General features: G+C 42.4%; 2 protein-coding genes and 2 pseudogenes across 2 annotated transcripts; 2 read left to right on the top strand and 2 right to left on the bottom strand.

Moving 5' to 3' along the window:
• The first annotated feature begins 7464 nt into the window (after window positions 1–7464).
• On the top strand, window positions 7465–18425 carry MALSU1 (mitochondrial assembly of ribosomal large subunit 1). Its single transcript, XM_088457354.1, has 4 exons — window positions 7465–7849; window positions 9572–9750; window positions 17541–17622; window positions 17896–18425. Exons 1-4 carry the CDS (start codon window positions 7594–7596, stop codon window positions 18051–18053), a joined length of 675 nt encoding a protein of 224 aa, XP_088313480.1. The 5' UTR covers window positions 7465–7593; the 3' UTR covers window positions 18054–18425.
• A 31629-nt stretch (window positions 18426–50054) lies between these two features.
• Window positions 50055–150852, bottom strand: IGF2BP3 (insulin like growth factor 2 mRNA binding protein 3). Its single transcript, XM_088457361.1, has 15 exons — window positions 150052–150852; window positions 148400–148460; window positions 102556–102604; window positions 72038–72089; window positions 71890–71953; window positions 70271–70582; window positions 68329–68463; window positions 65627–65749; window positions 65388–65523; window positions 63302–63433; window positions 62980–63099; window positions 62812–62886; window positions 61842–61973; window positions 52103–52216; window positions 50055–51237 (listed from the first exon to the last, which is right to left on the bottom strand). The coding sequence occupies exons 1-15, from the start codon at window positions 150224–150226 to the stop codon at window positions 51133–51135; spliced, it is 1785 nt and encodes a 594-aa protein (XP_088313487.1). The 5' UTR covers window positions 150227–150852; the 3' UTR covers window positions 50055–51132.
• Window positions 150853–201501: 50649 nt separating this feature from the next.
• On the top strand, window positions 201502–203202 carry LOC148477007 (uncharacterized; annotated as a pseudogene).
• Window positions 203203–245722: 42520 nt separating this feature from the next.
• LOC148477006 (5S ribosomal RNA) lies at window positions 245723–245840 on the bottom strand (annotated as a pseudogene).
• Window positions 245841–288358: the final 42518 nt, after the last annotated feature.

Here is a 288358-nt window from a genome sequence, read left to right as displayed (position 1 = left end):
AGTTGATTCTAGGTGTGAAATTTGCATTTGGAATCAGTTGCTATCAACTCTCAATATGAGATCCAAAGAGCTGTCACTATCACTGAAGCAAGCCATCATTAGGCTGAAAAATCAAAACAAACCCATCAGAGAGATAGCAAAAACATTAGGTGTGGCCAAATCAACTGTTTGGAACATTCTTAAAAAGAAAGAACGTACCGGAGAGCTCAGCAACACCAAAAGACCCGAAAACCACGGAAAACAGCTGTGGTGGATGACAAAATAATTATTTCCCTGGTGAAGAAAAACCCCTTCACAACAGTTGGCCAAATCAAGAACACTCTCCAGGAGGTAGATGTATATGTGTCAAAGTCAACAATCAAGAGAAGACTTCACAAGAGTGAATATAGAGGGTTCACCACAAGATGCAAACCATTGGTGAGCCACAAAAATAGGAAGACCAGATTAGAGTTTGCCAAACAACATCTAAAAAAGCCATTACAGTTCTGGAACAACATCCTATGGACAGATGAGACAAAGATCAACTTGTACCAGAGTGATGGTGTCACGATTGGTGTCTGCGAGTTACCTGTCTCAGGTGGTGATCGGGTTTTAACGGAGGCCGGCATGACTGGAATCACAGAGAATGTAAATAGCTCTATTTATAAGACTTGTGTAGCAGTGAAAACTGCCTTTGATGATAAATGACAGGAACTGGAGGGACCGGACTGGGACCGGCAGGAAGACTTGTTGAATTGAACTGATGAACTAAGAACTTGACTCTGGACTGGAACAACGTGGACTGAACTGATGAGCTTGGAACTTGACTCAGGACTGGAATGTGACAATGGCTGAAGGGAAGTCAGGTAATGCTGAGACGAGGGCTAAACAGGGTAATCTGGAATTACTATGACAAGGGCTAGAACTCTGGTGCAGGCTGAATTGGATAATAGGGAATAACAGGTCTCAGGAAGGAATGGGTAGGTTTGGGGATTTGCAGGCTGGACAGGATAATTGGAAATAACAGGTTTCAGGAAGGAATGGTTAGGTTTGGGAATTTGCAGGCTGGACAGGATAATTGGAAATAACAGGTTTCAGGAAGGAATGGGTAGGTTTGGGAATTTTAGGTTCAGGGAGGGAATAGGTAGGTAACAGGGGCAGGAGTTGATCCACAGCAGGAAGCAAGGCAGGGTGACACGATGCAGGTTTACAGAGTGCCAGGGACCAACCAGGAGTAGGACTAACAGCAGAGCACAGGCCAGGTATGCTGTAACAGGACGTCTGGATGCCAGGTATTACTGTAGCAGGTTTTCGGGATGCACCAGGGGTTTCTGTCAGCAGGCTTACTGGATTGCCAGGTTTGGCTGTAACAGGTTTTCTGGAAGCATCGGGGGTTGCTGCCAGCAGATTTACTGGATTGCCAGGTACAGTTGAAACAGGTTTTCTGGATAGCGCCAGGGATTGCTGTAACAGGTACAGGGATAGACTTGAATGCATGAACCATACACCACGGGAAGACGAGATGTTCAGGCCCAGAATGCTATCAGGAGAGGATATATATATACCATGGGTCTGGCAGCAATTGGTGGATACAGACAGGTGGTCTGGTAGTAGCATTCTGGGTGGTGGAAGGCACAACATGCAGAGGAAGTATTCATCTCTGCAGCTCTGAGAATCAGAACCACACCTGTGATTCCAATCAGGGCTAGCAGTGCTCACAGACAGAGGAGAGGCCAGGTGCAATAATCAGAGCAAATCCTCCAGGCAAATTACACACACAGATCTGACAGGGGTAAGTCCCAAGACAAAAAGGTGACAACTAGACAGGGTCGTGACAGATGGGAAGAGAAGAGAAGTAAAGGAACTGCTCATGATCCAAAACATACCACCTCATCAGTGAAGCATGGTGGTGGTAGTGTCATGGCGTGGGCATCTATGGCTGACAATGGAACTGGTTCCCTTTTATTTATTGATGATGTGACTGCTGACAAAAGCAGCAGAATGAATTCTGAAGTGTTTCGGGCAATATTATATGCTCATATTCAGTCAAATACTTCAGAACTCATTGGACGGCGCTTCACAGTGCAGATGGACAATGACCCGAGGTATACTGTAAAAGCGAACAAAGAGTTTTTTAAGGCTAAAAAGTGGAATGTTATGCAATGGCCAAGTCAATCCCCTGACCTGAATCCGATTGAGCATGCATTTCACTTGATGAAGACAAAACTGAAGGGAAAATGCCCCAAGAACAAGCAGGAACTGAAGACATTTGCAGTAGAGGCCTGGCAGAGCATCACCAGGGATGAAACCCAGCGTCTGGTGATGTCTATGCGTTCCAGACTTCAGGCTGTAATTGCCTGCAAAGGATTTGCAACAAAGTATTAAAAAGTGAAAGTTAGATTTAGGATTGTTTAGTTTGTTCCATTACTTTTGGCCCCTTAAAAAGTGGAAGGCACATATAGAAACCGTTGTAATTTCTACACAGTTCACCTGATTTGGATGTAATTACCCTCAAATTAAATCTGAAAGTCTGCAGTTAAATCACATCTTGTTTGTTTCATTTCAAAGCCATTGTGGTGGTGAATAGAGGCCAAAATATGAAAATTCTGTCAATGTCCCAATATTTATGGACCTGACTGTATATATATATATATATATATATATATATATACACATACATATATATATGTGTGTATATATATATATATATATACATATATATTAGGATATATATATATGTGTGTATATATTTATATATGCATACATTTCTATATATGTGTGTATGTGTATATATGTATATATATATGTGTGTGTGTGTGTATATATAGATATAGTGCTCCAGATACTTTCAATAACACACACCGCTATATTATGGCTAATGACAATTTTTTTGCTTTCTCACTCCAACTCTGGGTATGTTAGGTGTGTTAAAAAAATGAATGTGTAGCTGGCTAGCTGGGAGAAAAGTGGGCACCAATGACTGGGGCTGGGGGCAAAGAGTGGTTTTAAACCAAGGTGTTATATTTGGCGTCCGCGGAAAAACAATACGATTGGTGGTGGAATTATCTGCTAGGGTGCACCAGTCAAAATTTTGCCTAGGGCACCAAATTGGCTAGGGCCGGCTCTGCATATCTCCCTACTTACATTTAATATTCTGCATAGGAGCTTAGTAAGGACATAAATAATTGAATGTGTGTCTCTTATATCTCTACATCTTATACAGTATATAAGAGTCTGTTTGAGGAATGTTCAGCTACCTGTTGGTAACAAATATGGAATGATATCCATTTATCAAGCAACATTATACCACAGGATGGATTTTTTGTGCCATTAATATTGTCACCCGAATTGCGAATAACTAATATTGATTGGTTCACATTATTCCCTATGGGTTGGGTACGGGATGCTGGTTCTCTGGATCCCAGCGGTCAGAATCTCGACGCCGGCATCCAGACAAGGTTAGGATACTGACACCTGTCGGTCAATATCCTAACCCCCACCGCACCCTAAACCTCTCCCATTAGTGCCCAACCCTATCCCTCTCCCTAACCGCATTCCAAGTGCCGGGATCCCGTCTGTCGATATTACGACCGTCATATTTTGACTATTATGCTCCAGATCCTTTTCAATTGGATCAATTTCATTTAATTCATTGATGACTACAATTGTGACTATTACTGCAATGTAATTTTTTAATAGATGCTATTAAAAGTTATGTGTTAAAAAGAAAAATGTATGTAAAATTTTTTATGTGACAATTACAAGAATGTCCCCACAAAGGAATCATTTTCTTTTTCTCTGCACACTGCAGAGAATTACCTTTCCCCAAACTGATGGAATTTTGATTCCGGGGAGCACCACCAGCATACATAATTAAATAATGATTACATTGATTTATTTCATATTGCTGGTATAAATAATTTCTTCTTACTTTATTTGCTTTTCCTGTGCGGAAATCCTCCCTTGAACCGTTTAAACATCTGTCCCAGCACCTGCCAGGACCATTGCACATGTACAAGGGATCCGACAGGTTCCTGGACAAACACCAGCTTCTAGGGACTGCGGGGTCTATTTACTAAGCCTTGGATGGAGATAAAGTGAACGAAGATAAAGTCCCAACCAATCAGCTCCTAACTGCCATGTCACAGGCTGTGTTTGAAAAATGACAGTTAGGAGCTGATTGGTTGGGACTTTATCTTCGTTCACTTTATCTCCATCCAAGGCTTAGTAAATAAACCCCTGCATCGGCTGCAGCCCCTAAAAGTCAGCTAGGGCTGATGGCAAGCTAGGGGAGTGCCTTCCCATTGGAAGCTCTCTCTGCTAATTGCGGTCAGGACTGGCAGTCACTCCCAGGGAGAGAAAACACCTCCCCATGGGGCTGCCTGTCCTATGTGTGATTAGCAGATAGTACTTCCAATGGGAAGCCACAGCCAGAGTGCACACTCCTACTGGCTCACTGGGGGGGTGGCTGATTTTATGGGGGTAGCGGATTAATGACTGGGTAAAATCCTTCCATTCGCATAAGTCAAATTAAGACATCTCAAAAAGGGAACTGTTTGACTCACATCTCCACAACTTAACTGCAGTGAAGTCACACAGAAGCGCCCCTGACCCGCCACTCCAAGCGCAACTAGGCGAAAAGATAAAATATGCTCTAAAATGCATCTGTCGCTACATCCCATTATTATGCGCACAATTGGATTTCCATTCAACTATAATAAAACTGGCCCTGAATAAATGTCAGTGGTCATTAGTAGGGAGAAGGAGATCACAGGCAGCCAGCTGTGCAGAGGTAAAGGAGGAACAGCGACATGATTAGTAATCAGCTGTTGCAGGGGCATAACTAGACCTTTATGGGCAACATCTCTTTTAAAACTCACTTCTAAAAACTCTCACTTTAGTAAATTTACCCCTCAGTCTCTCTTCTCCAACCACTGTAAAATAGTTATGAAGCAGGTGGATAAAGCGTTGCACACACAAAGGTCACTGCAGAGGTTGTAACATAAATAAATATTTAATAAGTCTGCTACAAATATTTACCTGTGTAAAAAACAATGACAATCTAAATTGCATTCAGTCTATTTATAAAATAAACATAGATATCCACACATTATAAAGGCAATTATAAAGTAAGAAAATTCAGCTTAAATGTTCCACTGGAGTGCAACAATGTATCTCTAATGGATTGTAATAGAGATATATGCTGTCCAAAGGTAATTTGCTAGAAAACTAATCAGTACTTAGGCGTGTAGCAGTGGAAGATAGTGACTGCACTTAGCTGGATAAAGGACAGTTCACAACAGCCTCCATGAAAAGGTTTTCCAATGAGTCACTGAAGGTACTGTGTGTAAAATGGTCCTGTCACCAACCATGAGTGTAGGTGTGTAGCCGCAGCAGGTCCGTGTCCGGCAGCGAAGTGGGATTGCCGCTCCTGCTAGCCAAGTCACCGCTGTGGCTATCCGTATATTGACTGTGTCTCTCCACCAGCCCTGTTGTAGAACGCTGCGCTGGGAGGTCAAGCTTGGCTGCGAATGGGCGATTTGGTATGGCATGATGGTGCACTAAGCTAGTGTGGAGGTGGTGTGGCCACAGGTCAACAATGGATACGGGAAAATCCAAATTGGAGGCTGGTCCAGAAGTGCAGTCCTGCTGAGTATCGATCTGGAAGTGCGTTGACACTTGTCTGTAAATCCTTAATGCGTTTCACCGCAACCAGCGACTTTCTCAATTAGATTTAGATTGTCATTGATTTTTACACTGGTAAATATTTTTAGCAGATGTATTAAATATTTATGTTACAACCTCTGCAGTGACCTTTGTGTGTGCAGCGCTTTATCCACCTGCGTCATAACTATTTTGCACAGTGTGTTTTTTAGGAGTGGTGGCATCACTCCCAGGTGGTGAGCAGCAGCTTGTACATTTGGAAACTTGTTAACTGAACAACACCTTTTGGCACTTGGTTTCCTTCTTTGTTGCTCTCTTCCCCAAACAAACAGTATTATCCCCTCAGCTCTCCTTTGTCTCAGGTGCTCTATCCTCCATCCTATACCCCCGTCTCATTCCATTCTTTATATTAGTGTTTGCTCTCAGTACTTCCTCTTTTTTCCTCCCTATGATTCCCTCCCAGAACAACCCCCCCCCCACCCCCTGCTCCTCGTCTGGCCCACCCATCTGCGAGTTCAGCCTGCCCCCTCGCCTCATCCAACCTGTCCCCTCTCATCTGCCCCACCTCCTCACCTCTTATGGTGCATACACACGATCAGATTTTTCCTTCAGATATGAACGATAACGATTTAAAAATCGTTCAGTCGTTCATATCTGAAGGAAAATCGTTCATATCTGACATGCCTGAACGATGGACGATCAACGATGCGCGTTCCCATTTGTCAGATAACGATATCTGACATCTGATGGGTTTGCAGTCAGACTTGGACGATTCCATTCATTTTAATGCAGTCAAAAATCGTTCAATCGTTCAAATCATTCAAAATCTTAGGTAAAATCGTTCAATCGTTCAATCGTTCAGTCGTTCATCTGACAAATCTGACAAGTCTGACAAATCTGACCGTGTGTACGCTCCATTACTCTGCAGTGCATAATGGCAGCAGGCAAATGCACGCTTGCGAGGGCGGGCCTGAGAAAGGGGAGTTTGTTACACATATCCCAGCGCTGCCCCTTAATCCACTTTTGCTGCGGTGCTGCCTGCTCAGGCCTCCACACCTCCTCCCACGGACGTCCCAGCAGGGCAGGCAGAACCGCAGCAGCAGTTTGACTGTTGTAGACAGTGCTGCATGACTGGATGCAGGGGGAGTGGCGGATCCTGGAGGCAGCTTGCTTGGGCCTATAGCAGCTGCACCAATTACAACTATGGCACTAGGTGTATGTGCAGATTGCCATCGCACATGTGCATTAGTCGGTAGCCCCTTGCTGGCAGGGTTATGGCCCCTACACGATATCTTTAACGATTGGGCTGATTCCCACACAATAGAACGACAAATCAATAAAAATGCCCGATATGTCGCCCCGTCGGTGCTGGGATAGTCGGCAACATCGCTGGGTACACACATCATTTAATGTGTACCCAGCTTTAGACGGCAGTCTATACACCAGAGGACACTCCAGAGAAGGGTACACAGCTGGACCTCACTGCACAGGTGATGGTAAATATAAGTGGCATATTCATAAGTATCACAGTGACACTAAACAAAATATGCCTCTGGCAATTAGTATAATTAATGGAACCCTGAGTATTCTTTCCTGACAAATTTATAACAATTTACTACCTACCAACATTTTTACTGATGAATATTTATGTGATTCCAAAGATGTAACAAAAATACTAATTATTAGCATACAGAAAATAATGCATTTTCCAGGAGTTTGCAATAATTTCACTTATCAAAGCTGTTCGCCATATGAGTGTGACACAGTACCCATCTTCCTTTGCTGCCCAGCAGGTGGCGCTACGCTGAAACGGCGGCGGCTGCCCAGTCCACATCCTGGTGCTGGCAATGGCGTCCTAGCGACCAATAGTCGTGCAGCTTTGTCGTGCGTTCCACTCGGTGCAGGGTCCGGAAGGTCGCAGCAGGCAGGAAGACACGCGCGTGGCGTAGAATGTGGGCCCAGAGAGTGATCCGGGTGTTAGCGCGGGGAGGGGAGTGCAGAGCATGTCTTACCTTACAGCCCGGTGTCCGTCTGCTGTCACCACATGCTGGAGCGTCTGCAAGATCCTGGGCGCTATGTCCTCAGTCCTCCCTGCTGCCCGGCGCCGGGGCATGCCCACTGCGAGGGATCAGCTCCCATACTAGCGAGCATACACTGGACCCTGGCAACAACCCGGCGGAAGGAGCCACTGCAGGGAAGATGATGGGTATATGACATAAGAATATACTGTCACTACTCACTAGGTGACTGGGCGGCTGCGTCAGGTCATCCTTTTGTAACATATTATTTCCAAACTATCCCTATTTTTGTACTTCTTTTAAATCCCATCAACCCCCTCTCTTTGGACTTTGTTTATGTAGAACTGTACTATATTATACACTCCTCCTATAGGATGCAAAGTGTATAACTTATATGGCACACACATAATATCTCAGAAATAAACAGCAACCAAAAGGGTTATTTATAAATTGCAGAAAAAAAATCTGGGCCTGAGTTGCCTTTCTTTATGTTTATAAGGGGCCCGTTTATCATTAAATATTTGCGGCTTGTTCCCAGAAAACACCCGCAAATATAGAATATCCCTTGAATGTGTTATGGAAGGATTGGGGAGCTTTGCGGTCGCTCCATTTTTGCCAGCAACCACAACTTCGGAGGGTTTCTACGGGGGATGCGATGCTGTCAGATTTCCCAAGTTCCAGAATGCAAAGCGTTCCGGAGCCTGGCCCCCACAGCTAACACCATCTGAAGATGGCGTAAGGCGCTGTAGCTTAAGGGCTATGCATAGCAAAAACAGCCGGGAGAGTGTTCCATAGGAACCCTCCCCTAGCAATGGCCGCCACACGTTTGGTCTGTAGACTGCGCATATGCAGGATCCCCGACACAGAAGTGAAGAGAACGCTGACGCGGTCACTTCACCCCCAGCACATCACAGGGACGAGTTCCTGCCGTTGTATTGTAATACATGCCTGCATTGCAATCGTGGGTGCAAATATCGTGCCCAGATCGCATAGCAAATGTGATCATTATACATAAGCCTCTAAATGTCACCTTGTAAAATCTAGGAGCCAGCAGGACGGACTACTGAATACATCTATTATTCAGGGGTCCAGTTCTGTATTATACACAGAGGAAAATTACATTCTCTGTGATGGTAGCTCAACATTGCTACATTTTCCTACCCACCTCTGTGGGGTACTAGGTAAAATTGGCAATGAAAGTTGGTGGCCATGAGGTGATGCCTTACATACCCACATTGGATGTGTGTAGTTACACTCATATGATAACTATTTCAAAGTATGTGCCAATTTATTGCGCAATGTAACACTAAAAATTCATTGTTTCAAATAATGGTGCATACCCCCGGTCAGATTTTTCTTCAGATCTGAACGATAACAATTTTAAAAATCGTTCAATCGTTCATATCTGAAAGAAAAATCTGACACGTGGGCAACAATGAACGATGAACGTTCCCGTTTGTCAGATAACGATATCTGACATCTGACGTGTTTGCAGTCAGATTTGGTCGATTTCATTCATTTTAATACAGGCTGAAGTCGTTCAGTCGTTTGCGAATCATTCATCTGACATATCTGACTGTGTGTATGCACCATAAGTCTTTACCTGTTTGCACTACTTATGTTGCAACAGCAGCATTTTCAAGAACTCCATTTTCTTTATTACAAACTATACAAAACACTCCACACATCTCAAATGCCAGCATTGTAGCCTTACGGACGTTGATGGAAGGTATTTTGTGGGCTGCACCAATGTAGTCTGTCGATTCACTAAGAACAAGTCTCATGACTCATCTACTTCTCATACAGTAGATGAAGGATTTTACCTCAATCATTTTGCCTGTTTCCTGTAGATATTAATTTAGCTGTCATAAAGTTATCTTTGTATTTTTATATTATTGTTTTTTTTTCAGATGAGGGTCTTCCAGAGTTCAATATAAACCTAATTGTAGATTTGCTATGGCAGGAAAACGGTAAAGATCTCTGCGTCATCAGGATACCCCCAGAAATGAAATACGTTGAATATTTTGTGGTTGTCGGTGGAACCTCTACACGACATCTCCAAGCAATGGCACAATACACCCTGAAAATGGTACAATCCGATATCTGCATTAGTAGCACTTGCTGGCATATAAATTTGACACTTAATAATGTGCACAGAATATAGGGTAACTGTAGTAGTGCTCTACAAGACCATCATGTGTGGTTGGGAGCACCTAAGCATTCGAGTAGTCCAGTCTTGCAAAATTCAACGTAAGTGTTATATAGGGTTTGTACTTAGCGCTGCAACTATGTATGATTGATGTTGTGATTTAAAAAACAACAAAACAGCAACCAATATTGTAGTAATACTAATTTAATAAAATGGAGACACAGTGCTCCTAAAAATAAAGTGAAGGTGTAGCCTGCGTCTTGTCAATGGTAGGTACGTGTCACCTGGGAGATAAGATGGCTCCTTTAGGGTGCCTCTTTCCTTAGTGTATATTACCTACGTGTCTTTAATACACCTCTGGTGTGACAACTTTTTTGTTTTATTTAGGAACAACAACAATCATACATAGGTGCATTGCTAAGTACAAACCCTATACTTAATAATGTGTACATTTTTAAAGGGCTAACAAGTTGCCATCATTTGCGTGAAGATGAAGTTTATTTTTTTAGCATTATCAATTTCATAATGTTAAATTCAGCACAACAAGCAAAGTATTTGTTAGTATGATATTGGAGAAGACATCTATACTTGCATGGTCAGTAATGAACAAGAAATACATTTACTTCTGTTGACTGCAGTTGATAGCTACAATGTGCAGTAACATGATGATTCTATAGTAAAGCACAGTATTACCTGCTTATCAGGGATTCAATGATTAATTTTAAGCAATGGGTCATATTAACATGTGATTGATTACGACAGGGGTTCCTAAACTCTGGGCCTGATTCAGACCCGCTCCGTTGTGCGCATGCGCGAGACCCGGATAGCGATGGGCAAACCGTCACTCCGGGTCTCGTATCAAAGGGGGCGTGCTGCCGATGTTGAGTGACAGCACGCCCCCTTTGGTGGGCGGGCCGGGGGCGTGGCTGCCCAGACGGAGGCCGGCTCCACTGACATCATAAGTGATGTCAGTGGGAGTGCTTTCGGCTCTGGTAGAGCTGAAAGCACTCTAGGGCTTGCGGCAACGAGACCCTACCACAAAGGTCTCGTCGCAAGCCCGATGGTCTTGACCATCGCGACCAACTTCCTGGCAGCTCGCTATAGCTATGGGTGGTCACCCACAGCTATGCGAGCGGCCAGGTGGCCGCTCTAAAAAAACAGAAGGCCGGCCCTGATTCAGAGCTAGCGCTCTGTCAGAGCGTCCGGCTCTGAATCAGGCCCACTGTCCTCAAGGCTCCTTAACAGTCCAGGTTTTCAGGATATCCATACTAAAATCGATCAGAAGCCGACGCTTAGTAAATAAATCCCTCATAATAATTTTCCTTGCTGTGTGCAGAAGTGTAGTAACTGTTGGCAGAACTGCTCAAACATTAATATGATCTTTTTCTATTCATCTGTTCTAATTAACTCAATAAAGAAAAAGAAAACCACAACAAAATGATGGGTAAAAACAAGCTAAACGTGAAACATGTAATGGAACAAAATGTATTAAAAAAACATTCATATCGCTGTATGCGCTGTGGTATAGGTAACCGGTGCTGCCCCCCACACTCCCTTCTCCATCATCTGGAATTTCAACCCGATTTTGCTGATCTACACATATTTCTACTTCAGGGTCCATAGAGTATCCACAGGATACCTTGGGGGTATAGGTGTGACGTCAGTCGCAGGGCACCAAAGAGTTAAGCTTTCAGCCTCCCAGGATGCACTAGGTCCCCCTCCTATACCCCGCCCCCGGGCCAAGGCACCCCAGTTTAGTTTGGTGCCCGGCCGGAGTCGGGTGCACCTGTTGGAGTGGGGGCTAGAAGAGCCCCTGAAGCTTATTCTTCATGCAGCTGTGGCTGCACAACTGGATGTACAGCATGGACAGTCAGTCCTGACGTCCATGCTGTCTTCCCTACACCCCGCCGGTACCAGAACGCCGGTACTGATCCGGGGATGCTGGTGGGCGTCTGGGGTCACAGCTAGCGGTGACCCCAGATGCTCCGGACCATGGCCGGATTCAAGGGGGACAGAGGTAAGCAGCGGGGTCCCGCGGTGGGTCCCCGCTGATCACATGGTCCTAAGTCCCCAGGCAGGGGGCTCCCTGGGGACTGGCTGCAGCGTGGAGCCAGGCGACCAACCTGCGCTTCCACTACCCCCTGGGACAGCGGACCGCAGCAGAGCGGTAGCGCTGCGGCGTCCCAGGGGTTAAATGCATGCCAGGGGAGCGCGCCTTCCCTGTCTCACAGCCGGCGCCTCCCCCGCTGCACACAGCCCTCTCTGCATGCTGCCGACTGGTCCTGTGGCAGCGCTCCTCCCCCAGGCCGGCCTCCTCTCTGCTCCTCGGCGGCCATCTTCTCCAGAACGCATGGTGAACGCTGCTGGAAGCGCTGGACGGAAGCATCGTGGTCTGGGTCCCCCCGCATACCTCTCCTCCGCTGTGGTCAGGTCTGTGTATGCAGCGCTGTGTCCTACCAGGCCCTGTGTCTGTGTAGTTGAGTGATCAGCGCTGTTAGTGCAGGAATTGTTATTTCTCTGCATTGTATGTGACTGTGCTAGCGCTGCTGCCTGTAATCTTTTCTTCATCTAAACTGTCAGCTTTATTACTGTCCCTGTTCTTTCTGCTAAAGCCCTTGCGGTGCGGTGCTGCAGGGTGGTCTCTCGCCTATTTAATACTTAATTGGTGAGAGAGGTCACATACGTGGTGCCATCATGTCTGAAAGTGATTTTCCCCTCCGGCTACAGTGTACCACGTGCAAAGTACCGTTAGCGGAGGGGGAGGGTAGCGCGGAGGGCCTTTGCCGGCAGTGTTTGTCCATGGCGCGGCCTATTACGGTTACAGCACCGGTACAGGAGCCGCCCTGGGCTTGTTTCGCTCAGGCGTTAACAGCTTTAGTGGGCCAGTTAGCTCCGCAGCCCGCGTTTACTCCGAGGGGTTTGTCCCAGCAGTCTGTGGTGTCGTCACCCATGCAGGGGTTCCCACGACAATTGGTGGTACCCCACAGTCTCCCTATTTCCCCGCTCCCGGGTTCTCAGGAGCCAGCGTGGGTTAACTCCCTGACGAGTTCTGTACAGCACTTGTCGGATGTGTTGCAAGGGGAGTCTGTGATGCGGTCTCATAAAAGGCCGGTGGCGTCTCTGTCCGCTCCTTATGAGGATGACGAAGGGACGTCTGATGATGGGGAGATTCTAGATCCTTACGATCAGGAACCTCTCCATACTAAGGACGCTGATGCTAAGTCCAAAGTATATATTCCTGGACTTATTCGGGCGGTCCGCACAGCCTTGGTGATTGAGGACGAAGTTCCCCCAGCGGCTAAATCTAAGTATGCCTTTTTCAAAGATGTGAAGGGCGATGCCACAGTCTTTCCTCTTTCGGGTCAGTTGGTGGACCATTTAGAGGAGGCGTGGAAACAACCTGGCAAAAGATACCAGCCGCAGAGACGCCTGGCGGTGGCTTATCCGTTCGCGGATAATTATTTTGCGAAGTGGGAATCCCCTCCACAGGTGGATTCTCACGTGACCCGTCTTGTCCGTAGTGCCACATTGCCGATGCCATCCATGTCCTCCCTTAAGGATGCTACGGACCGCAAGGTAGAAATCTGCCTGAAGTCCGCTTATTCCCTTGCAGGGGGGGCAGCACGGCCGGCTATGGCCATTTGCTGGGTTGCCAGAGCGATGGAGCGCTGGGCGGATTCATTAGAGGCTTCTTTTGAATCCGACTGTCCGGCCGATCAGGCGGAGTTGATTGGCAATCTCCGTGATTCGGCCACCTACATCAACGAGGCGGCTCTAGACATTAGTACTCTGGTGTCTAGAATTTCTTCAGCAGCGGTAGCTGCTCGTCGCACCTTGTGGCTGCGATCCTGGAAGGCGGACGCAGATTCCAAGAAAGGTCTGGAAGCGTTGCCGTTTACCGGAGAAGTTCTCTTCGGTCCGGATCTGGATAAGATTGTGGCCACGCTGGCGGCAGCCAAATCTGCCTGTCTCCCGTCGGCCGCTGCTCCTTCTGGTTCGGGACCATCGTCCTTTCGGTCATCTAGGGCCCAGGGCAGGCCCAAACCACAGTCGTTTCCTCGACAGGCTGGCCCTAAGAAATCGGTCAAGCCCCGGAAGCAGGCATGGAGTACCAGACGTCCGGCCCCCAAGCCAGATGACAAGCCTGCGGCCTGACGGTCCGGGCCTCCCTTTGGGGGATCCCAGGGTGGGAGGCCGCCTGCTACAGTTCGCCCAGTGTTGGTCGACCACTACGACAGACACTTGGGTTCTGGAGGTGGTTTCTCACGGATACGCCCTCTCCTTCCGGCACAGACCCCCGGCTCGCTTCTTCACCACGGGTCTCCCATCAGACCGGAACAAGGCTACGGAGCTGCGGAAAGTATTGCACACTATGCTCCAGGCTGGAGTTATAGTGGCGGTTCCATTCTCCCAGAGGGGCCAGGGTTTCTATTCAAATCTATTTTTGGTACAGAAACCCAATGGGTCATATCGTCCGATTCTCAACCTCAAAGCACTCAACAAGTCTTTGCGGGTCCCGAAGTTTCGGATGGAGACCCTACGGTCCATCATTCTGGCGCTGGAACCTGGGGACTACTTGGTGTCATTGGACATACAGGACGCTTACCTGCATGTCCCTATTCTTTGGCGCCATCAACAGTTCCTCAGGTTCGCAATCAGCAGCGACCACTTCCAGTTTCGGGCGTTACCTTTTGGCCTGGCAACAGCACCACGTGTTTTCACCAAGGTGATGGCGGTCATGGCGGCTTCTCTGCGGCTGCAGGGAGTCCGCATGTTGCCGTATTTGGACGACCTGTTATTGGTGGCAGGATCTCCAGAGCTCCTGTTACGCCACTTGGACCTGACCATTGCACTGCTGCAACGGCACGGCTGGCTAATCAACTGGCAGAAGTCCACTCTAATCCCGTCTCGGAGGATTCTGCATCTTGGAGCCTTATTGGACTCGGGACAGCAAAGGATCTTCGTGAAGGAGGACAAGATCTCTGCTTTACAGTCAAGGGTGCGCAGTTGTCTGCACAGCCGCCGGGTGTCCTTACACTCGGCGATGAGGTTACTGGGCTCCATGGTGTCGGTGTTCGACATGGTGGAATACGCCCAGTTTCACTCCAGATCTCTGCAGCTCCTGATCCTGTCCAAGTGGAACGGGCTGACTCAGTCTCTGAAGTCCCAGACGATTGTGCTCACCCAGGAGGTTCGCCTGTCCCTTACGTGGTGGTTACAGACGACCCACCTCAACAAGGGACGTCCGTTCTGGGTTCCAAATTGGGTCCTGTTGACAACGGACGCCAGTCTTCGGGGCTGGGGAGCAGTTTCGGGTCCACACTTGTTCCAGGGCAGGTGGACGCCGACAGAAGCGGAGCTTCCAATAAATATCTTGGAACTCCGTGCGGTCTTCAATGCTCTCCAGCAGGCACAGCGGTTTCTCCAGGGTCGCCCGGTGCAGGTCCAGTCGGACAACGCTACCACCGTGGCCTACATAAACAGGCAAGGAGGAACTCGCAGTCGGGCGGCTCTCGTAGAGGTCTCTCGGATCCTGGTTTGGGCGGAGCGCAATCTTCCGGCCATATCAGCGGTCTTCATCCCGGGAGTGCTCAATTGGGAGGCGGACTTTCTAAGTCACCAGGACGTTCATCCGGGGGAATGGTCCCTGCACCCGGACGTTTTTCAACTACTGGTGGACAGGTGGGGTCTTCCAGAAATCGACCTCATGGCGTCCCGGCACAACAACAAGTTGCCGGTGTACGGGTCTCGCACAAGAGACGAAGGGGCGTCTCTGGTGGATGCTCTGTCCGTTCCGGTTCGCATACCTGTTCCCTCCGGTCTCCCTTCTTCCACGGGTAATCCGGAAATTCAAACAGGAAGGAGGGACGCTCCTGTTGATAGCTCCCGCGTGGCCCAGACGGCACTGGTTCTCAGACCTTCAGGGTCTGTCCGTGGACATTCCTCTGCGGTTGCCGCTACGACCGGACCTTCTGTCTCAGGGTCCTTGCCTTCACCCGGACCTGACTCGGCTGTCTTTGACGGCGTGGCTGTTGAGACGGCCATGCTGAGGTCCCGGGGGTTTTCCAGCTCTGTGGTGCGTACCATGTTGCGAGCTCGGAAACCGTCTTCCGCGAGGATATACCATCGCGTGTGGCATACGTTCTTCCAGTGGTGTCGACCGAGAGGTTATGCACCGCGGGAGTTTCGTCTGTCTCGGATTCTCGCCTTCCTGCAAGCGGGACTAGATCATGGGCTTCGCCTTGCTTCTTTGAAGGTACAGGTTTCGGCCCTATCTGTCTGGTTTCACCGTAGGATTGCTACAATCCCGGATGTGCGCACCTTTATGCAGGGTGTTCTCCGCATTCAGCCGCCCTTTGTTCCACCTGTGGCGCCTTGGGATTTGGCTGTGGTCCTGAGGGCTCTCCAAGGACCGCCGTTTGAACCACTGGGCTCAGTGGATCTTAAATGGCTAACAGCTAAGACTGTTTTCCTTCTGGCCATTGCTTCGGCCAGACGTGTTTCTGAGTTAGGGGCTCTTTCTTGTAGACCCCCTTTCTTGGTTTTTTATGGGAACAGGGCAGTGCTCCGCACTCGGCCCGAGTTTCTTCCCAAAGTTGTTTCCCAGTTTCATGTTAACGAGGAAATAGTTGTTCCGGCCTTTAACTCACCGGGTCTTTCCGTGGGTGAGGCCTCTTTGGATGTTGTGCGGGCCTTAAGGACTTATGTTGACCGCACTTCTTCGTTTAGGAAGTCGGACGCTTTGTTTGTCCTCTTTGGCTTCCGTAAAAAGGGTTGGCCTGCTTCAAAGCAAACTTTGGCAGCCTGGATCCGTATGGCTATTTCTGAAGCTTATCTTCATGAAGGCCTACCGGTCCCTCCTTCTCTGAAGGCTCATTCCACTAGGTCTGTGGGTCCTTCGTGGGCAGCTCGACGTGGTGCCTCGGCAGTTCAGATCTGCAAGGCTGCTACGTGGTCTTCTGTCCATACCTTCGTGAGGTATTACAGGTTTGACACCTTCGCCTCTCAGGATGCTTCCTTCGGGCGGCGGATTCTCCTTTCTGCACAGGAGCGTCCCCACCCTTAAAGGATACTGCTTTGGGAAATCCCCAAGGTATCCTGTGGATACCCTATGGACCCTGAAGTAGAAAATATGAGATATGGTAAGAACTTACCCTTGTTATCTCTATTTCTACGAAGTCCATAGGGTTCCACAGGACTCCCGCCCTGTCGCACCTGTGCTGCAGATGGGCTTTGCTCTGGTCACCGGTTTTCCGTCTCCCTCTGGTGAGAATGTGATTCTTGTATGTGTCCAGATCTTTGTTCTCTCTCTTCCTTCTCCTCCTCCGGCCTATGGCTTGGTAACTAACTGAGGTGCCTTGGCCCGGGGGCGGGGTATAGGAGGGGGACCTAGTGCATCCTGGGAGGCTGAAAGCTTAACTCTTTGGTGCCCTGCGACTGACGTCACACCTATACCCCCAAGGTATCCTGTGGAACCCTATGGACTTCGTAGAAATAGAGATAACAAGGGTAAGTTCTTACCATATCTCATATTTTTTCACAAATTCCGTCCATAACGCTTTCATGTTATATATGTCATTCCAGTGTTTTTAGTGCTATGAGCTGATTGACAGCTGCATAATCCTCTCTCCTAATGGTGAGCAATGGATTACACTGACTAGATTGTCTACGTAACAGAGAACTGTTTAGAAGAATGTGACCGGTAAACAGCCCTTTGTGTTCTTTCCCAGTACAAGTACCTGAAGGAGGAGAGTAAAGCTCATCTTTGCATAGAGGGAAGGGACACGGATGACTGGATGTGCATAGACTTTGGTAGGTGTTCTTTGTTAACATTAAAAAAAACCTTCTAATGGAGAATAAAGTAAAGAATTTTCGCCACAAAGGTGGAAGTAGTAGAAATGTCAAAGCTCCTTTTGTCTTTGTTGTTAGCCATAGGGTTACTGTTTAATTTGTATCGGATAGGTGAAAGTTGGTTGGCGCGGTTCAGTGCACGGTTTACAGCTGACCGCAATGTTCGTTAGTAAAGGAGCCAAACCTTTAATGTTGCTCATGTAATGCTCACATACTTTTTTCCTTATTGAACAGGTAATATTGTGGTTCACTACATGCTAGCAGAAACCAGAGAGACCTATCAATTGGAGAAGCTGTGGACTTTGCGATCCTACGATGACCAGTTATCTCAGATGGTGCAAGAGATTTTGCCAATAGATTTCATGTTCGGACTTCAACAGTATAAAGAGTGATCCGTCGTCTATAATTACTTCATATATCGAGATGAACTGAATAGGGGGCGTCATTTATATTGAGATGAACTGGATAATGTGCGTCATTTATATTCAGGTGAACTGTATAGTGTGACACACATTTAGGATGTCCATGTTGTTCTCTTTGGTCATTACGCTAGGAAGATGGTGCAGAAGATTTATCCAGCGAGCAGCACTTTGGTTCTGGAAAAGGAGAGAGCAAGAACATTTTATTTGTATTGATGGTTCTTACATGTGAATGGATCTGTCACCCACAGAAATTTTGGGTGTCAGTACAGAAACCTATTGGAATACAAACAAATAGACCTTTTAAAATCCTCTTCAGTCGAAAATAAATAAACTTGACCTCTAGTCCCACTGTGTCCTGATAACAGAAATATCTACAGTAGGGATAGGAGAGACTGGGCTTTCACTGAGCCACATTGATACCTGTCAGCAGGAAAAGGAAGATAAACTCACTTATACTTTTTTAAATGTAAGACAGCAGAGATTTGGCACAGCAAGCCCGGGCCGCCCAACATCAGGGTCTAAATGTTCACTGTATACCAATCCATGCATATGGGCTTAAAATACTTTCAGAGGGAAAGATTTCCTTTTAATCCTGACCTTGGGGGGGAGGGGGGATGGAGGGAACCTCCGATGTGCAAGTGGATGGGTACACTGTAAATAGAATACAAATTACAGTTTGAGGAATATTCTAATTTTCTTAAATTTAAATATGTTTTTAGTCATAGGCCCACATTCAATTAGCCGTGCTAACTTCTCGTCCTGCTGCAGCTTTTGCTATTCCATTATAAAGTCTTGTTAACTTAACTCGGAATTTGGCATTTTGTTTGCAGCCGCTGAGCAGGTGCACGATAGAGGACTTTGGCCCTCACTCAGAGCCGTACGCTCTGAGCAGAGCGCACGCTCTGAATGAGGGCCGGCCTCCCTGAAAATGGAGCGTCCTCCTGGACGCTCGTATAGCTGTGGGTCACCACCCACAGGCTATACGAGCGTGCATTTTGATGGCCGCGATGGTCGTGACCATCGCGACCATCGAAACTGCGAGCCGGAGCCTGCGGTTGAGGTTTTCAACCGCAAGCTCCGGAGTGATTTTGGCTCTATCAGAGCCAAAATCACTCCTACTGACATCACTAGTGATGTCAGTGGGCCGGCTTCTGACGGGAGGCGTTCCCGTGGGAACGCCCCTGTCAGGGTGGCACGCCCCCGGCACGCCTACCAAAGGGGGCGTGCTGTCAAACAACATCGACAGCACGCCCCCTTTGATCAGACACACCGAGCGAAGGACTTTCCTTCGCTCGTCGCGTCTGGCGCATGCGCACGACGGAGCTCCCTCCGTCGTGCGCATGCTCAGTCCAGAACATCGACCCACTTGCGAGCGGACAGCCGCTCGCGAGTGGGTCTGAATCAGGCCCTTTCTTCCAGATTATATATAATTCTAGCTGGGATACCCGGCGTTGCCTGAGTTAAAGACTGGACCCTGAAGTACACCTGCAGCATTCATTTTTTTTTTTTTTACATTGTCCTCGCCTATAAACTGGATAACTGCAAATTAGGAGTAAATGACAGTGTAGGCAGCGTATTCTCATACTGTTTGGAATGGGATATATCGGGAGCAGACTGACATACAGAACAGAAATTAGTAAAGCTTCCAAAATCACTTGAGTTTTAGAAATCGCTGCAGAGCAGAGGGGGTGATTCAGCTATGGACGGATATGATATTGCAGCTGCTAACATGTTACACCTCCTGCATGTATTACTGATCCGAGCTGTGGTCATGCAAGCCGAGTACAAGAGGCCAGGAAATCTCCATCAGTCGACGGAGGTCCTGGCCTCTGCTCCCTCTCAATTGAGGTGACACGTCTACATTTTGGGAAACTGCTGCTGTTTGCTGGGCGAGGATGAGGTGCACCCTCGCCTAGAAACTGCACCAGACTGTCAATCACTGACCGTCTGCTGCTAGACCTGTGTGCGGGATCGCAGACCCAGACTGCGCATGCGCAGTACAGGTCAGGTGCATGCGCACATTCCCAATAATTAGGACTCTGCATGATCCCAATCACTGTGTCCGCAGTTGATTCCTCCCTGTAATCACTGCAGACCAACATTTAAGGCCATATCTAACAAGAATGCTATCGGGGGGGGGGAGGGGAATACCGGGACTGGAGTCCCATTCCCAGACAGAAGGGGGCCCGTCCGCAGTGGCGCTGTGTGGCTGCGATCAATCTCCCCTGATGTAACCCACATGCTAAGCTTTACCAGGATCAAATATTATGGATTGATTATGAGCCTACCAGGCACTATGATAGTCTCAGTTTTATGGGATTGTGTGACAGTTTGTGGTCCTGACGAAGTTCAAACCTAGGCAAAAACCTAATCCTGGTCAAACTACACCACGGTGCCAAATTTGGTGGAGCTAGGTCCAAAACTCTGGCCGTGCATAAAGGACAAACACACACACACTTTCTTGCTTATTTTTTGTATATATATTGATAACCTGCACAATTACATTTCTTTATGTTGCATTCCTGTTCTAGCTAAGCGCATTGTTCCTTTCATGTACACCTGTTACTAGTGCTGCAGTGACAGGAGCCATTGTTAGGGGAATGGGACAGTAATGAGGGTTCCTCCCTACTGCTGAAAAACTTATTTCCATGTTTACTAAGATTTATACTCCATTGTTCTTCTGTATAATTTGTTATCACTTTATCATTTTTTGTGTCTGTAGACAACACTGGGCTGAATTACTGAGGTACTCACTGTTACTACTTTACAATTGGCGTAACATTGAGACTGATCATATAGGGACAGAAGTGTGCATTCCAAAGACCAAGACCCCAAATAGAATTTCAGAATCTCTCTGATAATGGAGCTCCAGATCAATGGTACGTTTGAACGTTTGGTCCCAGATTAAAAATAAATAAATCGGGCACCACTAGTCAATGAAAAACTTAAGCGGGCCATACACGGTGCGATAAGGCATCCGATCCGACGGATTGGTACGATTTGACTTATATATCGCACCGTGTATGGGCATGATGTCGGACCGAGCGCGCACCCGTGGGGTCGTACATCACAGCCCCTGATCTTACTGCAGGATCAGTTGATCAGGGATGCGATGTGCGATCCCATGCAGCGCTATGCGGGTGGGGGAGAGGGGAGCCGGCATATCGGGTGGTCAGCCACCCGATCGCACCGTGTGTGGGGACCACCCGATATGTCGGACGTTGGATCCCCCGTCGCGTTGCACGGTGCTGTGTGTGGCCGGCTTTACTGATGTATGGAAAATCCAGTGCTGTTGATAGGAATTTCTATCATTTAATTTGATAAAAATTTTGTTATGGTATCTTTGGAATTTACGGCAGCGAGCACAGGAGATGAACTTCAGTCAGGATGGTATCAGGTAAAGTTGTACTGAGGCAGAAGCTTTTAGGAGACCGTAAACAGGTAGAAGGATAACGTGCAGCTGATGCGCTGTGCCTTTAGATGTATTAACAGGGCAACACAGAAACCTTCAGATATAAATAGGACTTCATAAACTGATAGCGAGGCACAGAGAAGGGTTAATCTAGGATCAAAGCCAGAAATGTAGCTGAATAGTAATTAATCGTACGCGCTAATATCCTAGGGTCAGAAAAGAAATGTAATCTGAATAGAGGTTGGACATTTCAGCACGTGCTGGCACATGAGTGACCAAGGGCCGGCACAGAGGGGTCCAGAGGATTCTGCAAAATAGTAGCCCATAGACTACTATAGGATAATGCGATCTAAAGATGGCGTTATCCGGAGCCAAGCTCTGGAATGCTTTGAATTCGGATCATGGTAAATCCGGCAGCACAGCAGCCTTTATAGAAACCTATGGGGGCTGCATTTGCAGACAGATATCAGAGATATCTGCTGTGATCCCGCCATAGTACATCTTCCATGTACCTCCCGAAAATGGCTGTTTTTAATATTCAATGATAAATAGGCCCCTATGTACTTACAGTAACTGAAGATTAAGGATTTGGAATGGTCTTCACACTCCCCAGTGGTGAACATCATTGATCTGGAAGATGCAGCGCATGCTAGATGACCTCTGGCTACACTATATTATATACCTTTTTTTTTTAGTCTCAACGCAGCTGACTAAGGTTCCATTTGCCCGGCAGGGCTATGGAAGTTATGCACATGCAAATTATTACTATTAACTTCCTTTCTTTGAATACTCCATGGCAGCCATACATGAATGGGTTGACACTTTAGTCAGCTGTGTAGAGACAAGGGGCCTGATTTAGTAAAGATCGCAACTGCGATTACGCACACAATCGGCCGATTGTTGCATTCTGCGTATGCACCGCAGTGTGTGTGCGCGAAGACGCCACGGTTATCGGGAATGCGATCGCAGTGACTACACAAACCCATCGCAGAGTGATTGACAGGAAGTACCGTTTTGGGTAGGTGACGGGGATGGTCGGCGAAATGCAGGCATGCCAGTGCGTTTGGTCACCGTTGCATGGGTGTGCTTAAATTATCCACTGCGATGCCCTAGGCAGCTTGAGTACTCAGCGTGTGGCGAGGTTACCAATTCCTGAGTAAGGTCAGAGCTTGTGCAAGTGTGCGTGAGGCTGCGATGGTACTCAATGTTTCTGATGGTTTCCCAGTCTTGCTAAGGATTACGGATGTATAAGGTAAAGTGGGCGTCCCTATGTTATGCTGCAACGGCATAGCGATCACAATGGATTAGCTTACTATTGCAGTGAGACTGCGTGTGTAATCGCTATTGCATTCGCAGTTGCGATCCATAAGGAATCAGGTCCCAGGTACAAAATACTCCTAGGAAGGTATATAGTATAGTGTGACAACCCCTTCCTTTTGGTGTCTCTAATGCTGGGTACACACTGGCCAATATATCAACTGTTCGATCGTGTGTGCGTCGGCCAGTGTGTACCAGTGATATGTCTGTGAACAACGTCGTTCAAATACATATGGCATTCACAGACATATTGCGACGACTGTGCTGCACAGCCAATGCCAATGCATCGTGCTGTGTGTACGGGCTGCAGAGGGCGCTGGGGAGGTGGGCGCGAAACGACTCCTGGAAATCGGTACCCAGATGTATCTTTAGATGGCAGTGATGGTTGTTCAGTGTGTATGAACAACCATCATCTGCAGATATATATTTCAGGTGTGCACCCAGCTTAAGAAACTTCCCAAACTGTCCTACAAATCTTGTCCATTTCAATGTAAAAGTCCACCCACAGACACCATTCGCCAGCAGAAGGAGGGATATGCAAGCGCCATTATACATACAGGACCTCCCCTCGCCTGCCTTAGATGCCTAAATTATGTGGGGTTTTTTTGTAATCAGCCAACAGAATATCAGATTATGAGAACAATTAAAACCTAGGGCACATGGGTCGTCACCTCAGAGCCCATTATCTCTTTGGCTAGATTTATTATTTTGTTCCAGAAGAAGGCATTACCACAGAATGTGTAATAAAGAGCCCTACTTGTTACACTGCCAGCAGAGAACGGACACAATCTGGGCGCCAATACCATCTCCTTAAAACTTTGTACTGAGGGCCTGATTCAGCATGGATCGCAACTGCTAAAGCGTACGCAGAGGGCTGATTGTTATGCACTGCGCATGCGTGACGGCACCGCTGCAAACACACAGACCACGGAGAGCCATCGCAGAGTGATTGACAGGCAGTGAGCGTTTGGGGGTGTTAGTCGGAGAAACCCTTTGAACGCCGTTGCATAGGCATGCATAAATTAGGCACTGAGACGTTATACTCACTGTGTGCAACGAGGTTAGCAATAGTAAGGTCAGGGCTGCTGTAATTCTGCGTGAGGGGCAAATGGTACTCAATGTTACCGATGTTTATGGAGGTTTGCAAGGCATTACGGATGTGAGATAGCGGTAGTGGGAGGCAGTGGGCATCTGTGCTGGCAGTGCGACGGCATTGCGGTAGCATTCATTAGCATATTTTCACAGCAGACCTGCGTCCGATTAAGGAGCTGCAATCGCAAGATCAGAGATTTGTGATTTTGAAACTCTTGTCCCAAATAGTCCTTTCTTGGATTAGGTTCTATTCGATAGGTGTTTGCATATTGGATCACATGCGAACAAGTTCTGTATAATAATTTTTTTCCTTCATCCATTAGGGGACTCTGGAGCTCAAGACAAAGGGTATAGACAGTGGTTGAGAAAAGCCTGTCACTGTGACTGGCTCCTCCCCCTCTATACCCCATCAACCCCAGTGCTGTCTCTAGCCCTTTTGTTAATAATTTTATTTCTATTTTTATTTTTTGTCATTTTACAATGAGGACAGGCAGACTGCTTGCTACAGGGGAGCCGCCGGAAAAGGCGTAGTCATGGCTACTGCAGCCTGTGCCTGGTGATCCTGAGGAGGGGGCCCTTATACTGGAGTCATCTGTGGACCCGCCACAGCTGACACCAGCTTGTGTCCGGATTTTCCTCACCGCCCCCTCAGTCCAGCAGCTGGTAAGTATAACACCACTTCTGATTAGCAGGAGTAGTGGATGTTATAGCTGGGCTTAGTGACAACGCAGTGCTACCGCATCTTCATTCCAGGCCATTCCAATTGGATCTCCTCTCCCAATGATCACGGTCACATCTTCAGATGCACTGTGCAGTGAGAGTGTCTCCTCAGGTCTGCATTTCTCTGATCCATAGGCGAAACTGGGGAGTGGTCCGAGGGTGCATAGGACCACCCATTAGCCCAGTTCCTTTATATTGCGTGAAGTCAGCAGTGCCGTCTGGGAGGAGCAGTAATCCGCAGCCGCTGTCATGTCCGCACTGCCCCCCGGCTATTCCCCTCAGAGGTCCTGCGGCTGAGCTGCAGCAAAGCCAAGGCGGCGCTCTTCTCTTCAGGGGATGCCACCAAGTGGTCGGCCGGGCTGGCAGCAGCAGAGCGGGAATGCGGTGCTGGGGAAGAGGAGAGCGGGGAGTGTGCCAGAGTGCAAGCCGGGGAGCTGGGCGATGCCAGAGCAGGAGAACCTGCTGCAGCCCGCTGAGGTGAGAAAGGGGAGGGAGCTGCCAGTGCTGGGACCTGGGCTCCACGGTCCCCCCCTATCCCCAGTCGGTCTTTGAATTGAATCACTCGCAAACGGAGCAGCCAATCAGAGGCGGGAACGTCACGGGCCGTGTGTACATGTGACCACCTACCCTGTGCAGCAGCAGCCAGTAACCTCAGCTTGCTGGCCCAGGAGCCGCTGCGACCCTTCCGGCGGTGTGAGCATGGCATCCAGGACTGAGCAGGAGGACAGTGCCCGGGAGGAACCAATACCCAGGTGACTGATACCGTGTGCTGCCATAATATACTTACAGCTGTACCAGCTGTGCCCCCCCCAGGAAGGCCAGGAGGTTCAACATGAGGCTTCCATCACCCCCTGCAATGCCAGGCTGTGTCCCTCTTGTGCCCTGCTATGCCAGGCTGTGCCTCTCTCACCCCTCTGTGATGCTAGGCAGTGCACCACTCACTCCCCCTCCCTTGCCTGTGATGCAAGGTTGTGCACCACTACACCATTTCCCACTCCCTGCAATGTCAGGCGTTTTCCACAACTAACCTCCCCCCTAATATAGTCTCCCTGTGCTTTCGCGGGCTTCCTCTGGTTTTCTCCCACATTATAAAAATATACTGGTAGGTTAATTGGCTCCCAGCAAAAATTAACCCTAATGTATATGTGTGTGCATGTATAGCTATATAGAATATAGTTGGTAAGCTCCGCTGGGGCAAGGACTGATGTGAGTGGCCAAATATTCTCTGTAAAGCGCTGTGGAATGTGAAGAGTGTGTGTCTTAAAACCTTGCCCCCTATTTGAGTGACCACACCCCTTTTGGGGGAGTGCGCCCTAGGCGCGCGCAAAAGTTTCCTTTTCTCTAAGAGTCACCCTGCCCCCCTGCAACTCTAGATTATATATGCATAATATGCTAAAACTGGGACCACCCATTGCCAGATCTCTAGTTTTGCCTATGCTCTGATCTGGTAGCTCCGGACGGACCACCTAGTGGTGGGTCACTGGTTCGGCACCTGGAATTGGATTCTAATAACTACAGATGCCAGTCTTCGCAGATGGGGAGCTGTAGTCATGGACAACCAATTCCAGGGGTGGTGGTCTCATCAGAAATCTCTCTTGCCAATCAATGTTCTCAAACTGAGGGCTGTTCACAACATGTTGTTAGAAGCGGCTCCTCTGCTGCTGGAGTTGCCCTTTAGAGTGCAATTCAACAATGCCACAGCAAGGGGGTACATCAACTGGCAGGGAGGAACATGCAGTTGCATGGCAATGCGTGAAGTCAGTCGCATCTTACAGTGGGCAGAAAAATATGTCGAGGCCATTTCCGCAGTCTTCATCCCAGGGGTGGACAACTGGGGAGCGTATTATCTCAGCCGTCAGGACCGTCATCCCAGGTAATGGGCTCTACATCCTGAGATCTTTCTGCAGTTGATCATTTCATTGTGGCAGGCTGCAGATAGATCTCATGGCCTCCAGGAACAATCATCAACTGCCTCTTTACTGATCAAGGACCAGGAACACAGAGGCCGTCGTGGCAGATGCGTTGACGATCCCTTGGCCGTACAACCTTGTGTACCTGTTCCCTCCATTTTCATGAAGCGCAAGTCTATGACAGTCATTCTGGTAGCACCGGACTGGCCCCGTCAGGCCTGGTACTCGGATCTCCTCCTCCTTCTGCCAGATGATCCATGGCCACTTCCGCTGTATTTGGATCTTCTGTAAGGTCCGTTCGTGTATCCAGACTTACATCAGCTACGTTTGATGGTGTTGCTTTTGAGACCAACATCTTAAGGGAACGTGACATTCCGCGGACCATGATTCCTACAATGCTCAGAGCTTGGAAGCCGGTTACTTCTGCCCATTACCATCGGATTTGAAATCCTATGTGGCCTGGTGTGAGAAGTGTGGTTCCTCTACCTCCTCCTTCTCTTTACCTTGTCTCCTTCTTTTCCTTCAAAGGGGCCTAGATGGGTTTCGGCCTCCACTTGGCCCCTCTTACAGAGGTTCAAACTTTTCTTCAAAGGGTGCTTCAAGTCCAGCCTCCCTTTGTTCTGCCTACTTCTAAGTGGGATCTCAACCTCATCCTCTCCTTTCTGCAGTTTTTGACAACGTGGATTTTAAGGTTCTCTCCTGGAAAATGGTCCTTTTGTTGGCCCTGGCTTCGGCTAGGTGTGTCCAAGCTGGAGGCTCTATCCTGTTGCTCTACCTATCTTGTTTTTCATGAAGATCCAGCGGAACATCGTACTTGCTTTTCCTTTTTGCCGAAGGGGGTATTGGCTTTCCACATCAATCAGCCGATTGTTGTTCCGGTTCTCCTGGATTCTTCAGGGGCATCGCCCTCCCTGGATCTGGTAAGGGCTCTCCTTGTCTAAAGTGGCCCGTACAGCGGGCTTATACAAATCTGATGCTCTTTTCATTGTTTATGATGCAACACGGCAGGCAGGGGCATTTTAAGAGAGGAGGGGGACCCGTGTGCAGTCTCCATTTGGGCCCCATCCTCTCTGTCAGTGCAGTAGATTCTGGCTTCCTGATGGGACATCTTTTCTGCACATGCGTGAGTCATCAGGAAAATGGGTGCCGCCATCTTCCCTGTGATTTTTTCGCTGCTCTGCAGGGCTGGTCCAGCGCTGCAGAGTAGGACACCGGAATCTATGAAAAGGTAAGTATAACTAACTATGGGTGCAGGGTGTGCGCCCATTATAAATACGCCCCTGCCGGCGGGGTTGGCCTGCATTTCTCAACACTCTTCAACCCCCCCCGGGTGTGAAGCTATGGGACGTCCGCAATGTCTTGAACTCCAGTGTCTCCTCTAGTGGATGAAGGAGAAAACAGGATTTTGGTACTTACCATTAAATCCATTTCTCCAATTCCATAGGGGACACTGGCTGCCCACCCAGCGCTGCTTCCCTGCTTTACGTTTTTCCTGTTGGAATTTTCTGCTCCAGTTCTGTTGCAGTTTTGCATGTTGTTGTTTGTTAGGTGTGACTGCCTGCGTTACCTGCAGAGTGTTGCTCTCCTTCTTTTTTCTTCCTGTCTATTCTCCATCTCCTCTCGGGCTCAGTTTCTTAACTAGGGTTGATGGGGCATAGATGGGGAGGAACCAGTCACATTCTTAGTTTATTTAAAGTGTTATGCTCTACTCAACTACCATCTATACCCAGTGTCTTGAGCTCCAGTGTCCCCTGTGGAATTGGAGAAATGGATATACTGGTATGTACCAAAATCCTGTTTATATATGCCTGATATGGTGTGTGATGGTGGCATTCTGTGCAGTTTCATATGGAGGGAGTTCCTTACTTACAAACTTTAAGGCAAGAGTACAGGAAGTGTCGGAATTGCAAAAATCCCCAATGTTCCAGGTTCTGTAGAGAATATTCATTTTGGACCTCAGCAAAGGATTTAGCTTGCTGCCTGGTACTACATGTCCCAACCTGTCTCAGCAAACCTCACGAGAAATGCATCAAGTTAAGAGAGGATTGATGAAAGGATGCAAGGGGTGAAAAGGTGGACGAGACACCTTTTATGTCCGTTTTCTCAAAATATCCACTTTTGGACTTATAGCTGGGTGAAGAATTTTTGGGATGTTCTGACGCCACGGGAGATACTTCAAGGGTGTAGGAGAGGATGAATTCTCTCTATTAATTATTTCTTTCTGTCTCCTCTAGACATTCTGCTGAATGTCAATCGTGTGTTAGTTTGTTTTGTTTTTGTTTACCTGCCTGATGTTTACGTCTAAATAGAACTTTGGGCCTGATTCAGAGGTGGCAGAAAAAGCACCCACAGCTGCGCCTATTGGCGGTTGCCCATCTGCATCTTGTCGAAGCTGGATAATTGGCTGAGACAAGATCAGCTTAAAATTAGAGCGTAACGATGCCATTTTGCGACCAGCGCCATTTTAAGTTATAACTCACGAGCTAAGTACAGATGGCAATGTTTTTGATAATCTACCAAAAACAACTAGAAAACAGCCTCCTGAGAAAGGTATATAGAATAGACAATACACCAGAATACTGTGAGTGTTTTACATACAAATTGGGAATCCCTGTATATAGACAAGTATAGTTGTGGCAATTGTAATATAACCCAGACATTGATCTACACAATTGAATTTGTCTGAATCCTAAACAGGTTTTAGTCACACACCCAGACAGAATGGCCCCGGCTTCACAGCTGGGGGTAACACATTTGCATTGCAGTTTGAAACTGTAAGGAATGAGATATGTGTGTGTGTATATATATATATATATATATATATATACATGTATATATATATATGTATATGTTAAGTCCATCATAGATAGAATCTCATGCATAAACACCGCACATTACGCACAGTTGCGCTGCTAACATGACGCTCAGTAGCGAATGCACAATATCCTGCATGTGAACGCTGTTTATTAGCTGCATGCATGCACATCTGCCCCAAATCAGATAAACCTAACTAGCGTCTTTTCCCATATCCCTAATACTTACATAATGCACACTTACACAAAAGGTTCCATAGCTATAAAGTAAAAGATCCAAGTTTTATTCATTTATTACAAATGCTGTGAAATAAAGACTATTTTGGTATCTAAGGTTTAATAGATGATAAGTAAGCCGTGTTTGATATTATACTGATCCGCACTTTGGGCCTGATTCAGACCCACTCGCAAGCGGCTGTCCACTCGCAAGTGGGTCGATGTTGTGCCCTGCGCATGCGCACAACAGCGGGAGCTCCGTCGTGCACATGCGCCAGACGCGACGAGCGATGGACTTTCCTTCGCTCGTTGTGTCTGATCAAAGGGGGCGTGCTGTCGATGTTGATTGACAGCACGCCCCCTTTGGTGGGCGTGCCGGGGGCGTGCCTCCCTGACGGGGGCGTTCCCAAGGGAACGCCTACCGTCAGAAGCCGGCCCACTGACATCACTAGTGATGTCAGTGGGAGTGATTTTTGGCTCTGATAGAGCCAAAATCACTCCGGGCCTTGCGGTTGAAAAACTCAACCGCAGGCTCCGGCTCGCAGTGGCGATGGTCAAGACCATCGCGGCCATCAAACTGCACGCTCGTATAGGCTGTGGGTGGTGACCCACAGCTATACGAGCGTCCAGGAGGACGCTCCATAATTATGGAGGGGGGCCCTCATTCAGAGCGTGCGCTCTGCTCAGAGCGTACGGCTCGGAATGAAGGCCTTTATCCACAGCTTTCCGGTATCAACTTATGGACCGTAAAGACATAGAGAACCAAAATGTATTTTTGTGCATGTAGGGGAAATAGAGGAGGCAACAAGCTGTTAGAGGCTGTTCTGTGTCCATTTGAACCAACCTGTTAAATGCCCTGTAACAAATGCACCCGCACTGGGAACCAATGGGATCAGCAACAAACTCCTCTATTGTGTTGTCCATTTCTGGGGGGGGTATAAATATGTGTGCTCTGACCCTGGGTTGCTAGTCTTCTTGCTAATTGACGGAGGTTATCTTGCTGATGCCGGGATCTGGTCCAGAGTGCTTGCGTATGTATAACTGTACTTGGGTCTGTATAATTTCTTTGAGCTAAATTGTACTTAGATCATAGCGTGTAGCTGACTGTACTTTTACTTGAATAATACTTTGTGCTTTGGAACCACAGGTTCAAGGTCTGGAGTCTTTATTTACTGTATGACTGCGTACGCAAAATAGCGTCATCCTTAGAGGTTTATAGGAAGGATATTAGAAGGTATAGGCAGGAGTGTATAGAGGTTCAAATTCAGTATCCTTAGTTGGGGGCTCATAGTGAAGTCACGTACCTAATCACACGATAAAATACGGTTATCGATATCTCACCAAAGGGTGGATAGTGGCCACACGCAGTTTTCCCTGCAACCACTCTATGCTGAGAGATCATTATCCGTTATCGTGTGAGTCAGGGTACGCTGACTAGAATCCAGGGACAAGAAAGGAAAGAGTTTGTTTTCCTTTGTTGATAGTATTTTACGCTAAAATGGGTGTCGCAGTAACTGTGAGTGTTTGTTTAGGGTGTAACACGGGACCTAAATGTTAAGGGTATCGTAGGATCCTTAAGTGCTAGGCGCAGGAAGGTGGCCTAGTGACTCGGTAGCAGCATACCGTTTACTCTTACACAGAGCAGGTGTATGGTTTGTTATTTTTGTTAGGGTTTCGGCTCCCAGCGTGATTATAGTGTTCAGTAATCAATGTGTGTGATCTGTTAGGCTTCTTTGAAAGCTTCATAGGGTTTGGTGGATACACCCTTTTTCAAAAGCGTCCGCAGGTAAGTGAAAGTATCTTAATTGTCTTTCACCAGTTTAAATTTTTATTGAATAACGTAGGAGTTGTCCCAAGATGGGAGCCACGCAAACAATAGAAATGTTAGACTATGATGTGCTGCTAATGGAGGCGCCGCTTGGATCGGCCCGTCGTATCATGCATACTAAGTACGGTACTTATGCAATAAGGTATTGTGATGTATGGTTTAAGATAACGATGAAGAGTGCTAGACCGTTTCCCTGAATTGGTAGTTTTGATAAAGATGTATTGGATAATGTCCGGGACCACATCAGTCTGATGCGGTCTCGAGGTAAGAAGGTAAAATATTATGAATGTTTAAAATTGTGGCAGCATGAAGTGGATGCATGGCTTAAAAATGCGCAAGCGACAGAAACTAGCGTCACGAACGCATTGCCAGAAAATACACCCGCAGCACTGGATTGCAATGCGTGCGAGCCGCAAAATGGCGCGCACGTGCAGCAAGGTAGCGTTCTGGAAGGTATTGCCAGCAGTTCACGCGCACCACCGCCACGTTATGTGGATGGGAGTGCAAGTATAGTTATCGAAAAAACCCATAAAAATGTAACAAGCAATTTGTACCCTCTCTTAAGCAACCATAGAGAAAATGTTCATGATGTGGATGATGAGCCTATTGTAATGTCTGCCATTTCTCATGCTGTACAAATGATAGATGCTGTATCACGACAATCACGAGTGGTGTCGCCATCTCCATCGGTAACAGCAAGGGAAGTGCTAACACCCTCTGCACCCGTAGAGGAAGTTGTTAATACCATACGGAGCAGCAACAGATTAAACCCTCAGCCAGGTAATAAGGTCAAAGGTAGCACTGCGGCCGGACTGCATCCCATTCGGACAATCACTGTTCTGAATGGACAGGAGCAGAGATAAATTCCATCATAAATGATTTCCCCGATCCCAAAAAGGAATTAGCCAAATGTCAAACATTTTTGAGAAATTTGGGTAGTTCTCATGAGTCCACCAATAAAGATTGGCGGGTGGTGTTAAGGGCTTGTCTACCACGCAATATTGACATGACAAAATTTATCACGGATTGTGTATTGGATGGTGACGTTCCCTTAACAGACCCAAGTAAACCAAGGTAACATTTCACGCATTATAACTCAATTGGGTGTATATTTTCCAGTAGTAGTTAACTGTAACAACATTTTCACCATAAAGCAAGAGGAGAGTGAATCTGCAGAAGATTATTGCGACTGGGCTCTGCAGGCTATCACCCAGTACACTGGGTTAGAGGATATTAAAGATAGCATTCACCACAGGGGAATGATTGTCACCATACTCATGGATGGCCTTAAAGAGAACCTAAAAACCCGGGTTCAGACCTCACAGCCTGGCTGGAGAGGAGTCACAATAGATACCCTCATAGAATCCGCCATAGAACATGATAAAAACATCTCAAAGAAGAGAGAGACCCAGAGCGAGAAACTAATAGCTGTCAGTATTCAACCTCTGGAAGGAGTGATGGTAACATCACAGCCAGCAGACACACCTGCACCCACACCTGCACCTGAACAGTTATACGCCCTCACTAATCCTACACCACAACAAACACAGCCTTATCCCACTTATCCTACACAACCACAAGTCCCATACTACCCACAAGCTCCATACCTCCCACAATATCCTTTTCCTCAATATCCTTACCCATACCCACTACTTTTCTCTCTTGCTCAACCCACACAACAATCCTTCCCACGAAAGTGTTTTAATTGCAACCAGCCAGGACACATAAGTAAGAGCTGCATGGCAAAGAGGGTAGGACCCCCAAACCAGGGAGTACCTGGATATCCCCATAAGGGATATGCACAGAGACCAGCAAATGTCCATCAGTCACCAGCTCCAATTGTGGCAGTTAATGCTTTATTGGAGAATGGGAGCCAACGCTAGGAGTCGGGTCATACTTGTGGTCTGCAGATAGACAGCTTGACGGGAAGTACTAGGGAAAAACTGGTAATGGTAATTGATGTAACTGATACCCAATCTCTGTTCTGCTTTCTTCCCTGTGCCCTAACACCCTGACTGTCAGTATTTTTCTTTTGCCACCTAGGGGGAGGTGAACACTACACATGGACACGAGTGTCCCATGGGTTCATAGACAACCCCAGTATCTTCTCCCAGGCCTTATATGACTGTTTACAATCTTTTCAACCTGCAAATGGATCTGTTCTAATGTAAAATGTGGACGATTTATTGTTGTATTTAGGTCATGTTTAAATTATATTAAACTGTTGTGCTTTATCTCTCACACACAGGACACAAGGTCGCTAAGGATAAACGGCAGCCATGCCAGGCTAAGGTCAAATACTCGGAATACTGACCAACCCAGGGGCCCAGGCAATATTTAGAGCAGTAGATATTGATAACAGAATTTAAATTGCAGGAATTTGTGTACAAATACAGTATCCCTAGAATAATTGAATATAGGAGGAATACTCATTTCACAAGTAATGTCTTTTATAACCTGTGTAAGGTGATGGGTATTAATATCAAGATCATCCCAGACCATCTGTCTACCTGTCCCCCTTTGAGATACTGTTTAACAGGCAGCCTCATGTGAAAATATGATAATGAGGTTACTGTGCAGTGTCTCACGAAGATGAGTAAGAACAACTGAAATTGAAAATGTTATTTTCCAACGAGTCTGATGCAAAATGTCATGATGTCAAACCTGGGGAATTTGTTATGATCCAATTTTTTTTTAGCTCAGGTTGTTTGACTGATCAGTGGAAAGGTCCGTATCTGATGTTGTTGACAAAGTACCACATCCTCAAAGGGTGGCCGGGGAAGATACGTGGGTCCATTCCACTCACTATAGGGAGGTTAACCAACCGGTAGAGATACAAGGCGGAGACGAGGCCGATAACGTGGACCTGTCGATTGCGAGCTTGTGCCGGGAGGATTAAAAAGGTGACAGTGAGAAACCTGAGCTAAAAGAAAACTGTAGATCAGTGTCGCAACAAGGGATTGTTCTGCTGTGTTCATTTTTGTATTCTTCTTCCAGAGTTTTTGTCATCTTGGTTTGTTTGGGGATACCCAGTTTCTGTGATGGAGGACCAATTGAGGAGATGGGAGCTGGTGGCAGTGCTGATGGAGTGGAGTCAGGAGGAGTGCAATGCCAATCAGGGGAGTGTCTGACCAATCTTAGTACTGTTATTGTTAAGAGAGCTATAATTCCGGATACTCGGGGATGGTGTGGAGGTTTATCGTCTGAAGATTCTTATGTTTGTGAGCTTTGTGGGTCCCTAGTTGATGAGAACTGTATTCAACGGTGCCAGCCTAAATATAACCCGTACTGGGGTGGGTATCCTTTAGAGGATTATCATAGCATGGTAGGCAAAGTGTTAAATCAAACTGATTGCTGGGTGTGTTCACATGTGCCACAGGGACAGTATAACGTAGGGCTGGTGCCATTCCCGCTGAATATCATGGAAATTTTAGAATTACAAAAAGGGAAAACATTGGATGGAAAATTCCTCTCATCCAAACCACCTCATTTCAAACTCTATCAATTCCAAGTAGATAGATCACTTTTGTGTTTAAACATAACAAACCCCAATAAACCCGGGAGTTGGGAAGTGACAGGGAATAATCAGACGATGACATTCTCGCAGAGAGCTGATAATGAGTCCATAAACCATTATCTGTTACGCTCAATTAAATCTAGTGGGAAACATTTTAGGTACCGGTACACATTGAGTTCCACCAAAGAAATTATTGGTAAGGTACCAGATGGTTATTGTGCTAAAATAATACAACCAGAGACTTGCATGTACCAGATGGAAGACCCTGAGATAGGATTGTTTGCAAGGGAAATGTGTTTAATGATAATGATGCATACTATTCCTTATGTTCTCCCCGATAATGTGTATTTTATATGTGGAAGTAAGGCGTATAAGTGGCTCTCCCCGAGTTCCGAAGGTTTGTGTTACCTGGGAAGAGTAGTCCCAGAAGTTATGACCCTCACACGTTGAAATGCTCGGTATCCATAAAAACACACCATCACCATATCTTCACACGCAGTATGAACACAGAGGCAAACGAAATATGATACCTGGTGACGTGCATAAAGCCACTCAGTTAATTAGTGAGACAACTGGCTTCCAAGTTTTAGTCGCACTGGATCCCACCACAATCGCTCGGGGTACATAAAATTTTAGATATATTCAGGAACTTGCTAAATTAATAGATAATATCACCGAGATGTATGATGACACATTTCAGGTATACAGGGACAGAATTGCAAGCATACAAGAAAGAACTGGTCAAACACAGACTAGTGTTAAATTATTTAACTGCTGTTACTGGAGGGTATTGCGTAACTTTGGCCACCCAATTAGGAGTAAAGTGTTGCACCTATGTCACCAATGATACCAGCGACCCCAAAGAGGTGATAGACCGGAAGATGGACGAAATTCTGCAGCTAAAATGGGAGTTTCGTAAGAACCATAATGCTTCAGTGGCTGAAGTAGGGGAGAAAATAGAAGGATGGGTCTCATGGTTGAACCCAGTCAAATGGTTCGCAGGCATAGGGGAATGGGTCCAGGAAGTGATTGCCAGCATAGGCAAATTCTAGATCCTTATACTGATTGTCATCATAGTAATTGGCCTATGTGTCCGGTATGTTCCTATTGTGTTGAAGTGTGGAAAATGTAAAAATAGAGTAAGACAAAAGAACGAAATTATGATGGTGGTCAGTAATGGCAATATGAATACTGAGGTAAATATAGAACTGCATTACAACCCTGAACTAGGAAATACCATCATCTAATGTATTATATTTAGACGTGCATAGAATGTATTATTGCAATGTTACTTTTGAAACACCTCAGATAATGTAAAGTCTCAATTTCCCTTCAAGACTGCCTTTATAGGATTGATGCATCCCCACATCACCCCCATGATCTTCCAACATCCACGGTGTGCATATAATAGTAGTTTTATGTCCCCAATCAGAGACACATTATTGATGGATTAAGAACCACCTTGTGTCATCCCAAAATAACATTAAATAATATATAAATGTAAGCCTAAATTAATTTTTAAAATCAGATTGTGATAGCATGTTGTTCGCTATCAAAGGGTGGACTGTCGAAGCTGGATAATTGGCTGAGACAAGATCAGCTTAAAATTAGATCGTAACGACGCCATCTTGCGAATGGCAGCAATATCCATTTTAAAAACAAGAATCTGCAAGATGCCATTTTGCGACCAGTGCCATTTTAAGTTATAACTCACGAGCTAAGTACAGATGGCACTGTTTTTGATAATCTACCAAAAACAACTAGAAAAACAGCCTCCTGAGAAAAGTAAATAGAATAGACAATACACCAGAATACTGTGAGTGTTTTACATACAAATTGGGAATCCCTGTATATAGACAAGTATAGTTGTGGCAATTGTAATATAACCCAGACATTGATCTACACAATTGAATTTGTCTGAATCCTAAACAGGTTTTAGTCACACATCCAGACAGAATGGCCCCGGCTTCACAGCTGGGGGTAACACGTTTGCATTGCAGTTTGAAACTGTAAGTAAGGAATGAGATATGTGTGTGTATGTGTGTGTATGTGTATATATATATATATATATATATATATATATAGTATATGTTAAGTCCATCATAGATAGAATCTCATGCATAAACACCACACATTACGCACAGTTGCGCTGCTAACATGATGCTCAGTAGCGAATGCACAATATCCTGCATGCGAATGCTGTTTATTAGCTGCATGCGTGTACATCTGCCCCAAATCAGATAAACCTAACTAGCGTCTTTTCCCATATCCCTAATACTTACATAATGCACACTTACACAAAAGGTTCCATAGCTATAAAGTAAAAGATCCAAGTTTTATTCATTTATTACAAATGCTGTGAAATAAAGACTATTTTGGTATCTAAGGTTTAATACATGATAAGTAAGCCGTGTTTGATATTATACTGATCTGCACTTTATCCACAGCTTTCCGGTATCAACGGTGTGAAGATCGGAACATGCGTTCGCAACTTATGGACCGTAAAGACATAAAGAACCAAAATGTATTTTTGTGCATGCAGGGGAAATAGAGGAGGCAACAAGCTGTTAGAGGCTGTTCTGTGTCCATTTGAACCAACCTGTTAAATGCCCTGTAACAAATGCACCCACACTGGGAACCAATGGGATCAGCAACAAACTCCTCTATTGTGTTGTCTATTTCTGGGGGGGTATAAATATGTGTGCTCTGACCCTGGGTTGCTAGTCTTCTTGCTGTTTGCTGATTGACGGAGGTTATCTTGCTGATGCCGGGATCTGGTCCAGAGCGCTTGCGTATATATAACTGTACTTGGGTCTGTATAATTTCTTTGCGCTAAATTGTACTTAGATCATAGCATGTAACTGACTGTACTTTTATTTGAATAATACTTTGTGCTTTGGAACCACAGGTTCAAGGTCTGGAGTCTTTATTTACTGTGTGACTGCGTACGCAAAATAGCGTCATCCTTAGAGGTTTATAGGAAGGATATTAGAAGGTATAGGCAGGAGTGTATAGAGGTTCAAATTCAGTATCCTTAATCTTTACTCAGATGCCGCTACAAAGTCCTTCCGTTGTGATCATCCGTGCATCCGAAAGTGCAAGGGCTGATAAGCCCACTGTCAGCGTCTGAACACGCAGTAATACCAACTGATGTGACTTAGATGCCACCATTGAAACTTGCCCCAGCCATAACACCCCCATAGGTGTGCAACTCCCATAACACACCCATAGGATGGTCTATCTCTGTGCGTGGGCTAATACTTCATTTGTGAAGTGCCACTTAAATGAAAAAAAAAACATTGCAGAGTATCAACTACTGCATCAGGAGCTGTAATGGTCAATGTCATGGAGCTTCTGAAGAACATTCATTGTTCGAAACGCGTCAAGCATGACAGAATTACCAGTTACCAACTTACCACACTTGGGCGCACTGTAGTTAATCTACCTGTGTTGCTGCCAATGGGTTTCCAGGACCTTGCAGAACTTGTGCATATTCTATTCTAGCATCCGGTTCTGTGCCAGAATTGTCCGTGGTAATAGACAAGCAACACTGGCTCAAATCACATCCACATTCAATGCAGGAGGTACCAGAGGCATATCCAGGAGGTCAGTGCAGTGTTCTTTAACTTAACACTATGACACCGAACACATCGCCTCACCTGGGCTCATGATGTCGCTAATTGGACCCTGGAAGACTGGCAACATGTGGCATGGTCTGATGAGTAATAGTTCCAGTTGTTTTGGGCTGATAGTAGGGTTCAGATGTATGGTGCAGACCCCATAAGGCCATAGACACTAATTATCAACAAGGCACTGTGCAGGTTGGTGGTGGTTCCATAATGGTGTGGGGTGTGTTCACAAGGCATGAGTTGAGTCCACCTGAATACATAAGATGATCCATGAGATATTTGAGCAGAAGACCCACCAGAGTGCCCCTGTTGCCACTATGACACCAGAGACAGAGCCTCCCCAGGGCTTGTGACGCCACTGATTGGACCAGCTTTTTCTGGCTGGGTTCAGGTGTGGTTCAGACCCCATGAGGCCATAAATCCCAATTGTCAACAAGGGAACAGACCCCATGAGGCCATAAATCCCAATTGTCAACAATGCCATTCCCTTGTTGACAATTGGCTGGCGGTTCGCCACATGGCCGGCGGTTCGATTCCCGTCAGTGGCAGCCCGACAAGAGCAGAGTTAGAAGCAGCGGAAGCCCAACAGCGCTGGAAATCCCGATCGTGGATAGGTATGTACTAACCTAACCCCCCCTAACCCTAACCCTCCTTAGGGGTGCCTAACCCTAACTTCCCCCCCAAGTGCCTAACCCTAATCCCCCCTCTAAGTGCCTAACTCTAACCACCCCCTTCCCCGCTGCCTAAACCTAAGTCCCCCCGGGAGTGCCTAACCCTAACCCTCCCGGGGGGGTGCCTAACCCTAAGTCCCCCCCGGGAGCCCTAAACCTAACCCTCCCCCCCCGCGGCTGTCCGCTCGCGGCGCCCGGCATCACTATGATCGGGATGCTGGTCTCCCAGCTGGTCTCCCGGCGTCGGGGAAATGCGGGCGTCTACACTAGACGCCCGCCATTTCACCCTTGCCGGGATATGACAGTCGGGAAGCCGGCTGCCGGTATTTATGCAGTCGGCTTCCCGATTGCTTCCCGTCAACAAGACATGGTGCAGGCTGGTGGTAGTTCCATAATGGTGTAGGGTGTTTTCACGTGCATGGCTTGGGACCGCTGGACTCCTTGAACACGTAATTGACCAGTAACCGCTAAGTTGCATTGCTTGACGACCATTTGCAGCCCTTCATGTACCCCCACAATAATGGAATATTGCAGCAGGATAATGCACCGTGTCATTTGTCCCAAGTTGTCAAGAATTGGGCCCTGATTCAGAGATTTATGATAATGCAATCACAACTGCATACTCTCCCCGATCTCCCGGATCGCAGTTACTAAAATATGCTAATGCCTTCCAAAGCATAGCCGACCATAGGGAGGTCCACTGCTGCCTTCTCATATATGCCCGAAGATGTACAACAGTGTAAACATTGGCACCATTGATGCACGTTGGGCAGTCACGCAGCATGTAAGTCAAGTCTGACCAGTCACAAACACTGCAGCTCTTCTGACACGCAGAGAACTCTCATACTCCGAAGGTGATCGGAATGGCTAATTTATGCACGCACGCCGATGAAACAGCGTTCAAACGGTAAGAGACACAGGTGTTTTTCTAACATTACCACCCCTAAGGTTGACTACCTGTCACTCACTTGGCGAGTGGTTCCTGTTTTGGAGAGTAATCACATTGCAATCGCTGCTTGAGCACAGTGCGGTGTTTGCACATGCGCAATAGCAAACAATTGCTCGTTCTGCAAAAATATCAGCATTGCATCCATCTCTGAATCAGGCCCTTGGTTCGAGGGGCATTCTGAAGAATTTTGATGAATAGTGTGGCCACCAGGTTCACCCAACATGAACCCAATCAAGCATTTATGGAACGTGGTGGAGAGGTCCATTCGCATCCAAGATCCTGCACCTACAAATGTCAGGGAGCTGAGGGAAGCTATGCAGACGGCATGGGGCAACATCTCTCCAGAGGTCTTCTGTCCACTTGTGAAATCAATGCCATGCTGAGTTGCTGCACATCGTTAGGCTTCAGGGGGTCCTACAAGATACTAGGCATCTATCCCATGACTTTTGGCACGTCAATGTGTGTATGTGCATACATACATATACAGGTATATATAACCAGCTTAAATTAGATATTATTATTATTACCAGTTATTTATATAGCGCACACATATTCCGCAGCGTTTTACAGAGAATATCTGACCATTCACATCAGCCCCAGTGGAGCTTACAATCTATATTCCTTACCACATGCTCACACACTTACACACTAGGGGTAGTTTTTGTGGGGACCCAATTAACCTACAACCATATATTTTTGGAGTGTGGGAGGAAACCGGAGTACCTGGAGGAAACCCACACAAGCACAGGGAGAATATACAAACTCCACACAGATATCTTACAACTGAGGGCTATACGTACTTGCGAAAGAGCTACTTCCTCAGACTCCTCACACAGAGGTCCCCTCACCATTAATTAAAAGGACCTTAAGCTCCAGCTGACACCCAGGATTGTGGACACTGCCGTTCCATGGATGAATAAACATGTAATGGAGCATACACACGGTCAGATTTGTCAGACTTGTCAGATGAACGACTGAACGATTGAACGATTTGAACGATTTCACCAAAGTTTTGAACGATTTGAACGATTGAACGATTTTTGACTGCATTAAAATGAATGGAATCGTCCAAGTCTGACTGCAAACCCATCAGATGTCAGATATCGTTATCTGACAAACGGGAATGCGCATCGTTGATCGTCCATCGTTCAGGCATGTCAGATATGAACGATTTTCCTTCAGATATGAACGACTGAACGATTTTTAAATCGTTATCGTTCATATCTGAAGGAAAAATCTGATCGTGTGTATGCACCATTATGGAGCGTACACACGGTCAGATTTGTCAGACTTGTCAGATTTGTCAGATGAACGATTGAACGATTAAACGATCTGAACGATTTGAACGATTTTACCAAAGTTTTGAACGATTTGCACGATTTGAACGATTGAACGATTTTTGACTGCATTAAAATGAATGGGATCGTCCAAGTCTGACTGCAAACCCATCAGATGTCAGATATCGTTATCTGACAAACGGAAACGCGCATCGTTGATCGTCCATCGTTCAGGCATGTCAGATATGAACGATTTTCCTTCAGATATGAACGACTGAACGATTTTTAAATCGTTATCGTCCATATCTGAAGAAAAAATCTGATCGTGTGTATGCACCATAACAGAGACTTGTCTTTTCAGCAATACTATAAGCACAGTTACTGCTCAAATCTGGTAGGAGGCTGGGGTATCCCAGAAGGCGTTTATCTATTGAATACTAGCGCCCCGCCCTGGTTTTTAACGGGAGCAATTTCATCTCGGCCACAGTTTCCTGCATCTCATAACAGCCAATGCTATGCCACCACAACCCCCTGCATCTCACCAGTGTCACCACAGCCCCCACTGCTGCTGTCCTGTAGCTGGCTGGGGCCTGGCCACTGGGATGTGCTGGGAAGGGCAGGAGGATAATGAATGAGAGATTTGTATTGCAGCTACCATAAGCATAATCAGCAGCATGTCCCCGGGGCAGGGGCACCTGTGCATATTTCTGAAGACTCCATGTGCACCCCTCCCCAGCTGTTGAACATGGCGATGAGCAATGTACCCTGTATTGCCTGGGCTTCATGTTGAGATCCTTGCTTTGATGCCCTGTTCGAGAATAGTGCCGACTTAAATGGGAGGTGACTTCTGTTCACAGAGTGCGTGTGGCTGAAAGGGAACATCACGCTGGAGAGAGTGCACTTCACGATGGAGGAGTGGTGGGCGGAGTCCACATGCAAGTTCAGCGTAGGGATAAAAATCGGAATCTGATGGCTAGTAACCATCAATGTTTTTGTTCCGATGGTAATGTTTTTACCATTTGATGATGGCGGTCCAGTGTTTGCCACTATCGAATGGAAATCATTTGATGGTGTTCCGATGGTATTTTCCTTTAATTCCTGATAGCTATTCCTAACCTTGCTACTGCGTCTGCATCAGGGCATCTTCATGGGTTTGATGGAGGCTGTCTCTAACTCCCCTGCTCAGTCCCTGACTCCCTTCCCTATCTAGGCTGCTGCTAAGCAACACGGCACATTGCTATCTCAGATTGGCTCTCACTGTCTTAGAGAGCCAAACAGAGTGCAGACCTCAGGCCTGCAGCAGCAGTCGGACACACACACAGTTTTTTTCTGACTTACTTCATTCCAAGCCTCAGTTTCAGATGCTCTCTTGTTGTTTCAGCACCCTTGCCAGTTCCTATACAGCAGCTTAGTACAAGATTTTTTTTTTCTGTGACTAGCTTCACTAAAATAGTCACTGTTTGGGTGCCTTTTGTCACAGATGACTGGTTCGTAAACCAGGGATGGGGAACCTCACGCCCGGGGGTCGTATAAGGACCCCGGAATCATTTGGTCTGGCCCTCAGAGCCTTTGTCTGCTAGCCTCATCCGAATAGCAGGGTGCCTATAATAGCACCCTGCAGCCAGAATCTATGCAGCAGTGCAGACTGGAGCTTCCTTAGGATGCTTCAGATGGTCACACCACTGCCCTTACAGCTCCCCCAGAGCATCCTCGTGTGACATCACATGGTGGGGGTGTGGCCTACACCATGCCCACAAATAATGTTATATATATATATATATATATATATATATCATCAAAATGTCACTCGGCAGAAAAAAGGTTCCCCACCCCGGACATAAACCTTCGAGACGAATGCTGTATCGAATAATGAAAGCCCCATCAAAATCCGTCCAGTGGTTCAAGAGATTAACCCAAACGAACGGATTGGCCCCTAAACCGGGGACTTTATTTTATAAATACAGTATATAGATATAAGCCTTAATATTGTCTGTGAGTGCAATTATTATTATTTTCTTTTATAATAAATTCTTCATCAATGGTATCACATTTTCAGGAATATTTATCAATACTATTTTTCATAAAAAATAATGTGAATACTGGTGTTTTCACACAATTCTCACATTATTTTAGTATCATGTAAAAGGGCTTTTGGTGCAATTTTCGTTTAAAAAAAACAAACAAAAAAACCTATTCCAATCCCATATATTAACATTATTTTAGTAAGCTCATCACAGTTCCATACTTGTAATAAGAAATGTGATCTGTTTCAGATTTACTAAACTAAATTGTGAAAAAAAATACTGGGATGGAGCCCTGCGATAATAACGCTATCCCCCCTCCCCGTTTTCCCTAATAAAGCTCAGCCTTCTCTGCAGAGGCGTCACTAGGGTTGGTGTCACCCGGTGCTAGAACTCATGGTGACACCCCCCCCCTTTCCACCTAAAAAAATAAAAATCTATATATCAGAAAAAAAACGCACCCAAGCCTGGCTCAAATTTTCATTGGGTGCTGTAGTCACATAAGGATTCAATAGACATAGATATCACACAAAAATGTAAGATAGAGACCAGCACACCACCATAAGTTGCAAAAAATGTATATTTAAATGTCCATAATAAAGTGTATTAGCATATATAGCAGCAAATGTATACAGAACTTATTAGTAAATAGGCATGTTACTTATCGATTATAACAAAGCAGCCATATAAGTCAAAACAGCCATTTGCTACTTTCACTGATATGGCCGCTTTGTTATACTCGATAAGTAACACGCCTATTTCCTAATAAGTTCTGTATACATTTGCTGATAAATATGTTAATGCACTTTATTACGGACATTTAATAATAATTAAATTATACTGTAAAAACACCACCAAAGCAAGAGATGCATTATATCCCCTTATAGCCAATCACATAAATCACATGTAATACAACGTGCTATCAATAGTTCATATTATCATATGGTATAAAACCACGGTTTCCCCAGACAGGCTGCCCCCCTTCTGTATCCAGCCAACCCCCACTTCTGTGTCCCCAGACAGCCTGCTTCCCTTCTGTGTCCCCAGTCTGCCCCCCTTCTGTGTCCCCAGAAAGCATGCCCCCATCACAGCCTGCCCCCTCTTCAGTGTCCCCAGAAAGCATGTTCCTCTTCTGTGTCCCCAAACAGCATGCTCCCCGTGTCCCCTGACAGCATGCATGCCTCCCTTCTTTGTCCCCAAACAGCATGCTCCCCCCTCTGTCTCCCCAGATAGCATGCCTCCCTTCTTTGTCCCCAAACAGCATGCTCCCCCCTCTGTGTCCCCAGATAGCATGCATGCCTCCCTTCTTTGTCCCCAGACAGCATGCTCCCCCCTCTGTGTCCCCAGATAGCATGCCTCCCTTCTTTGTCCCCAAACAGCATGCAGCCCCCTCTGTGTCCCCTGACAGCATGCATGCCTCTCTTCTTTGTGACCAGACAGCATGCTCCCCACCTCTGTCCCCTAACAGTATGCCCCCCTTCATTGTCCCCTGACAGCATGCTCCCCCCATCTGTGTCCCCTGACAGCATGCATGCTCCCCCCTGTGTCCCGACAGCATGCCCCCCTTCATTGTCCCCAGACAGCATGCGACCCCCCTCTGTGTCCCCTGACAGCCTGTCTCCCTTCTGTGTCCAGCCAGCCAGGCCCCACCTCTTTGCCCCCTGCCAGCCAGCCAGCCTGCCTTTCTGTTTCCAGCCCAGCCCTCTCATACTTACCTTCTGGTTACGGCTCCTCTTATTCAGCCTTCTAGCGGCAGCGGCGAGTGGGTGAATGGACGACTGACAGCGGCAGGCGGGTGAGTGGGAAGGCAGTGGGCTCCTCATTCTCAGCAGCGGCGGCAGCGCAGTGTGACGCCATGAAGTCACACGCTGCGCGCTTTCTTTTAAAAGAACCAACTTTGAAGCACGGTGACAGCGGCAGGGGCGGGTGGTGGACAGGGAAGTGGGCGGATCCGGGAAAATAGTTCACTATGTGGCCGCAGAGGGAATGTGGCGGCGGGGGTGTGCAGGCATAAGCGTTGCTTTTGGTGTCACCCCCTTGGAGGGTGACACCCGATGCGGCCCGCACCCCCCTTGTGACGCCACTGCTTCTCTGCCTGCTGCCAGTGCCCGGAGCAGGCTTCTGCAATCAGCCATGTGTGTCTGATAGACTGCAGGCTGATTACAAAGAAAAATAATAATACCACCACCCCCCCCCCCCCCCACGCACCTGCTGTTGATCGGTGAGCTCCTCCGCTGCTCTGTGCTGTAAACTGAGAAGCCGGCTCACAGCACAGAGCAGCTGACCAGGGTCATGGAGCAGGAGTCCGGCATTAAGCTGACTGGAGTCACGGAGGAAATGACCGGATCACAGATCATCAAGCAGGTAAGTGTTAGCTGAGGGAGGGTGGGGTAGCCAGTGTTGCATACACGATCACACGGTCAGGGTATTTTTTGCGAAAAATACACTGAGAAGTGCATGGAGAGGATTTGCAGGGACAGAAGTAGTTTCTCACTGCAGAGGAATGAGTATGTAGCAGTAAAGACTCATATTCAAGAGTCTTTCTCCAAGCACATTTTCTAGGGGAAACCATCAGCGTCTCTGAATTCTCCTACTTGCTTGTATATAAAAGGAACTATTCCATCACCTTTCCATTTCATATACACTTAAGCTTGGTACACACTAGACACTGTGAACACCCAGCAATGGTAGACACGACTGGACAATATAACAGGCGGTTCCCGTATACAGTGCACTAACTGGTGTATGACAGCCAGATAGGTCACTCCCCTGGTGCATCCAGAACCATGGTATCGGACTGCTCTGCAGCCAGATCTGAGGATGCGACAAATGCCAAGTGGGAGCATGTGCGTACACACAGGATGTGTTGTTCCGATTCATCCCAAAATGACAATTCGTCCAATGCATCATCTAGTGCAGTTGTTCCCTACGTTTTTGGAATCATAGCGCCCTAGTGCATCAGCATTGCTTCAGGGCACCCCTAAGACAAAATTTTGTTACTGAGAAATCAGAAAAAAAATGTAGAGAAGTAAATTGTGTTTACCGGTCATCCTTAGGGTCAGTTATGTGGTGGTGGACAGGTTTGCGCTGGTTTGTCCACATATTTACATTACATTGACCATAAAGAATTTGATTTGTTACTGGACCACCAACCTGAGGCACCCCTTCAAGTGTCCCGAGGCACCCAGTTTGGGAACCACTGGTCTAGTGCGTACCCAGCTTTAGGCTATTTAATTCTCAAGGCTGTTTTACGCTGTTGTTTTCTTTTATATGCATAAACCACATGTTTGAAAGGAAATCAAGAGTTCAGCACCAGATCACCCTACAGATTTGATCAATTGGTTCTAATGTCCCTATCGATATTCTGAATGTTGACTTTTAATACTACACCCTAAAGGAGTTCTAGGCAATGTGTATCGTTATACAGGGAAAAGGTAGCCCTAATGATGGAGCCAGAGCTGAATTAAGGGTGTGTGGTTCCTGGGGCACTTACAAAGGGATCGGTATGAATGACTGCTGGACCTATGTCCGGCAGATCAAATCCCGATGCCGGAAGACTGGCAGCAGTGAAGATCTCGAAAAGGTAAGTAAACTAACTATACCTAACCCCCCACCCACACAACGTAAACCTAACCCTCCCGGGATTTCATATTACTGATAATTTCTCTGGATTAAGGGTTGAGGACACGACAAGCTTTATTTGCAGATTAACTTTTATTTGTTTCAGAACCTTTGACTTTGTTGCAATGCCTTCACAAAATATTGAACAGTTATAGTGAAGTTTCCTACTACAAAGTGAATGCCTCTAAATCACCCTGAATCTTTTGTATTAACATTACGTTCCCACTTTAAATATACTTGGCAATCCACTTCAATTTACTATTTGGGTCTACATATTCCTGCAAATCTATCCCGTGTTTGACGTTAATCTCCCTCCTTTGATTGCACAATTATAGTCATTTGTGAAGTCTTAGCTATCCTAGGATAGATCTTGATGAGGTCAACTAGCGGCATTGAAAATGTCTCTGCTCCCCAAATTTATGCATTTATTTCGTTCAATCCCATATATTTTTCCTAAAGCCTATATATAGATAAATGTCAGACTACTATGTCCATTTATGTTTGGAAGCATCACCCTCCAAAATCGCATACTCCAGGATAATAATGGACAAACAAAATGGCCAGGTATCAGGAGGCTTGTCTCTTAGCACAGCTCCGGGATTGCACTTCCCATCCCAAAGTTAAAAGTTGGGCACTTTTAGTAAAGGCCCAATGCACATCCTATCCTTTAGTTGACCTCTTATAGACACCTAATTCTATTTGACCTGTTAGCGCTACAATTCTATAATCTACTAATGCCTCATTGAAAGTTTGGGATAGGCTACCAACATCTCTTCCAATTGTTAACCTCCAGCCCTTTCCAAATTGATTCCCAACCTAAATGTACTGGTTTGGATTGTGTGGTATTACTACAAGTAGTAGACTCCCTTCCATTAGATCACCCAAAGTTGTAACACTTACTAGTGTTTGGGAAAGTCCATTTCAATTATGAAATGGAAACGACCTCAGTGCCCTACTCAACGAAGGCTTCTTCTAAATTTGTAAAGTGGTGGCCATGGCACGAGTTGGTCACAAATGGCGAAGGCGCGCAACTTGTGCACAAATTGTCCACATCTGACTCTCCTAGAGTGTAAATGAAGCTTTTTTTCCTCGATGTAAAATTGATAACAAATATATACTAAAAGAACTATTGCAATGTTGACACGATAATTCTGTATTATGTTAAGTTGATTAACAAAATTCTGAAGGTGGCTCTCAGATATTGGACAAACGCAAGTTATTTTTTATTAATGACCAAAAACAAAATCAAAAACACACAACCCAAATTAGGAGTTAAACTCTTTATTCCATTCAGAGGCATCTGGCAAGTGGAGCTGCTTGGGGGGCACATTACAGATGAAAAATGATCCATGCTTTGCAGATATTAAACTCATTTACAGTATTACTTTCTACTGTATCTATTGCCAAAATACTCCAAGTTACCAAGTCTCAATTGAAAATAACATGATTACCACACGAACAGTCTAGAAATTTAAAGAGATATGACAGTATTTAAATCAGCAGATGTAAATGCAGCACCTATCTGTAACGTAAAAATCCATGGAAAATAATCAAGTTATGTCTGCTTCAACATGTTAAGAAAAAGAAAGTTGGGTCTATACTTAGGCCTCAACAAAAGTCCAATGTTATTTTTAAACGACTTTTCATAGTTCAGTATTTTTTAATAAATGTAAGAAAAATTCTAAACACTTAATGAAGTCACTCTTGTCAAGAAGAAAAAAATAATAATCATGTTTCTCTTAAAACTACAACATAGGTTCTGAGTTCTTTATTTAATAACCAAATTAGTAAGGTATAGTGGAAGAATAAGAAAGAAAGAAAAACATTGTAGACCATTTTCAAAAAAGAAGAAAAAAAAAAAAAAAGATCTAATCTGTACAACAATGATCTTTGGGAAATTATCTATTCTATGTAGAAATGCCTCTATGTCAATATGAATCTAAGAGGTAGATCAACAAAATGATGAAACAAATGGTATTTGCTAGTTGTGCCCCTCAAATCAGTGCAGCATGGTGATTGTGATCATCTCATGCACAAAAACATCACAAAAAAAAAAAAAATAAAGGTTCAGAGGTAAATCGCATGGCTCTGTTAAGACCACACATACACACACACACAGCAGTCTTTATGCACCATGTGTTGCCACATATTCAAAACTGAGGTAGACTGAAGTTTATTGTAGAAACTTGAATGTGTAAATATTACCACAATCATCATTCAAATTACATTCTGAAATTAAAAGAATTTGGTAGCTTTCCTTTTTTCCCTGCCTTTTGATTTCTTTATCCGCTTATACCCTTGGGTCTGTCAGGAGCATGTAGTTAACTCATCTACATGCTACTGGCAGATTAAAAGGGTTAATGGTTGGTTGCAAAAAAATAAAGTGTGCATAAACCCTGCTGTATCTATTTCAAACCAGAATAGACGGTTGTATTCAGCTTTAAACCTTCCAAGTGGCTTTGTGTGGCCCTTTTTTTTTTTCTGTTTTTCATTTTCATTTTTTATTTTTTATTTTTTTTATTTACTGCGGCTGCATATGTAAACGTAAGCTTTTCGTTTTCAATCACGTGATCAAACAAAAATGTTTAACCATCCCCTGTTCCCTCTACCCCAGTCATGGTAACTGAATATAATGTGTATTAATCCGATGGGAAGCATCAGTTGATGGTTATGAAAAATAAAATTAAAAAAGGAAATATATTTATATATTTTATATATATATATTTATGCTCCCATAGATCAAGTATGTTTTTCCTATATTTGTTTACCAAACTGATGATGAAGCTTGCTCTTTGAACAGAATGGCAAAGTTCAAACGGGCTGCAAATGTTTAAATGTAGCATTATTAGGTAGTGATGGTCAAAGGCACAAAGGGTTCAATTGCATTCAACCAAGCAGCACAAAAAAAAAAAAAAAGAAAAATTAAAATAAAAACACAAAAATAAAAAGAATTTAAAAAAAAATCCAGTCTTATAAGCATCCTAAAAATATATTCCCCAAACCCAGCTGGCCTCTTTCCATCACTTCCTTGTGTCGTATTCCCAGAAAAAAGTACCGTCAAACTTTTTTTCATCTCATAGTAAAATAAAATAAACGGCATTGCTGCTATCTGTATGGTGAAGTCTTTCTGTATCTTCTATTTTGAACATTCACTGAATTTTGTAGCAAAATGTTGTGGAGGTCCTCAGGGAAACCAAGGCAAACTCCCCATCTTTTACTCCCATCAGCCATCAGCTAGCAGAAGCATTCTCTGACCAAATATTTCAGCACTTCTAGCTGGCAGCTGATATTTTATTTTTATTAAAAAAATAAAATGCTCAAGAACTATTAGCTTTATAAAGTATACAAAATACCCCAAAAATTAAAATAAAAAAAGCAAAAAAGGAACAATTTCTCATTGAGGTACTAAATGCCTGAGGTAGTTTAGTAAAATGCATATTCATCTTTTTATGCCCTGGCCAACACCTTTCTACACTTCCCTTAGGTTATTCATGGCAGTGTTAAGTAAAAATGCAACCAAATTAAAAAAATGCCACTTGTTCAACACTGGGACTAACACTTAATCTCATCAATTTCCTTTAATGCTATCCCACCAATATTCCCACCCTCTACTATTTAAATTTTCTTCTTCTAATACAACTGGACGTATAAAGAGCAATGCCTTTTCTTTTTGAACCAGATAACTCATAAGAGAAAGCTTCATTAAACAAAGTTCTAAAATTGTTGGGGGAATAAGAACAATAAAAAAAAGACTAACAAGGTTTATGTTAACTTGTGAGAATAGATCAAAAGGGAAGTGAAGGGGGTCCTTTTTTTCGCTTTTCATTTTCCTTTTTTTTTTTTCTCTTTTTGTTTTTTAAAGCTGGGTTTCAAAAGTTTGAGAGCCTAAATAATACATTCTCAGAGACAGTTTTAATTGTTGCCTGGTCCTCAAACAGGTGACAAGCTAGTTGGCATTTAGTAACCAGTTAGCACTGACAGGTGTTGGGTGCCTGTCAATTACGCAGTCTGTCTTTGGTCTGGCATCTGTCTCTGTAGGGCCATGTTCCTGAACCTTTACTTTCTTCTTGGCTGGGGCTGTCCACTTTGCGCCGTCTTCTGCTGTTGTTGCTGCTGTCTTCTTACCTGAGCCAGTATTTCCTGAATTTTCCTCTGTGCAAGCTTAAAAAAAAAAAAAAAATTACATAAAATACATGCTGCAAATCCTTGTGTAATGTATTACCAGATACCAGTTCTATCCAACCCCTTCCGTTCTCATTCACCCAAATCAAGACTATGGGGGCCATGTATTAATAAACATGGCACTGCCACAATTAAGAGACTGTATTGTGTCGGATATTCCTATTTTTCTCACTATGTACTAAAGTTCTCGCAGCAGTAGCGATAATTGATGTCCCTGAAAGTTACATCCCTGGCTTTTTGGAGGAGTCTTCACATTTGTCAGAGACTCCTCTTTGTGCATCCGCAGTGTCATATGCGGGAGCCGGCAGGTTGCTGAAGAGGGATTCTCCTGCAAGATTGCCTTCATACATATGACGTTCTCAGGATGGCATAAAGCTACGGGCTAAACTCCTGGTACATAGGAGTCAGGCCGTAGCCCCCACTGATAATTGGGACAGCCTACAGCACTAATTAACCTTTTGCAAGAGATTTATCCGAAATCTTCTGCATTAGGCTGTTAATACATAGAACAACATTATGAAAAAACTGCTATTTCAGCATCATTTTATGAAAATTGGGCTTCATAAATAAGCTTTTATAAGAGTAAAATAAGAGTAAAATAAAAAAAAAACAAGCATCATTATCGACATGAGGTAGCATGGGAGTAGGTAAGTCAGGAATTGTTCAGTTTAACAAAACCTTCTAAAAAAGGACAAGTCAAGGTGTTGCCTTTAATAATAAATGATAGCTGTACTCAGCAGCTAATCAGATTATAATCATTGGTTGCTTTGGGAAACATCAATTTGTCCTCTTTAGAAGGTTTGATATATCTCCCTTTGGAGAGGAAAACCTTTCACTTACGCACCTGGCTTGCATAAAAGTGGCCTGTTATTTTTACAACCACTTGATCGTTCTCATCTGGGGTTTGATCACGGGGAACAACAACTTCTGCACTTGTTAGATTCTGAAGCTCATTAACCTGTAAGGAGAGGATTAAAAAAAATAAAATAAACAAAAACTGGATAGGACATTAACTTTAGCAACACAAGTATGCAAGAAGCCATTTCTTGGTTTGATCAGTAGTTATAATATTTCCTCACTGCAAAAAAAAAAAAAAAAAACTAATCTGTTCTTGCCTCCTTCATAATTCATGAATGCTGCAGAAATGGGCAGGTGAGAGGCAAAAGCACAGTATAACTCATGATAGAATCAGCACGCTGAAATGCAGATTAGCTGGCTGTAGTTGAGAGAGGAAAAGCCCTGCTACTGAGTTGAATGACTATTCACACTCAAAATAAATTGAAATCTTATGCCAATATGCTGAACGATACACATCACAAGATACGTGCAATCATACACTTAATCCTAGGTTTTTAAACTTTTTTTTTTTTGCTTGTGATATAGAACACCTACAATTTGACGGCAGATAAGAACCATTTGGACCATCTAGCCTGCCCTTTTATTGGTGCAGTTATTAGGTTTTGGGGTAGAGTTGAATTAGGGGTTTGGTTAGGGTATTAATGTTAAAATATGAGATATGGTAAGAACTTACCCTTGTTATCTCTATTTCTACGAAGTCCATAGGGTTCCACAGGATACCTTGGGGTATAGGTGTGACGTCAGTCGCAGGGCACCAAAGAGTTAAGCTTTCAGCCTCCCAGGATGCACTAGGTCCCCCTCCTATACCCCGCCCCCGGGCCAAGGCACCTCAGTTAGTTACCAAGCCATAGGCCGGAGGAGGAGAAGGAAGAGAGAGAACAAAGATCTGGACACATACAAGAATCACATTCTCACCAGAGGGAGACGGAAAACCGGTGACCAGAGCAAAGCCCATCTGCAGCACAGGTGCGACAGGGCGGGAGTCCTGTGGAACCCTATGGACTTCGTAGAAATAGAGATAACAAGGGTAAGTTCTTACCATATCTCATATTTTCTACTTCAGGGTCCATAGGGTATCCACAGGATACCTTGGGGATTTCCCAAAGCAGTATCCTTTAAGGGTGGGGACGCTCCTGTGCAGAAAGGAGAATCCGCCGCCCGAAGGAAGCATCCTGAGAGGCGAAGGTGTCAAACCTGTAATACCTCACGAAGGTATGGACAGAAGACCACGTAGCAGCCTTGCAGATCTGAACTGCCGAGGCACCACGTCGAGCTGCCCACGAAGGACCCACAGACCTAGTGGAATGAGCCTTCAGAGAAGGAGGGACCGGTAGGCCTTCATGAAGATAAGCTTCAGAAATAGCCATACGGATCCAGGCTGCCAAAGTTTGCTTTGAAGCAGGCCAACCCTTTTTACGGAAGCCATAGAGGACAAACAAAGCGTCCGACTTCCTAAACGAAGAAGTGCGGTCAACATAAGTCCTTAAGGCCCGCACAACATCCAAAGAGGCCTCACCCACGGAAAGACCCGGTGAGTTAAAGGCCGGAACAACTATTTCCTCGTTAACATGAAACTGGGAAACAACTTTGGGAAGAAACTCGGGCCGAGTGCGGAGCACTGCCCTGTTCCCATAAAAAACCAAGAAAGGGGGTCTACAAGAAAGAGCCCCTAACTCAGAAACACGTCTGGCCGAAGCAATGGCCAGAAGGAAAACAGTCTTAGCTGTTAGCCATTTAAGATCCACTGTGCCCAGTGGTTCAAACGGCGGTCCTTGGAGAGCCCTCAGGACCACAGCCAAATCCCAAGGCGCCACAGGTGGAACAAAGGGCGGCTGAATGCGGAGAACACCCTGCATAAAGGTGCGCACATCCGGGATTGTAGCAATCCTACGGTGAAACCAGACAGATAGGGCCGAAACCTGTACCTTCAAAGAAGCAAGGCGAAGCCCATGATCTAGTCCCGCTTGCAGGAAGGCGAGAATCCGAGACAGACGAAACTCCCGCGGTGCATAACCTCTCGGTCGACACCACTGGAAGAACGTATGCCACACACGATGGTATATCCTCGCGGGACGGTTTCCGAGCTCGTAACATGGTACGCACCACAGAGCTGGAAAACCCCCGGGACCTCAGCATGGCCGTCTCAACAGCCACGCCGTCAAAGACAGCCGAGTCAGGTCCGGGTGAAGGCAAGGACCCTGAGACAGAAGGTCCGGTCGTAGCGGCAACTGCTGAGGAATGTCCACGGACAGACCCTGAAGGTCTGAGAACCAGTGCCGTCTGGGCCACGCGGGAGCTATCAACAGGAGCGTCCCTCCTTCCTGTTTGAATTTCCGGATTACCCGTGGAAGAAGGGAGACCGGAGGGAACAGGTATGCGAACCGGAACGTCCACCGGACGGACAGAGCATCCACCAGAGACGCCCCTTCGTCTCTTGTGCGAGACCCGTACACCGGCAACTTGTTGTTGTGTCGGGACGCCATGAGGTCGATTTCTGGAAGACCCCACCTGTCCACCAGTAGTTGAAAAACGTCCGGGTGCAGGGACCATTCCCCCGGATGAACGTCCTGGCGACTTAGAAAGTCCGCCTCCCAATTTAGCACTCCTGGGATGAAGACCGCTGATATGGCCGGAACATTGCGCTCCGCCCAAACCAGGATCCGAGAGACCTCTACGAGAGCCGCCCGACTGCGAGTTCCTCCTTGCCTGTTTATGTAGGCCACGGTGGTAGCGTTGTCCGACTGGACCTGCACCGGGCGACCCTGGAGAAACCGCTGTGCCTGCTGGAGAGCATTGAAGACCGCACAGAGTTCCAAGATATTTATTGGAAGCTCCGCTTCTGTCGGCGTCCACCTGCCCTGGAACAAGTGTGGACCCGAAACTGCTCCCCAGCCCCGAAGACTGGCGTCCGTTGTCAACAGGACCCAATTTGGAACCCAGAACGGACGTCCCTTGTTGAGGTGGGTCATCTGTAACCACCACGCAAGGGACAGGCGAACCTCCTGGGTGAGCACAATCGTCTGGGACTTCAAAGACTGAGTCAGCCCGTTCCACTTGGACAGGATCAGATGCTGCAGAGGTCTGGAGTGAAACTGGGCGTATTCCACCATGTCGAACACCGACACCATGGAGCCCAGTAACCTCATCGCCGAGTGTAAGGACACCCGGCGGCTGTGCAGGCAACTGCGCACCCTTGACTGTAAAGCAGAGATCTTGTCCTCCGTCACGAAGATCCTTTGCTGTCCCGAGTCCAATAAGGCTCCAAGATGCAGAATCCTCCGAGACGGGATTAGAGTGGACTTCTGCCAGTTGATTAGCCAGCCGTGCCGTTGCAGCAGTGCAATGGTCAGGTCCAAGTGGCGTAACAGGAGCTCTGGAGATCCTGCCACCAATAACAGGTCGTCCAAATACGGCAACATGCGGACTCCCTGCAGCCGCAGAGAAGCCGCCATGACCGCCATCACCTTGGTGAAAACACGTGGTGCTGTTGCCAGGCCAAAAGGTAACGCCCAAAACTGGAAGTGGTCGCTGCGGATTGCAAACCTGAGGAACTGTTGATGGCGCCAAAGAATAGGGACATGCAGGTAAGCGTCCTGTATGTCCAATGACACCAAGTAGTCCCCAGGTTCCAGCGCCAGAATGATGGACCGTAGGGTCTCCATCCGAAACTTCGGGACCCGCAAAGACTTGTTGAGTGCTTTGAGGTTGAGAATCGGACGATATGACCCATTGGGTTTCTGTACCAAAAATAGATTTGAATAGAAACCCTGGCCCCTCTGGGAGAATGGAACCGCCACTATAACTCCAGCCTGGAGCATAGTGTGCAATACCTTCCGCAGCTCCGTAGCCTTGTTCCGGTCCGTGGTGAAGAAGCGAGCCGGGGGTCTGTGCCGGAAGGAGAGGGCGTATCCGTGGGAAACCACCTCCAGAACCCAAGTGTCTGTCGTAGTGGTCGACCAACACTGGGCGAACTGTAGCAGGCGGCCTCCCACCATGGGATCCCCCAAAGGGAGGCCCGGACCGTCAGGCCGCAGGCTTGTCATCTGGCTTGGGGGCCGGACGTCTGGTACTCCATGCCTGCTTCCGGGGCTTGACAGATTTCTTAGGGCCAGCCTGTCGAGGAAACGACTGTGGTTTGGGCCTGCCCTGGGCCCTAGATGACCGAAAGGACGATGGTCCCGAACCAGAAGGAGCAGCGGCCGACGGGAGACAAGCAGATTTGGCTGCCGCCAGCGTGGTCACAATCTTATCCAGATCCGGACCGAAGAGAACTTCTCCGGTAAACGGCAACGCTTCCAGACCTTTCTTGGAATCTGCGTCCGCCTTCCAGGATCGCAGCCACAAGGTGCGACGAGCAGCTACCGCTGCTGAAGAAATTCTAGACACCAGAGTACTAATGTCTAGAGCCGCCTCGTTGATGTAGGTGGCCGAATCACGGAGATTGCCAATCAACTCCGCCTGTTCGGCCGGACAGTCGGATTCAAAAGAAGCCTCTAATGAATCCGCCCAGCGCTCCATCGCTCTGGCAACCCAGCAAATGGCCATAGCCGGCCGTGATGCCCCCCCTGCAAGGGAATAAGCGGACTTCAGGCAGATTTCTACCTTGCGGTCCGTAGCATCCTTAAGGGAGGACATGGATGGCATCGGCAATGTGGCACTACGGACAAGACGGGTCACGTGAGAATCCACCTGTGGAGGGGATTCCCACTTAGCAAAATAATTATCCGCGAACGGATAAGCCACCGCCAGGCGTCTCTGCGGCTGGTATCTTTTGCCAGGTTGTTTCCACGCCTCCTCTAAATGGTCCACCAACTGACCCGAAAGAGGAAAGACTGTGGCATCGCCCTTCACATCTTTGAAAAAGGCATACTTAGATTTAGCCGCTGGGGGAACTTCGTCCTCAATCACCAAGGCTGTGCGGACCGCCCGAATAAGTCCAGGAATATATACTTTGGACTTAGCATCAGCGTCCTTAGTATGGAGAGGTTCCTGATCGTAAGGATCAAGAATCTCCCCATCATCAGACGTCCCTTCGTCATCCTCATAAGGAGCGGACAGAGACGCCACCGGCCTTTTATGAGGCCGCATCACAGACTCCCCTTGCAACACATCCGACAAGTGCTGTACAGAACTCGTCAGGGAGTTAACCCACGCTGGCTCCTGAGAACCCGGGAGCGGGGAAATAGGGAGACTGTGGGGTACCACCAATTGTCGTGGGAACCCCTGCATGGGTGACGACACCACAGACTGCTGGGACAAACCCCTCGGAGTAAACGCGGGCTGCGGAGCTAACTGGCCCACTAAAGCTGTTAACGCCTGAGCGAAACAAGCCCAGGGCGGCTCCTGTACCGGTGCTGTAACCGTAATAGGCCGCGCCATGGACAAACACTGCCGGCAAAGGCCCTCCGCGCTACCCTCCCCCTCCGCTAACGGTACTTTGCACGTGGTACACTGTAGCCGGAGGGGAAAATCACTTTCAGACATGATGGCACCACGTATGTGACCTCTCTCACCAATTAAGTATTAAATAGGCGAGAGACCACCCTGCAGCACCGCACCGCAAGGGCTTTAGCAGAAGAACAGGGACAGTAATAAAGCTGACAGTTTAGAGAAGAAAAGTTACAGGCAGCGCTAGCACAGTCACATACAATGCAGAGAAATAACAATTCCTGCACTAACAGCGCTGATCACTCAACTACACAGACACAGGGCCTGGTAGGACACAGCGCTGCATACACAGACCTGACCACAGCGGAGGAGAGGTATGCGGGGGGACCCAGACCACGATGCTTCCGTCCAGCGCTTCCAGCAGCGTTCACCATGCGTTCTGGAGAAGATGGCCGCCGAGGAGCAGAGAGGAGGCTGGCCTGGGGGAGGAGCGCTGCCACAGGACCAGTCGGCAGCATGCAGAGAGGGCTGTGTGCAGCGGGGGAGGCGCCGGCTGTGAGACAGGGAAGGCGCGCTCCCCTGGCATGCATTTAACCCCTGGGACGCCGCAGCGCTACCGCACTGCTGCGGTCCGCTGTCCCAGGGGGTAGTGGAAGCGCAGGTTGGTCGCCTGGCTCCACGCTGCAGCCAGTCCCCAGGGAGCCCCCTGCCTGGGGACTTAGGACCATGTGATCAGCGGGGACCCACCGCGGGACCCCGCTGCTTACCTCTGTCCCCCTTGAATCCGGCCATGGTCCGGAGCATCTGGGGTCACCGCTAGCTGTGACCCCAGACGCCCACCAGCATCCCCGGATCAGTACCGGCGTTCTGGTACCGGCGGGGTGTAGGGAAGACAGCATGGACGTCAGGACTGACTGTCCATGCTGTTCATCCAGATGTGCAGCCACAGCTGCATGAAGAATAAGCTTCAGGGGCTCTTCTAGCCCCCACTCCAACAGGTGCACCCGACTCCGGCCGGGCACCAAACTAAACTGAGGTGCCTTGGCCCGGGGGCGGGGTATAGGAGGGGGACCTAGTGCATCCTGGGAGGCTGAAAGCTTAACTCTTTGGTGCCCTGCGACTGACGTCACACCTATACCCCAAGGTATCCTGTGGATACCCTATGGACCCTGAAGTAGAAAATACTAAGGTCAGGGTTTGGGGAAAGGGTTGGGGTGTTAGAATTGTGAGGGTTTTAGGTTATTAGTGTTAGGGTTTAAGATTAAGGGTGAGGGTTAGGGTATTAGGAATTAAGTTTCAATAGTACAAAATAACCCCACATTGTTAAAAACACAGAACATAATAAAGTATGTGCAACAAAGAAAGTCACCATCAGTTTCAGAAATGAATTTGATGGGAGTGTATAAGAAATGGTATGCAAGCAGTGGTGACTGGCAGCACCTACCCTTGGGCAGCCGGATAAGACTTTTACAGGCAAAAGAGTCTCTGCTGGTTTGCATTGTTCGCAATTATGCGGACAAGCCTTTATTTTACTGGCCTGACTTTCACATATTCCCTTCCCTGTCCCTAATTTCCAGTCATGGGTCATCATTAGACAGATTCTCTGTAACTGGGAGGTATACATTGGGTACTATCCCTCAAGGACTGGTGAGCCCCTTAATGTATTACACAAGAAAATATCATCCAATTATCTTGGTGATCTGATAAACCCTAGTACGGTCTTTATTCGTGGTTTTCCCAGAGGGGTTTTGTTCCCGCAATAAGGCGGAACTGTTGGCATTTACCATATTACACAACACAGGTGGCTATAAGACTTTAGATTATCCTATATATTATATCCTCCATTGTGCTATAGGTGCTTTTTCTATGAAACTATAGTTGGTTTTATATTGTTAATTCAATTATGCTTATTTTTCTCAGCAATAGGTTTTCAATTGAATAGTGTTAAGCTGCGTACACACGGGACAAGTTGTCAACAATATGAACGATAACTATATCGTTTATAATTTCTTTTTTGCACTGAATGACCAACAATGCGCGTGGCTGTATGGACGATAACGATATCGGAGGTCAACCGTACAGGCTGGCCAACTTGCTCGATATCTATGAATTCTTCTTTAAATACTGTCAGAAATCGTTCATGATCATTGATGAAATCGTTCAATGATATCGTTCAATTTTAAAATCGGATATTGAAGATCGAGCAAATCGTCCTCTTTCTATGCAGCATTATACATGTTTAATGCCATTGATGAATCAATTATACTTTTTTTTCCCTTCATAATTCAGAGTGTGTTTTTAATTTTTATTATTTGATATTGTTGTATTCAATTCTTAAATATACTGGTCATTTCCATATTCATTTTTTATTAAATATAATAAAGGATAATAAAGAGTTTAATCCACTCATTTGGACTATATAGAGAGTTCTACACACACACACACACACACACACACACACACACACACACACACTTTAGTCCGTAGTGTCTCTGGGGGATTTTCACACCCTATTTGTTGGCTGCTATTATAGCCCTACACAAGTGTAAATAGATTCTTATGGTAAAATACTGTAACAGGCTTACTGTAATTACACCCATAAATATATGAAATGTAAGATAAAATCTCAAAAAGAAAGAATTTAAATAAACAAACTTAAATCAAAGTACAAATGTGTCCACATACATCATTCTCCCTATGCTACAAGTCGAGATAGCGCTGGGCGTCTTTTCGTGCAACTTTTTTCCTTAAAATGCATTTTATTCACAATAGGACAAAACAAAGCAGCTCATGCTGATTAAAATGATATGCAGCATGCCTATATTGTGTGTGTGATTTCGGCAGTGACACTGTAGCATAGCATCTCTTATACTTGACACAAACAAAAAAAAACCCTGAATGTTAACCAAACTATACTTAAAAATGAATGAGACTCATGTTACATATCTGTCCTCCAGTCAAAGGGTTCCGATACAAATTACTCAAACCTCACCACCTGAACTGAATCAATAAATGTAGGCCTGTTTATCTTCCTGAGTAAATGTGAAGATGTATAAAATATTTCATCTGGTGGTGATGGCAATTTCCAGTTGCTGCCACCTTGCTCCATTGTGCTCCCCAAGTATTCACCATCTCTGATGTCCTTGATTTCACCTGGGTAACTCTTTCCATCATATTCAACATGGAACCAGTCACCAACATTAACTAGTTGAAAATGTCTTGGCATCTGCTGTGATACAATTTAATTTTCATGCATTGTGACCTATATTTCATGGCTGCATGTGAATATCTTGTGCACATGGTACAAAGGGGCAATGCCCATTACTTTTCAATGCTAACCCGCAAATCCCTCTTACTAAGATATGAAGCTTGCCATCATTTTAGGTAACATCTTTTAGCGCAGTGATTCTCAAGGTCAACTATAAAGTGTTTTTACGCCATGGGCATTTGTAGTAAGAGGAAGAATACACTCATTTTTTAATCATACCCAATGAGGTTTACATATGGCTGCATAACCTAAGCTAAAGACACTGTTCCTCATCACAATGACAGATTCATGCAGCTGCTGCGATACTCTAATATTAATCCTCAACCCATAATGCACTGCACTCTACAAAATGGTTTTTCTTGATCTCTGTTGGCACAAACTCAGAATTTTGACTTTTTTCTGCTGCCCTCCCAACTTTATGCCATTGAGAACGAGCTTTAGTTTGGTTGTGAAGCAACTTTATCAAAGATACCATGGAGTGGCAAGAAAATACTTGCTCTACATGAAGTTGGAGTCGTAAGGGAGTGTTTCATGCAACACACTTCAAATGCCAGAGGGGTAAATCTTCCCATGTTCTAGGTTTATACAGTGGTTTCATTATTTCAGAAATTAGTTGTTTGGGATGCAGAAAGACTTCATTGTGTGTGTTTTTTTTATTACTATTAGGGTGCAAATTTGCACCTCATCAAACCATGTTCCAATCAATGAAAGGTCTGGCAATGCTACGGTTTTGCATGCATGGAAAATAGCGACACTTTACATGTTAGCTTTGTTGTACACATTTAACAGAACCCGTTTCCAACTCACTGTCAGCATATATTGAACTTAGCTGCCGATTTATACTGACCCAGTCTGTGCTCACACTACATTTATAAAAGCCTTGGTTAATGGTTATATTTTTGGGATGTAAGCAGACACGGGTGATTAGGGCACAAGTGGGTGGTTGCATCGCTAATGGTATAGAGCACAAATTGTAATTTCCTGTTCTATACTGAAACCTCAACATAAAAACCTACAAAAATAGAATATATAGCTATGGCTACAGACAGCATTTAATTTTTCAACGTACAGTTTTGCCTCCTTTGCCAATAACACGTCCAGCAGCATAAGATGGCACTTTAATATGAGCCTCGAGCTTAACTTCCTCCTTCGGTCCGAAGAAGTTTTCTTCTTTAAGTTTACCATAGATCCTTCCTTGTGCCTGCAGACGGAAAGCAAATTGCTTTAGTACAATCCAGTAGCATCCTAAATACTGTAGAAACTACTAATCTTGTGAATGGGCTGTATTTAATTGCCATCAAGGGGCACAGGCTCGCGCTTAGCAATTTTGTCATTTCATTTGATTGTACCATTTTATATTGGTACTGAAATACACAAAAACTCTCAAACCATCTGGTTTGGGGTCAGGATATTCACATTTAAAAAAAAAAAAAGTGCATCTCATACAAAGTGTAGCAGATCGCTCATCAGCTGGTATTTGTCCACGGCTTCTGTCAAAAGTATTTTTAATCTGGGATTTTCAGGTCATGTGACTGTCTAGACTGCAATCAGACCGATATGACTGAGATGACACAAATAAGTGAAGCAAAAAGGGGTGCATCTGGACGGCGAGGGGGATCCTAAAAAGGAGTAGATTCAGGACTTGTTGCAAAGAGTCAGTGAAAGGTAAGGATCTACAAAAACACCAAACATTGCCATTGCAGACTGAAGATAGTCCAAATGCAGTGCTCCATAGGTAAGTACATTAAAACAAAAATGATGGCATGCATGCACCACTCAGCAATGCTCTAGGCGATCTCAGACAGTTTTAAAAGCTTTTGAAACAGATCCGCTTTTCACCAATTGCTACATTAATCTGCATAGGAGCCTCAGCCATGTAGACCGGGGTTGACAATCTGTGGTACTCCCAGCATGCCCTGCCACAGTTTTGCTGTTAAGACATGCAATAACTGTGCCAAGTCATGCTGGGATGTGTAGTTCCGGAGGTTGCCCATCAATGATGTAGAAATGTATATTGGTTATTCTAAATCTACACCTACTTTAAACTGGGCTTCTGGTGGTCCAGTGATGATCACCATTCTCAGCTTGGCGTCCGGTCCCTCTGCTGGAGCAATCTGGACAGGGGAGAAAACATCACACAATAGTGTTACAATTCTGGCAGCGCAAGAAAAATTTGTAAAGAGACAAGAATGAGGAAAGCGTGGTACCTTGATAGACGCTCCTGCAAAACGTGAGAGTTGCTTTATGTGTTGTCCTTGCTTGCCAATAATTGCTCCTACGGCCAATGCTGGGATGAAGAGATGGACTGTTTCAGACTCTGGTTGTTGCTGCAAGGAAAAGAAAACAATTAAATATATAAAACATTCTCAGCTAATGGATATGGACAATGATCATTTTTTGGTGAGGAGATGGGGAGCAGCTGTACAACAAGAATAGGACTTTAAAAAGACAGACTTTCCTAAATATTTGTTGCACTTAGTCTGGTTTATGAGCAATGTGGTTACCAATTCACTGTTCCCCAGTACTTACCCCAAAAGGCGGGTAAGAAGTAGAGGTTGTAGGTGAAGGCACCCCAACTGAGGGAGGGGGCATGCCCGAAGAGGAGGGTGGGAAAAGTCCCAATGCATTCAGGTTCAAACCGGGTATCAAATGAGCTTGTAGCTAAAGAAAATAACAAAATAATCACAATTTTAGAATCTTAAAAAGTAGCATATGTAATATAAATACACACACACACACACACACACACACACACAAATGAAGGCCAAACACAATGTTTTTACCACAGGGAATTAGAAGCTTGGCAAACACTCATAGCTCCTGTAGTAAAAAAACATACAGTCTGAAAGACGGGCCTTTGCACCTTCTTGTAATCTTTGCTCTCAGTGTTCTTGTAGGATAATATGCATAACTATGATGAAATACTGGTACATATGACATGCAAGGAATGTAGAAGTCATTCAGCATAAAATAGACTTTACCTTCAAATACACAGAACAGTTAAGTTATCAATATGCGCACGGTTTTGAATGTCAGCCATATTGCTCAACCTATATCCAGTTTCCAAAATATGGCCTTCTGTTAAAAACCCTTTTTTCGTAAACTCATGGTCAGATGCCTTCCACCACAATGTGATATTTCATTGGATTTACAATATACATGGATAACAAAACCCAAATGGTCTGTCCTTCAAACACACACAAAACTAATCTTTGCAAAAACAAGATGGCCAAATGAAAAAACTAAACCATGTGCACCATTTTCTTAGATAAGCCCCATACTTCCGATGAATGCAAATGTGCTTTCTGGGACTGTACTCCAAAAGGAAAATTATTCAACCCTTTTAGTTTGGTTTCCAAGGCTTTGCCTACAACCTAGTGACCACCACTAACCAGACCACTAGACAAACTCTTGTGGCTCCGCCTATACAAGGCTCTATTCGTTATTATAGGTTTACATATTTTGGAATCAAATTTGCTGGCAAAAGCAGAAAGCCTCAAGCTCCTGAAAAACATTCAATGGCATACATTAAAACATTGCTTAATAGTAATGTTAAACGGAGCACTGGTCGTAGTTGTACTAGAGTAAATTGAAGCTTGTTTTATACTAACACACAAAGATGTAGGAAATGTTCCCCCAGTACTAAAGCTTGTATTGTGTGTACTCATGTTATATGGATAAACAATGGACAAAGTGCATTTGAACCCCATATGTTTCATATGTGGCCAATTGACAAAATCAGTTGTTTGGTATCAATGAAGCCATCTGCAATTTCTTTGAAAAGACTACCTAGCAGGAAAACTATTAGGTACAGGTACCCCCTGCCCACACACCCAGTGGAATAGGTCCCAAATATTTTAGCTTTGATCTACTACATGAAACTACTTTACAGCTTAGTTTTGTCAGCTGCATACATATTTACAGAAGGCAACACTAATATATTAATTACACCATTAATGACAGTGATCTGCTGTTCGCTCTACTTTTAAGACTTTTTCTTATTACAAAAAAAAAAAAGTGAAAGTAACTCTGGATGTGTTTAATTAAAGTACATACATTGTGAAGCTCTAGTTTCCAAAGAAACATTAAGAACTCTGCTAACAATTTAGCAGTTATCAAAAAGTTTCAACATACTTCTACAGACTGGTTGAAAGTGGAAGCTGCGTATCAAACTAAACTATTCTGACAGCATAACACTGAGCTTCTAGGGCGAAAGTAGTAGGAGCTCACACACACAGTCACATTAGTACCTAAACAAAGGGCTTGATACAATTTTCCAGTGTTCTATTCTAATTGAATGGGCTTGACAATATAGAATAAAGCACATAAGTGAAATAAGGCAAATCACAACGTTTAAGTGAACTCATTTCTTAGCAGCACAGTGTTCTCCAAAAAAACATACCCAACCACTGGTAGCATACAATGATCTTGGAAAAACAAGTTTGCAGAATAAGGGGTTAAAAAAAGCATTTTTGCAGCAAGATTAATACTCTAGCAAGTCAGAGAATCTGGAGCATCATTCCATTCAGGTTGGATCATTTCCGTTCCAGCTTTGCAAGAGGTTATAGGAATACATTTCCACTTCCCACTCAGCCAGATTAGGTGGATGACTTACATTCATTGCCGCAATATCATTTTCATAAGACTCCCTAATTTTCTTCATCACCTCTTCCTCCGCTTTGGCACAGGCCTCAATGCTGCCTTTTACGGTTATAGTTCGCTCAGGATTATATAGCGTCAAGTCTTGCAGTCTAAGGCCATCAAAGATAGATAGATAGAATGGTAAGAGTCGGACAGAGGGTTACATCGTGAAGAGATGAAAAGACAGGGCTCGGCTGGACTTTATCAACTTACGGAGATATTGTGATTTTTGTATCTGTGTCCTGTTCAATTTTCTTCAGGTTTCTTCCTTCCTTGCCGATGAGACGGCCAACAAAATTGTTATGAGCAAGTATCTTTAGAGGAATTTCTTCAGTGCTAGAAATACAAAAAGTTAGTATAATTGACCCTTATTTTTTAGGCTGCTGAATTTTTTATTATAAATGTAACGTGGACAAAAAAGTAATATCTAGAAAGAAGCGGTTCTATAGAAAACCTATGCACCATCTTTATATTGAACACCTGCAGTCTAGAAAACCCGGAATGGTGGTGAGCCTGAAAGTTTAAAAGATACCTCTCCGCAGTTGGATTCCGTATTAGTTTATCTTTTACACTATTCCATGTTTTGGAGAGGTCAGTGATCCGGGATTAGATACCAACCAAATACATTTAGGGCCTGATTCAGTGGTGGACGCAGTGTCTATATTTGCGCAATTGAGCGATTCGCTTCTGTGCATGCGCAAAAAGTCCTGGAAACCCCTACAGCGGATACGCACCACTGAGTGTGCGCAGAGATCAATGTTGCGTACATGATCGCTCTCATTTGAGCTGGCGGTGGAAAGCTATGGGTGTTCTTAGGACAGGGGTTCCTCAAGCCACACTATCAGTCCAGGTTTTAGGGATAGCCATACTTTAGCACAAGTGACTTAATTAGTACCTCAGTTATTTTGATTTAACCATCTGTGCACAATCATGGATATAACTAAAACCAGGACTGTTAGTGTGCCTTGAGGACCGAGGTTGTGAATCACCGTCTTAGGAGGTGGTTTTGAAGTGAACACAAAAAAAAAAAAAAAAAAGATGGGCGTGTTATGGGAATGTCACGGGCGTGTCAGTGAACAAGGCTGCATTCTCAAATGCAGAGCCGTAGAGGCCATGTTCAGAGAGACACACTGTGCGAGCCATAGGATGTAAGTGTTGATGGTGATCGCAATGGTGCAGTCTTAGAGCCCAGCAGCGGACCTGCACGGTCCAAGAACAGGGAAAGTGGGCGTCTCAGGACTTGCACTGTCTGTCGCAAGGAGAAGGCTGAAACTAGCATTTGCATATTATCGCAGCTGTGAATCCGGGAAAAATTTGCAGCGGTGCATACATTAGCGTCCATCTCTGACCCTTAGTGCTTAAATGTTTAAAAGTCGCCATTTCCTACTCATCTTGCATCTAGTGAGACACACTTTCTCTGCAGCTGTAGAGTTTTGTATTGTAACTCTTCTGAACTAAAGCATACTTATATATACACAATGTATAAAATGGGTATTTTTTTTTAATCTTAGCTCTCAGGAGTTACTTTGTATGCATTTTTTCCCCTGCTATGTTTAATTGTATTTATTTAAATCCCTGGTCATAATTATTAGTAAATGTACCTTGGTCTTTGCAACACAAAGTACAACTAGTTCACTTAGTATTTTAAACCTCCTTTATGTTGAAAACAGGGGACTGATTGAATTTAAAATGTGTAATGCTATATGCACAGCAAAAAAAAAAATAAAATCTAATGCTGGGTACACACTGGCGTATCAATTGATCAGCCAATATATCTTGTGTGCGTCGGTCAGCGTGTAGCAGCGTATGCTTAAACGTCGTACAGACATATCTCGTTGGCTGTGCTGCACAGCCGATGCCTAATATATCTGCAGATATATTGGGGCATTGTGCTGTGTGTACGGGCTCAGCTGACCTGACCGCCGGTACACTTGCACTAGAGGTCGTGGCGCGCCGCCTAGATGACAGATGATGGTTGTTCAGTGTGTACGAACAACCATCGTCTGCAGATATATCGGTTGTAAACCCATCTTAAGTCAACCGCCTCCTCTGATTAAAACACCATGGGGCTTGTGCAATAGGGTGCGATCTGTACTACAAGTCTTCCCGTACTTTAAAGCGGCAATCATGATAAGGCAAAACCAGCTTGGTTTTGCCTTTAAAATGATTGTCGCTTTAAAAATACATGTAGACTCGCAGGAGTTTCTGCAGCGGCTGCAGATAGCACCCTATTACATAAGCCTCTAGGGTCTTTGTACACCGGAAAGTCCCTCCGCAGTGACTGTGTGCTAAGCTCGTGACAGTCCAAAATTCAAATAGGGGAGTCACACAAACTGCCAGTGAGTCCCGGCTGGCGATGTTTGGCAGTGTTTGGAGTGGCATGTTGGTGCGACTCCCCTATTTGAATTTTAGACGGAGCTGCAGCCACAGCTCTGAAGCCGCCACTGTGTCACACACTTAGCACACAGTTCCTACAGAGGGACTTTCCAAACTCACTATATATTGGAGGTTGACTGGAATAGAAGCATTAATGGACCATGTATAGAAAAGAAAAAAATAATAAACTTTATGCTGGGTCTTCAATTACTATTACCCTTACTGTATTATCTGGATTGTATATAAAAGGGGTTGATCACATTCGTATGAATTTAATGCATTTGTGATCTATTACCAATTAGTACAAAAACTGATCAATTATTGCCAGTGTTTTAGAATGTAGGCAAATGCATTCAAGTTATCTACCTATAATCAGACAAATTTAAAATTCAAAAATAACTATCAAAACAAAATGCTTGTTCTCCTTGCACTGAGAAGGGGACGTTACAGCCACAGGATGGATTTGCCAAAGAAAAAAAAAAATACACCCAAGAACCACAAAGCGGACTTGCAGTACACACCTCGTACTCTTTACTTACAATTTGGTATCCTGAGCTTCCTTCTGCATGATCTCCATAATTATTTTACAAGCTGTTGAACAACCTTCAGGAGTAGAGTGGATAGTAATTGGTTTCTCTGCCGCACCGGCATTTTCCTTACGGTGAATATCAATTCTGGGAGAAAGATATAGAAGATTACTGATTATGCTTTCAAAAAAAAGACTGCACATTTGGAAGACTGTAAGGCCTGCATAAAGGTGTACCTGTCACAGTGGTGTCAGCCATGTTGTGAGCCTATCGATTTACAGGACTTTGTGGCACCACGTGACCCGCTAGGCTTATTGATCAAGACTGTTCCCTTCACCGTATGTAGGGTAGTATATTTAAATCTTCAGTACTTTGGGTCAGACTATAAGAGTTCCAAAGTAGACGTTCTTATATTACATAAATCAACATACACATTACTTTTACTTCTTTTACCAGGTGAACTAGAAAGCACATTGTTTCCACAACATAATAACTGCAATGACAATTCATCTTATGCAATGCGGTCTACATTTCTCATGGGAAGCTTCACCTAAATGTTAAAATATTAGCGAGAGCTAGATATATAGATATATACACACACAAACAATCCACTCTGGCACTTCAAAGAAATGCTAATAAGGCACGGCACTCCAGGGATTTTATGAAAGATATTTATCTAATAAGGTACATAGGTCACGCACCTCATTAGAGAAATATCTTTCAAAAAATCCCTGGAATGCCGTGCCTTATTGGCATGTCCTTGAAGTGCCAGAGCGGATTGCATTTATTGGATAGCAAAGGCACCCAAGCTGGCTGAGTACATTGGATGTAGGAGGGCCCAATTTTGCAGTTGAGGGTAAAAACACAACATTTCGGGGTGCTAAACCCCTTCTTCGGGATACACATAAACAAGTGCCACCTAAATGAAGTGCCGCCTAAATGAAGAATGGTTTTTATTCACATCAATCCATGAATCGTGATATTTCGGTCTGCTGTGAGACCTTCCTCAAGACAAGTCGACTTACCAACAGGAACTGTTGGTAAGTTGACTTGTCTTGAGGAAGGTCTCACAGCAGTCTAGTTTTTATTCACATCAATCCATTTCATTCTTCATTTATCAAAAACCTGGTGAGTGCACTGTTTTCTGGATGTTTTTTAATTATACACACACAGTATAAAATAAAGTCCCTGGCCGGCGTCCGTCTGTTCATGCTAATCTAAAGAATCTCTGGATGGATTATGACAGTTTTTACTACTCTAAAGAGCATTTGTCGAGGAAGTTTTAGGTGTATGACACAATGTATGAAAAAAAGGGAGCCGAGCAGTGACAATTTTAATGAAGCAAGTCAATGAATTAAACAACGTCCAATCGCTTTGACTTACAATGCCTAAACAGTTAAAAATGTAATCACAACGATGGAATTTTATACCATGTAGAGATTGATACGTATTGTTTGGTTTCTCCAGAAATAATTGATGTAAACCCTTATTTACTGATAGAAACGGTACAAAATTTTAGTTGTCCCTTTTTGTTTTTTTATTTCATTTATGTGAGAAACGATTAATTTGAAAGTAGCCCATTTCCCGATAAGAGTCTGCTTTGGCATGGCAAATAAAAGCACAGGGACAGACACTTAACGTGGCTGGACATGACTTAAGTGGAGACTCTTTTGCTCATGGGACAACTTTACATGGCCCTTTTGCGTGACATGTCAAAACTAAATCTTTTCGGGTTGACATCAGAAGGAAAAACAACTAAGACTATAGTCGTAAATTCCAAATTGCTCCTGTGCGAAGCCGGGAGAGCTCGCTAGTGTATGTCTGTATGTATACGTTCCATATATAAAAACAAAAAATGAAAGTTCCTAATGAAGCAGGTGCAAGGGGAGAGGACATGCAGTTTAGTGGCACAGTGTCTAAAGTTGGCTGAGCAAATAGTTTCAAATAAACTTACTTTGACTGAGTCTGTTTAGTAATATTTCTGATGGTGGCCCCTTCCTTTCCGATTATTGCCCCTACGAACTGTGTGGGCACCAGCATGCGCAACGGAACCTCCGACTGAGGTTTCGGTCTCGCAGCAGCACCAGGGGACCCCTGCCTGGGAGGCCCCCTTTGCCCAAACCCACGCCTCCCTTGAGGGTGTGGCTGCTGCGGCTGAGGCTGTTGCTGCTGGGTGGGGGCTTGTTGTGTGGCCATCTCATCAGGAATGTAAGTCACCTTAAGGGAATAGTTTTCGAGCTGATAGCCGTTCAGTTTTTCAAGGCCCCTGGTTTGAAATGGAGCAAATGCAGAAAGATAAAATAAAAAAAAAGTCAAGTTTTCAAATTAAATTTCATAAAAAAGGTTTGACTGCTTAAGAAAAAAAAACAAAAAAACTAATCAAACACTGCTGCTTAGCTATTTGACTTTTTTTTTAACTTTGCACTACAATAAGGTCATTTTTTTTTTATATATATTTATTATTAGAATCAATACACTATTCTTTGCATTGTGCCTGGAGAATTTTTATACCTTAACTTTGAATGTCAAGACAAGAGACTGCTTTATACAAAACTTTTCAGTACAATTTTAACTATGTTCGGTTTTATTTCTAGAAATGTACACTGGTTGCATACTAAGCGGTTTGTAATAGGAAAGTGGTAAAAAAAAAAAAAAAAATTTTTTAGAAATTATCCATTGTACAGGATTTCATCATGGATCTGATTTTTCAACTCTGCACATATGAGCATACTTCTAATGTGGGTTATAATGACATCAAACTGAGCACAAACTCACATTTGCACTCAACTGGATTTGTCACATCGACTATTGTACATACTTGGGAAAATTGCATTTAACAGCCTTGTAACAGCCACATAGGGCGCAGTCCCATTCATTCATTTACTTCGATCAACAAAATATAAGCAAAATTTTCCAGCTAGCCACAAGGAGGCAGAATAACCAATGAAATGCTACCGTTAAAGTATCCAGAGTATACAGTGGCAGAGAACAGATGAATTAACGCTTTGCTAGTAAATTATTGTTCTTAATGTCTCCCAAATGTAAGAGTAAAAAAAAAAAAAAAAACACTGTCAGCAAAGTAAAAAGTCTCCTACAGTAGCTTGGAAAAATAAATAAAATACAAGTTTTACTCAAAAAGCACCAACTTATTAGGGGTCTCTTACTGAGAGCTTTATAGTATTACCTATTCCTGATCTACAGATACCACCAAATAAGCCACCAAGTAACTTCTTTCCCTAGGTCTTGTTAGCACAACATTTCTAATCTAGATATGTACACATTTTATGCAAGACTCTCGTCAATATGGTCCCTCCAATGTATAGATATTTTCCATGAAGAAAGTCAGCCTTGCAAGTCAAAGCTCTAACACAATTAAGAGGGAGAATATAAAGATCGATAGATAGTGGGTTTGTTTTTTCTTCTTTAGGTTGCTAGGTGACTATCCTGTTTTTGACAGTTGCCAGTGTTCGTGGTATTCGAGTTGGCCTAAGAATAATTTTATCTACTATAATTGCCGACACTCATCAGTGCCAACAGGGTTTATTTCTTCTCTGTGCGAGAGACAATACTTACTGTCTAGCGTGTTCCTTATTGGCATAGGTTACATTCACTACTGCAGTCTCCGTGTCAGTGTTCACTATGGATGTTGAGAAAAACACCATTACTTAGTCCACTTCCCAAATTTTTATTAACAAAACAACTAGACTGAGGTCTTTTATACCTTGCTCACAGTTTTCCACTGTCCCATATTGTGCTAAAAGACTGTCCAGTACCTAAGGAACACGAGAAACAAGAATTAAGAGAGCATTTTTAGAGACATTAACACTTGATTTTATCAACTTTGAATAATGAAGGTCAGAAAAGGTATATAAACTTTGTTTTCATATCTATTTTTTATCAATTTTCTTTACAATAGTTGCAGGTTTATAAAAAAAAAAAAAACAAACAAAAAAAACCTAACATACAACTGGTCATACATGGCTGCCTTCACCATCAATGAACCAGCATAAACATCTTGTTCTTTTCGTCTCTGTAAAGTTATTTAGATTGCGGTAATCAAACTGAAACCATCAAAAGAAATCACAAAACGCAAAGAGACTGCCAAGTAAGCAATCAGCTGGCTGGCAGCCATGTGTGTGGTACTGTACAGCACACGCAGTCATATCGCCCCGATGGATAAGCCACACTTCGCGTGTCCTAAAAACAAACTTCTCATGTATTCTAACAAACTTCTGGAAGCACATAAGTGCATTCAGCTGCAAGGTGTGCATAAGCCAAATCTTAAAATAGCATAAAAAATAAATAAAAAAAACAATCACACCCCCCTCCCAATAAAAAAACAAAAAAACAAAAACACTCAGCAAGCCACATAAAACAAAACACAGCCTTCATGCCTGGAAGGTGTCAGTGAGTAAGGTCTTTCGTCAATGGAGCAAAAAAGAAGGGAGAACGGTGCAGGCAGTCATCAGGTTTCTTAAAATTCCCCATGCCCATTGGCTAACCATCAAGTGCTGGAGTTTTACCACCATGTGCAGGGCCACAGCCGCCCTTAACTAAGAAAATGACAGACTCATTGTGCCAGAGAGGAAAGATTAAGCACAGGATTCCCCTAATACATAATACAAAGCAGTCCTCCGCTGGAAAAGCCGTAATGTAATATCCACTAAGGAGCATTTAAAAATGAGGTGGGGATTAAAGAGTGAAGGAAGGAAGCTGAATAGACCAAACGCATACAGGTACAACACAATACATTTACCTGTTTCACCTCTATTTTTGAGCTGAAACCGTAACAAAAAAAACGTAAAAAATGTTGCAGACCTGAATGTACCCTCTATTCTGGAATTTTTTATGTAACAAAGATGCGCTTTCACTCATCTCTGCTGCAGTCGCACCAAACAGCGTCTCTTGGCGCACCTGGTCCCGTGAAACACTGCTAGCACCAGGAGTGGTTTTTTTAGCCTTTTTCTTTCCAAAAATGCATCTAAGCCGCAATGTGATGCGACTAGGACGTGCGGATTCATTTGATATATGACGCGAGTCTCTCAATCAGCATGTCAAGTGCTACATTGCAGCGGCCACAGCTTTTTTTCCCCCACACCAAGTACCATTTTCAGTCTCAGTCGCACACAGATACACAAGTGTCACATATCAAATTAAATCAGCACAGTCGCCAGGTGCGGCCTCATCAGATCGCAAACGCTAGCAGAGTTGCACGGAACACGACTGCTCACTCACACCAGGCTTGTCGTGCCGCTTGGCGTATTGAGGCTAGATGAGAAAAAACACATCTGTACCTAGTTACTGGTTCTGTGTGTAAACACATTTATCCAAACTGCTGGAAACCTATAATGCACTCTGTGGCTCCTACGTCACTAATGGCAAAGGTGAAGGAAAGCTGGAGACGTACACTAATGTTAGATCTTTGAGGCCAGTGATAGGAGTGGCTGACCTTGCATTCTTTAATGCATTGTAGGGACCAACCAGCAGCAAGGTGCATAGTAGTAATCTATTGCAAAGGATGGCATAGTTCACATGAAATGCCATTATTAGCTGGATTTCAAACGGTTATCGTAGAGACATTTGTGGTTCAGAAAGGTCATAAAAAACAACAACCCTGGAGTGGGATCAAGCTACATATTTCTGCTTAGACAACACAACAAACAGAAGTAATGGAAAGTGCCTCCGCCAAGTAGTTAAAATAAGTACTTTCAATGTTAAATACCTAAAAATTGGAAATAACTTAAAGTATGTGTTTAACAAATATACACACACACACACACACACACACACACTCTAGTAGTTCATACTTTCCAACGCTCCCTGGTTGTCAGGGAGACTCCCTGAAATAGTAGCAGTCTCTCCTGACTGCACCTTACCCCCATTATGTAGCGGTTTTATACAAAAAGAAACAGATATATACTTTAAATGATTGAAATCGGTACCATTTCCCTGCATTGGATATAAGGCACAATGATCCCTATGGCTACATGCATTTTCTGAAAAGCATCAGTGTGTTTTCATCACCAAATAGATCTTACTAACTGCTTTGGGGCTCATTTACATTTGGATGCAAGTCAGTATTATGACACGCCTCTCAGATGTAGCAGCACACGCCCACTTTACCGTCGTGCTCATAGGTGCTGCTTTCACAATCTCCCTGAAACGCTTTTTCAAAAGTAGGCAAGTATGTAGTAGTTATAGACAGCGTCAGTGACACCTGCTCAGGAGCTGTACTTTTGTTACTGAATTCATGTGTTGTGCTGCTTGAAAAATGTCTAAATATGGACCAAAAGGTTGCATTGCTGTAAGCATGAATTAAATGTACAGATAGCTGAATTTGTTGGGGAGTGCCTTTAATCTGTATTTCTATACATACACACGTTTTCTCTCTCTATATCTACAGGGTGTCCCTAAAGTCTGGACACACAGGAAATCTCATTAACTATATATTTTTTTAACCAACACACATTAAATAGGGCTTTGTCTAAAGAAGAAAGAATTGAAGTGGTACTTCCCAGTGGACGTGAAGGATGATCATATCGAAAGATAGATTAATTGAATACACATTTAATTTTTTGAAAATATGCTTTTTTGCATGTGGGCGGAATTAAGTTGTTTACGCGGTCCGGATCTCCCGTCAAAAGTGACAGGAGATCGCGGGCCGCTATTCAGTTGCTGCCATTTTTCGCGCTGATCGTGCCCGAAGTGGTCGGGTTTAGCCGTGTAAAGCAGCTACCCCCGACCAAAGTGCTGGGCGCGACCGTGAAAAGTGATGTTTGGGCGCCCAAACAGGTCACACCCAGCTGGGTCTGCGAGCTAAAATGGAGCGCTGGCAGCTGATCGCGCCCGACAGGAGCAACAATTGAATAGCTCCGTCGGGTGCGAAGGGGGGTAGAAACAATTGAATTCCGCCCTGTGTCCCCAGACTTAAGGGAGATATATATATATATATAATTTTTTTAATTTTTTTTTTTTTCTATTTGGTCGGCGGCACTCCGGTATGTTTTTAAATAAAGACATTAGTGTTGACTCAATTCATTTCAGTGCTTTATTGCACCTTCGGCAGGAGAAACAGCATTAATTGAGTCAACACTACTGTCTTTATTTAACAAAATACTGGAGTGCCACCAACCAAAACATATCTATGCATTGATTCAGCAGCTTTGCTGATTAAACGGAGGGAACCCGGGTAAGGAAACTTCCAGGAACCATTTGAGTGCCGGAATCTGCATACACACACATTATATATATATATATATATATATATATATATATATATATATATATACACACACACACACACATACATATACACACACACACACACAAAAAACACTTCGCTGCATCCATAGGAACAGTCAAGATAGACCAGCACACCAGCCTTATAGCAAAAATCAATCCATTTATTTTAAAGTAGAAGAAAAGCCATCAAGCTGCATATCAAAATAGTCAGTGGTATATCGATACTTATCAATATTTTTTTATATACATTGCAATGTTTTATGATCTCGGGTGTTGCTGCCTATGATGTTCTGTGTCTCAGTGAGGCTGTCATTTGTTGATTGCCTCCTGTTGTCATGGTGATCTGGGCTTAGTACACCACGGGACGTTTTCTATTCTGTTATAGTTTGTCAGTGGCTATGACATAATTTCCGGTCAGACGGAACGCTGCAGTTATGTCTGGTGTGGCCGGGGAAGCTGCTTGAGTTCCGCCGTGTCCGTGACGTCACCTCCAGCCAGACGGAACTCTGCTGCTGACCACGGAGTGGTGGGGAAGCGGCGTGTGTTCTGCTATACGGGATTAGACCTCCGGTCCTCCTGGGTGATGTCATATTTCAGGTGCGCACACAGGTGAGAGTGTTTTCACCATTAGGTAGCTTGGTATTTATACAGCCTCTGGTGACACATTCAGTGTGGCTGACCCTTGATGAAGGTGGTAACACCGAAACAGCTGCCGGGGCTGGGAGCTATCACTATGCTTGATGCTGCATTACTTCGATAAGTATCGATATACCACTGAATATTTTGATATGCAGCTTGATGGCTTTTTTTTTTACTGTAAAATAAATGGATTGATTTTTGCCATAAGGCTGGTGTGCTGGTCTATCTTGACTGTTCCTATGGATGCAGCTAAGTGTTTTTTGTATCAAGACTTATTGACCCTGCACCCAATTATATATGTGTGCGATTTTCTCATGAACTGAGTGTGTGTGTGTGTATATATATATATATATTATATATATACACACACAATATATATATATATATATATATATATATATATATATATACACACACACACAGGCTATTACACCTTCACTGCATTTTAAAGCAGTGCCTCAGAAAACTATTTTGAAACATCCAAGCAGTGCAATAAACACACACACACACACACACACACACACACACACACACACACACACACACACACACACACACACACACACAGGAGGGAGAGAGAGAGAGAGAGAGAGAGCTCCTGAGAAGACTTGTGGCAATAACTATACGCATGGCAGTGCCTGCTGAATTACCAGCTCAACATTATTCTAACTCCCCCTTCCCCTTGCTGACAGGAGTGTGAGGCAAGAGCTTTGGAATACAAAATCCGTACAACGTGTTTCTTAAACCACTCATCTTGGGTTTAGTCTCCTTGTGCAGTTAGTATTGAGGGACATGTTTCACTAAAGAAAAAACTACTGACACACTGTGCTGGACTTACACTTTCTGCCTGGATCAAATAAAGGAAATAAACAAAAACCCTAGAGAAGCTGGGGAATTCCATATGCCATGTATTTTGAATGCACACTATGAAGACTTACCAGAACCTGCAGGATTTCCACACAGAGCACTGTGGAACCTGTTTTGAGTAAGACAGGAATGTTCAGAGTGTAAGGGAAAAATTTACTATGCGGCGGGTTCTAAACCCTGGCAGTAAACCTGTGGATAGCAAAACCGCAGCCAAACCAAGACCAAAACTGCTGTCAAAATACAGTTTAGAATAGAACAGGACTAGGACTAAAATTACTAGTCAGCGGTTATGGGGTATTTAGAAATCGCCGTTTAACCGCTGGGGTTTAGAACCCGCCGCCTAGTAAATTTTGCCCTAAACTAGGAACATGTGGCAAACACTTACATTTTCCTAATCTACTTTACTAGGTCAGAGACAGACCAACATCTCTATCTACATTAATATATGCGTGTTACAGAGCAAACTGCATTTGTTCCCCATTATATTAGACATACAAATATAGCATGCCAAACTGCAGTTCAAGATGGCTGCATTTTAGATCACTCATGTTTCCTCCTATGTAATTATCTTCTCTAATACATACAAAAACCGATCACGCCAAGGACCTGATGAGGTCAACGGTCATCATTGTTGCCATCTGTTTCTCCTTCTGTCCTAACTCTGTGTTCAGCTGTGAGCACGAAGCCAAAAAGAAAAAACACCATATTCTCTTGCATGCACATTGCGACGTCTGAGAAAATCCGCTTCAATTGAGAAGCCCCGGGATGAACACTACGGAAATGGCTGGAAGATTTCGTTCGGCCAATGTGAGAATGCGGGACACCTCAGTCATTGCTGATTGACTTCCAGTGCTCCCTTGATTATTGAGGTAGGCCAGAGAGGTGGCATTGTCAGACTGTACTTGTACTGGCCCGTTTTTCAGAATATTCTGAGTCAGAGTGAGAGCTCTGTATACGGCTCGAAGTTCCAGGATGTTGATTGGCAACATTGCCTTGATTGGGGACCATCGGCCCTGCAAGGAGTATTGGCCAGTTACTGCGCCCCTCCCTCGGAAGCTTGCGTCCATGGTGAGGAGAGCCCAATCCGGGATCCAAAAGGGACGACCCTGGTTCAAATGGGGAGTGTGTAGCCACCAGGCTAGAGACAGGCGAACCTCTGGGGGGGGAGGATTATCTGGGATCTGAGCAGATGAGGTAAGTCCGTTCCACCTGGAAAGGGATCTGGTGTTGTAGAGGCCTGGGCTAACTCCTGGGCTAACTCCAACATGTCAAAGGTGGATGCCATTGATCCCAAGGCCTGCATTGCAGAGTGAATCGATACTCAAGGAGGGCTCCCAAATGGACCATCCTTTGAGAAGGCGTCAAGGAAGACTTCTTCCAGTTGATCAGCCAACCGTGCATGTGTAGAAAGGTAATGCTTAGTTGCAGATGGCATTGAGTCTCTGGGGAGCTTACTAACAGCAAAAGATCGTCCAAGTATGGGAACAGTATGATCCCTTGACGACGAAGTGAGGCCGCCATGACAGCCATGATCTTGGCAAAAACCAGAGGGGCCGTTGACGACCAAAGGGTAGAACCCGAAATTGGTAATGTTGCTGTAGTATAGCAAACCAGAGGATATTGATGATGAGAAGGCGCTATAGGCACACAAGGTAAGCGTCCTAAATGTAAAGGGAAACCATAAAATCTCCAGGCTCCATAGCTAGGATAAAACGGTGAGTTTCCATACAAAACTTGGGCATCCTGATAAACTTGTTCAGAGAGCGGAGATTGAGGATAGGCCGATGAGACCCACTGGGCTTCTGAACTAAGAAAAGGGTAGAATAATAGCCCTTGCCCCATTGTGAGGAGGGGACCCGAATTATTACTCCTGAATTCAGTAAGGACTGAATGGCTTTGTGGAGCAGCAGGTACTTGGTTGAGTCAGATAGAGGTCCTGTGCAAAAGAACTGTTGGGGGGGGGTCGACTTAGGAAGTAGAGGGAGTATGCGTGAGAGACCACTTCTTATCCAGGCATCGGGCGTGGTCTGATGCCAAACCGGAAGAGTATAAAACTCCTTCAGTAGCTGTACCTGGAAGTGACGTGAGTGAGGGCAGAAGTGGAATCCACCTTTCTAAAACAGCTAAAATCAGAATTCTGTTGGGTAGATTTTTGTAACAAAATCTGCACTTGGAGAGCACATAATATTTTTTTCCCTAGCTTGAATGACATGCATAAATGTGAAGGAACAATATGGAAGCTCAACAAGGCATAATATTTTGAAAGTAGTCAACCGACTGCATCATTAGGGCACTCCTGTGATTATTGTTATTTCAGGATGGGGAGATCTCGGGGCATTAGAACACATACAGGATTCTTAACACTTCCTGTAGTGCAGGGTAACAACTAAGGTGCCACAAAATTTTAACGAGGGGACTCTTGCAGATGAAGGTAGCCCTGAGTTTATTGAAGCTAGAATGGATGTGTTCATTTCTGTAGTGTATGAGTTATTCTCTGGTGTTGATCATACACGATAACCATGGGATAACATCTAAGGAGCTAAAGAGCTTGCCTTGTTCTCTTCACACAATATAATTTAAAGTTGGTGTGATTGGTGGCTGTTTTTAAACCCCGCAATGCCAAGAATGAGTTGGGCTTGTCCTCCAGATGAACATTAAGCCTGCTAAGAAGCGTCCCTCTCATCCCAAGCACTGTGGCAGTTCAAAACTTGCATAGATGTGCCTCCATTTTACATGGAGATCAGTAAGCCCTGACACCTTTCAGACAAAACCCTAAAAACAAAAAAACTAAAGTGCCAGGGTATGGGTGAGCACAATGAAAAAAAGCTACAACTCCCCAGTCCTTGCACCAACAAACTCAGGGTTACACATGAAAAGAGGGTGGTCTCTTTCAAGAGCGGTGACTCATTTGATGTAATCCCATGTGATTGTGTATAATCACAAAAGAACTAGTTTTTTATTGTGTAAATTTAAAAAGAATTTATCCTGATATTTCGTCCACCCCCTTGTCTTACAGATGGACATATAAAGGCTTTCAAAATAATAGCGAGCTTGTGTGTATTAAGATGGTGTTGGTCTCATCTTTGTCTATATCCCGATTAATAGCTTGCTGGTGGCGTGGTTGTATACTATTTAGCAACTAAGAGGGCACACACAAAAAAGTTGACTGAAACAGTTTCATAGACCCTGTGTATGAAGAGAATATTTTATATCAAAGACCCCGGAAGAATGATCGTGATCAGAATAATCTGTCTACTCAACACTTGTCTGACCTAGTGCACAAAGCCATTACTGTACTGTATTGTATCAGGAGCATAGTTGTATATGAAAACTACAGCTAAGATTAAATTAGTATGATAGACCCATATCAGGAATAAATTAAGTGAAATGATTCGACATTTATTTCTGTACCCACTACAGCAAGAAATCCAAACCTGCAGTTATATAACAATCTACAAGACCATAGGTTGTTATATTAAAAACACATTTACTGGTACAAACTATACTTGATAACTTTACATAGAGACAGGCCTACCGTAAGCAAATTGCAAAACATAGTAATTATACTATAAATACAATAGCCATATGTAGATTTGTTTTTAATAGTTCTTTTTTTAATTGATAATTCTCACAAAAAACTAACCAATAGCCTAATTGTGTTCTTTTTTTTCCCTAGACTACCCACAAATGTATCATGCTTGGAAAGAGAAACAAAAGTCTTAGAATTTTTCAATATTGCGTCATATATATTAAAAAAAAAAAAAAAAAAGGGAGAACATTTTGATCCTTGAATGTTCCAAATGAGCAAACAGACCTAAATAGAGAATTTCTGTTCTACGAAGCTTCAGCCTGGAATCAATTCTGCAGAATACAGAATTATTAACCTACTTTATCCTGCATGATGAGCACTCTCACAGGGTTAAGGATGTAGTCCGATCATTTTGCATACCACTTGCACAGTATTCAGATATTAAGTGAGGATATCTCGGCCATAAACTTTGTTGTAACCTGGTGACAAGGCACAATGATTGTGGAAATCTACAAATCCACTGGTAGTGATCGCCCAGTTGTCGGCAGCAGTATTGTTTCCATTGCAGCGCAGTTTTTTTTTTTTTTGAGGTGAGGGTACCAAATAAAAAAAAAAACAACTCACTAAATATTGGGAGGGGTGGCAGAGGTGCCTGTGCAGAGCTCAATTCTGTAGCAGAGCTACTGGCTCCTCTACAGACACCCTCTGGGCTGCCTGCTGATGCCATGGAGCAGTGGCGGTGCCACCCGCAGGGCCCTGTGCGACAGCTCTGTATACTAGAACAGACAGTGTAAATGAAGCATAGCTTAAGTTATAGCAGAAATACCGTACTTGACAAATAAAAACTATTTTCATTCAAGTTTAATCGAACAATGTAGTCCATATAATCCAGTTAATATGTGCCTAGCAGGAATGATTTTTATTTTGATCTTAAAAAGCAAGTCTGCCATTAACAGATACATTGCACTGCTTTATCGTGCAGTCCGATGGTCTGCACTCAGAGTTCTCCACTGGATCTATTTCACAGGAGCTCTGCCCAGACCTATCCTAGTGCTCCGGGTCTGATGGTCCACTGTGACCTTGCCATTGAAACGTTGAGACACCCATTAGATTATTCCCCCCACAGCGAGCCCTCACCAGTATTTTTCAGTCATTTGGGTCAGTGACAAGACAAAACCCAATCATTTTGTACAAGTTAGCTCTGAGGCCAACATTTATAGATAAAACCTACATACAAATAGAATATCATTTTATGTACACAGTCTTTTCTTACAAACATAAATGAAAGCATTAAATAAAAAAGTTTTAGGGAGAAGGGCATTGGAAGGTGGTCAGGGTGCATTTTATTTATGTATAAGTTAAAAAAAAAAGTGCATTAAGCCCTGAAAAGCTTAAAAGGACACTAGCAGCTCAGAAAGTATATTAAATGAATAACTTAGGTGACCACAAATACAAAAAAAAAAAAAAAAAAAAAAAACACTCCATAGAAGAGGAGAGTATCTTCAGCTGTTCGGCAGCAATCCCTCATTATCCAGTTCTCCCATGTAATCTGAGGGGAGCTCAGCCAAGTTGGTAGGGCTGCAATTCAGAGGGGGCAGCTGAAAGGAAGCGTTTATTTGTTTTACATCTCACTAAATCTAAGCTGGAGAAAGTCACTTGTTGTGCTAAGTTGCAGCATTTGTGCACGCTCAAGTCTCCCTGGCTTGTTGTGGCACAGATGTCTTGCTGAACTACAGTTTCATTCATAAAATGAGAATGCAAAGAGAAAGTAACTCAAGGAGGAGGGAGAGGAAAAGAATAAAATGGAACCATTCATAGAACATGAATGTTCTTAAACCTTAGATTAAAGGCTTCAAATTTTGACGTGACACATCCACCACCACAACGGTCATGTGACAAAAGGTTATTACAAAAAAAAGTAAAGTCATGCTAGTGAATAAAAATATGTGCAAATTCCTTTCTAACAATACAGTACACCAGCATCCTAATTTCTTGGTGACACATCAGCATGGCAGTGTGAACTGGCATTTACCTATTTGTGGGACCCTAAGACACAGAGACCCATCTCTTGCATAGTACATGAGAATGATTGTAATTTTTCCTCTGTGTGTAATTCTCAAAGTATGAAAAGGACAGCCAGCTACTGATTAGATGTATGCTGTGGCTGTATGGTTCTGCCTTCCGGCAGCTTTATAGGGACAGTCTATAACAGGGAACCTTGCCGCATTGAGGCAAGCTGGAAGTAGAGGATGAAGGGAAGGGAGTGAGGGAAGCTGATTTAAGTCAGGTAAAACAGATGTTAATGTTAAGATGAAATATGCGTGTAAACTATCACAAGCCACTAGGGTTGTGTATATAAAGCAGAAGAATAACAATATTCACACTACACAAACCATAGGTCAACTTGGGACTGGTAAGGAGAGCTGGATTAAAGACCGAACTATCAAATCATGCTACCTAGATACAATATACACTTCCAGTCTCATAAAGAAGCACATCAGAACATGAAACAATGGGCCTGATTCAGAGCCGGACGCAATTAGCGCTCGCATGTCCAGAAAATAGGGGTGGCTATTCAAATCACCCGTTCGCTCTTTGCAGTCTGTTCACGCCTCTAGGTCTGAACGAGCAGACCAAACTTGCGGTCGTTTTTTGAAAAAAATATGCCCCCTGGCCGCTCGCATCCTACGTCATGTCCGCTATTTATTAGATTAATCGAGTACATCGACCAGGGTATGAACTGCTCGCTATTCTTAGGGTTGGTTTTTCCTACCACAATTTTGCGAGCAGTTCTGACTATAAAATAACCCAGTGACGTGGTCATTGACGCTGCTGTTTTAATTATGCACACCCATAAAACGCCCGTTTTGACCTTTAAGCACGCCTGCGTTCGGATCTCCACTCCCCGTTTTCAAGCACCTTCCCCCGTTACCAGCCACATACGCCTCTTTCTGTCAATGAAATTATCAGACATTCGCTATTTTGCGAGCACATGAATTTCGACCGCACTGACTGGTTCGCGCATGCGTATAACGATCCGTACGCATGCGCAGTTGGGCAAACATCGCTCGGAGCGAACGAGCAGCTCTGAATCAGGCCCAAAGTCTTCTAGGAGATAACTAACATTATTATTTAGTAATATACATCTGAAGGAAATCACAACTTTAGGATAAAACATGTACTGTTGTTCTCAGTCTGTAGATTTGGTGAAAACCCCAAAGGAGGAGTCTGAGCACTGAACTGTAATAACCAGTTACACGTTTTAATGATCAGGAAACGCGTAAACCTACATTCAAATCCGTTCTCTCTATATGAAGGAAATCTCTTTCCAGCCAGGATAGATACTAGGAAGGAGGTTATCATTACATTAGTATTGGGCTTGTCTATAGAAGTGGAGCGGACTGGCGTAGACCTATTGCAATCCTCCCATATCCAATTACTGACCCCTGAGCCAAAACTTACTCCCTTCATACACATTTTATTCAGACCCCCATTCTCCAACCCTCCTTCTTACACCTTGTTGGGGTCTTTGCTCTTTTATGCTTTTCTCGTTATGTTAAAAAATGTCCTATGATTGTACTTGTAGATTCTTTTATTGCCTTTACACTTTAACTTTTTTTAATTTCTATAATCCCGTGTTTATTTGTAGATATATTAATGCTGAAGATATTCACCAAAACTGGTAGAGATTAACAGCTACTTCAGCAGATTTCAAATAAACGTTAATATAGAAATATTATCAAACCGTAAGCCTTAAAGGCCGATATTCATATTTATTTAACTGATCATCAACAGAAACCTTTCAGGAAAGGAAATAAGGAATGGTGGATTGTAACAGACTACCCTTATAATTGTCCCAGCCACCTACTGTATGTCTGAAGTGGAAAAGAGCAACTCTTGGCTTCCAGCCTTGCAGACCTGATTGTTGCGATTTATGACAAGTTCTAAGGAGGTCTAATACACACCGATAAAGCACCTTTTTAATATATTTGGTATGCAGTCATTGATTTGACTCAACTTATTCATTCCATGCAGTATAACACTATTACATTTCTTCTTGGTTTTTAAATACATATTGTAGTTCTTGGAGGTCCTTGCCTAGAGCAGTGAAGAAAGGCTAGGACTTTACTTCCCACTACAAACAGATTACATATCAAATCATCACTTTGGTACAGGAGCACTTGGCATGTCTTATGTGTGTGTTATCTACTACACTGTTAGGCACTTGTCCCTTTACCTGTTCAACAGATTCTCAGAATCATACAGAAGTCTGTTAATGGGCAAAAGTACTGGTGGTTTTTAAAACTATCAAAAGGGCTATAAGTTTTCTTTTAAAATCAAAAAAAGAAAAAGTTAAAGCAAACTTTTTCTAATTAAATCTCAAATGAATTAAATGAAAAATACAAAAAAAGACCCATAATTTGAGGCAACTTCAATTAAAAAAAAAAAAAAAAATTAAAACACAATTGGTTTTCAACTAAAAAAATACCCTCCTTAAATATGGGGTGCCTAAACTAACAAAAATGGCATCAAATTTGCCTAAAATCTACTTTTTTTCTTTAACACCCAAAAATTACATGCAATTATTGGGCCAGTTAAGCGAACTGAAAACTCCCAATTGCCTAATTAGTCATTAGGGGGGTGTCCCTTAAGATAAAAATTTTCTTTACCTTTTCACACCCTGAGTGGGTGCATAGAAAAATGTAAATTTTCTTTAGAAAAGCAATTAGTTTGGAACTTGATTGCAATTTGAAGTGCAAGATTGCAGTAAAAACATCTCGAACAAGCCAACTCGCACCTAAATTGGATTGCTCTCATTAGGTTTGTATGGTCATGAACAATATATCTACTTCTATATTTCCCCATAGTGGCTTGCACCCAAACAGTTCCTATAACTTATCTTCAGGCAACTCCATATAATTAGAGAAAAAAAAAAAAAAAAAAAAAAAAAAAAAAGTTGTTGCATACTAATAAAGACTCCCATTCACTTTTGATAGTGAACCATCCCCCTTAAATACCCTGTATTGTATTATAAAAAAAAAAAAAAAAAAAGATCCCTCAGATCTGCACCATAAAAGCATATTGCGTGTCACTTTGGAAATCAGTATGGGACTCTTGTTCCTACAGTGCTGATAATCTTTAGCCCATCTAAAATGGTTATTATTAAAAATCTACTTTTTTTTTCCTGAAAGTTTTTGAAACATAATTTACAAGAAACACTTAAACCTGCATTATGCTCAATTTACATTGCGATACCTGGTACTTTTGATAGTTTCCTAAAGCAATGCTTTTATAGGTTGGATCAATAAATTCATTATGTGCATGATGTTTATTTTTAATAATCTCCCTGTCTTTCAGACGGCACTCCAGTGTTATTAGACCAGCTAGTAATGGAGGAGCAGTTTTCCAAAATGCTGCACATGATCATGAGATTTCTCAACAATTGTCCAATACAAATACAGGTTTTCAACTACAGAATAAACACAAAAAGGAGGCTTAAATATAGATAGGATGTTCTAATCACAATGGCTGTTTACTAGGGTGGATCAAATTAAATAATTTTATGACCACACCACACGTGATTTGTACATATGATAAATTTTACCCAAAATCCATAAAATATTAACCTCCTAGATTGCACAATTGTGTGTTTTTTTTTTATTTTATTGTAACGGTACAATCAGTACAATATCTGCATGAGATTTTGCAATCCTGCTTTTAAACTAATTATTTCATTAATGACATTATAGATTTTTCAGTTGCATTTACTGGTTATTTGTTGGTTACCATGGAAGTTATCACTTTATACAGTTTTTACCCACCAGGTACAATTGCACAGGGATAATTCACCTGTTGAATTTTTGATCAACTTACTAAAACACTTACATGTAATTATGAGGAACACTACATAAAGTGTTGGTACAATAATGGGTATCAATATTGCTATTCCAATATTTCACTGATGTTTACGGATATTATTATTTTCCATTGTAAATCTAAGGCAATTGAGATTTGTACTACAAATATTGGTCTTGAATATAGATTCTACAGGAAACCCACCAATATATCATTCTACATTTTTTCTACCCATCACTTCATTAAAAAACAAAACACAAACTCACTGAAGTAGAGTTCTTTGAAACCCCTAACTCTCAGGATGCGATTTTTTTAGCCGCATAAAATGGCTAAACTCGTCTAAAGTCCTGGTTAGGGTGCCCAAACCACAGACCCTTCACATTTTCTATACGCCTCCTTAGGAAAGCACGGGCAGAAATGCCGGTGCCTGCTCAGGCTCCAACTGAGTTACTCCGTCAAACACCTGGCACTGACAGCCGCCGACATTAACAGAGTTGCCCCCTCAGACAGTTGAGCGCCAGCTACAGGTCGTTCGATGGTCAGGGGTACATTTACTAGAAAAGGTAAACCCTAGAAGCACGAAAGAACTTTGCATAATATGGAGACTATTTTAGTTATACCTACTACACAGGCAGTTAAGCTTTTAGCAAGGCAAAATTACATTTACATATTGATACCTGCCACAAAGTACATTTTTACATTACTTTTTACCAGAAAAACAACGGTTTTAGAAGAGCCAATATAAAAGACCTCTACAGGAGGTCAAACAGGCCAATTACTCACAACTTGATACACGCTTCCACTTTAGCATTGGGTTGTTTGACAATAATGAGAACAAGGATGAATGTGTTGTACTTGAAGATAAAGAACATGTTGAAAAGTGTAGTAGTGTTCACTCTAGACCAAGAGAAAGGGCACTAAGGCGCGCGCCAAAAAAGTGATGGTATTCAAAAAAGGGGTGTGGACACGAGAAAAGGGAGTGTCCCCTTTTCACAATATCTCACGTGCAGCCTGTAGCCACAGCACCCAGGGACAGTGCTGTCCCTGCTGTGGGGATAGTGCAACTGACTGTCCATACATTGGGTGGCACATCTTGTAGATAGCAGCGTAGATAATGACAGGGGCACACAGCCTCACAATAATACATGGGGAGAAGCAGTATCATACCTCAACTCCCCAAAAACGCCAGATAATACATATCCCCCTCCATCTCTATTGAACAGCAATTCCTCAGCTGTACCAAGATGTTAAAGAAAAAAATAATTCAAGCCCTTGAAAACATTGTACCAACTATCCACTTAACTACAGATGTGGTCAAACACTACATGTCCACGACAGCCCACTGGGTAGGTGTATCGCCCTCAACAGTACCATCAGTTTGCGCAAAGCTGACGCCAGCTACTTCCACCGATACAACTAAAGGCTTGTTAACCGTATACACCAAATAAAGGCTAATGCTAGGGCCGCAGAATATACAGGGCTGCTGTTGGAACCAGCCTAACTTTGCAATGGGTATGGGAGAATTAAAGTGAATCAATTACAACAACAGATTGGGATAATCCGTGAAGAGCATTGATGCAAAAAAAAAAATAGGGGCAGCTCCAGACACCAGCCTTGCCCTTCATTGGGTCATGCATACAGACCTTTCTGGGTTGATATTAACGTAACGTAATGCACAAAGATCATTACATGCGTTTCCATCAACAGATCAAAAAGTCCCAATTTTTACATCGAAGTGCAGGTTATTTAACTGCACATCACCCGCATATTCGCTCTGGAACGCTGCAATCTCTCACTGGTGTTGTGTACTCTTATACACCATGGGCCAAGTGTAATAAGGTGAGCGTTTTGGAAAATGTGAGAATTCAGCAGTACTCACCACGGTCGAGTTGGATCTTCAAAATGGGAAAACATCTGTATGAGAGTTTAAATAGTGATTATTTTTTTTTTAGTCTAAAAACATGCGAGTTTACATGTTCTCAGGCTCAGTCTTCATTCTAGCACCTGGCACCCATCACAACCTGTGTAGTTCCTCTATCCAGTCTGGGGTGTCGCTCTTTGCTCTGGTGGTTCTAGGACACTCAGCTGATGCAACAAACTGCGGAGATTCAGTAGTTTGTGTGCTAGAAGCACCAGAGCAGAGAGCGACACCCCAGACAGGATAGAGTAACTGCACTGGTTCTAATAGATGCAGGGTGCTATAATGAACACTAGACTATTACATTGGCAGAGTTTGGAAAGTGAGAGAGTTTACTGCTAAACTTGCACATTTTCTAAAATCTCACCCTATTACATTTGGCCCCAAGTCTTTGCAGCATCAATATCTCCTTCATAAAAGTTCATGGCTTCTATTACTTTTTCATTTCTGGGCGTCGCACAAAACTAGCGGATTCTATTTATTTCTATTGTGTTCTATAGATGTCACATCTTATATTTAACTGCTGAGTGTTTGCGAACTAATACCAAAATTGGAGACTGGATACGCTCAGCATCCCGGCGGTTCGGCATGCAGACACTTACATTACCGTTGCCAGAATACCGCCGCCAGTCATAATCCCGGCAACAGCATCCCGAACAATAAGCCGCGAGTCTGGAACTAATGGGAAGTGCGGCACGGCACATAGCCATACTTATTCACGAAAGTGACTAGGTTACAAGGGGCGGAATTTTATTTCTTCAACCCCCCTTCGCGCATCAACGGAGCTATTGAAAATTGTTGCTCCGGGGGTGCATGCTGAAATACTCGAAAAGTGACCCATTTGGGTGCCCAAACGGCACTTTTCACTATCGCGGCCAGCACTTTGGTCGGATGTAGCAGTTTTACACGGTTAAACCCAAACTCTTTGGGCGCGATCGATGCAAAGATCAGCATCAATTAAATAGCGTCCCACGATCTCTGGTCACTTTAGACGAGAGATCAGGCACTCTAAAACAATTGAATACCGCCAAGGAGTTCAAAGTATTAAACCTCTCCACAAGCCTAACAAAAGGCACTTGGATAAATCTGATTTATAGGGGGTAATTCAATTAGACAAGGAAAGTGCATGGAGCTATTCAGTTATATCCCGAAGTAAGCTACATACCCTGCAGTAAACCCAGTGACTAAAGGTGGGTAGACACCGGCTAGATATATCTGCAGATAGACTAAGCTGCAGACTGTGCAGAACATATGTTCTGTATACACTCTGCACGATTCGTCGTGACAGACGTCACAACTGTGCAAGCATTTATATACGGCTGCCCAGTTGAGCTGTCAATCACCGCCGACCTGCGCAGCAAGTTTACACAGAGCACAATGCCCCAAAATATCTGCAGATATATAGGGCATCGGCTGTGCAGAACAGCCGACACGATATGTCTGAACAACATTCAGTCATATCGCTGGTACACACAGGCCAACGCACACACAATATATATGCGCGGTTCAATTTGATGGCAGATGTTGGCCAGTGTGTACCCTGCATAACATGCGGTAAGGCATAGATGCCCAGAGCTATGCAAATACTGTGCGCAGTATGCCTGCGTAAGCCCAGAGGGTGCACTCAGTGTGGTTTTCTATTCGCACCTCAGGATGGTGCAAACAGAAATCCGTCTTAAGTGCACCTATGGGGCTTACCGTGGGAAGTAATGGAATAAGCTCCAGACACTTAACCTGGGAGCTAAAAGCCCAAAGTCCTGTGGCTAAAACTGTGAATAGTGATTTAGAATATACTTGGGGGAGGGGGGGGGGGGGTAGTAGAGAGAAAATAACCCTAGAAAAAGCTCAGATTTCCTAGGCTTTTCTACTTCAAACTTTGAGAGCTTGCAGAAGCATGGATTTCTCCAAGCCACATAGCAGCAGGTATAGCCACCTACAGTCATTTAACATGTAGGAGTCATTGACTAACACCAGTTGTTTTTGAACATCCCTTAATCCTGATGAGTCAGTGCTATGTAATTCATTTAATAATGGCCCTGGAATGTTACAAGTCCACACTCTCACCATGATTTAAAATTGATGTTTTGCAAAGTATTACATTGTTCTTCCAAAATGACATATTAGGACCATCTGAACAAATTAAATATTTGTGCTGTCATTAGCCATTATTTTTCAACCGTTATTTATATAGTGCACACATTGCTCAACGGTTTACATAAACTATTTGGCCATTCCATCAGTTTCTGCCCCAATGAAGCTTACAATCTATAGTCTCTACCAAATGTACACACCTAAAACATGGGAAGAACATACAAACTTCACACAGGACCTTCATAAGTATCAAACTGAAGACCCAAGTTAGTCAGTAATGCCGACCACTACGCCAGCATTTTCTTTGCAACCAGAGCACCCACAATTTTTAAGTTACCTTCCATCACCATTATTTTTGTGGCTTTACCAAAAACCAGTGAGCAGGGTCCATTCAAGGCTCCAAAATACATTATATTTTGCACAGTTCTCTCCAAGCTACATCAGCAGCACTAGCATCTTTGCAGCCTCTATGATCATCTATTGTAATGCAACATCTATTTTAAGCACACTATCTTGAAACTAGAGATCTGGACACATCAAGGGACAAGTTCTGCAATACTCGCAGTGACACCAAGATCGCAGTACATTAGGGAGGGGAATTCAAATGTTTAGGCGGGAGCTACGGACGTGAGTGAAGTGCTGGGAGATATTCAATGGTTTGCGCTGCTGGTCGCAAGTGCCATGGGTGCCCATTATTACTGCTAGCACTCTCCTGAGGTGGCGAGCAGAAATCTGCCCAAAGTCTGGCTTTTGGGCACCCAAACACATCACAGCCAGTAGGTTGTATGTGATTTCCACAGGGTGGTATGCGACACACAAATCGCTACAATTTGGCAGCTTTGTTACTGGGAGCAATTCAGATGATTAAGATGCAAGCTGGCACTGCTCAACCTATACTGTGCACAGGCACCAAGGGGAGGTTTACGGAAACAAAAAAGTAAATAAATGTTAAGCATTTCTGTGCCAACCATTTCCATGTTGACCTTTGAACCGGTCAACCTTTTGTACTTTCTAACTTGTCATTTGGACCTTTTTGCTTATCGACCTTTTGGTGTCACACCCCGGCTTAACAATCAGGAGTTGCTCCCTGCTACAATCTCTGTACTACCTGCACTTTCCAAAGCAACATGTTGGTGGTTTCCAGCTCAACACCGATACCACGTTCACACAGGATTTATTTGTTTTTTAAATCTCGGCATTTGAGTGCCGGGTCTCTCTGCCGGTTCTAGCCTGACCCACCCCCTCCTTTCACACGGAAAATGAAATTACTAGGTAAAGCACTTTCACCCGGTAATTTGCTGATCAACACAGGTATTTTTTTGTGTGAAAGGGTCAACCCGGGTAAAAATTGCATGGTCGAAGTCCTGGTAATTATGACCCAGGTTGACCCTTTCACACAGAAAAATGACCAGTGTTGATGAGCAAATTACCAGGTAAAAGTGCTTTACCCAGTAATTTAGTTTTCTGTGTGAAAGGGGTATAAGTGGACTTTACTGCAACCACTAAAATCAGTGAGACAAATGTAATTTATCTGTATTTCACCATATTGACCCAAGCAGTTATTAGATGCAGGTCTAATATACAACAGATATAGCTCATTTCATCTGCGAATACGGTTCTCATTACCAGACATTCATTCAAGATTAACCAGGCTCACAGTTTTGAGGGTTCTTAGATTTTGTTAAAAAATTTTATTGTATTGTTTTTTACTTACACTTCAGTTTTAATTTATGTGCATGTGTGTTATATTGTATTATTAAATGGTTATATTTTTATTTAACGGCTACAGCATTATACATTTTTTTCCCCCAAGTCGATTCAATGCAGCGCTATTATAGTTTTCTTGTCGCTTTTATATTTTTGTGGTTGGCAGCCATTGAACAGCTGCTGATTCATTCACTTAATGTATTATTCACTTATTGTTTCCAGTCCAGCGCCTCTGGGTGTGTTTGTTTAGTCCGAATACTATCCTGTTATAATCACAATATCATCTCTAAACTATGTCCTTACAATTTTGCTGTACCAAAACTGTAAAATGACGAATTGTATTTTGTTCCTGAAGCAGTGACTTTTTGGAGTAAAGGTTCGCCTGACACCATTTTTGCATAAGCATTTACCAAGATTACTCAATAAAAAAAAAAAAAAAAAAATAAAGTAAGAAGGGGAAGCTCTGGTTCAAAGGTTTATCTTGTATGTTTTTGGTCAATCACTCCTACATCTTCTCTCATTTAAACTGTGTTGCTTCTATTCTGCTTCTCGTATTTTGTGTTTCATTTTCAATTTATTGTGCTTGTATGTTATGACTTACAATAAAAAGAAAAACTGGTGACCACAATTTAAAATATAACCTGACCATTAGAGAACTCCATGCTTCGATACTTAAATCTACCTCTAGGTGGCACCTTCAGTACAGGCTCCTAAAGTCCGTGACAAGCTACAAATTTTCAGTATTCATAAAGCATAGAAAAAAAATGTACAAAGAGGTAATACTAAATAGTGATAGGACTTGTGATGTGCAGGAGTCAAGGAGGAATAAGGTCTTGTATTCTGGACAATTAAAAATACTCTTGTAATCAGCATTGTAAATAAGTAATTTTCCAGAGTGAGTCAGACTCCAAGATATGACTACACAAATATTCTGTTGTAACAAATTTCATATAATGAGTCAGCAAACTTTGATCATACAGTGTATTATTGCACTGTTCATACACTTATAGCTACTACATTTAGTCATTTAACCACCATTTCTCAAAGTAGCATTTAAACTTGTGTAGATTTTTTTTTTTTTATACAGACATGTAGATGTATATTTTATATATCTATACACGTTAACAAAACTTTAACATTGTTACTATTTGCTTTGTGTGAAGTTTATCACACACGTGTGACAAATCCCTTGAGTGTATGCATATCCTTGGTGAATCTGTTAAGTGCTGATATCCTGCATCGTATATACATGACAAAGGATATATGAGTAAATGAAGAGTTCTAAAAAGTCCATTTCTTTTTTGCACCTTTAAACATTTAATCTAGTGATTTGTTATGACTGACGTTAAATACCCGATCTATAAACATTACATAAAATATTCCAAAAAGGAAATTTTGCATGGGTCATCAAAAAATCAGCAACCTATTCTTAATGCGGGACCACTTTAAAATATGGACAGGACTTTATTATTTTAGGAAAAACATTTATGGCACAATTCATTGATTTTATCGCGGATCAATGTTCAATTGATGCCGATCTTCGCGTCGATCGTACCCAAAGAGGTCATGTTTAGCCGCGTAAAACCGCTACACCCAACCAAAGTGCTGGACGCAATCGCGAAAAGTGCTGTTTGGGCGCCTAAACTGGTCACTGAGCATTTCAGCTTGCTACCCCTGATGGCCACAAACAAATTAAATTCCGCCTATTAAGTGAAGATTAGACCCATCATCCTAGGTCAACTTAACTGCATGGGGGGAATTCTATTAATTTTTTGGGTGCTCGTTACAAATGGGCACCCAACAGACCTATTGCAATTGTTCCAAATGCACCAGATTTAGATGCCTAAAGTGGCTAAAGTACCGTGTAGTGCACCTAAAGGCAGTTTTCGTGGATTTCCGTTCGCCATGCCAGTAAAGTACAAGCAGAAATCTGGGAGCTCATGGCACTCGTGCCAGATTAGATCAACAAATTGGATATCTGTTGGGCGCCCAAAAAACAATGGAATTTCCCCCATAGTTTGTAATAGGTCTAGATGAATGCATCTGTTCATTTTCTATCCTCAAAAGCATGGTCTGTTTTACACCATGTGGAGCCCGGGGCAAAAATTTAATTTGGCACCCTCTTCCCCCAAACTAAAAAATGGGCAGCATGTGGAGGGTTTATAGTATATAGCAGTGCCAGCATGTGGAGAGTACATAGTATAGAGTCACTGCAGGGACGTGCAGTCAGGGTAGGCAGAGCCTCCCCTGTCATACTCCCTCCCCTTCTCCAGAGTTTGTTATAAAGACAGTTTTTATACATGAGTCTCCCCTGCCATTGACCTCACCGCACGTCACTGAGTGCCAGCATGTGGGGGTATATAGTATATAGCAGCTTACCTGCTGACTACAGGCCGTGTCCCAATATCTGCCCCCCCCCACTCTTTCCTCCATGCCGGGGGTGGCACCGGCCCAAATCAGCCAGTCTGAGCCACTAGCATACGGCCACCGCCAGAGTCTCTCCCGGGTCACTTTCAATACTCAGTCTCAGGGATCTATTTACTAAGCCTTGTATGGATATAAAGTTGACGGAGATAAAGTACCAGCCGACCAGCTCCTGTCATTGTTTTAACAGTCTGTAGGAGCTGATTTGCTGGTACTCTCTTTGTTCACTTTATCTCCAACCAAGGCTTAGCAAATAGACCCCTCAGTGATAGTCCCTCACCCTCCAGGGCTGGAGTCCAGGCCGGTTCACAGTCAGTCACACACTCCCCTCCGAGTGGCAGGTCGGACTCATGCTCCTCTCGAATGTCAGATATGACGTCATCATGCCCGACATTCAGGGAGACTGGGAAGACTCACCCGGCTGCTAGGCTAGAGAGCACAGACAGCTGGCTAGATGACTGCAGTGCTGGCGGGGAGACTGCGGTTTGCCCCCCTTCCCCCTCAAATGTATTGCTGAAAATCTTTTTGCAATTATTTTGCATACGGGGAGAGGGGGAACACATCCAAAAATTTCATGACTACCATATACAGCATATTTTTTTGAATGTTAAATGCATTGTTATAGTTGCATTTCAGGTCAGGCTTTGCAATGGCAAGTAATTCATGATTAAATGACAAGGAGGACCATGCTTCGCTATTAATATAGAGCCTGCTGTAAAAAGTTCTCTTTACCTCTCTCTTCAATTTCAATCACACACTGAACATTATACAGAATCTTATTTGAGGCTATAAAGACACCATTATAGTTTTAGGAGATTTGTGTATTTGTTTTCTAATATTACCAGTACTTAAATAAGCTTTGCAAAAACTGAAAGGGTAAGTGTTTTATTCTTTTTTTATTAAATGCAGCGGCTCTGGGTGACAATCAGGTTTTACATAGACTAGCAGTGAAAAAAGTGGTAGGAAAAAAATGATTAATAATTACTTAATGCAAAAAAATAAATAAAAGCAATTGATCGGAATATATATTATATATATACTCTCCCTATATAATAAAAAAAATAAAATTTTTTTTATATATATATATAATTTTTTTTTTTATTATTTTCACTCCACAATAATAATCACTATTAATTTAAACATGGATGGGAAGGGGACCACAGATGTTTCTTTTCAGAGACAAAAGAGTGTGAGACAAAATGTTTGAGTTAACAGTCGGTCATTTAGTCCTTTGACAACAGAAGTTTGAATTTGGGGGATGGGAGTAATCAACAATTTAGGAGTTTGTTGATGTTTGAAGTGGCTAGGGCAGTGGGTTTAGCTGTTAAAATGGAATTGTTCCTCCAGCTGTTTCTACCAAACACTGGAGTAAATGCCAAGGGGACAACATTAGTCATGAAAAATAAGAAATTAGAACAGGAGCAGAAAAAAAAATAAGAATCACAAAAATATAAAAATAAGTAACACAGCAGGTTGAAAGCAGAAACATCTCAAATAATTTAGATTTGAAATTATTTTTTGCAATAGAACAGTTGTATAGACATCACCATAATAGAATGTATATGCCATGTACAATATAAGGAATAGTAACGCAACAGATAAAAAGGAAAACAAAGTACCCTGCATAGCAGTGCAGAAAACATTCCATGGTAACTCGGACTAATAGAAAAGGTAATGTTGTGCACAGATTTGATTATGCACATTTGTACCACATGACACATTTTATCAAAAATCAAGATGAAATACAAATGGTCTAACTCAAGTAAGAAACAAAAGGAACCCCACCATATAGCGAGAAAACGTTATGAGCCGTTGGAAAACAGAATGTGATTTTTTTTTTTTTTTTTGTGATTGCCGATTTAATGGTCCCTTAAGCTCTTAAAAGCAGTGCCCTCTTCCCACCCTCACACCATCATCTCCTTCCCCCACTGCCTACAACAGCACAACATTTTTCCCCTTTGCACTCACTGTAGTCAAAGGCTCAAATGTTCCATTGTAGACCTACAAGATAAACAGTTTTGTGCCCTCCTCTAATCTTAGCATTGTGCAGGTTATTTGAAGTGTTGATTAATAGAACAGATCAAGAATGTGTAGTTAGGAAAAAGTGCATAACTTAAGTTTTTACACCACCGAATACATTTTAGCACAATATAGATGGAACTACAGGTTGGGTCTCCGATATCCAAAATGCTTGGGACCAGGGGTATTTTGGAAAACGGAATATTCCGTATTTTGGAATAATTGCATACCATAATTAAATATCTTAGGAATTAGACCCCAATATACACACAGAATGCATTTGTGTTATATACACCTTATACACACAGCCTGCAGGTAATTTTATACAATATTTTCAATCATTTTGTGGCTCAGACAAAGTTTGTGTACAGAAATGAAATTCAGTTATGTTTCATATACACCTTATACACGCAGCCTGAAGGTAATTTTATACAATATTTTTAATAATTTGTGCCTTAGACAAAGTTTGTGTACACAGAACCATCAAAATTCAAAAGGTTTCATTATCTCAGTCATGCCAAAATTATTCCGTATTTCGGAATATTCCGTATTTCGGATTTGGATATGGGAGACTCAACCTGTAGAACAATTCAAACGTCCTTCAGACAAAAATAACTCAAAATACCACATAAGTACCTCAAACATCTCTATGGGGGACATTCAGAGTGCTGTTAATAGCGCCGCAAAAGGAGCTCCTGGAGTTATTTGAGCACGCTGTTAGCCCGACTAAAGGATTTCTTCTCACATCCTCCTGAGGGTGGAAGCAGAAATCCAATGAAAGTGCCAGCTGCAAGGCATTTTTTTTCTGGCTCAGTGCAGCGCAAACAGCCTTGCACTTTAGTCGTACCGGTTAGCCTAACTAAACACCCGGCTTTAGTCATGCTGATCGGTAACTGAAATGACTTTAGTCGGACTTAACAGCTCACTGAATTGAATCGCCACCTATGAGATAGGTAGGCACCAATACTATTTATGGTGCTCCTCTGTCAGCTCACTGAAGTATCTGCATTACACAGATCTAACATTTGAATCTTCTATAAATACAGACATACAAAACGCATTTAGTAACATATCTGTATAATGTTCTATACATACTTTCATTAGAGTGGGGGCGATTCAATGAGATGTTGAATAGTGCCCGAGAATTCATTCCCGGAGCCATTTAATTGTCCCCATCGTGCCCTGCACTTAAGTTGCATTAGGCACTGTAACCTGCATCTCCCAGAGTGTTTAGTCGGGGCAACCTGCATTCTCAGTCCTAAGCGCCGGGCCGCGATGCTGTTAGCGCACATGCTGAGCAGGAAGCTAGCATGGCAGCACTAGTTCAGTCGGATTTCAGCTCGCACTTCTGGAGGGTTTGAGCAGAATTCTTCTAGACGGGGTTAACAGCGCTTCCAAATGAATAGCTCGGGGAACTCATTCCTGCGCTATTTAACATTGTATATAAATGAATTGCCCCCAATATTACACAGACTTAAGACCAGCAACCATTTTGTTAAACATTATCTGCTTATTGTGCAGCTGTAGTTTGTTTTTTGTTTTCTTATTTGCATACTAGAGTATGCAGGGTGCTTCAGTTAACTGTTAAGACCAACATACTTTTGTACGTACATGAACTAAAACATTCCGTTTGTGCAGAAAGAAAAAAAATATATAATAGATATGCTTATTGGGTACATATATACACCCATCATAATCAAAGTATGAGTTTCATTTTCCAGGTTTGGTGTAAACCAATAAGAGCAGACTGTAATGAGATAGGATGAAGAGATAGGAGATTGTGTGCTCATTTATGTACTGTGTAAGTCGTTGCAGAACCTTTGGGGTACCATATAATTAAAAGGATGATGATATATTATTATTATTATTATTTAGGATTCCACTGCTGTTTTGGCCGGAAGCCACAGGTATACAGAACTCTAGCACACAACTTTACAGTCACCAGGGGTTTCCAAAGCTGCTACAGCAATAAAGCAGCACTGATTTACACTATAAGCAGCTTCTTCCCCTTTACTGGCTATGGAGCTCACAACAGTCATGTATAATGTAGTTTTACACTTGAGGTGAAGGAGGCAGCTAACAAAGGTCTATAGTGAGGTCACAGTTTCTAGTGAGAATGACGAAGTGCCATTGTAGGACAAACCTCTGCCAGGAACTGTGACTAAGGGCTTTCTCATGCATCAAATGAGTCAGACTAGCACCAGCATCTTCATGCGTACATAACCCTTTCATTACCAACAAACAGCTATGTTACTGAGAATTGGGGGTCAGCACACACTTATAAAGCACCTATCTCCCAGACACACAAACAACTGGCCTCGTTGCAGAAACACCTTTCCCTGCCTACAGAACACTATTAATTGTTCTCAAATCTCATACACTGAATGATATTGGTTAATACATTGAAATGTGTACAGTACACACTGTGGAATATGATTTGGAATGTATTATAATGAAGTCTATTTTACATAAACATTCTGCAGCACATTTTAGATGCATAGTAAATAATTTCTACTATTAAAAACAGTTCTAAAAAATGAGCTAATTTGTAAGACACTACCCAGAATCCCTGGCTGCATTAAACATCAAAGCGTCCCTTTCTTTAAGTAGTTGATCTGGTTTAGGAAAGTTTTGCCCATATACCATTATGAAATTAAATATCTAAAAAATCCAATACCAAGACGTATAAGCAGCATACATCTCAATGGCAAATATAAAAGTGCAAAGAGGGTGGGAAATTAAGTTATGGTGGGTACACACTATACAGATATATCTGCAGATGATGGTTGTTCGTACACACTGAATAACCATCATCTGTGTCTGCCCGCAGGTCCCAACTGCCAGGGGGCATGCCCTGCCCCCCTCTCCCCACAGCTGCCGCTGTGTGTGTACGGGGAGTCTGCCGACCGCCCGTACATACCTGCCGATGGACAGATATGTCTGCAGACATATCTGGCCATCGGCTGTGCAGCACAGCCAATGCAATATGTCGGTGAATCCTGACGTTCACCGACATATCGTGTGTACACACTGCCCGACGGGCAGCAGATACATTGGCCGATCAATTGATCGGCCAATGTATCTGTCAGTGTGTACCCAGCTTTACTGTCTTAATCATCCTTTCACAAACAGAAGCAAATACTTATGTCACTCTCCAGGGGATACTACAGCCTGCTAATATGTGACTCACACAAAAACTATGATTTGTTTTATTTGTATTTATTATTCATGCTTTTCTGGCATCAAAGTTCATAAAACCTAACTTAATTGGCGAATTAAGGGAACAAATAAATTCCTTTTGTATACTTGCATGTTAAACACCTTACGCAAGCTTGCAACAACTTCAGATAAGTCTTAATTAGGATATTTGAACGATGAAAGGAGGGGGGGGCTCCATCCAAATACGGTATTAAAGAGGGAATACAATTTCAACACAAACTTTTTTTTTTATTTTTTAATATAAAGTAGCATGAATAAAGCTGGTTAGGTTATGGACAACGACAAAAAAAGTAAAAGCTGGGTACACACTAGACAGCTTGCAAACTATTCGATGGTCGTCCAGATTTCCCTTGAACTCCCTGACAAACGATATAGTGCATTCTCTGTGCAACCTTCCAAAGGATATATCTTGCATCGTTTAGTGGTTAGACAGGCGAGTTCATCTATTTTGCTGGGTCAGTAATTATCCCTCCTGCTTCCACAGACTAAAATTCTCAAAACATGAACTGTTGGAAAAACGTGAGTGTTGAGATCCCACTATTTTAAAATGTATAAACATGTATTATTTTCTGGTGCACCTTTAAAATTAAATTGTTATTAACTTATTCAAAAGGTAACTTTTTTTAATCAGTTAGAACAGGAGAAACCTATAGAAGCAACATTGTTCCTTAAGTTTACATCTGTCCCTGTCTTCCCACCTTTTGGCGTTCATATTTCTTAACATTTATATCGCACCTCGGAATTTCAATGTGCTTAACAATTGGCAATGGAAGGACAAAGGTAAGAGGGATCGGCTTATAAGCTTACATTCTAAAGAAGCGGTTCTCAACTCCAGTTCTCAAATGCCCCCCAACAGGTCTTGTTTTCAGGATTTCTGTCTGTATAAACTGGTAAGAATTAGTGAACCAGCAAAATAGATTAACTCACCTGTGAATGATTAAAGAAATTCAGGAAATGTGGCAGGTTGGGGGAGTACTTTAATACAGTACTCAAGTATGTAGTTGCGGCCACAATATTGGCCAGTAAGTATCAAACACCTCAGTACATTACCTCCTTACATTGGATATGAAGGGCCCCATACATCTGCGACGGATCGTTGTGGTGTAGCGATCCTGCAACCCGGATCGCTGAAATCCAACATGTTGGATTTCAGATATGCCGATCACGATCAAAAAAATTATTGAGATTGGCAGATCTGTGAAATTTAACATGTAGAATTTCATCGATCCTGCGACTAATAGCGGAACATCGATGGCCGCCGCTCGGCATTTCCGACCTGCGGATCAGTGTTTCCTATCCCATTGCTACAATCCATCGCAGATGTATGGGGACCTTGAGCCTTATAAATATTAATATGGCATTTCCAAACTATTTTCAAACCAGCCTCAGTGGGACACCATACATAGCCAGAATGACTGCATTGCACACAGATGCATAAAACCGCAGCTTTAAGAAGAGAAAAATTGCACTGAAAAATCTGTCGATATCTCCTTCCATCCAAACAAGCAGCGACTAATTAACACAAACTAATTTAGTCTACCAACACAACCCAGAGAGTTTAACACTGAAGCTTTTTTCAGTCAAAAGTCTAAATTGACTCAGCAGGACAGGAAACAAATTTTGGAGGCACTCTACTTGAGTGCCCAAGGCACGAGAAGCCATCTAATAAGAACCCACAAATCCACAGCTAATTTCTCTTCATAACAAATACACACGATCACCCAATGCCTTGTTATTTATTTATTTCTATATATATATATATATATATATATATATATATATATATATATATATATATATATATATATATATATATACATACACACACACACACACACACACATATATACACTCACACAGCTAGTCTAAAAATTTGTATGAAATCAATATGAAAGGATCCTATAGACCACAAGTTCCCAAACTCTACCATTAAAGTCCAGGTTTTAAAGGATATCCATGCTTGAGCATAGGTGACTTGCTTTGTACCGCAGTCAATTTGACTTGACTCAACCTGGACTGTAATGGTGGAGTTTGGGAAACTCTGCTATACATTTATACAGGCTACATGCATGCTACTGTATACCATAAAGTTTTTGCACGTTAGGATTGAAGACCCTGCTATGCATGGTATCATTCCCCAACACAGACGCCATTTACTGAGCAACTCATCTAAAATTATCCATTTCAGATCTAAATTTAGAATTACATCCAGATGAAAAAAATCATTATCACTCTACATACCGCAAACAAAACAAATAAGGAAATAAAAACACAAACCACAATGTACATTCTTCTATTTCACCAGAGTTCCAGACTAAACACAATCCGATACAGAACTGACTTAAGCTTACATGTATTTATACAGTGGCAGCATACTTCATAATGCTTTACAATTGAGAGCAACTCGTAATAAAAAGTTGCCCGACGTAAGAATCCTATTATACACTGGAACCGTAGTGCACCCCTTGATTACAGAGAATCTGTGGGTTCAAGTTATGCTTTATTCATTCATTAATTCCATTACAAATATAGTACAGAGACTCCACTATTGTGTAAATCTACAAGTTAACAACAAAAACTTAAATGGACACAAAATTCATGGAACAGTGCTTAAAATCAATAATCATTAACCCTTTCGTTTTAGTCTCCACACTTCACATATTACATTAAATACAAGACACTATTGTTAACAGACTACAAATCAATTTTTACAAAAACAAATAATTACCTCCCACTGCAGATGAGGTGGTATATTTCGGATCTGTAGCTTCCGGCTCCTGAAAGAGAGAAAACGTATGATACAAGGTTATGTGCAAGAGACAGGAAAGGGGTTTTAGCAGACATTAAAATATTCACAGATACACGAAAAGTCTGCAGCATGAAGGCAGCTGTAACTCAACATTTCAGGAATCTTCACTTGGAAATCAGAGTCATCCTAACTACTGAAAGCAAGAGATCTAACTGGCTATGAGCTAACTAATCACACACAATTGCTGGGAATTCCTATCATTCCTGGTCTTTGAAGTTGAAATCATTCAATTAGCTCACTGCATTTCCCTTCCTTTGCAAGGGGAGGGGAAAAGTTGTGGGTCTTTGTGTCCCTTTGCTTCATACATGCTATTCTGAGAAACTTTTCTTGTGAGCAATAGTCACTTTGTGGGGGATGGAGAGCTGCAGAACGCTAGGAGGACCAAAGTAGACAAACCACTTCTGGCACAGCATTGGTTAATCTGCCTGCAGAACCTACAGCCAGACATTTGTGGTGTTGAAACCCATACTGCACAGTATTTAAAAGATGAACAAGCAAATGCTTGAAATGCCACACTCTGGAATCCCCAAGAATGCACATTCTAAACTATACCAAGTCGTCTTTATTTTTGCATGGTTTATATCCCAACTGTGTCATTTGTTTTCAAACTCCTATCTAAATAATTAGACAAAGCTCAAGACAACAGAAGGTTTTGTACAGCATTAAAGGAAAATGTACAAACCAAGAAAGTACAAAAATACATTTAAATGCATTTTACCACACAGAACCAGGTGGTTTTATAGACAAAGCACAAACTACAAAAAATTAAATAAAGAAAAAAAAATACATCAAATAGACAACACTTTCATATGTAGCAAATGCTGTTGTGCAAATGTATGTAATTGACACTTAACAAAATGAGCAATGTGTGAAATAAATTTTCATGTCTCTCATATCCAGAATTTGCAACTCAGTTGACAGCGCTGTTAAGTTCGGTATGCAGACAGGAAGCAGACTGTCGAAATGCCGACTGTCGGCTGCCCTACTGTGCAATCCCGACAGGGGACTAATGATAGGCGTCGAAATCTAAACATAGGTCCGGCGATCATTCATACCGATCCTGTTAAGTTCAACTACCACCACTTAAGTCTGAGAATGATGGTTAGCCCGCCTTAAGATGGGTGTTAAGCATCGGTAAAACTGCATTCTCCGACAGAAGGTGCCGGTCATGAGGCTGTTAGCGCTGCGCTAAGCCCATAAAACAGTATTGCAGCTGGCACTTAAGTCAGATTTCTCATGTACCTCATGTATATCCACACACACACACACACACACTAAAGCTGCATACACATGTAAAGATTTTCTGTCCAACTATCCAACTAGTTGATTGGATGGAATGAAAATCTGGTAAGGTATGACAGCAAATGACAATCAGCAATTTGCTCCCAAACGCCGGAAAATGGACAAAAACTGAACAAATTGTTTACATCAAACATTAACAAACTTGTCTGACGACTATTTCCATCTGTTTTCTGGCATTTAGGAGCAAATTGTTGATCAGTTACTCCCATACGTTACCAGATTTTCATCCCAACCAATCAACCAGTTGGACAGAAAATCTTTACGTGTGTACCCAGCTTAACAGCGGTACCCAAACTGTGCGCCGTGGCACCCTGGGCTGCCTTAGGACACTTGCAGGGGTGCCTCAGGTTGGTTGTGCAGCACCAAATCAAAGTCAATGTAATGTAAGCATGTGAACAAACAAAAGTGCAAACCAGTCCACCACCACATAACAGGATCACAAAGTATGACAGGTAAGCACAATTTACTTCACTTTACTAAAAAAAAATTCTGAATTTCTCAATAACTTAAAAACTTAGGGGTGCCATGAAAACAATGCTGATACTCTAGGGCGCCGTGATTCAAAAAAGTTTGGGAACCACTGCTCTAAAATATATAATAAGGGCAGCACAGATGTTGTAGTGGTTAGCATTACTGCCTCACAGCACTTAGGTCATGGGTTTGATTCCCACCACGGCCCTAACTGTGTGGAGTTTGTCTATTCTCCCTGTGCTTGCGTGGGTTTCCTCCGGGTACTCCGGTTTCCTCCCACACTCCAAAAATATACAGGTAGGCTAATTGGCTCCCAACACCAAAAATTAACCTTCGTGTGTATGTATGTACATGTGATAGGGAATATAGATTGTAAGCTCCTCTGGGGGCAGGGACTGATGTGAATGGCCGAATATTCTCTGCAAAGCGCTGCGGAATAGGTGTGCGCCATATAAATAACTGGTAATAGCTAGATATCTATCTAGACGCTTTCCACACTTCTTGGTTCTCAGAAAAAGACCCTCTTATCCAGGGTTATTCAGATTAATTTATTTTATATTTTCATGTACACATTTTTAATTATTTACTTCTGTCTACATAAAGGTTACAAATGTTATTGCAATATTTTCTGTCATTTTGTCTTTTTATATGGCACAGATTTCAGCTTGCCACCTCAGGAAGGTGCGAGCAGAAATGGGTACTTGCGTTACTTGCGCCCAGTAGCACAAACCATTGAATAACGCTTGTGATTTTAGATGGGAGTTGTGGATGTCCAAAAACAATTGAATTCCTAACCTGGCACGTAATGTCCACATGCCGATTGTAAAGTTATACATTAACCTTTCATAAGACGATGGTGTCCTACATTTTTTATTAAGACTGGCTTTTCCAAATTGGAACTACCCTCATGTAACACCTCTCTGGAGACCCATATCTTTTTACATAATAACAGGCCTAGGTGCTTGAGCACCCCCATATGTGTCAGCCGTCAGCCATTTAAATACATACCATTTTCGGTTATATGTGGCAGTAACATGAGCATCTCCAATATTTTTATTAAAAGTTGTCTGTTAGAATAACAGGTGGTGTGTACGGAATGTTACCCCGTCATCCAATTGGGTTCCACAATCTAATGCATTGTAGCTCACAGGATTTTCATACATTGCCTCAATATAAGTTTAAATCAAACTAGCAAACATGCCTTCACGCTCTGCAGCAATCATGCAACAACTGGGGTGCAAAGTCCTGCACCTCCACAGAACGGCTACATGGGGAACAGATGGCGGAGAGGCTGATTCCTTTAAAAATATTGCAGTGCTTAATCAAGGTTACAGAAAAAGCAAAACACAACATGGTCATAATTACATTTTCCCTATTAAGAGCTGTTTGCACCTCTACCTAATCATTTGAAGCATCACAAATTTTTGCAAGATTCAAGACATCGGGAGAAAGATTCCTGGGGGAGAGGGGGTTTACAAAATCTGACAATGGGGGGAAAATATGGCATCATACAAGGTAAAATGCAAGAAAAGGTGCCAACAAATGGCAATGTGTTTTTCTTTATTTGAAATTATACAGGTACAATGGGTTTCAAGCAGAGCTTTGTCCGGCAGCCATGTGTCACCTGGACTACATAAATTTGTTTTGCAACAAGAAACATGCAATAATACTTTCAAACAAATTACACAAATTTCTCATCCCTCCCTCTTCCCAATGCTCCTTATTTTGTGGTGCCCTGGCAATTCTATCTAGCTCTGCTTCAAAAAAGCAACCGGTGAGACACTTAAATAGAGCAAATTAAGTTTGACCCAATGTACTATTATTAGTAGGAATTTCACAATATTTTAAGGATTTTTGGACTCTTCTAAAATTACTGAACAGGAGAAGATAGTGATATAGACCACCTCCACAATGTAGGACATTAATTTCAGGAATAAATCAACCTGAGAGACTCTGAACAAAAGGCAACATTTATTTTAAAATCTGTTAAAACTATAAAAATATTCAGAAAATTAGTGATTGGAAAAGCAACTATGTCTGACATTGTTAAATCAATTGGGAAAATCAGATAAACCAAGCATTCCCAGGTCATTTTTATACTGTAAAGAAATATTAAACTTCCCCTGAAAGTTACACATTTTCAACCTTTATTTACAAAAACAAACCGGGTTCCATTGTTAAAAGACCGCATGCAAAAAACTAATTTGCTATTGTTCAAATATCTTGCAATCATTTGGACACCAGGTGTCACTGGTCTACTGCAGTCTATGGATAGTTTCATCTACTTCAACAGCACAAGCAACATGGCAAACCCTCACATTTATTACAGTGGTGTTCAGTCCAAATGATTACAAAATTATATATATATATATATATATATATATATATATATATATATACACACACACACACATATATACATATATATACATATATACATACATACACACATATACATACACACATGAAAAGAAATGTTTTTGCTCAGTGACAGCAGCAATGAAATGAATCAGAAATATGATTGCAAAGCGGAGATAATCGGTTTATTGTCACTCTCCACTTTCACTGCGTAATTATTAATTTAATAAAGCTTGTGTCACTGGCTTCCTTTAAGGAATGTGTTTATTTTGAAAACACCCTTTTCTGTCTTTCAATAGAATGCCACTGTTTTTTTTAAAGTAGACCTAGCCTGCAAATGCAACACAAAATATATTTTTATTTGGTTACAGGAACTTTGGATACTTTTAAACATTACACAAAAAGCTGCCAAGAGCTTGCTGTAGATTGCTGGGAGCTGAACTAAATCTCCATCAATTGCAAGTTGAATAAAAAAATAAAACCCATCAGGAATGTGTGTTACAGTATTATCTTTATTTAAACACTCACAATGACAAATTAGAGTAGAATATATGCGGTATTTATTAGGTTTATTCACTTTCAATAAATAAAAGGAACAAAACGAAACCTAAATGGGCTGTAGTAACGGGACAGCCGCCGGCCAAAATCCCGACAAGGGATTTAAGATAGGCGTCAAAATACCGATGTCTATTTTAAGCCCGACGCTGGAACATAAAAGGACGCCTGCCCGAATGAGGCAAGTCCAGGGCGCCCTTAGCTGTTACAAGAAGGTAGGGTTAGGGTGAGAAGGAGGAATACCAACCATCGGGATGCCGCTATCGGTATTCTGAGAGGAAGCATCCCGACAGCTGGCATTACTCATCCTTGCAGAGTTCCCAATGAGGATGAAGCTGCAACTGAAAAACCACAGGACTGCACAGACAACTCTGACTTGGTCTTTTAAAGCATGTGTTTTATTATCTTACGTGTGGCTGGACAAATGTGTATCCAAATATTAGTGTATTTAAGTTAAGGTTGCTAACATTTAAAACCAGATTTGTTATAGCAGTTCGCAATCAAGATTCCACTACAATTGTATTTAAAACAAGACACCATGAGAATAGTACTAATAATTTGTTTCCATTTTAGAAGTGCCAAGCCACCCCCTTGTCAGAACATTAGTTCCCTATGTGATAACCTGTGCAGAATTATTGCAGAACCTGCTCTGGTGGCTCCAATATTGTTAGTTATACACAAAGAGAACCAAAAAACCATAACTCCCATTGTGTACAATACTCCAGAGTCCAAACCTCTGAGGCGTAGGCTCAGCACACAATATCTATTTGGCAATTTTGGTGTATACATGCGGTATATAGCCTGCTGCAAGACATTTCAGATATTACTTGGGTGACATTATGCCTTACTTGTCATCAGAACAGAACAAAGCTACATACTGCTAATCAATTGTTTATATTTTAGACACCCCATTGACTTATATCACTGTTGCCCTGCTTCAGACATGTGCAAGTATGAATAGTCCCCCACCAAGACATTATTAATTTCTTTTAAATAGACGTAGCTCAGTAGGTTTACTGATCAAATAATGCATCAATACCTAATGCAATATGGAAGATGCATTACAGAAATTTCACAAAAAAAACAAAACAAAAACAAAAACAAAAAAAAAACACTGTAGCTTGAAATTTATAAAGATAAATTTAAAATTGCCACAAATTACAAGGACCACTAAATTCCAAAAAAATAAAAAAGTGTTCAAATATGTATAATTGAGGTTAAAGAGACTGTCAGAATAGCATTGCAACACCGTTCTAGGGGCCAGCTTTGGGAATAGAGTACGATATTGCATCTTGGTAAAACCATGCTGCACTGCAGGTGGGGCAGATATAAAATGTGTAGTTGTAGTGTAAAAATAAAGTGGTCCAGCATTTGTGGGCTACATGCAAAAGCAGCCAGTATTTATCCCACATGCAAAGAAAATGTATGTATTTGCCCTCCTTGCATTGCAGCGTGGTTTGTCTAGGTTTACAGTTCCTTGCAAGATCGTACTCTACTCCCAAAGCTGTATCAAGGCCCTAGGTACAGCCATGGCCAAAAGTTTTTGAGAATGACGCAAGTATTGGTTTTCACAAAAATGTTTACTACTGCTTCAGTGTTTTTAGGCCTATTTGTCAGATGTTATGGTATACTGAAGTAAAATTACAAGCATTTCATAAGTGTCAAAGGCTTTTATTGACAATTACATTAAGTTTATGCAAAAAGTCAACATTTGCAGTGTTGACCCTTCTTTTTCAAGACCTCTGCAACTCGCCCTGGCATGCGGTCAACCCAATTCTGGGCCACATACTGACTTGATGGCCGCCCATTCTTGCCTAATCAATGCTTGGAGTTTGTCAGAATTTGTGGGTTTTTGTTTGTCCACCTGCCTCTTGAGGATTGACCACAAGTTCTCAATGGGATTGAGGTCTTGGGAGTTTCCTGGCCATTGAGTCAAAATTTCGATGTTTTCTTCCCCAAGCCACTTGGTTATCACTTTTGCCTTATGGCAAGTTGCTCCATTATGCTTGAAAAGGCATTGTACGTCACCAAACTGTTCTTCGATGGTTGGGAGAACTTTCTCTTGAAGGGATGTTTTGGTACCATTCTTTATTCATGGCTGTGTTCTTTGTCAAAATTGTGAGTGATCTCACTCCCTTGGCTGAGGGGCAACCCAACACATGAATGGTCTCAGGATGCTTTACTGTTGGCATGACACAGGACGAAGACTTTTGGAGGATGGCCTGGAGTCAAGAAGGGCCGCAAAGAAGCCACTTCCCTCCAGGAAAAACCATCAGGGAAAGGCTGATTCTGCAAAAGGTACAGGGATTGGACTTCTGAGGACTGGGGTAAAGTTATTTTCTTTGATGAATGCCCTTTCAGATTGTTTGGGGTATCTGAAAAAACGCTTGTCCGGAGAAGGAAAGGTGAGCGCTTCTATTAGTCCTTTCTCCAAGCACGGATTAGGCAAGAATGGGCAGCCATCAAGTCAGTATGTGGCCCAGAAGTTGATTGACAGCATGCCAGGGTGAATTGCAGGGGTCTTGAAAAAGAAGGGTCAACACTGCAAATATTGACTCTTACTTCAGTATACCATAGTAACATCTGACAAAAGGTCTAAAAACACTGAAGCAGCAAACTTTGTGAAAACTAATACTTGTGTCATTCTCAAAACTTTTGGCCATGGTTGTACATTACCAACTCGGCTATTACATCAACAGTTTAAGATCCTCCCATAGGTTTATGCTCATTTCTTCATAGGACTGAATACCGGTCAAAAAGCAGAGAATGTAACTTAAAAGGAAAAAAAAAAAAAAGTACTATAACCCTCCTCAAATCAAAGTTCAATTAACAGAGAGGCGGATGGAGATACAGCTGCAGGCATCCACATAAAAATAGGCCATCATGTCAGCATGATGGTTACCAGATGCCCAGCTGGGCACTCAAGCAGCCATAAATCACAAGTATTAAAATTATACTTTTATTTTCCCCACAAAATGATGCAATTTTTCTACTTTACATATTTAGGAAGACATTGGAGCAGATAGTGTAGGGAGTGTACATGCCCATGTCACTAGCCACACCCACACAGCACTGGCCACACCTCCTCTGCTTCTAGTAATAGACCTTTAAACATTTTCAGCCCCATCTGGCCCTGCCTCAAATAACCTTTCAATGAATTATAAACAATACAGGTACAAATGACAGAGTCCAATAAGATGTGAATACACAGGCAGCAAAATAATGAGCTAAACCTACAAAACATCACTTGGTATACTTAAAACAGACAGAAAGGAGAAATTTAAAAATTAGAGACTGGAAAATGTCAAGGTAGTTAAAAATTATTAGAAATGGTTTTAATATCCTCTAATGTCAGCGGTACGTGAATGTTGCAACTGTCCGCCTTATATAAATCTATAAAGAGTTGTGTCACTACTCTCCCAAGAGCAACATCACAGATATATAAAGAGATTATATCTATATATATATATATTTTTTTTTCATATTTATTAACATTAAATCCCAAATATAATAATTCAGAGAGACTGTCTGGGTTACTGACCAGTGAGGAGAGTTACAGTTGTGTCCTCACTCATCATTGCTGTATTTGTGTCAAACAGTGCCTGATGACGTGAAAATCTGCTAGTGCTGGGCGACTCTTTTTGCCGAAAAAGCTTCTATGTTGCAATGCGACTAGCACACACCAACAGCAGACTGTGCTGATTAATTTGATATGCAACACTTGTAAATCTGTGTGGAACTAATGGCACACATCCACTAGACTATTAAATTGAGCGATTGAACGATAACGATAGTCATCGTTCAATAATAGTTTGAAAATGGCTTAAAGATCGTTTAAAAAAAAATAAAAACAAATAAATCGTAAACGAACAGCGATGTGTGCTCCCGCTGGTCGTTTATACATCTATCATCGGGCAAACATGCTGGACAACCTGACTATAACGTCACGTTCAGCATGTTTGCAGATGATTTATGTGCCTTCACTGAAAGACTGCTCGTTAAGTGTAGGCACATCACAGACTGACAAACGACTGCATGATTACAATGTCATAATCGTGCAGTCGTTCTGAGGTCTTTTAGTGGATGTGTGCCTTTAGTCTCTCAATCAGCATGTGAAATGCTACAATGCAGCGGCCACAGCTTTTTTCCACACCAAGTTCTGTTTACAGTCCAAGTCGCACACAATTACACAAGTGTCACATAGCAAATTAATCAGCACAGTCTCCAGGGTGCGTCCTAGTCCCATCACATTGGGGGCGATTCAATTCAACGTGATGCGGAATAGCCCCAGGAGGGAGCTCCTGGGCGTACTCAATTCACCACTCTGTTTGGTCGGACATAAGGATTTCTTCTCGCACCCCCCCTGGGGATGCGAGGATAAAATCAGACTAAAGTGCTGGCCGCGCTGCTGTTTTACTGCTTAGTGTGACGATGATAGACGTGCGGCCGGCACTTTAGTCAGAGAATGCCGGTTCTCGCGACTAAACACTCAGACTTAACCACTTGCCAACTAAGCAAACAGCACGGTGAATTGAATAGCCCTGGGAGTTCCCGCCCAGAGCTATTTAGCATCGCGCTGAATTGAATCATTCCCTGTGTGACTTGTCACATTTTCAGCAAAAAAAAATAAAATAAAAGATACCAGACGCTAACATAGTTGCACGAGACTGGACGGCTCATTGACGCCAGGCATATCACGCTGCATGACGCATTGAGGCTGTGTGTTTGAGGATACCTGTGCAAACTTTGTGGAACAAAAAGAGAATATAATTGGTTACTGCAACATCACTGACAACCAGTCAATAAAGTGCAAGACGAGCAGTCACTGAACCGCTACCAGAAAGAGAAGAAACACCACCTTCTGACCATGGCAGTCAGCAGGAGAGTGACGGCATAACTGACTACTCTAAGCAATTGAACACAATACACTTATTTCATTTATTTACCAGTTATTTATATAGCGCACACATATTCCGCAGCGATTTACAGAGAATATTTGGCCATTCACATCACTATCACATACACACTAGGGTTAATTTTTTTTGCTGGGAGCCAATTAAGCTACAAGTATATTTTTGGAGTGTGAGAGGAAGTTGGAGCAAAGTCACACAAGCATAGGGAATATACAAACTCCACACAGTTAGGGCCATAATGAGAATTTCATGTGTATTATTCAGAGCTTTAATACACCATCTAAATAAAAATTTTTTATATATATATATATATATATATATATATATATATATATATACATACATACATACACACACATATATATATATATATATACATATATACACACACACACACACACACACACATATATATATATATATATATATACATACACTTACAAAATAGACATGTACATTTCTTAAACAATTTGAAATTAAAGTTTGCTAAACATTCTGTATACCAATTTTTAAATGGCGTTCGTTTTCACAAGACACTGCAAGTATATATTTCAGATAAACACAGTAATAGTGGATGTTCACTATTCAATTGTGCATTGCAGTATATGATGTTACTATTTGAACATTTTTAATCTTCGTTTTCATCTATAACCATGAAAGAGGTACTGTTGCTTTCTTACAAAATGGCTGTCATTCTAGGATCGCCTGTCTTGAAATGGAGTGTCATGCTGCCAAGCTTTTATGGTTCATTAGAGGCTTGTTATGTTAAATTACACATTTACATTCACATGAAACTATACAAGACGAGAGGAGATTTGTTCATTCTTTCGAAATTTTTAGAAAACAATTTTAACAATAGGTTATAGAACTATAGCTATGGTGTCTGTTGGCATCTTATGTCAGCACAGCTAAGCCAGCTACTGCACAAAGAAAATGTGAAATAAAAAAACATGTTTCACCAAAATTATTTAAATCCAATTTTTTTGTAAAGATACTGAAGTTTACAAGGGAAGAAGAGAGACTAAAGCCACACGAAACCCCCCCCCCCCCCCCCCCAAAAAAAAACAGCCAAAAATTCCATGATAAACCTAATAGCCCCACGATTAATTAAAACTACTCACAATGTTTACCGCCACCAATTAGTCTCACAGCAAGGTCCTAAACCAGATGGGTGAGGGGACATTTGTTTGAGAGGAAAAGGCAGAAGGACCCATAACCTGTAGCAGCCCTCCAGGGTCGGGTTAGAAAATGGACTTGCTTAGGTGGTACTGCAGCTTTATTTAAAGAAAACACACACTGCAAATTTTATCCACTTGCAAAAGTGCATAAAAAACCAGATAGCATATTAATTCAGTCAAATTTGAGAACACATTTATAGATTAGTTACTTGGCTGCAGGAAAACATTGAAATAAAAAGGTATACCAAAACACTCAAACATATTGCAGATTATCCACTTCCTGCTTCGAGGACTAGGCTATACGCTTTAGGTATACATTAGATAGATCTATCCATCCCCTTTCTTCTACAGCTGGGCACTAAAAAGAAGTATAAACAACTGCACTGCCTCTTCTGCAATCTAGCAAGAACTCTGACACTAATGTATAGTGCATACGGGCCATCAGCGTACTTTAGTGAAAGGAAGGTACACAAAACACACACAGGCTAATTTACAAAGTACAAATATCCAAAAACCCTGAACTTTCATCTGCTGACTAGATCACAATTTTCTAGCAAACATTCCCCCTAAATGCAATACATAAAAACAGCCACGAGCAACCACAAAATGTGCAGTGCACTCCCGCTGTAATTTCACCCAGATTTGTAGGAAAGGCATGGCATACACCGTACATATTTTATTTATTTATTACCAGTTATTTATATAGCGCACATATTCCGCAGCGCTTTACAGAGAATATTTGGCCATTCACATCAGTCTCTGCCCCGCTGCAGCTTACAATATATATTCCCTACCACAAGCTCACACACTGTAACCTAAGCACATCCAATACTCTGCAATACTTTAGGATGTACACAAGCAAAAAAAAAAAAAAAAAAAAAAAGTGTCATTGTTACAGTACACAAATCAAAATAGCTAATAATTAAAGCTAGAACAGAACAAATACCTTCTGAACGCTGTTAATTTACCAAAAAACTTGACGCTCAGACAAATCTTAAGTGAACCATGGGGGAAATTAGAGTTATGGTATAACATACCTCAGTTATCCCTTTTTCTTCGAGGTCCATAGGGTCCACAAGATCTACCTTGCTATAAGTAGTTGGAGCGATCCATTGCACCAAACAGCTTAAGCTGCATACACGATTTTGTTACCAACGATTTTATGAACGATTTTCTGTCAGATTTAAAGTGTAATGAACGATTTTTTGGAACTACAAACGATTTTTGCATATTCATTTACTGAAAATCGTTGAGTTGACAAGTCTGACTGAACTACAAACTACAATCGTGAACGCGCATGAACGATTATCGTTCAGTTTGACTCAAAGTGAACGATTTTTTTGAAACCATATCGTTTAACGATAATCGTTCAAAAAATCGTGTGTATGCAGCTTTACAGCTTTGAAGCTCCCAGCATGCACAGGTCCTCCTCCCTATATACCCCGCCCTCAGCCACAGGCTTGTTTACAAACTGAGTGCCTAACGTCAAGAGATGGAAAGTGGAGAAGGAAGTACAACGTACCCAAGAAACGCTCAACATACGAAGAGGGAATCAGTGAGACAAAAAAAAAGAAAAAGCAAAGAACAGATCCCAACTGAGGCCAGGTGAGTCAGGGTGTGAGCCCTGTGGACCTCAAAGAAAGAGTTAACTGAGTTATGTTATACCATAACTCTAATTTTCTTCTTCAGGGTCCACAGGATCTACCTTGGGGACGTCCTAAAGCAGTTCCCTTAAGGGTCGGGACGATCCTGAGCAGAAAGGAGAATTCGCCACCCAAAGGAAGCATCCTGGGAGGCAAAAGTATCAAATGTATAATAAAAAGGTATGGACGGAAGACCAAGTGGCCGCCTTGCACAGCTGTTCAGCCGAAGCGCCATGTCTAACCGCCCAAAATGGTCCCAGAAACCAAGTAGAATGCGCTGTCACCTTGTTCGGGACAGGGAGATCAGCCTGTGTATAGACCTGACAAATAGTAATACGCAACCAGCGAGCCAAAGTCTGTTTGTTAGCTGGTCAGCCTTGTTTGTGAAGCCCATAATACACAAAGAGCACATCTGATTTCCTGATTGAGCTGGTACGATCCACGTAGATATGTAGGCCACGAACCACATCCAGCATACCTTCTAAACTGCCCTGCATTCAGCGGGACAGTCCCAGTTTTTCAGGTACTTTCCCGTGGTGAGAGTGGAGGGGGGTGGGGGAGGAAGCATACACATGCCGCGGGTATGCAGAATGAGATTAGGTACTGTGCGCATGCACACAGCATCTATTCACAATATGGGGGTGGGGGGGGGGGGAAGCCCTGCATCTAGGGGATGCTGGGCACGCCCCTTAGTGATGTAAACGGGGGCGCATCAGGCCAGACCCCCTTTACTAACAGACCTTTGGAAGGTAACCCGCTCCAGTATGAAGAACAGCTCTATTTTGATGACAAATCAAATATGGGGAGCAACATGAGTGTTGCCAAATCAGAAACTCTGCGAGCGGAGGAAATTGCGAGGAGAGAAAGGTGTCTTCGCTGTCAAGCATCTAAGGTCCACCTCATCCAAGGGCTCAAAAGGAGAAGCTTGCAGTGCCCTGAGAACCAAAAGATAAATCCCACAGTGCCACCGGAGGGACAAATGGAAGTTGCAGACAGAGAACCCCCTGCAAAAATGTTCTAACACCTGCGCTGGAACCATACTGACAATGCAGAAACCTGAACTCTCAGGTTAGCCAGGCGAAGACCTAGGTCTAATCCCGCCTGAAGAAACAAAAGCACTCATGAGACCCTGAACATTTTAGGATCAATTTCTGTGGAAACACCAAAGAAAAAATGAATGCCAAATTCTGTTATAGATGCGGGCCGAAGCAGGCTTCCTTGCCCTCAGCATCATCTGGATCACAGAAATAGAGAAACCTTTTGCCTTTAAGACGGAAGACTCTAGAGCCATGCCGTCAAAGCCAGCCAAGTTAAATCCGGATATAGGCAGGGACCCTGCACTAGTAAATCCGGTCTTAGAGGCAGTGGAAGTGGACAGTCTATGGACCAATGTCTCCTCGGCCAGTCAGGAGCTATTAGTATTATCCTGCCGCCCTCCTGCTTGAACTTTGACGACCCTTGGGAGGAGGAAGATTGGAGGAAACAGGTATGCCAACCTGAAGTCCCATTTCACCACCAGAGCGTCCATGAAGGCAGCTGAGGGGTCCCTTGTTCTGTACCTGGGGACCTTGTGGTTGTGACGTGACACCATGAGGTCTACGTCTGGTAGTCCCCACCTGTCCACCAGGAGTTGAAAGATGTCCGGATGAAGAACCCATTCTCTGGTGTGTATGTCCTGACGACTTAGGAAGTCCGCTTCCCAGTTGAGGACTCCTGGGATAAATATTGCCGAAATTGCTGGAAGATGGCATTCTGCCTACTGCAGAATGTTCGCCACTTCCCTCATGATTGCCGGCCTGTGTGTGTCTCCTTGATGATTGATATAGGCCACCGCGGTCGCGTTGTCGGATGGAATCTGGACAGGCCTGCCCTGAAGTAGGTCCTGTGTCAGAATGATCGCTCTGTGCACTGCACGAAGCTCCAAAACATTTATCTGTAGGTGACTTTCCTGATCTGTCCACCTTCCCTGAAACTGTGTGATGACCTGTCAACCGCTCCCCATCTTCGCAAACTTGTATCCATGGTGAGGAGTACCCAATCTGGGACCCATAACGGGTGATCCTTGTCTAAAGGAGTCGTCTGCAGCAACCAAGTGATGGAGAGCCGAACCTCTGGCAAGATGCAGATCATCTGGGACGTTATACGATGATACCGACCATCCCAAGGAGACACAATCCATTGCTGAAGGGACCTGGAGTGGAACTGGGCATAAGCCACCATATCAAATGTGGACACCATGGAGCCCAGTACCTGCATTGCTGCTTGCAAAGTAGACAGTGCACACGAGATTGAAGTGCTGCAATCTTGTCCTCTGGCAGTAGAATCCCCTGTCCCAGAGAGTCCAGCAGCGCCCCTCAGTGCACCATTTGCTGAGTTGGCGAAATAGAAGACACTTTCCAATTGATTATCCAGCCATGCTCTTGTAGAGAAACAATGGTCATCTGGAGAGGACATTGTAACATCTCCTGAGATTGTGCCAATCTCAGGAGGAGGTCGTCCAAATATGGCAGTATGCTGACTCCTTTTCTGAGATGAGCAGTCATGACTGCCATTATCTTGGTAAATACTCGAGGGGCTGTGGGGGTAGAGCCTGAAATTGGCAATGTTGCTGAACTACCGCGATTCTCAAAAACCCTTGGTGAGATCGTGCAATAGGAACATGTACATAAGCTTCCTGTACGTCCAGGGAGACAACGAAATCTCCAGGCTCCATTGCCAGCATAATTGACCATAGGGTTTCCATACAGAATTTGGGCACATGGACAAATCTGTTGATAGACTTCAGATTCAGGATAGGGCGATGTGACCTATTTGGTTGCTGAATCAAAAACAAATTTAAATAATAACCCCTGCCTTTTTGCATCACAGGAACGGGGATTATGACTCCTGACCTCAGGAGGGCCTCAATAGCCACCCAGAAGGCCAAAGATCTGACCGGGTCTACCAGAAGGGTTGTACCAACAAACCTCTGAGGATGCCGCCTCTGGAACGTGATGGCGTAACCATGAGAGACCACCTCTCGAACCCAGGCATCCGCAGTCGTCTGATGCCAGGCATGAGAAAACTGTAGTAGTCGGCCTCCCACCCAGAGACCTTCCAGGGGGAGGCTCGCCCCATCAAGTAGTGGGCATATTGCCCGGCTTGGAAGCAGGACGCCTCGTTGACCAGGATTTCCTGGTCTGCGGTTTCTTGTGGGAATTATCCCGCCTAGAGGAAGACTGTCCTTTTGCCCTACCCTGTGAGTGAAAGGACCAAGCTGACGACTGCCTATAATTAGGGGTAGTTGTAGATGGCAACCCCGCAGATTTAGATGTTGCCAGAGAAGACGCTATGCCATGCAGCTCTGGTCCAAACAGTACCTTCCCAATAAAAGGCAAAGACCCTGTATCAGCCTTCCAGGTCTTTAGCCAAAGGGTTCTTCGAGCCGCAACCGAAGTTGCCGATACCCTAGAAGCAAAGATGCCTGCATCAATAGCTGCTTCTTGCATCTGCCTGAGATAAGACAGCTGTTCGCTAGTAGCATTTGGCATGCTATCCTCCAGAGCCTTCGTCCATTCTTTCATAGCTTTGTCTACCCAGGCTACAGCCATATCTGGTTTGGTAAAAGGCTCCAGATAAGGAAAACAATTATTTTAAATAGTTGTCAAGTTTTCTATATCTGTAACTTCTTTCAATGAGGATGCTGCAGGAATGGGTAATGTAGAGCTCTTGATCAATCTAGTTACATAAGCACCTACTGATGGGGGGGAACTTCCCACTTGTTACACTCACCAAGTGCAAATGGGTATCGAGAGGTTAAATTCCTTGTAACATGAAGATGCTTACTTGGAGGATACCATGCTTCAGACATGAGATTCGTCAGTTATTCAGACTGACGAAAAACAAAAATTAGCCAACTTCTGATGCATAAAGACCGAAGTCTTAGATTTCAGCGGAACCTCCTCTTCCTCTATACTGAGGACAGATCTAACCGCTCTCACCAGAGATGGGACATCCACAGAGGATTGATGGTCTTCTTCCACTGAGCAAGTCCCCGAACTCTGAGTATCAGAGTGCGATGAGGTTGAGTCAGAATCCTGAGGCAATGTCTGAAGAGAACCTCTTATGCCCCTGCTTTACTGCACCACTTGCTGAGGGGCTATAGATGGCAGCATACTCTGACTAGCGTGAGCAGAAGAATCAAACCAACAGGGATTTATGGGGGAAATATACATAGAAGGATGCAAATGCTGTGGGTGTCCCATAGCAGGAAGCAATATTGTGGCAGGAGCACGTGACGCTGCGGCCCTGTCCACCAAATGCGACAACACCTGAGACCAAGAGGCCACCCAGGGTGGTTCTTGTGCTGGTGCATGTGTACAAGATAGAAATGGTGGCTGTTTACAACAGACACTACACAACCCATCTTGCACAAAATCCTGTTCAGACAGGCCTGCAAAAAAGGATTTACATGATTTTAGCACAACAAACTCATCCTCCTCTCCTTTACCTTTAGACATAGCAATGTGTAACAGGTATAAGGTATAGAGTATAAATGCAATGTGACTTTAAATGAAAAAACTCACACACCTTCAGAGGGATAAGGAGAAACAGTGATCGATACATCTGACAGTTTTGAAAACAAAAGGCGGTATAAATACAGCAGCTAGCTTCACAGTCACATACAATGCATAAATATATTCAAATGCTAATGGACTCTGAATCAACTGACCAGCCCCTCAGGTGTATTGGTTGGATATAGAGTGCTATATACCTGACCCAAGGGAGAGGTATACAAGGAGACAGACCTAACCTCTGAGCCAACAGCTTTCAGCAGCGCACCCAAGGTGGACTGTGAGTGTCTCACACACACACACACGAGGTGGTCAGAAGTAGCAAACCAGATGCAGGAATCCGCAATCGGAAGTTGCGTCTGGGTTGGGGGAGGTGCGGCCGGGGGAGCGCCTATCTCCCCTAAGCTGCGATTTTGACGGCACGGGTATGCTGGCCTCACAGTAGTAGAGTCCCCCCTAGTGGGTCTACTACCAGTCCCCGGCGACAGACGCTATATGGCTCCGGCCGCCTTAGTGAGGACACGTTGAAGGAGACCTTCACCTGCAGCTGCCTCCGATGCGTCTCCTACACCGGAGGCCTGGACTGCTCCACGCATGATTCCCCCCACGAGGAATGATTTTACCTGCCATCTCCGGGAATCCGATCGCAGTCCGGACCCCAGCGATGCCGCTAGCTAAACCACGCTGAGGTCCGTTGAAATTCCCAGGGCATATAGTGGTACAGGCGCTTCGGCATTGGCGGAGGTAGGAGGAGCCACAGTATATGAGTTGTATTCGACGCCTAATATTGCTAACTCTGAAGTCCAAAAAATTAATGTAAATCAATAAAGAAAAAAGCCTGGGACTGCCTAAATCGGTGTGTCTGGATACTTGCCACACACCAAACAAAGAAACTGAATGCCTGTGGCTGGGGTGTATAGGGAGGAGGACCTGTGCATGTTGGGAGCTTCAAAGCTGTAAGCAGTTTGGTGCAATGGATCACTCCAGCTACATACCCCCTAAGGTAGATCCTGAAGAAACAATAATAGTTTAAAAAAAAAAAAAAAAGGAAGTTGGCTCACACCTGGTCAGCTTTCCATTCCAGTTTTTCTTACACAGATGACTCTACTATGTACTAACGAACCAGTGTTACTATGTGAATAGAACAGATAGAATTCTGAAACAATCCCATCTAAGTACCATACACTGGACCTGATAGTTTATCAAAAAGGAAAATCATCATAAAACATATAGATTTACGTCCTCATAATACAAGGAATTGAGGTTTGAGATTATGGTTTTGTTACACTGCTACTTTAAAATCCAAAGATGTTCTATGCAGCGTCTTTCAATGGACTACAAAACAGACCAGAATGAAATAATCCACCGTATCCAAATAATCAGAAGTGTTTGAACAGCAAAAAAAGTTACCTAAATACTGTAAGTAGGGAATCTTGAAAGTACATCTATAGGAAATTGCCAATTTCATATTTTGTCAACAAATGCTTAATAACAAGTGCATTGTTCAAGGAAATACATACTGAAAAAAAAATGTTACACTACAGATATACTGGAAGTCACTTATTTAAAATAAAGGTCTAATGAACTTAAGGCTTCCTCCATTGAGATTCAAGTGATTTACAACATGCCAAGTGTCTGGGCACATGTACACGAATGGATGGCAAGTACAGATCGAGACAGTGAGCATGTATAATCACACTGCCACATATGGCGGATTCTAGCCAATAATGAACTAACTCACCAGCAGAATGTCTGCACACGGTTCAACTTAAATTTACAAAAATTTTATTCAACTTTGTAAACCAAAATAGAATACACACACACACACACATCGGAAACGACCAGTGGGAGTGCGCATCGCTGGTTGTTTCCAACATATAGGTGCACGATTACTGAGCGATTGCACGATTACGATGTCGTAATCGTGCAGTCGCTCAGTAATATCGCCCAGTGTGTACCCACCATTACAGTACATTACAGTGCAGGACAAGGACATGATTTATATACATTGCTTCAATAGCGATTAAAGAACTCACAATAAGCAGCAGGGAGTTGGCAGCCATCTGTTAGGTGCCCTTATGGGGAGTAAGAAGTAGAAGAAAATGTAAAGAGAAGCACATGAGGGAAGAGGTCCCTGCTCGTGAGAGCTTACATTGTAAAGGGGAGGGGCAGACAGACAGGCGTGACACAGAACTGGAAGATAAGGAGGAAAGAGCATGAGGTGGGTTAGGATGAGAGCTGGAAGGCCTTGATGAAGTAGTGGGTTTTGAAAGCCCGTTTGAAGATTTGCAGAGAGGTGGAGAGTCTGATAGGGAGAGGGAGAGCATTCCAAAGGTAGGGAGCAGCACGGGCAAAATCTTGGATGTGGGAGTGGGAGGAAGTAATCAACACACACAAAAAAAAAAAAAAATAGTACTTTAGTAGGGTATTATATTTAAAAAAATAAAATAAAAACTTTTACAGTAAAAGACATATCTTGAATAATACCCAAGTAAAGTGCCTCAAATTGAATTCAAATGGGAAAACCACCCAAACCACTCAACATCCCTAACAGAGGGACACAAATGGATTATAGATGGGTCATGGCCACAAATGTGGACAACTTATAGTGTGCATGTACACAAGCTCTCCGCAAACCTCGCCCTTCTGCTTTAGCTGCTCTGAACGGAACCAAATGCAACTCAAACCTGAAATATCTTATTCCTGTTACTGAGTAGTATGTGTGTGTCAGCTAGGGATAGCATAGGACAAAGAACCACAGAACAAACTGGAAAAAATAGAAAGAGAAAAAAATACTCTAAGCATCATCTACAGTATGTTCTGCATTGCTTTCAGTCAGCTTTTTTTTTTTCTAAAGTTCCATTTCACTGGCATTCTGTATAATGCACTGTAAAAAGCAGAAACACCAGCATGCATCTTAAGTTTTTAACCTACATAACATTTAAATATAGACCTTGCATTAATATTTTCAGATGCTCTGGCAGTTTTCCCTAAAAAGACTGTATTGCATTACTTTTCTAAATTACTAGCAATGCAAACAGTAATTCTGTTATACACTGTATTCACAAAAACACACTACTACCTATTCTGTCAGATCGGGCATGTTTATTCTTTTGACTGAGCACCAACACATACAGTTAATGGACATATGTATGAAATAACAGAAAAAAAAACAAAAAGGTAATTACACACACCACCTTTTGCCAGACTAATTAGCCTACTGTCAAGTCATGAGTTTAAAATTTTTTTTATAGATCGTGTAAGCTCTCAAGAGCAGGGCCCTCCACCCTCTTATTCTCTGCTTGTACTGTCCTTGTCCACAGTGCAATTCCACTCAGTCAGCAACTCTGATCCCCTGTACGCCCTTCCCAGGTCACTGGGTCAAGGAGTGCTCCTGTTTTAACAGTTACTCACTTAGTAGACTAAGGGGTCGATGTACTAATAATCGCAGACCAGCTGCGATTATTATGTACCCAACTCACCCGGGGATATTTTAATTAATAAAAAATATCCAAGCTATGTACTACAGGGAACTCGCAGGGACCGCTGTCCCCGCAAGTTATATCCCTGGCATTTTCGAGAAGTTTCACAGAAGTGAAAGACTTCCCCGGGGGAAGCTGACACTGCGCATGCGCACGGCATCAGCTTCTGGAACTGGCTGGGGGCTGCGGGGGAAAGGTCGAAGGATCTCTCTCCTGCACCTGGAGCACCCCATAGGCTGACAGTAGTTTACACCATCTGAAGATTGTGTAAACTACCGGGGATAAACTCTGAAAATCTTTGCTTTTTGGAGTTTAGTACATAGGGGTCAGATCATAGTCCCCATTGATGATAATGGGGATTGCGATCTGCAGCGCTAATTAGCACTTTGCCAGAGATTTCTGTGAAACCTCGAGCATTGTGCTTTTAGTACATAGGCTCACTACATACAATTATGCAGAAACTGCAGTTTCTGCATAATTTTATGTAAAAAAATGGCTTGATACATTAGCCCCTAAATATTTTACATTTTCTCCCAGACTCCCCACCCCTCCTCCAGTATAGCCTGTCTACATTGAATGGCTGCTGTAGCATTGTAATTTTTTCTATATGGCACTACGGACACTTGGTGGAATATTCTAATTATATATTATAGTCTAATAACAGTGTATTTTAACCTTCAAATTGTTTTACAACATTCTTCAGAGTGAGAACCAGAAACAAAATGGCTGTCTGTTAGAGCAGTAAATGAGTGAGGCAGAACAGAATAGCTAATGCAATATATCTAGGAGGATAAAAGGGCTAGTAGTTACAAGTAACCCAAAACAGGGCTGCAATGGCTCTCGTAACACACAGCACCCAATGGCAGGAGAGATGCTGCAATGCAGCCCAGGGCTCTGCAGTGCAGACATTCGGGAGGAGTGCAAGCATTAATGGCTGAGGAGAACAGCCATGACTTGCCATAGCTGTCGCCTAATGTTTCTGTAGTTATACCATAAAGACTTCTGTACACCTGGCAAGACCAGCCTCGATCCCCATCTGAACCATAAATGTACATGTCATGTCTATGGTTAGTGTCAGTCCTTGATAAAACTTTGTAAAGTAAACACATTTTCGCTATAGAATAGCGGACAATGTGTGATAATGAGAGATCGCCTTACAATTTATATCAAGCACTAATGAACATTTTGGTGTGACAATATTATAGATCCATGGAGATAGAAATCTTCGCCGGTTTAGGTCCAAGGCTCTTGTTTTGTTTTCATTTTTTCAGGGGGGACAGGGTGCGGGCAGGAGGAATAGGGGTCAAAATCCTACACATTTTAAACCTGCGCAGCAAACATTTATGCCTTTATACCATGTGAGATTTGTAAAGGTGAATTTACACCGCTAGAACATCTTACTTGTACAGACGAAGCAGACCTATTGCTTAAGCATATTCTAGATTACATGCATTTCTAATTTTCTTTTAAACCTATGAAAATGGGCAAGGATTTGTATATAGGATTTCCATACAATAGCTGACCAAAAACTCCCCCCCCCCAAATAATTTTTTTTTTTCGTGAGTAGAATTTTTTTTTTTTTAAATTAAAAAAAAAAAAAAAAAAAGAAGAAGGAATGCACTGATTTTACAGTAATCTTCCACCGAAGAACAGAATAATCTAATAGTTGTCAGATAATGCACTGCAGAGATTTTCCTTTCAAAACACTTTTCCCCCTAACCCCCTTTATGTATCAAAGATCCACCACATGGTATTAAAAGCCACGTAGCAACATCCTCTTAACAATGATCCCAGCAGACCCACATTTACACTTCACTATCATGTGTATGTCAACTTCCTTTACATTAAACATCAGGATGCCAAGTTTCCTCTTACGCCCCCTCCCCCACCACCGAGAGCTATATAATCCTGCCCATTTTGGAAGTGCAGCAGCTTACGTTGCCTTGGGAACGGTGGGGCCCAATTTATAAGATCAATGGTTTGGTAGCGTTGCAAGTGGCAGTGTTATTTCATGTCCTGTTTTGCTCTAGTTTTGTGAGAATTTTTTAATTTTTTTTTAAACCACTTCATACCACAATCATTGTTTAAAAAGGCTTCAAATCCTAATTTAAACTTTGATCAAGAATTGTAGGCATTTATACAACGACGGCGGTTTAAGATGGGAGAATTTACTATGGTATATTCAGACCTGCTGGATTCTGATCCCACAATAATTTTTCACTGTTTGGGGGAGTGGGCTGGGGGGAAAACAAACAAAAAAAAAAAAAAAACACAAGCACACTAATCTTAACACTTTACAGAGACAAAAACATTAAAATCTGATTTGTGGGGAAGCATACAAACAATTCTCTGAAAGCGAAGACAGGGATAGATATACATACAAATGTAAAATGTCATAGGAAAATAAAAGTATAATCTATACACAAATATATTTATGTACATATTTGTTACACATACAAAGTGTGGTGTAACAGATAAGCCTGTCTACTCTGGTAACAGAATTTCACATGTACCATTGAAGTCAACAGTACTATGTATATATCTAATCACCAGCAACAGAGTACAAGTATGGCAATGTGTATACCCACTGTGAAAAATAATATTGAGAGTGATTGTAAATCTTCACTTTATAGGCCGTGCTTATGGTAACATTTCACAGTAAAACCTTGTTGAAGTGTGGCAGAGAGAGAGAGAGGGAAAGCCACAAATGATGTAGGAGCAAGCTACAGAACAGGCCTTCATTATGGGTTTTACATAGGAACTGTTCCTATAACAATGGCATCTTGTAGACCTTAACTCAACCTACAGATGTGTCCTCATACACCAAGCCTCAAAACGCCATGCAGAGCAAGTTGCTCAGCGTGAGCAAGCTGCGTCGATCGGTGTAGCGGTGTGACTTTCACATTTGCGATTTAGTCGCACCACAGATGTAGTGAAACACTACTCTACGCCAGGCTGCAACTTTAACCAGAATTAGTTTTAAAAATGTACAAAGGTTGCAGATGAAGCACAACGGAACTTGTCAAGAAAAAAAAAAAAAGCCACGGTCGCTGCATCATAGCACTATACAGATTCAGACTCATTCCATACAAATGTACAAGTGTTGCTTATCAAACTAATCAGTGGAGTCTTGTTAAGCAGTTTCTATTGTATCAGACTAAGATGCACATTTTAGCGAAAGACAAAAAAAAAAAAAAAAAAAAAAAAAGACGCTTGTCACAAGCGGAGATGCACAGAGGACACCTCTGTAGCTGACATTTTACTAGATGGCTGTGAGTAAGGCTGGAAATCCAACTCTCAAAAAAAAACCAAAAAAAAAAACACAACACTGCAAAATGTCTGTACACACAGCAGCTGCCATTTGAAATCTTTTGATATAGATCGGATAAAACAATCAAAATTTTGCCAGCTCATAGCAGGTGGGTGGAGCAACAATCAGTCAAAGAAAAGTAAAAACCTTGACCACTTCAGTAGCAAAAAAAAAAAAAAAAATCTTAGAGAGAAAATATATATATATATATATACACACACACACACACACTTCTTTAACACATTAGCACAAGCTACTTGTTACCTGTGAACGGACACATGTAGGAGTTCATTTTTCCTTAAAGTTGTAATTTACAGTTTTGCTCAGTGCCAGGAGATTAGCATATCAGCCAGCCACATTATATGATGTAGAGAGTACAGTGGTTTTAGAATGTTCCCAACAATCTCACTCCAACCCCCTCCCCTTTATAAGTCCCACACACATTGCAAAATGAATCAAAAGGAAACACTGTGATAAATCTGTCGAACACACACAATATATAAACTATATACACAAGTGGAGTCTCCCATATCCAAAATGCTTGGGACCAGGGGTTTTTTGGATATCGGAATATTCCGTATTTTGGAATAATTGAATATGATAATAAGTTATCTCGGGAATGGGACCCAAATCTAAACACAGCATGCATTTAGGTTTTATATACACCTTATACATACAGCCTGAAGGTAAAATTTAGACAATATTTTTTTATAATTTTGTGCCTTAAACAAAGTTTGAGTACATTGAACCATCAAATAGCAAAGGTTTCACCATCTCAGTCATGCTAAAAAAAAAAAAAAAAAATCTGTATTTCGGAATATTTGTATATTGGAGACACATACATACATAGTAATTTTTTAAACATTTACACTGATAAAATGCAACCATCGCACATACTGCAAACTAGTGGCAAGTATAAAAGTTACAGTAGGTTAAAATAAAGTGGATAGGCAATGTAAATTTTATTTTTAATGAATATTTTAACTGTAGAAACGCTTGAAACATTTACAGTATTTATAGATTTCCTCAAGTGTAAGAACAGTTTTTAGAGAAAAGATTGTAAGAAATAAAAGTAAGCAAATTACTGTGTCTAAAGGCGCATATCCACTACACGATATAAATGGCTGATTAAATGATAATGACAGTTATTGTTCTATCGTTCATTAATCGTGCAGTGAATATGCCGTCAAAGACCAACAATTCGCGCTCCCGCTGATTGTTGGCATCTGTCATCGCCTGAACATACTGCCCAACCTGACCATATCGTCAGGTTGTGCATGATCGCGGAGAGTGCCTGCGCTGAACGACACATCGTTCAGGGTGGGCACAATATCCACTGCACAGTATAATGAACGATTACGATGTTGTTCAGTCGTTCATAAAGCTGCGTAGTGGATATGCACCTTTGCCCTTACATCACAAGTCAACTATATATGCTGTCACTTCTAGTCTATGCCATGCAGTGGGAGGTGTATCATTAAAATATTATATATATATATATATTCACACACAGCACTATAGGGGTCTATTTACTAAGCAGTGTTAGGAGACAGAGTATGAAGTGATAAGGTGCCAGCCAATCAGCTCCCAACTGTCACTTTTCAAACACAGCCTGTGAGATGGCAGTTGGGAGCTGATTGGCTGGCACCTTATCACTTTGTCTCCTAACACTGCTTAGCAAATAGACCCCATAGTATTGGCATTAAAATGGAGGTTCCCAAACTTTGCCAATACAGCCCAGATTTAAAGGCTGTCCAAGCATGTCCAGATGGTAAAATAAAATTGACTGGAGGTACTAACTGTCACCTGTGTGGATTAGAATGGTAGAGTTTGTGATCGTCTGCATTAAGACAAAGAGGTTGTAATACCAGATATGAAATAAGTGGGTTCTAGAAATTCATCTATCTACATCACGGATATAAACATTTATGGCCCCTCTACACCTTGCACGATATCTAACAATTTGGCCGATGCCGACACATCGGAACTACAAATTGTTAAAAATGTATAGCGTGTATGCACTACTTCGTGTAGTGCGCGCTCCCGTGGGGTCGTCAGCCTCGTCGCCTGATCTTATGTCCAGCGTGTAAGATCAGGCGAAGCGGCTGACGATCCCATAGAGCGCTATTTGGGGGGTGGGTGGGTAGCATGATAGGCACCAGATTGCCCAGTGTGTATGGACCGCCCAATATGCCGGCAACAATGCTGGGTACACACATCGTTCAGTGTCTACCCAGCTTAACAAGAAAACAGTCTTGTTGATCTTGGTTACAAGAAGTTAGGAAGGGGATAACCGGTATAAAAACAGTATAAGACAGCAAATATTTCTGTCGAACATACAAATTAAACTTACATAATATTTAATGCCTACAGAATAAAGTAAAAACAAACCTCTAGGCTACTGTAATCTTCATTCTAATGGTAGACAAAGATAAATAATAATAGTCCCATATTTTGGAAAACTTTGTGGGGTATAGCACAATTATTTATTCACTTAAGGAGGGGTTAGTCAGGACAGCCACTTAAATCCTTTATAGAACCCTAGAGATGGAGGGACATTTTAGGAAACCCTGCCAATGCAGAGATGTAATGGTGTCATTTTCAGCAGAATACACAACTTTGGGATGTGTACCTCTTACTGCCTGGGAGCAAACATTGGTAAGCTTTTAAATTAAAGTTCTCAGGTATTTAAACCTTCTACAAATACTATGTAAAAACATTTTGTAAAGGGATTTTGTAATAAAAAAAAATAACTAAATATTAATGGTTTACCTTGGGGCTAAAAAACAAACAAAGATTCTTGTAGAATAAGTTTCGATTGCTATACAAAAACTTTAAGAAAAAAAAAAAAAAAGAAGATGCAGGACATGCCTGGTTTTAGGACTGGACCCAGCATATGAATTTTAAATCAGTTTGTAAAATAAAAAAAATTATATTAAATATATCTATATCACACACATACAATTTTAAAAATTCGCCAAGTTGTCACTTTAGCGTCTAGCTAGCATTGCCAAGCATCAATAATTGAAAGCCTACCAGGTTTCCCTTAATGACATCTCATATTAGTAAGTGTATAATAAGCATTGTTAGTTACTCCTTGCAATACTATAAAATGCACTGGGAAGGTTGTGTGTTTGCTGGGACAGAGGTTCAGAACACACTTTTATACATTATATAGGATTCATACACAATGCAAGCTTCATTAACAAGTAAAGCATGAAAACATTCACAATCCCTAAGCAACACAGTGCCCAAGTTCATGTTAATATTTGCCTGTGTCTATGAATTGTACACAAGGTCTGCCTAACAAAAAGGCAAAAAAAATAAAACTAAAAAAATTTATCAGATTGATACGAACACAGTTTTTATTATTCAAACTTTTGAGCAGTAACACTCACTGCTAAAAGGAAAGACAAGACCACACTGTGGTAGGACAACATGCAAGATAAATATGCATAATGCTATGACATTACAAAACAAATATATAAAAAACAATCTGTTTAAAAACATTCCAGCTAAAAATAAAAACTGGTACTTAAAACAGGGCAGCAGCAAAAATTACCTCAGTAAGAGAATGAAAATGTAGCCTATATAAAATTTACCAAGCATCTTGTCAGGAATCAGCATTAATATGAAAAGCACCCTCATGGCACAGGAAAAATTGCCATTGCCAAAAGCACAACCACTGTACATTTTAGCATTTTGTGAGTACTTATTGTGCAGTTTTAAAATAAGACCTGTTCATAGAAATGTATATCTGTTTAACAGTGTCAGGGGCACAATGACTAGATGCTAGTTTCCAGGAACATACATAAGGAAATGTCCTTATTTCTCAGTAATGGATTGATATACAGAGGGTCTGTATAATCCACATACACAAAATACTACAGTGTAAAAAAAACACAAGGAGCGATGCCTCAGAAAGTACACCCACACTGGCCCCAACACTTTCAATTATTGTATAATGAACTGCTCTGAACGAATGAAAAACAATGTTATACCAAGGTAATCTAACAAAATCACAGACCAATGCACAGTGCCTATGGCTAACGCTAGCCTCCGCAAGGTGGAGCGCTTCCAACACACATCTTTCCCAGATTTATAAAAGGTAACAAAATTTCAGACATACTTGTAACACAATGTTTAATTTGTAAAGGACACCCCAGCCTGTAGGAGTATGAAATCATGGCACTAGTCGTACGATTCCATAAAAAGAATAAATTAAATAATTTAAAAAAAAAAAAAAAAAAAAGCAGGCAAAAAAAGTATACAGCAAACATTACAATTCGCTGCCATGACTGCATGTACTATCACAGTAGCCATAATTCATTTGGACAAAATACGGTTTCAAGAGCCACAAAAAAAAAAAAACACAAGTCTGACATCTGACAAGACCATGCGAGGGTCAGAGGACAAAATACCATTAACTCTTTTTAAAGATTTGACTGACATACACTTATGTCATCACGTAAGAAATGTTCATATTTAAAAATTATAAAATATATATATATATATATATATATATATATATATATATATATATATATATATATATATAAACTACAGGCGCGATGCTGTTTTCTGCCCTTAGCGCCTCGGAAACAGCATCGCACCGGGCAGTTTAGTCGGAGAATGCCGGTTCTCGCGACTCAACACCATGTTTAAGGAGCGAGAAGATGCATTCTCCGACAAAGCAGCGCATTGAATTGAATAGCTCTGGAAGCTCCTTCCCAGCACTATTCAATTAGTGTTGAATTAAATTGTGCACTATGAACCTTATTACTTACATTTTTTTTTAAACACACATTCAAGCCATAAAACCATGTTAAAGTAACAGAATAAAAGACAAGTGAGAAAACTTCAAATGGGAATATGGATACATATAGGGCCTGATTTAGTCCCGCTTGCGAGCGCACAGCAAGCGGGTCGATGTTCCCCCACTGCGCATGCTCCGCCTTCAGCGTGCGCATGCGCGAGCCCCAGCAGCTCCGTCGCTCACTACAAGATGGGGCAGCTGTCGATGTTGATTGACAGCTCGCCCTGTTTTGTAGGTGGGGAGGGGAGGTGGTTGCACAAACGCAGGCGTTCCCTTAGGAATGCCTGCAGTTTGTGGGCAGCCCTACTATTAGAGAAGGAAATTCACTCGGGTTTGCGGGAGCCGAGACCCTACTGCGACCATCGCCAGGCCGCTCGCACAAGCTGTGGGTGGTCACCCACAGCTGTGTGAGCGGCCTAAAAAAAAAAAAAAAAAACGCGAGCGCCTCTGAATCAGGCCCATAGTACAGTGATGCACTGGGTAGCATTGTAAGATCACAGCACTGAGGTCATGGGTTTAATGCCAACCAGGGCGCTGTTTGTAGTTTGTATGGGTTTTCTCCAGGTACCTCACACAATCCAGAAACATTGAAGAAAGTTAGGTGGAATCTGACAAAAAAAAAAAATTCTAGTGTTTATGTGTCCATGTAGTAGGAAAATAGATTGTAAATCGCCATTGGGGCAGGTAGTGATGCAAATAACTAAATAGTGTCCGAAAGTGTTGCTCAATGTGTGAGCTATATAAATAACTTCATAAATCTAATAAACATGCTCTATACAGTAAAATTAACAAAGGAACTGGTTACACCCCCCACACATTTGAGCTTTAAAAAGATACTGAAGGCCAAAGTCTGTCTAAAATAAAAATCAGGAAGTACTTCATTACTACTAATTACAGAAAATACACCATTTAAAAATTGCAGTTAGGAAAATGGTGAAATTGGAACTCCACTATGGATAGTGGCCATTTTCTTTAGGAGTCGTCACATTAAAAAGGAAGTGACTACACCATCCTGCAACACACATGACTAAGTGGAATAAACTGTATTACAGCCTGTGAGCTGTAGGCAGCCACAAGATGTCAGATTTAAATAGGCAATACTAAGCAGATTTTGCTTTTTAAAGAAATGCTGCTTTAAATCGAGTGGCTAAAATCGCAGACATCTTGCAAGCAATTACATGTACACCGAAGTCTAACAATGCATTAGCCATCACATACACCAAAAGATAAATAGTCTTCTGTATCTTGCACACCCAATCATGCTGGAAGTAGGTTAGTCTAACTAGAGCACCATAATACCCACCTATCCAGTCAGGCTTTCACATCCCATGTAGGAAAGATGCATAGCTTGCACAGCACCTCTGATGCACAGCACAAGCCCACAAGTCCTGTTTCCAAGAGGGAAACATGGTTATGATGTACATTCTGATTTATGCCCCCAGAGGGGGGTGGGCACTCTGAAATTTTCCTCACTTTCCCTGAATGGAACACAGAACACAATAGAAAGATCAGCAAATCCCATGTGCAACACTGTTCCACAGTCGCCATGGTGATTTGTTCCGTGGTACCAAATGCTGTTACTGCAGGAGGAACAATGCCATACACTGCAATATGTTCAATTAACAGGCAAGCTTTCACTTTCATTTTATTTCTGAGAAGAGTTGTAGTTTTTGTTATTAAAAATAAACCATTTATCCTAGTGCACAGGGTCTTGTCATGCCTAGGCTCAAGTACAAAAAGCTATGAGGCTGGAGAACGTATTGCAAAGCTCTGTAGCAGTTCCAAAATGTTTCGTAAAATAACCTGGTTTGCTTCCTGCTGAATCAGAACAGGAATCGTTTATGTTATGGTAAGTTATACTGGACAAAATCCAACATATCAAGAGATGTAGATATCCCAAGTGTGATGCATAATTTATACACAAAAAATTGGTAATAAAATATACAACTACAGTTCGAAAATCAACCAATCCCAAAGGAGCAAAAAAGGATGAATCCATAATTAAGTACTAAGATGCAACTAATTATATATCAAACACATTGGGGGACATTCAATTTGCTTTACAGGGATGTAGCTCCGGGCTTAGGTGCCCTTAGCTATTCAATTTACTGCATCGCGTGCGGCATTTAAGCCAAGAGATGCACTTTAACGCCCAGGATTTAGTGGCGGTAAACTGAATTTCCCAGCATAAGTGTCGGATGCGATGCTGGTACCACATACGGTAACACCGCGGCTAGACCATTGGAACTTATTAGCTGGGTTTTCTGCTCGCACCTCAGGAGGGTGCAAGCAGAACTCAGCTAGTTGCAGGTTTACCACGCAGGCAAAAGAATAGCACAGGGAACGTAACCCGGAGCTACATCCCTGTGAAGATAATTTAATTCCCCCCCCCATTGACCATGTATTTGTTCTGACTTGTAGAATAGATATCACGCTGTACACATTCACTGTATTATACAACTAATTTTTGCTTAAAATCTATGTACCATTAATATCTCAGCAGGGATGACGTTGCATAGTGTTTCCACACTCCAGTCCTCAGGAATCCCTAACAGTTAGGAAAGTCAAACAAGCCCCATTTTTGTAATCCCAGAATTCAAAACAAAATCTCAATCCAGTATTCCCAGGATTTGTACTTCCATTCAGTGAAAGTGTGGCCCTCCTCCATATGCTGGGAAAGCTCCCCTGTTTGGACTGTTACTAACTGAGTGGAGGGTGTCCCCTGTGGTACCGAAAAGTCCAGGGCCTGCCAAATTGCCATAATCACAGTTAGAACCACGTGACGACAGGAGGCAGCAAACGTCCGGCAGTCTCCTTTTCAAAGAGGCCGTGAGAACTCAGCCGTAGCTACCAGACTCAGCAGGAAGCTGTAAAGCTGCAGAAGTTCTCAGTTTAGAAGCCCCTCTGCATGTGCAGCAGTTAACCGACTGGACCCGCAGGAGTACAGCAGAGGATAACTTGGGCAGACAAAGCAGTACCCCTTCCGGGGGTCTGGCGAAGCAGGCAGTCAGATGCAAAGGGAGTCAGTGGTCCGGCGCTGTCCAGTGGGCAGAAGTCACAGCAGGAGCAATGCCGCATGCTCCAAGAAGCCAGCCGGCCGAGAGACCCAAGAAAGGGTATCAGACAGATACCGCAGACTCCTGTTTCTCACCACTGCAGCTTCCCATCTACCTCCAATCCCAGGATTAAAATCCCGGGATTGGCTTCCCTACCAACAGTGATTGCTGGAGCACAAGTGTATTCATTACTAACTGACACACACGAAGAAAAAAAAAAAAAAAAAAATCCAAAAAGGTGGTGACAATTATTTCACTTCTGATTCTGTGCGGAGACCTGGAAAACATGCACTGTTATACCCCTTTTACACAGATTTAAAAATCCCGGGTCGATGCACATGAACGCGCATCAACCCCGGATTTTTTCAGTGTAAATGGGTCCACACAGGTCCAGGGACCCGGGAATCCAACTCTGGGAGCTTGCAGGTTCGCCACAGGTCATTCCCGTGTAATCCTGCAGTGTAAACGGCGAGATCCAGGTCACGATGACCCGGATAGTGCCGCATGCTGTCAGATCGGTCAGCTTCAGTGGCACTTTGAGATAACATCCCGTGGTTGGAAACGTGTTCCAAATCCCGGGTCAGACCTGGGACTTTGGTATAAGAGTGGTATTAGGATTCCATGAGTACTTGAGTTGAAAAACACGGCCGTTGTGCTTAGCATTACCTGCAACACAATAATGAGCTAAATTACTGGTTGTGGCCCATCTGTGTGTAGCTTGTATATCCTCCTCATGTTTGTGGGAGTTTACTTAGGGTGTTTAGGTTTCCACTCACACTCAAAAAAATAAATAAAAAACACTGGTAAGCTAATTGGCTCCCGACACAAAAAGAAAACAAAAACACGAACGTGCGCGCTATATAAATAACAGTGAACCATTTCGATACCAAATACACAATACAGCATGGGTGTACATCCAAAAAGCCCCTAGGCTCTCTCCACTTTAGATTAGCAGTCCAGCTCCCTTGGGTGCACTCGGACCAGTGGAACTTTGCCATCTAGGACCGGCCTGCAGTTTTATACTGCCATTTATATATTCACATCAGAGCTCCCCTGCTGGATTATTGTCATTTGCTATACTATTTATCTTGAGTTGATACAGAGTAACTACATATGGTCACATCTACACTTCGTTTGATCCTACAGAGTCACAGACAGTAGTGTTTAAAGGTTAACTACACTGCAACTGTTTATTGGTATTTTCTTATGCTGGGCATACACGGCAAGATAAAATGTCTGTCAGACCGACAGACATTTTATCTGGCCGGCTGCCAGCCGCAGATGTCCGCAACATACACTGAGAAATCTCACAGTGTATAGCCCGACATCTGCGCTCCGCCCCCGGGGGAGGAGACATTTCCCTGTTCCTTCCGTAGGAAGGAACACAGGAAATGTCTGTCTGTCGGCCGCGCTGGGCATACACTGCCCGATGCAGCCGACAGTAACCGGGTAAATATCGCATCGGACGGGCATGCTGGACAATCCAGCATGCCCAACCGAACAATATTTAACCCTCGGTCGCCCCCCCACGCTACAATTATCGCGGCGATCCGCCATCGGGCGGATCGTCCCGATAATTGCAGCGTGTATGGCCAGCATTACTTGTATGTTTGCCTGCCATTTGATACAGTCAGGTCCATAAATATTGGGACATTGACAGAATTTTCATATTTTGGCCTCTATTCACCACCACAATGGCTTTGAAATGAAACAAACAAGATGTGCTTTAACTGCAGACTTTCAGATTTAATTTGAGGGTAATTACATCCAAATCAGGTGAACGGTGTAGGAATTACAACGGTTTCTATATGTGCCTCCCACTTTTTAAGGGGCCAAAAGTAATGGGACAAACTAAACAATCCACTAACTCACTAATCTAACTTTCACTTTTTTAATACTTTGTTGCAAAACCTTTGCAGGCAAGTACAGCCTGAAGTCTGGAACGCATAGACATCACCAGACGCTGGTTTTCATCCCTGGTGATGCTCTGCCAGGCCTCTACTGCAAATGTCTTCAGTTCCTGCTTGTTCTTGGGGCATTTTCCCTTCAGTTTTGTCTTCATCAAGTGAAATGCATGCTCAATCAGATTCAGGTCAGGGGATTGACTTGGCCATTGCATAACATTCCACTCTTTAGCCTTAAAAAAACTCTTTGGTTGCTTTTGCAGTATGCTTCGGGTCATTGTCCATCTGCACTGTGAAGCGCCGTCCAATGAGTTCTGAAGGATTTGACTGAATAGGAGCATACAATATTGCCCGAAACACTTCAGAATTCATTCTGCTGCTTTTGTCAGCAGTCACATCATCAATAAATACAAGGGGACCAGTTCCATTGGCAGCCATACATGCCCACGCCATGACACTACCACCACCATGCTTCACTGATGAGGTGGTATGTTTTGGATCATGAGCAGTTCCTTTCCTTCTCCATACTCTTCTCTTCCCATCACTCTGGTACAAGTTGATCTTTGTCTCATCTGTCCAGAGGATGTTGTTCCAGAACTGTAATGGCTTTTTTAGATGGTCTTCCTGTTTTTGAGGCTCACCAATGGTTTACATCTTGTGGTGAACCCTCTATATTCACTCTTGTGAAGTCTTCTCTTGATTGTTGACTTTGACACATATACACCTACCTCCTGGAGAGTGTTCTTGATTTGGCCAACTGTTGTGAAGGGGTTTTTCTTCACCAGGGAAATGATTCTTCTGTCATCCACCACAGTTGTTTTCCGTGGTCTTCCGGGTCTTTAGGTGTTGCTGAGCTCTCCGGTGCATTCTCTCTTTTTAAGAATGTTCCAAACAGTTGATTTGGTCACACCTAATGTTTTTGCTATCTCTCTGATGGGTTTGTTATGATTTTTCAGCCTAATGATGGCTTGCTTCACTGATAGTGACAGCTCTTTGGATCTCATATTGAGAGTCGACAGCAACTGATTCCAAATGCAAATATCATACCTAGAATCAACTCCAGACATTTTACCTGCTTAATTGATAATGAAATAACGAGGGAATAGCCCACACCTGTCCATGAAATAGCTTTTGAGTTGATAGTCCCATTACTTTTGGCCCCTTAAAAAGTCGGAGGCACATATAGAAACCGTTGTAATTCCTACACCGTTCACCTAATTTGGATGTAATTACCCTCAAATTAAAACTGAAAGTCTGCAGTTAAAACACATCTTGTTTGTTTCATTTCAAAGCCATTGTGGTGGTGAATAGAGGCCAAAATATGAAAATTCTGTCAATGTCCCAATATTTATGGAACAGACTGTATATCGAGAATATATACTTATAACTATATATTCTTCCCATCATTTCATAATTAGCACTGCAGAATATATTTCTCTTTCTATGGTGAAGGTTTAATTTCCTTCCTCATTTCCACTATTTTGACATCCCTGGCCCTAATAAGCAGCTGCTGGTGAGGTAGATATATGTATTATCATTAACAAACGACACTTAGATTGGATATGCCTTTTGCCCTCTTATAAGTAAATATATTTCCTATTTACCACATAGTACCAACAGTATTCCACCAACAGTGAAAAATCCAAATATGATAATCTGCATGTATACACCCAAATTGAGGGTTCTCAGCTTCCTTAAACCTTTGTACTGGAATTTAGTAGTGTTTTGAGCACCATAGTTTTATTTATTGTGCTCAATTCTAGTCAGATTTTCATTGGATATAGAATATTTACACAGCCATACAGCACATTCAGTTCTTGATCATGAACCAATAGAATGAGAGCGCACACACACACACATACAGTAAGTAAATAGTTTAACAACTGCATTGTGTTGTTGAAAAGGCAGATGTATGCAATTATATTCACACAGTAAAATAAGCACAATGCAAAAAAAAAAAAAAAGAAATAAGTCAACGTTTACATTTCAGACCTTGTTCCATTCTCAGATATTGGTATTAAAATTGAGTACACAAAAATCAAGCAAACCCAATCAACAACCATTCAAACAAAAGACACACACCCTCTTTGCCAAACGTGACCTTAGCTCAGGAATGCAATGGCCCCATTTAAAAAAAATAGAACCATAATTGTGGCGTGCTGGAACTTGCACATCTCCACCTGCCTGGAGTGCCACATGTTGCCTCTCTGGCTACAAGAATCATCACACTAAATAAAAGGGCAGCAAGCAAAGTAGATGGATACAAAAGCTACAAAAAACTTGGTATTTCACAAGTTTACAGAGGTGGAATTTTTTGTTTAGATATACCACCCTGTGTCATTCGACTTCATCCTGATACACATGTACATCGAGGACATCATATGGTATAAAAGCCTCTACTGTGATATCCCCTATAAGGAAGCCTGTATAATTTATATTATATATATTTATTTCTGGCTGGACGAAATTGCAATATATAGCACCTATCCTTGTGTATCAATGCTTATTTCCCTATAGATTGTAAGCTTGCAAACAGGGGCCTCTGACCTCTGTGTTTGTCTGTTATTACCCCGTTTTGTTCTATAAATGTTTCCAATTGTAAAGCGCAACGGAATATGCTGCGCTATACAAGATACTGTTAATAAATTATATATATATATATATATATATATACACACATATATATATATATATACATACACACACCTCCAAGTAGCTGTCATTTACCGTCCCCCTGGCCCTCCCTCCAAGTTCCTTGACAACTTTGCTTCCTGGCTCCCTCACTTTCTCTCCTCAGACCTTCCCTCCATTATCCTAGGTGACTTCAATATTCCAATTGATATCCCCACAGAATCCTCTGCCTCCAAACTCCTCTCCCTCACATCGTCACTTGGTCTCTCCCAATGGACCTCCTCACCCTCCCATGTGAGTGGCCATGTGCTTGATCTGGTATTCACACACCGTTGTGATATTTCTGACCACCTCAATTCCCCATTCCCTCTTTCTGACCATCACCTTCTCTCTTTTAACCTGTCCCTCTCTCCTTCCCCTCCTCTACCTCCAAAAGCCTCCATTACTAAGCGTAACATTGACACAGGTTCCTTTTCTTCTCTGCTTGACTCACTTCTCTCCCCCATCCTCTCTCTCTCCTGCCCTGAACAAGCCGCCTCCCTATACAATGCCTCCCTTACTTCTGCTCTGGACTCTGTTGCCCCAGCGATCACTATTCACACTCGCAGATCTACTCCTCAACCCTGGCATTCCAAATGCACCAGGTACCTGCAAAAGTGTTCTCGAACTGCTGAGCGACAGTGGAGAAGATCACGCTCTAAGGCAGATTTTCTCCATTTCAAATTTATGCTCTCATCCTATAGTGCTGCGCTCTCCCTCTCTAAACAGTCATGCTTTAAGAACCTCATCTCCTCTCAGTCCTCTTATCCCCAGCGTCTCTTCACTACTTTCAAATCCCTCCTTCGCCCACCCCCTCCTCGTCTCCCCTCCTTGCTCACTGCCCTTGACTTTGCTACCTACTTTACATCTAAAATTGATTCCATACGTCAGGACATCATATCCAATCAGTCCCCCAGCTCTCCACCTCCTCCTTTCCCTAGTCACCCCTCCCCATCAACTTTACCAACTCTAACATCCTTCTCCCCTGTATCTGGAGAGGAAGTCATGGCCCTCATCCGGTCCTCCCCCCCTTCCACCTCCCCCCTTGATCCCATCCCCTCCCGCCTCCTCCGCTTCCTCTCTCTCTCAGCCTGCTCCCATCTTGCCCACCTCATTAACCTCTCCCTCTCATCAGGCACTGTTCCTTCTGCATTCAAACATGCCCTTGTCTCCCCCATTCTTAAAAAACCTACCCTTGATCCTAACCTTCTTTTTAACTACCGTCCCATCTCTCTCCTCCCCTTTGCCTCCAAACTCCTTGAGCGGATTGTCTACAACCGCCTTACCACTTTTCTTTCCTCCCACTCCCTCCTTGACCCTTTTCAGTCTGGCTTCCGTTCTCTCCACTCCACTGAAACTGCCCTCACAAAAGTCAGCAATGACCTCCTTGCTGCCAAATCCCAAGGCCACTACTCTCTTCTCATTCTCCTTGATCTCTCTGCTGCTTTTGACACTGTGGACCACCCTCTCCTGCTGAATATCCTTCACTCCCTTGGTCTACGTGAAACTGCCCTCTCCTGGCTGTCATCCTACCTCTCTGACCGATCTTTTTCAGTTTCCTCTCACGACTCAAATCTACCTTTCCTCCCCTGATCTCTCCCCCTCTTCTGACTCGTATCTCCAACTGTCTCTCTGCTGTCTCTTCCTGGATGTCCCAGCGATTTCTTAAACTTAATATGTCTAAGACAGAGCTAATCATCTTCCCACCCTCCCACATCACCTCACTTCCCACTATTTCTTTATCAATTGATGGAATAACTATCTCATCTAGTCCCAAGGTGCGCTGTCTTGGAGTTATCCTGGACTCATCCCTCTCCTTCAAACCACATATCCAGAACCTTTCACAGTCCTGTCGTTTCCATCTCAAAAATATTTCTAAGATCAGACCCTATCTCACCCAGGATGCTACTAAAACCCTCATACACTCACTGGTCATCTCCAGATTGGACTATTGTAACCTCCTCCTATCTGGCCTCCCCAAATCCCATCTCTCTCCTCTCCAGTCTGTCCTCAATGCTGCTGCACGGCTTATCTTCCTCTCCAAACATTCTGTATCTGCCTCCCCTCTCCTACAAGCCCTACACTGGCTCCCCTTCCCTTTCAGAGTCCAATTTAAGGTTCTCACGCTCGCTCACAAAGCCCTCACCCAATCTTCTCCCATATACATCTCTGATCTCATCTCCCTTCACGCTCCTCTCCGCCCTCTTCGCTCAACTAATGCACGCCGCCTTTCATGCCAGCTGATTACTTCCTCCCACTCCCGCCTCCAAGATTTTGCCCGCACTGCTCCCCACCTCTGGAACTCTCTCCCACTCCGCATCAGACTCTCCACCTGTTTGCAATCCTTCAAACGGGCTCTCAAGACCCACTACTTCATCAAAGCCTTCCAGCTATCATTCTAACTCCTTGCTACATGCTCATTCGTCCCCATCTACCCCATCTGTGTCAACCCAGTTTGTCTTCCCCCACCTTTTTAGAATGTAAGCTCTCACGAGCAGGGCCATCTACCCTCTTGTGCTTCTCCTTACTATAGTGTCATTTACTTCTTACTCACCACTAGGGCACCTAACACTTGGTTGCTTATGCTCTGTTGCTTATCTGGGTGATATGGTCACTAATGTAGCAATATATATTATCCATGTCCTGTATTGTATTGTTCTGTAAGTCACTTGTATACAATTTGTTTTTGTACTCTGTAAGGCGCTGCGGAACACTTGTGGCGCCATATAAATAAATGCTAATAATAATAATATTATATATATATATATATATATTATTTTTTTTTTCTTTTCTTTTTACAGGTAGTAATCTTCCAGATTTGAATCAGACTTGAAGTAATTAGAGAGAAAATGAAGATCACCTTTATTCTAAAACAAGGCTTCGATCTGCATCTCCTGTACTGGCTGATTAAAGAATCTGTACACTTCTGGAGAACTTGCCCTCTCATGTTAAATCATGGCCGTCTGCATAGCTTAGGTGAAGGCAGCCATTGCAGTACAGAGGTCAGTCCTCCAGGTACAACTTAATAGATAAGGATAGAAGTGAATCTAGTAAATCTATCTGTTCTACAAGAAAAAAAAAATAGTAATAATAATCAAGCAGCAGATTTGTGTTAATGTTATGTAGTACAGCTCTTGGCCATGATAAGGTTTAAAGGGAAGGAATCATACTGTATCTATTGCTGAGAGGAGGCAGCGCATAAAGAGGATGTTTGATTTAAAACAAAACAAGTTAAACTTCCGTAAAGCATCTACCTCTGGCCATACACTTATATCTAAATGGAGCAAGTCACAGGTATTTAAAGAGTGATGAACAGGCAGGCTACCCCATTAGCTCGCAATTTTAACTTGCAACAGAATATGCTGGCGCTATACAAATACTAATAAACTCCTGCAGTGCCATCAGGTAAGTGCCAGAATTTTTTTTTTTTTAATGCGGTAGGAACTGCTACGGTCCATGCTGAAGACAAGAGATTGGTTAGTTGTGGCATGCTGCTGCTGCCCATCCACTAGGCGATTAAACCTAGCGACTGAGCGATAACGAAGGTCATATCGCTTGAAAATAGTGTAGTACAATGCCCTAAACATGCATGATCACGACTGTCGTTTCAGTCGTCCTGTTTTGCCTGTCAATCCGTCGTTATCGGACATAGTTATCGTTCACATTTTCAATGCCGGAACGACCAACCATATAAACATATATAGATTTAAATAAAAATTTCAGACCGTTTTTATTAACAACTGGTTTGAAAATTGTTGGTCTATGGTCTTTGGTTGTTTTGTGCAATCGTTCACAAATCGTTCATGCACATGAACAATAAATTGATGAACGATTTGTGAAGATCTTTTTGATCTTTCAAAGACAAGTCTGCTACTGGATGGGCAGCTTAGCCAATCCATCACATGCTTCCAAAACTTGAACCATAACGCCCACTCCATTGCCAAACACTTCAGGAAACTACAGCTCTGCTCAAATTCCCCTTTAAAAAGACAAGAACAACAAACATAAAATGCTGTTGAGCCTCACATCTACTTTCACTAAAGCTTTGTTTGATATTAAAAGCCATATAGCGCTTTATTCTGCAATCCTTTGAAAATGCACAAATTACACAACAGGGGGCCAGTGGCTAAAATAGATCAAATGCAAAAAAAAAAAAAAAAATTAAATCCTGTGAACCGCAGTATAAATTTACCTCTCCCTTTAAACCACCCATGATCTTACTAGGCTTACATGCAGACACCATTTCCCAACACCTAGGAAACATCAAGCACTCCTAATTCCATACTGCACTCTAACGATCTTTTCTAGATAGGGCATAAAAAGGTGTAGAATTTCATTTCAGATACCTCCAGGAATAGACTCTTTTGGATTCAAACACAGGACAAGTCACACTGAGCATTTAGCCACTGAACTACGTCACAAAACACAATATGCTGAATCAATACACAAAGCACCAGGACCATTGTGGTGACAAGACAACTTTATAAATGAAAAAAGGTATCAAAAACACATTTGGAGCAGATCAAATTCAATGCGATGCAACGCCAGACATCACAGAGCTGCCTGGCTGCTCACATCACCCATTTACAGTAGTGCCCATAACACAATTTTTCACTTGCACCTCTTTGGGTTGCAAGGGAAAACTTGCAATGACTGCGGACACGATCTGCAGTTCTTCGCACAGAATCGAATTCTTCCCCCATAGTGGACGATGCAGAGCTCAGAGCAGAGCAGAACAAAACAAAAAACAAAAGAGGACAGCCACTTTGTTTCTAGAGAAACCATGTTGCAATGCAATAGGTGTGAATACAATTTCTTTTCCCCATGCAGGGAAAATACTGGCCGTCTTTGCATGTATTCAACAAATACAGGACAGCTTTATTTTTACACTGCATTCTAGAGTCGAGCAAGGACACGCCACTCTCGACTATTTAACAAGCTATTTTGTCATAAAATTAGGTAGAAACTGCAGTTTCTGCATAGTTTTATGAATTGTTTCCATGTACTAATAGCAGAATGCAGGAGACTTCAGATATCTCCGGCAGAGTGCTAATAAGCACTGTAGATTTCCGTCCCCATTATCATCAATGGGGATTACGATTTTAGCCCTATGTACCAAACCTTTTCAGAGTTTTACACTATTTTCAGATGGTGTAAATTGCTATAGCCTATGGTGAGTTTACGAACAGGAGAGGTTTTCCGATCTCTCTCCCGTAGCCTCCATCTGGCGGCGGAAGCAGACACTGTGCGCATGGCGCAGTGTCAGCTTCCCCTAGAGAAGTCTATCAAAAGTACCGGGGATATATTTTCCCTTGATACATTACAAATGAAAATATCCACAGCAACAAGGAATCTTAATAATGGTGGCAGTTCCATGATTAATATATTGGCCCCTAAAACTTTCCACATATTTTAAGTTTGCCCCCTTTGCAAAGGTTTCACCAAGGTGCAAATTTGCACTTTTTTTTTTTGCTTTGTGTACAGCAACCACTGTATGTATGTATGTATGTATAATCCACTTGCGTATACTTAATCTGCACATTTAAGTGCAATCTTTTAATTATATTTCTGTAATAAAAATAAAAAGTTTCATTTAAGATAGATTACAATAACTGGTACAGAACACAGCCAATGCAATCATTTATGTTTCAGAATTTAAAAAAAAAAAAAAAAAAAAAAAAAAAAAAAAAAAAAAACACACACAACCTTGAAAATGGCTGTTCCACAAAGAATATAGAGATACTTGCAGAATAGGGGGAACAAAAATGTGATTAGTATTTTATGATGGGAGCAGCAGGCAACAAATTATTATTATTATCAATTTCTTATATAGCGCAGCATATTCTGTTGCGCTTTCCAATTGTAAAGCGCAATAGAACAAAACTGGGTAATAACAGACAGATATATAGGTAGGAAGGCCCTGCTCGCAGGCTTACAATCTATATGAGCCTAGAAATATACTGAAAGCCAAATCAGGGCTACACATATTGCTATAGGAAAATGCACCAGTGTAATTAGAAGTGGAAAGATTTTAAACTGACAAAATTTAAAGTAAAATAACATGCATCATCATAGTATCTGGACAAAACACAAAAGGAAAGAAAAAGGAATATATGTATTAGAGGTAAATGAGAGGAGAGTAGGTAAATATTTTCCCTTGAAATTACTAAAAATGGCATAAAATGTTCTGAAGTAATTTTGTATTATCACGTTTTACCAACCACAGAATTACTAAGTATGAAACATATACATTTTAAGCAAAGAAAGTATTTTTTTCCTTACAGCAAGCTGCTAAACCTTCCCCTCCCCCTACACACTCACACTTCACTAAACCACATGTATACTGGCCTACAGAATAGTAGCCGCTTTATTGACATAGGACAGACGTATATATTTATAGATTGCAAGTATTCACAGGCAGATTGCTTGGAATGGATTATTACACAAATGACCATATTCCTCTCCAACTGTTACCCTGTTATAGATATATAGGTGGTTTAGTAATTTGTATGTAGGATGTAGAAATATAACTACAAACACCAAAGATCTGTATACTTTATGAAAAACATTACACAGTACTACAAGGTTATTACAATGGGAAATGCATAAATAAATTAGCTCAATTCTAAATCTATTTTCCTTAATATTTGTAGCTTGTCATTACGACTTGTCTTGGCACTAGACACATTCAGTAGCACACCCATGCATAAACAGTTTTAACTTGTAGGAAAAAAAAAAAGTTAATGAACGTCCTAAACAACAAAATTGAGCACAGCAATCAAATATAAATTTACAGAAATAGTAAAACCATTCTATGAGCAGCACAGTGGTGCAATGATTAGCTTGCTGCCGCACAGCACTGATGTCTTGAGTTTGATTCCCACCAAGTGCATGTGTGGAGTTTGTATTTTCTCCCCATGCTTGTGTAGATTTTCCTCCGGGTACTCCGGTTTCCTCCCACAAACATACAGGTAGCTAAATTGGCTTCTTACAAAAATGAACCTTAGTGCATGTGTGTGTACATGTGAATGCAGATTGTAAGCTCCTCTAGGACAGGGAATGATGTGAATGACTGCAATATTCTCTTTAAAGCTGCAGAATGTGTGTGCTATATAAATAAATAATTATATAATCTAACTAAACCAGTAAAATGTGAGTATATTCTGTTATTTGTGGCTGCTGGATTCCACATAGTAAAATTTCAACTAATTATTTTTGAGATTTCTATTTATTTTTAAAACACGTTTAGTCAGTGTTCTATAGAAGAGGGGGCACAAATGTGTATAATGATATACTGCATAAATTACTGCAAGCCTTTAGAGCTCTCAAAACACTTACTACAGGGAGCTGAAATACTATGATGAAATAGTCTTCCGTGGATTCATTAAGGTCTAAACATTACACACAAAAAACTGCATTCCTATGACATTCTCTGGAGACTCCGGTAGTGTAATCAGGAACCAACACTGGGCTGGAGCCATGACACATTGCACTCCCCTCCCCCATGCAGCCACTATCAGGAGAACCTCGACAAGGCCCCCTTTTCTATAGCAGTGTCTTTTAATGCTTCAATAAGCCTTCTGCAGCACCATATTCCCAACCTGCCTTTCACAGCAGGTATAAAGGTCATTCCAGCAATGTGGGAGTGTCCACGTCAGATCTCCAAAGTCCCAAGATGGCTTGGAATGCAGTGGCTGCTGGGCCTAAGAATTTTACTTTGCATAACAAATCAAGCACACTTTCCAATGATTGGTCTTCTGAATTCAGCTCAACTTTATGGCAACCCTAACTGACACCACCTCTTGACCTTTTCCTTATGCGAGGAGGATATAGATTGCCACTTCCCAACCCCCTCCCTGCCCCCATAATGCATAGCTTGAGCTGCTCCTGAAAGAATCAAACTAATGAGGGACTGGTGGGGGAGGGGGGTAGCTGTGCATTCACAAACACACATGGTATATAAGAGTAAGAAGAGTCGCTCAATCTGCAAGAAAGGTTTGGAGAGAGGCACAAGGGAAGGGGGTGGAAGAGACATTTTCTGAATTTCATTCATTTATTTTTATCCAACCATGACTCCAGTAAGTCTTTAAAAAAAACAAAAAACAAAAAAAAACACACGACTGCCATGCTATTCTTTAAAAAGGAGGAGGGGGTGGGGAAACAGAGCAAAACGGAAGATGTCGGCTGAGAGAAGGCCTCATTGAAAAATGAACCTTAGATTTTCAACATACCAGCAGAGTGGGTGGGCTCTAACTGGGTACACATTTACTATGCGAACATCAAACAAAGACCTTACCCACCACCCACACCTCATTTAACCCTACAAGCACAGAGGTGCCTGATACATAGAAACACCATCACGTAGATAATTTAGACCCTTGCTTACAAAAGGATAAACAAAAACATTTCAAAAGTTAGGACTTAAACAGAATGTTACTTGCAACTACACAACTTCATATTGTAAAATCTAAAACTAACCCTGTGAGACGAAAAGGATATAATGGGATGTACCCATGCACAAAATGTGTGTCTCAAGGATATTGGATTTAACATATTAAAATGCGATTGCCAATGAATATGTCACTTTTCTCTAAGTGCAGGTTAGTTGGAAACTGCCACTTTAAATTAAAATAAATTGTTATAGTGTAAAAACAATATGATTATTCCAGTTATGACAAAGTAACAACATTATTTCACGATTGTCACACACTTGTTTTTTTTCCCCAATTACAAATAAGAACTATAAAATGTAGGATTCAAAGCAGAAGGGCAACACCCTAGTTGTGAATTATAACATTTTACTGAATATGCATTCAGACTGAGTCTATGGTGAAGTACATACACCATTGAAGGTTTTATTTGTATGAGTTTTGGTGTATGTATAAATAAAAAAAATCCTCAAGTAGACCTCAAAATGGCAGCAGGCTCTGCGAGAGGCCCACTACACATGCAGACAGACCACAAGGCAACAGCATGTACAGAATGGCTAAATATAATACTCATTTATTTTCCTAAACTGCTACTATTGTAGTGCAAAGGTCACAATTTCAAGGAAATCACACACTTCTATTTAAGAATATATGGAATACAATAAATTACCACCAAAAAAGGAGGAATGGGGTTGAGAGCGGTAACCTGAGTAGATAGCCCCCCAAAACAAGTTATAAATAAAAGCACATTCAAGAGTAGTACTGATTAGAATAAGATCACCATTGACCTATAGCCTGAACTCATACTATGTGTATGTAACACGATCACACACACACACACACACACAATAAGGTAGCTAAATAGAAGAATATATGCTCAGATTCTATTTTAGATCACACATTCTGGTTCTTCACCACAATCATTTATAAATTGAATTCTGTCAAAACACTGATTTAGACAATATGTTGAAAATCAACCAACTAGCAAATAAATAAAAAAAGATTAAAAATAGGACACCCACTATGACATAACTATTAGACTGATTTAAAAGGTAGGTAGGGAGGGAGCAGACAATTACATTAATCTCTCCCTTTAAAACTACAGATTAATTGGATTATTTACCTCTGCCTTTTGGGAACTGAATGTTCAACTTCTATAACTTTGCCATGCAGCTCCACTTTCCCTGAAACAGATAAATATATAAGGTTAGTCTTCAAGGTTTAAATGGGTGACAAAACAGGCCAGTTTACCCCCAACCCTTGACTTCCTTTTCTAATGCTTCTGCTGCATTCAGAGAGGCAGAGGAAGATGCAACATGTTTCTATACAGAAAGAAGGGTGTAGCTACGATCTGTATTGACACCCAGAAGCTGAATAATACATATCAAATTAAAAATACATACAATGTATCCGTAACTGGCTAGAGGATATTAAGAGAATATAAGCCGCATTTTTATATTTATTTTTTCTAAAGGAAGCGGCAGCTAGTGTGAGATCAGCAGTGCAATAATGAATAATTAAATACCAGAAATGGAGGAGGGGGTGTGATCGCTGGCTGTAAAGGATGAATGAGGATGGTACGTATTGCAGCTGGGGCTGCTTTAACCAACAGATACTGTGCTTTCTTGCACAGTCCTCGATAGCATATAGATTAAATATAGCAAGTGTGGCTTGAGTGAGCCAGTGAGGAGTGGAGGATTGCTCAGCGACACTCGTGATCCGCTCTTGTGCGTGTTTATACGTCGTGGTGGGGTGCAGATTTATTTTTATTACCTTTAGGAATGAGCCCCACACCACCTTTCTGCAGATCAAAACATCGGACTCCCCCTCCCTTATATACACAAAACCATGTTGGAACATCAACGTATCCACCTCACTTACTCAGTTCCCCCTGCAAATATACATATTGGTGGCGTGTGGGCTGACCATTGGGCAGGATCTGCGTTCGGTTGCAGTGATACAGAGACATGGGGTGTTCCCAGGGAAGGTTGTTAGGGGGTGTGGGCTAGGAGATGCAAAGTCACCTGTATACGTTTCAGCAACAATGTATCATCTAGTAATGAAGGTGCGAATGTAACAATGTATCCTCTAGTAATGAAGGAGTTAGCCATGTTTACGTTTAGTATGTTATATAGGGGGTCTGCACCGGACTACTCTAGCCCACACACACAACCCCAGTCCCCACACAAACATGGAAGCTAAATCTAATAAAACTTGTGAGCAGCAATGTTACACGGAACACTTAATGAGCCACCACCCACGCCAGTTTATTTAACGTGGATGGGTTCAAACAGGCAAACACCAGGGCACGGTAATGGGGAGACGGAACCGGCAAAGTTGCTGCCCGGGTCTAGATCCAAGCACCGGCTGCAGCTTTAAGCGACCTGATACAGAGGAGGCACCGACAGGGTTCCTGAGTGGGTTAGGGGTGCAGAAGTAACATCAGATAACCCCGATAATGGCACACAAGACCCTACCCTAGACTCTGCACCTTAAGGCATAACCACCACCATGCAAACACTAACATACGTGATCCAGTAAATGTTTCATTTAACAGAGCTAATCACAACATCCGCCGAAAGCAAGGAGAGGGGGGCGAGGTTGTCCACGCGTGGGCCCTTCTGCAGCATGCGTGCTTTATTTCACCCTCCCGGCCACCTCTGCAGGTCAGCAAAGTTGGGTGCGCGCCCCCCACCCACCCAGATTTTGCGCAGAGTTCTGGTCAGGGTGCACGGAGGCCACTGACCCCCGGTCTCCCCCCACTGGTGCAATTACCTGAGAGGGTGTCAATGGCCTTCATCGCCCAGTTCTCATCTGGACAGTCCACAAACGCGTATCCAGTCTTGACCAGAAACTGGCCGGTGAAAGGGATCTTAGAGTCCTTGAAGAGACTTTCCAAATCCGGGGGGCTAACGTTTTCGCTGAGGTTTCCAATATACAGCTTGTTCATTTTAAAAACAAAAATAAATGAAAATAAAAAAAATAAATTAAAAAAAAAAAAAAACACGATCTCGCCCCCTAAAAACACCCAAATAAACCTCTGTACTGGGTGCACAGGGGGGTGGGAGAAAAGGGGGGGGCGGTGAGCGCTGCTGGAGAAAACGAGTAAATCAGGTCTGTGGTCGCTGCCGGACTACAAATACCGAATGGAGAGGGAAAAAGAGCAATTCGGGGCTGTTATCCGGATGTGCCGGAAAAAAAAAAAAAAAAAGGAGAAAAACAGCTTTTGGACTAGAATGGCGGGCTGAGGAGGGAAAAAGGAGGAGGAAAAACTACTTTTTGTCTTCCCCCAAATCCTTTTGGCAGGCAGACTGTGACAATGTCACTCTACGTTAATGTAGGCGCCGCCTCTAAATAAAACCGAGAGGAAGAGGGGGGGGAATCACTTTAATATTCCGGCTTTTTGAATGAGCCACGTGTTCAAACTACAAATCAACTTCTCACGTGAGGAGGACTCCCAGCTTCTCAATTAGAGAGTAGATTTGGGGGAAGAGAAGAAGCAGGGAGGAAAGAAGAAAAAAAAAAAAGTCAGGGAGGGGTGGAAGAGAGAGAGAGATTGGGTAGAGGGACAAGGGAAAGAGGGGAGGAGAATGAAAAAAAAAAAAAAGAGAGATGGAGATGAAGGGGGAGGGGGAGACAAGTTTGGATGGGGGTTGGTTGCTGCTGCTGGATTCCTCTATGTATGGGGAGAGGAGGGGGCTATAGGCTGAAGGATTACAAGAAAGTGTCTTACACTCTCTAGTAATTCCAAGGGTGCCAATGTGGGCGCAGGGGCAGCTTGATGACAGGGGCTGGCCCACGGGATCTAGGCTTAGGACTCACCTGAAAGGCAGTTTAATGTATCTTAGATTGGTTTTATAGGACACACAGAATGTAATAAGGGAAGAGGGGAGAGCATGCACATCTCTCCCCGCCCACGCCCTCCTCCTCTCTGGGTGTGCGTAAAGAATCCCTCTTGCGGGCGGGAGAGAGGGGGGAGGTCGTGCAGTTCCTCTCGCAGTTTGCCAATATGGCTTGAGGACTTTGAATAGGTAGATCGCTTTCAAGAGTGAACGAGGGGGATGGAGACGTGGTTGCTGGAAGGGGGTGTGGTGCGGCTGCAGGCTGTAGTATAGTGATCATATACCACACACTGCCTCAGCTGACGTATATGTGTATGCTCTAATGCTGGGTCCGTGTGCGGTGGCTTTCTGGGCTGGGGGTCCTGAATACAATTGGTTTCTCAGCGATAAATGACAAGGAGGGGGTTATATGCCAATCGTTTATACAAGGGCCATGCCATCGTTGGGGCAGACAAATGGTGATTTATGATTATTTTTTTGTTTTGTTTTCGGCTACTTTTAAATCTCTTTAACGCTGCTGAGCCTGCTATGCCATACACCCCATTACAGATAAATGCAACAATAGATTGGAGATGTGCATCTGAAATGTATCCTGTAGTTCTAATAAGGGGGAGAAAGTGACAAATACAATGCCTGTTCCTCCATGCCACTTAAGTCGCGGACACTCCGTGGATGTTGCTGCTGGCTAACACAGCCATTCATAATTTTTTCTGCATTTGTAAGAAATACAATGGTGGGTCTGTGGGGGAGGGGAGGGCAGAGGGATGGGAAGAGGCTGCCTCTAGTAAAAACAAAATGTTGAGTGGAGGTGCAAGAATCTCCACTCAATAGAAAGCCTTTATTTCATCACAGGGAAGGCTCACTCCCTTTGCATCTGCTTTCATTTTGTTCACTTGTTGCAGCTTTTTAGTTTTCACTACACTTAAGTTCGACATAAGAAACCTGTGAGTATTAATTCGAGTTTATATTGATAAGGAGTTCTGTAGGGTAAACTGTTCCCAAAATGTAGACTTGAGCAATATTTCTTTTTGTGTGTATCTGTTAATTATCTTCGGAGAGTAGTAACCTATATTGTGATTTTGTTAACTGTAACACAGATGTAAAATGTTTTATTACTGATAATGTAATTGTATTTATTTTGCTACAATTCTGCTATATTTTTTAAAATGTGTATTATTGAAAACTGCTTCCACTTTAGCAATGCCTTATATATGCAATGTGTGTACACGTGTGTGTATGTATATGTGTTTGTGTATATATAATATACACAATTAATGTGTGTATGTATAATAAATATATATATATATATATATAATTATACATGTGTGTGTGTGTATAAAATATAGTGTGTGTATAAAATATATAATAATTTTAAAACAATTCTGTGCTTCTATTTATTCTTTGTATGGAATGTATACTTTATATGAACTGTGAATATTAAACTGATTTATCCACATTTTAAAAAGAAAAGTTAACAGCAACTTTATTTCCCAATATGTTGAATACGAGTTAGATGTGTATGTGTGTGTTATTGTGACTGCATATATGTATTTATGTATACAGTCAAGCAGATGTTTGTTTTGCTTTTTTGGGGGGGGGAAGGGGGGTAGAAGTGAAGTATCTAATTATTTTGTCTGTTTTAATTAATTCTATAGTCCATAAATAACCTACAGTGGATTGTTATCATTTACTGATGTGAATCCAGTTAGCTATAGTACAACATGATGGAGGCCTGCTACATGTATCGTTGCAAAAATACACATTTGTTTTATATACTAATGCGTATGCTCAAATTGTTAATTTAGTGTCGCTTAAACTCTTGAATACAAATCATTTTACTTGTCAAAAGTTTGTATGTTGTATTATAAACAAGTTTTTGTAGTTGTAGATCATAAACAGGCAATGATCAATCTTGTTTATTGAAATAGTATTATGAATATAGAAATCAATAAACAGATTTGGCTGGGTGAAGGATACGTTATCTTACTTTATGGTATAGAGGGGAGGAATAAAGGCAAGGCGTGGTTTACAAACAATGCAGCATGTCCTTTCCCATCTAATAGTATTTATTAAACAATATCTTACTAAATTTGTATGTAATAAATATACTCGCAGGCTTGTACACGTTCGTGTCCTCTGCGGACTGCTACAGCAATACGTACTGTACTCATGTCCTTATATAATAATGAGACTGGAAGCGTCCATTTTGAAATTGCAGTATACGATAACAGTATTATTATATGGATCGTCATGGAGCTGAGAAGTTACAAATAACATGATGGTAACTTTGTACCTGCAGTGTAATCAGCGACTAATATAAAAAAATATATTTTTGGAGCACATCAATATTTGTCACTTTTCATATTATTTCTTCTGCGTGTACTATCGGTGATCGGAGACCTGGGGAGTACTGGACGCAGCCAATATAGAAAAATCTATTGCACAGGAACTATAAATAATTATTACAAAAGGAAACCCCTATTTATCGATTTGCATATATATATATATATATATATCTCTCTCTACATTGCCCCCCAGATGGGTCGCACTGGGCCGTGGTGTAAGCTAATGATAGAAAAGGGGTGTGTGAGCTGGGAAGTTAGGACTGGTAATAAGCACACAGCCGCCGCTCCGATCACAGCCGGGAGGTTGAAGTGAGACAATGCTCAGCATCAGTGAGCCAATTCTGCAGCAATGTCCGCAGCAGGAGCGGCTGGCACCCGTAGTAGCCCATGCATTACATAGTGCCGGAGTGCGGCAGTCAGTCAATGCCTGTGTGTGGGTGGGTGGGTGACTGTGTGTGTAAAGCCGCGTCCTTCTAGTGGCAGGCCATTGGGTGAGCGCTGGCTCGGAATCCCCTCCCCGCAGCCTCGTTCGCGTTTTCGGCACTGGCTGACTGGTTTATTTCCTTCCTTTTCCCCATTCATTGGCTTCTCTGCGCTCACTATGCTTGCGCCCCTGGCGCCAAATCAGCCCCCTCCTTCCCATATACTATACTCCGCTTGTTTACCGTGCGCTCTCATTGTTCACACACCAGGCTATAGGCGGGGTGGAGGGCATGAGCCTATAGGTTGGCCTGCTCTGTTGTGCTCTCTGACCGAGGAGCGGATGGAACGTGGTGAATTCTTTCTCTCCTAAATGGAATGAATGAGAGATGTCGCTCTATAGCTGCAGCTCGAGGGGACGGTGATCTTAGCCACTGAGTCTCCTCTGATTATATAGAGGTCTGTGTGTGTGGCCAGCAGCCCCCCACGTAAACAGGAACACGTGGCGACCAGAGGGGCAAGTGGTTGTCCTGGCACATTATTACACCAGAATACCAAGCACTACTACTAACCTCGGCCAGTGTGGGCATCATTCACAGCAGCTTCTTATAAGTTGAAGTTGCACATGCTTCATGCCAGCAATCGGTACACTACAATAAATTAATAGTAATAATTATTTTAATCTTTCAAGAAAATTCTATCAATAACACTTTCTTCTTCTTACATGAGCCAGTATATCAAATTCATAGATCTATGTGAAGAGCTGGTATTGTCTTGTTTAATAACTTTTTATTTTATCACATTCCTCCTTACAGGCACACAGCTTTTGGTAACATTTAATACAAAATGAGTATACAGATACATTTATTCATTTCTGATCCAACTGGGGGAAAAAAGCACTTTGAGGAATGTTCTAAAGCCCAGGCGAGGTCATGTGATGTACCATAATAAGAATGTGGTTGTAAGTGGGACCATTGTGGGGTTTATGCAAAACAAACTTGATCTGCAGTGAATATAGCAGAAGCTACATATTTTCAGCATGCTACTGTTTCCTCTAAAATGGAGGAATTCCTATTTTTAAATTCAAACCATATGTCAGCAGTGTACATGGAGAGTTTCACTATGTTGGGTATGCATTTCTTCCTCTGTGCTAGAAATAATACATTTGCTGACAAGCCACATTAACAGAAAAAGAACAATATGTGTGTGTATAATAAATGGATATAATATATATATCTCTATCTATCTTCCATACTATGGGGGAGATGTACTAAGCCTTGGAGAGAGAGAGAGTACCAGCTGTGATACTTTATTTCCCTCCACTGTATCTCTCTCCAAGGGGTCTGTGTACTAAATGAATAATCACGGACCAGCCACGATTATAATCGATCCATATCACCAGGGATATTTAAATTTTTAATGAAAATATCCCCTCTATGTACAAAAGGCAATTCGCCGTGACAATGGTTGCGGTAAATGCTGTCCTTGCCAGTTATATCCCCAGCAAATTGTAGAAGTCTTTCAGAAAAGTGAAAGACTTCTCCAGGGGAAGCTGACCCTGCGCAAGTGCACAGTGTCAGCTTCCGGAGCCGGCTGGGGGCTGCGAGAGAGCTCTCTCCTGCACCTGGAGCCTCCATAGACTTACAGTAGTTTACACCATCTGAAGATGATCTAAACTACCGGGGCAAGGCTCAGAAAAGCTTTGTACATAGTGGTCAGATTGTAGTCCCCATTGATAACAATGGGAACTGCGATCTGGAGTGCTTACCACTCTGCTGGAGAGTTATGTGATATCTGCATTGTGCCATTAGTACATAGCAGCAATACATAAAATTATGCAGAAACTGCAGCTTCTGCATAATTTTATGTTAAAAACAGCTTGATACATAGACCCCCAAGGCTTAGTACATCTACCCTTATACCTTTAAACCAGGACACACAATAATTACACAGGTTCTGTGGCTGCCTGACTTCAAGCCTGCATTTCACATGGTTTTAATCAGCCGCAGAAACTGTATATTGCCTTCTGTAGGTAATCCCAGCAGGGGAGTCCAACAATATTCCACAGTATCAGCGGCACTCAGGTAATAAAATCAAGCCACAGGAGCAGGTTAAATGCATTTAACTTGCTCCTGTGGCTTGATTTTATTACCCGAGTGCCGCCGATACTGTGGAATATATATATAATATAAGGGAAAAAAATACTGCGGCACTCTGGGGTTTAGGAGACTCAACTCCGATTATATTCAAAAGTACATAGCAAATAGCCAAAGTTTCGGGGTCTTAGAGCCCCTTTGTCAAGGTGTATAAACTTATATATATTTGCAGATCTTTACATTTTGCACACACAGAAATCCTGACTGTTTTGAAGATGGTGTTGGTTTACTAGACTTCATTTTTAATGAGAAATTGTATTGTTTCAAATATAATTATTATCATTTATATGGCGCCACAAGTGTTCCACAGCGCCATACAAAGTATATAAACAAATAGGTTGACAAGTGACTTGAGGTGCATACACACGGTACGATATCTATGAATGATATTCAACGATATATCGTTCATATTTATGCAGTGAACAACCAACGATGCGCGTTCCCGCATGAACGATAACGTTATCTATGATCGTCCGTACATGCAGGCCACCTTGCACGATATTTTCAATATTCCCTGTTCAGAGATGTGGCAGGATGACTTCACTGAAAGAGATCTTTGAAAGATATCTTTCAAGTCGTTGGTGGTACAGATCGTACCGTGTGTATGCAGCTTTACAGTACAATACTATACAGGATGAAGACAAGGATAATATACATTGCTACATTAACGACCATAACACCCAGATAAGCAACAGAACATAAGCAACCAAATGTTAGTTAACCTAGTGGGGAGTAAGAAGTAGATGAAAGTAAGGTAAGGAAAAGAACAAGAGGGTAGAGAGCCCTGCTAGTAAGAGCTTACATTCTAAAGGGGAGGGGCAAACAGGTGTGACACAGATGGGGTAGAGTAGACATTGAGGAAGGAGTATGTAGCAGCGAGTTAAGTTGAGAGCTGGAAGGCTTTGATGAACTAGTGGGTCTTGAGAGCCCGTTTGAAGGATTGTACAGAGGTGGAGAGTCTGATCTAACCCATAGCTACAAAGTTTAATGTTTTTTTTCACTCCAATTTTATGCCACATTATACAGGATTTATAAGTAATAGCTTAAAATAAGTGTATATTACAGTTTTGCACAGTTGGATGTTTGGTAACAGAATGTAAAATTATTCTAGTGAAAAAAAAAATGATTTCAAGAACTTTTGATCTATGGGCTCCTCACGTTAGTGCATATGGGGCATTAGGACAAACTAATAATTTCCACAAATACACAACTTCATTCGTACAATGATGTGGATGATGGTGCTATAATAATACATCATAGTTCATTACTTTTGCAGGTATTGCTGCTAACTTTCTGAAATTATTTTTGTTTTAATGTTAATGCAATTAATTTTAAGGGGGGTATTTATCAAAGAATGGAGAGAAATATAGCACTAACAAATTAGCTCCTATCTCTCTCTATGCTTTCATATATACTCCACTAAGAATGTTGATGAACTATGGTAACTAGCTTTGCAGAGTATTTAATGTAGTGATAGTTTTAGATTGCCTAAATTTAAGTATATTCACAATGAAGTTTGTTCTTCACTTGTCACCATAGTCACAAGGACTCATTTCAAAGGATCCAGAAAATGTGTATTAAACATTGTAAACCTCAGTTAAAGTAAGCAGTATTTACCGTAACATTACAGAAGAGGGACATTCCATGAAGAAAATTGTATTTTATAATCTATTAAATGCATAATTATATTACCCACAAGTACTTAGGAACCTTGTGTATGTCAGTCTTGCATTTGCATATCTGTTTCTCATTGAATTTCAGATGTACTCATATATTTACATGAGATCATTATAATAAGATTGATTGTTTTAATTTATATCAAGGTCATCAAAATCTGTGTGCAGATCATGTACCTACTGTAGGTCCACATTCACCATGTTACCCATCCACCAATGTATTTTCAGAATAGGTGACTGAGTCTTACATAATGTTACTTCAGCTAACAAACAAGTTAAAAGCAAGGCATCTTGAATAAAGTTCTTTTAAATATCATTTGATGTCTAGGAAAGTACTTCTAACTAGGTATAGTAATCTTATTTAATGAAGTAAAAACGTGGTAACAACCCAGGCAAGAAATCCCACAAGTGAAAACAATAAAAGCTGATAGTGAGAATCTAAACATGACTGGGAGTGTCCCCAGCCAGAGTTGAAAATCAAACATGGCTGATTGACATTCCACCAGCATACTTCTGGGTCTGTAGCATGGTAAGCTAGTAACATAACAACCATTATCAGGGCTTAGGTCTAAAGGCCATATGCATAGACTAGTAGGAAGACTTTTCTTCCAGAACAATGCACTCTTCCAAGTCTTGTCTGAATGTGTTAGGGGAATGTGAAACGTGTGTGATTTTGCACTTTGAAACCAGCAGCAAAACAGTGAAACACACTTTTCACAAAGTACAATCTCTGCACTAATCTGATTTGCCCAAGTTTGCTTCAGTCTCCTATATACCAGGCAGAGGTCAACACCTTATGGGTGTAAAACATCAATAATAAATCCCATAACTTTAACATACAAATATAATACATTTGCATTCAGGATAAACTTTATATGAACTAGGGTAATGCATCTATTAACTTTGGGTAAAGTTTATTTTTTGTTATTCAAGGAAAACAATGAATACATGTGTGTACATTGGAATCTACATGTAACACAGCATATACCATATGTATATTTTTATTACATTAAAACATGTCCATCAAAGCAACTTCTAATTTCAAAATATACTCTTAACATTATTCAAGTTATTTTGTCATAAAGAAATGTATTTTACAGTTAATTTGTCATTTTATAAGAGGCTTTGCCATAATTTCTCTCATACACCCATTTATGTTAGTATAAGTTTACCAAGTGCCCTCTAACTTGTGTAAATCTATAACAAGTCCTTTCTGTCTGTCAAGATTTTACAAATACCCCTTCATTTTGACATTCTATATATAATTAGCTACTGCAGTAATTGTCAATCAACGTTTCATAGTTAATTGATATTTACTGAAAGTAGCTGTGTGAGTTCCTCATCCCTGAGTGCCACGCATCTAATATCCTTAGCATGTAGTGCAATCTTTGTGAAGGCACCAGGCCAAGCTATTCTATTTATCGTATTGGAGTGCCAGATATTGGAGATGTTATATGACCAAATATACAGCCTTCCACTCCAAAAAAGTTGTGCATAAACCCGAAGATTTATTTGAAAGATGCAACATTTCGGGTATCCTTAACCTTTTCTCAAACAATTACCAGTGAAGTACCCAGTGAATCTGTAGTACCGTTGATGTTACATATGCCACAAATTGAGTAATGTTATTCTACAGTAGTATTGTTACAATTATTTCACATTGAGAAGTTTATAATAGCATCCTTTTTACTTATAGTTTGCATAAACTGAGCATGACAGATTTGTACTTATTTGTTTTACTGAAAAGTGAAGTTTTAATTATTGTGAAATTGAGCTTGATATAAAATGCCTAAAACCACGCTGTGTCTTACAACTACAAATCAGACCACAGAATGCTCATTGCACGATTGTTAGTTTTTTCGTGGGAAAAAAACAAAAAACAGTTTTTTCAGATTTTTTTTTCTTTAAATCAAACTCATCATACAGCCCAGAATTAATGTGTCAAATAATTATCCTTTTGCCTACAGAAATATAAATCTTCTGCCTAATGAGAAGTTTAAATAACTGTAATTCTAATTTAAGTATACAAATAAAACCCCTTTTAATATATCTTTTCATGACAATAAAAAGAAAATTCAAGTCCTTTTGTGCAGCCATGTTTTGTCATTTGTTAAACACCTGTTAATTGTAATAAATTTGTATGCCAAATTAAATACATTTTTTTGTATTTTAAGAACTAAATCATATGTAATAATGTTTAGTTAGCGAGAGCATGTGATTAATGAAAAAGGTAAACTGTAGTAAAACATGTGAAAGTGATGGAAGATTTAGAAGAGTACTTTTTTTTCCTAAGCAATTTAAGTTGGAATAAAATTTAACTTTTTTGTATCATGGGCTAGAAAATAAAATAATGAAATAAAGTTAACATGAACTGAATTTGTTCAGATGATCAATCTAACCTGTAACAGGCCATGTGGCTCTGGGTCAGCATGCTAATGAGAGGGGGCCCTGAGTTGCAGAGTCAGGGAAATTCTCATGTTAAAATGAGGGTCTTGCATGCATGTTTTGATGTGACCAAACAAGAGAAGACTTGCTATGTAGTGCTGGAATTTGCAGGTTAAAACATACAATGAAAGAAGAGGAATGAACTCACAACCAAGTGGATTGCTTAGTTGAATATTTAAAATAGCCAGTTGCTCTATGTATCCATTATGAATCCATAAACATTTTTTTACATACAAAAAGTGATACCTGCTTATTTTAGATACAACTATAAATTTACTTATCTTAGTAAAAACTAAAATAACTCAACATAAATATTAAATAGTAAAAATCATGTTTTATTTGTTTTATATATTAATTTGTGTGCTCATTAATCAGTTAAAATATTAATAATTTGATGAAAGTTTAACTCGACATTCCTGGATATCTGTTTGAAAAGTTACAAAGTTTGCTTAGACTGTTTGACCGGTAAAGGCATTTGTTTACTTGTTATGTACAGTTACTTTGTCAGTAGTGAAACTATAAGATTAAACTAACTGACAATTAAGTTTTCGTGGTTAACAATTATTTGGATTATGTAGGGTTTGTATATATTGTATCTGAATTAGTTTATAAGTTTTTGTTAAATAAAAATATTTTGTAACTAAAACTAGGTTATGCAAGAATGCAGGTTCACAACAGATATAAATACTGTCAAATAACCAAATTAAGTTATAGGTTTCTTTGTTTTTCTTATTAAATGTTTCTACTTTTTGAAACAGTTTTTTTCTTTTCCCAGTTAGCAAGTTTAATGTTAGGCAGAAATATCTCATTAAACTATTTTTTTTTTTTATAATCACTAGCTTTTTTCATCTATCTACTGTGATTTTTATAGGCATCACTATTCTTTAGATATCAGTTTGTATTGCTGTAGCTTAAATGAATAATATTGATATCACTTCCTCTCATAGGAAATTACCTGTTTTGCCAGAGTTACAAGGCAACAAATTATATTATTTTAAATATAATTTAGATTATTTTAGCCTGTATTGAACACTTACTATTTAACCATACTACTAGTTAGAATGAAGCTCCTGTTATTTAGGTATCTATATGTGCATATGTTTATGACATAATAGTTAGATTTATTTATTTCCCAAATTAAGTTAATGGAACCACATTTTACATCATAATGAGAAAAACAAAAAAGAAAAAAAAAATTAAGTACATTTCCAGGAAGCCACTTACTATATGTCTCATATTCTACTGTAGGTAAAAGAGCTCTGGAAAGATTGCATATTCTATTTGTTACTCTTTTTAAGAGTCATGCCAATTTTAGGTTATTTGCTAGAAGCAAGCCAATGTGCTGAACAGTTTACAATGAAGGTGTTACATCACTGTTGTTACATTTAGATCAGGTGCCATGTAGAATCTGCTGCTTCTGCACTTATTTCCATAGCATCACAAACATCCACAAACTATATTGTGTGCTGTGTCACTAAATTAGATTTAAACATGCACAACTTTAAGTTCAAGAAATATGTGCGTATTTACATGTATATTTATCGTTTAACTGCATAAACTAGTTAATGAATGCAATTGTCAGTTATTTTTTTAATATTAGTAGCTAATAATCACTGGCAAAAATTCATTATAAAAAAGATAATCTCATATGTTTTATGTTTTTTGTAGTTTTCACCAGAGTCTTTACATATATCTTTTATGGATGTTCCTTAATAGCTGCTACTATTTTTACTAGAAATCTGCATTGTTTGTTAGTGCATAGTTTACAAGCTGATAAAAAGTAAGCAGCACCTACTGTCCAATTAAGCAGATAATTTGAGAAAACTAGCCATGTGCCACTTCTATTATTCCTATAAAATGTGCAGAGCATGAACAAGAATAACGTTTTTTCAACTTTTGAACAACTTTTGTGATCTTTTTTTTTTGTTTGTTTATTACCAACAAAACAAGCAATGTGATAGAATTAATTTGTTGGCTGTGGTTCCATCCATAGAGTTTGGCATTTCCATGAAATTTATATTTATTAATAAACACCATATGTATAGTAACAAAACTTCCTCTTTTAACATTTAAAATTAATGTTTTTATCTCAATATTCAAATACTACAGAAATAGTCATAACTAATAAAATGTTGTGTTTTCCAGCAGAATCCAACTTATTACACAGTGGTAAGCAACTTTTACCCCACCACCTCTTGTTGTATAATTCTATTATTTGCTGTATGCTTACATCACATACTGTAGTTTTAAATAATATCAGAAATTAAAATACTTTTTATGAGTGTTTTCTCTATCAAGTACAAAAGTATTTTAGAAAAAAATATGATTCATGGAGGATATATTTATTATTTGCATTTCAGCTATCCTGTGTGCAAGCTATTGAAATCACATCAAATAGTCACTCATGGGGGTATATTTACTAAAGTGAGAGTTTTTAGAAGTGTAGATGTTGCCCATAGCAACCAATCAGATTCTACTTCACATTTAACTAGCACCTTCTAGAAGATAATAGCTGGAATCTGATTGGTTGCTATGGGCAACATGTCCAATTCAAAAAACTCTCACTTTAGTAAATATACCCCTTAGACTGTTACAAAACTTGCACTTAGCCAGATAAAAGATACATAGCCATGTAATTACCTATTTGTCATGGTATTGAAACTTGTACACACATATTTTTAAATGCTACAAAATGGCTTTCACATTGGTATTCAAGATTTAGCAGCCCTTTAAATTCATTACTTTTCACATACATGGGAACACCTGTAACTTTAGGCAAGTCAGTGCCACTTATCCTGTCTAAAACAATATCAGAACATTTCAATTGTCTGGACTCTAGATCAGTGGTTCTGAAACTCAGTCCTCAGAACCCCACACAGGTCATGTTTTGCAGGTCACCCAGCAGGTGCACAGGTGCATTCATTACTCACTGACACATTTTAAAAGATCTACAGGTGCAGCTAACTATTTCACTAGTAATTATGTGTGGAGACCTGCAAAACATGCACTGTTTGGGGTCCTGAGGACCGAGTTTGAGAACCTGTGCTCTAGATCATTTACTGTAAACTGCCTGGCTCAACAAACATGAAAAGCAGAGTTAATACTGAAGAATAATCAAAAGGGCACAGGCAAAAGCAAGATTAGCATTTGCTCTTTGCACTCATTGATACCTGTCCATTCAACAGGTTGCTTTAATTTTCACTTATCCAACCAGTAGATCATTTTGACATTTGCAGTAGGTCATACAGCATATTCTACACTGGAACATGACCCAATTTAATTTATTTAAGCTAATTTCTGATCATTCAACTTTTATAGATGTTTCATTTTAATGTCACACTGTTGTTTGATAAACTATCTGATCGATAAGTAAACAAACTACTGTACTGTTATGAAAGCTCTATTATTAAATGTAATCTATTCTCTGTAAATCATTGTTCTACATAATACAGTTGGTTAACTCCAATCTCTCTGCAATGTTAATTTATCCAATTCACCTATATTAATCCCCACCTAGCATTTTGCAATACTCTGTATTGCATCCTTCATGGATTGGTAATTGGCTATTAATATATGTGGATTTGGCCCTTGAAATAGAGTACATCATGTAGGAAAACAGTCAGTCCCATATCAGTCATTTAATATATAATAAAGAGTAAGCATCACTTGCTTGTTGTTGCAGGACATGGAAACCTTTGCAAAGGCAGGAAAAATACTTAATGTAATATATGCTCCCCCACTTAATTAGTTGTGTTGTAGAAATAACTCTTAAATATTAAAAGCAGTAATTTCATATGCAATAATGTTTGCAAGGAATACAATGCTCTGATTGTTATCAGTTTAATAAGCATGAGTGCATGCTATAGGGTTCATTGATACTTATGCATGTAGTGCTCCATAAGGAATGCATCTGAATGAAATAGATTGCCAGTGTAATTGGGTTGCGGGACTAGTCAGATATTCATACACCAGTTCACTTATGAAATCTAAAAAACAGACACTAAACTGTTTCTTTTTCATTTTAAGTAAACTGGATTAATTTTTTTGAACCAGAAAATGAAACGTTATTAAAAAGGTTTTCTGACAGTATTTCACATTCTATCAACATTATAGAGAATACTATTTTACTAGCTTCACATGTTTACAAATGGACACCTGTCTGATTTAAAGAACTAGCTATATTTTGCACTTTATTTGCAATGTTTAACTGTAGGCTACACAATGTATCTAATATTCATTAATTACTTTATAAATAGTTTGCAAGATACATTACTCTGCGACCCTCCATTCTCCTCTTAACCTCTCTAGTCCCATCACTCCCTGAATTAATGGGATTTGCTGTGGTGGAGAACATAGTGGCCCATATGTTGTTTGCAGTGGTGGCTAAAGTTGTCCTGACTTCTGAGCACCAAAGTAAAACCCCTTCAGAGGCTCAGAAATTGTGGCATAGTGAGTTCTTAGGTCTTAAGTGGACACCCCCTTTAATATACAATCACAAATATGAATGGGCAGAAGAAAGCAAAAAAATTACAAAAACAAAGAACTATCAAAAGAAAGGAGATCATAAGGTCTCAGCTCAAGGTATCTTGCAAAGAAAAACGAAGAGATACTCGACATGATTAAAAAGTGATGAATTCAGTAAAGAAGAAATAAGGTGCTTTACATAAGCTTGTGTTGAAGCAGAAAACAAGACACCAAGAAAAGTCACCTATGGATACAAGTATGAGAGGAAGGAGGCAGGGTAAGGAGGATGTATAACACAGAAACACAACGTGAAAATGTGCTTACATGGTATTGTATGATTATGGGGCAAGGAGACATGAAGGCACATCAAAACTCAATGGAGATGAAGCTGACATCCTGGAAGAAAACAGTAGAGGGCATTTAGCTTGATGCTAGAAAATACGATTTTCAGAAGGATGTAACTGTAAGTAACGGTGTTCTGCTGTTTATTATCTCTGAAATGTTACATTTAATAGTAAAAATTGTGACCCCTGGCGTAAGAGTTATGATTTTCATGTATCCTGTCTGGTTATAAAATAACTTCTCTGAGTTTCAAATCAACTTAAAAAACGAACGTGAGAAAGCGATGTAATAGAAGAAAGTGCATAATCTGCCTGCAGAGAGCACAAGTCCGCTTCGCTGCTTTAACCCCTCTCTACCAGAATCTACCAAGCCTGCTGCTGTATGAACCTGAGCCTTCTCCTGACTACATACAGGTAGAAAGGAGAAAGAACTGCAAAGTTGAAGCAGAAAATGTAAGTGAAGAGAGAGAGAGACACAATGTGTGCAACAAGTAATGTTAGAAAGATAAGATTTTACTGATGAAATGATCAGCATCCAAAAAAGCTATAAATATTGGTGGCAGGGAGCCAAATACAAACTAATACAATACTATACAATACATATGAAATGTTGAAAGACACAAGAAAACAAATATTTTGTTATTCGCTATTCTTGGTAGGTATTATTGAGACCCTCTATAGTTTTCAACAATTATGATTATAACTTATGCTGGGCATACACTACACAATTATCTGTCAGATATCTGTCCAATCTGGCTGGTTGAAATAAAATCTGGCAGTGTATGGGAGCAAATGACAATCGACCATTTACTCACAAACACTGGAAAACAGACAGAAATGGTCGTTCGGACAAATTTGTTAAAACACATGAATTTAACCAATTTGAACAATTGTTTTTTGTCTGTTTTCCATTGTTTAAAGCCATATGCTCAACTGTCATTTGCTCCCATACATTGCCAGGTTTTCATTCCTACCAGCCAGATTGGACAGATATCTGACAAATAACTGTATAGTGTATGTTCAGCATTACAGTTTAGACAAATTGCTGCCAGAGAGCATGAAAAATATACCTCACCTCCTATTGCTAATCAAAGTAAATAGAAGCAGTGAAATAAATAGCTCTACTACTGTCAAAACAAACTTAATTTTGTTACAAGGTCAGGTTTCTATGTTTGTTATGAACAAAAGTGCACTGTAACCATAGTTACAAGAAAAGACTGTGTCTCTTTTGGACACTTCCATAGCCCAAGTCACATGTTCTAGCAATCTTCAACTTCAAATAGAACCAATCTATATGGATAGACTAATCCTTTTGGGTCAAAAACTATGCCTGGACTTTAAATGTATAAAACTTTGTTATATATTTTTCATATATTGCAGTACCTTTGCCTAAATATCTCAACATTTTTAGTTATGGATTGAATAACGTAAATTAAACCTCATCCAAGATTTTTAATTTTTTTATTTATTACCAGTCATTTATATAGTGCACACATATTCTGCAGCGCTTTTACAGAGAATATTTGTCCATTCACATCAGTCCCTGCCCCAGTGGAGCTTACAATCTATATTCCCTATCACATGTGTACACACATACACACTAGGGTTAATTTGTGTTGGGAGCCAATTAACCTACTAGTATATTTTTTTGGAGTGTGGGAGGAAACTGAAGTACCCGGAGGAAGCTCACGCAAGCACAGGGAGAATATACAAACTCCACACAGGTAGGGCCATGGTGGGAATTGAACCCATGACCCATGAGTGCTGTGAGGCAGTAATGCTAACCATTACACCGTCTGTACTGCCCACACTAATTTATGAATTTATTAACAGTTATTTAGAGTATGCACACATATTCCACAGCACTTTAAAGACACAGAATATTTAGTCATTCACATCCAGTGATCGCACAGACGAAAATTATGTGGGTCCCAGAAACTCATAACTAAAAAAATTTGAGGACCTACCTTGCAGTTTCTGTGTCTCATCCTAATGTAATGTCTGGGCTAAAACATTATTTTGAAACAAATAATGAAAAAAAAAGTGGTGTAACCAAACATTTTGCCCTCCCCACATCAAGTTTATTTATTAAATATACGTTCCTGTAGAGCAACATGCATAGGCTTTATATAATCAGTGCACATAATTTTATACAAACATTCAGAAGCTTATATTCTAAAAATGTTTGTTAGGTAAGTTTTAGGACACAAGGGGGCAGTAAATCCTATACACACAAACTGCATGCATGAAGACTGCAGGGTTTGTGAAAGTTAAGCTGGGTTTACACAATACGATATCTCATCCGATGAGGATCGGAAACGCTATATTGTACATGTGTATATGTGTGCATGCCCAATCTGTTGTTCACTGCTGTCGTTCATTGATTTCACGTTCGACGCAGAGTTTTTACTTGAAGCATGTAATGATACGTTGTGCCATCGTACGCCGGACTGTGTAGTATGTACGTAACGTGATGTATTATTGCGTTGTATCACCACATCGCTAAGGTGCACCATCTGTAAAGTGTGTACCCTGCTTTAGAAGTGAAGATTAGATCTCCCTGGCTGGGATTCAAAACATCAGCAATTGTAGGATTCAATTTCTATTTATATCACCATTAATGCAAACCAGAAGAAGCACCCAATCTATTCACATACAAACTATGCTACCCCTCACTTACCCTTACACAAGAGATTTTCAAACTTTTTAATCTCACAGCACTTGGAGCAAGATGCTAAAACTGTCAAGGCACACCGTCAGTTAAGAGATTTTGTAATTACATTGACCCCAGTTCACATTATATGCCCCCAGTTCACATTATATGCCATACTGTAATTCCCCCAGTTCACATTATATGCCACACTGTGGTGTCCCCAGCTCACATTATCCCACACAATAGTGCCCCTAGGTCACAATATCTCACACAATAGTGCCTCCAGTTCACATTATATTCCACACTGTAGTAACTCCAGTTCACATCTCATGTGTCTTAGCTTTGATATCAACTAATATGGCCTTTTATAAACTTGCAGTGGAAATAAAGGGGGAGGTAAAAAGAAATTGTTAAAGGAACTGTAGAATTTTTTTTTTTATTTTTTTTTGAGGGGGGGCATTTTACCCATTATATTTACAAACTTACACCTGTATGTGCATAGCTGTATTATCATCGTTGTGTTCTCCACTCCTACTATATGTTGTGCAGCAATGCCTTTGTATGTGACTTCTGCAGAAAGCAATGTAATAGAAGAAAGTGCATAATCTGCCTGCAGAGAGCACAAGTCCGCTTCACTGCTTTAACCCCTGTCTACCAGAGTCTATCAATCCTGCTGCTGTTTGAACCTGAGCCTTCTCCTGACTACATACAGGTAGAAAAGAGAAAGAACTGTAAAGTGGAAGCAGAAAACTGCTGCTGTATTAACCTCATTACATTTACTGTAATTTATATTTTAACTACTTATTTTCATTTCTCACCATGTGAGGACTGTAGTTAATAAAGAAAAATTGGGCACTATATAACAAAACATCTTTACAACCACCACATGAACAAATACCACAAACACATTATACCTCCCACATAATTAAATCCCCAAAATACAGCACACCCATCCCACCCCCCACACATCATCAAACCACAAAAACATTGTACACCCTATGACATTATTATTATTATCCTTTATGTATATGGCGCCACAAGTGTTCCACAGCGCCTTACATAGTACATAGAACTAATAAGTGAACAAAAAACAAGTAACTTACAGTACATTACAGTGCAGGACAAGGACACGACTTATATACATTGCTGAAATAGTGATTAAAGCGCTCACAATAAGCTGCCGGGAGTTGGCAGTCCCGTGTTAGGTGCCCTAATGGGGAGTAGAGAGTAGAAGAAAATGTAAAGAGAAGCACATGAGGGAAGAGGTCCCTGCTCATGAGAGCTTACATTCTGACATCATCATAACACAGCTCACATTCCATCATAAATTTACCAAAACACAGTATATACATCGCACATCATTAAATTCCCAAACTACAGTACTCCTCCTAAGTATAATAAAGTCAGGAAAAACACATGACAGCTTAATGCTCCGACAACACCAAATAACCAAAACACAATACACAAAGTCACTGTCCAAAAGTGGATTACTTCCCTCTGTCAAGATTCCACAGTTTGAAATACTGATAAATAGATGAGCCACTAGCCACACACATTCCAAATCTGCGGCTTGGCATTAGCAACTAACATCAGGATCAGTGTCCAGTTTGGTACCAATCATGCAGACATTGGGCTTACTTCACATGTACACATGCTTAACGAGCACAGCATAAAAAAATATCCTGAACTTCTTAAGTCCGCTTGTTACAATGGGGGAAGATCTGGGCAAATCAGCTTCTGTCAGACAAATTCAGCACCAAATTATGCTAGCGAGCGCGAAGTTTTCAGTGCCGATATACCATAGCGCCAAACAGTGTCGGACTGGAGCATGAAGGGCCCACCGGGGGAATGCAGTTGTAAGGGCCCATGCTTTGGGGTGTCGTCAGTTACCACAGAGGATGGGGCCAGCCACCACAGAGGCTTTGACAGACATTAGAGACCATGTAACTGAACCTCTAATAGAGTAATAATGTGTCATTCAAGTGCACAGTCTGGAATCTGAAATTAGAGCAGTGGTGGGGCCCTCAGGCAATGGGGCCCACTGGGGATTTACCCTGTACCCCTGTGGGCCAGTGCAACCCTGGCGCCAAATCCTGTCTCCTCCTCCTTCCTACAGTATACTGTACTCCTGATTTGACAAGCTATCCACCGGTGCGTCTGCGACTGAATGGGGGGGGACAGCCAAATTCTATTGGCTGCAGCATGTCCTGCGGGCCCTGTTTATCTTGCAAAACTGAGTTCCTCACTGCCTATAGTACGCCGAGGAGACATTGTAGCGAGTAAGTGGGATACCTGACAACAGTCCCTGCCCCAGTGGAAACCAGAAATAGAAATAGCTTTGGGCGCTTAATGGAAAATAAATACAAGTTTTCTCTTTAAAAGTTTACAACTCCACGCAGCTGATCTAAATGGTTACAAGCCAAAAGAGAAACACTCATGAAATAAATGAACAGCGCTGTGGACATGAAACCAATAAAAAGCTGCAAATGTTCCCATGTAAACACAAAATACACAATTTATTACACACCAATACATAAATTTAAATAAAACCATGTGACAGGTTTAGTAAAATATGAATAAAAAAATAAATAGAAGTTTAACTGTTGACACAACAATTGATGTAATATCACATCAGTACACTGAAAGATAAAAGGTGGCAGCAGGGTGTATAAATCAATGTCTCATTCATATGAGTAGCAAAATAAGTAACCTTACAGCCGCGTCCAGCTATAGGTGAATAGTCACCTATAAAATATCACTGAAGCGTTAGTACAGAGGTTCCCAAACGAGGTCCTCAAGGCTCCCCAACGGTTCAGGTTTTAGAGATATGCATGGTTGAGCACAGGTGACTTAATTAGTACATTTATTAATAGGGGTAAAAGAACATGGTGAATACATCTGCAGTAGTAGGTTTAGTCACATTTGGTTTCAATACCACAAACCCCAATTTTGAGTATCAGTGTGGAATACACTTCATGTTATGGAGGTGCTGCCTAAAGACCATATATTTGAGACACACGTAAAGAAAAACTTACAGACAGACTTCCTGAGGAAGCCGCTGATCATTGAAAATAGGCGGAGAAACGCGTTACTTATCCCATTCTGAGAGCACTGGTGAGCCTGTTTTTTGGCTGGTCTGTTGTATTGGAAGCTACCATACTCCATCGAACCCTGTTAACATCATTTATGGGACATTCTTAGTGAATCCTGCTATTATATATGGGACATTCCTCTATAAAAGTTGCTTACTAGGAATTACCAGCAGCTGGAGGTAAAGGAGATTGACAGGTTACCTAGACACTGACCAGCACTTATATTACGATTCCATGCCATAGTAGGAGAGGACAATATCTAAATAACATACTAACCAAAGCTTTTTGACTTGGACTCACAATTCAAAGTATGCTTACTAACATGCATGGACGAACACTATATTAACAGTTGCTTTCTAATCCAGCCGACTGTGAATTATATATGGTGTAATACCCAGTAAATTTAATTTATTTATGTATTTATATTTATTGCTGCTAATAATTTATGTAATGTGGTTTAATTATTTTAATTTCAAAGAATATGTTAGAATCTTGAATAAAATATAATACTATTATTAGTCAAGCAGCGCTTCCTATGTTAAGGTACATTGTACTTATATAGTGGTTGGCTATTAAATAACAAGACTGTACTGTAAGAAAAAAACAAAAAAACATTTCAACATACAGCAATTTCTGTGCTTGGCATTGATTGAAATAAAATGAAATAAAAAACACAAACCTGTTTGCACTCTATTGATAAACAGGAGACTGGCATAATTATACCAATATAATTTTAATATAAAAACATAAACAAATAATAAAACAAATGCAATATAAGAACCAATTACTACACACAAACAGAGCAGCACTTGAAAATTACATGTGTAATAATATCTCAGCTCTAACAGTTTCAAAGAACAAAATGACTGGTAACACAGGTCTGCAAAATTTAAGGTATTGAAAGCTTTTTAAATAATACTTTTATATTCTTAATTATACTCCTGTGTACATCAAGAAATAGTATATTTAAAAAAATTACCACATCACATTTACCTATAAGGGAGTTACATACATTTTTAAGAAAAAACAAGAAGATCAATTGTTTTTAACATATTTATTGTGAAATACGGAGAAGTGTAGATGATATCACTGTGTTTTTGTCTTAATTACATAATAAAATAACAATAAAATAAAACAATAAAAGAAACAAAACCATAATTATTGAAAAAATCTTTAATATCTTTTTTTTGTCTTCAAACTTCGTTTTGTCTTTTTATGCATATAAGCTTTTTCTGTGTCGTCTCTGTGTATCATCCAGCAGTAGTCAGCCATCATGCTGATGTCCCAATGACCCTGGTATCTTCTTTCTACATCTTTAACGTCTTGGTGGAACCGTTCACCCTGTTCTTCACTGTAGTCTCCGAGATTATTCGGGAAATGCTCAATATGGGAATTCAAAAATGTACCTTTAAACTCATATTGCAGCCAAGGTTTCTGTAACTATTAAGCATTTCCCTGACAATTTTTTTGTATTTTGGATCCTTGACATTTTTAAATCACTTGTACTGTATGAGTGGTGTGTACTGTATACAGTCAGGTCCATAAATATTGGGACATTAACAGAATTTTCATATTTTGGCCTCTATTCATCACCACAATGGTTTTGAAATGAAACAAACAAGATGTGTTTTAACTGCAGACTTTCAGTTTTAATTTGAGGGTAATTACATCCAAATTAGGTGAACGGTGTAGGAACTACAATGGTTTCTATATGTGCCTCCGACTTTTTAAGGGGCCAAAAGTAATGGGACTATCAACTCAAAAGCTATTTCATGGACAGGTGTGGGCTATTCCCTCGTTATTTCATTATCAATTAAGCAGGTAAAAGGTCTGGAGTTGACTCTAGGTATGATATTTGCATTTGGAATCAGTCGCTGTCGACTCTCAATATGAGATCCAAAGAGCTGTCACTATCAGTGAAGCAAGCCATCATTAGGCTGAAAAATCATAACAAACCCATCAGAGAGATAGCAAAAACATTAGGTGTGACCAAATCAACTGTTTGGAACATTCTTAAAAAGAGAGAACGCACCGGAGAGCTCAGCAACACCAAAAGACCCGGAAGACCACGGAAAACAACTGTGGTGGATGACAGAAGAATCATTTCCCTGGTGAAGAAAAACCCCTTCACAACAGTTGGCCAAATCAAGAACACTCTCCAGGAGGTAGGTGTATATGTGTCAAAGTCAACAATCAAGAGAAGACTTCACAAGAGTGAATATAGAGGGTTCACCACAAGATGTAAACCATTGGTGAGCCTCAAAAACAGGAAGACCATCTAAAAAAGCCATTAGAATTTTCATATTTTGGCCTCTATTCACCACCACAATGGCTTTGAAATGAAACAAACAAGATGTGCTTTAACTGCAGACTTTCAGATTTAATTCGAGGGTAATTACATCCAAATCAGGTGAACGGTGTAATAATTACAACGGTTTCTGTATGTGCCTCCCACTTTTTAAGGGGCCAAAAGTAATGGGACAAACTAAACAATCCTAAATCTAACTTTCACTTTTTAATACTTTGTTGTAAATCCTTTTCAGGCAATACAGCCTGAAGTCTGGAACGCATAGACATCACCAGACGCTGGGTTTCATCCCTGGTGATGCTCTGCCAGGCCTCTACTGCAAATGTCTTCAGTTCCTGCTTGTTCTTGGGGCATTTTCCCTTCAGTTTTGTCTTCATCAAGTGAAATGCATGCTCAATTGGATTCAGGAGAGGGAATTGACTTGGCCATTGCATAACATTCCACTTTTTAGCCTTAAAAAACTCTTTGGTTGCTTTTGCAGTATGTTTCGGGTCATTGTCCATCTGCACTGTGAAGCGCTGTCCAATGAGTTCTGAAGCATTTGACTGAATATGAGCATATAATATTGCCTGAAACACTTCAGAATTCATTCTGCTGCTTTTGTCAGCAGTCACATCATCAATAAATACAAGGGAACCAGTTCCATTGGCAGCCATACATGCCCACGCCATGACACTACCACCACCATGCTTCACTGATGAGGTGGTATGTTTTGGATCATGAGCAGTTCCTTTCCTTCTCTTCTCTTCCCATCACTCTGGTACAAGTTGATCTTTGTCTCAACTGTCAATAGGATGTTGTTCCAGAACTGTAATAGCTTTTTTAGATGTTGTTTGGCAAACTCTAATTTGGTCTTCCTGTTTTTGTGGCTCACCAATGGTTTGCATCTTGTGGTGAACCCTCTATATTCACTCTTGTGAAATATTCTCTTGATTGATGACTTTGACACATATACATCTACCTCCTGGAGAGTGTTCTTGATTTGGCCAACTGTTGTGAAGGGAATTTTCTTCACCAGGGAAATAATTCCCTTCACAATTCCACCACAGTTGTTTTCCGTGGTCTTCTGGGTCTTTTGGTGTTGCTGAGCTCTCCATTGTGTTCTTTCTTTTTAAGAATGTTCCAAACAGTTGATTTGGCCACACCTAATGTTTTTGCTATCTCTCTGATGGGTTTGTTTTGATTTTTCAGCCTAATGATGGCTTGTTTCACTGATAGTGACAGCTCTTTGGATCTCATATTGAGAGTTGACAGCAACTGATTCCAAATGCAAATGTCACACCTAGAATCAACTCCAGACCTTTTACCTGCTTAATTGATAATGAAATAAAGAGGGAATAGCCCACACCTGTCCATGAAATAGCTTTTGAGTTGATAGTCCCATTACTTTTGGCCCCTTAAAAAGTGTGAGGCACATATTGAAACTGTTGTAATTCCTACACCGTTCACCTGATTTGGATGTAATTACCCTCAAATTAAATCTGAAAGTCTGCAGTTAAAGCACATCTTGTTTGTTTCATTTCAAAACCATTGTGGTGGGGAATAGAGGCCAAAATCTGAAAATTCTGTCAATGTCCCAATATTTATGGATCTGACTGTATGTACTGTGTGTGTATTCTGTACTGTGTGTGTGTATGTGTGTGTTTATGGTGGTAGGCAGGGGTTAAAATGAGCTGGCACAGGGCAAAACTGTGTTGCATCCCAGCATGCACTGCCACCTTTTTGATATAACAGCATGCTAAAACTATGGCAGTGCATGCTGGGATGTGCAGTTCCACAGCAGCTGGAGGGCCAAGGTTGAAGACCCCTGCTTTAGACAGTATGGGGTTTAGGCCCTTTATAAATTTCAGCTCCAGGAGCATGTGGACCTTAATCTGGCACTGGGCAGGGGAAAGTTTTATGAGAACTGAATTGCAACATTCTATACTACCGACTGAATTCATTTAAGACAATGTTTTAGAATAAATGTAGGCAGAAGACATTTATTACTTCAAAGAAAATGAAAAAAATGACATTCATAAATACATGTTTTGCAGAAAAACATGATGTTCAGAAAACAAAAATCTATATGTATTACATAAATTTGTTAAAAAAGCTTTTTCAGCTCACACTTGTGTAATTTGTTGCTCAACTGAGATTCCAAGCCACACAAAGAGGTACACTGACCTTGGACTATCCCAAAACAATTTTGTAAGTTTCACCCCTCTCGCATAGATAGTTTGCTGTCACAAAGCTTTTGGAAAAGTTGTATTTTTCCTGTGTGTTGTAAAAATGTTTATATCAAAAGTAGAGCAACGTGTTATTTTTAGTTAAATTGAACAAAACACCCAGCAAATCTTTCTGTATGCTATCCAAGGCTAACGAGGCAGATTGTATGTCACATGCAAGTACATGGCCTGGTGCTAGGTTGCTCAGCACCCAGCGCTGTATCAGGGTGGCAGTGCCTCCTGTGCTGCACTGTCATCCCTTCCCTCCCCCTCTGCCCCTTGCCTGAGCTCATACCAATAAAGCCAGTGGGTGGGTGGAGGGTACCATCTTTCCAGAGGTTTTGGCGGCTTGTGGATTCTGCACTGTGCAGCCGCACCAGCCACCATACGGCCCCGGAGCCTTTGTGCACCCGCAAGGATGGAATGTGCCTTGACCCGGCCCTTTGCACGTGTGTTTGAGTGGCAAAGAAGATTTTGTGATGGTCGTTAGGATGTTGAAGATGATGAACATCCCGGAAGGCCTTGTACATCAAAAGTAAATGAAAAGGTGAAAGAAAACTACAGAGCAGAAAAGTACAGAGCAGAAAGAAAATCAAAAGCAAATTTGTACAGACATTTTTGAACAAATTTAAGCAGATTCACATTTTTTAGATAACGTCATTACTTGTGATGAAACATGGATGTTCCAGTATGATCCTGAGGCAAAACGCCAGTCCATCCACCGGAAACTACCATCATCACCAATAATGAAGAAAGCATGTGAAAGCAAATCCAAACTCAAAGCCATGTTAATTGTTTTCTTTGATATCAAGGGTGTTATTTTGGAAGACTGGGTACCAGAAGGCGCAACAGTGAATCAACATTACTACAAAAATGTTCTAGCAACTTTGCGGGAAAGAATCAGAAGAAGATAGATACTTGCCAGACCTAGCACACTGTGACTTCTTTGTTATCCCTAAAGTCAAATCTAAACTCAAGAGAACCCATTTTGCATCAGTTACTGAGGTAAAAAAGAAACGACAGAACTGTTGGGATAGCTGACAGATAATGAGCTAGAGCATGGTTTTGTATTAAGGAAAAAGACAGGTCAACCAGCGCTAGCTCTTGGAAATATGAGTATACTACTCAATGTGTTGAATCTAATCCTGCTTGCATGTCTTAGTTGTGAGGGGTGAAAGATCGAGACTTACATTAAAATTCTCACCCGAATGTCCATAAAGGTATCTTTCCTCTCTCTTATATTCACACTCACAGGCTAGATGATCAGCGGATGGTGAGTCAGGCTTGACCCGATATTAAGCTTCTTTGACTTGCCTTAGGGGGGCGCCCCATACTAGCTGCTAGAGTTTGGACACTATACATACTTGGATACGCTTGCCTAATACAGTTTATACTCAGAGGTATTACACTGATTGTTTATTTTCCCATGTGGTTATGAGGAAATCCGGAAAACAAGACTCTCATTGAATTGTTACTAAGTGGTGCTTCTGGAATAAACCACCTAGGTAAAAGGAATGTTCAATTGTTTAAGCTGCTAATAATCCCACACTCAGGCTCTGTTCTGTTTATTAATGTATTGGTACGTAATCCCATTTTAAACTGATATGTTTATATGCTATATATGGATCATTATTTAAATTGATAGAGTTAATGATCCTATCTTATTTACCCTAGATATTGCATATTTAGACTAAAGAGAAAGAGTTTATCGTTATGTTTATACATGGTGGGATATTTTAATAAGACCTAATATGGAATAAATACTAATTGAAATTTGTACTAGCTGCTGAATCAGAGAAGCGCAGGTTTGAGTTACTGCTTTTGATTTAATAGAGCATGGCTTTGACCAATAGAAAATAAAAATGCAGTGTGTGGATGCAGAAGAGGAGTACATAGAAGGGGAACAGAGTTAAAATGTACCTAATATAATTAAACATAAATTATAGCATCAGTCCCGTTATTTAATAACCACACCTCGTACATGTTGGAATGTATATTGTAGTGTTTTGGACACTATTCAGTGTCAGAGGTTTATCAGGGTAGATGTACACTGTGGTTGCCAAGTATGTTATTGAAAAATGGTATAGATGGAAAATGTGATGTTGGAAACTAAGATGTACTATGCTCCTCGAGCATACAGTATGAATTCATATGTCTGCTTTTAAATATCTAAACTGACACTACATGGTTGTGGATGCAAGAAAACTGCCACTTTCTGAAAATCTTAATTCTCTATACAGCCATTCAGTCTTGTGTTCTCCACACTGGAAGTAGATTTGTTGCATGTACAATTATGTTATTCTGTGTTCACATCATGCTGGGTTGCAGTGTGTTAAAGATATACACAAAGTGCTCATACAGTCCAGCTATTGCTAGTTTTTCCTGTTCTGTTTTACTGGCAGTTGTTACATACTGTATAGTACAAACCATGTATTTGCTAGTTATCATTCTCAAACCTAAAGAAATTTAAAAACCTGCACTAATCGAGTTTGATTGAAAAACTGTAACTATAAGGGCTTGTACAGGCAAACATTTTCCAGAGCCATGTTCCAAACAGAACAAATTTCAAGAAAAACAGAAGGGAAATGTGCAGACTAGAGATCTATTAATGTCTTGGCGCATCAACCCATGGGCAGCAATAACATATAGTGCTCAGTCTCTCACACCCATCTTGGACAAACCATGTTGCCACCAGATTTTGGTCATGCCTCATTCTCTGTTTTGGATTAGACAAGTTATACCAAAGAAGAGGGAGGGTCATTCCACACCAAATCAACACAGGGTTTCAACCTGATCATTTCAGATTGTAATGAAATTTGGTATATTAATTGATGCCTTGGGTGTGAAGATAAATTTAAAATCTTAGGCTAATATGTACACTGGTTTTGAAGTTATATGCCTTTAAAGCTGCAATTTTTTTAACGAAAAAGATTCTATTTACAGGTTTTTTTAAATTGCTTTTGCAGCTCAATTGATTGAGCTACAGAGTTGGGCATGGTCTCATTTGAAATCTCTTTTTACTGGCTTTCATGTAATAAAAATGTAAAAAATGTAAAAATCAAAATTTTGATTTTCTCAAAAAGCCATATTTGTACATTAAAAAAAAAAAAACTCAAAAATTGTTCTTACTGTTGTTAATAAATCCCTAAAGTTTTATATTGGGATCATGATGGGATCATCAGCTACATGAGGTTTTCACTTTGGACTGTTTGTTAAAATAATGATAATGACAACTATCTAGGCCTGTTCTTTACTTTTAATTTATTTCTGTAAACAATCCCTTTGATGTACAGTACTGAGCAAAAGTTTTAGGCAGGTGTGAAAAAAATGCTGCAAAGTATGCTTTCAAAAATAGAAGTGTTATTTTTTTATCAATGAACAAAATGCAAAGTGAATGAACAGAAGAGAAATCTAAATCAAATCAATATTTGGTGTGACTACTCTTTGTCTTCAAAATAGCATCAATTCTTCTAGGTACACTTGCACACAGTTTTTGAAGGAACTCAGCAGCGAGGTTGTTCCAGATATTTTGGAGAACTAACCACAGATCTTCTGTGGATATAGGCTTGCTCAAATTCTTCTGTCTTTTCGTGTAATCCTAGACAAACTCAATAATGTTGAGATCAGGGCTCTGTGAGGGCCATATCATCACTTCCAGATCTTGTTGTTCTTTACGCTGAAGATAGCTCTCAATGACATTGTAAATGGCGGGGCCTATTCAACATAATTGAAGTGTCTTTCCACATGGAGTATCTTTTGACTTAAGTTTGCGCGCCTGCGCAAAAGTGGGAGCAGGTGCTGTCTGTAGAATCTCATCCCAAAACACACCTGAAGTGGAACATGCATTCCTCTAATGAAATAAACTGGAAAAAAATATTGTTTACTTGATTTTCTCACATTCATGAAAGCAAGTGATACGAACAAGTATGAACAATTTGTGAGAGTTTTGTTCAAAAATTAAAAAAATTGGCTTTCTAAGAAAATAAAAATTTTGATATTGAAAATTTTAATTTTTTAATGAAACATACTGCTATGTTATATTTCACATGAAAGCCCATAAAAATAGGTTTAAAATTAGTCCAACTCTCTAGCTCAATTAGGTGAACGGCAAAAGCAATTTAAAAAACGGTTAAAAGCTAATTTTTCATAAAAAACTGCCGTTTTAAAGGCATATAACTTCAAACCAGTGTACTTATCAGCCTAAGATTTGGGGATTTCTTTACACCCATGGCAGGATGTATTATACCAAATTTAATTGAATAGGAGAATATAATTCATAAAAAACAGGAAAGGGGAAGTGGGAACTGAGATTCTGCACAGAGAGACAATGAATATTATAAATATGATTCTGAAAATAAATAAATAGATAAACCAGCCGTAATGATATATGCTTTGGAAAAAATCCTTTGCAGTGATAATGGTGTTGGTGGTGCACCCAATAGTCAGAAACAACAAATTAAGCAAAATTCCTGCACAGGCAGGCCGAAGAGACTATTGTGTGGGGCACTCTTAGTTAATGAATTATAATAGTAGAAAAATTGAATAGTTTGTTTATTTAAAACATAAACTTTTAATAATACTTGTTAAAATAATAGTGTACCAGACACCAAGAAAAATATGGTAAGGTGTCCACTATAAATATATAGAAAAAATATTTTTTAATATTGAAAAAACACTTGTTTCAATAATAAGGTCCTGTTTTACAGAGAAAAACTTAATTGTTATAGCAGGAAAAATTAGGCGAAAGTAATATGAGCTATTTCTCTATCCCATATGTGGGGAAAGAAAAGAGACTCACATATACATATATCTTCGTATATATATATATATATATATATATATATGTATAGTAGCAGCTACAAGATAAATGATACAAAATTATCACTGGTAATGTATAGTATCTTTTTGTATGCATGGGATTACGATGAATAATCTTAGTAATTTCTATGAGACACCAAAGACTGTAAATCAACTCATACTGCTGTAAAATAATGCAATTGATTGTTTCTAGTCAGAATTGCAAGAAAATTATCTCAGGTCTACTACTTGTGTAAACTCAGAACACTCTACGAATAGTCTGAATCAAAATTATATTCAAGTGTCATACAATAAAAATGTATACATATAAAGAAATGAGAAGTTGGTATGTAAATAACTTGCATATATGTAAAAAAACCCTGTATATTTGAGTGATCACTCAAATATTCTGTTTTTTTTACATATATGCAAGTGATTTACGTACCAACTTCTCATTTCTTTAAATGTATACATTTTTATTGTATGACACTTGAATATAATTTTGATTCAGACTATTCATAGAGTGTTCTGAGTTGACACAAGTAATAGACCTGAGATTGTTTCTAGTCAGAATTGCAAGAAAATTATCAGTTGCATTATTTTACAGCAATATGAGTTGATTTACAGTCTTTGGTGTCTCATAGAAATTACTAAGATTATTCATCGTAATCCCATGCATAAAAAAGATACTATACATTACCAGTGATAATTTTGTATCATTTATCTTGCAGCTGCTACTATACATATATATATATATATATATATATACGAAGATATATGTATATGTGAGTCTCTTTTCTTTCCCCACATATGGGATAGTGAAATAGCTCATATTACTTTCGCCTAATTTTTCCTGCTATAACAATTAAGTTTTTCTCTGTAAAGCAGGACCTTATTATTGAAACAAGTGTTTTTTCAATCTTAAAAAATATTTTTTCTATATATTTATAGTGGACACCTTACCATATTTTTCTTGGTGTCTGGTACACTATTATTTTAACAAGTATTATTAAAAGTTTATGTTTTAAATAAACAAACTATTCAATTTTTCTATTATCATAATTCATTAACTAAGAGTGCCCCACACAATAGGCTCTTCGGCCTGCCTGTGCAGGAATTTTGCTCAATTTGAATAGGAGAATGTAAGGTAGAATTTTTTTGGGAAATTGTGTTGGTTTGATGCAGAATGATCTGGGAGAAAAATGTGATGCTCTTGTCTGCTGTGATTAAAACATAGTTTTTTTTAACTTTTTTTTAACTTTGAACTATTTTTATTAGCAATAGTTAAAAAAGTTAAAAGATTTCACTTTGGAATAATTAATAAAATTCAACGAGCAAAATAAAATAAGAAAAATGTGTAAAAAAAAAACACTTTAGTGATTAAGAACTGCAGTGATTTAGATCATGAGTATATGTCAATGGTAAGTACTCTAATAATCTGGTATGGTTCTCAGAAAATAATCACATCCCTTCCCCATACAATTAATTTAATCTAAGTTTTTCTATCTCTCTTCCCCACTCCTCTCAATTTTTATTTTTATCTAGTGTATTCCTTTTCTATGACTCCTGGCATTTGTTTGTACTAACAGGCTTTTAGTTCACCTATATTTATGCTTTCCTGTTGACCTTGTTTATTATCCGTATTTGTTCCCTCCTTGTCGGGGGTATATTTTGTACTTGATTGTTTTATTTTACTTATTTTAGAACCTCTTTGGTTATATATAATACTTACAAATTACTTATTATGTTTTATTTTCTAGTTTGTCAACTTCTGTTTTTGTTGCTATATTATGAAAAGCCTAATAAAGCAAAATTATAGAAAAAAACTAAATATACATTTGTTTAAAATCTAAACACTATATTGATACATCAGAAATTCAATATAGTCTCCTTAACAAAAGCTAATGATTATAAGTGTATATATTTCCAAAAAAATTAATCTACAATTTAATGGACTGTATGTGGAAAGGCAGGTATACAACAACCACAAAGTATAAAGCGTTTCGTATACTTCTAAAGTGACTCCTGTATATGCACAGTAAATCAAACTATAATAAATATATATTTTTTTAAATCTAGCCATAAGCCAATATTATTTTAACCAATATATCACACACCAAAACTCATCATAACAATTTACTTAATAAAGCTAGAGGTAAATACATGTTATTTCATCACGTTATGGCATATGTATAAGGTATATATAATAACAAAGTATCCGGTATATAAGAAATATTACAAACCATAAGGTGGAAATAGAGTAATGGGGTAGCAATCCTTTTTGGAACTTCAGTGTCCTTTGTTTTGCACTCCTAAATTGAAGATAACAGTGGGTGATATCTTATCCTAACAGTTCTCTTGAAGGATATGTGGGTCACTCTGGTCTCTGTGTATGTCCCTAAATCTAATCAAGTTCAGATTCTTAGGAAAACACTGCTGCAACATCCTGGATAGTGTCTGCTAACTACCACTGGTGTTTCATCACGGACCAGTCTCTACAGGGTAGCTGGCGGAGGGCTTTAGCTTGGAGACACTGGGCTCAATGCAGAACAGCTGGAGAATGGAACAGCATTTTGTGCTATTCTGGGGGTCACAGGAAACAAGTAGATGTGTTGTCTTGAAGGCAAGATGTTTATTGCTCAATGTCTTGAAAAAGACAATTCCTCCACAGCATACAGTTATTTGTCTTAAAGTACAGACCTCTCTGAGAGCCAGAGGATATATACCTTTCAGAATCACATGCTGTTTTTATCCCATTCTAACACACAGTACCACATGGGCTTAACCAATCAAACTATCTTACAAAATATAAATATATCTTACATTTCAAATGAGCTAACCAAATTTCCTCTTTTTTAATATATCTACCACCGAAAAACCAGTTGACTTTCCTAAAACACAAACTGATTTAGCATACAGTACAGGTTTGAACTGGACCAGCGGGGGATGGGGCTGAGTGGGCCGCGATAGGAGGCGGGTGTTTGGTGGGGGGCGCTGCCCAGCATGTTCTAGGTCACAGCCAGAACATGACAGTACCAGTCTGTGCACAGACCGTGATTGTGAGTCTCTAATTCTAACTGCCCTGGGATTGCTAGCTATACACTTCCTGATTTTGGTTGGCTTCTCCCCCGACACCAGCCACGCCCACAATTTCCTGCGCTGTCTGTCTCCCATTCTCATCTCTGGTTTTTTGCATCCTCACATCAAAGAACTGTCACTTTTGTCTATAGGCAGCTCCTGTACCTTGTGGGCAGAGGTACAGCACTTCATATTAGGGATGGTCATCGGAATCCCGGCATCGAATGGTTGCCGGGCTTCCGACATCAAATCATGCGATGCGATGGCAACTAGCAAGATAAGCAAGATAAGTAGTTGCGATGGCAACTACCAACTGTAAGCAAGATAATTAGTACTGGCATTTTTATTTTTGTAACTGTATTTAGCGCTTTAATGTTATGCAGCTACTAGGCACTGCATGCCATGCTAGAAGACATGTTGGGATTTGTAGTGCCAAATATGTATTGCATATTAAGCTATGGCCACATTAGAGTAGGTAAGATTATTTGTTGAAGTTGGATTTATAGCTAGCTTGGGAGTAATACCAACAATGTAGTGGAATAGCCTCAAATATACCAGATATTTTGGGACCTATTTATCATTAAATATTTGCAGCATATTCCCCAAAAACAGATGTTTTCGGTTGGTGCCCACAAATATTTAGTACCATCAGATGTACTATGGAGGGGTTGCAGCAGATATCTCTGATATCTGCTGTGGTTCCTCCATTTTCATTCGCAAATGCAGTCCCCATAGGCTTCTATGGGGGCTGGTGTGCTGCCGGAATTTGCAAGATCCTTGCTTGGCAGCGCCGGTGCAAGGTTTCTTGGCACCCTAGGCAACATTTCTCTCTACTCCATCCCACCCCCCCAATACAACTATGTAGCTCGTCAGTTGAAAGTGTCTGAGAATCACAACTGCCACTATCGAATAATAAAACACCCCCTCCAAGAGAATATGTAAAAAATCATTGCGCAATATTTTCAGGTACATGTGGGTAGTATAGTCGGGGGACACAGGTAGAATGGATAGATAGATAGATATATAGATAGAACAGACATTTATATATTATACACACATATATTTTATACACATATGGATATACATACGTATATTTATACACATACACACACACATATATATATATACTGTATATATATAAATATATATATATATACACACATACACATATATAGAAAAAAGAAGTAGCGAGGAGGTGGGGCGTGAACTAGCTATATTGAAACCTGAGATTAAAACCTTCTCTGATAATTATTATAAATGTCTATCTGATGACAAGACTGAGAAATGGTTTGACAGGTTACAGACTAATCTTGATTACTATAATAGTGAATTGCTTGCATTTAAAAGATGCAAATTTGAGACTGTCAATACTGGCTATAAACAGTATTCTGTATATAGATGGTTAATTGGTGATTCTAACACATCTAAACAACGTAGACCACTGAAATTTATATGCTCTAGGTGGTTTAATAAACCAGACTTCTACTCATCTCAATCATCCTCTGAGTCCGACTCCCAAGATAGCCTGCCCCCCAAACAATATTTTTTAGGGGGGATCAAACATCAGCCCGTAGGTGGACGAGGCAGAGGGTCAGACCCCATCCGAGAAGAGGTGGGCATAAAAAGAAAAGGGCGGAAAAAATAAGTGATCTTATATTTAATTTGTCCTCATACCCCTTATCAACTAGTGAAACCTTGTTGTTAAATAAAGGTCTCTCGTTTGTGCCACTTCAAAAGCATAGTGATTTTCAGTGGGCGGTTGATCATTATAAAATGGGGAGACAGCTCAGATTACTAGAGTTTTTCTGTGATAAGCAGGAACTCCCCTATAATGATATATTACCTATTCTCAGACAACCTAGTTTATTTGATCCAAATTCTACTAATTCTAGTATAAGGGCCTTTCAACGATTGACAAATGTTGATCATAAAATGAATTGTAAAAAATATTTTGATAATTTGACAATTGATGAACGCAAGGCGTTAAAAAAATTACAAACCAATCGTGATCTTGTCATACGGCCCGCCGATAAAGGCGGAGCCATTGTGTTACAGGATTTTGTCGACTATGATGCTGAAATTTGTATGCAATTATCTGATAACATCACCTATAAGAGATTAACATATAATCCCACTAATGAAATTAAAAAGAAAGTAGATGATGTTATCGATGATGCGACCATACATCTATGGTTGGACGAGACATTAGCTAAATGTTTGAAAGTACAGTTTCCAGTGTGTTCCATCTTGAACACACTTCCCAAGGTGCATAAAACCTTGGTGAAGCCACCTGGATGTCCGATAATGTCCGATAATTTCGGCGCAGGGATCGATTTTACAGCCACTGGCTCAATACCTTAATGGCTTTCTTCAGGTGTTTGCCAATCAATTCCCACATATATTAAAGATACGGGTGACTTCATTTGTAAATTGAGAGATGTGGGTGAGATTTCTCCCTCTATGATGTTTGTCACCATCAATGTTGGATTGCTTTACACCGTCATCCCGCATGACAGTGTGGAGGCGGTGTGTAAGGTGCTTGTACTGATTAAGGAACATATTGTGATGCCCCCAGTGGAATTTTTACTGGTATTACTTAGATGTGTTCTTGAATATAATTACTTCCAATACAAAGATGTTTTTTTTTATGCAGTCATCGGGGACCGCAATGGGATCCAATGTATGCAAACATTTACATGCATATTTTTTAACAGACATATATCCTCCCCAAGTATGGTAATAAGATCTTATATTTTAAACGGTTTATTGACGATTTGTTTATAATTTGGTCTGGAGACTATGATGGGGGTTTTGCTACTATGATGAGCGAACTTAATAATTTGCCTACCCCTATTAAATTCACGTTCACGGCACAAAATGATCATGTGGATTTTTTGGATTTAACTGTGTTTAGGTTGGGCACCCAAATTGCCACAACTCTGTTCCAGAAACCAATGGATCGTAATACACTATTGTTGGCAACAAGTTTCCACCCGGAACATTTAAAAACCAGTCTTCCCATTTCACAATTCTTGAGGGTGTTGCAGAACAACAGTGAAGTGGAAATGGCTGAATCCCAGTTGCATGAGATGGAACTACGGTTCTTACAATGAGGGTACTCACATAAAATTATCAAATCCTGTCTGGCTAAAGCAAAGAAAAAATTCCGACATTTGTCTGACAAATGCATCAAGTGCGAGAAATTGAAGAATCGTATCATCTTCTCTAGTCTGTATGATACACATACCACCAGTGCACAGAAGGCAATTAATAAACATTGGCCAATTATAAGAACTGACACTACATTACCATTTAAGGATAAGACTCCCCTGTTATCATTATGAAAGGGTGCAAGCCTTAAACAATTATTAATGAGGTCGACTTTATGGAATGAGCCCTCTAATACGAAAGATATGTGCACAGGCTGTTTTCATTGCATTAATTGCATTACGTGTCGCAGTATGAATACTGGAAATTCATTTAAGCATCCACATACTGGCAGGACAATAAAAATTAAACACAGACTCACATGCACTAGTGAGTTTGTGATTTACATGCTTATTTGTCCTTGTTCCCTGGTGTATATTGGTCTTACGACAAGATCCTTCCGTGAACGGATGGCTAACCACAGAAGTTCAGTGCGACAAGCATTAACTATGGGAACTACCAACAAACCAGTGGCAAAACATTTTTTGGCACAAGGACATGCACTGTCTAGTTTACGGTGTATGGTCATTGACTGGCAGCCTCCGCTAATAAGAGGCGGCGACAGGGAATTGGCACTTAAACGGCGTGAAGCGAAATGGATATATGAACTGGACACAGTAGCACCTCGTGGCCTGAATGAACAAATCCTATTTAATGTGTTTCTCTAATTTTTTAGGGATTGCTGATATATAATATGAATGTTTTAATTTTTGTATTTTTGTCTTTATACGATTATGTATGTTTTTGTGTATTTTGCTTATCTATAGGGAGTGCCATATTGATTATGTGAGTTTTTTTACAGTTCACAATAGAGTGGCATTATTATGGTCCGTTTAAAATTTATGACATGCATTGTGGATGTTTTACACCGCGCATTGCGTGGTGTTGCCTAGCAACTTATTGTTGCGGTTTAACTAAGACAACATTGAGATATGTGTGCTGATGCTGCAGAATACAGCCCTACCCCATGTGACTTTGTTGTATGATGTCACAGATGTTTACTGCCATACTATTGGTTCTCCAACATGAGGCTTGGAGTTAGCTTGTGCTAGTGGGCGTGGCCATGTGGGCTTGTGTGTCAGTGCAGCATGTGCAGTCTCACACTGATGGTTTGGCCTCCCACCTGGTAAGCATTATGGACCTCATTCAGAGTCGGTCGAAGCGGCCGCACGGTCGTACGCCACCGATGTTCGCTATACTGCGCATGCGTAAAGTTCGCAATGCGCGTGCGCAAACTAGCCGCTACGATCAGAAATTTCTCTCTCCTTGAACACAGCCAGGTCGGTAGTTTGAGTGACATATTGAGGCGTTTGTGGGTGGTAACAGGGGAAGGTGTTTGAAAACGGGGGAGTGGAGATCCGAACGCAGGCGTGCCTCATTATGCGAACGGCGTTTTATGGGAGTGCATACGGTTTATGGGAGTGCATAATTAACAAAGTAGCTTCATGGCACATGTGACATGGGAGGTTTTTACACTGACATGATCGTAGAGCTTAAGAGAGGGTATGGTCAACCTTAAGCTCTACGACCAGTTCCGATGGTTCCCGATGCTCTCGATTAATCCTTATATGCCCGGAGATGACGTGCAATGCAAACGATAAGGGGGCGTATTTTTTTGAATTCCGGCCGCTTCCTCCCCTTGGTCGGCCAGCTACCGATCCAAACTTAGGGACGCAACTTGCGAGGGAATCATTTGCATATCTGGCCCCTTTTCCCGTACGACCGTGCGGCCGCTTCGACCGACTCTGAATGAGGTCCTATGTGTGTTATATATGTGGTGTACTGTGGTGACTGTTGTTACACTTTCCTTATGGCTTGATTAATATATGGCTATGGATGCACCTTGACAAAGGTCTCATATGGGGACCGAAACGTCGGACTATACAGCTATATGATACTGGTGGTATGTGAATAAACAGGATTTTATTGTGCAAATAATGGTGAGTGCCCTTGCTACTTCTTTTTTCTACATATGTATGGACCCTGGATGCTCCATGTGGTTACATTGGGGTGCACCCCTCTGGGTTGACGTTTGCTGCAGTGAGTGCGGGCTATACTGGACTTACTGTGTATATATATATATATATATATATATATATATACAGTGCATCCGGAAAGTATTCACAACGCTTCACTTTTCCCACATTTTGTTATGTTACAGCCTTATTCCAAAATGGAATAAATTCATTCTTCTCCTCAAAATTCTACACACAATACCCCATAAAGACAAGGTGTATAAAGTTTTTTTGCGATTTTTGTGACTAAGAAATCACATGTACATAATTATTCATGGCCTTTGCCATGAAGCTCAAAATTTAGCTCAGGTGCATCCTGTTTCCATTGATCATCCTTGAGATGTTCCTACAGCTTAAGGCCCATATACATCAGTGATTGATTGCAGCAATCGTGCAATTTGCAATCGATTGTGTATAAAAATCTTTCCCTTTTACAATCGATTGCAGATTGCAGAATTGCCACAATCGATTGAAGAAGGGAAAGATTTTTATACACAATCGATTGCAAATTGCACGATTGCTGCAATCAATCTCTGATGTATGGGGGCCTTTAATTGGAGTCCACCTTTGGTAAATTCAGTTGATTGGACATGATTTTGATAGGCATACGCCTGTCTATATAAGGTCCCACACTTGACAGTGCATGTCAGAGCACAAACCAAGCATGAAGTAATGGTCTGTAGACCTCCGAGACAGGATTGTCTAGAGGCACAAATCTGGGGAAGGTTACAGAAAAATATCTGCTGGTTTGAAGGTCCCAATGAGCACAGTGACCTCCATCATCCGTAAATTGAAGAACCATCAGGACTCTTCCTAGAGTTGGCCGGCCTTCTAAACTGAGTGATTGGGGGAGAAGGGCCCTAGTCAGGGAGGTGACCAAGAACCCGATGATCACTCTGTCAGAGCTACAGCATTTCTCTGTGGAGTGAGAACCTTCCAGAAGGACAACCATTTCTGCAGCAATCCACCAATCAGGCCTGTATATTAGAGTGGCCAGACGGAAGCCACTCCTTCGTAAAAAGCACATGGCAGCCCGCCTGGAGTTTGCCAAAATGCACCTGAAGGACTCTCAGACCACTTTGAGACAAAGATTTAACTCTTTGGCGTGAATGCCAGGCGTTATGTTTGGAGCAAACCAGGTACCGCTCATCACCAGGCCAATACATCCCTACAGTGAAGCATGGTGGTGGCAGCATCATGCTGTGGGGATGTTTTTCAGCGGCAGGAACTGGGAGACTAGTCACGGTAGAGGGATAGATGAATGCAGCAATGTACAGAGACATCCTGGATGAAAACCTGCTCCAGAGCGCTCTTGACCTCAGACTGGGGCGACGGTTCATCTTTCAGCAGGACAACGACCCTAAGCACACAGCCAAGATATCAAAGGAGTGGCTTCAGGAGAACTCTATGAATGTCCTTGAGTGGCCCAGCCAGAGCCCAGACTTGAATCCGATTGAATATCTCTGGAGAGATCTGAAATCGGCTGTGCACCGACGCTTCCCATCCAACCTGATGGAGCTTGAGAGGTGCTGCAAAGAGAAATGGGCTAAACTGCCCAAAGATAGGTGTGCTAAGCTTGTGGCATCATATTCAAAAAGACTTGAGGCTGTAATTGCTGCCAAATGTGCATCAACAAAGTATTGAGCAAAGGTTGTGAATACTTATGTACATGTGATTTCTTAGTTTTTTTTTTAATTAATTTAGCAAAAATCGCAAAAATTTTTTTTACACGTTGTTGTTATGGGGTATTGTGTGAAGAATTTTGAGGACAAAAATGAAGTTATTACATTTTGGAATAAGGCTGTAACATAACAAAATGTGGAAAAAGTAAAGCGTTGTGAATACTTTCCGGATGCACTGTATATATATATTTATGCATACATACACACATACATATATATATATATATATATATATATATACACACTTCTAGTTACATATGGCACCCCCTTGACTTATATATTCCCCTAGCCTACTTACCTCTGGGTGATGTCCCACTGACTGCGTGTAGAGCCCCATGGTGGACAGACCTTTAGGCTGGACTGTCTGTGGTTTAGGGGTCAGCACGCAGCACTGGATAAGAGGAGGGGCGCATGGTCTGGCAGCTGCAGAGCATGTCGTGAAGCCGAGATGCTGTCCGCTGTCAGATTGGAGGCGGAGGCGGAGCTGGAGTGGGCCGGCCTGTAACACAGTGCGGCGGACTCAGCTGCTGCAGACTAAGAGTCCCGCGGCTTTTACTGTGTGTCAGTGTGACTGTGGGGGGCCGGGTGTAGACGGGTGCGGCCACTGGGGAAAACATGTTTCACCAGGAGGAAAGGCAAGACTAATTGGTCCCTAATTCCCAGGGACCCGGGAAAGCACTGTAATAACTTGGTCCATAATTCCCAGGGACCCAGGAAGCACTGTGATGGCTTTACTATAATCAGGACATTGTAAGTTTGTGAGTATATGTGTTTAGATAATATTTCTAACCTAGCACCCTAGCCTGTTAGATGGCCTTTACTCGCCATATTGTCCCATTATCTGTGTGCCAGGTGAACCAGCTAGGTTCTCCATCCAAAAGACACACACATATATAGATTTGTAAAAAGAGGGCACTGCTTTTAGAGAGGTACCTCTTTCCACAGTTGTTCTTAATTTTATACCCCATAGTAGTGCCCTACTTAACATGATGCTGTATATGGTGCCCTCAGTTCACATTATACTACATTGTAGTGCCCACAGTTCATATATGCAGAGTCCGCTTATTGCACCCTAGTCAGCGAGACGCGCAATAAGCTGGAGTCCACCAATATGAACTGCGGTCACTTCAATGTGGTATAATGTGCACTGAGGACAATATATAGAGCATAATGTTATTAAAGTACTACTATGGGGCATAAAATGAAGTAAGGCACTGTTATGGGGTATAAAATGAAGTAGGGTATTACAATGGGGCATAAAATTAAAAACAACTGTGGAAAGAGATACCTCTCTAAAAGCATTGTAGTGGGACCCCTTCAACATGTTGCTATGGGGCCCAGAATGTTCTATTTCCGTCCCTGCCTAAGGAACTGCCTTGGCCCGGACAAGCTGACTGTGTACATACAGCTTCTGTGCTACCCAGTGCCATGTAACGCAGAGGAGTTTCCTGTTCAGTGCAGGAACTCCTCAGCAGTGTCACAACCAATTGTAGCACAGACACACACCCCACATACTGTACACTGACAGCTGGTATTGGAAGAAACAAGAGGCTTCTGAACAATGGAGAGGAAACTGCAGGCAGAATACAGGAAAAATGTTAGTGTCAGTGTGATACACAGAGTGTGTATAAGAGAGAGAAGCATTGTGTGTGTGTTTGTGAGAGAGAGTCACAGTGTCTGAAAGGCACAGTGTGTACGTGAGAGAGAGATAGGTACAGTGTCTGTGAGAGGCACAGAGTATGCATTAGTGTGTGTGAGAGGCACAGAGTGTGCATTAGTGTATGTGAGAGGCACAGAGTGTGTGAGAGGCACAGAGTGTGCATCAGTGTGTGTGAGAGACACCTATGTGAGAGGCAGGGGCTTATTAAGAGAGATGGGGGGCTGTATGCATTCCCCGTCCGGGACCCCTCCTCTCTCCCCGGCGGCCGGCAGCAGACTGACGGCTGACCGCAGCAGCAGTAGACTCTGGGCCATTTTCCTAGTGATTTCTTAACTGCACATGAGAAAATGGACGTAGCGACCATTTTACGGCATTTTGTGCACTGCTGAGACATGTGCGGTGTGGGCCCCACCAGGACACAGGGGCCTGTGTGCATAGGACACCCTGCACCCATTATAGATACGCTCCTAGTGAGAGGACCAGAATGTTCGTCAGTGTTTGTAAGAGACACAGATTATGTGTCAGCATGTGTGAGAGGCACAGAGGGCCTGATTCAGACCCGGTCGCAAGCTCTGAGCGCTCGCAACCGGGTCGATGGTGGCCCAGAACGCATGCGCACGACGGAGCCGGCTCCGTCGTGCGCATGCGCGAGACCTGGATAGTGACGGGCAATCCGTCGCTCCGGGTCTCGCACCAAAGGGGGCGTGCTGTTGATGTTGAGTGACTGCACGCCCCCATTGGTGGGCGGGTCGGAGGGGTGGCTGCCCAGACGGAGGCGTTCCCATGGGAACGCCTACCATTTAGGGGCGGCCCCACTGACCTCACAAGTGAGGTCAGTAGGAGAGCTTTCGGCTCTGTTTGAGCCGAAAGCTCTCTGGGGCTTGCGTCCACGAGACCCTACCACAAGGGTCTCGTCACAAGCCCGATAGTCGCGACCATCGCGACCATCATCCTGGCCACTCGCATTAGCTGTGGGTGGCAACAGCTATGCGAGCGGCCAGGAGGCCGCTCCATAAAAAAAAAAAGAGGCCCTGATTCAGAGCGAGCGCTCTGTCAGAGCGTCCGGCTCTGAATCAGGGCCAGAGTGTGTATCAGTATGTCAGAGGCACAGTGTGTGTGAGAGTCACATGTTTATGAGAGGAACAGAATGTGCCTCAGTGTTTGTGAGAGACAGAGTATGCATTAGTGTGTGTGAGAGGCACAGGCCGTGCGTCAGCGTGTGTGAGGCATAGAGCATACGCCAGTGTGTGTGAGGCACAGGATGTGCGTCAGTGTGTGTGAGAGGCATAGAGTGTGTCTCAGTGTGTGAGAGGCACAGATTATTATTAGACTAAAGGGGCTCCGATTATATTTATTAAACTAAAAGTGGCACAGATTAATATTATTATTATACTACAAATGCTGCCACTGATTATTATACTAAAGGGGGTGTGGCAGGGGGGTTTTAAGAGAGGAGGGGGCCCGTGTGCAGCCTCCGTTTCGGCCCCCTCCTTTCTAATGGTGGCTCAGCGGCACTGAGCTCTGTAGATTCTGGCTTCATGCCAAAATCTACAGCGTATGCGCGGGTCTCTGGGAAAATGGCGCCCGCGCCTACTTTCCCGGGGACATATTTTCTGCGCATGCGCAGATCACTAGGAATATGGCCGCCTCCATTTTCCCAGTGAGTGTTTGCTGCTCTACGGCGCCTTCCGGCGCTGTGGAGCAGCACTTCGGGAACGGCGGAAAGGTAAGTATATTTACATATGGGTGCAGGGTGTGCGGTGTGGGCCACCCTGGACCCGGGGGCCCGTGTGCCGTGCACATACCCTGCACCCATTATAGATACGCCCCTGGGGTGTGGTATTAAACCTCCCATTTATGACCACACCTACCCAGTGGTTGGTCACACCCCTTCAGGGCGCCCGTGCAGTTGCATTTCTGTGATGGGCCCTTAATGCTTCAGTCCAACACTGATACAGTATAACTGTCTCTTAAAATGTAAATATAACTCACATTGCAAAGGAACTTTTAAATTGCATTCATCATTTCAAATATCTATGCATCAAACTGGTTTGGCTTTCCTAATCTTAACCCCTTCAGTTCATAGGAAGTTCCACAATAAGGAAATTCTTAAAAACAAACAACATTTTATTTCCTCCAAACTTGCTGGACATTTGGACTACTCCCTAGTGTATATATATATCAAAGAAAAGGCTTGTTTAGTCACCACCAAACTCCCACTGCTAGGCTAGGGTAACTACCATATCACTTCCTATATCAAGATGGCAATTCTTTATATCATAAAATATTATTGAAATACTTTGCTATAAGTGCATACAGTAGTCTATAGATTTTAAAATGCATTTCCACAACCACGCACAGAGCATTAAATATAACATGTTAAAATACATTGTTACATATACATTTACATTACATTTACAGTACATGACGCCTAGCGCCGGTAAAACATTTGAAATGGGCGCTCTGCCCCTAAAGGTCCATTTAAACATGGCGTAGCAGCATGAGGCGTAACCCTTTCAGTGCCGCGGTCGCCATTTTAAACACGTGTGACGGGTCTCCAGCCACACTCAGTTATCCTTTTTCACTAAGTCCTGGCTGTCATATGATACCTCCTGGTTAGTCTGTTTAGTGGCGTTTAAGATGTCCCTGCTTCCTAAATTAACGTACTTATTCCGCAAAATCCTGTTTATTTTCCCTAAGTCTTATCTGGATAAGAACCGAGTTATTATATCTAAATATATATTAAAAAAAACACTCCCTGAAAATAGCACATTCTAGTCTGATCCTGGCCAAATAACAGGGTAGATTCCTGATCTTGTTGGGTACCAGGAGGCTAGCCTTCTTGTTCAGCTTCATGACTGTGTTCGCTTACCCAGGGATAAGAGTAGGTCTCTGCACCCTTCTAGCCTCCTGATTGTTTTGTCCACAAAGACCACTTTGCAAGCTTGGGATTACTCTCTCAGCTTAAAATTCTATTTCTCCCTTCAGTTAACCTTTCCATTTCAACCAACTGGTCCCCAATTTACAAGTGTCTAAATGGTCCACTTACGGTGTTAATACACAGGGTGACCTTATGGAGGGGGTGGGTCTTTTTCTTCTATTTTCCCTCTAACAAGATAATTTTTCTCTCCCACCTAGGATCATGTTTCAGTATTATCAGATAAGTCACTGGTATAAAACTGTTACTAAGCCTTCAGGGTTGATGGGTATAAATCCTAGTGACCTGGTCTCCCGCCTTATGACTAGGGGTCACGGCGATATCTCCTATTGGTATAGACTAATACTTCAAACGGAACGCTGTGTTAAGTCCCCTACCCAGGTTCACTGGGAGCTCAACTTGGGCCATTCTATTTCAGATACTCAGTGGGAATTGATTTACACAACATCCTATAGTATGTCTAAGTGCTTGAATCACTCAGAAATGCATATTAATTTACTGTATAGTCTGTATTTTAACCCTGACTGTTTGTATACTATATGGCCAATGCAATCAAAGTTCTGTTGGTGGATTTGTGGGAAGGTTGGCCATAGTTAATCAAATTTTTTGGACTTGTCCCGCACATCAAATTGTTTACTAGGACTCTCTGTGTCCCCTGCCCTGTCTTGGGCTTCTCCATTTCTACCCTGAATCAGTACAACCATCCCAAAGATATGTATTTGGCTATATTTTTATAGCAACGCGAACTACTATTGCTCAAAACTGTGTCACACCTGAGGGTAGGAACAGGTGTGGGAGGCTGAGGTGGAGGATGATGGACCCGAAGGCGAGGGCAGGAATGCAATGTCTTTATTAGGAATGAGAAATTGAGTTAAAGATTATAGATGAGCAGAATCGGGTTGGGACCAATGATGCTGGATTGTTGAGTAGGGCCGGAGTGACCGGTAATGCTGAACTGAAGAGCTGGATTGGTTTGAGACCGATGTTGATGAATTGAAGAACTTGATGGATTTGAATCCCATTTTGAATTGATGAACTTGATCAGTTTGAGACGGATGTTGATGAATTGAAGGACTTAACTGATATGAGTCCAATGTTGGAGGTATCGTCTGGAACCAATGGTGGCTGGAAGAACAAGTCAGTGGTAAAACCAGACTGGTGTGCAAGATGGTATAGGAGACTTGTTTACCAGATATAAGAACTGGATATAATGGACTGGGACCGTACTGTGCTGTAACTTCAGCAAGAAGCGACATTGTACTGGCAAAAAAGGCCAGTCAGGGAATGGAATTTATAGGGGTGGATCCCCAGGGATTGGATGCTGCGATCAGATGGTCTGGGAGCAGCACTCTGAGTGGAGGTAGAGCATCAGGTGACAGGGTCCAACATTGCTGCACCCATACTGTTGTATGGAGGGATCTCTGGCATGCATTTTGTATACCATCATGCTGGGGAGACATACTGTGAGCTGTGTAGAGCCATCTCCACACTCAGTGACAGGACACTGAGCAGATGGGGCAGGAGTAGAACTCAGCACCAGCCGGGAGTGATGTGCAGCGTGAGCGGACCTCTTTGCTATCTGGGAGTAATGCACAGAGCGGGCAGACCTCAGTGCTAGCCTGGACAGGCACCGGAAAGGTAAAAAGGTGGTTTTAGTTGTCCAGACTGTGTACTGACAAAAAAGGCCAGTCAGGGAATGGAATTTATAGGGGTGGATCCCCAGGGATTGGATGCTGCGATCAGATGGTCTGGGAGCAGTACTCTGAGTGGAGGTAGAGCATCAGGTGACAGGGTCCAACATTGCTGCACCCATACTGTTGTATGGAGGGATCTCTGGCATGCATTTTGTATACCATCATGCTGGGGAGACATGCTGTGAGCTGCGTAGAGCCATCTCCACACTCAGTGACAGGACACTGAGCAGATGGGGCAGGAGTAGAACTCAGCACCAGCCGGGAGTGATGTGCAGCGTGAGCAGACCTCTTTGCTATCTGGGAGTAATGCACAGAGCGGGCAGACCTCAGTGCTAGCCTGGACAGGCACCGGAAAGGTAAAAAGGTGGTTTTAATTGTCCAGACTGTGACAGCACACCCCGCTTGATGGGTGGCCCCAAAACACCTCTTAAGCTTTCATGAAAACTTGACATGGAACGCTGGGTTCAACTGAGGAGCGTGGACGTCAGAGGCAAAAGTCCAGGAACTTCCTTCTGGGCCGTAGCCCTTCCAGTCGATTAAATTTTGGAGACATCCATAACGGATTCTAGAGTCCAGATTCTTTGCCACTTTATATTCAACTTCACAATGAGTCTGGACTTTGGGTGCCTTTGGAAGTGCAAAATGAAACTGGTTGAGTATGAGTGGTTTCAATAAAGAAATATGGAAGGAATTTGGTATTCTCAGGAAGGGAGGTAGCTTGAGTTTAAATGAAACTGGGTTGATTACATGCTCAATGGCTAATGGCCCAATGTAACAGGGTGCAAATTTCATGGATGGCACTTTTAATTGCAGATTTCGTGTAGAGAGCCAAACTCGATCACCTTCCTTGAGACTGGGACTGCTCTCCTCTTCCTGTCAGCAAGCTTCTTGTACCACTCAGAAGCCTTCACAAGGGATGAATGGATCTCTCTCCACATCTTGGAGAAGTGCTGCAAGGTGCGGTCTGCAGCTGGAACCTGTGAGGCAGGAAGTGGCTGAAACTAAGGAACTTCGGGGTGAAGACCATAGGTGGCATAAAAGAGGGTTGAACCAGATGAAGAATGGTACTGATTGTTGTGACAGAATTCTGCCCAAGGAAGCAGTTCAGCCGAGTTGTCCTGAGAGGAGGATACAAATAAAAGAAGAAATTACTCCAGGGGATTGTATTTGCAGTAGAGCCGGATTTAGACGTCATGGGGCCCCAGGCAAGAAACCTGTTTGGGGCCCCCCTCCCTCAAACAATCCATAGCACTATATTTTCATTCCTGATTCTTGCCCCTGTACAGCACCCTGAAGAACAGGTCCGCTGCGGCCTTGAAACTTCGGGTATGTATGTACAATGTACTTGATTTTTTTAATATTCGTGGAGTGCTGTCTGTTTCTTTCCATGGGGCAGTGGTTCCCAAACTTTTTTGAATTGCGGCACCCTAGTGCATCAGAATTGTTTGACGGCACCCCTAGGCGAAAAGTTTGTTATTGAGAAATTCAGAAAAAAATTTAGTGAAGTAGTAAAGTGAAGTAAATTGTGCTACCTGTCATCCTTAGGTTCATTTATGTAGTGGGTGACAGGTTTCTGCTTCTGTTTGTCCACATACTTACATTACATTGACCATAAATAATTTGATTTGGTGCTGGTCCACCAACCTGAGGCACCCCTGCAAGTGTCCCGAGGCACCCAAGGGTGCCGCGGCGCACAGTTTGGGAACCATTGCCATGGGGTATCTATTTACTCCACTGTTTGGAGTCTGTATTACGATCAATACTAAGGTTGTTATAGATACAGTGACAGCCCAGGCTCTCTATGAGTCACCCTAACCTCAGAACTTGAAGGAGGCCTGACCCCTTCACTGTCCACCTCACAGCACCAAATACTGCCCCCTCACAGAACCACCTACTGCCCCCTTCACTTCCTGTCTCATAGCACAGCACCCCTCTCCCCACCCCTCTCCCCTTACAGCACAGACTTCTCTACCCACTTACCAGAGACCCCCCACCACTGCTCAGATCCCTTGCCCCTCTCAGCACAGACCCCACTGCCCTCTCAGCACAGACCCTACTACCCTCACAGGACAGACTCTCTCCTCTCATAGTACAGACCCCTCTCCCCTCACAGCACAGATCCCTCTCAGCATAGACACATCTCCCCCCAAATTGCTCCTTGGACCTGCATAGCTCTTCTTCGAGTGGCTACAGCCTCCTGAACAGCGGCACACAGACGCGGAACTAGCGAGTGGTGGGCCCAGGTTCAAAAATATGCTTTGCCCCTCCTCCTCCATAGAAAATAAAATTAATAAAAATAAGAGTAAGGGGAGGGTCCCTCAGGTTTCTGCTCTTACTATTTCCACATGAAATATCCTCCATAGGCTTCATTGTAACAGTGCCTCCTAGTGCCCAAATGATCTATGAAAATATATGATTATGTAGTCTTTATAACACCTCTCTTAGGGGCCTATTCATCATAACTAAACTTTCTCTGGAGGTAATTAGGTTCAGAACTCGCATGGAGTTCTACCTAATTACCGGAGGAATTCATCATTCTTCCTCCCTATAACTATCTATTCCGAAAAGCTGTCATTTTTGTGATGACAGCTTTTCAGGAAATAGATAGTTATCCCTCACTACACTAACTTATTGCAGCTGGAAGCAGTGCTGCGCATGCGCTGTTACATCTGTAAAACCAGCGCATGCGCAGCACTGCCTACAGATGCGGTAAGTTTGTGTCCCCCCTCCGCTCACCTGCCCCCCCTCACCTCCCCCCCGTCCAGCACTTGCCTGCCCGCGCAGCAGCCTTCCGGCTCCGTCTGCTATGCTGTCATTTGGTCTCCCAACAGCACACAGCACTGTTTAGAAAAAAAAAAAATGGTTTTTATTTTTTTTTCTAAACTTTATTGTGTTCTGCTAGGAGAACACATGACAGCATAGCAGACGGAGCCAGAGGAGAGACCAGAGCACCGGAGGGAGACGCCGGGGGACATGCCCACGCTGACACAGGTAAGTGTTACCTCACAGTGGCGAATACTAACTCCATCAAATTCCAAAAATACATAATTTTTGGAATTTTATGAATACCATAATTTCCATAACTACTAATGTATGGGGAGTGTGGAAATTAACGCAGGGGGACATAGCAAGGAGATATCAGTGATATCTCCTGTGTTAAGTCTCTTCATGAATACTAAAATAACGTTAATTAAGGAAAATGACCTTAAAAACTTTATTTTAGTGTTGATGAATAGGCCCCTATATACTACACCCACCCACTGATATACATCTCGCCAATCTACTGTATCAATGCTTTATATAGTACCTCTTACTCACTACTACTCACAGATACCATACTCCAAACACTGAAATACCCCTCAGTCACCAACGCTCCCTAACACATACCACACCCACTGTAATTTCCTTCACCACAAATCCCTATAACTCACTGAAATACTGTACTTCTCAACATGACCCCATATCTCACACACTGAAATAGCCCTCACTCACTATCATGTCCTGAAACCATAACTGGAACAAATACTCTTTCCAAAATATAGCAAAAAAAGAAAATACCAAATTAAGATAGTATAACATTTTCATTTCTGAAATTAAAATGTCCTACCTCCCATTGGACATGTTGCCATTTATTATTGCTTCCGCCGGCTGTATTACTCAGACGCTTCTTATCAGCCTCAGGCTGTTACTGTATTCCAACACTGGGGTAGGCCATTCTAGAGGGGTTCACAAAAAAGCAAAAAAAGGTGTTGTGGCACCCCAGTATTTAAACAGAGAGAAAGAGCCCTTTCTTCCACCTAACTAGTTATTGGTTATATGTAACTTCATATATGTACATATTAAATGGTGAAAAGAAGTACTGTTGTGAATATATATAAATATGTATTATGGTACAGTGATGGTGCTTTACTGCTGTGTGTTTATGCCAATTAACTACCCCTTAAACAAAGACATAATGGCACTTTCCATTGAACTTTGTGTAATAAACTTGCAGGAGAGGTCATGTGATCAGGACTCTTCCAACTGAGTTTTAGGGGTAACTCCCTCCTTTTTAAGTTAAAGAGAGCCCAGAGTGAGAGAGGAGCAGGAAGGCAGCCTGACCTGTGAACTGAGGAGGCAGAGCCTGTTAGATGGGAAGACATCTGCGCATGCGTACGGTTTTTAGTACGCATGCGCGAACCAGTCAGTGCGGCCGAAAAACATTTGTACGCAATATAGCGAGTGCCTGCTATTTTGAGTGACAGAATGAGGCGTATGTGGGTGGTAACAGGGGAAGGTGCGTTTTATGGGTGTGCATAATTAATATAGCAGCGTCAATGACCACGTCACTTGGTTTTTTTTAACTCAGAACTGCTCGCAAAATAGCGGTTGAAAAAACCAACCACAAGAATAGCGAGCAGTTCATATCCTGTTCGATGTACTCGATTAATCTAATAAATAGCGGATATGACGTATGGTGCAAGCGGCCAGGGGGCGTTTTTAACAAATAAACGAGCGTATGTTTTGCTCGCTCGTTCAGACTTAGAGGTGTGAACAGACTGCAATTTGCGAACGGATCATTTGAATAGCCACCCCTTGTTTTTGAACGAACGACCGCAAATAGCGAACGGCTCTGAATCAGGCCCATTGACTTCTATTTAGACAATCTCTTGCATGCAACAGAAGGGTAGGCAAAATTGTCCTTGTTTGTGCACAAACTAACGGAAGGTTATTCTTGCTTCACACTTGCCAGTATCTGTGAATGTTATGTAATATGTATGCCTGCATTTAATCCCTTGTTTTGCAGTCTGATCTGAAGTTCCAGCATTCCCGCTCAAATAGAACTTTATGGATCTTAAGGTAATTTGCTTGTTCAAAGTGTATAATAAGAATTGTATTTCTAATTGCTGAACCATAATAATTGTCATAAAACTTGATATTTACATTGTTATTTGACAATAAATTCTTGCATTGTCTGTAAATTCCATTGGTAAAATACTTTTGTTGCCTGTAATAACGCCTGACGACTGACAAGAACCAAGGGATAAACCAGACGGGTAAGGTACTCTTTGTATCACACCACACTTGGGGTCGTTAGTAAAAAGTGGTTACCACAACTTGGCGTCACGAACAGGATCGAAGCAAACTACAATAGACAAGATGTCAGAACCCCAATCTCCTACACCAATGTCAGGCCAAAGATTGAAACAGATTACAACCGACCAGATGTCAGAACCCTAATCTTCTACATCAACGTCAGGCCGAAGATTTTTACCTGCACCAAATGCCTCACCCAACAGAAGGAGGTTACCAATGACAGAGACTTCACCTATTACCATGCCGTATTATTTTGGGGCCCCATGGCTACCGACGTACTCGGGAGATGCACGTACACCAGATACGAGTACATTCAAAGAATTTAAAGACAAAATGCAGCCTATGTTTAGGCTATACCCACTGAGCGACGTGCAAAGAGTAGAGATCTTGCGTGGACAACTGAAAGGGCCTGCACGACTTGAGATCAAAGCGTGATCTGATGCACAACGTGAAACGGTGGAAGCCATATTTAAAAAATTAGCCAGCATCTTTGACTCACGCTCCCTGTCAGAACTTAAAGGTCATCTTTATGCTAGAAAACAAAAACCTCAGGAGACATTAAGGGAGTTTGCCCTGGGCCTACAGGGAGCCATGCGTACAATTCAAGCCTTAGAACCACGAGAGGCAGAACAAGAAGATGAAACCCTCATCAACTTATATATTGACGGGGCGCAAGGAGAAGCGACACGTTCCCAATTGAGAATGTGGAGACGTCAGAATCCGGAATGCTCTTTCTCTGAGTTTAAGGAAGAGGTGTTGCAGATCCTTGGTCTAAACCAGAATGCTGACCCTGAAGATCACGAATCTTTAGAACATTTAGAAGATGAGAACTGGGGTGAGGTCAGCCAAATCCTGATACCTGAACCCCTAACTCCTAAGGGGACAGCCACACAACAAGTACAGTCTGGTCACGATCCAATTGGAGTTCTTACAAGTAAAATCACAGAGTTAATGCAAAATATGTCAGAGCTGGGTCGAGAGGTGAAAGAGATCCGTCAGGAACAAGCTGGAGCCAGGTGCAGAGAGTGGCACCAAGAACATGACAGGAGAAACCGATCAAACTGGGATATCCCACGAGATTCAGGTCGATGCACAACAGATCAATTCGACTCACAAGGGAGGCCCATCTGCAGAGGTTGCCAGCAAAGCGGCCACATTGAATGCTATTGCATCCAGAGAGAGCCTGAGGACCAGGCCACAGGAGTGACAGAAAGAATGGATCTACAAATGGAGGAAGGGCAACCCAGAGATGCGAGTTCGAGCCCAGTAATACAGAACCAAATCAAATTTGTGAACATGCTAACTGCAGAGAATGTTACATCAATCAGTGCAAGAAGGATTACAGGGAATGTTGAATGGTTCCACATGCGACGAGGATATGGAATCATCAACTGGGATGACATCAAGGAAGACGTGTTCGTCCATTATACAGCTATCAAAAAGAACAATCCCAGGAAGTACCTCCGCAATTTGGGAGAGCGAGAGACAGTAGAGTTTGATATTGTTGAGGGAAGAAATGGCCTGCAGGCAGCAAATGTGACCGGTCCTGGTGGCTTTCCAGTTGAAGGCAGCAGATATGCAACAGTTCGCAAGCGTTATTGGTGCCATTCACATCACAGAGGTTCTCCATGTAATTACCAGCAAGACTACCACTACTCCAAACATAGAGAGGAACCTAGAGAAGCAGAAAGTGTGGTAGAAAGTACAAATCAGCAATGGCCTTACCAGACAAATCGCAACCTACCACCCTATTTACCGAGATCATATGGACACAGACAAGAATACCTTGATGACCAAGTGGAGAGTGAACTATCGGAAAGAACAGACTAACAATTTGTGGAGAACCTGGGTGAGACAGTGGAGTAGGGTTGGAGGAACATAGGGAGGACATGACCTTCTCCAGAGCCAGTACCCGAGAGTGAATCTAGAGTGGAAAATATTGATACTAGTATGGCCTACCTCACTCAGGCAAATTTAAGTACCACTGACCGGGAAAGAGACATTGAAAGGGTGATTCACATGGCCACAACAGAGGGATCAGGGTCCCTTAAACCCCATAGCCCAGATTTGATTAAGTTACGGTTGGAGTCTAATGTCCCTGTAGATACCCCTAATGAAGATAAAGGTGTCGTGACATCTCTTTCTCCAGAGGAACATGGCCCAAATAGTGGGTACACCACTATAAGTGGTGAGGAGTTCATGTTTAGGGTGCAGCAGGCTATATGCAGGTCTAGAAAGAGCAACAAAGGTGTTTTACCACTAGGATAGAGTGTACCTGGATGATGATGTTTATAAACACTGTTACCTAAACTTGTTGGTATGGGCCGATGCCTGGGGACAGGCATCATTCAAGCGGGGAAGTATCTGGCACCACAGTATTTAAACAGAGAGAAAGAGCCCTTTCTTCCACCTAACTAGTTATTGGTTATATGTAACTTCATATATGTACATATTAAATGGTGAAAAGAAGTACTGTTGTGAATATATATACATATCTATGTATTATGGTACAGTGATAGTGCTTTACTGCTGTGTGTTTATGTCAATTAACTACCCCTTAAACAAGGACATAATGGCACTTCCCATTGAACTTTGTGTAATAAACTTGCAGGAGGTCATGTGATCAGGACTCTTCCAACTGAGTTTTAGGGGGAACTCCCTCCTTTTTATGTTAATGAGAGCCCAGAGTAAGAGAGGAGCAGGAAGGCAGCCTGACCTGTGAACTGAGGAGGCAGAGCCTGTTAGGTGGGAAGACAGAGCTGTGAGGAGAGCTGGAGTGACTGGAAGAAGTCTGAGCCTACTATCCGGATGGCTGAAGTGTAGAGCAGGTCCTGTCAGAATCTTGGATCACTGCACCCTGCATCACACCTCGCAGGCAATGGAGATTATAATGGTGATATGAAGCCTTGCAGTGAGTAACTCATCCTCCCCATATCAGCACAAACAGAGTCTGTATATATCTTTTGCTGCTGTTGAAGCATTTCAAACCCACAATCCAGTGTAAAGCATCTGTGAGACTTTTGGAGGGAGTCAGGAATAAACAGCAGCCATTTATTCAAGTATCTACAATTGAGTTCATTAAGGACAGATAAAAGACAGGAGACATGAACTCTGTCACTTGGTACAGTCCAATTGCAGCACTGCTAGGAGAAATGATACCTGCAACCACAGTAATTATCCTGGGCACCGTTTGCAAACATTGGCCCTCATTCAGAGCCGTACGCTCTGAGCAGAGCGCACGCTCTGAATGAGGGCCGGTCTCCATGAAAATGGAGCGTCCTCCTGGACGCTCGTATAGCTGTGGGTCACCACCCACAGGCTATACGAGCGTGCATGTTGATGGCCGCGATGGTCGTGACCATCGCGACCATCGAAACTGCGAGCCGGAGCCTGCGGTTGAGGTTTTCAACCGCAAGCTCCGGAGTGATTTTGGCTCTATCAGAGCCAAAATCACTCCCAGGCCGGCTTTTGACGGGAGGCGTTCCCGTGGGAACGCCCCCATCAGGGAGCCACGCCCCTGGCACGCCTACCAAAGGGGGCGTGCTGTCAATCAACATCGACAGCACGCCCCCTTTGGTCAGACACAACGAGCGAAGGACTTTCCTTCGCTCGTCGCGTCTGGCGCATGCGCACGACGGAGCTCCCTCCGTCGTGCGCATGGTCAGTCCAGAACATCGACCCACTTGCGAGCGGACAGCCGCTCGCGAGTGGGTCTGAATCAGGCCCATTGACTTCTATTTAGACAATCTCTTGCATGCAACAGAAGGGTAGGCAAAATTGTCCTTGTTTGTGCACAAACTAACGGAAGGTTATTCTTGCTTCACACTTGCCAGTATGTGTGAATGTTATGTAATATGTATGCCTGCATTTAGGACCTTGTTTTGCAGTCTGATCTGAAGTTCCAGCATTCCGCTCAAATAGAACTTTATGGATCTTAAGGTCATTTGCTTGTTCAAAGTGTATAATAAGAATTGTATTTCTAATTGCTGAACCATAATAATTGTGCGCGTGCGCAAACTAGCCATTACGATCAGAAATTTCTCTCTCCTTGAACACAGCCAGGTCGGTAGTTTGAGTGACAGATTGAGGCGTTTGTGGGTGGTAACAGGGGAAGGTGCTTGAAAACGGGGGAGTGGAGATCTGAACGCAGCCGTGCCTGACTATGCAAACAGCATTTTATGGGAGTGCATATGGTTTATGGGAGTGCATAATTAACAAAGTAGCGTCATGGCACACGTGACATGGGAGGTTTTTACACTGACATGATCGTAGAGCTTAAGAGAGGGTATGGTCAACCTTAAGCTCTACGACCAGTTCCGATGGTTCCCGATGGTCTCGATTAATCCTTACATGCCCGGAGATGACGTGCAATGCGTAAGAGAAGGGGACGTATTTTTTTGAATTCCGGCCGCTTCCTCCCCTTGGTCGGCCAGCTACCGATCCGAACTTAGGGACGCAACTTGCGAGGGAATCATTTGCATATCCGGCCCCTTTTCCCGTATGACCGTGCGGCCGCTTCGACCGACTCTGAATGAGGTCCTTAATCCCTTGTTTTGCAGTCTGATCTGAAGTTCCAGCATTCCCGCTCAAATAGAACTTTATGGATCCAAAGGTCATTTGCTTGTTCAAAGTGTATAATAAGAATTGTATTTCTAATTGCTGAACCATAATAATTGTCATAAAACTTGATATTTACATTGTTATTTGACAATAAATTCTTGCATCGTCTGTAAATTCCTTTGGCAAAATACTTTTGTTGCCTGTAATAACGCCTGACGACTGACAAGAACCAAGGGATAAACAAGACGGGTAAGGTACCCTTTGTATCACAACACACTTGGAGTCGTTAGTAAAAAGTGGTTACCACAGTGTGTGTGTGTGAGTTTGTGTTATATATAAATATATTATCTCACACACACTACACACATATACATGTACACAGAATATAAATCATCATTTTGATGGTAATGTCAATATAAAGGCTAGCTATGTAAACCTCAAGACATCGACAAGACAAGAAGGTCGATGGGGTCAAGTAACAACACTTGTCAATTATCGGAATCCCGACAGTAGTGGAGGTGCCGATGCCGTAATCCCGACAACTGGCATCCCAATCGTAAATATAGTGAGGCCGGTTAGGTGTTAGCCGCGGGGAAGGGGGGAGGTTAGGTTTAGGTGCCACAGGGGGGGGGTTAGGGTTAGGCACTGAGGGGGAGGGTTAGGTTCAGACACCAAAGGCGGAGGGTTAGGTTAAGGCACTAACGAGGAAGGTTAGGGTGCAGAACAGGAGGGTAAGGTTTAGAGGGTTAAAGGGAGAGGGTTAGGACACTTACCTAACACCTGTCGGGATACCAAGCATCGGGATGCTGCTGTCGGTATTTTGATAACTGATATCCCGACTGCCAGTATTGCATACCCAACCCATGCCTTCTGTATGTTTGTATGTGCCGCTCAATGTCTGCATGTTCTGTATTGTTTTCACCCACCCATATCTTTATGTTTTGTACAAAGCTCCCCCCTCTTGTCTATATGTTCTGTATTATGATACCCCTCCACCTATATGTTATGTATTGTGTTCCCAAACCCCCTGATCTATATGTCTTGTATTGTGCTCCCCCTGTATGTCCTGTATTATGCACCCTCATCTGTATGTTCTGTATTGTCTCTTCCCTGAATGGCCTAATGGATTTTGCCATTAATGTACTCCACCTTGTATTGACAGTAATGTGTTCCACTGTATTCCCAGCAGTGTCCCCCCCCCCCTGTGTTCCCAGCAGTGTCCCCCCCCCTGTGTTCCCAGCAGTGTCCCCCCCCTGTGTTCCCAGCAGTGTGCCATCCTCCCTGTGTTCCCAGCAGTGTGCCCCCCCTGTGTTCCCAGCAGTGTGCTCACCCCTGTGTCCCCAGCAGTGTGCTCACCCCTGTGTCCCCAGCAGTGTGCCCCCACTGTGTCCCCAGCAGTGTGCCCCCCCTGTTGTTCCCAGCAATGTGTCACCCCCCCTGTATCCCCAGCAGTGTCCACCCCTATGGATTTCCAGCAGTGTGTCCTGCTTCTCTGTTACCAGCAGTGAGCCCCCCCCCCCCCCTTGTGTTCCCAGCAGGGTGCCTCCCACTGCTTCTGTATTACAGTAATGTACCAGCCTTCCCCTTCCCCAGGTATTTTACTTACCTTCTTTAGTTCACTGTCTGTCTGACTCTGGCCCTGATTCAGAGCCAGACGATCTGACAGAGCGCTCGCTCTGAATCAGGGCTGTCCTTCATTTATAGAGCGGCCTCCTGGCCGCTCCTATAGCTGTGGGTGACCACCCACATCTATAGCGAGCGGCCAGGAAGATTGTCGCGATGGTCAAGAGCATCGCGACCATCGGGCTTGCGACGAGACCCTTGTGGTAGGGTCTTGTTGCTGCAAGCCCTGGAGTGCTTTCGGCTCTATCAGAGCCGAGAGCACTCCCACTGACATCACTTGTAATGTCAGTGGGGCCGGCCCCAAGACGGTAGGCGTTCCCATGGTAACGCCTCCGTCCGGGCAGCCACGCCCCCGGCACGCCCACCAAAGGGGGCGTGCTGTCACTAACCATCGACAGCACGCCCCCTTTGTAGCGAGACCCGGAGCGACGGCTTGCCCGTCGCTATCCGGGTCTCGCACATGCGCGCGACGGAGCCGCCTCCGTCGTGTGGATGCGCACTGGGCCAACATCAACCTGCTTGCGAGCGCTCAGCGCTCGCGAGTGGGTCTGAATCAAGCCCTCTGTTCCTCTCTCTCTCTCTCTCTCTCTCTCGGCAGCCTGGCTCCTCCTCCTCCTTCACTCTCACTCTAGTATCCAGCCGCGCGGGTCTCTCTCCTCTCTCCACTGACAGCACAGCAATTAGTTAGGCTCATCTTTGAAGCCCGAGGACAGGAGATCCGGGCGCACCTCTTGGAAATGATCATGCGCAGCGGACTCCTGGGTTCAGCTTTACACTGCGGCACAGGATCATAGGCTGGGGCGACACAAACTACTCTGCCCTCCCTACAGCACTGAGAGGAGGGCAGGGGTGGGGAGAGTAGTGAGTGACAACAGGGGACACAGTGAATGACAGTACATCACTGTGTCACTAACTGCGGGCGCCGCAGCGTCCTTCTCATCGTAGCGCTCTACTCAGCCCTGGCCTTTAACTTTGCCTTCTCCTCTCCCTGCGTAGTAGGTGCAGGGCCCCGCTCTGTGCTGGTACTGTAATGGGTGTGTGTTCTTTCTCGCCGGCCGCTGCCAGCAGTAGCAGGGCACACACAGCGCAGCAAGTTCTCTCCAGGGCCAGATTTATGGGGGCCCGACCATGGGCCCCTTGAGACCCGTCGGGCCCTAGGCGCCGCCTAGGTTGCCAAGCGGTATATCCGGCCCTGATTTGCAGCACTTACATTGTAACATGTATGGTGAAGATACACACTTATCAGGTCTTAACCACTTAACTGACGATTTTTCTTTCCAAAAACCACTCCAAAATTGTCGGGTTTTTTCATGAGTGAATTAGGTGAGGAACATCCATTTTAACTTATCCAAAATAGTTTAATTAAAAAAAAAAAGTTTTTTTAATTCTGTTTTAAGATTTGTAAAAAATAAATAAATCGTTTTTTAAAATAACTGAACATCGGAACCACCATCGGAACATCGGAAACATTGCTACGTTCAATTAGAGACCGGATACAGGAACCAGGTATGTCAGGGGCATTAGGGGGGAGGTTAAACTTACTTTTCCCCAGCGGCTGCTCAGTTCTACAGGCGCTGGGTAGGGGGTCCTGCTTTGCTGACTGATCAGCAGTGATCGGCAGCACAGCAGACAGAGGGGGAGAGGGTGCTGGCAAGCAGAGGGACCGGAAGGTCGCAGGCTGGGATCACCATTGGAACAATCGAGAACATCGCTTGCTATTGTTGTGCCTTTGGCTAGGCTGCGGAAACAAAACTTACCACAGGCCAAGAATCTTCATCCAGACGCAGAACCTGGCCTCTTCCCTCCTGAAGAAGTATAGGGGACACGCCTCCGTTTCCTGAAACGGCCCCTAGACACCCACCCAAGCTATGGCATGTGAATCTTGGGTGGTGCCTGCAAATGTGATCACGGGACCCGTTATGCACATGCACATAACAGGTCATGCGCAGAACACAGATGTGCGTTTATCCTCAGGTGAATGTACATCTCTGAATCAGGCCCTTATGCTGGGTTCACACTAAACGATGTGTACCCAGCACAATGTATCATGCAGCGGGTATCGGTACACACTTGCCGATGCCAGGCGCAACATGCAGGTCCGACAAGCGATGTCGCTGACAAGGTGCGGGAGCGCTCATAGTCAGCGACATAGCGGGTACATACTGCCCGATGTGGACGACATATCGTCTAGTGTGTACCAGGCTTTAGTCTGTAGGCAAATCATAATTTGGTTGTAAGGGCCACATTTATCACTGAGTTTGTAACATTCTCAAGGACAGTTCCAAATCATTGTGTATGATGATGTTGTTCCAGCTAATCAGCTACCAACTGTCAACTGTTTGCAAAATGACATTTGGTAGATGATTGGCTTCTGCACCATTTATCAAACGTAACAAGTTTGATGACTCATTGTGAATGTAAAAACACGATTATAAATGAGGCCATATGTACACACACAAAAAACATTCTGCACATGTGTAATACCCACTTTCAGGGGCCTATTCATCAACAGTAAATTAACGTTTTTAAGGACATTTTCCTTAAATAACGTTATGTTAGTATTCATGAAGTATCTTAACGCAGGAGATATCACTGATATCTCCTGGTTAAGTTCCCCTGCGTTAATTTCCATACTCCCCATACATTAGTATGGGGTTATGGAAATTATGGTATTCATCAAATTCCCAAAATTATGTATTTTTGGAATTTGATGGAGTTAGTATTCGCCACTGTGAGGTGGCAAATAGCAGGTGAAACTTACCTGCTTACAGCTGGACAGGTCCCCCGCAGCTCCCTCCGGCGCTCTGGTGCGTCCTCTGGCTCCAGAGGCTGGTCGGACACTGTGTTCTCCCAGCAGAACACAATAAAGATTAGGGAAAAAAAATTACTTTTTTTTTCTTTTTCCTAATCTGTACTGTGGTCTCCTGGGAGATCATGTGTCAGACCAGCAGGACAGAGCCGGAGGCTGCTGCGGGGACAGGTAAGTGCGGGACGTGGGGGAGGTGAGCAGAGGAGGGAAAGGGGGTTGGGGGGGGCACACAAAATTACCGCAGCTCTAAGTAGTGCTGCGCATGCGCTGGGTTTGCGAGTGTAACAGCGCATGCGCAGCACGGATTCCAGCTGCGGTAATGCAGTTTAGTGAGGGAAAACTATCTATTTCCCGAAAAGCTGTCATCGCAAAAATGACAGCTTTTAAGAATAGATAGTTATGGAGAGGAGGAATGGTGAATTCCTCCGGTAATTAGGTAGAACTCCATGCGGGTTCTAAACCTAATTATCTCCATCGATTTTTATGTGTTAATGAATAGGCCCCTCAGTGTCCAAGGGTTGGGGTACAATAGGTCACTCAATCATGGCAGAGAGGTGAAGATAATCTGACCACGGGCCTAATAACCACATAGGTTGGGTACTTAGATCTGCATACTGTAGGTTCTGTCTCTTCCTACTTATTATTATCACCCTTTCATTGACTAAGAGATGCCTATGGAGATTACTGGTTCTGCACTGTGTAATGGCTTTCTCTATAGACTGTGGGCTCGATTCAGACCCCCTCGCTAGATGCGTTCGCTCGCTAGATGTGTATGCAAATCAGGCAAACTAACAGCAAGGCAGGCTATCGCACGGCAAGGCATTAGCACACCCACTATGGCTTGGCGTGCGATCGCCCTGTGTATGCAGAAACCCACCAGCCTGTCTCAAGACGCCCACTTATACACGTCATATCCAGGAAGTGTATGCAACCATCGTTTACATCGACTACCATCGGAAGCGAACGCAGCACTTGTGGTTGACCATACCCTATCGCGAGCACTTAATTCAGCCAGGTGACGTATACTATGACACTGCGTCTTAATTATGCATGCCTCTGAAACGGCGTTAAGACGCTTGGGCATGCTGGCGTTCGCACCTCCAGTCCCCCGTTTTCATTGACCAACCTCTGTCACCCCCCACAAACGGCATGTCCTGTCACTCACTAAGCCGGTCAGTCTATGCGCAGCGAGCGAACGCTTCCCGATCGCTCGGACTGGTTCCCGCATGCGCACTGCGATGCGTACGCATGCACAGAATACAAACATCAGCTGGCTGCGTGAGAACGCATCCTAGCGAGCGGGTCTGAATCAGGCCCTCTGTCCGGATTGTGAGGAGCTGTGAATGTGACAGGTACTGGGTAACGTGGTGGCTACACCCTGATGCCCCATATACCTGCCCTCCTCACAGGCTCACAGAGGCTCCCCCAGCTCTGCTCTCTGTCAGGTTCCTCCTCTCAGCGCAGTCTCTCAGGTCCACCTCTAACTCTACCCAACTTAGGGGAACTGCACCTCCAGGTCCTGCCTCCTTCACTGTCATCCATGGACTGGCCAAAAATTTTTGTATCAGCCGCTTCCATCCACAATCTGCCCGCTCACAGCACAGCTCAGCTCTCTATGGCCGTTACCTCAGCTCATCCCTGACCAACTGATATTTCCTCCAACTGTCACATGTCTGACCACCTGACACTGCTCATGTGACCTGCTCCTGACCTCTTGAACAGCTGCAGAGGTGCGCCTGTTTATTGGCATAGCACTTTGCATGGTGTAGAATGTAATACATCGCATACCCCTTTTACACCACGGATAAAACCCAGCTTCCTGCTAGGTGTAAAAGGAGCAGTAGTCTGAAGGGGGTATGTGCGAGGTCTGACCCGGTTTGGAACTTTCTTCATAATACTGATACAACAATTTAGTGTAAACCTTGGATCTCCTAATTTACTGAAGTGGTAGACATTTAAACTATGTCTTTTTTTTATTTTAGATAATCTTTACTAAACTTAATTTTGTGCAACAGTTTTATTTTATGTTATTGTTAGGGGTGAGCGGGTTCGGATTTCTGAAATCCGAGCCCCCCCGATCCGAGGCCGATCCGAGTCAGGCTCGACTTTTCCCGCCTGACTCGGATCTGAAATCGAGGCAAAACGTCATCATCCCGCCTTCCGAGTCTCGCGGGTTTTGGAACCTATATAAGGTACCCGCGTCGGCGCCATTTTCTCACTCGGCTGTGGACAGTGAAGAGGGAGGGTGGGCGTTAGGGCTGGCTGGGCTGTGTAGTGTAGTGTAGTGCAGAGTAGTGTTGTGCTGTGCTGCGCTGTGCTGTTGTTGTCCACTACTTCAAAGTCCATAGGGGCTGGCTGTGTTGTGCTGTGCTGCTGTTGTTAATAGGGGCTGTGTCCACTACTTCAAAGTCCATAGGGGCTGGCTGGACTGTGTTGTGCAGTCAGTTCTCCATAGGGGCTGTGTCCACTCCAAAGTCCTGTGCAGTGTCCCAGTCCTAAAGGGGTGCTGTAGTGTTGTCCAGGGGGTGCTCTGTCCATCAGGGGTGCTCCCCCAAAGTGCTAAAAAAATAATATTTTTTGTGTGTTTGTGAATTGTGTGCGCAGTAGCCGCACGTGCATCAACAAAGTAGTGCCAAGCGTGCGCCTGTGTCATAAGTAAAGGGCCGGCTGGCTTGACCGTTAAAGGGTGCTGTAACCCCCAAAGTACACTCCAGTCCAAACCAAAAAAAAAATGATTTTCTGTGTTTGTGAATTGTGTGCGCAGTAGCCGCACGTGCATCAACAAAGTAGTGCCAAGCGTGCGCCTGTGTCATAAGTAAAGGGCCGGCTGGCTTGACCGTTAAAGGGTGCTGTAACCCCCAAAGTACACTCCAGTCCAAACCAAAAAAAAAATTATTTTCTGTGTTTGTGAATTGTGTGCGCAGTAGCTGCACGTGCATCAACAAAGTAGTGCCAAGCGTGCGCCTGTGTCATAAGTAAAGGGCCGGCTGGCTTGACCGTTAAAGGGTGCTGTAACCCCCAAAGTACACTCCAGTCCAAACCAAAAAAAAAATTATTTTCTGTGTTTGTGACTTGTGTGCGCAGTAGCCGCACGTGCATCGACAAAGTAGTGCCAAGCGTGCGCCTGTGTCATAAGTAAAGGGCCGGCTGGCTTTACCGTTAAAGGGTGCTGTAACCCCCAAAGTACACTCCAGTCCAAACCAAAAAAAAAAAATATTTTCTGTGTTTGTGACTTGTGTGCACTGTGGCTGCACGTGCATCAACAAAGGAGCAGCGCCAAGCGTGCGCCTGTGTCCCATAAGTAAAGAGCTGGCTGGCTCATTTCTTAAAGGGTGGTGTAACCCACAAAGTGCACTACTCTCCAGCAAAAATAAAAAAATGTTTTCTGTGTTTGTGTGCGCTTTAGCCGCACGTATATATCAATATAACATAAATGGAGGACCAAACTTTCTCCGATAAAAATAAAATAGGGAAAGATCAAGAACCACTTCCTCCTAGTGCTATTGCTGCTGCTGGGAGTTGTTCATCATCCCAGAGAGGAAGTAGGAATATCACTACTTTTACTAAACAATTGACCCTCCAACAGTCCCTAGCGATGAGGATGAAGTACGACAACAGTCATCCTGAAGCAAAACGTATAACTGAGGCCTTGACTGCTATGTTGGTGTTAGACGTGCGTCCGGTATCCGCCATTAGTGCAGTGGGATTTAGACAATTGATGGAGGTAGTGTGTCCCCGGTTCCAAATCCCGTCTAGATTCCACCTGCATCCTCAAAGCAGCAGCGACAAGCGTGCGTCTGTCTGTTAAAGGGTGGTGACACCCTCAAAGTGTGCTACACAAACAATAAAAATATTGTTTTTTTTTCTGTCTTTGTGAAATGTGTGGGCTGTAGCCGCACCTGCATCCTTAAAGCAGCAGCGACAAGCGTGCGTCTGTCTGTTAAAGGGTGGTGTAACTCTCAAAGTGCTCCAAAAAATAAAAAACTATTTTTTTAATGTGTTTGTGACTTGTGTGCGATGTAGCCACACTTGCATCCTCAAAGCAGCAGCGACAAGCGTGCGTCTGTTTGTTAAAGGGTGGTGACACCCTCAAAGTGTGCTACACAAACAATAAAAATATTGTTCCTTTTTTTTCTGTCTTTGTGAATTGTGTGGGCTGTAGCCGCACTTGCATCCTCAAAGCAGCAGCGAGAAGCGTGCGTCTGTCTGTTAAAGGGTGGTGACACCCTCAAAGTGTGCTACACAAACAATTAAAATATTGTTCTTTTTTTTTCTGTCTTTGTGAATTGTGTGGGCTGTAGCCGCACTTGCATCCTCAAAGCAGCAGCGACAAGCGTGCGTCTGTCTGTTAAAGGGTGGTGTAACTCTCAAAGTGCTCCAAAAAATAAAAAACTATTTTTTTAATGTGTTTGTGACTTGTGTGCGATGTAGCCACACTTGCATCCTCAAAGCAGCAGCGACAAGCGTGCGTCTGTCTGTTAAAGGGTGGTGACACCCTCAAAGTGTGCTACACAAACAATAAAAATATTGGTTTTTTTTCGGTCTTTGTGAAATGTGTGGGCTGTAGCCGCACCTGCATCCTTAAAGCAGCAGCGACAAGCGTGCGTCTGTCTGTTAAAGGGTGGTGACACCCTCAAAGTGTGCTACACAAACAATTAAAATATTGTTCTTTTTTTTTCGGTCTTTGTGAAATGTGTGGGCTGTAGCCGCACCTGCATCCTTAAAGCAGCAGCGACAAGCGTGCGTCTGTCTGTTAAAGGGTGGTGACACCCTCAAAGTGTGCTACACAAACAATAAAAATATTCTTCTTCTTTTTTCTGTCTTTGTGAATTGTGTGGGCTGTAGCCGCACTTGCATCCTCAAAGCAGCAGCGACAAGCGTGCGCCTGTCTGTTAAAGGGTGGTGTAACCCTCAAAGTGCGCTCCACAAACAATAAAAATATTCTTTTTTTTTTATCCTGTCTTTGTGAATTGTGTGGGCTGTAGCCGCACTTGCATCCTCAAAGCAGCAGCGACAAGCGTGCGTCTGTCTGTTAAAGGGTGGTGTAACTCTCAAAGTGCTCCAAAAAATAAAAAACTATTTTTTTAATGTGTTTGTGACTTGTGTGCGATGTAGCCGCACTTGCATCCTCAAAGCAGCAGCGACAAGCGTTCGTCTGTCTGTTAAAGGGTGGTGACACCCTCAAAGTGTGCTACACAAACAATAAAAATATTCTTCTTCTTTTTTTTGTCTTTGTGAATAGTGTGGGCTGTTGCCGCACCTTCATCCTTAAAGCAGCAGCGACAAGCGTGCGTCTGTCTGTTAAAGGGTGGTGACACCCTCAAAGTGTGCTACACAAACAATTAAAATATTGTTCTTTTTTTTTCGGTCTTTGTGAAATGTGTGGGCTGTAGCCGCACCTGCATCCTTAAAGCAGCAGCGACAAGCATGCGTCTGTCTGTTAAAGGGTGGTGACACCCTCAAAGTGTGCTACACAAAATAAAAATATTCTTCTTCTTTTTTCTGTCTTTGTGAATTGTGTGGGCTGTAGCCGCACTTGCATCCTTAAAGCAGCAGCGACAAACGTGCGTCTGTCTGTTAAAGGGTGGTGTAACCCTCAAAGTGCACTCCACAAACAATAAAAATATTCTTTTTTTTTTTTCTGTCTTTGTGAATTGTGTGGGCTGTAGCCGCACTTGCATCCTCAAAGCAGCAGTGACAAGCGTGCGTCTGTCTGTTAAAGGATTACATCGGTGACAGCATCCAAGTAGGCATGTCAGACAGTCCGTACCTGTACTGGCAGGAAAAAGAAGCAATTTGGAGGTCCCTGTACAAACTGGCTCTATTTTACCTGAGTTGCCCCCCCTCCAGTGTGTACTCCGAAAGAGTGTTTAGTGCCGCCGGGAACCTTGTCAGCGAAAGGCGTAGGAGGTTGCTTCCACAAAATGTGGAGAAGATGATGTTCATAAAATGAATTATCAACTCTTCCAGGGAGACCAGCCTCCAGAACGTACAGAGGGACCTGTGGTTCCAGCGGGGACAAATTAATACTCTGTGAGGATGAGGATGTACACACTGAAGAGGGTGAGGAATCGGTGGATGAGGAGGATGAGGATGACATCTTGCCTCCGTAGAGCCAGTTTGTGCAGGGACAGATTAATTGCCAGCTTGTTTTGTGGGGGCCCAAACGAACCAATCATTTCAGCCACAGTTGTGTGGCAGACCCTGGCGCTGAAATGATTGGTTTGTTAAAGTGTGCATGTCCTGTTTATACAACATAAGGGTGGGTGGGAGGGCCCAAGGACAATTCCATCTTGCACCTCTTTTTTTTCTTTGCATTATGTACAGTTTGGGGCCTAGTTTTTCAAACTGCCATCCTGTCTGCCACTGCAGTTTCACGCCTAGATGGGTCACGTGTTTGTGCCGCCCACTCGTGTCGCTTAGCATAGTCATCCAGCTACCTCGGTGCAACCTTTTGGACATAAAAACACTATTGTGAGGTGTGAGGTGTTCAGAATAGACTGGAAATGAGTGGAAATTAAGGTTATTGAGGTTAATAATAGCATAGGAGCAGAAAAACCTACAAATTCTGTGATTTTAGCTGTTTTTATGCTTTTTTTCAAAAAAATACAGATCCAAAACACAAAACACAAAACCCAGAACCCAAAACACGGAAGGGTGGTTTTGGCAAAACCAATCCAGATCCAAAACACGAAGAAAGATCCAGATCCAAAACCAAAACACAAAACACGAAAAGTGGCCGGTGCACACCCCTAGTTATTGTTTGCATTTGAAAATAAAGTGCCAAGCATTTTCTGATGGGGTTTTTTCTACTTATATTTTCAGATGCAGAACATCAGAGGCCAGAGTGGCAAGATGCAGTGGTGATAGAGATGCTTCAGGTAAAGGGCCATTGAAAACATTTTAATGAAGATTTTCCAAAACACAAAATTGTTTTTTTTTTTTCAAAATAAACATTGTCAAATTTAATATATCATGTGGTGTGTGATTATTATAGCTACAGGTTAGAAATAAGGATCTAGAAACAATACACACAGCAAAAATATAAAAAACACATATTTAGACAGAATCAGTTCAAATCCTGACGCTGGAAGACCGGCAGGGGTGAAGATCCACACAGCGGACTTACGTACGTAATGCTGACCCTATCCCCCTAACCCTCCCTTAGGGGTGCCTAACCCTAATCTTCCCCCTAGTGCTTAACCTTAACCCCACGCTAAGTGCCTAAACCTAACCCCCCCCCTCCCCGCAGCCTAAACCTAAGTCTCCCGGGGGGTGCCTAGCCCTAACCTCCCCCCAGGGGGTCCCTAACCTCCCGTCAGGGGGTCCCTAACCCAACCTTTCAGTAGCCCAACCCTCCCGGCGGGGTGCCTAACCCTAAGTCCCCGCCGGGAGCCCTGAAACCTAACCCTCCCCCCGTGGCTGTCCGCGGCTGGCGCCCCCGGCTTACCTTCGCTCGGTATGCCAGGCGTCGGGCTCCCAGCGTAGGTCTAATGACAGTCTTCGGGATTTCGACACCTATCATTAGTACCCTGCCGGGATTTGACAGTTGGGAAGCCGACGGTCGGCATTTAGACTGTCGGCTTCCTGACTGCATCCCATATAGACACATAACTAGTATTAAATTAATTAAATACAATATGGATATCTATCTGTTTCTAGTTGTTTCATAATAACACATTGCACACAAATTGTTCACAAAAACAAATGTGCCTTTTCGAAAACTACTAGGGGTAAATTTACTAAGATTCGAGTTTGGTCGAGTTAGCAATCTCTGGAGAGTTTGGTAATATTTCCAGCTCGCAAATTTACTAATGTCAAACTCGGGAGAGAAATCTCCTGTGCTACATGAAAAGTCTGGAGAGTTGGCAAACTCTCTTCAATTCACCATCGGCCTAAGTCGAGTAACTTTTCACTAGTGGAGATAGGATTCAGGAATTTACCAAGATGAGAGTTACAAAACTCTCACGAGAACAGACAAAGCTCATGTCCAAATTCCTGGAATCAATTCACCTGCCTGTGAGCTGCGAGTTCAGCAGAAACATACACTGATCAGTGTGATCCATGTATGTTTCTGTCTGTAAATAGCCAAAAAATAGTGAAATTTAAAAAAAAATGATCTAGGGTCTCCCCCAAAAAACATAACCAGCCCTGGGCTGCTCAGCCAGTCCTGGTTCCTAAAATACAGGATAACCCTACACATTTTTCCCTGTATTATTAGGAACCAGGACTGGCTGAGCAGCTCGGGGCTGGTTATGGTTTTTAGGGAGGGACCATACGTTATTTTACAAAAATATTAAGGTCAATCCAGCTAAATTTGTAAAATTTTGAATTTCCTGTTTGCCTGACCATTTTTATAATATATATACAGTTATAGTCAATAGTTTTTAACCACAATTTTTTTTTTTACTTGCTTCCTTTTAGAATGGCAGCAATTTTTAAATCATGGTGGACACCAAATTTCATGTTTGTAGGTATTCACACAAAAGCAAATATCTCAGGACAGAGGTGGCAGAGGCTTGGGGCAAAAAACATTGGCCCTGATTCAGAGCTGGACGCTCTGACCAGAGCGCTCGCTCTGAATCAGGGCCCACCTCCATAATTATGGAGTGTCCTCCTGGACGCTCGTATAGCTGTGGGTCACCACCCACAGCCTATACGAGCGTGCAGGTTGATGGCCGCGATGGTCTTGACCATCGCGACCATCGCCACTGCGAGCCGGAGCCTGCGGTTGAGTTTCTCAACCGCAAGGCCCGGAGTGATTTTGGCTCTATCAGAGCCAAAATCTCTCCCACTGACATCACTAGTGATGTCAGTGGGCCGGCTTCTGACGGTAGGCGTTCCCTTGGGAACGCCCCCGTCTGGGAGGCATGCCCCCGGCACGCCCACCAAAGGGGGCGTGCTGTCAATCAACATCGACAGCACGCCCCCTTTGATCAGACACAACGAGCGAAGGAAAGTCCTTCGCTTGTCGTGTCTGGCGCATGCGCGCGATGGAGCTCCCTCCGTCGTGCGCATGCGCAGTGCACACCATCGACCCACTTGCGAGCGGACAGCCGCTTGCGAGTGGGTCTGAATGAGGCCCATTGTTCTGAGCAACATTTGGGCTACATTTTTGATTACCTTGGGGTAAATTTACTTTGGTCGAGATGTCAATCACAGGTGTGTTTGGCCATTTTTTACCACTCACAAATTTACAAAAGGCAAACTTTGGTGAGAAATCATGAAACTGTCTGCAAAACTTGGATGAAAACACAAATAGAAATAAATACACCATCGGCCAAACTTGCAGGTACTTTACATAGACAGGAATACAACTCTGGAATTTACCAATAATCGTGATTATAATCACAGGTGTAATCTTAGCAAACTTAGGGCCTGATTCAGACCCGCTCGCAAACGCTATGCGCTCACGAGCGGGTCGATGTTAGGCCACTGCGCATGCGCACGACGGAGCTGGCTTCGATGTGCGCATGCGTGAGACCCGGCTAGCGACGGGCGCTCCGTCGCTCCGGGTCTCGCACCAAAGGGGACGGCTGTCAATTATGATCGACAGCTCGCACCGTTTTGGAAGCGTGGCGTGGGGATGGCTTCACAACGGAGGCGTTCCCTTGCGAATGCCTGCTGTTTGTGGGCAGTCCCACTGACATCACCAGTGATGTCAGTGAGAGAGCTTACGGATCTATTAGAGCCAGAAGCTCTCTGGGGCTTGCGGCCACGAGACCCTACCACAAGGGTCTCATTGCAAGCCCGATGGTCGCGATGGTCTTTACACTAACATCCCGCATGAGGCTGGGATTTCTGCAGTTAAGAAAATATTAGTGATATAAATACCTCTGAGGAACAACGTGATTTCCTGTTAGATTGTATTCGTTTAATTTTGACACGTACTAATTTTATTTTTTACTCAACCTACTAAATTCACGGAATGCCCATGGGCATCAGATTCACCCTGAGCTTTGCCAATATTTATATGGGCTTATTTGAAGATCTGCATATATGGGATGGACCAGCCGGAGCGAGTCTGGTGTTCTATGGCCGGTATATAGATGATTTATTTTTTGTTTGGGATGGAGATATTATTTCTGCCACTCACTTCACTGATTTTTTGAACACCAACACTAGGAATTTAAAATTCACTTCACATTTTAGTCACGTCACTATGGATTTTTTAGATGTTACATTATCAGTTGCCGGTGATAGAATCATCTTGACTCTGTATACAAAAAATGTAGACTGCAGCTCTTATCTGCATTATACTAGTGGACATCATCGCCCATGGGTGTGTAACATACCAAGTAGTCAAATGGGCAGGATTAGACGCAACTGTACCAGAGATGAGGACTTTGATTTACATGCTAATAATTTGAAGGACAATTTTTTGGATAGAGGCTATCCCCTAAGTCTGATAGATGAAGCGAAAATCCATGCTGAAACAATCCATAAATCCAAATCTGTACAGGGTACTGATCCATATATGAGTAATGATGAGAAAATAGCTTCAACTGGGGAGAATAAATTAACCGAATTGACATATAAACCCAGGGAAACAAAGTAATTAAAAAAGATACTACCTTATTGTTTATTTCTCAATTTAATAATGAATCTAGACGGATTAGTTCTATTATCAACAAAAACTATAAAATTTTACATTGTGATCCAGTACTTTCCAACATCATTGCAAAAAAACCTAGTATAGTTTTTAAAAAGAACAGGAACTTAAAAAGCTTCCTAGCTCCTAGTGCTTTTAGTAGCAATACTAAAGCACTAGCAAGAACAGATACCTGGATACATAAGAAACCAAAGGCTGTTTTACTTATAATCATACAAGATGTTTAACTTGTAAATATATTGCAAATAAGAGCAAACAAGTAACATCAGTAAAGTCAGGTGATACTTTTGAAATGAATGACTTCAAAAGCTGTGAATCTTCTTATGTCATATATGTACTGAGCTGCAGATGTCCCATCCAGTATGTGGGTCGTACAACACGCAGCTTGAAAGAACGGTTCCGTGAACACAGGCTGATTGTCTTGAAAGGTCTGGAGACACATAGTGTCTCCAGACACTTCTCTGAGGTTCACCAAAATAACCCTGATTGCCTTAAAGTTATGGGCATAGAAACTATAGGGAAAACCTTGAGAGGTGGGGTTAGATATAAGAAGCTATGTGAAGCTGAATCCAAATGGATCTTCAGACTCCAATCACTAACCCCAGATGGTCTAGATGAAACACTGGAGTTTTATGAGTAATTCACTGGTTTGGGGATGGGGGATGGGCTGTCGTCCCTCCATATTTACCATCTGGTCATTGGACCGATCATGACCCACCCACCATCTCCTACCTTCTCACGCCCTCTCTCTTGTTTTTATATTTACTATGTCTCCTCATCTCACTTTTCCAGTCAATATATATTATATTATATATACACTATTATTATTAATAATGTTATTATTTATGTTTATTTATGCTATGTTATATTCTTGGTTTGTGCCCCTTTCAACTAAATGTCATCACATACAGTATATCAATATCTATCTGGCAGTTATATTGGTTTTATTCCCATTTCCAATGGATATGCCATTTCCCATTGCCAAGTGATTGCTGAGACTGAGAAGGGCTCTAAGCGGAGTAAGCACACGTGGTCCATGATTGTGAATCACCTCCCGCTGGCCAATTGTACCGCCACTACACGGAGACGGGAACCGCTTGTACTTCCAGCAGCATCTTACCACTCTATCGGGATTTCCACAAGGGACGGAGATCAGCTTCAATTGCTCCAAGTTGCTGCTCGACTGTCTGGCATCCCTGTGTCATCCAGTAGCAGTCGGCCACCCAGGACTAGACCCTGTCTGTGAGTAACATTCTCCAGCACATCCAGCTGCCCTGCTTACCGTGCCGACCCATATACAGGTATACTACTGGTCACAGCCAGCCAGTTTAACACTGGCATTTTTGCACTTCTTATAGTGATCTATATGGGACTGTCAGATTTCAACCAGACTAAGGTATTCCTACCAAATATAGGATTGGACTTTTCCTAATATGGCTACAATGTGACCTACTGATTGAGTACCTTATCACTACTACAGCCAATCACACATCACCGTGACAGATATATCTCTATCCATATTAAATCAACATCTATAGAGAGAGTTGCCAATGAATAACATACACCTACATCTGTCTACCCAGGAATCTTTTAAGTAACCCATTTTTGATACCATACCCAGCACCTGGTTTTTCATTATAGTTTCATTTTATCTATAAATTATCATTGTTGCATTTTGTATTTGTTATTGGGATACATTATCTTTACAGGAGTCTGATCAACTGCATTGTTTCAGTTATTTATTGTATGTTCATACTTTATTTAATTTTTTTATTGTTCAATTAAGTGTAATAAACACTATCTATATTTATATGCTAATACATGTGTTTTCATCATATGTCCCTGCTTAAGTACTAGAGCGCAGTTCATTTAATATTTGTGTTTGATAGTGAGGTTGGCAATCACCTCTTTTTTACTGCTGCACTTATACTTGATCCCCCTGCTTGATTAGCACTAGTTGTGTATGTGCTTTGTTTCAGAGGTACATATATACTAGTAACTTGTTGCAAAAAAAAAAATCTTAAGTGTCAGATTTTACCTATTTAGACCTAATTATCTGATTAGCAAAATAAGATATTTTTTTCGGACTCAAGCTAAGTTCTATATACTAAGCTACTGTAAAAGTTTCAAATTGGAAAATGAACCTAGAATTTATATATATATATTTTTTAATTGAAACTACAATCCTCTAGAAATTAATTAAATTTTTTTTAATTTTACCAAAAAAATAGGCCTTATAGCAGATAAAACTCAAAAATACAAAAAATTAGAGCAGTGTTTCCTAAACTTTCTTGAATCATAGCGCCTTACAGTATCAGCATTGTTTTTTTCATTGCACTCCTAGGCCAAAAGTTCTTTATCATGAAATTCAGAAAAAAATATTAAATTAAGTAAACTGTACTTACCTCATCTACAAGTTCCATTGCAGGATGGTGGACAGGGTCATGCTTGTGTTTGTCCAAGTATTTTAGGAAATATTTTATATGGTCCACCAGGGTGCAATGGCACCTAGTTTGGGTACCACTAGATTAAGGTAATAATATTTTTTTAAATGGCTGGCACAGTATTGCAGTATTGCAGTGGATTTGCATCATGTAGACTGTGACTTAAGCTGAAAACACAATTTTTCCTATACTGCCAACTGAAGATATTTAGGCTTAAAGTAGGTGATATTTTGAAAAAAAACATAGTTTTCAAAGACTCATAAAAAAGTTGGACTGAAATCTTAGACTTCAGCTGTTTTTGTAACAAATTACTAGTGTAAATGTACCCCCACAAAAAAACTGAAACCTGAGATAAATTTCCAAGATCAGATAGTCATGCACTGAAAAGTCATAATATCTCAAATATTTTATCAGATTTTGCCCCCGTAATCAGTCATTATAAAGTGAGATAATTAATGTGTGCTTATACACTAGAGATGAGCAGGTTCGGATCTCAGAGATCCGAACCCACCCGAACTTAGGGGATCCGAGCCAGATCCGAGTCGGCTCGGGTTTTCCCGCCTGGCTCAGATCTGAAAATGATGCAAAACGTCATCATCCCGCTGTCGGATTCTCGCGGGTTTTGGATTCTATAAAAGGTCCCATGATCACCAACATTTTTCATTCTGGCTGTGGAGCGTGCACAGGGAGGGAGCTGGGATCTGTTGCTGACTGACGCTGACCATAGGGGCTGGCTGGCTACTGTGTCTTGTCAATAAACTCAATATAGGGGCTGGGCTGGCTGTTGTCCTGTCCATAGGGGCTCGCTGTTGTTCTGTCCATAGGGCCTGGCTGTAGTGCTGTGTTCAGGGGATGCTCTGTCCTTCAGGGGTGCTCTAAGTCTTCACCAACCCCAAGTGTAAAAACAAAATATATATTTTTTTCTGTGTGCATGTCAGCCACACTTGAGGTTGTCATCAGTGTAGGTGTGCAGGGGTGCTGTGCTGCTGTCTGTCGAGGGACTGCTGCTTCTTTCAGGGGTTCACCCAGAGTGTTCCAAAAAAATAAAAATAAAACCAACATTTTTTTTGTGTGTGTATTAGCCACACCTGTCATCGGCGTAGCTGTGCAGGGGTGCTGTGCTGCTGTCTGTCAAGGGCTGCTGCCCAAAAAAGAAAAATAAAACCAACAATTTTTTTTGTGTGCGTGTTAGCCACACCTGTCATTGGCGTAGGTGTTCAGGGGTGCTGTGCTCCTGTCTGTCGAGGGGCTGCTGCCCAAAATAAAATAAAAAATTGTGTGCGTGTTAGCCACACCTGTCATTGGCGTAGGTGTGCAGGGGTGCTGTACTCCTGTCTGTCGAGGGGCTGCTGCCCAAAATAATAAAAAAATTTGTGTGCATGTTAGCCACACCTGTCATCAGCATAGGGATGCTGTGCTCCTGTCTGTCAAGGGCTACAGCCCAATAAATAAAAATAAAACCAACAATTTTTTTTGTGTGTGGTTGTGTGCATAGTGAGTATGGAGGATAGTCATATGACTGGAGAGCAGGATCCACATACCAGTCTTATAGCTGCTGGCAGCAGTCATGATGACGATGCAAGGCCTGTATTTATGACTCATGGTTCTAGTGATAATTTAAGCCCCTATGCTTGTAGGAGAGGTATAAAAAATTTAAATTATTGACGAGTAAGACACTGGAGCCAACTGTGTGCTCGGAAAAAGCAGAAATCCCAGCGGAGAGTCCAAGTGTGTCTGTGGTTGCCATGTGTGAGCCTGACCTTTCTAATACTGTACTTGAAGAGGATCCGCCTTCCACCATTTGTGTGCCTTCTGATGTAGAAATCGAGGATGCTTCTGTGGAATTGCACGAGGAGGATATTTATCTAGTTGACGATAACAACAAGGATGATGAGGATGTTGATGGTGAGGATGTTTGTGTAAAAACTGTAAATCAGGCAACAGTTGTTGCCCATGGTGGGAAAAATCCCATTGTTGCCATGCCTAGGCAAAGGACCAAAGAATACACTTCTCATGTGTGGAATTATTTCCACCCAAATCCGGACAACCTTTGCAAAGCCATTTGTAACCGTTGCAAACAACAGTGAGTAGAGGTAAGGACCATAACCATCTTGGAACCTCCTCCATGTTACATCACTTCCAGCGCATTCATCAAATTGGAAAGGGTACAGAAACTTTGGGGACAAAAAAACAAACAACAATCAGTCCCATGTCACGAAGCTGCTCCCTTCTATCTGGATCCAAGCACCTGAAATATCCACTACCAACACCTGAATCATCATCGACATCCTCATTCGTGATCGGAAGTAGTTCTGCATCTAATATCATAAGGAATGACTCCTCTCCTATCCATTGTTCCTCAGAAGGATCCTTGAGTGCTACGTCTGTTGCTGCTGCTGCTGCTGTTGCTATAAGTGGATCTTCATCCCAGAAGGGGACCAGGAAGAAGACTCCTTTTAGTAGTTTAGGAAGTTCAACAAAACAATTGACTATAACAGAGTCCCTTGCATTGGCGAATATGACAGCAAACACCCAGCTGCACAGCGGATTACTGATGCCATTACAGCTATGCTGGTATTAGATGTGCATCCAGTGTCCACCATTAATGCAGTGAGTTTTACCCAGTTAATGAAGGTCCTGTGTCCCCGCTACAATGTGCCTTCTAGATTCCACTTCTCTAGAATAGCAATTCCCCAATCTGTGCAAGGGCATTAAAAAAATCTTATTAATGTCCTCCGAATTGCCGTTGTACCTACTGTCCACTTAACCACAGATATGTGGACAAGTGGGACAGGGCAAACTAAAGATTACATGACTGTGACAGCCCACTGGGTAAGTGTATTGCCTCCAACTGTGCAAACAGCAGCAACAGCATCATCTAAAAAATGCTAGCTCATTCAGAGGCAGGCTACTCTGTGCATCACCGGTTTCACTAAGAGGCATACCGCTGAGAACCTCTTAGAGAAACTCAGGGAAATCATTGCAAAATGGCTTACCCCACTTGGACTCTCCTCGGGAATTGTGATTTCTGACAATGCCAGCAATATTGTGGAAGCAGTACATGTGGGCGAATTCAATCACATCCCATGTTTTGCTCACACAATTAATCTGGTGGTGCAACATTTTTTTAAAGATGACAGGGGCATGCAGGAGATTCTCTCGGTGGCACAAAAGATTTCTGGACATTTTTGACATTCAGCAACTGCGTGTGGAAGATTGCAGCACCAGCAAGAACTGTTGAATTTGCCCTGCCATCAGCTGAAGCAAGAGGTAGTAACTAGGTGGAATTCTACCCTCTATATACTTCAGTGGGTGGAGGAGCAGAAAAAGGCCATCCAAGGCTACACTACAGCCTATGATATAGGGAGAGGAGCGGGAATACACCTTAGTCATGCACAGTGTAGAATAATTTCCGTGTTGTGCAAGGTTCTCAAACCCTTTGAACTTGTCACACGTGAAGTTAGTTCAGACACTACCAGCTTGAGTCAGGTCATTCCCCTCATGAGACTTTTGCAAAAGCAGCTGGAAAAACTGAAGGAGGAGCTGAAACTGAGTGATTCGACTAAGTATGTGGGACTTGTAGATCAAGCCCTTCATTCACTTTGAGAGGATCCAAGGGTCGTCAATCTCTTGAAATCAGATCACTATATTCTGGCGACCATACTTGATCCTATGTTTAAGTCATACCTTGTGTCTTTCTTTCTGACGGACATAAATCTGAAAAGATGCAAAGAGCTGGTAGTGAAAAAAATTGGCAGCCCAAGTGGAATGTGACACGGCAGCATTTCCTCCTTCAGTTTCTACAGCTGCCAGGAAAAAACTACATTTTCCTAAGAGACCCACTGCTGGTGGTGATGCAGATCAGTCAGCAAAATCTAATGACATCTGGTTGGGTCTGAAAGAACTGCCTACAATGAGTGACATGTCTACTGTGACTTTGTTTGATACGGTCAAGATTCAGAGAATGGTGGATGACTATTTTAGGGATAGCATCCAAATAGGCATGTCAGACAGTCCTTTTCACTACTGGCAGGAAAAAGAGGTAATTTGGAGTCCCTTACACAAACTGGCTTTGCTGTACTTAAGTTGCCCACCCTGCATTATGTACCTTGAAAGAGTTTTCAGCGCAGCCGGGAACCTTGTCACTGATCATCGTAGGAGGTTGCTTCCTCAAAATGTGGAAAAGATGATGTTCATCAAAATTAATTACAAATTCCACAAGGAAGACCTTTACCAGCACTTAAGTCCAAAAAATACAGAAGCATCTGATTTTGTAATGGTGGATTTCAGCAGGGATTAATTCATATGGTGTGAAGAAGAGGAGGATGCACACACTGATGAGGATGACGATGATGACATCTAATGTATTGTAAAGCCAGTTTGTGTATGGGATCATTGCCACCAATGTCCACTGCGCATTGTCAGCTTGTTTTCTCCCCCACAAAACAAGCTGTCCAAACAAACCAATCATTTCAGCCGCAAGTGGCAGTCCCTGTCACTGAAATGTCCTGCTTCATATACAACATAAGGGTGGGTTGGAGGGCCCAAGGACAATTCCATTTTGCACCTTTTTATTTTCCTTTATGTGCTGGTTGGGGCATTGCTGCCTGACATTTTTAATGTTATGGTTTATGAATGTCCAGAAATTGGAATGGCCACAGACAGCATCGCCTGCATGCCTCTTTCATTTTTTTTAAAGAAAATTCTGAACCAATTGCTGCTTGTTGTGTCAACCCAAGTCACACAACCGTGACATTCAGCCAAGGGTTCTCAGCCCTTAAGGCTGCTACACGGCCCAAAGGCCGCATCCTGCTTCATGGCCAACAGGCCACCTGTCGTCACTCCTCTCTAGCCCTCAAGGCTGTAATGGCCGCAACTTGCCAAGAGTTCCAGGCCTCAAGACTGTTGCAGGACTGGTTCCTTCCTAATCATAGCTCTGTATTCCACTACTACTCAGCCCGGATGCTACATCAACAATTAACTATCAACTATCAATTCTTCAGTCAGTGGCTGCACCACCAATTATCAATTCTTCAGCCAGTGGCTGCACCAATTATCAATTCTTCAGCCAGTGGCTGCACCAATTATCAATTCTTCAGCCAGCCTGGGGCTGCACCAATTATCAATTCAGCCAGGGGCTGCACCAATTATAAATTCTTCATCCAGGGGCTGTAACAATTATCAATTCTTCAGCCAGGGGCTGCACCAATTACCAATTCTTCAGCCAGCCAAGGGGTGCACCAATTATGAATTCTTCAAAACCAAAACTGAAAAACAAAACACGGAGCTGAGGTTTTGGCAAAACCCATCCAGATCCAAAACCAGGGGAGATCCAGATCCAAAACCAAAAAAAAAACACGGGGGTCAATGCACATCTCTAGTATACACCTACAAACATGAAAGCCATTTCTAAAAGGGCATCAATAAGGGTTAATCGCCCATGATCTATTGCTATACATCGGACAGTGGACCAGATACTAAAGCTCCCATTTACCCTGTGCTTCTCCTTAAACTATACGGCAGATGGACCCAGCATGCAGACATCTAGCCAGAGTGAGTACCAGAGATCCCAGCCAGTACAGCGTGCCGCATCCCCCACTCTCGGCTGCAGGTCTCTATTAGCGGTGCCGAAGGAGAACAGCACAGCAAGTACTGAGAGATCTGGTGAACAAAGAAAAAAGGATCTCAGACTGCACACTCTGGACATATATATATATAAGTGGAGACCATTGATATATACACAAAGAAGAAATACAAGTGCACAACTCCAAATTAACTGATTATATATAAATAAATACATTTTACAGTAAATACAATAGAGGTTTTTGGCATGATCTTGGCCAAGACTATGGGCCTGCCCACCATATCCGGGTAACCTCTTGTCGGGCAGGTCCCTAACATACTAGGGTTCAAATCCAGAACGCAGGACACCCCCAAACTAGCCCAGCCAAACCACCCCAAACCACCGCTCTAATAAGAAAAGTGAAGTGTAAAAGAAATAGTTAGGAGCAGCCGCTGGCCGCATATAAGGAATAAAAATAAAAAAGTGAAATACATATATATAAAAGAAACAGACAGTGAAGTATTAAAATGTGTTAAAGGAAAATGTGTTATACTGCGGTGCCCTGAAGCAGATCAGCAAAGCAATCCAGGGGGACCCGCACCCCAAAAATGAACCAAAGCTGCACTACACAGTCTAAATATTAGCAGGACTAACCTATATTGTGCCCTGACTGGTGTGCATATTACATTGCCAGACTCCATGCACTGGTGCACACACAGGACCTCATTCAGAGTCGGTCGCTGCGGCCGCACGGTCGTACGCCACCAATGTTCGCTAAACTGCGCATGCATAAAGTTCGCAATGCACGTGCGCAAACCAGCTGTTGCGATCAGAAACTTCTCTCTCCTTGAACACAGCCAGGTCGTTAGTTTGAGTGACAGAATGAACCGTTTGTGGGTGGTAACAGGAGAAGGTGCTTGAAAACGGGGGAGTGGAGATCCGAACGCAGGCGTACCTAATTATGCAAACGGCGTTTAATGGGAGTGCATAATTAACAAACTAGTGTCATGGCACATGTGACATGGGAGGTTTGTACACTGACTTGATCGTAGTGCTTAAGAGAGGGTATGGTCAATCCTTAAGCTCTACGACCAGCTCCGATGGTTCCCGATGCTCGCGATTAATCCTTATATCCCAGGAGATGACGTGTGTTGTGATCGAGAAGGGGGCGTGATTTAATCTTACGGCTGCTTCTTACCCTCGGTCGTTCAGCTAACGATCTCATCTTAGGACCGCAACTTGAGATCGCTTCATTTGCATATTCGGCCCCTTTCCCCTACGACCGTGCGGCCGCAACGGCCGACTCTGAATGAGGTCCACAGTGTTGGAGGAGACCGAATTTTAAAGTTCTACTCATCTCCTAAATTGGCCAGTACCTCTGAATTACGGTCTATTATTGGGGAGACATTCCCACTATAAGAATAAGCCGTGGAGCATATTATTGTCATACTATAACTATTTGTAGAGTATCGGAGAACTGTCTCAAACAAAGATACATTGTGCATATATCAACTATAACAACTAGCCGGTGAGCACAATAGTGTCAGACTTTATTTATATACATAGTATTAGAGAACGGTTTTAAACTGAGCTATACTGTGCATATAGTATCAAAAAAAATTGAATTACATTGGGCATTGGATAAATATTTATTTTAGTATTTATATGTATAAAGCAGAGAAGTATGAGCAATAAATATTTGTATTAATAAAGGAAGCCTTTTTGTCATTCACACAAACATATTCCTATTAATTAAGTACCGTACCTTGAACACTAGCGCAGTTCATTGTTTTTTCTTTGCCATTCTAAAAGGAAGCAAGTAACAGAAAAATATTTGTTGTTTTGAACTATTGGCATATTGGATTAAAAGCAACCTTTATCTGGATTGAGCTGAGCCCTGGTCTAAAGGGAGCTGGCTCCAGAATTGGTGTACTTCATGACGGCTATCCTACCGCAATGACCAGATTAAGACCTCTTGAAGCCCTAAAAGACTTTGGTGCCCCCATATATATTTTGCTCCCAAAAAAACCCCCAAAGAAAAGTTATTTCCAAAATTATCACCATGGTCTTTAAAACCCTTCAAACAGGACATTCAACATAACCAAGAAAAGAACGATCATGTGAGCCTCGGTAGACTGTTTGGCAGTTTACCAGTTACCAGATTCTAATTTTGTTGTATTCCCAAGATTAATGTAGATCATTATCCTTTATTATTTATATTTTATTATTGTATATAGTCCCTTTTTGTGGAACTTGGTTCATCTGCAACATTTGCAGTTTTGCACCATATAGTTAATCCAGCCCTGCCCACACCCATGACTATTTACTTCCCTTTCATCTATTACTCCACCCTCATCACCCCTGAGAATTACACAAGTGGGGCTTAGAACTGAGATACACGGGTGTCAGATAAGGGAATCTGCCTCCCATAGCATTTAAGTGCACTGAGGGAATTTAAAACTATTTAAAACTTATATAAAACATATTTAAGCCCTTGTCAGCAATAACAGCAAAGGTAAAACATTAGAGGTTGCTATTTTATCCTCCAGACATCTTCCATATCAAGATATAGAATGTTTTAGTTTAGTGGGAGGCAGGGCACTTCTGATACAGCCAAATTACACTTTTGTTAATCTTTATGTTACCAATCAAAACCAGCCGGTCAGGGTATTGGATCAGGTGGACTCCTTGGCCGAAGGCATCTTCATAGTTGGGGAGGATCTGAACTGGACCATCCAGCTGGAGTTGGATATCTAGGGCATCTTTGGCAGATGCTCTATGAAATTGCACTGTCAGGTAAGGCGCACTTTACACAAACACCAGTTGGTCGACATGTGGAGGCTCCCAAATACGGGTGACAGGGAAAACACATTCTATTCCAATCCCCATGACCTCTATTCTAGATTGGACTACTTCCTCTTGCTCCATAGTTTTTTACATCTAATTCAACACACTTCTTAGTCCGATCACACCCCCATTACCCTGATGTTGTTGACCACCTACCTACACGACAAACAATGTGTTTGGCAACTTAATGAGCATCTTCTCACTGATTCTTGTTAGATGAGGCTATCAATTAATATTTTACTCTGAACGAGACTCCTGAGGTCACCAAGGTCGCTGTATGGGAAACACATCAGTGTGTACTATGGGTAAAACTTATCCACATGGGTTCAATGTTGAAAAAGGATTAGGAAAGCCAGAAGCTTCTGCTATTGCAAAAACTTTAAACTTTATAAACATCATATAAGACCTTGGATACAGTACTAACAGAATTTACAGTACTACTGAGTCCAAGGCAGAATTAAATTAATTATGTTTTGATCTGACAAGTACAATTACTGTATTTGTCAGAACCGTCACTTTCAGTGGGGCAATAAGCCCGGCAAGTTGATAGCCAAAGCCCAAAGAGCCACTTTATATATTTAGTTTATTAGAGACCCTACGGGTAGAAATACACTCTTGCGCATAATATTGCAGCTGCTTTTTACTCCTACTGCACTAAATTGTACAATTTATAAGATCCTAAGTCTCTTGAGGAGTTAGCATAATTCTGAGAATTAGTCGCCCAGTACTTCCACGATTCAGACTTTCCCACACTCTCTCCAGATGACCAGCTTTGGCTTGATTCGTAATTTTCTATTACAGATTTGGAGGAGGCCTTGAAGTCTACTCCCTCTGGGATAAGCTCACACCCAGATGGTTTTACAATCTTTTATTATAAAGCATTTAAAGATATCCTCCTGCCAAACATGCTTCAGGCATTTCACGAGATTTCCAGGGACCATTGTTTCTCCGACCAATTTTTGGAGGTCAACATTACAGTCATCCACAAAGTAGGGAAGGACCCGATTCAGTGCCCCTGTTACCACCCAATTTCCTTATTCCATACTAATATTTAACTATTTTCTAAGCTCATAGCTAACACTCGACTTTGTACCTTACTCTGATACAAGAAATCAATAAATAGTTAATATCCTCTTAGTGCGCACCAATCATGCAGCCTTAATACACTAAAAATAAAGTTTCACCAAAACCTCTCAACACCTCGATAACTCCAGTAAGGTTTTTTTGGGTATAATGGTGCTTGATACAATCATTATTATAGTACCATTCACCCCTGGATCAAAGTTCATACATAAAAGGAAAGAAAAAAACAAAATACAAAATAGTGTAATCCAGTTTAAAACCCTTTACATGAAAATGTTTTATAAATAAAGTTACATTTTCCAATGTGTTTAGTATGATTTCGGGGGGATCCCCTTACATACAACTCACATTTTAAAAATAAATCACGTGCATATCAAAAGTTATCACTCTTGATGTTTTGATTTCAAATCATAGTAACATGTAGACAAAAATCGGGGTTGCCCCCACCCCATTCCACTCACAAATTTTTAATGAAAATCATTCATGTAACAGGTACTTGTATTTGATCATCCACTTTTTTCGTTCAGATGGCTCCACCATAGATGATATACCAAGAAATGGAAAAGATATAGGTTTGTAGTAAAAAAACCTTTTTAATCGGTTATATAAAATAAAAATATGTAAAATTAAAGACCCGACCAGAAGAAAAGGATGAGAAGATGTGCGGCACCCGCTGTTAGTGTCCCCCAGGCCCCACTAGTGTATTGCAGACTGCAGTGAGAGTGGTCAGCACTACACAGTAACAAACACACGGCCGCCAGCGGCGGCTGTGTGTTTGTTATAGCAGCCAATGAGAGTCAGACAGACTCTCATCGGCTGCTGCGTCCATGGAGGGAGCCGGCTGGGGCTTACTCATGAGCTCCGTCTTCTTGCTCCCCCCACAGCGGGTGATGGGAGAGACGTCATGACGTCTCTCCCATAGTACAGAAGAGCGGGCCAGGAGGAGCAAACAGTAGCATTCATGGCAGGAGCGGGGATTCAGGTAAGTTGTGGGTTTTTTTTGTGTGTGTGTGTGTGTGTAAGGGGGCACGGGAACTGGCACAGCATAAGGGGGGTGCTACTGGGGGCACTGTATACGGGGGTGGCCACTACTAGGGGCATTCTATAGGGGGGGCTGCTACTGTGGGCAGTGTATAAGGGGGTATTACTACTGGGGGCAATGCATATGGGGGATTAGTACTGGAGCAATGCATAGGGGGAACTACTATTGGGGGCAATGATTAGGGGGGATTACTACTGGGGCAATGCATAGGGGGGACTACTACTGAGGGCACTGCATACGGGGGGATTACTACTGGGGACAATGCATAGGGGGATTACTACTGGGGGCAATGCATGTGGAGGACTACTACTGGGGGCACTGCAGAGGGGGGACTACTACTGGGGGCAATGCATAGGGGGGATTACTACTGGGGGCACTGCAGAGGGGGGACTACTACTGGGGGCAATGCATAGGGGGGACTACTACTGGGGGCAATGCATAGGGGGGACTACTACTGGGGGCACTGCAGAGGGGGGACTACTACTGGGGGCAATGCATAGGGAGGAATACTACTGGGGGCACTGCGTAGGGGGGACCACTTATGGGGGCACTGTATAAGGGGCACTACTGGAGTCACTGCATAGAGGGACTACTACTGGGGGCACTGCATATGGGGCACTACCGGGGGCACTGCATAGGGGGACCACTACTGGGGACACTGCATAGGGGGGCCCAAAGCATATTTTTGCACCTGGGCCCTCCACTCTCTAGTTCCATCACTGAGTTATTCTATAATAAAAACTAAATTTTCTCAATGATCCTGTTGACCCCTTACTCTTGCAAAAATGTACCCTGTTGTTCCTAACAGTTTTTGAAGATGTAATAATGCAGTGGGCTCTCCTCCCCATATTTGGTGGGATTTTCCGGTTATATGTCCTTTTGGGATAAACTTTTAACTATCTGCTATGATTATGGGCTGAGACACTTTAACTGACCCCTCTGTCTGGCTTTTGAATCTGCCCCATGGACCAGTTATAGGAAAAATGTATTGAAACACCTCAAAAGCACCACTAAAGTGGTGATTCCAGGATATTGGAGGTCCATTTCCCCACCCACACTTAAAGAATGGTTTAATAGATTAGGTCTATATATGTCTAAGGATATCCTCCTTCTAGGGGTTGAAAAGAATGAGAAATTTCTTGCCGTTTGGGGTCCGCGACTAGAATATGAGACCTCTTCATCTTATTCAACTTTGAGCAGATAAGTAAGGGTCATGACCTGTTTCAACCTCATTGGTGACTTGTTTCTCTCCCATAGCTCTGCTACTAGCATATATCAACTTATTTCATATGTAACTTGTTACTTTATGGCAGTGTGGGTTACATACCTATCCTCACTCTTTTTTGCCTTTCCACCTTCTTGTGTAATGACTGTTTTGATTTTTGGTATGATGTATGTTTTTTTTCCTATTTTCCAGAGTTGTCTTATTTCACATGTACATGTCTATTATACTATTGTATAGCTTTATTTTCGGACATCTTGCTTTAGTCATCTTCCTGTGTAAATTTCAATAAAATATAATGCAAAAAAAACATATTTAATTACATTTTAATAACAAAGCTTCAGAACTTGTTTTCAGTGTGCTATATTGTAAAACCCGTTATAGTGCAAAGTTTAATATAACAGTTTGTTGTAGAAGTATAGTGCTTCTTTGCATATTTTCTTGCAAATTACATCTCTTTTTGAGCAGCAAATAAGGAAATCTTTTGACTAGATTCTCTTTTATCTCTGTTGGAGGAATTCTGAAAGTGCCTTTCTGTCAATCGCAAGGCTAGTTACTGGCTGACCACGTTTTTGATATGTAAGCCTCTGCTTTTTACTCCTACTGCACTAAATTGTACAATTAAGAAGATCCTAAGTCTCTTGAGGAGTTAGCATAATTCTGAGAATTAGTCGCCCAGTACTTCCACGATTCAGACTTTCCCACACTCTCTCCAGATGACCAGCTTTGGCTTGATTCGTAATTTTCTATTACAGATTTGGAGGAGGCCTTGAAGTCTACTCCCTCTGGGATAAGCTCACACCCAGATGGTTTTACAATCTTTTATTATAAAGCATTTAAAGATATCCTCCTGCCAAACATGCTTCAGGCATTTCACGAGATTTCCAGGGACCATTGTTTCTCCGACCAATTTTTGGAGGTCGACATTACAGTCATCCACAAAGTAGGGAAGGACCCAATTCAGTGCCCCTGTTACCACCCAATTTCCTTATTCCATACTAATATTAAACTATTTTCTAAGCTCATAGCTAACAGACTCGACTTTGTACCTTACTCTGATACAAGAAATCAATAAATAGTTAATATCCTCTTAGTGCGCACCAATCATGCAGCCTAAATACACTAAAAATAAAGTTTCACCAAAACCTCTCAACATTCGATAACTCCAGTAAGGTTTTTTTGGGTATAATGGTGCTTGATACAATCATTATAATAATACCATAAGAGTATACTTAACTTATGTACACGTATCCGGATTCACCCCTGGATCAAAGTTCATACATAAAAGGAAAGACAAAATAGTGTAATCCAGTTTAAAACCCTTTACATGAAAATGTTTTATAAATAAAGCTAAATTTTCCAATGTATTTAGTATGATTTCGGGGGGATCCCCTTACATACAACTCATATTTTAAAAATAAATCACGTGCATATCAAAAGATATCACTCTTGATGTTTTGATTTCAAATCATAGTAACATGTAGACAAAAATCGGGGTTGCCCCCACACCATTCCACTCACAAATTTTTTATGAAAATCATTCATGTAACAGGTACTTGTATTTGATCATCCACTTTTTTCATTCAGATGGCTCCACCATAGATGATATACCAAGATATACCAACCATATTTAATTACATTTTAATAACAAAGCTTCAGAACTTGTTTTCAGTGTGCTATATTGTAAAACCCGTTATAGTGCAAAGTTTAATATAATAGTTTGTTGTAGAAGTATAGTGCTTCTTTGCATATTTTCTTGCAAATTTCATCTCTTTTTGAGCAGCAAATAAGCAAATCTTTTGACTAGATTCTCTTTTTTCTCTGTTGGATGAATTCTGAAAGTGCCTCTCTGTCAATCGCAAGGCTAGTTACTGGCTGACCACGTTTTGATATGTAAGCCTTTGTTGAATTAATATTATTATTATTATTAAACTTAATTTATAGGGTGTGACAATTGGTCCGCAGCGTACATCTCCAACATCTTTCTAAACTATACCTTATTAAGCAATGGTTTCATAAGCATAATGAAGCATAATGACAATTTGTAAAGAAAAATCCAAATCTCTGTATTCTTCATTCATAACAGTACCCTTGCCTGTATAGATAATATCAAACCATATATAGCATGATTTCAAAAGCTTTTGGAAGGTATATACTCTTTTCAGGTTGGTTAGGGGATTCCGGCGGTCGGGATGCTGGTGGTCAGAATAACGATAGCGACATCCTGACAGTTACCAATTAGGTAAGTGTCCAAACCCTAACCTTCACCCTAACCCATTTTTCCTCTCTGCCTAACCATAACCCTCCCCTCTGCAGCCTAATCCTCTCCCTAGTGCCTAACCCTTAATCTAACCCTCCTCCTAATTTACCGTCGGGATGCTGGTGGTTGGGATTCTGGCACCGGGATTCTGACTGCTGTCGGAATTCTGGCACCAACATCCTGACTGCCGGGATGGTAACTACATCCCCTCTTTCAACCCCAGTCTGCCTTTGTATATTCACAGACTTTCGTCAATAGAGACATTTAGTTCCGGGGTCAGAATTTCGGCAAAACATTTGTTGAAGTATGAACAAATGGGCCATATTTTACAGGATTAAGATGGACATCTTTTGATTACTGGCAAATGGTTAATATATTTTTAGCAAAACAAATAATTTGTGGAACATCCCTGACCACAAAAATTACTAAGGAATTCCTCTGTGTCCAGTAACACTCCAGCAGGGTTTTTAGCATAAAGCCTTGCAGCACTAACATGGAGAAGAATATCACCAGTTTGGCAGCCGTTGTTCGAACCCAATCGTTACTTCTTGAAAACTTTCATGGTGTTGTCATCTGGGTATTTTGCTTGGCATATTGATTGGTTTCCCCAGTATTTATCTGGATCAAATGGTGGTAAAAAATAACTGAAAGTATCACAAAACTCCACTAATGATGCCACATGTTGTACATCTATAGATGGAAAACATGGCGGCATAGTTTTACATGTCTAAGGGACAAAACTGGCACACATCTACACTATGTAAACAAAAGTGATTGGGCACCTCTGCGCAAGTGAAATGGTGTGCTACTGCAGAAGACACATGTTTGTGAAAGTATAAAACGAGAAGTATAGAGATGTTCTCGATAACTTTGTGCTCCCTACATTGTGGCAGTTCTACAGAAACAACAAATGTTTTTTATCAGGACGACAATGCCGCCTGTTATGTTTCAGGGAGACGCTAGACTGGTATACAGAAATTTTGACTGGCCAGGTCAGAGTCCAGATCTTAACCCCATTGAGGACCTCTGAGAAGAAATGGAGCAACGGGTGCATTCTAGGCTGACTCAACCTTCTTCAGTGTCACTGTACTTAAGGCGGAATGGTATGTTGGAGCTGCCATGAGCTGTATGAAAAATATTTATATCGGAAGTATATTCTAATAAAGCTTTCCATCAAAAAACTGTGGCTTTAAGCATTTTAAAGTGTTTGATAAAACTGTGGGCTATGATAATAGATATTCAGTGTATTTTAACTATTTACTTTTACATACTTTGTGATTTTAATTATTAATTATCTTTTATTTTTGTGGTGCACACAGCCTCTACAGAACCTTTCATAGTGGTAAAACTTACATCAATGTGAATAGGCACAAAATGGTGCAAAAACATGAACATAATATGACATATTATGACAAAAACACTGAAAAGGTTGTCATTTGTTGCAATATTTTGGAACTATCATTCCCTGTATTCAAAGGAATTACTGTTTGAAAAGTAAGTGAGTGCCGAGTTTATATGATATTTTTTATGTAGATGGTGTGGTCACATACCAAGGGCACCCCAGATGGTTGAGTGCCGTGGATTAAGCCTGTCATATATTTAAATTTTGTGGTCACATTTGCCAGGGCACCCTACTTTTCAACTGTAGGATAAACTTTGTCAGTTTATCCACAGGTGCTTATTAACTGATATTGCTGGGTGTAGTCCTGTCTCTTTAAGCCAGGACCCATACTCCTGTTTAAAATTGTGTGCCGGCTTGAACTAGATGTGGCAGAGCAAAGATCACATATCTGAGAGTCAGTGCAGGGACTGGCCAGATGGAATGACCGTGAAGTGGTTGGTCAGCTTGAAAAATTGTTGCAATATTTTGGAACTAATTCCCTGTATTCAAAGGAATTACAGTTTGAAAAGTAAGTGAGTGCCAAGATTGTATGATATTTTTTATGTAGATGGTGTGGTCACATACCAATGGCACCCCAGATGGTTGAGTGCTGTGGATTAAGCCTGTCACATATATATATTGTGGCAGTGTCACCAGAGATGGCATTGGTGAGCAACAGATTCTGTGTGCTTTTGGAGAAATCCTCCCACACAGGGTATTAATACTGAGTTTTGATACACCTGTGGGTGCCTTGTGGAGAAAGCTCAGGTGTGAGATGATGAGGAGGCAGACCAGTCAGGCTGCTGTTGGAGACAGTCCATGTGGGACTGTGGCAGCCAGAGAGCCCATTGAAGCTGAGCAAGCCATTGGGGGCCAGGAGGCCTGTCTGGACCTTGGAGGAGGCAGGGGGGACCATAAAATCTCAGACTGTGTGACAATAAAGCAGTGAAGCTGCAGGCTGAGGAAGCCAGGGCCTATATCTGTAGGATACAAGAAGGCCACCAGGACTGACTGTGTTTATGTAGCTGTGGAAGCCAAGCCAGGCTGTAGCCGGCTATAGATCTGCAGAGAAGCAGGCAGAGACTTTGTTGGCAGACTAGCTGCACCACGATAGAGAGGGCTCAAGAAATGAAGTTAAATGCCCTAAACAGGGGCTAGGTTGTTTATTATTTTCTGTTCCTTTGTGTTGTACCTGATTTCCCTGCTGGAAGTAAAGCACCATCTCATTTATTTTACTGGAATGCCATGTGTGGACTCTAATTCTGCACCTAATCACTGCACCACTGACTCCAATCTATCAAGCTAATTACCCCAAGTTATCTCATTTGGTGGAGAATGTGGGCATAAAGATTCTATGCATAAAGGTCTACGCAAGACAGCTCTGTGGAAAAAAAGTGGATTATAGCAAGTAAATGGACATAAGGAGGCTCACTGCACATGCATGGTGGAATGCTCATCAAGGTGGTGAGTGAAGATAAGTCTGTTGTGAAGTGTTGTTTAAACAAAAAAATTGTCTGCAAGTGTGCACTATTGCTGCAGTGTACATCTTTTCCTTGGAAAGGAAGAGAAATAAGTGTTACACAAGTTGCTGTAGAATTGTTTTGCTTATGGGAGAGGGAAAGTTTGCCAGAAACAGAAGTACAGTATTCAAGTCTTCTGCAAAGGTGAAAAGTGCAAGTATATTGTCTGTGAAGAAAAATGTGCACTTCCTCAGCATTGGAAGTGTTAAAAGAAATTGTGTGGTGTATCCTGGTGAATTGTTCATGCTCATTAAGTCAAGGTGTGGTACTGAGGGAGCAGAGGTTCCTATTTAAAAACTATTGAGACTGTTTGATACATGCTGGTAATTGTAGTGCCACATGAAGAAACATTTTTTGCCGTGTTGAAAATACTTTTGAAGACAAAGTGTGATACAGTGAAAACAAAAACAAGTTGTTCCTGTGCATTTTGTGCCAAGAATCATGGGAAATAAAAAGAAAAATTCTAAAGGCAGAATTTTTGCTACAAAGGTTCATTCTCAGTCTAGAGAGGTGGAAAACCTGGTCTGGAGTTTACAGTCTGAATGTGAAAAAAGTCGGTTACATGGAAGGGATTTAAAGATGTTTGAAATCCTCTGTGGTGACTCCTTTCAAATTGATGGGGTAAACAGTGTTATTCCGTTGAAAGAGACATTTAAAAAGCAGAATAAAGATGTTAGTGTGTGTGGTCAGTGTATGATGCAAGGTGCACTAGGAGAGGGCTATGTCAGCATAGAAAAAGTGAACTCTCTGTGTGAAGTTTGGCGTGAAACACTTATGCGCTTTTGCGACCAGATAAGTGACTTGGAGGACAAGTCTACAAAAGAGAAGCTTTTGAATGCACAAATTGAAAAGACGTTACAGAGTGAGTTGTCGTCTTTGAAAATAGCATTGGTGCAAGAAGAAGAAAAAAGACTTGAAGTTCTTAAAGAGACAGACTTCAAATTGGCAGCTACGTCTGAATGCCTTGAGGAAGCTAAACTTTTCAAATGTGTTACAAAGTATGAGAATGATGTGCTCCTAGCAAACAATGACGTATTAGAGCAAGATGTTGTTGGATTGCCGCAAAAGTGTGTGGTACTTCAGCAGGAAGTGGAGGAATTGAAAGAAGGTGTTCAGAGGCATCGGAGTGATGCAGAGCGCACGCATGTGAAAGTGGTGGATCTGACTCTGGTGTTAAAAGAAAAAGACTCTTTAATTGTGTCCACTCAAGTGAAGCTTAAAGATTGTGAATTGGTGAAAAATTCTCTGGCGGAAAAGTTTTGTGAAGTAAAAGAGAAGTATCTCCAGATGCTGCAGACTCGCGCTTAGTGGGAAACTGACCGTGAAGAAAAAGAGATGGAGATGGTCTGTCTTGAAGTCAGCTGAAAGGAGCAAGTACAAACTCTCCAATCCAATTTAGCTGCAGCTAAAGCAGTTTCAGAATGTCTGACGGAAAGGAATGTATTCCCAGAGGAAAGTCTGCATAAAGCCGCAAAGCAAAGTTAATCTTTGGAGAGAGAGCTTAACCTTGCCCATGGCAGGGCTTGGAAGCTGCAAGAACAGAGTGATAACCTTGAGAAGTGTCTGCTAAGTACACGGAACCAGTTGCAAAGATTACAAGTGGAGAGGAGTACCAAAGAACTGGAGTTGCAAAGTGAATTAAAGGTGGCAGAGTCTGAAATAATTGTACAAAAGTTGAGACTTGCTGAACATGAAGTTGTGGAGCACAATCTGCTACAATCTGAGAGCAAGTTGGAAAGCGCCATGGTTAAAATTGCCAGGCTGGAAGAGGAGCTGTCTATTGCTCAGAAAAAGTTCCACATGGTAGTTTGAAAATCAGAAGAGGAAAAGAAGTTAAATAACATTCTGAAGTTGGATTCTGGACCTAAAATGGCGTCCGATGTCATCGCTGAACCCAATGTGGCAAATATACATAACCACAAGCAGCAATTGTTACAGGTTGATCCTGAAAAGGCTGACACACAGAGTGATATGCTACTGGTGCAGAGTGTCTTGTGTGATGATCTGCGGACAAACAGTGAATTGCAGGAATTAATTAAGGTGTTCCAGAATGATGTCTTTCAGCAGCAATGGGACCATAGAGATGTCTTCATTAACGATACCAGTGTACAAGAAGGGACAGAAGTATCGGAGTTGGGAAATTCCCTAAAGGTCCATCTTGGAAATGTGGATAAGATTCCTTACAGTGACTTTCAGCTCACTGTGATAGCTGAGGGTATGAAGTCCTGCAAAAGGGACACAGGTCCAGATTGCAAAACTGTGTCCGAAGTTGATAATAAAGAACTGACGTGTACAGATGGGGATCACATGACCTGTGAAGCAAAGGTACAGGATGTACAGAACTCTATGGATATAGTGATGGCTTTTCAAAGGATGAGACTCTCTTGTTGCCGTGTGTTCAGAGTGATGAGAATGTGACTCGGTCACACAGTTTTGCTGTGGGAAGCAGACCCTTGGAGAAAGTTAATTCTGAGAGTCTTGTGAAGAACACTACTCATGTTTGTGAAACAATGCCTACATGCAAGCAGTGTGGAACATGCAATGCTGCTGAATTTATCTGTGGGGAAGTGAAGTGGACTCATATGATAAAGCTTGAAACAAGTAGTCCAGCTAGATAGTATTTGAAAATAAAGACCTCTGTGGAGAGTGAACTTCAACCTGTGCTGGAGGACCATGTTGAAATTGTTCATCATATTTTCAAGGCTCAAAAAGCGGGAGCACAAGAAAATGCAAATAGGATACAGGGAAGGCCACCAGGTCTGACTGTGTTTGTGTAGCTGTGGCAGCCAAGCCAGGCTGGAGCCGGCTATAGACCTGCAGAGAAGCAGGCAGAGACTTTGTTGGCAGACTAGCTGCACCATGATAATGAGGGCTCAAGAAGTGAGTTAGACGCCCTAAACAGGGGCTAGGTTGTTTATTATTTCTGTTCATTTGTGTTGTACCTGATTTCCCTGCTGAAAGTAAAGCACCATCCCATTTATTTTACTGGAATGCCATGTGTGGACTCTAATTCTGCACCTAATCACTGGACCACCGACTCCAATCTATTGAGCTAATTACCCCAAGTTATCACAAAAAAATAAATAAATATAAATATATATATATATATATATATATATATATAAACAATAGGATCAGATCAGAGCACTGTAAAATGCCATATAGTGTAAAGTGATCATGTGCAAATAGTGCAAACAATACATATGTGATTCAAAACCTATCAATCGCAAAGAAATACCATAGACCTCTTTTCAGGGCCTAAGAACAAATGACAAATATGGACCATGTGTATATAAAAAATGTACACATTTATTTAGAACATAAGACATAAAAACACATATAAAATAAGAATAAAAAATGGTAAATTTCAGTATAATTAGATTAAATAAATACAATGCATGAAAATATATCTGATGCTTATCTTATTTCATCTGTAGAGGATAGTAATGTCAGGTAGGGTACAGGCACCCAACGCGTTTCGTCACCAGCGGACTTCTTCAAGGGGATAGTGTTTGCAAGTGGAATATAACTGTATTTATACCCTAAAAAGTAGGTCACTTTGCTGCACATGAATGTAATCGTGACATCACTTCCTGTGATATCACTTCTGGTTTATCCGCAGAGTGTTTACTAAGTTCATATTTAGCAGCATTTCTATAAGGGAACATCTGCGTATTATGATGTATACATAAATTAACAGCGGGAGTAGATCAAGTGGAATTGTATATATGTATCCTATTATGTGAATCAAACATCCCGGATCATTGTTATAGTTCTTTTTGCCCCACTTCCTGTCTGGATGTCTTTGCTTTTCTGCGTATTATGCCCCACCTCGGGTGTGGACATCGTGTTCGTTCTCCGTCAGGTGGCTCATGTGTCTATCTGCTCCGACTGCGCATGCCTGTGTCCTCGGTCTCTGTTTATTAATCCTGGGCATCATGTCCGGTCTTTTGGAATGTGGAAGTAGTTGAAGTGGAACACAGTCTTCAGCCATCTTTAGGAGCGAGAAATAGTAGTGGTGGGACGTGACTTTCAACCATCTTTTTGGTGTCATAAGTTAATTTTCTCTCTCTTCCTGGTGATTAGCTATGAGATAAATAACATTAAAAGAGGTGGCAAGTATAGGATGTTTTGTTGCATTTCTAGATAGTGCTTTGTTTTTTTAGTGTGTATTTACACACATATCTATTATAGCCATTATACATTTAAAATGAAAAGTACAAAATACAATTGTAAAGAATACCAAAAGGTAACTAAAACATGTATATAACTGTAAATTGTTCTGGTGCGTTATGAAATAAAGATGAATATGAAAAATAATGATAAAAATAACTATATATAATAAATAGAAAAGAAAGGTATAAAAATATGATGAATGTATAAAAAATGAGAAATAAACAGTAAGTATGTGAAAAATAGGTAATTTAAAGGACATAAAATAATTTTTCTTGTTACATGTTAATGTGATGAGACATAATTTATATCAAGTGGACTTCCAATGTATTAGAGCCATATATGTGGTTTCAGGAGTATGAGATACAGCTCTGATGTTTGTGGGGCTCTGTCCTGCCCTCAGTTTATTCCAATTTATGTATCATATGGAGTGAACCAAGGCCCTGATTCAGAGCTGGACGCTCTGAAAGAGTGCTTGCTCTGAATCAGGGCTTTTTTTTTTATTGGAGCGGCCGCTGGCATAGCTGTGGGTGGCATAGCTGTGGGTGGCATAGCTGTGGGTGGCCACCCACAGCTATTGCGAGCGGCCAGGATGATGGTCACGATGGTCAAGACCATCGCAACCATCAGGCTTGCGACGAGACCCTTGTGGTAGGGTCTCGTGGCCGCAAGCCCCAGAGAGCTTCTGGCTCTAATAGAGCCGGAAGCTCTCCCACTGACATCACTGGTGATGTCAGTGGGGCCGCCCACAAATGGCAGGCGTTTGCATTGGGAACGCCTCAGTTTGTGAAGCCACCCCCACGCCACACCTTTAAAACGGTGCGAGCTGTCGATCATAATCGACAGCCGCCCCCTTTTGGTGCGAGACCTGGAGCAACGGATCGCCCGTCGCTAGCCGGGTCTCGTGCATGCGCATGTCAGATCCGGCTCCGGTGTGCGCATGCGCGGTAGCCTAACAACGACCCGCTCATGAGCGCATAGCACTTGCGAGCGGGTCTGAATCAGGCCCAAAGTCTGATATATCATACATGGTGAAGGGCTTCATCTTGTACGTAGAGTGGGTCTAATGACATTCCAATTTTTTGATAGATAAAGTGAGATGTAGGTTCATTAGCATATTACTTCATAATAGCTCATATTCAATAGAGATGATTTGAGTATAGCACCATTGCCATAGGAAAACAGGTCTGAACCTAATGCCCCAAGGGAAAGATCTACAGCACCTGATCTTCCCGGTAGGTCTCCCACACATGTACTGGTCAGGCTCACACTGTATAGCTTCCAAGGTCGGACGAGATTGGGCATATTCAGTGTGATATGGCTGTAGATACGGGAACCTTTGTGAGCATATTTTTGGCCTGTATCCTTAGCTAGGTGTATACCCAATTATTTCATATGAAGGGTGCTATCTCATAGCTATTGTTGAACCCTAATGGGGATAGGGTCTGTAATTCGAAGATACAGAACATTCCTTTCTTAGAGAGTTTGTTGGAGAGGTCTCCTCTTCTTTCCCCCAGGGTTAAGTGTTCAATAGCCTTGAATCATATATCTTCAGGATTGGATGCATGGAATTGGGTAAAATGTTTATAGACTGCGTGTCCTTCTACTTTGTTTTTTATATTGCAGATGTGCCAGTGATCGCAGTGAGTGACAAAATATGTGGGTCCCAGGGACCCTCCACTTTAAAAAAATGGGGTCCTACCTGACCATTTCTGGGTCCCATCATAATTTATGCTTTAGAGCTCCCCATATGCCTCTCAGACCTCCCTTAACCCATTACAAATGATGCCACACAGCCATGCTTGGCCTTTACACATTATGCCACACATTAATGCCCTTTACACATTATGCCACACAGCAGTGCCCAGTCTTTAAACATTGTGCCACACAGCCATGCCCGGTTTTTAAACATTATGCTGCACATTAATGCCTGATCGTTACACATTATGCCATGCAGTAATAGCCCTTACAAATGATGCCACACAGCCATGGCTGGCCTTTACACATTATGCCACACATTAATGCCCTTTACACATTATGCCACACAGCAGTGCCCGATCTTTACACATTGTGCCACACAGCCATGCCCAGTTTTTAAACATTATGTTGCACATTAATGCCTGGTCTTTACACATTATGCCATGCAGTAATAGCCCTTACAAATGGTGCCACACAGCCATGCCTGGCCTTTACACATTATGCTGCACATTAATCCCCTTTACACATTATGCCGCACATTAATGCCCTTTAGTCCCTCTATGCATAGCCCCAAGCAGTAGTCCCCCTATGCATTGCCCCCAGTAGTAGCCCCCTATACATTGCCCCCAGTAGTAGTCGACCCCCTATGCATTGCCTCCAGTAGTTGACCCCCTATGCATTACCCCTAGTTGTAATTCCCATATGCATTACCCCTAGTAGTAATCCCCCTATGCATTATCCCTAGTAGTAATCCCCCTATGCATTACCCCTAGTAGTCCCCCAGTGCATTGCCCCCAGTAGTAATCCCCCTATGCATTGCCCCCAGTAGTAATCCCCCCCACTATGCAGTGCCCCCAGTAGTTTACTCTCTATGCATTGCCCCCAGTAGTTTACCCCATAAGCATTGCCCCCAGTAGTATACACCCTATGCATTTCCCCCAGTATTGGCCATCCTATTTGCCCTTTAGTGACCTGGGCCTTAAGAAATTGTCTTGCATTTTCTAAATTGGGTGTTTTGGCTGCATATAAATTTTGGAAATATACTTCCAGACGTTTTGATATATCAGCCTGAGAGGTAATGGTTGCTCCCATTGTAGGGTCACAAAGACTAGTAATGTAATGTCTTTTCTTTTGTCGGTTGGCCATAAATGCTAAAAGTTTACCTGTCTTGCCTCCCCATCGAAAATAGTGATTCTTAGTAAAATCTGTCCTAAGTTTAGCCTCCTGTAATAGAAAAGCTTCCAATACTTGTTTATTTTGAAGGTAAAGGGATCTATTTACAGCCGCTGTAAAGGACAAATATCCTTTATAAGAGGTATGCAACCTGCTATTTAAAAGGTTTAGCTTTTCCTTATGATCCTTATTACGTTTTGCTAGGTAAGATATGGCATGACCCCTCATAACTGCCTTTGACGCCTCCCAGAATAATACTGGGTTATCCCAGTGATTGATATTTTAGCATCTACATATTCATGCCATTTGGCTTTCAGATACTTTTGAAAGTCTTCATTTTGTGAAAGAAAGGAAGGGAAGTGCCAAAGGCAGGAAGTATTTAGAGGAGTACGTCACGTCAAGTCTAAAACAATAGGGGCATGATCAGAAATTATAATGTTATCAATAGAAGTCCGTATTATGCGGGAGAATAGATTTTCTGCTATTAAAATATAGTTGATTCTAGTAAAGGAGTCATGTACTTTAGAATGAAAATTGAATTCATGACTAGAAGCATTCTGGAGTCTCCATGCATTGATCAGGGCATGATGAGAACAGAGAAGGGAAACACCTTCCCGTGGAGAGACAGAAGGTCTATTCGGTGGATTAGAGTGGTCCAGAATACTGTCATGTAATGAATTAAAATCTCCGCCAACTATAAGGTTAGGTGTATCGTGTTTCATAAGTATATTAGAAATACCCATATAAAAGGAGAAATTAGGGAAATTTGGAGCATATATGTTGAGGAGTGTAAAACGTTCACCTTGGATTGTGATATGAACCTGCCCTCAGGGTCCGCCAGCATCTTTGTGATAGAATAGACCAAATTCTTGCTAAATAATATAGCTATCCCACGTTTTAATACAATATGAGGCAGATACACATTCCTGTATCCAGGGGCTTTTTAAAGTAGAATTAGCACTTTTTAACCAATGTGTTTCCTGAAGCATTCTGATGTCAGGGCGAAAGCATTTTAGATGACTGTTAGCTCTTTTTCTTTCCACCCCCGCAGTCCTCTTCAGTCCTCAGCTTCATACTTCTGCCGCTGGCCCATCCTGGCCAGCGGCGCCACCTCTTCCTTTCTACCTCCATGATCACGCCATCTTCTAGCCTCTTGCGCGGCTGCCAGAACTGTTGCCACTGTTGTCTTCGGGAGGTCTTCACTCCTCCCCTCCATTGCCAGACTGAAGTTTCCTGCTCAGCGGCGTCTAATTCAAGACACCGCAAGGATTTTATATGTGATCTTATGATGTTTATTTTAAATCATGATTATTTTACATTTCTGGATAATTTTTACCAACAAATATGAGGCACAGCCATGGGAACAATTTTTGCCCACAGTTTTGCAAATCTTTTTATGGGAAGCTGGGAAAATTGTTTTATTTATTATAATAACCCTTTTACAAGTAACAAATTTTATAAAAGATACATAGATTATATTTTAATATATTTGGGATGGGTCTGAAGAAGTTTTTAAATCTTTTTCAACCCACATCTCTAACAATGACATAAACTTGAAGCTCACATCCATTGTAACCACAGTCTCCATAGTTTTTAGACCTGACACTTATTGGTGAAAATGAAGAAATAATCACCAAAAACTAGATTAAAGAGGTAGATTCCAATAGCTACCTCCATTACAAGAGCAGTCACTTAAGAAATTGGAAGAACAATATACCGTATTCCCAATTTCATCTTATCAAATGAAACTGCAGTAGAGAAACAACATGTAATGAACAACTTCAAATATACAAAGAATGTTTCCAAGACAAGAAGCACCCAGAGAGAATTATAGAACAAGCATCAAATAAAATTCAGAACATAGAATGTGCAAACCTACTTCAATACAAAGAAAAAGAAAAACAGGAGAATATCCATAAACTTACTCCCTTCATCACAACATACAGTGTACAAGAACATTAGATCAAGAAATCAATGAACAAACACTGGCACATACTGCAAATGGACCCGATCCTTACTATCTCTACACATAAAATAAGATAAGCATCAAATCTATTTTCATGCATTGTATTTATTTCATCTAATAATACTGAAATTTACCATTTTTTATTCTTATTTTATATGTGTTTTTATGTCTTATGTTCTAAATAAATGTGTCATTTTTTTATATACATATGGTCCATATTTATAATTTGTTCTTAGGCCCTGAGAAGAGGTTTATGGTATTTCTTTGCAATTGATAGGTTTTAAATCACATATGTATTGTTTGCACTACTTGCACATGATCACTTTATACTATATGGCACTTTAGAGCACTCTGACCTGATTCTCTTGTTTATAAATTTCACTACAAATTGCTAACCATAACTTAAGTCATCAGATTGAGCTGATGAGGGGTGCTAAGAGATGCACATGCATTCTCACTTTATTTATTGTTTCGGTATATCATAAATTCTGGCACTATACAAAACCTAATAAACACACACACACACACATATATATATATATATATATATATATATATATATATATACAGTATATATATTAGTATTCCACAAGGATTAATTATTTCTTTCCTTGATGTGTGATGCTATATTGGGAAGAGCATTTTTTAAACTTCTGGAAGTTGTGGGAAACCCAATTTATTACAGACCCGGTTGAAAATTTACTGATACAGTGGCAGTGGGAATGTTTCCTGAGTCTGAAGTGTTCCTTTCAAAGCATGACTGGGGAGTCACAAAATGATGAGAGCAGCAGTGGAGCACAGAATGGTGTATGCCCTACTAAAGTAGAAAATGTTTTTGAACCAGTTGACTGTATGCCTGAACTTCTGATAAAATATATTTTTGCCTCAGGAATGTTAAATGATCCTGTCTGGTAAAGACTAGAGAGAATGAATGTGGCTGATGGAAACCCAGTAGAGCCTGATAGTATAATGTCATACCCTCACATAGCAGTATGTCAAGATTTGTTGTATCAAATGTCCACAAAGTGAGAAGATATTGTAGAAGAATTGATAGTTCCTAAGGCATATAGAACAATGGTGTTGATCCTAGCTTATAGTCATGTACCTGTGGGTAAAGGTAGAGAAAACATCTTAGCAAATTTTGCAATGGTATTTCTGGCCAGTGGACCATAAAGATGTATCTGACTACTGTGCATTTTGCCCTTAGTGTCAGTACCATGCTCCCAGGCCATATTATAGAAGTTTGCTTATCCATTTGCCCATTAATGAGGTCCCATTTGAGAGAATGGCTAAGGATTTGGTTGGACCTCTAATAAACTCTGCTCAGGGTCATAAGTATATTCTGGAATGGATTATGCTACCAGATATCCGAAATGTATACCATTGCACAATGGCCCTCATTCAGAGCCATTCACAAAAAGCGAGCGCTCGCTCTGAATGAGGGTGGCCATTTTTTTTCAAAGCCGGCCTCCTGGCCGCTCGCTAAGCTGTGGGTGATGCTAAGCTGTGGGTGACCACCCACCTAGCCCGGCCAGGTGACGGGCTAGCAACGAGACCTTTGTGGTAGGGTCTCATCAGCCGCAAGCCCCAATGAGCTTCCAGCTCTAATAGAGCCGGAAGCTCACTACTGACATCACTGGTGATGTCAGTAGGGCTGCCCACAAATGGCAGGTGTTCCTTCAGGAACGCCTCCATTTGTCCAGCCACCCCCCCACCCTGCCTATAAAACGGGGTGAGCTGTCGATCACCATCGACAGCTGCCCCATTTGTAGCAAGCCCCGGAGTGAGTGAGTTTCTCACTCGCTACGGGGCTTGCGTGTGTGCAATGCACAACCATCGACCCGCTTGCGAGTGCATAGCGCTTGCGAGCAGGTCTAAATGAGGGCCAATATGTCAACAAGGACAATTACCAGGGAACTAGTACATCTCTTTAGAGTGGGAAACCTAAGGAAAACCTAACTGATCAGGTTACCCCATTTATGTCACGAATCATGAAAGAGTTGTGCCGACTGTTTAAAGTGGCTCAGCGTAAGACCTCCGTGTATCACCCTCACACTGATGGTTTAGTGGAGAGGTTTAACAAAACTTTAAATAATATGCTAAAGAAAGTGGTGGATAAAGCTGGGAAAGATTGGGATTATTTGTTAGCCTATTTATTGCTTGCCATTAGATAGGTTCGACAATCTTCCATTGGGTTATTACCTTTTGATTTGCTGTATGGGAGACACCCAAGGGGAACTCTGGATATTATAAGGACTGGGGAAATCCAGTCCTTATAAGACGGTTATTGAGCATGTTACTCAGATGCAGGAAAGAATAACTGTAGTAGTGCCAATAGTGAGAGAGCAAGAGGAGAACAATCGTAATTAGAGATGTGCTCCGACCCTCGTGTTTTGGTTTTGGTTTTGGATCTGGATCTCCCCTGGTTTTGGATCTGGATCTGGTTTTGGATCTTTTTCCTTGGTGTTTTGTTTTTCGGTTTTGGTTTTGGTTTTAGATATGTATTTTTTCCAAAAAATTATATAAACATCTAAAGCCACATAATTTGGGCCTATTTTTGTTCCTACAGTATTAACCTTAATAACAATCATTTTCAGGCATTTCCATGCATTTTTAATCATCTCACAGCTCACAATATTTATTTCACTATTTTTTACCAATATAGGCCACAGGCTGCAGCGAGCTGGCTGGCTAAAGTAAGCAAAACAGCAACGGCACAAGCGCACAACAGTTTAAAAAAATGAAATATTGCAACACAGCAGTGGCAGACAGGACGGCAGAATAAAAAACTATAATAATGTCAGTCGGCAATGCCCCAAATTGTGCAAAATGTAAAGAAAACAGGTACAAGTTGGAATTGTCCTTCCCACCCACTCTTATGTGGGATATTAAAAAGGACATGCACAGTTTAACAAACCAATCACTTTATCCACTAGAACTGACACTTTCGTGGTTGAACTTAGTTTGTTTTAGCCCCCACAAAACATTTTTTGGAAGGACTACCTTCAATTAGTGGTGGAGATTGCATGACTGCTTGTTATTAATTTCAAATTATTATCATTTTGTTAAACAAATTGCATGAACTCGCTGCAAATGACGTAACAGGGAGGAGGTGTCTAGATGGTTAATGTCCCTTCCTCTGCTAACTTTGGCTTTACAAATGGAACAGATGCCTTCACAACTATTGTCAGAATTAAGATTAAAGTAATTCCACACCCAAGACGTGGCTTTTCTGGCTTTCTTTTTATCATGAGTAAGAACTGTTGCCGCTGGTGGCTGATTTACACAGACCACATCCTCATCATCAACATTCAAATTAGCATCAGATAGGACACAAATTTCCCCCTCATCCTCCTTTTGCACTTCCTCCACACTATCATCCTCATTTTTTATTATTTCACTATCTAATACTAGCACAGCCGTCATGGCATCAGTGATCCGCTGTGAAACTGGGTGACAGCTGTTATACTTACTTCCTCTATCAAAGGACTGTTTAATAGTCAATTGTTAATTTAAATTACTAGTAGTAGTCTTCTTGGTCCCTTTCTGGGATGAAGATCCACCCCCAGCAGCAGCAACAGGCGTAACACTCAAGGATCCTTCTGAGGAATCATGGATAGGAGAGGAGTCAGTCATGCTTATGAAATTGGATGCAGGACTACTTCTGATCACAAATGAGGATGTTGATGATGATGCTGGTGTTGGTGGTGGAGATTGCAGGCACTTGGATCCAGATAGAAGGGAGCAGCTAGGTGACACTGGACTGATTGTTGTTCGTTTTTTTTGTCCCCAAAGTTTTAGAATTTGAAATACCCTTTCCAATTTGATGAATGTGCTGCATGTGACGTAACAGGGAGGAGGTTCCAAAATGGTTAAGGTCCTTACCTCTACTCATTGTTACTTGCCAATGGTTACAAATGGCTTGGCAAAGGTTGTCCAGATTTGGGTGGAAATAATTCCTCACAATGGAAGTTGATTTTTTGGTCCTTTGCCCACAGAAACATCCTCACCATCAACATCCTCATCATCATCAACATCCTCATCATCCTTATTGTTATCGCCAACTAGATAAATATTCTCCTCATCCTCCTCGTGCAATTCCACAGAAGCATCCTCGATTTCTACATCAGAAGGCACACAAATGGTGGAAGGAGGATCCTCTTCAAGTACAGTATTAGAAAGGTCAGGCTCACACATGGCAACCGTGGACACGCTTGGACTCTTCTCTGGGATTTGTGATTTTTCCGAGCACACAGTTGGTTCCGGTGTCTTACTCTTCTTAACAATTAAAACATTTTTTATACCTCTCCTACAAGCAGAGGAGCTTAAATTATCATTGGAACCATCAGTCATAAATACACTTCGTATAGTGAATGGCATATTGCCAATTTTTTGTTTCTCTAAAGCTGACTCAGCTTTAAATTCTTTTTGCTTTAACAGGGTAAAAGATGATTTTTTTAGCCTAGCTTTTTGGCCTGACTTAAGCCCTGGTACATTGGCCTTCATAGTTGACGGCCTTGCATCATCATCATGACTGCTGCCGGCAGCTAAAAGACTGATATGTGGATCCTGCTCTACGGTCATGTCACTGTCCTCCATACTCACTACGCACACAACCACACTCAAAAAAAATTGTTTATTTTTTGGGGGCTGCAGCCCCTTGACAGACAGCAGCACAGCACCCCGGTGCACCTACGCCGATGACAGGTGTGGCTAACATGCACACAAAAAAATTGTTTATTATTTTTTTTTTTTATTTGAACACTGGGGGTGAACTCCTGAAAGAGACAGCAGCCCCTTGATAGACAGCACCCCTGCTCACCTACACTGATGAAAGGTGTGGCTAACACGTACACAAAAAAATTGTTTATTTTTTTATTTGAACACTGGGGGTGAAACCCTGAAAGAGACAGCAGCCCCTTGACAGACAGCAGCACAGCACTCCTGCACACCTACGCCGATGACAGGTTAGGCTAACACACACAAAAACATTTTTTTTTTCAACACTAGGCTGAACCCCTGACAGAGGCAGCAGCCCCTTAACAAAGAGCAGTACAGCACCCCTGTGCTGATGACAAGTGTGGCTGACACTAACACAATTTTTTTTTCACACTGGGGGTGGGTGAGAGCACCCCTGAAGGACAGAACACCCCCTGGACAACACAGCACTACAGCCAGCCAGCCAGACATTATGGACAGGACAACAGCCAGCTCCTATGGACAGGACAACAGCCAACCCCTATGGACAGGACAACAGCCATCCAGCCAGCCCCTACGGACAGGACAACAGCCAGCCAGCCCCTCTATAGACAACAGCCAGCCAGCCCTTATGAACAGGATAACAGCCAGCCCTTATGGACAGGACAACAGCCAGCCCCTATATGGACAACAGTAGCCAGCCCCTATGCACAGCGTCAGTGTGCACCAACAGAACAGATCCCAGATTCCAGCTCCCTCCTCCCTCTTCACTCTCCACACCCGGAATGAAAAAATGGTGGCGATCACGGGACCTTTATAAAATCCAAAACCCTTGAGAATCTGAAGCGGGATGATGACATTTTGGTGGGCATTGGGGCCCACCGGGGATTTCCCCTGTACCCCTGTTGGCCAGTCCAACCCTGAGCACTGAACTCTTTCTAGTGGGTTAGTAATGCCACAGCCAGAGGAACCCATTCACTGTGTCCCCCGGCCAAAGCATTACCTCTGAACGCTAGCCAGCCCAAGCCAGGGATGTCTGGTGAGGTGGAGGATCCCCAATAAAGGGACCCCCTCTCCAGGGCATCCCAGTCCTGGGCTGATAGCCCAGGGCTATCCCCAGAACTCCTGGGCGGTGGGTGCCAGGTTGATTATGTATAGTGTTCAAAATTGGCAAACTAATATTGTCTTTTGCTAGCAAACTTGAGGTCCCAGCAAGCCTCCCCCGCATGCTGGTACTTGGAGAACCACATGTACCAGCATGCGGGGCATTACCAGCGTGCTCGTACCTGTAGTTCACCTGCAAAATAAATATTAAAATGAACACAAGACACACATACCATGACAGTAGAATTTTATTTAAACATACATTCACTCTCACAAACACACTCACACGAAACCCAATGGAAGCTTACGCTTCTGATTTTCATAAATTAAATAGTGTGTCTGCGTTAGATGCCTACCTAATGCCTCATGTGGATGAACTTATTGAAAGGCTGAGAACAGCACAGTACTTAACAACTCTAGACCTAACCAAAGGGTACTGGCAAGTGCCGTTGACGGACAAGGCAAAAGAAAAGACAGCTTTTTCTGCACCGGAGTGTCTGTTCCAATATAAGGTGTTGAACTTTGTGTTACATGGGGCCAGGGGCGGATTGACAAATAAACCTCACTGAGAGTTTTGTGTGGTATAGAATGTTAGTGGACTGACAGAGGGAGATAGCAATGGTAAAGCGTCAAATAAAGAAAAATGAGGTGGGTCTGAAAAATAGCTAGGAGGGAAATGGGAAGAACAAAGAGGGGTATATTATAGTAGTCAAGTCAAGACTAATGAGAGCATGAATATCAATTTTGGTATTGGTATAGTGGGTCTAGACTCTTTTTGGCACAACAAGGGCATGGCAGGCAACCTAAGTGACCCTAGGTCCTATCACCAATAAGGACCAAAAAAATACAGATACCCTTTTTCCTTACAAAATTACTTTTTGTTCCAAACCAGCATGAACATTACAGCACAAAAATGTCATGTGAGTAAGGAGACAATATCCAACTGTAATACTCACAAAATTATTCTTGTTCACCATCAATGCAAATATTAACACTAAGGCGCCTATATATCAAAGCTTGATGAGAGATTAAATTGTGAGATATAAATCACCAACCAATCAGCTTCTAACTTACATTTTATAGGTTGCGTGAAAAATGACAGTTAGGAGCTGATTGGTTAATACTTTTTCTCTCACAACTTTATCTGTCATCAAGCTTTGATACATAGGCCCCTAAATGTACATTCATTTATTTTACAATTGTCAAGGGATTTCCACCTAGATTTTGTAGTAAATGGGAGGGAAAACCCTGTAAAACAAAATAACTCTTTCTCCCATAATTTAATTGTTATACTGTAAGTCTAATCAAACATGCAGTTCAGCTAGACATCAAAAGCCCTTTAGTCAAGAACAAAGCAGCTAGAACAGATTCACTGTCATGTTTTTGTGAATTTTGCTTTTGTTTATATTGCTTTAAAAAATTTTTGATGTTGTGAAAAGCATGACTGAGGATTATTTTTAGTCACACATGAATAAGCACATCAAATATTTTTTTTCACACTTGTTAAAAAGAGTATGAAACACGTTGGGGTTAACACTAACATAACCCTATTCTCATTCGCCAATCATTACAGACTCTCTGCTGGTATAGCAGTGGAAAAAATTTGCATGACCGGCACCCAGCAGTATCACGAGAGCTGAACATACTGAAGCAACCCAGGACTTGGTTACTTGGGACGCACAATGAAGCAGCAGCACTGAAGAAGGTGCCAGACCGCTTCCTGAGGCCAGTTGACTATACAGCACAGAGTAGCAGTTGAACACATGGAAACTGGGGAGCAGCCCTGGAACCAGTTTATCGCAGCCAACATAGCCACCCGGTGTACCCTCATCACCTACAGCCAATACTCCCAGCCAGGAGCCCAAAGATAGGAGGACAACATCAGACTGAATTCATTTACCGCAATGCGTCCTAAAAATATGCCTGTGGAAACATCTCTGTGTCACCTCCTAATGGAGAAAATGTATCAAACCTTGGAGAGAGCAAAAGTGGAGAGATATAAAGTACCATTCAATCAGCTTTTTGCTGCCATTTTAAGCTGATTGGTTGGTACTTTATCTCCCTACTTTAGGTTTGATACATTTCCACCAAAGACTCTGTGCCTACCAGACTTTGAACTGGCACCATACAATGGTATGTACACACTCAGCTAGTGGTTCGAGTCCACTACAAATAAGTGTACAATCCTTCAAACTGCACCTTTTGCAGGCACCTAGCGTTCCTCATAGGCTGTTTTAGAGGGGTGCTGTGTCCTGCCCAATTTCAAAAGGACAGAATGCACTCTGCCCTTTTGGCGGCGCTCCGCTAAAACAATATGTCGGGTGCCATCCCCACCCATTGGCCGCAGTGTCCGCGGGTGGGAAAAACAGCAGTGCAGCGATCACTGCCGGTGAATAGATGCCAGGTGCATGCGCCCAGCATCTATTCATAGACACAGGAGAGCTTGGTGGCAGCACGGCATGTCCATAAGTGCCAGGCACGCCCCCAAGAGTTCTGAAAAGGGGGCGCATCTTAAAGACATGACCCCTTTTCTCATGGTCACGTCCCCTTTTTGTGTGCGTGCAGGAGTGCTTTTTTCTAGGTCCGGCGCCATACCTAGCATGAACACTAGTTACCTCCAACCTCCTAATTATTAGAGACACTACTTTTTCCATTATCACACCTGCTTGATTGACTTTCATGTTTTTTGCTTAGTATCCACAGCATATTAATAAAAGCATTTTACACTCTCCATATTGTTTCCTTATATGCACAGACATGGGTTTGAGAGTTATTATTTGTATCAATAATAAAATTAAATGCTGCACAAATAGTCAGAGTGCTGTAGCTTGGAAGGGTGAAGTCACTGTCTCGGGATGTCAGAGAGTACAGCAGCTTACAGTACTATGGTTCCACATAACCTACTCTGTTACCACACAGGCTGCTGTCTCATGCCTCCCCCCGCCATCCGTCCATTATGCAGACAGCCATTTTGTCTAGGCTCAGAGCGGGGACAGCTCACTTTGACAGCTGGCAGGGGAGCAGAACTGGTGCACTGACAGGTGGGAAGCAGGACCCAAAGCCACAGAGCATCAGACAGAAAGACTTTTCCAGGTGGTACTCAGCGGGGCAGTCAGACTTTAACAGGTGACGGGTCTGTGTGGAATTGTTGAGGTTTTGAGTATTCACAGTCTGTACATGGTGGTTGGATGTCAGGTTGTGGCCTAGGATCGGCCGTTACTCACCTTTGCGCCGGCTTCCCCTGATCTCCCGTTGGGTCAGACATCAGGTGCAGCAGAGGGTACGTGCTGAGTATTCTACCTAGTGCCATGTGAACTGCCTTGGACTGCTCCGTGCCTGGTTTCTGCGGTTGCCGTCATGGATGCGGCCATACAACTCCATACCCAATGGTAGCATGATGGTGGTCAGCTGACACTGTCCACTAATGATCTGCTACTGCAGGGGATAAAGCCAGACTGCGGACCACAGGAAGTTGCCTGAGCAATGTTGTTCACAGAAGATCTTGTTCCAGGTCCTTCCTCCTGTTTCCCTGTGCTTACCAGTGCCGACTACAGTGCAACAGTGTGTCCTCAACACCTCACCTGTTTGCGGATGATTTTCCACCTCGTTGCGCAGAAGAGTGTCTTCAACATCACGCCTGGCTGCAGATCATTTGCTTCCTCGTTGCACAGAAGTGTGTCCCGAACATCTCACCAGTCTGCGGATCATTTGCCACCTGGTTGCGCAGAAGTGCGTCCTCAAAATCACGCCTGTCTGCGGTTCATTTCCACCTCACTTAGCAGAAGTGCATCCTGTATATTTCCCCGATGCTCAGAGCAATCATCTATACCACTGTCACTACAGCGCCCAGCCTCGGTTCTGCAGTCACTTCTGCATCCAGTCATAGTACCGCTGTCACAACAGCATCCAGCCATAGTTCTGCAGTCACCACTGCATCCAGTTACAGTACCGCTGTCACTACAGCGTCCAGCCACAGTTCTGCACACTTCTGCATCCAGTCACAGTACCACTGTCACTACAGCATCCAGCCACAGTTCTGCAGTCACTACTGCATCCAGTCACAGTACCGCTGTCACTACAGCATCCATCTTCGGTTCTGCAGTCACCACTGCATCCATTCACAGTTCTGCTGTCACTACAGCATCCAGCCATAGTACCACTCTCACTGCAGCGTCCAGCCTCAGTACCGCTGTCTCTACAGCATTCAATCCTCAGTGCCATTGTACCTCACAAGTCCTGACTGCCCTGTTACTACCTAGGACCTCCGATGAATAAATTAGAAGCTACACTAGGGTGTAGCTTAAACCTTGTGAGAAGTATCCTCTAGGGCCACGGTAGTAAGATTCTCTATTCCCGTGAGTGCCAGTTACCTGACCAAAGGACCACGACCTACTAGCTTCCCCTTCAGTCATGAACCTCAGCTTGCACCCCACAGTAGGAGATTCCATACAGCCGGTCATGACACTGGAACTACACTGTCTAGGGATGAAGTGAGATACAATAAGGCAGCCATATCAGTACAGATATAGGAGTTGATGATATTAAAAAGAACCTCTATATACCCCTGCCTGTACCTTCTAAAATCCTTCCTATAAACCTCTAAGGATGATGCTAATTTGCGTACGCAGTCATACAGTAAATAAAGACTTAGACCTGGAATCTGTGGTTCCAAAGCACAAGTGTTATTCAAGTAAAAGTTCAGACAGTTACACGCAATTGATCCAGACACAATTTAGGCGCAAAAGGAATTATACAGACCCAAGTACAGTATACATATGCAGCACTTCCGGTACCAGATGTTAGGCATCAGCAAGAAACCCCTCAGTCAGTATTCAGCAAGAAGACTAAAGACCCAGTGTTGGAGCACACATATTTATACCCCCCCAGAATAGACAGGACAATAGAGAAGTTTGCCGCTGATGTCATTGGTTCCCAGGGGAGAAGCATCTGTTACAAAGCATTTAACAGGCTGGTTCAAATAGACTCTCCCTGCCTCTAACAGCTGGGTGTCTTTCCCTTCCCGCCCCCTGTAACATCCTAACAGTTGTTCATGAAATATACATTTTGTTGCTTGTAGCCTCTGCGATCCATAACTCGAGAATGCATGATGCGACCTCCCCACCGATAACACCGGAATATTGTAAAAAGAGTACGCATCAGTACAAAACCAAACACGACTTGTTTAGCATGTATAAAACCTTAGTTATCAAATATCTTTATTTCACAGCGTTTATATTAACTGAATAAACTTAAATCTTATATCTTAAAGCTAATGGAACCTTGTAAGTGAATATGTAATGTGTGAGTGTACGGGGTTTGATATGAAGACGCTAGTTAACTGGGGACAGATGCGTGCGCATTTAGCTACTAAACGGTATTTTCATTCGGGGTCTTAAGCATAATGTGTGTATGTAAAATGGTGAAAGATGCAATCGCATGATGATAATAATTGTGCATTCGCTACTGGGCGTCATGTTAGCAGCTCAATTGTGCGTAATGTGCGGTGTTTATGCATGAAATTCCAGCTATATCATTCCTCACTCACAGTTTCAGACTGCAATGCAAATGTGACTTCCAGCTGTGAAACTAAACCATCCTGTCTGGGTATGAAACTAAAACCTGTTTGGATTCAGATAAATCCAATTGTGTAGATCAATGCCTGGATTATATTACAATTGCCAACAGGGATTCCCAATTTGTATGTAAATCACTCACAGTTTCTGGTGCATTGTCTATTCTATTTAGATTATCAAAAACATTGCCATCTGTTCTTAGCTTGTGAGTTGTAGCTTAAAGTGACGCTGGTCACAAAATGGCGTCTTGCAGATTCTTGTTTCTAAAATGGAGTCTAGCTGCCATTCGCAAGATGGGGTCGCGCACACTTCAATTTTAAACTGATCTTGTCTCAGCCAATTATCCAGCTTTGACAGTCCACCCTTTGATAGCGAACAACATGCTATCACAATCTGCTATTAGAATTTAATTTAGGCTTACATTTACATATTATTTAGTGTTATTATGGGATGGCACAAGGTGATTCTTAATCCATCAATAATGTGTCTCTGGGTGCAGACATAAAACTACTATTATATGCACACCGCGGATCTTGGAAGATCATGTGAAAGGTGTGGGAATGCACCAGTCTTATAAAAGCAGTCTTGAAGGGGAATTGAGACTTTACATTATCTGAGGTGTTCTTATAAATAACATTTCAATAATACATTCTATGCATGGCTAAATATAATACATTAAATGATGGTATTTCCTAGCTCAGGGTTGTAATGCAGTTCTGTATTTACTTCGGTATTCATACTGGCCACCATCATAATTTCATTCTTTCGTTTTACTCTATTTTTACATTTTCCACACTTCAACACTAAAGGAACACACCGGACGCATATGCCAATTATTATGATGACAATCAGTATAAGGATCAAGAATTTGCCTATGCTGGCGATCACTTCCTGGACCCATTCCCCTAGACCTGAGAACCATTTCACTGGGTTCAGCCATGACACCCATCCTTCTATCTTTTCCCCTACTTCAGCCACTGAAGCATTATGGTTCTTACGAAATTCCCCTTTTTGCTGCAGAATTTCATCCATCTTTCGGTCTATCACCTCCTTGGGGTCGCTGGTATCGTTGGTGACATAGGTGCAACATTTTACTCCGAACTGGGTGGCCAATGTTATGCAATACCCTCCAGTAACAGCAGTTAAATAATTCAGCACTAGCCTGTGTTGCACCAGTTCTTTCTTGTACGCTTGCAATTCTCTCCCTGTATACCTGAATGTGTCATCGTACATCTCGGTGATATTATCTATCAATTTAGCAAGTTCCTGAATATATCTAAAATTTAATGTACCCCGAGCAATTCTGGTGGGATCCAGTGCGACTAAAACCTGAAAGCCAGTTGTCTCACTAATTAACTGAGCGGCTTTATGCACATCACCAGGTATCATATTTCTCTTGCCTCTGTGTTCATATTGTGTGTGAAGATATGGTGATGGTGTGTTTTTATGTATACCAAGCATTTCAACATGTGTGAGGGTCATAGCTTCTGGAAGTATTCTTCCCAAACAACATAACAATTACAGTACTAAGACTGGTCAGACACTCCCCTGATTTGGTATAGCACTCCTCCTCCTGACTCCACTCCATCAGCTCTGCCATCAGCTCACATTTCCTTTATCGGTCCTCCATCACAGACACTGGGTATCCCCAAACAGATCATCACGACAGAAACTCTGGAAAAACAGAACTAGGATGACCACAGCAGACCACTCCATTGATGGAAGCACTGATCTACACATTACTTTAGCTCAGATATCTCACCATCACCTTTTTAATCCTTCCGGCACAAGCTCACAATCGACAGGTCCATGTTACCGGCCGTGTCTCCACCTTGTATCTCCACCGGTTGGTTAACCTCCCTATAGTGAGTGGAATGGACCCACGTATCTTCCTCGGCCACCCTTTGTGGATGTTGTATCGTCAGATACGGACCTTTCTACCGACCAGTCAAACAACCTGAGCTAAAAAAATTTGGATCATAACAAATTCTCCAGATTTGACATCATGGCAGTTTGCATTAAATATGTTAGTTAATAACACTTTCAATTTCTGTTATTCGCATTCATCTTCGTGAGACCCTGTACAGTAACCTCATTATCATATTTTCACATGAGGCTGCCTGTTTGAACAGTATCTCAAAAGGGGGCAAATAATGGAAAAGACAGTCTGGGATAATCTTAGTGTTGTTACCCATCACCTTACACATGTTCTTGGAAATGTCACCTGTAAAATAAGTCCCCCTATCATTTTTAATAATTCTAGGGATATAGTATCTGCATACAGGTTCCTGCAATTAAATTTTGTTATTAATAGCTACTGCTCTAAATAATGCCTGGGCCACTGGGTTGGATAATATTCCGAGTAGTCGACCTTAGCCTGGCATGGCTGCCGTTTATCCTTATCAACCTTGTGTCCTGTGAGTGGGAGACAAAGCAAAACAGTTTAATATCATTTAAACTAGGGGTGTGCACCGGCCACTTTTCGTGTTTTGTGTTTTGGTTTTGGATCTGGATCTTTCTTCGTGTTTTAGATCTGGATTGGTTTTGCCAAAACCACCCTTCCGTGTTTTGGGTTCTGGGTTTTGTGTTTTGGATCTGTATTTTTTTGAAAAAAAGCATAAAAACAGCTAAAATCACAGAATTTGTAGGTTTTTCTGCTCCTATGCTATTATTAACCTCAATAACCTTAATTTCCACTCATTTCCAGTCTATTCTGAACACCTCACACCTCACAATAGTGTTTTTATGTCCAAAAGGTTGCACCGAGGTAGCTGGATGACTATGCTAAGCGACACGAGTGGGCGGCACAAACACGTGACCCATCTAGGCGTGAAACTGCAGTGGCAGACAGGATGGCAGTTTGAAAAACTAGGCCCCAAACTGTACATAATGCAAAGAAAAAAAAGAGGTGCAAGATGGAATTGTCCTTGGGCCCTCCCACCCACCCTTATATTGTATAAACAGGACATGCACACTTTAACAAACCAATCATTTCAGCGCCAGGGTCTGCCACACAACTGTGGCTGAAATGATTGGTTCGTTTGGGCCCCCACAAAACAAGCTGGCAATTAATCTGTCCCTGCACAAACTGGCTCTACGGAGGCAAGATGTCATCCTCATCCTCCTCATCCACCGATTCCTCACCCTCTTCAGTGTGTACATCCTCATCCTCATAGAGTATTAATTCGTCCCTGCTTGAACCACAGGTCCCTTTGTACGTTCTGGAGGCTGGTCTCCCTGGAAGAGTTGATAATTAATTTTATGAACATCATCTTCTCCACATTTTGTGGAAGCAACCTCCTACGCCTTTCGCTGACAAGGTTCCCGGCTGCACTAAACACTCTTTCGGAGTACACACTGGAGGGGGGGCAACTCAGGTAAAATAGAGCCAGTTTGTACAGGGACCTCCAAATTGCTTCTTTTTCCTGCCAGTACAGGTACGGACTGTCTGACATGCCTACTTGGATACTGTCACGATGTAATCCTTTAACAGACAGACGCACGCTTGTCGCTGCTGCTTTGAGGATGCAAGTGCGGCTACAGCCCACACAATTCACAAAGACAGAAAAAAAAAATAAATATTTTTATTGTTTGTGGAGCGCACTTTGAGGGTTACACCACCCTTTAACAGACAGACGCACGCTTGTCGCTGCTGCTTTGAGGATGCAAGTGCGGCTACAGCCCACACAATTCACAAAGACAGAAAAAAGAAGAAGAATATTTTTATTGTTTGTGTAGCACACTTTGAGGGTGTCACCACCCTTTAACAGACAGACACACGCTTGTCGCTGCTGCTTTGAGGATGCAAGTGCGGCTACATCGCACACAAGTCACAAACACATTAAAAAAATAGTTTTTTATTTTTTGGAGCACTTGAGAGTTACAACACCCTTTAACAGACAGACGCACGCTTGTCGCTGCTGCTTTGAGGATGCAAGTGCGGCTACAGCCCACACAATTCACAAAGACAGAAAAAAAAGGAACAATATTTTAATTGTTTGTGTAGCACACTTTGAGGGTTACACCACCCTTTAACAGACAGACGCACGCTTGTCGCTGCTGCTTTGAGGATGCAAGTGCGGCTACAGCCCACACAATTCACAAAGACAGAAAAAAGAAGAAGAATATTTTTATTGTTTGTGTAGCACACTTTGAGGGTGTCACCACCCTTTAACAGACAGATGCACGCTTGTCGCTGCTGCTTTAAGGATGCAGGTGCGGCTACAGCCCACACAATTCACAAAGACAGAAAAAAGAAGAATATTTTTATTGTTTGTGTAGCACACTTTGAGGGTGTCACCACCCTTTAACAGACAGACGCATGCTTGTCGCTGCTGCTTTGAGGATGCAAGTGCGGCTACATCGCACACAAGTCACAAACACATTAAAAAAATAGTTTTTTATTTTTTGGAGCACTTTGAGAGTTACACCACCCTTTAACAGACAGACGCACGCTTGTCGCTGCTGCTTTAAGTATGCAGGTGCGGCTACAGCCCACACATTTCACAAAGACCGAAAAAAAGAACAATATTTTAATTGTTTGTGTAGCACACTTTGAGGGTGTCACCACCCTTTAACAGACAGACGCACGCTTGTCGCTGCTGCTTTAAGGATGCAGGTGCGGCTACAGCCCACACAATTCACAAAGACAGAAAAAAGAAGAATATTTTTATTGTTTGTGTAGCACACTTTGAGGGTGTCACCACCCTTTAACAGACAGACGCACGCTTGTCGCTGCTGCTTTGAGGATGCAAGTGCGGCTACATCGCACACAAGTCACAAACACATTAAAAAAATAGTTTTTTATTTTTTGGAGCACTTGAGAGTTACAACACCCTTTAACAGACAGACGCACGCTTGTCGCTGCTGCTTTGAGGATGCAAGTGCGGCTACAGCCCACACAATTCACAAAGACAGAAAAAAAAGGAACAATATTTTAATTGTTTGTGTAGCACACTTTGAGGGTGTCACCATCCTTTAACAGACAGACGCACGCTTGTCGCTGCTGCTTTAAGGATGCAGGTGCGGCTACAGCCCACACATTTCACAAAGACAGAAAAAAAAAGAACAATATTTTAATTGTTTGTGTAGCACACTTTGAGGGTGTCACCACCCTTTAACAGACAGACGCACGCTTGTCGCTGCTGCTTTGAGGATGCAGGTGGAATCTAGACGGGATTTGGAACCGAGGACACACTACCTCCATCAATTGTCTAAATCCCACTGCACTAATGGCGGATACCGGACGCACGTCTAACACCAACATAGCAGTCAAGGCCTCAGTTATACGTTTTGCTTCAGGATGACTGCTGTCGTACTTCATCCTCATCGCTAGGGACTGTTGGAGGGTCAGTTGTTTAGTAAAAGTAGTGATGTTCCTACTTCCTCTCTGGGATGATGAACAACTCCCAGCAGCAGCAACAGCACTAGGAGGAAGTGGTTCTTAATCTTTCCCTATTTTATTTTTATCGGAGAAAGTTTGGTCCTCCATTTATGTTATATTGATATATACGTGCGGCTAAAGCGCACACAAACACAGAAAATATTTTTTTATTTTTGCTGGAGAGTAGTGCACTTTGTGGGTTACACCACCCTTTAAGAAATGAGCCAGCCGGCTCTTTACTTATGGGACACAGGCGCACGCTTGGCGCTGCTCCTTTGTTGATGCACGTGCAGCCACAGTGCACACAAGTCACAAACACAGAAAATATATATTTTTTTGGTTTGGAGTGTACTTTGGGGGTTACAGAACCCTTTAACGGTCAAGCCAGCCGGCCCTTTACTTATGACACAGGCGCACGCTTGGCACTACTTTGTTGATGCACGTGCGGCTACTGCGCACACAATTCACAAACACAGAAAATAATTTTTTTTTGGTTTGGACTGGAGTGTACTTTCGGGGGTTACAGCACCCTTTAATGGTCAAGCCAGCCGGCCCTTTACTTATGACACAGGCGCACGCTTGGCACTACTTTGTTGATGCATGTGCGGCTACTGCGCACACAATTCACAAACACAGAAAATTATTTTTTTTTTGGTTTGGACTGGAGTGTACTTTCGGGGGTTACAGCACCCTTTAACGGTCAAGCCAGCCGGCCCTTTACTTATGACACAGGCGCATGCTTGGCACTACTTTGTTGATGCACGTGCGGCTACTGCGCACACAATTCACAAACACAGAAAATATGTAATTTTTTTAGCACTTGGGGGGAGCACCCCTGATGGACAGAGCACCCCCTGGACAACACTACAGCACCCCTTTAGGACTGGGACACTGCACAGGACTTTGGAGTGGACACAGCCCCTATGGAGAACTGACTGCACAACACAGTCCAGCCAGCCCCTATGGACTTTGAAGTAGTGGACAACAGCAGCACTACACTACACTACACTACACAGCCCTAACTCCCACCCTCCCTCTTCGCTGTCCACAGCCGAGTGAGAAAATGGCGCCGACGCGGGTACCTTATATAGGGTCCAAAACCCGCGAGACTCGGAAGGCGGGATGATGACGTTTTGCCTCGATTTCAGATCCGAGTCAGGCGGGAAAAGTCGAGCCTGACTCGGATCGGACTCGGATCGGGGGGGCTCGGGGGGGTTCGGATTTCAGAAATCCGAACCCGCTCACCCCGACCTAAATACAACAATAAATCGTCCACATTCTACACTAGGTTGAAAAGATTGTAAACAGTCATATAAGGCCTGGGAGAAGATACTGGGGTTGCCTATGAACCAATGGGAAACTCGTGTTCCTGTGTGATGTTCTTTACTTTGCAGTACTTACTTATGTGTCCCGCTTGGTTGCAGTTAAAACATGTTTTTGAACGGGTTGGATGAAAGGATTGTTGTGGGAGTTGAGCAAGAGGAAAAGGTGGTAGGTATGTGTAAGGATATGGTGGGAGGTATGAAGTTTGTGGGTAGTATGAGGCCTGTGGTTGTGTATGATATGTGGGGTAAGGATGTGTTTGCTGTGGTGTGGGATTGGTGAGGACGTGTAACTGTTCAGGTGCAGGTGTGTGTGTGGGTGCAGGTGTGTCTGTTGGCTGTGATGTTATTGTCATTCCTTCCAGAGCTTGGATACTGACAGCCATTAGTTTTTCACTCTGGGTCTCTCTCTCTTCTTGGAGATGTTTTTATCATGTTCAATGGCGGTTTCTATGAGCGTATCTATTGTGAGTCCCTGCCAGCCAGGCTGTGAGGTCTGAACCCGAGTTTTTAAACTCTCTTTCAGTCCGTCCACAAGTACCGTGACTATCATTCCCCGGTGGTGAGTGCTATCTTTAATATCCTCTATCCCAGTGTACTGGGTGATAGCCTGCAGAGCCCGCGCAATAATCTTCTGCAGTTTCACTCTCCTTCTGCTTAATGGTGAAAATTTTGTTCCAGTTAACTACTACTGAAAATATATACCCAATTGAGTTACAATGTGGGAAATGTTACCTTGGTTTACTTGGTCTGTTAAGGGACCGTCACTATCCAATACACAACCCGTGATAAATTTTGTCACATCGGTATTGCGTGGTAGACAGGCCCTTAACACCACACGCCAATCTTTATTAGTGGGTTCATGTGAACTACCCAAATTTCTCAAAAATCTTTGACATTTGGCTAATTCCTTGTTTTGGGATCGGGGAAATCATTTATGATGGAATTTAGTTCTGCTCTTATCCGAGGACAATGCATTACTACTTCCCTCGTGGGCACTATACCATTCGCATCTGCATTTCCATTTGGAACAGTTATTGTCCGAATGGGATGCAGACCGGTAGCGCTGCTACCTTTGACCTGATTACCTGGCTGGGGGTTTAGTCTGCTGCTGCTTCGTATGGTATGAACAGCTTCCTCTACGGGTGCAGAGGGCATTAACACTTCAGATCTGATGCAAGCATCTAAAAGCGCAGGATCAGATCACTATCGCGACAATCGGTGTGCATGGGGGCAGCCATCGACCATCTGAGTAAGCCTAAGCTTACTTAGAATGACTGCTGGAACTGCTCAGCCAGGGCCAGGAAGTTTGCATCAGAAGAAGCAGACCCTGGTCTTTGTACTCCCACAAATTAAAGGCAACACGCCTCCACTTTGTGGAACGGTCCCCGTCTCCGCCCATTCCCCACCCCAAATGGCCAAAGACTAGGGTGGCAGTGGCATTGCAGCACATGTTCACTGCGACCCGGGTGCATGCGCAGACCACTCACCATCGGACTTTTGTGCAAACCATTGTTTGCTCAGAGGAACTTGCCCTACTGCCGCATCTATTGACTTACTTTGATCCTGTATAGGACTTAAGTATTTCATACACTGTACTTTTCATGAGATAGACCAGCAGTTCTCAAACTCGGTCCTCAGTACCCCACACAGGTCACATTTTTCAGGTCACCCAATTGGAGCACAGGTGTAGTCATTACTCACTGACACATTTTAAAAAATCCACAAGTGGAGCTAATTAGTTCACTTGTGATTCTGTGAGGATACCTGGAAAACATGTACTGTTTGGGTCCTGAGGACCGAGTTTGAGAACCTGTGAGATAGACTATACTTGGTTAAGTTCTAATTATGCCCTCTTTATGGGCTTTTATGGGATCAAGTATTTGGAAACCCCCCTCTAGTAATCCTGCATTTGCATCTGAGCTGAGTACGACTGCCCCAGCCAGATTTTCTTTTTAAATTTAGGTGAGACCAGATATTTTATTGCTGATATAAGCAGGAATAGTAAAATCATCTTTATCTCTGGTGCAGGGCTACTTAACTCTAGTCTTCAATTACCATGTTTTGTGGATTTTTTTAATCATGCACAGGGGAGTTCATCTATTTTTGCTGGGTCAGTAATTATCCCACCTGCTACCTCAGACAGAAATCCCCAAAACATGACCTGTTGGGAAAACTTGAGGGTTGAGGTTGTGAACCCCTGCTCTAGCCAGTGCTCTAGCACATAGTAAGAAGTCCCTAGTGGTAGAGCGCTATGTTGCAGTGTATATAAATATATTAATAAAGATCACACATTATATTTTAATTTTCATAAAAATAAAAAAGATGCTGAAACATCGCGTCTTTTAAACTAGCCATGTAGAGAATGATTATTGAAATAATTAGTTTGTATGTATATAATACATTTTATCTACGTAGATCAAGTTACTTTCTGTCCTAAAGTTAGAAAAACACAAAGCAGCTGTTTTGTACCAGATCAAATTTCCAAACCTTCCAAAATAAAACCTTCATTCATATGTCTATAATATTAATAAACATTAATTAATAATCTTTTGGATAAGGGAAATAAGGACACATGATTATTCACAAATGTTCTCCGTGCAATAATACTGAGCAAAGTACACATACAAAGGTATTCACAATTTCACTTTGCAGGTTGTTGCAAGATCAGGTTAGTGGTGCCGTCTCCTGGGATAAACGGCAGTACCTGGCACGCAGCGACTAATTAGTAGCACACCATTCCAGGGCCTTGGTTTTATTAGAGAGCACAAAATCAACATAAAAATAAATCCTAGCCTGCTTAGCTCTCACTAACTTACAATTCCCTTTCTCAGGGTGATAGGACCTAGTGCCCAACTCTTAAAACAACATGTAGCAGAATCACTTAAGCTAGGCACACACTATACAATTATTGGTCCGATTTGCCAACAATCGGGTGATCAGTCTCATTTATTGTATAGTGTGTATGAACGATCATTTCAGGGTTTCACCGATAAAATGGTTAAAAAATAATCGCATTCCTTCAATTAACCGATCTGTTGGTCAACAAAAACTTGGCCTCAATTTCTTGATATCGAGCAGCATGTGTGTTCATTCTCAATTATCTGCTCATATTTCCTATGTTTTCCTGTTACTATATCATGCTCCTTGTGGATGGACATATACAAAATCAGTATGGTGTGGAGGAAAATCAGTAGCTTCTACTTAAAAAATTGCATGATGTGTAGCACAGGTATTGGGGCCTTCAATTTCCCGAAAAATTGCCTCATTTGTTGTCCCGATCCAAAAAATCGGGCATTGTGTACCTAGGTTTAAAATCATAAGCAATGGTCTCTCTCTTTCTTTCTTTGCAGGCCTCAAACTGCTCCCCAGGTAGTAAGAAACAGACTAGAGAAACTGACCAACTTTCTTTCTGTTGATATATGTATACTATTTTATAATGGAACACAGGTTATAAATAGCAGACACCAGATACAGCAGACTGCACAGTAATACTCCTTTTCCACCAAAATTCCGGGTCTGACCCGGAGTTGGAACAGAGGGCCTGATTCAGACCCGCTCGCGAGTGCTATGCGCTCGCAAGCGGGTTGATGGTGGCCCAGTGTGCATGCGCACAACGGAGCCGGCTCCAACGTGCGCATGTGCGAGACCCGGATAGCGACCGACAAACGGTCGCTCCGGGTTTCATACCAAAGGGGGCATGCTGTCGATGTTGAGTGACAGCACGCCCCCTTTGGTGGGCGGGCCGGGGGCGTGGCTATCCAGACGGAGGTGTTCCCATGGGAACGCCTACCGTCTGGGGTCAGCCACACTGACATCACAAGTGATGTCAGTGGGAGTGCTTTCGGCTCTGTTAGAGCCAAAAGCACTTTTGGGCTTGCGACAACAAGACCCTACCATCATGGCCACTCGGTATAGCTGTGGGTGGTTACCCACAGCTATGCGTGCGGCCAGGAGGCCGTTCGGAAAAACCAGAGGGCCGTCCCTGATTCAGAGCGAGCGCTCTGTCAGAGCGTCCAGCTCTGAATCAGGCCCAGGGTTCCTATCCGGATCAGAACCGGAATTTAGCCGGCGCCGACTCGGGATATTCCCGAGTCAACGCCGCTCACACCGCAGTCAGGTCTGTCATCAAGACTCGGAATGCGCCGTACACACAGCAGGATTTCACGGGTTACTCCCGTGTTAACCCCTGCTATTTACCTGGTTCGGATTGCCGGGTCACTCAACCCGGCGATCCAACCCTCACCCCTTTTACACCAAGGAGCTGCCTGGGTTAACCCTGCCATAACCCGGGTTTTAGCTCCGGTGTAAAAGGGGTATAATTAACCAGGAGCTGGGTGTCACGTCTGAGGATTGGTTTGGATAGGAACAAGCATGGGAGGCTGAAGGAGAGATTGGAGGAGCGTGGATAAACTTGGGTGGCTTTAACCAGGACCTCCTCATATAGAGATATGAGGATATGGTAGTGAATGAGGTGCCCGAAGGCGATGAAAACAAAAGTCTATTTTATTAATAAGTTGAGTTGAGATATTAATAGTTTGATTCGACAGAAGTCTGGTGTTGAATAATGTAACTTGTTTTGATAAGAGACGGAGGATAAAAAAATAATAACTTGAGTTAATGAGGATTCGAAGTTGAAGGATAATAAGTTGATTAATTGAAGATCTAATGTTTGAAGAATAATATTTGATTTGATGAAGATTCGATGTTTGAAGAATAATATTTGATTTGATGAGGATCTGATGTTTGAAGAATAAAGCTGCATACACACACAACGATTTGTTACCAACGATTTTATGAACGATTATCTGTCAGATTATCTATCAGATTTTTTAAAGTGTAATGAACGATTTTTTGAACTGCAAACGATTTTTGTAACTTCCCTTAATGAAAATCGTTCAGTTGGTCAGTCAGAATGAACTACAAACTACAAACCACAAACTACAAATGGGAATACGCATGAACGATAATCGTTCTTCGTTATAACTCAGAAACTGAACGATTTTTTCAATGATTGAATGATAACGACGTCATTATAGTTACATGTGTATGCACCTTTGTAATTGATTTGCTGAGGATCCGTTGTTTGAAGAATAATAATTGATTTGCTGAGGATCCGATGTTTGAAGAATAATAATTGATTTGCTGAGGATCTGATGTTTGAAAAATAATAATTGCTGAGGATTAGATGTTTGAATAATAATAATGTTGATTGGTAAGAACTGATGATGATACTTTAATGTAGTTGATCAGTAAGGACCGATGGTGATATGAGAGATAATTCTCAATGGCAATTCCAGACTGCATCAGATGATATCGGAGTCTGGTTCCAGATGAAGGAAATAGAATAGGACGGACTGCACCATTCAGATAAGGCAAATCTGGGAGCTCAGTACATGAGCTGTAACTTCAGCGAGAAGCAACGTTATATACTAATAAAGGTGACAGGAGGTAGGAGACTAAGGACAAGGGTTTGCTGCACTGCAAAAAAAAATAAAAAAAGTAGTAAAGGAGGAGGATCTGTGTTTTTGTTTCATTTTTGTTTTCCACTGATGTATGGGCCTCTTTGTGGGAAAGGGGACAAACATGAGCTGCAGCAAGTTGTCAAGCCACCAAAATCAGGTAGGACATGACAGGAATGGGCTTTGTTTATTGTATGTGCACGTTCTTGTGTGTCTTTCCTTTTGTTCTATTTTCCACTGATGTATAGACCTCTTAGTCGGAAGGGGGACAAGTATGTACACTTTCTTTTTTTTTCAGTAAATGTTAACTCATTATTTTATTTTCCGGACACATTCGTCAGTTTCCTGCATTTAGACAAGCACTGACAGTACTTAGAAGAAGAGATGTGCACCAACCCCAGTGCTTTGGTTCTAATTCATCATCGGGTTTTGGTTTTGCCAAATCTGCCCTGTTTTGGTTAACCTCCATAACATTAATTTCCAGTCAATTTTGACCACCTCACAGCTCACAATATTGTTTATATCCAGTTTAGGCCAAAAGGTTGCACCTAGCTAGTTGGCTGACACCAGTGGGCAGCACAATAATGTGGCAGTTCAACTTCCAACATGGCACATCTGGGAAACAGAGTGGCACTGCAGTGGCAGACAGGATTGAAGTTTAATAAATTATATGACCTCATAGAATCCAAAAATGTTTTCATTACTCAAGAACAAGATTAGAGGCCTGAGGGAGAGTATGTATGTAGTGGAAGGCAGAGAAAAGAAGGTTTGATTAGTTTGTAAATTTAATTTTTTTTTAAATTCCAATGCAGATTTAGGAAAGAGGAGGGGAGAGCATTTTAATAACCATAAAAAGCAGATCAGAGAAGTGAAAAGCATTGTAGAAATCCCAATGAGGTTGATTGATTAATTATTATAACTGGGTGAACGTGTCCCATGTTTTGCTCACAAAATAAACTTTGTGTTACAGAATAAAAAAAAAAATGAAAGTAGAATGTAGGAGATGCTGTCTGTGGCCATAACAATGTCTGGACATTTTTGGCATTCAGCAACCGCATGTCGAAGATTTCAGCTGCTGTGGCAGTTCAACTTCCAACATTGCACATATAGGAAAAAGAGTGGCACTGTAGTGGCAGACAGAATGGCAATTTAATAAACTATATGACCCCCATATTACAATCCAAGAATGTTTTTATTAATCAAGAACTAGATTAGAGGCCCGAGGGAAGTGGAGTATGTATGTAGTGGATGGCAGGGCAATTTAGAAAGGATTGATTTGTAAGTTAATTTAATGTTTTTTAGTTGTTCCAAAGCAAATTTATGAGGAAGGAGGGGAGAGTATAATGACTATAAAAAAGCAGACCAGAGAAGTGGAAATTGTTAAAAAAACAATCATCCAAAATCCCAATGAAGTTGGTTGAATGATAATTATTATTAGTTATTTATATAGCGCACACATATTCCACAGCACTTTACAGATAATATTTGGCCATTCACATCAGTCTCTGCCCCAGTGGGGCTTACAGTCTGTGGCCCTTATTCAGCAGTGCATGATAGCGCAGTGCTGAACACAGATTTCCAATGTTCGGGAATCTGCGCAGATGCCCGACCCATACTGCGCATGTGCAGTACAGGCTCTGCGGGATCGCACAAAGATCGGCAGCAGACTGTGAGTGATTGAGAGTCTGCTGCCATTTGTTGGTGGGATGGGGCAATAACGGCCTCAGGTTCCCAAATCGGAGGCGTGCCACTGCCATTGGGGGAAGGGAAGAGGCCAGGATCTCCAGCTGACAGAGAATTCCTGACCTTTTTATCTCATCTGCAGCAGCCGGCTTGCGTGGCCCCATGGGTCACTTAGCCAGCCAATGTTCCCGCAGATTATCAGATGCTGCGTTGTACAACGCAGCTCAGATAAGTGATGCAGCAGGAGGAGTAATGCTGCCCTCCAGCATTACCATATCTGCAAGGTCACACCTACTCTACTTTTAAGTCCACCCCTCCACAACCACTCATGGTGCCCACCCTGCCATTTTTATCTGGATTTTGGATCCAGCTTACGTCTTCTTTCCTTGAGGATGTGTATATAGGCAATACACCCAAAGACTCTGAGATGTTTGATACTTGGATTCTGTCAGACCACGTCTCTATTGGTGTCTTGTCTCTTAGGACAACTGTGGGAGATCGATTCTTCAGATAGACTGCTGTAGACGCTGCTTCTGCCCAAAAACACTTGTTCAGGCTGACATTTTTCAGGATAGATCCGACTTTCTCCACTATGGTACGATTCGTATCCTCTTTTGGCATGTATGCAATGGTGTTCCTCCATTGTCAGACTTCAAGACCTTTAATTTGTAACCAGTTTGAGTTTCTACTGATTTCTTGCAGTCTGCAATCTTATTCATCACTTCACTCTTTTCTTTGATGAAATAAATGCGTGTCATTCTGAAATCATCAATGAATGTTAAGAAGTATCAGTATCCACTTATTGATTTTGCTGCCATAGGACCACACACATCTGTATGCACCAATTCCAGGGGTGCCTCAGGTCTGCGCGCTTGTTTGGGAATGGGCAATGGCTTTGCTAGTCTGTTATACAGCTTTCACACTTTAGAGCCTATTCATCATTACATAATTATCACTAGTGATAATTATGTTTTAAACTCACTGCGAGTTTAAAAAATGTTTTGGAGGCATTCATCGTGCCTCATTCATCATGCCTCCCTAACAAAAGTATCACTTCCAAAAGGCTGCTCTTTCTCTGGAGTCAGATTTCCTGATAAGTGATACTTTTCCCCATGCAGCTGAGGTGTCCATAAGGATTTCCTCACTGCATCTGTCCCCGACGCTGTATTTCAACCCAGACACCTCCCTTCCTCAGAATTGTAGCCCTGCTGTCACTGTATGTCCCCTGCTCTCCCCCACACACTGCCGCCGGTGTCCGTCAGGGCATCCCTTCCTCCCTGCGGCCGCTGGTGTATTCCGGGCACCCCTTCCTCCCTGTGCCGCTTGTGTAGTTCAGGCACCACCACCCCCCCCAGCACAGCCGCCAGTATCTGGCTGGTCCGCCGCTGGTGTATTCTGAGCACCCCTTCCTCTGCCGGTGTTCAATCCGGTTCATCTCGCAGTATCTAATCTGGCTATCACCCCCTGCGGCTGTCAGTATCTGATCCGGCTGGCCGCCCCCAGCGATCCAGCTCCTTCATGCACACCACAGCACAGTAGCCGCACAAACTTCCCCCTGCAGGCAAGCACAAGAGGACCTGAGGAGGAAGCCTGTGACAGCCCGGAGCAGCCGGAGGTAAGCAACAAGCTGGAGGGATCTGAATAGATCCCTCTGCTGTACAAGCTGCCGTCGGCCGGGGCGGTCAGGAGTACGGGGGGGTCGGACCCCTCCCGCTACTCCTGACCGGCCCCATCAATGCATTCTCTCCCCAGGCTGCCTCTTGCCTGTCTTTGTGTCTTCTGTTGACGGTGTGTCCAGCAGAAGCAGTGTGGCCACATGTCTGCAGAGCCCCGGATCTTAATAGATCCCTCTGCTGTGGCTGGCAGGTATTTTTTCACAGGCTGCCGTGTAGACAGCAGCCTGTGAAGGTTATCGGGGGCTGAACGCCATCTAAGAGTGGCGTTCAGTAACACCATCAAGTTCCCAAAAAAATGCTTTTTCGATAACTTGATGAATGGCCCATACACTTATTTTTTTACATGTTTGTGAAAATTTTAATTTTAATTTTCACATGCTTCTATAAAAAAATAAGTGAAGATGAATAGGCTCATTTGGCTGTTCTATACCAGTCATGGATATCCCTGTAACCATTAATGTAGGCAGCACAGTAGTGCACACCATATTTCAACATTATCAGTCTGTTACAGGTGGCCTGGCAATCAAGGTTGCTAATGAGTTAACTGTCTACGAGACAGACTCTATAAACCTGGGATATATATACAGGGCCGGCGACAGCTGTGGCGGGCCCATGCGACAGGTGGCGTGGCCTAATCGCGGGAGGTGTGGCCACGCCCCCTTAGAAGAAAGGGCGCACAGACAATGGGGGGTGCAATCAGCATGATCGCTCCCCCCACAGGCATAGGAGACTGCTTTGGCTGCATCTTAGCAGCCGCGTGCAGTCTCCCAGTGCAGCCCAGCACACAGCAGCGTGTGCTGGGCTGTTGTGACGTAAGAGGGAGGGAGAGCGGTGCCAGACCCAATGAATGATAGGAAACAATTACAGCTAGTTAGCTAAAGTGTCAGTTGGCACAAACTATTGGGAGTGTGAGATCATCCTAGCTGCTGATGACTTTAGGGTGAAATGTAAAGGATACAAAATGGGGAGTATTTAAATCAGGCAAGTGGTTTTAGTAAGTCCGCTAAAAAACCTATGAACATAATGTGCTGGTATACTTTCTGTTTCACGGTAACTAAAATCAAATTGGGAAAGTTGAGTAGGATGCACTTACTGTTTTTGTTTAATCTTGTTCAGGTGGTTGGTTGTAGGAGTCGTATATTGTTTATATTATGTTGTTGCACACATAGGGATTTATTTACTAGGCTTCAGGTTCTAAAACGTTTCTGATCGTGTTTATGCCTGAAATTTAAAAGGACAATGCTTTTACTACAGTAGCTGTGTTTTGCTCGTAAAAGCATTGCTCTTTTAAATTTGGGCATAAACGCAATTGGAATGGTCGGGTTTTAGAACTAAATTCTCAGTAAATAAACCCCATAGGGTCTGATAGAGGTAGGAGCAAATGAAAAAAATGTGCACCTTGCTAAAACCATGTTACCTAAGGTGGGCAGAGACATGCAAAAGCAGTCAGTAGTTTAACAAGCATACAAATAAATGCTTTTGCACCTCTTGCATTGCTATATAATTAGTTCTAGGAGCAAATTGCTACTTGTTTGCTTCTTATTTTTAATTTTCTTTGCTCATACCTCTGATTTAGATACATACTAGTTGTGATCTAAGAGTAATGAGTGTGTGTAGACCAGATTAAATAAAAATACTGTCTTATTCACATCTCTACGCTGTACTCTAACTTCTTGAACAGCAAGTAATATGTATTCTTTATTTATATAACACTAGCTGAAGTACCCCGCGTTGCCCAGCTTTAAATCCGGACCCTAATACCCCTAAAACCTGTCCAAGGTACAACTGTGCAGAGGTGTAACCTCCATTTATTAAGTATTATTATTATATTGTTGTCCAAATCCATCCAGTGGAAAGCCCAGAACAGGCTCCCTATATCAAAGTTCTGCCCAGCGCAATCCACTGTGGGGTCCAACTGGTACCTCAATACTCTAGTATGTTTTCTGGGATCCAATGTTACCACTCTGTGAAATTTTTGTCCATATCTATCCAGTGGAAGGCTCAGAACAGACTCCCTGCATCCCAACAAACTCCCTGGATTAAAGTTCTTCCAGGCGCACATCGCCGTGAGGTCAACCAGGACCCCAACCACTCCATTAGGCATCCCAGCATTGCAAGTAGGTGTGTAGGACCTGTTCTGCGAATGTGCAGAACGGGTCCTGTGTGATCGCAAGTAGCCCCAGCTATGCTTCTAAGGGGCGGTGCGGAGATGGGGATGGCCAGCGTTCCTGGAAGTGTTGGTTCTGTCTTCCGGAAGTGGCAAGGCCAGGGGCTACCTCCATGGACGCAGTTTCCTGGGCTCGCAAGCCGACCAGTAATCTGAGGTTTACTCATCTGGCCGGCGCCGTACACCTTCGGTGATCCCAACCTGCGACCTTGGTCGCAGTGCTGGGATCACAAATGCAGCACAGGGTGTCAGACACCTCCTGCTGCATTTGCATATTAACAAGGACGGAATTGCAAAGCTGTTTGCGTGTAAGCTGAATAACCCAGATATTACAGAAATAAATGATAATACACAGGTTACTTGAAGGAAAATAGGCCACAACTGCACAATCCTACTATATGTACCCAGTTAAAAATATTAAAATGTCTGTAATGTGCATATACATAACAGATTCTTACCCTACCTAAAAACCATACACCTACACTTTTAGTTCAGTCTACTGTGCAGTACTACAAAACCTCCCCCAACTTTGGAACATAAGAAATTGGGTTGAGGTACATGGCCAGTCCTTCCATTCTAAAACCTGTTGTTTACCGTTTGTGTGAGCCACAGTTATGTGAGCCGGATGTACCACCCAACTTTTCCACCCATGGGACAAAGATGTACCAATCTGGACTACGGTGTATGAAGATAGACAGTGTCACAAACAAGTTAATATATGAATACCATTCCTCCTTATTTCCCCCAACAAGACCATTCATAAGCATATCTATAATGGGTGCAGGTTGTGCCTAGCACGTGGGCTTTTGGTACGGGGGATGTCACAGTGCACACCATGCACCTGTATATCAAATACTTACCTCTCCGCTGATGCCATCACCAGGAAAATCCGAAGATCAGTGAATCCACAGTAAAGGACTCACTGAGAAAATAGTGCCTCTGAACGCTACGGGCAATACTGAAGCAGCGCTTCTGGCCTCAGGGTGCTGTTCCTGGTACCCTGCTAGCTAGATGTAGGAGCCATGAGGCAGCAACGGTTCTGCCCTCAGGGCCCTGCTCCTAGGCAATGGCACCACTCATGCCGGCCCTGTCTGCTCATGAGCATGAACCGTACCATATTCAAAAGAGGTGGTTATACACAAAGGCGCTAATTAATATAAATGCAATATGAATAGAGTCTTTCTCATGTATTCTTCCTTTAATCAACTCTCCATAAATTCAACACTTTCTTTTAGTACAGTTCAAGTCCCATAGTCCTCCAGGTTATATATAATACAGGGAAGACAAAAAGAGAGTGAAAAAAAACGCAGTATAGTGTAGCATATAATTTTCCAATTTAATAAAACAGAAATAAAAAATCCAAACAAAATATTTGATGGTTTTCAATAAACAAACAATACTGGTGCAAAAATATAAACACTTTCTGGGATAACCCAGAGTGAAATATCTTCCAAATAGTTATAGATTGGAACTGTACCGTGTATAGCACCAGATTTGGTGCTTCAAGAGAGTGTATATGGGAGATCTCCGGATAACCACCCATCTCCCTTTAAGTCTCTGGTTTGGCCAGCCGCACACAGTTCCAGGTTTCCAATAATTTAAAGCAGATAAATCCCAGCTGCCAACGCGTTTCAAGTAACAGATACTCTTCCTCAACGTTGTATGGGATTATCTGCTGACTGACCTGCTAATTATAGGTCTCTTGACCTGGAAGTACAAAACTACTTCCTCTATATAAATACATATATTTCCAGATCCACTCATTGATAAAAATAAATACTTCATATATAAAAACTTGATTAACTACAGATGATAAAAAATATATATATGCTTCCGGGTGTTGACTCTTGTCTAGTAATGAAGTTATCTCCACACCCGGGCAGTTTTTCTATAATGCCTCATTGTTACGGAGATCGTGCCGCCGACAGAAAACATTACAACTTCCGGTGGTGATTACCAGAAGCTGTCGGGCTGCTGTTCTCCTCTGTGAGGGACTGAAGCAGCGAGTTCTGACTTTAGTCCCGCCTCCAATCCACGTGGCCAACTTCACGTGCTTCTACCTTTAACATAGAATATGTCCGGTGGTCCGTCGGAGCCGCTGCTCTGAAAGGACTTCCGGTTGTTGGCCGGAAGTCGCGGCTGCAGGCACGTGACCAACAATATATGGATAAAACATAATTGATAAATATGGCTTATTTAAAATTGAATTATTTAAAAATGGGTGGAACTGATGTCCATAATAAATATCAAAATACAAACAAACATACAATAAATATCCAATATAAAAGATTATACAATATAAACGAATAAAGATGGATTGAGTGCACCAAATTGTTTTTCCCATATTAACAACAAAATATATTGAATATAAAATAATAGCACGTATAAGAAAAGAGATGTTACATGGCACAAATATCAATAATTAGTTTAAAAACCATTTCAGTTCAAATTCTTTGTTAAGACCCATAGGTAAAATAGTATTTAATCAAAAAATCCAGGACATTTCTGTCTTGGCTAAAATCCCTTCAATATCTCTATTTTTCCAATTTGCTTTTACACTCTGTATGCCTAAAAATAATTTGTTTTGCAGTGATGAACAGTTTTAAAGTGGTTGGATAGACTATGGGTCTCCAACCCTTTTTTAATATTTCTTGCATGTTCTGACATCCTTGTCCTAAGGGCCCTGGAAGTACATCCTACATAGAATAAGCCACATGTACATTCAATTAAATATATTACATTACTCGTGTGGCAGGTGATGAAGTTGTTTATTTTATATTCCTTCCCATTAACTGTAAAATGTGTGAACTTAGAGACCTTACTAGGTACCAATCTACAAAAATTACATGTTCCACATCTATGCATTCTCACAGGATTAGTAGATTCATAATCCAAAGCACTCCTTACCAAATGTGTTTTGAGGTTCGGGGCCTTTCTGTATATAAATTTCGGTTCACTAGGAATCATATTCTTCAAAATAGAGTCCATTCTTAGTAGGTGCCAATGTTTCCGTATAATGCACTCAAGCTTTTTGTGGTTTGAGCAAAAAGTGGTTATGAAGGAGAAGTAATAGTTGTTGTGATTATTATTATTAGGCAGTGTCTTAGGTGCCAAGAGTGTCTTTCTGTCAATCTGGGATACCATCTTCCTAGTTTCCTCTAGTACAGACTTATCGTATCCCTGATTTAGGAATTTCATACCCATTTTTTGACTCTGCAGCATAAATTCACTGTCTTTGCTGCAATTTCTCCTTAAGCGTACAAACTGGCTTTTGGGTATGCCCCTCAGCCAGTTTTTATGATGTAGACTGGTTTCATTAGTATAATTTTGGGAATCAGTAGGTTTTATAAAACCTTTAGTTTCTACCTTCCCTTCATTAATATACACTGTTAAATCTAAAAAAAATTATGCTTTCTTTACTAATGCTGAAAGTTAAAAGAATATCATCCTCATTGGCATTTAAGGTATTGCAAAAAACCTCCAAATTCTCCTTAGTGCCATTCCAAACACATATGACATCATCAATATATCAGTACCACTTGACCAAGTTCTGCGCCCAGCTACTTCCCCAAACCACCATTCATTCCCAGTAAGCCATGAACAGATTGGCGTAGCTGGGCACGAACATTAATAACCAATTTTTGGAAGCAATCTATAAAATTTCCTTTTATATGAGCAGGATAGAAGAATTTTTTTGTGAACTTTTTCTTTCTTGTCCTTCCGTGTTGTCCTCCTGCTCCTTAGAGGCAAAAATGTCTTTTAATGTTAACTTGCATACAAATTTGTGCGTATCTATGAAAGTTTCAAAAGAATCCTGATTTTTTTGTGGGCGCAAATTTCAACCCTAGTCTAACCTCAGGTGATGTGTTGTTTCTTTTACTTAAATTAAAGATTTTAGTCCCTTGAGCCATCTGTAAATCATCACCTTTTGAGGTCTTATCACCCAGTTGTTCTTTCCTTTTCTTTTTATTTCTTACTTTCTTCTTTTTCTTTTTTCCACCCCTTTTTCCCCTCGTTCTCTTATCTTTTATCTCCATTGATGATGATTGTCTGTTCTTTCTCTCTAAAAATGTGGTTTGGGAGTATATTCCTCACTAAGTTGATCATAACTCTTAGATATAAAGTGAGTGGGTCTAGATGGACCCATCCTCTGTTGGAATCTAAAGGGATTTTTGGGGTGGATTCATTGATTGCCGTGGTGGTGCTCAGATTGAGTCATTTCCCTGCGGTCAATATTTAGTTTCCATGGAGTTTCAGATATTTTACAAGTGTTACTCCCCCTGATTGGAGATAAAATGGAATTACATTTCATGGGAGTTTCAATAAAATCTCAACGTATGCGCCAGCAAGGGGGAAGGCTGCACAAAGTCTGCACATTTGCCCCCCATATCTATTAAACTGCCCCTGAATCTACTGGTACTATTTCACTGACATTAATATTAAATTATTGGACAGCACAGACAGTGTAATGGTTAGCATTACTGCCTCACAGCACTGAGGTCATGAGCTCGATTCCCAGCATGGCCCTAACTGTATGGAGTTTGTACTTTCTCCCTGTGCTTGCGTGGGTTTCCTCCCACTCTCCAAAAATATACAATTAGGTTGATTGGCTCCCAACAAAATGAACCCTAGTATGTAAGCATGTACATGTGATAGGGATTATAGATTGTAAGCTCCACTGGGGCATGGACTGATGTGAATGGCCAAATATTCTCTGTAACGCACTGCGGAATATGTGTGTGCTATATAAATAACTGTTAATAATAATAATAATAATAATAATTATGTTTTGGGAGGATACACACTGCATTAATTCCTGACTTCAATATGCATAAGATACAGGGGCGTTTTAAGAGAGGAGGGGTTCTGTGTGCATTCCCCGTCCTTGTCCCCCTCCTCTCTCTGACCGCTGCAGTAGACTCTGGGAACTAATCTGTGCTCAGAATCTACTGTGCATGCGCATATGACCGAGAAAATGGCCGCAGCAGCCATTTTCCAGACGTTTTGTGTAGGGCTGCGAAATCCAACGCGGGACATCAGAGCGGTAAGCATTAGAAAATATTGATGAAAGGTGTGCCATGTGGGCCCCCTAGACCCAGAGGCCTGTGTGCATCACACACCCTGCACCCATTATAGATACGCCCCTGATAAAAGTCTGCTTTGATTTTGAATGCAATGTAACACTGATTCAGCAGTTTGTTATTTCTATCACTGCTCCATGTAATGTCCCATTTTATAAGATAAGGGCACGTGATCTTTGCTCACATAGAACTTCAAAGCTGATCTGGAATGTCACAGAAGAAAACAAATAGCTGCAATGGAATTTAAAGACTAGTGGCTACTAAACATGGAATAAAGCACAAAGTACAAATTCCTTATCAGCGCATTCTATGCGAACACCACATCTAAATGATAAGCAACACTTATAGTTTGTGTTTTTATAGAAGTGTTTCTGCCATAGTGATACTTGTGATCTACAGATCTCTCACTTGCGATATGCAGAGAACAGGAAAATATTAAATGAATGCTAGAAGTGCCCGTGGCCACAGTACTAACTTTCTGTTCCTTCTATAAAAATTATATAAATAAAGCCAATCTATAAAATCAAATAAAAATATTGGATATTTGCTTCACTAACACCCAGAAACATTTTTTTGCCCAAAGGGGTTTGGTTAATACAAAACCCATATATTAAGTTTGTTAACCACCTTTAAATGTTTTTTTTTTAAGCGGGAGGAACAATCACAACCTTAATCAAATTCCATTTGTGATAACAATGATGCAGTTGGACAGCAGCGGCTCCTACCCTCTTGGATGAGGGTGCTACCTCTGCCGGTCCAGCTGGCCAGATCCTGGCACCAGCACAATGGCTCTGGCAGGCGCCAGGACCTGCACATTCGCACAAGTGGCAGTGGCGCATCGCATGCACATAACACCGGTTTCTAGCGACTACATCGGCTGCAGCCTATAAAAGCCATGTAGGACTGCCACAGACTACAACTGGCTCACTGAGGTGATGGATTTTACTTGGGGGCTGCAGCCCTGCAGCCCCTAGGTAAAATCCGACAATGCTGTTGGCCTAACTTGTGTTTCAATAATTAATTCCCGCACAAGATCTTGTTCTTACACTGGATGCAAACCTAGGTGCTTTTGTGCAAATAATCCATAGTTAGCTTGGGAAGTCCCAATCCAACCAACTTCTTGACCTTTGTAGACTTTATCATTGGATATATTTCCATAAAAAAGGCTCCATTGTGCAAAAGTTTTTATCAGCGTCTTCTCTCTGCAATTAACTTCAGTATCTCCCCATCCCCTTCAGAATCCAGTTCAAATTCCTGCCCTCACTTAGTAAGCACTCTGCCTTCTCCTACATCTCCAGCCTCATTTCCATTAGAACACCCTACTTTTTCCAATTACCACTTCCACTCAACGCTGGTTGCCTCCTTTTATCCTCACATTTACAAAGGAGAAAAGTAAGTAGTTTTAATGAGTGCACTGGGACCCACGTTGCTAATTTAAAATGTAATATTTTTAGTAGGTATGCATTAAAATATCTTGCAGAATTACATTTCTTAAGATGGTGAAATATAAAAAGATAGAATTGTGCAAAAGAGATGAAAATTAATGTGTATAATAAAATAAACTGCAAAACTAAACCATTGTCAATTTGTCATTCTGTCAATACGTTCAGTGTTTAGTAACACAGTGGTTCGTTTCTCATTATAGTTTATTATGTTATTTATGTTGCAATTAGTTATTTCCTGAGGCTAAATGTCCTCATCAACTCCTTAAAAGGAAGTAGCAAATTGTATTAAACAATGCAGTGACTGGTAATGTGTAAAGTCAGTATTCCAAACTGATATAGTGTCTTCTCTTCCTATGCTTAGATGTCTTATCCTTATGTAAATATTTCTTAGCTATGCAGTATATACAAATATATGTTGTAGTTCTGAGTCTCTTAGCTCCCCATCTGGAAGTTCCTTAGTATAAGGTATAATTTCACACAGCAGGTATATTGTATTAGTATAACCCTGAAGCCAAGCAGGGGTTCCAGCCAGTACCCAAACCTAGAACCCAGGTCTTAGTTGTTAAATCAAACAACCCATATCCGGCTGTGTGTTTTGATTATGGCGAGCTCGGTCATTTATGCCGGGACTGACCAAAGCAGGGCAGGCGATGGACTGCAGTGCAGGAAAAACAACTTGACCGGTGCTCAGCATGGCTTCTGGAAGCATTTCCCCTGCAGAAACTACCTTGTTTTGTTTGATGGTGCAAGTGGAAGGCTGGGAGATCTGGGCCTTAGTGGATACTGGCAGTGAATTAACTATCATCTCTGCTAACCTTGTTCCACCCGGGACTGATCAGGTGCTACCCCCGGTCAAGATTATATGTGTACATGGGGATGTAGAAGAATTCCCCTGAGTGCACCTCCTGGTAGTGAAAAAAGGGCAATCTCTGAAGGTGGTAGCCGCAGTAGCCACCAGACCACCCTACCCATTAGTCCTTGGTCGGGATTTTCCATTACTTCAAGAGGTGGTTACTTGGCATGATGACAGCAGAAAGACCACGTCGGAGGTGTCCCAACAACCAAGCTATGCAGAATACCAAAGTTTGGTGACTGTAACACCCTCCTTGGCCAGTGAGCAGCAGGAGAGGAGTGAGACCGAGCCACAGTGGATTCCCATTGTGAAGGAAGTGTTAAGGGACTTTGGCCAAGACCAACAGAATTATGGGAACTTGATAAACACATTTGAAAATGTTGTAGAAGTAACTGGCAGGGCTGTAACTAGGGTAGTGCAACCAGTGCCATGGCACAGGGCACCACAGGGCAGGGGGAGCTGTTTGGGCCTGTCACTTTTCCTGTTTATTATCATTCTCACTTGTAGCTTCCTCTTCCTTTATCCCCAGCATCTCCTGGCCTCTCCTATCTCTTCCCTGGCCCTTCCCCATGAGGCCATGGGCCTTTTTCTGGTGCACTATCTTATGTCCTTATTTAAAATTTGGGGGAAGGGAGCGTCAATGCTCTCTCTGGCACAGGGCACTAAAAAGTCTAGTTACGGCTCTGGTAAATGGTAAAGTTAAAAATGATTTGTTATACCATGTAACATATTTTCAGGGTAAGAGAGTAGACCAATTGTTGGTTACCTGAAAACATGAGCAGTTGGTGTTGAGGGCAGCTCATACCCACCTGTGGGGTGGCCATTTAGGAGAGGATAAAGCTCCAGCATATTTACTTAAAATTCTTTTGGCCAGGCATTCATGCAGCAGTAAAAAAATATTGTCAAGAATGTTCAGTGTGTCAGAAGACAGCGCCCCGACCATGGTTTCGGGCACCCTTGGTTCCCCTCCCTGTCATTCATGTATCTTTTGAGAGAATTGGTATGGATCTGATAGGGCTGGTGGAAAAATCTGCTTGTGGGCATCAATACATATTAGTGGTAGTAGATTATGCCACAAGGTTCCCGAATACCATACCGCTATGTAATATGAAATCTAGCACTATTGCCTGGGAGTTATTGATGCTATTTACCCATCTGGGAATACCAACAGAGGTCCCGACGGATCAAGGTACCCCTTTTATATCTAAATTAATGAAAGATTTTGCCCAACTATTAAGGTTAGATAGGATTATCACCTAAGTTTATCACCCACAAACAGATGGCCTAGTAGAACGCTTTAACCAGACCCTTAAACAGATGATAAAGAGGGCGGTGTCACAAGAAAAGCGAGATTGGGATTTACTCCTGCCGTATCTAATGTTTGCAGTTCGAGAGGTGCCCCAATACTTCACGGGTTCAGTCCCTTCAAACTCCTCTATGGGAGGCAACCTAGAGGGATTTTAGATGTGTTAAAGGATGGGTGGGAGCAACAGACATGCCAAGATCCTAATATCATTCAGTTTGTGTCCCAGTCGTATGGCCGGTTAAGGCAGATTGCGCCGTTACTGAACAAACATATGGACAGAGCTCAAAAGCGCCAGAACTGCAATTATGACGTTACCACAGTCGACCATTCTTTCAAACCGGGAGACAAGATACTCGTGCTTGTGCCTACTACTGAAAGTGAATTGTTTGCTGAATGAGATCATAGAGGCAGTGCGACCTGTAAACTACAGGGTACGACAGGAGGGTAGAAGGAAGGAGGCACAATTTACCATGTAAATCTATTAAAACCTTGGAAAGAACGTGCCAGTCAGCCCGCTTTAGTGGCAAAAAACCCCTGTAGACTGTCACGTACCCATTGAGGTCACCCTCAGTCTTAGCCAAAAACAGGAAGTGGTGAGTTTAGTTGCACAAAACCAAGATGTATTCTCTGCTATTCTAGGAAAGAACCAAATCATACAGCATGATATTGTCACTCCTCCCGGGTGATAATAAAGCAGAGACCCTATTGCATACCTGAGTGAAAACGGGCAGCAGTAAAATGAGAGGTGGAGATGCTGCACTTAGGGGTCATAGAGGAGTCAAACAGTGAATGGAATAACCCCATTGTCTTCGTGCCTAAGCCTTAGGGGTCTTTAAGATTCAGTAAGATTCTGTAATGACTTTTGCAAGTTAAATAAAGTTTCTCAGTTTGACTCCTCCCCTATGCCCCGGTTTGACGAGCTGGTGGAGAATCTAAAAAATAGTCAGTATCTCACCACTCTTGATTTGACAAAAGGGTATTGGCAGATTCCTTTGACAGAAGCTGCTAAAGCAAAAACAGCCTAATTCTGCCCCAGAGTGGTTGTTCGAGTACAAAATGCTGCCTTTTGGTTTGCATAGAGCCCCAGCAACTTTCCAGAGGTCTAGGAATAAGTAACTTCGGCCCCACAGGGAGTGTGCAGCTGCATATTTAGACAACATCATCATCTTTAGCTCTGACTGGGAGTCAAACCCTCTAAAGATAGAGGCATTGTTACCGCTAACCCTGAGAAATGTGCCATTGTAATGGTGGAGGCGA

The sequence above is a fragment of the Taudactylus pleione genome, unplaced genomic scaffold (genome assembly GCF_031769625.1).
Source record: "Taudactylus pleione unplaced genomic scaffold, aTauple2 ptg000758l, whole genome shotgun sequence".
NCBI classification, from domain to species: Eukaryota; Metazoa; Chordata; class Amphibia; order Anura; family Myobatrachidae; genus Taudactylus; species Taudactylus pleione.
The sequence above is the reverse complement of the archived record's forward strand: the minus strand, read 5'-3'. Positions and strand labels throughout refer to the sequence as shown.

Coding starts and splice junctions, on each gene's coding strand:
- IGF2BP3 (XM_088457361.1), bottom strand. CDS start 150,226: ATGAACAAGCTGTATATTGGAAACCTCAGCGAAAACGTTAGCCCCCCG. Junction 72,090..102,555: donor CACCTCATCTGCAGTGGGAG/GTAATTATTTGT, acceptor CGTGTTCCTTAG/GTACTGGACAGTCTTTTAGC. Junction 65,750..68,328: donor GAAGCTCAGGATACCAAATT/GTAAGTAAAGAG, acceptor TTGTATTTCTAG/CACTGAAGAAATTCCTCTAA.
- MALSU1 (XM_088457354.1), top strand. CDS start 7,594: ATGTGGGCCCAGAGAGTGATCCGGGTGTTAGCGCGGGGAGGGGAGTGC. Junction 7,850..9,571: donor CACTGCAGGGAAGATGATGG/GTATATGACATA, acceptor TTTTTTTTTCAG/ATGAGGGTCTTCCAGAGTTC. Junction 17,623..17,895: donor CTGGATGTGCATAGACTTTG/GTAGGTGTTCTT, acceptor CTTATTGAACAG/GTAATATTGTGGTTCACTAC.